This window comes from Protobothrops mucrosquamatus, unplaced genomic scaffold, assembly GCF_001527695.2.
Source record: "Protobothrops mucrosquamatus isolate PMUCROS unplaced genomic scaffold, P.Mucros_1.0 scaffold101, whole genome shotgun sequence".
Taxonomy (NCBI): Eukaryota; Metazoa; Chordata; class Lepidosauria; order Squamata; family Viperidae; genus Protobothrops; species Protobothrops mucrosquamatus.
Window position 1 is genome coordinate 662,308 of NW_015386474.1, and position 207,621 is coordinate 869,928.

At 38.0% G+C, this 207,621-nt stretch overlaps 9 protein-coding genes across 12 annotated transcripts; 5 read left to right on the plus strand and 4 right to left on the minus strand.

Moving 5' to 3' along the window:
• Positions 1–947: 947 nt before the first annotated feature.
• AHSA1 (activator of HSP90 ATPase activity 1) lies at positions 948–11,810 on the minus strand. Of its 2 annotated transcripts, none has more exons than XM_015812625.1 (9): positions 11,697–11,810; positions 7,194–7,384; positions 6,885–6,967; positions 5,473–5,590; positions 5,024–5,112; positions 4,442–4,576; positions 3,929–4,030; positions 1,710–1,761; positions 948–1,357 (listed from the first exon to the last, which is right to left on the minus strand). In XM_015812625.1, exons 1-9 carry the CDS (start codon positions 11,774–11,776, stop codon positions 1,185–1,187), a joined length of 1,023 nt encoding a protein of 340 aa, XP_015668111.1. In that variant the 5' UTR covers positions 11,777–11,810; the 3' UTR covers positions 948–1,184. The 2 variants fall into 2 exon arrangements, with proteins under 2 accessions (XP_015668111.1, XP_029139303.1); XM_029283470.1 differs by lacking the exon at positions 11,697–11,810 and adding an exon at positions 9,930–10,019.
• Positions 11,811–13,311: 1,501 nt separating this feature from the next.
• VIPAS39 (VPS33B interacting protein, apical-basolateral polarity regulator, spe-39 homolog) lies at positions 13,312–38,933 on the plus strand. Of its 2 annotated transcripts, none has more exons than XM_015812616.1 (20): positions 13,312–13,624; positions 16,208–16,300; positions 19,271–19,370; positions 20,327–20,473; positions 21,033–21,071; positions 22,034–22,098; positions 23,054–23,110; positions 26,067–26,159; positions 27,775–27,808; positions 28,968–29,070; positions 29,154–29,181; positions 29,400–29,473; positions 30,658–30,733; positions 31,536–31,670; positions 32,296–32,337; positions 33,314–33,403; positions 33,772–33,858; positions 34,193–34,282; positions 36,006–36,110; positions 38,522–38,933. In XM_015812616.1, the coding sequence occupies exons 2-20, from the start codon at positions 16,208–16,210 to the stop codon at positions 38,540–38,542; spliced, it is 1,479 nt and encodes a 492-aa protein (XP_015668102.1). In that variant the 5' UTR covers positions 13,312–13,624; the 3' UTR covers positions 38,543–38,933. The 2 variants fall into 2 exon arrangements, with proteins under 2 accessions (XP_015668102.1, XP_015668103.1); XM_015812617.1 differs by having other exon boundaries at positions 38,525–38,933.
• A 4,066-nt stretch (positions 38,934–42,999) lies between these two features.
• Positions 43,000–54,072, plus strand: NOXRED1 (NADP dependent oxidoreductase domain containing 1). The gene is made up of 6 exons (XM_029283465.1): positions 43,000–43,154; positions 48,154–48,338; positions 50,532–50,712; positions 51,311–51,465; positions 51,881–52,088; positions 53,790–54,072. The coding sequence occupies exons 1-6, from the start codon at positions 43,000–43,002 to the stop codon at positions 54,070–54,072; spliced, it is 1,167 nt and encodes a 388-aa protein (XP_029139298.1).
• Positions 54,073–54,953: 881 nt separating this feature from the next.
• SAMD15 (sterile alpha motif domain containing 15) lies at positions 54,954–58,286 on the minus strand. Its single transcript, XM_015812618.1, has 3 exons — positions 58,105–58,286; positions 56,899–56,997; positions 54,954–55,451 (listed from the first exon to the last, which is right to left on the minus strand). Exons 1-3 carry the CDS (start codon positions 58,135–58,137, stop codon positions 55,173–55,175), a joined length of 411 nt encoding a protein of 136 aa, XP_015668104.1. The 5' UTR covers positions 58,138–58,286; the 3' UTR covers positions 54,954–55,172.
• Positions 58,287–58,830: 544 nt separating this feature from the next.
• On the plus strand, positions 58,831–76,936 carry TMED8 (transmembrane p24 trafficking protein family member 8). The gene is made up of 7 exons (XM_015812608.1): positions 58,831–58,987; positions 64,410–64,514; positions 65,521–65,590; positions 68,347–68,476; positions 68,917–69,058; positions 70,103–70,396; positions 71,907–76,936. Exons 1-7 carry the CDS (start codon positions 58,831–58,833, stop codon positions 72,122–72,124), a joined length of 1,116 nt encoding a protein of 371 aa, XP_015668094.1. The 3' UTR covers positions 72,125–76,936.
• Positions 76,937–94,111: 17,175 nt separating this feature from the next.
• GSTZ1 (glutathione S-transferase zeta 1) lies at positions 94,112–117,568 on the minus strand. 2 transcript variants are annotated; one of them, XM_015812619.2, is made up of 9 exons: positions 117,447–117,568; positions 111,728–111,779; positions 107,886–107,953; positions 105,401–105,481; positions 101,608–101,733; positions 99,937–100,012; positions 98,146–98,198; positions 97,324–97,373; positions 94,112–95,579 (listed from the first exon to the last, which is right to left on the minus strand). In XM_015812619.2, exons 1-9 carry the CDS (start codon positions 117,465–117,467, stop codon positions 95,453–95,455), a joined length of 654 nt encoding a protein of 217 aa, XP_015668105.1. In that variant the 5' UTR covers positions 117,468–117,568; the 3' UTR covers positions 94,112–95,452. The 2 variants fall into 2 exon arrangements, with proteins under 2 accessions (XP_015668105.1, XP_015668106.1); XM_015812620.2 differs by lacking the exon at positions 117,447–117,568 and adding an exon at positions 112,315–112,500.
• A 1,742-nt stretch (positions 117,569–119,310) lies between these two features.
• POMT2 (protein O-mannosyltransferase 2) lies at positions 119,311–144,986 on the plus strand. The gene is made up of 21 exons (XM_029283471.1): positions 119,311–119,531; positions 122,424–122,508; positions 123,543–123,647; positions 125,752–125,860; positions 126,997–127,105; positions 129,070–129,229; positions 131,772–131,878; positions 132,500–132,582; positions 133,752–133,861; positions 134,752–134,818; positions 135,472–135,541; positions 136,004–136,082; positions 136,706–136,857; positions 137,363–137,454; positions 137,825–137,901; positions 139,172–139,243; positions 140,083–140,142; positions 140,559–140,664; positions 142,478–142,618; positions 143,304–143,418; positions 144,881–144,986. Exons 1-21 carry the CDS (start codon positions 119,335–119,337, stop codon positions 144,984–144,986), a joined length of 2,202 nt encoding a protein of 733 aa, XP_029139304.1. The 5' UTR covers positions 119,311–119,334.
• A 15,179-nt stretch (positions 144,987–160,165) lies between these two features.
• NGB (neuroglobin) lies at positions 160,166–175,244 on the plus strand. Its single transcript, XM_015812610.2, has 4 exons — positions 160,166–160,269; positions 170,812–170,923; positions 173,661–173,780; positions 175,084–175,244. The coding sequence occupies exons 1-4, from the start codon at positions 160,166–160,168 to the stop codon at positions 175,228–175,230; spliced, it is 483 nt and encodes a 160-aa protein (XP_015668096.1). The 3' UTR covers positions 175,231–175,244.
• A 13,918-nt stretch (positions 175,245–189,162) lies between these two features.
• TMEM63C (transmembrane protein 63C) lies at positions 189,163–207,582 on the minus strand (the record flags this gene model as incomplete). The annotated part of the gene is given in 12 exon segments (XM_015812621.1): positions 189,163–191,286; positions 191,574–191,645; positions 195,460–195,575; positions 196,562–196,729; positions 197,737–197,842; positions 198,747–198,909; positions 199,120–199,185; positions 201,247–201,333; positions 201,836–201,942; positions 204,079–204,232; positions 204,906–205,028; positions 207,446–207,582. Coding segments are annotated over 12 exon segments (1,512 nt in total), but the record flags the coding sequence as incomplete, so codon positions are not given.
• Positions 207,583–207,621: the final 39 nt, after the last annotated feature.

Below are 207,621 nucleotides of genomic sequence, written 5' to 3' on the forward strand. Positions count from 1 at the left end.
GGCCCTCCCCCTGGGGGTCGCCAGCCTACATTGCTTGGCCGACGGCACCCTGAGGAGGCCCGCTCTGTGGGAGCGTACCGGTCTATGGGAGGGAATCTGTGGCAGAAGGCGGTCTCGGAGGTAGCCAGGTCCAATGCCATGGAGCGCTTTAAAGGTGGTAACTAACACCTTAAAGCGCACCCGGAAGACCACTGGTAACAAAGGAAGCAATCAACTTTGAAAAACAAATTCTATATGTACAACTACTACCTAGCCCCACATACAAGCAAGAACTCAATTTTCCTGAAGGAACCTCAGATCTATCGGTATAATTAATGTGTTATAATTTATTGGTCTCATTGTAATGTTGAAATATATTCTGAACAAAACAAGTGAAATTTGCCTCTGAAAATATCTTTAGTTGTACTCTCAAAGCTAAAGATTTAAGGTACTAAACTTTACAACTGAATGCTGATTTTAGGCAGATGTGCTCTCTTCTGATTTATAGTCTTTGTTCTGGATTCCAATGCACTTGAAATGCTATTATGCACATTGTACACTTTCATTCTACAGTACTGATTTTTGAAAGCCCTACATGGAATTTTTCTGGGAAGTGCTGTTTTCTGTTACAAAGGTCCACTCCCAGAGAATAAGCTGATTGAAAGATAATGGACTATGAGAGCACATCAACTGTTAGGCATGAAATTTCAGCAACAGAGTTTAGAAAACGCTTGCCATTAACTGCTCTGCTAGTAGCAGGGCAGTAATTTTTGAAAAGTAAAAAGAAAAATATGCCCTTACATAATGATGCATCTTAAATATAATGCTTCTGTTCCCATTAGTTAAACCCCAAGTTTCTAATATCTTTTGAATTAAGATCTTCTCTATTCATGAAGAGTCAGAACTCTTCTGCCCTTTGCTTAAAAGCTCTTTTGATTTCTTTGCTCAGATAAGAAAGATGGTACCTCTTCTTTAAGTTATGTTTATTTAGCAATACAAGGTATATGTACATTTATGAGAATCCACCTTTGAAACCCATGAAATAGGAGACCTGCACAGGCAGGGGTCGGAATTGGTGCTGCTCAGTGGCCTTTGGGGCCATCCTGCTTGTCACAATAGTGAAACAGAGGATAAGAAAGAACAGACAAGAAGTGAATCAGTTCCCATGGCAGAATCTTTGGGCAGAGACTCCGCAGTAGCCAGCATTAAAACAATCGGGCTCCATAGCCGAACGTCTGTTTAATGCCCTCAAAATAATAACGTTGCCAGCCCTCTTTTGTTCTCTCTTCTTCACTGGCTGGGATGCCCTTCCCTTCTAGGCAAACTTCTGTTTCATCACCCTTGTCGATGAAGGTCAATATGATAGTTGCAAAGTGTCCTAAGAGAGCCAAATAAATGTTACAATCAGTCATGTAGCATCATCATAGGAAATACAGGAAAACTAACCACACACTTGGTGATACAGGTGTAGAAGTCTACCTCCAGAAAAATCCCTAGCAAATCCTGTGAAATGCTTAAGGCTTTACAGCAGTCAATATTTCATTACGATGAGAGAGATTGCCACTGCAGCTGATACAGGAATCTCTCAACCAAGGAACAGAGCATTTATCTAAGCCAAGCCCTATGAGGCTTGCACTTTTTTTTTTCTTGCATTCAGAATAGCTTTATCTGCATCCTACCATCTCCACTTAGACATCTTTTGCTATGATATTTGCAGCCAAATAACTTACCCTCTGGCCAGGACTTAAATCTCCATTTCATAGCAATCTGCTTTGCAGAAACCTAAAAAAGAAAGAGAACTTATCTACCAAGGAAATATTCATGTGGATACCCCAAAGGGGAGAGGCTTCATTGGAAAGCCACTGTTACTTAGGTAAAAGTCAAATATCTGTACCTGCTATAAAGTGTCTCTGAAGTGTTTAATTGCTAGGTGCGTGCAGGGCTAAAACAGAGCATTTCCCTTAGAAAAGGAAAAGCATCGCTCTCAGATAGCTGAGCAAAATAAAGCTGCCCCTGAGTTGAAACCCCTTAATTTGCACTGCTTTGGCACAGATATCTAAATCTTGCTGTAACCCACTGAATTTACCTGACAATGACTTCTCCCTTACTAGAACTGGAAAAACAAACAGACTTTTCCCCTTTTGCGCATGTTCCATAATAATAGTAGTAGTAGTAGTAGTAGTAGTAGTAGTAGTAGTAGTAGTAGTAGTAGTAGTAGGAGGAGGAGGAGGAGGAGGAGGAGGAGGAGGAGGAGGAGGAAGAGAAGGAGGAGGCAGGTGGGTAAGTTTAGGTGGCCAAAAAAAAGCCCCAAGAGTTGGGGTGGTTCCAGAGAATCCCCTCCTCAGCTATAGTAGCATTCGGGAATAAAATATTAAAGCAAGCGACAGCTACATGACTCTAAGGATGGGCCAAGATAGATGGATCCTGAGAAAACCCTGAAAAGTCTACTGTAAGCAGAAGGACAGCTGCATCAGAATGTCTCTAAGCCATAAATTTTCAGTTAATCTTTCCCAAGAAGCCAGAATTGGCAATTGACTTCTTTGCAACTCTTCATTCAAGCCCAGAAGAAAGCCACTTGGCAAAACACTTTTTCTCTGTTTCTTTCAAATATTCTCTTATTAGCTTCTGCCACCTTCCCTTTCCCCATTTTATTTTCACCTGTATTCATTTTGTTTCTCTCTCAATGGAGGCTTTTTTCCTCAGGCTTCTCTCTTTTAACTCAGCATAATATCCCTTTCTAAATACTTCCTATTTCACCTGGGATCCTGCATCTTCTTGTATAATTCCATACACCAACAATCAAAAAATCAAGCAATCCAGAACTGCCCAGAAAGGTACTTCTCTCCTTTTCTCTTCCCCTCAACTTGAAATCCCTTTACCCTTTTCTCTCTAAGAAAAACCTTTGCTTTCTAATCCAAAATAAATGTGCCTTTCAATGGGTTCAAGTACTATCTCTTAGCATTAGTGAATTCTGTTTGTGAATATACTCAGTGGTGGCATTCAAATATGTGAACAACCGGTTCTCTGTATGGATGCCATTTCCAAAAGTCCATTCTGGGCCTGGGCAAAAAAAATTAGCTACCGGTTCTGCCAAAGTGGTGCGAACCGGCTGAATCCCACCACTGAATATACGGTTTCATCTTTTAAATATCTTGTTGCCATTTTTTGTTTTAACAAGATTTTTCTCTTCTCTTTTGCTATGACCAGAAGCTTTCATGCCACATCTTTCTATTTTTATTTTTCAGTCCACTCTGTACAGTATATGCCCCGTTAATCTCTTCTCAAAATTACTTGCTTCCCTTATATTTCTCTGAATTCACCCCTCATCTTTCTTAGCAAAGTGAATGGAATTCAATTCCCCATCTCTCACAAATCTGAATGTATTAAAATTCTCACAAGATTGTAAAATGTTGTTTTCCCTTTCCCACTTTCTCCACCTTGCTTTCAAGCTTATCTTGCATAGTTTTTTTTATAGATACAATACAATACAATATTTGCAATTATGATATGCTAATTATTTAACAAAGGATGCGCTGGCTCAGCAGTTAAAAGCGCTGAAGTTGTCAACTGGAGAAGCGACAGCCCGGGTTCGAGACTCAAGTTCCCCGCAACAGTGTGAGCATGCAAATGCAAGTAGATTAATAGGTACCACTTTGGTGGGAAAGTAACAGTGTTCCATGCTGGCCACATGACCACAGAAATTGTCTTAGGATAACGCTGACTCCCTTGGCCAAGAAACAGAGATGACCACTGTGCTCTAGTGTTAGGCACAACTGGACAGGGAAATCTTTATCTTTACCTAATTATTTGACATATGTGCACTAGCCTTTATTCATACAATTTACACACTTGACGAGATCCTGTGGGCAAAGAGATCATTGTCCAGAGGAAAGACACTGTCCAACTTCCAAATAACATACAAACGACTCGTCATTACTAATGAACTTACTAGTTCAAGGAACTCGCCAGTGACACTCCCATTTAGCAATTGGAATTTTCCTCCTTTATCAGCCTCCACAACAGCAGGTGAGTGAGTAAAAGCTTGCACCATCTAAAAAAATAAAATCCAGCATAATAGTCCATTATTAGACTTTCTAGTTTCCAGGTCTCATCTACTAACTTTCACTGATACTTTTAAAGATTAGAGCAGTTTCATGGATGAAGGGGCACTAGTAGCTCTTCCTATTTCTCGTGGTATTTTCAAATCAGAGAAAGGGTGCTTCAAATCAGGACCTTTTATTCTGAGAGAATATAATCCCGAGAAGAAGTAAAGTGGCTCTTTTCCTTGGAATATTCTGGAGGCATCACTGCTATATAACAAGTTGATCACTGCTCTCCAACTATAACGGTAAGCAGGATACCCGGGGAGGGGAAGGAGATTGATAGCAAACCATACTAAAAATCCTATATATGGGGCAAGAAATGGCACAGAACATCTATAGAAAGTCCTGTATTAACTTACCTCTTGGGTAATGAATACTCTGTAGAGATCCTCTGGGGATGTCAGGAAAATATCCTTCAAATTTATCTTGCAGGTAGGAATCTTAACTCCTACTGATTTAGATGTAGAACTGTTGCCAGCAACCTGTTCATTAATCTAAAACAGTATCACACATTACACAATTAAAATGCCTCTTAGTTGCTTCTGAGCTATAGCCATCCCAAAAAGGTCTTCAGATAAAGCTAATCGTTGCATTACTTGCAACTGTGGTGGCAGCAAAGATATGAACTTGCAGCTAATCTTGTTTCTGGCTGGAACCCACCAATCCCTGACAGCAAGCTACAGTATATACAAAATAGCCCATCTTTTGCATTGGCTAAATAATTTGAATAATTCATGTCACAGAATATACAGTATATATATTCCAGAATGCAATATTTAAAGCTTAGGACAACTTTATACTATGCTATTTAATATGTAAAGAAATCCTCTTGTCTTTTGAGTGACATTTAAGAAAAGGAACTAAGAAAAGACTCCTTTAAAACCATTTTGCCTAGACTTTCTAAACTCATATTACTTCAAACTGGGTACTCTAACGCTTACCTTGTGCTTATCTGCTTTATGCACAGGATGATTCTGTGGCTCTGACTGTTCACCATTTACTGTAGGCAGAATCATGCCTTGGGTAAATTCTGAAAAATATTAACAACTGGTATTCAGAAAACTACTCTACAAGACCTTAAAAACAAACACCACAAAAACAAACCTGATCTCCAGAAAGCCAACTTAGGAATATCTGTAAAGCCATTGGGACTATTACACTATATCTAACAGGGATAGGCAACTTTTTATATCCAGAGGTCACACCTTCAATTATTTATTTTTCCAGCTTCTGAAGGCTATAAGGAATGCTCTGACTATGAACATAACCTTGAATTCTCTTTATGATTGAATATAAAAACCACTTTGTTCCTAAATCCATTCTTCTTTTCCTTTTACAAGCTAACAGTTCAGCAGAAAGCCCCTTTGTCCCTTCTGGGTTCCGTCTGTACCTGTTTTAAGAGTGCTGATGTAAGTTTCCATAGCATTGCTGATCTGCTTTGCACCTTCTTGCTTCATCAAGTATAGCAGGTTTGTATCTGGTTCATCTTTTGCAAGACTAACACTGATCTAAGAGTAGCAGGAAAAACGATATATTATCTCAATAGAACATGTCTGCTTTTACCATATATATCAGGGCTTTTCAACCAGTGGTACGGGTACCACCTGTGGTACTTTGGCACCTGGCAGGTGGTACGCGACCATCCTAGAAAAGTGGTAGCGGGGGAGGTGAATGAGAGCGCCGCCGGGCGGGCAGGCGTCTTGCTCGGCTGTGCCTTGGGGGGCACTTTTTTCAGTGCCATTGTAACTTCGAACAGTCACTAAGCAAACTGTTGTAAGTCGAGGACTACCTGTACTTCTATCACTTTCCCCCCCCCCTTTTTTTTTGGTCATCAGATTTTTGACACCTTGCTAGGCGACTGGTGGTACTCGGATATTGCCATATCCCAAAAATGGTACAATGGGTGAAAAGGTTGAAAAGCCCTGATATATATCATATATTGCTTCGTAAAATCATTTCTTCAGAAAATATCAAAAATATTTTATGCCTTTGTATATTAGAAGCAATAGGGATGTGTAAAATATTCCATACACGAGCCAGCCTGTGCATATGACTGCTCATTTAGGAGGTCTGAGACCAAACAGAAACTCTGCGTTTTGGAAGTTTTCTTCTGCAAAGAGTATGAAATGCTTTTGTTCCAGTACACTTCAGATCTCTGGGTAAGGGACAGCAGGAATTAAGAACAGAAAAAAGCCAAGTATATCGATAGCGGTAGCTAAGGGAAAGAAAGAAAAGCAAAGGAAAGTTTGGGGGGGGGGGGAAGGATAAATCATTCTGGGAGTTGCTGAGGAGATAAAGAAGGTGATCCATATTAGCTTTGCCTGCCCTGCCCAGCCCAACATCCCTCCAGATGTTGTTTTAGCTCAGTGTTTCTCAACCTTGACAATTTTAAGGCATGTGGACTTCAACTCCCAGAATTCCACAGCCAGCAATGCTGGCTGTGGAATTCTGGGAGTTGAAGTCCACATGCCTTAAAATTGTCAAGGTTGAGAAACACTGTAATTTAGCTGAAACCTACAACAAGCTAAACATTCCAAGTTCTGTTTCTGTCAAATTGTGGGCCAATCCAACACAGTCTGGCAAAACTCCCAGAATGCAATGGTTTGTTCTGAGCACAGAACAAAATATATTTCCTATTTTGAGTACACCTCTTTATGTCACAATTTATGATATACTCCCACCTGCTAAAAAAAAATAAAATCAAGCAGAGAAATGAAGGGGAACCAAAATTCTCCAAAAACAACAGCAATGAGATCTGCAATTCCTTTCCAATGAAATAACTTTGAGAACTATCAAATTTACCTCAATGTCATCGATATCATTTTCATCTGAAAGATTGGGAATCTCCACATGCCCTTTATATTGCACACCTGTTTTTGAGGTACCTGCAATGCAGCAATATTTTAAATTAATTTTAAATTTTAAATTAAAACCTTGGTTCAATTTCACTTTCCCAACAAAGTTTAACAAGTTTTGGCATTCTAGAAATGGAAATATAAATTCTCCAGTCCTTTGTATTTCTTTGAAAACACTACAGAGATCCTGATTTCGTGATAATATCTAGTATTAACAACATTTGTCTTCTTGTATAAAAAGAAAATAGCAACTCACCTTTCCAAGCCAATTGAATGTTCCATTCATAGAAGAAAATCAGTTTTCCTTTGCGGTTGTTGATAGAGGCTTCCCCATCTAATTTACTCACTTCTGTCACTTCACAAGTGCCCTCTGCATTCTCTACTCTAACGGCCAGAAAAAGTGTTTTCAGCTTCTCTGATGACCAGTTAGATGCATCTCTTTCAGTCCTAAGAGGGGAAAAAAGGAAAAAGTGTAATAGCACACACTTTGCATTTATGCTTATGTTTCAAGTAGGATTTACTTAAACATGCAGTGTTGTATATTTTGCACTGAATTGTATCAAGAGTTTGTAATTTGTTCACCTCTGCAAATTTTGTTACTGGTTCACTTTTATTATCTTTCTTCCTCAACTTAATATCGGTGCAAGAAAAAAATGGAAAAAACAGCTGACAATCTCAATGGTTCTACACTCGTTTTCCTTGGGAGTGAATTGGCAATTCAAAAAGATACAGGACCCCTTACTATTTCCTGCGCTATAATTTTAATATAGTTGTTCACTCTTTTCTCTTTTAAGATATCCCACAGTCTAAGAAATAACCATCATTCTCTCATGACATACTAGTAGTGCTCATGTTTCTAGTTATCCAAAGAGGGGCTATAGCAGTGGTGGCGAACTTATGGCATGGGTGCCAGAGGCAGCACTTGGAGCCCTCTCTGTGGGCACACGTGCCGTTGCCCCAGCCTTGCCTCCCCCGTGACCCCCTCCTCTCCAGGAGCCCCCATGGAGGAGAGTCGCCCCCGAGCGTGGCAGCCAAAGACATGGCAGCCAGACAGAGTAGACAAGACTCTGCCCTCATGCCCCATCGTGCACAGTTGATGCTGCGGGGCGCGGGCAGAGGGTGTGGCCATGGCGCTGCTGGGTGATCTGCAGCGCCATGGAGGCGGTGAGTGGCCCTGTGGGCAGGAGGGATGGAGGTGGAGGTGGAGCGGGGCAGGGCGTGGAGCGGAGGCAGGGCCAGTTTTCGGGTACTCGGTCTTTAAAAGGTTCGCCATCACTGGGCTATAGTCTGCATTTAATGTGCTAAGCCAAAAGGACTGAAGATCCCAGGGGCAAGAAGCAACCAGCACCTATAACCATGATTGCATGGAACCTACGTGGTTTTGTAATACAATACTTTAATATTGCTCTCCCTAAATAGTGTAACATAATAGTCTCTTTACATTGCAAAAAGCATTTTATCCAAGTAATCTAATGCACATCAACCCTTAAAAATATTGCACATTTTGTTTTTTTCCCCAATAGTCAGGTGATTATCTGAATCTGCCAACTTATTCAAAATTCATTTTTCACTATATGTTGTAAGTGCTGCAAGTCACAATAAGGGCATTCCAAAAATTCTGTCTCATACTACATAATGTTCAGATGTGGCTCTTCTATTAGCAGGGCCATTAAATAAACAGCAGAAACTCCTTCTGAAGTTTGCTTATTGCATGTTGTGAACCAGGAATCCTATTCCATCTTCTCCAAATAAGGAGTAACTAACTGAAAGCCAAGGAATTTGACAGCTTTTGCCTCTTGCTTGCTAAGATGGGAAAAAGCCAGAACTCTTGGTTTGCATATTACTATAAGTAAACTTTTCATGATTTAGTCTTTCCCACAAGTAAGAAGAGCTAAATGAGTCAAATTTGCAGTCATTATTTTGATTACAATGATGTGAGCAACTTTGGTTGAGCTTAACTCCTAGTGCAGGGGTGTCAAACTCAATTTCATTGAGGACTGCATCAGCATTGCAGTTGCCCTCAGGGGGCTGGGTGGGTGTGGCCAAGGTGGTTGCGGCCTACTGGGTGGGCATGGAGTGGGTGTGGCCTACTGGGTGGGCGTGGCCAGCTCTACATCGTTCACGTCAAGGGTGCTTGTGGGGGCCTGGGCAGGAGTGGGACAGATCTGAGGGTCTCTGGCAGATGGGGGTGGGACCAGGGCAAGTGCCAAGGCATGGTCCACTGGAGGAGCCTCACTGTTCCTCTCAGGCCATGCGGTGGGGGGGGGGCTGGATGGTGGTGCGGGCTGCCCGGAGCCCTGGGCAGCAGAGGTCAAATGCCCAGCCTGGCCTTGAGCACCCGCGGCACCAAGCCCAGCCCCACTTCCTCAAGGCTGCTGCTCAAGGTTCTTCTGGTTCCTTGCTGTTTCCAGACAGCCTTGTGGAGCTAAGACTGAATGCGTTTCAGCATAGATGGCACCACAAAATTGTACATTGGCTCCCGGCTAGCCTGGGCCAGGGCCAAGGCAGAGGGGGCCGTTCCCTCACTGTTTCCAGGATGGCTTCGCGGGCCATATGAAACCACTTCGCAGGCTGCATCCGGCCCCCCCGGCCTTGTGTTTGACATGTTTGTCCTAGTGACTCATGAGCACCTCCAATGTTGTTTCCTTGGCAATAATGAGAAGTTTGCCAATGACTTTTTCTAGGGTTTAGTCTATACATATGAGATTTCCTTATCGTCTATCTTTCAAGTATAAATATGGCGTAGCTTTTTCCAAGACCAGTCAGGCTTTACTTGGTGCTTCTACCTCTTGTAATAAAAGATCAAAATCTGAACTGGCATGAAAATCAATGTGCAAGACCAACTGACTGTGGATAACTATTCTATATCTATAGAATTTTCAAGTGTTTTATTTTTGGCAATAAAAGAATGTCCTTCCTAAACCAGATCAAGATTCGTATAATTCGTATAATTCAATATTCTGTCTCCAAAAGTGGCTCTTGATAAACTTACACAGTCTGATGATAACAGTTGTCCTCTTTGTTACTGGAACCTGGCACATAGACTATAATTGTACAAAGAGGTTCTGCGTAGTTATGGAGATTGTCCAATCAACAATGGATTAATCTGCAATAAAATTAATTTGATTTGTATAACCCAGCAATTTCTGGTCACAGAATATTGTACTAGATAAATATAATCTAGGAAGGAGATTCTTTCCTTACAGAAAAATCCATAAACGTCCTAAGGTAGAAAGACACAAAGTGCCTGTCCCCTAATGAACTGGTCTTCCACTTCTGCCATAAGCAAAATTCTTCATTTTCTACATTTTGTAATTAATTTTATATTACTACAGTATGTTGAATATGTTTTCCTTGTTCTCAAACTGCTTACCTAGATAACATGAAATTCATATACTAGAGAGAGCATATTTTCTCGCCATCCATATAATACCATCTTTGTGGCTACTAAGTGAGCAAATCTGTCAAAATACAGGTTGTCCTTGACTTACAAACTCAATTTCTGTTGCTAAGCGAGACATTTGTTAAGTGAACTTTGCCCCATTTTCTAACCTTTCTTGCCACATTTGTTAAACGAATCACTGCACTTGTTAAATTAGTAATACGGTTGTTAAGTGAATCTATCTTCCCCATTGACTTTGCTTGTCAGAACGTCACAAAAGGGGATCGATCACATGACCCCAGGCCACTGCAACCTTCATAAATATGAGTCAGTTGCCAAGCGGCTGCATTTCGATCACATGATCATGGGAATGCTCTAAAAGTCATAAGTGTGAAAAACAGTCATGTCACTTTTTTCAGTGCTGTTGTAACTTCAAATGGTCACTCAACAAACTATTTATTGCAAGTCGAGGACTACCTGTAATAGCCTAAAATGATTTTAAAAGGTCAGGCATAACAAAATACCATATGACATGAAAAATAAAATCCAGTCAAGGCTGGACTGCGTACATTTTCAGAATCCAAAATTATTAAAAATTCTGCCACAACTTATCTTCACCGTTGCTGATATCTGGTGTTGTGGATGGGCCTTGGAGACAGGAAAAACGGACCTAGTGTACACCTGAATTTGTATGCCCAATACAGTGGCCAACACAAGACACTGTATATCAGTGTTTCTCAACCTTGACCATTTTAAGGCATGTGGACTTCAACTCCCAGAATTCCACAGCCAGCAACGCTGGCTGTGGAATTCTGGGAGTTGAAGTCCACATGCCTTAAAATGGTCAAGGTTGAGAAACACTGCCTGTATATGCACGCAGCTACTCCCTGGCTCTCCTATGTTTAAAAGCAGCTTGATGTATCGGAAAACAGCATTTATTTCTTTGTCAGGAAAAAAAAACTACCGGCTTGTGCAGGTAAATGCTGTTAAAAGAACTTAGCACGTTTCTGAGAAATTAAGACTATTTCTGTCCCGGAGAAGAGAAATACCGTCATTCAGTGCAGCAAAAGAAAAGGTACCCCGGCCGGGTGGGGTACCCCCCCCCCGCCCGGATTTCTCCCTTTTCTGGGTAACAGTCAATCCATTGCCAATCCCGCCCGTCCTTGGGAAGAAGTCCCCGTGGATCCCGGCCAAGGTCCCTGCGGAGATAACGCCGGGCACAAAGAGGGATGCCTGGGAAGCCCGGGCGAAGCAAGAAGGGCGTCGGGCACCGGGAGCGCCTGGCCCTGGCGGCGGCGGCGGCTGCAGCAGCGCCAGGGACTGAAAGCAGCCGCCCCTTTCTGGCTGCCCCGCAGCGCCCTCCCTCCTCTCACCCACCAGTGCCAGTTATTGACGTTGGTTGCATCGGCGCGCTGCTCCACGATCCAGCGCGGATCCCCTTCTCCCCACTTGGCCATCAGCGCCCCGAAGAACCAGCTCCCGCCGCCGCCACCGCCGCGTCCGCTCCGGTCGAAGCCGAGCGCTGCCCCCTCGCCTCTGGAAGCTACTAGAAGCGCCGGTACCGCGCCGCCTCCCGACTTCCGTCACCGGCCCAGCTTCCTTCCTTCCGTCCCTCCTCCTCTCCTCTCCTCCTCTCCCCACCCCTCCCCTCCCCTCCACAGAAGCGCCATGGAAACGGAGGGAGCATGGGGGAGAGAGTGGCCGCCGCCCCGGATTTGGAGCCCGGCGCTGGAGCCGCGAGGGGAAAGTGGCAGCGGAAGGCTTATGGGCGGGGAAATAACGCGCGCTGCTCTTGGTGTTCGGTCCCCGGGTGCCGTTTGGGTGGGGCTTCTCTATGGTGCAAACTCCGCTCCATTGAAGCGACCGATCGCGTGGGAACTATAGACTAGACTAGGCTAGACCAGCCCCCCCCCAACCTTTTGGGCACCAGGGACCGGTTCCGCGGAGAAAGGTTTTTCCCATGGACGGAGGGGGCGTGGTTTCGTGTGCTGTCTGCATCCCGTGGATGGGCTTGGGTTGTTTGTGTAGCCCGGGTTCTGGTATGCCGCGGCCCGGTGCCGGTCCACAGACCAGGAGTTGGGGACCCCTGGACTAGACTACTCCCAGACTTTTCGGGTTGCTCAGCTGAGTCGGGTGGCAGCGCCTGGTCGACCTGAGCGGATAATCCGGGGGAAAAAAAAGTTAAGCTGAAAGTCTGGCGACCAAGATGCAGGATAGCGTGTGAACCCTCTTGAAAGGCAGTCTGCGAGTGAGATATTAGGAAAAGAAAACGCTTTTCTGGTGCCGGTTCTGTTCCAAGAGCTCTTGCAGCCCAAACAGCAAAAATGCACGGCCAATGCATTATTCTTTGGCTAACAGGAATTTAAAGGCCACACGCATTGTAGCCAAGTCCTCCGTTTTAGCATACAAGGCTCTCGTACATGTGATACCTCCGGTGGGACCATCCTAAAGTATACGTTTTTCGAAGTTCTGTTACGTATATTATTTTTGTGGCTATATTTCATGTATGGGGTTTGACTCCAGCGAATTAAAGTAATCCACATTCATTCATTCACAAGCCCAAAATTTACATTTTTACGCAAAATCCAATCCTTTGCGCACATACTTCATTATTTTCCGTAAGTTTGTGTTTGCTGTATCTTCACGGTCTCGCCTATATATAGGTTCCGCTACCAGTGTTTCTCAACCTTGACAATTTTAAGGCATGTGGACTTCAACTCCCAGAATTCCACAGCCAGCATTGCTGGCTGTGGAATTCTGGGAGTTGAAGTCCACATGCCTTAAAATTGTCAAGGTTGAGAAACACTGCGCTAATCAGTATCTTAATCGGGTACGCTTCTTAGCCCTTTAGCTATTTGACACGAGCACCGCGCAGTGTGGAAGAATATTGTCTCCTCCGTGACTCCGTAGTCATGAAAGCGAAGTGAACCAGGAAGCGGAAAAGGAAGTATGGCTTCTTGGAAGTTATATTTCAACTTCTAGTTCGATTTTTTTTTTAAGGCGTTTCGTCCCGGGAAACCAAGATATGAGGACGTGCTGGGAATTGTAGTTTCCTTAAGCAGTAATACCTTTTTGATATATCGAAGACGAGGCTACAGCTTGGAAGACATCACTCCCGTGATGCTTTTCGGAGGCAGCCTGCGCTCCCTGGCTACGGCGGTATCCGAGAGCCGGGGACCCAACCGAGTCGTTCCGCCGGGAAAAGGGCGGATTCGCTATTGAACATGGACCGCCACCCCGCATGATCGGAAACTTGGCCGCTTCGCTCGTTCTCGTTTCTCGTGGTCTGGCCTGCTTCTTCGAGGGTATCTGGGTCGGCTTGTTTCTTTGGGGGCGACATTTCCTTCTAGGTTGGGGGCGTCCCGCTTCCTCCCATCAGTTTAGGGTGGAGAACATCAAAGCTGCCTCTGGTTGAGCTGGATTCCGGGCGGGAGGTTGCTGCTGCACCGATCGTCCCTTGTAATTCGCATAGGCGAACGGTGTCGCCTCTCAGACGGATCTCGGCCTCCCCTAACCCCCTCCCCCCTCCCATTTAAGCTTGGGACAGGCAAAGGAAAAAAGGAAAAAATCCCGGCAAATGCAATTTTGTCTTTCTCCTCCCCCGTGTTGTTGTTTTTTTTATATAAAATTTTTATTAATTTTTATAATTGAACAACAAATACCAATATGATGCATTTACATACACAAGCAAAAAAAATAATAATCCTACTCAATACATTTTCGGAGACGCTCGGCAGCCCCCGCCTTGCCTCCACCCTCATTCACTTTCCTCTCCTTCCTCCGCCTAGACCAGGGGTAGGCAACCTCGGCTCTTTTATGACTCGTGGACTTCAACTCCCAGAATTCCTGAGTCAGCATAGCTGACTCAGGAATTCTGGGAGTTGAAGTCCACGAGTCATAAAAGAGCCGAGGTTGCCTACCCCTGGCCCTAGACCCACAACCTCTCCTCCTTCCTCCTTTCCACCTGCCTACATCCCATCTCCCTTCTTAACCACCTCCTCAAGTGCAGTTTGGGGTACCAACCGAGCATCTCCTCTTTTCAATACAATTCCATTATTTACCTATAATATATAAATACATCAATTTTTATAATTTCTATCCCCTAGTCTTTCTCTATAAAACTATCCCTTCATTCCTCCCCCATGTTATTAAAATATTGTTAAAATATAATTACAGTTGAGGATGAAGATGAAATGAAACGAGGGCCTTCCCTCCAAGATCCTAATAAGGAGAAGGTGAAGGGATTAAACGTCAGGAATAAATCCAGGACAAATTTATTTGCAGCTTTGTTTTGGCACAGAATATTAGTACTCCTTATTTAGAGTGAAATCTTCCCTAGATGTGCCTTTTTTTCGTCCAATACATCACAGACATAGACAAGTGTACATGTATGAAATCTATCATTGTTGTACTGCTGCAAAAGGTTTAGTTGTAAAGTACCTGGGAATAGTATACAAGTTAATTTTCCATGTGAGGACAATTGGCACCAGATCAGTGACTAAACCTCCAATAAAACAACCCTTATAAAATTGCGCTGCTAATTTGTTCTACACTTTATATACTTTACCATTTAGAATGACATACAATAGTAAATAGCCTAGTCATATAGCAATTACTTAACAGACGGTATTCCGAAAATGTATTTGTTAGTGATAACTGCTATGCTACAAATGCAGTGAATCTTTGAAAAATAATGAGAGATATGTGTGGCACCAATTTAATAGCTATGTTCATTTCAGTTGAGCTGTGTTTCACTGAATATTTATTTTAAAAGGAATATTAAAGTATTTTGAGAAATATAATTTTGATAGTTTTGACTTTGGTTTTTATCTTGGTATGAGAACTGACATCCTGTGGGGAGGCACTATGGGGATACCTTTGGCAATTGATATTTCATGGATGCAAATAGAAGTTCTGTAAATGTGCAGATGTGTGGAAATATTGTTCAGAATGTATTGACAAGTGATACATCAAAATGGCAATGGAGCAATGTCAGTAGAATAGGATAGGAGCAATGTTAGTAGAAGGATATTCTGTCACTTTTTCTTGGAGCTGCCTCATAGTATGCTATTTATAGGTATCAGTTAGATCAGGGGTTCCCAACAAGGGGTGCGAGACGATATTCCAGGGGGTGCGAAAATTTGGGTTTAGAAGTTTCAAAATTATAGTGTATATGCATAATTCGTTATTTTGAACTTTTGTAAGGGGTGCGAGAATATATCAGAAGTGTTCTAGGGGTGTGGGGTATAGAAATGCTTGGGAGCCGCTGAGTTAGATTGATACTTTTGTTTCAGTGGCTATGCATTATAGTTTTGAGAATATCCAGCATACAACTCCTTTTCTGAACATTTGGCTATAATAATGCTGTACTCTGGATATGTACAGGAAATGTATATTTATGTGTAGTTATTCAGTTGATTGTTTCTAAATAGATTAAAAGAAATATATCTATCTACTAATAAAACTCTTATGTCCGTAATGTTTCCTGGCCAAAATGGTGCATCCTAGAGCAAAACCTTTTGAATCTAGATATCTCAAATGGACAGAATACATCCCAAATCCAGGAACCATGACTTTAGTGGAATAAAAATTTGGCAAATTTTATAAATATTTTATGACATCATAAAGCATTTTACAATAATATAACATTTGACATAATACAAAATACTATACAACATTTCCTTTGCTGATGATGTTTGATTGTGCTATACAGTTCAACATGAACTGTTTTCGAGACAATACATCTTTGAATATATTCCTGAATTTTTAAGAACTTTTCAAGTATATTAGAAGCTCTGCCATTATTGAAGGCATTGAGGATTCTGGTAAGGAAATATTTCTGAAACGACAACCCAATTGAATTGAAAAAAATAATATTTATTTTGCAGATGAACAAGGTGAAGGTTGATGAAGAAGAATATTGGAACAGTTCCAAATGTAAGGCCTTTACTTTTGATGATGAAGATGATGAACTGCTTCAGGTATAGTTTTTATCATGAAAAAAAATGGTGAAAAGAGTGCATTTTCATGCCCTTGCCTGAATTTCTGGAGAAAGTAGGAATCTGCATACAGAATTAGAGTTTTATATCTTATTTTTGCTTTTAAGAAATTAGGGATAACTTTGCAGATTTTGTTATAAATTGGAAGCAGAACTGTTAATCACATTTGTTTGGATGTATGTAATTTATGCGATACTGGTGCAGAACTGAATTTCCTCATTCCATTAAAAAGTAGTTTTTCTTTCTTATGATTTGTGAATATATATATCATAAAACATTTCCTGTGCTGGTGTTTTATTGTGCTATACAGTTCAACATGAGCTGTTTTTGAATATATCCCTGAATTTTTAAGAACTTTTCAAGTATATTAGAAGCTCTGTCATTATTGAAGGCATTGAGGAATCTGGTAAGGAAATATCTCTGAAACGACAACTCAATTGCGATTGAAAATATAATATTTATTTTCCAGATGACAAGGTGAAAGTTGATGAAGAAAAATATTGGAACGGTTCCATATATATATGAAAAAGAATGTATGCATAGAAGTACACTTGTTTTCTCATAGTTTTAGATTTCTATTCCATGTGAAAGTATTTGTCTGTGAATATGTACAGTAAACCCATGATTTTGAGGGACTTTGGATGTAACAGACAAGTCCATTTTCCATTTTATACAAAATGGGCATTTTAGTCAGATGGATTTCTCTGCTATAAGTTTATTGAAGTGTTTGCAGATGAGAATGTAGGAATGAATGAACCTTTAAAAAGTTGTGATGCACCCAGAGTACATTCTAATCTGATGTCTCAACAGAGGGACAAAAGTTAGTGCTTCCTGGTATGTATGATGGAGGAATGGCTCAAGCTATTGAAGTGAAAAGTTGTGGAGTTTATTTTAATACACATTATATAGGAAAGAATCTGGTTTAAGTATGATATCTACTCTTTAAAAAGGAGGTGGCTGGGACAGCACTGAGCCCATGAAGTATCTTCAAATAGTTCTATTCTACTTCAGGAGATAGTGCTTCAATAAGGAGGCATCTTTAAAATCTGGGCTCCTAGGAAACTAACTTTGCTGAGACTTTCCCCTTCAGAAAAGTGAGCCTGGTGTATAGGAACTCTGGTTATAGTGCCTAAACATATTGTTTTTACTGCCAATGATGGAGGAGGATCCTGGATAAGAATTCTATAACAGGACTGCTAGTTTAGAAATTCACCAATGTATAGTACTGTTCCAGTTCTACCAGTCCTAACTCTAACTTAGGCTATGCAAGTTTCGAAAGTGATTCAGAAGAAGGGCTTCAGAATGCATTGGGCTGCAGCATCACTTTAAAGCAGCCTCATATAAGAAAAGGAAAAGAGTGGTTGTTCTATGGAAGGAGAACATTGTGGTCTTTATTCAACTTAAACATAGGAAACTGAAGAAAAAAAAATGCTCAGGTTTCCCAGGTTTAATTAGAATTTGTAATGCAGTGCACATTTCAAGAAATTTAGGAATGGCTGATATATAACCTATGGAGTTATGACAGAGCTAATATTTATTTTGTTGAGAAGAATGGTTGTAGCCAATAGGGACTGTGTATCTAAGAAAACCTGGGTTTATCTTAAGAGATGAGTTATCTTATAGTGGTACCACAATACAAATATAGCGGTCCCACTAAATCAGTGATGGCGAACCTTTTAGAGACCGAGTGCCCCAAAACTGGCCCCGCCCCTGCTCCACCCCCTGCCCCGCCCACCCCCTGCCCGCCCGCAGGGCCACTCCCCGCCTCCAGGGCCTGCCGCAGATCGCCCAGGCAGCCCAGCAGCGCCATGGCGGCCACGCCCTCTCCCCGTGCCTCGCAGCATCAACTGTGTACAATGGCACGTGAGGACAGAGTCTTGTCTATGCTGCCTGGCTGCCATATTCTTGGCTGTGCTGCTCTGCGTGGGCCACACTCAGGGGCAACTCTCCTCCAGGGGGGCTGCAAGGCTGGGGCAACAGCATGTGTGCCCACAGAGAGGGCTCCGAGTGCCGCTTCTGGCACGCGTGCCATAGGTTCATCACCACTGCACTAAATGCTCAAACTCTAGTCAGAACACAGAGTATAATAACCCCGTGTCCCTCGGTTGTACTCAGGATGGAGTAGGAGATAAATGATCTGATTCTGGGAAGCAAAAACGACTTTCAGGACATTCTGGCCTTTGATTTGACATCTAGAGAAGTTCTAATCATTTTATAGGACAAATATGTTAGAATTCAATCAGTAAAGGAAACACAGATCTCATTTAGATTCTGATTCTCCACAGTGTGTTTATGCTGTTTTATAGATCCTGCTTGTTGCCAAGTTACTGTTAGATTTTCAAGAGCAAAATGGTTTTTTGAACTAAGTGTAAAGATGAAGCTGATAAATATGACAGAGATTTGTACAGAGTTAGTATGTCTGAATTTCTCTGTAATACTAAAGTCCTTTTTAACCTTTGGTCTAATGATTAACGGCACCAGGCTAGAAACTAGGAGACTATGAGTTCTATTCTCACTGCAGGCATAAAGCCAACTGGGTGAACATGGGCGAGTTACTTTCTCTTCACTCTGGGAAGCAGGAAAGGGCAAGCCACTTCCAAAAATGTTGCCAAGAAAACTGCACGGACTTATTCCAGTAATTGTCGGAGTCAAGACTGACTTTAAAACACCAAAATAAATAAATTCAAAGTTTGTGAAACATGGATGCCAAATAAAATATAATAGAACTTAAGGAAAGATATAGTGAGTAACTCAAAATAGGCATTACATTTATTAATATTTTATCCCATGTGTATCTAGCATCTATAGATGGATTCAGATACTTGGAATAATTGAGGATATTACCTTGAACTTTTTTGGGGATCTAAGAATAGATATGTGCGCCATTTAGGAAAAATACATTTTTCTTCTGAAGAAATCAAGACTTCATCCTAACATTGTTTTTATTCCTAGTTGAAGGAATCCAAGAGAGCAGTCAATAGCCTTCCAGATATTACAGATGATGATGATGATGACCTTGAAAGGTTCAACTGGAGTGGGGAACGTGTGGGCAGTAAGTTAAATAGTACTTCATTTGATTTGGGGAAATTCCTTTAAAGCATAAGTCTATGTATCTTGGTTGATGTCAGAGCTATCAATCAGAACTACACCCTAAATGCATTTTGGAGAAGATCCATGTTTAAAGTTTGGGTAGTGGCAAAGTCTAATGGGTTCATTCCTTCATTCATTTTCTTTTGCCCAAATTTCCTTTTTTAGTAAGGAAAAATTAATGAAAAAAGTAATTGAAAGTAAACAATAGTCTCTCCAATAACTTCAAAGGAAATCCCTTATCTATCATAAACTAAAGAACTGGAATATCTGATAATGCCAGATCAACGGCTATAAATCCTTAAGAATGTTAAATTGGTATTGACAGATTTGAGTTGTAAAAAGGATCATTATAAAAATATTTATGTATTAAATAAATTTATATAGCTACACAACTTACATATAGATGATTCCAGGTGGCTTACAAAGTTTAAAAAACCCATCATATAATAAAACCCATTTAAAAAAACCCCCACCCTATCCCGCATGACGGCGACAACACAATCAAATCAGCCACTTGATCTGCTTGGTCTCCATCCGTGGTCTCCAAGCCCGCTGATAAAACCATGTTTTGAAATACTAACCTACAAAAAACCTAAACAACGAGAAAAACAAGAAAAATGAAAAAAGTCCAAATATTTAGATACCAAATATCTAAAATTATACATTTAATATGTTGAAATCACTGGCTTGTAAAAATTCTTATAAAACTATGTTATCAAGCAGAGAATAGTTAAAATATCTAAAAATGTCATTTTACTGTTGTAAAGTATCATGATATCTATACCAAACATACTGTTTCATTTCCTGTTTAGTTGAAAATTTGCCATTTTCAAAATAGATAAATTTAATAACATTTTTCTATGCTAAAGAATGATACCCTTTTTGCAGATCCCTCTCTCTCTCTCTTTCTCTTTATAGGCATTTCATGGTCAATCAAGGAGACTGCCTCCAGCAGCGGTAGCAGCAGTACCTCTGAAGGGAGGGATCTGAGTCAGCACAAAGGCTCTTCCTATGCAGCTATACCCAAGCAATCCTCTTCTTACTCACTGAGTAGCTTTTTTAAAGGTAGGATATTGATTACAGGGGCATGTGTTCAACAGAGCCATCCTCAGAAGCATCAGAATTGCATTTCTCAGCTTGCCTGATCAAAAGATTTCTTCTACTCTGGCTCTTGCCTAACTTGTGATTGGCAGAATATTGTTAGAGCAGTTGTTTGTCAATTTTGGTAGCAAGTCTGTGCAAGATAACATTTGTTATGCACTCTATATGCTTATTACTTAGTATCTTACTGTGCAAAAGTCACTGTTTTTAATGCTTTAAAAAATATTTTTATGTTATGTGAAATACAATGTTTCCTTCTCTTTATATTTCCAGCTGAATTAACAGTTTTGGCAACAGGATAAATGCAGCATAGGCAAATTTGGTTTTGAGAAAAGGAAAAAAATCTATCCAGTCTTCAGCCATTGTTCAACATTATTAAATGAGATGTACTTAGACGATGCACAATTACACATCTTAATGTATGCTGTTTGGCATTTATTTTACAGTTAGTGGCTGAATAGGCTTCTAGTTAGAGGAAATAATGACTTCATTCCTGTCTTTCATATTTGTGCTTTACTTCTAGGAAGAAATAAACATGGGAGTTTTCAATCACTTTCAGATGGTAAGAAGATTGAATTTAGTCTTAAGCTTGCTCAAAGGAATGTTGCTTCTGATACACCATTGGAGAAATTAGTTGCATCTTCATATATGCTCTCAGTTCAGGATGTAGTGTCAGATTTGGCCCTGCCATTAAGAAAAGAAAGAAAGCCAGGATATAGCAGCTAGTAGAAGTTGCAGTCCTTGTTCCATGCTGAGACTGGAGAACAGGAGTAGGGCTGTCTCTACATAGAGGAGTATGTATATCTTTCCATAGAGCAGGACTGCAGCCCACTCCTTGTAGCGTATCCAAATGAAGCAACCAAGCAATCAAGTGTCACCACAAAGCAGATTCATGTGTTTGTTTATTATATTAATTTATATAGTTTTCTATCTTGCCAGTTGCATCTCTGGGTGGTTAACAGGAGATTAAAAACCAACAGAACAAAATAGAACAAGAAAATAATAAAAGAAAATTTAATCAAATCCATGTAACAACAGTCATCCCCCCCAAATTACATTGATTGCTCACCCAATCTCCAGACCCCATGCCTGAAGTTATTTATTTATCTCATTTAATTTCTCCCATCTCATTTCAAAATGACTAAGGGCGGCTTTCAGCATAAATTCCAGGTCTTCAAAGATTTTTGAAACGCCAGTTGGGAAGAAGGACAAATTGGCATTTGAAATTTTCAGTAAGATATTTAAAGCATATACCCTAATAATTAGGCAAGAATCAAGATAGTATTTGGACTCTGGCAAATAATACCTTGAAACTCATTATTTGCTTCTTTTGGTTTTTGGAAACAGAGACTTTTGTTTGTGCATTCAGACTCTTAATTTTGTTATTCTTGCTTTAAGTGGCATTATTGTTAACTTTTGTGCTGTATCAAAGTTGGTGACTATGAACCATAGAAGGGGCAAAAAAGCATGGAAAGATGAGAACTTAATTCAGAAAGTTTAAAATGTCTGCTCTTCCTTTTTCAGCTCTTACAGACACAGGATTTAAAAATTATGCTCCAGAATTACGCAGACCAAAAGGAGATTATAAGGTTAGTATATTTATTGGAATCTGAAGGAAGGAGAGAGTTAAATAGTTTAGAGTCAGTTGACTAAACCCTATCCTAAATGTAAAAGCTCGTATCATCTCTTTTTGCCCAAGGACAACTGAGCACGCTTTTGTGCATATGCATACGCTACGCATATAATTGTGTTATAAAGCTAGGCAAGAAAACTGGAAGCTTACAATACAATAACTATAGCCTGGTTTGCTAACAGTGTTTTCCTAGGCAAATATATTTCTTTAGAAGCAAGTTCCATGTTTTAAAAGAGTTTAAAAAGAGGTTTTTTTCTTCTTAATTAATGTTTGAAGAAAAAAGAGATTAGATCATAGAATCATGGAAACCTTTAGTTGTCATCTGGCTCAAAACTATTCCTTGATGCTTGATCAGCTAAAATCAGGGGGTATACAACTTTTGTTTGAAGTCCTCCAAACTTCATGGGACAACATATTCAACCCTATTACCCTTGTAGATTGGTTCTGTGGTTCTAATCCTGTTATCCAAAATGAAGTAGAACAAGTTCATCTGCTCCTTTATTTGCTGAGAGATAATCAAAATATCTCCTTTGGCTTCACTTCTGCAGGCCAAACATGCCCTAGTTCAGGAGTAGGCAACCTTGGCTCTTTTATGACTCATGCTGGCTCAGGAATTCTGGGAGTTGAAGTCCACGAGTCATAAAAGAGCCAAGGTTGCCTACCCCTGCCCTAGTTCTCTCAGTGATTAAACTAGTGACAGATAAGAAACATAGGTTCCAAACCAAGATCTCTTATCTGCCTATATGTTGTATTCCTAGATTATTTTAAAAGTCCCCCGAGAGTTGCCTGGTAGGGTGCCTGAAATGTTATTTCTCTCTCTCCCCCCCATATATTTTAATCAGACATCATAACTGGATCTTTCAAAAGACTGAAGGGATTTGGTTTTCTTTTCACTCTTTTTACGCTTTCAGGATTACAATGCTGATTGGAGCCCTAACGATACAGTAAGACGGCTGCAGAGAGGCAAGGTAGGAAGTGGAAATGGGATGAAAGCTTTCAGAAAGCTCATCTTATGTTTCAAAAAGGTTAAAAAGTAACAGATAATTCTCGGCCTACGGACATTCATCCAGCAACCATTCAGAGTTACAATGGGGCTAAACCAGGGGTAGGCAAGCTTGGCTCTTTTATGACTCGTGGACTTCAACTCCCAGAATTCCTGAGCCAGCACAGCTGTGCTGGCTCAGGAATTCTGGGAGTTGAAGTCCACGAGTCATAAAAGAGCCAAGCTTGCCTACCCCTGGGCTAAACAAATGGTGATTATGACCGGTTCTCATTGTTCTGACTGTACCAATATCACGCAGTCATGTGATTGCAGTCTAGTGCTTGGCCATTGGCTTGCACCTAACAACCACTTGCAGAAGGCTCACAATAATGTGACAGTGATTTGCAATCTTTTCTGCCCGGCATCCCCAGAAAGTCAGTGGGGAAAATGGCAGAGAAGGCTGCACGTTGTTGGTCGTAAACCTCCTCCATTTGCGCACCTCTCCACACCTCCTTTGCTTCTTTTGCACCTTCTTGCATCCTCACATACCTCCCCAACCTTCACCATGCGTTTCTTGCACACCCTTTCCAATCCTTTCCCCCTTGACACCCGCTGGCACACCCTCTCCGAGCCTTGGCGCGCCTCCCTCACATTGCCATGGACTCTCTCCATCACTCACCATGCCTTCCCTGCACCATCAAGCACTGCCTCCTCCACCTTGCAGCAGCCATTTGCCTGCTTCTGGCCTGCTTGCAAGCTGCCTGGGATTTGCAAGTTCCCGCTTGCTTTCCCAGTGCCTGGGTTGTGGGAAGCCAGCAGAAAGTTGCCTCATCTTAACAGCTGTGGAATTCAATTAACAACAGCAACCAGGACTACAGGTATTGCTGTCTTTCAGCAGCAGAATGTTTAGTTCCATTTGCCACCATAACTCGAGGATTATCTGTGTAGAAATTAGAACGTTTTTATTCCTACTTTTGAACCTATTTTTAACTATTTATTTATTTATTTGGAAGGGTTGCTCACACTGCTTTGGCACAATCACCTGGAAAATATAACTATTGGTGGTTTCCTTTTCTGTTTATTTTGACACCTTATTGTGCAAAGGGACACATTTTGACACCTTATTGTGCAAAGGGAAATGAGTCCTCTGCATGAAGACCAATGGGAGACTATCAAGTGCTACCACTGCCATAATTCTATTTACATTTACATGACATTATAATTATACATTATGTCAGTGATGGCGAACCTTTTAGAGACCGAGTGCCCAAAACCTGGCCCCGCCTCCGCTCCACCCCCCTCCTTCCCCGCTCTGCCCCCCCATCCCCCACCCCGCCTGCCCACAGGACCACTCACCGCCTCCAGGGCTCTCCGCAGATCGCCCAGGCAGCCCGGCAGCACTATGGCAGCCACACCCTCTGCCTGCGACCTGCAGCATCAACTGCATGATGGGGTGTGAGGGCAGATTCTTGTCTACGCTGCCTGGTTGCGCTGCTCCGTGTGGGCCACGCTCGAGGGCGACTCTCCTTCAGGGGGGCTGCTGGAGAGGAGGGGGTCACGGGGGGAGGCAAGGCTGGGGCAATGGCATGTGTGCCCACAGAGAGGGCTCCGAGTGCCGCCTCTGGCACCGTGCCATAGGTTCGCCACCACTGCATTATGTTGTGCCAACCTCAGAGCAAAAAAAAATATCCATCAGTTTAGTTTTAATTCTTCAGAACTCTGCATTGATGGCTAGATGGAAGAAAGCTACATTTAGAAGACATAGAGATGATCCACAATCAATTTGCTTTAGAGCTGCCAGTCAGATATATCTGACAATTTGCATAGCTTTAATGCCTTTGAAGTATCTTAGATTTCTTAAGGAATTGTTTAAAGTGAGGTTCTCAGAATATGAGGTACTGCCCAGTTTTTCCTTTGCCATGGAGATTAGGAAATAACTGAGATTACTTGAGGAAGAATTGTCCGGGAGCTATAAAGAGAACCTCCAATTCGTCTGGATCCTCAGAGTTATGACTGGGGTTTTCTGCCTGAACACTTGGCACGTGTTAGAATGATTTCAAGATTTTCTTGAAAATGCTAGAAAGAGAATTCCTAATGCAGTGTTTACCATTTGAGACATAGTATTAAATGACAAAACTGTTTTTCTCAGTGGCTGAAGTTCCTGGGACTTGTAATTAGGCTAAAGCTGTCTCCCTGAAAACAATCACTTCCAGCAGTTGTCTCTGGAATTGCTCACACAATCAACTAAACAAGTGTAGTTCCATTGCAAATACCCTAGGGCAGGGGTAGGCAACCTTGGCTCTTTTATGACTCGTGGACTTCAACTCCCGCTGGCTCAGGAATTCTGGGAGTTGAAGTCCACAAGTCATAAAAGAGCCAAGGTTGCCTACCCCTGCCCTAGTACATTAGAAAGAGTACAGAGAAGAGCCACAAAGATGATTAGGGGACTGGAGGCTAAAACATATAATGAACGGTTGCTGGAATTGGGTATGTCTAGTTTAATGAAGAGAAGGACGAGGGGGGACATGATAGCAGTATTCCAATATCTCAGGGGCTGCCACAGAGAAGAGGGAGTCAGGCTATTCTCCAAAGCGCCTGAAGGCAGGACAAGAAGCAACGGGTGGAAACTAATCAAGGAGAGAAGCAACCTAGAACTAAGGAGAAACTTCCTGACAGTTAGAACAATTAACCAGTGGAAGAACCTGCCTCCAGAAGCGGTGAATGCTCCAACACTGGAAGTTTTTAAGAAGAAACTGGACAGCCATTTGTCCGAAATGGTATAGGGTTTCCTGCCTGAGCAGGAGGTTGGACTAGATGACCTCCAAGGTCCCTTCCAACTTTATCATCATCATCATCATCATCATCATTATTATTATTATTATGAGCACCCTGCCAAGAGCTTTTCAATATTGTTTTTCTTTATGAATCTCATTCTTCTCTAGGTGTGTTCCTTGGAAAGGTTCCATTCCTTGCAGGACAAATTCCTGCTGCTGGATGAAGCTGTTGCACTGCATGATGGGAATGTTATTACAGCCGTAAGTCCTGTTCTGATCATAGTGGAGGGGGGGGAACCCATTTAACTTCTATTTCTTTGTATGCGATTACTTTTATATTACTTTTTTCATAAATCATTTCCCTGAATTCGTGGAATTTTCTGGATGAGGCAATTGACTTTTCTGTTTTGCTGTTATTTTGGAACGCAAGGCCTGGCTTCAGCTACCCATGCCTCCAAGAAATGAAGAGTGAATTAATCTTATAACAGCCTTTAAATATTTTCTAATTTTTAAAGTGTCAAAAATCCAAATTATCATGCAAGCAGAGGTCCCCAATGTTTTTGAACTAGTGAGCACTTTTGAAATTTGGGGATGATGTTACCAACACTTTTACAAAGTAGTTGCCAGTGTGAGTGTGGCCATTTATAAAAAGGCAGAACTACAGCCACTGCTTATTTAGCAATTATTTTAGTTAGCAATTATTAGTAAATACGATGGTAATAAACAATAATGAGATTTTTTTTCCAACCTATGCCCATATTTACATATTTTACCTCCCTGACAAAAAAAAGTATTCAGTATGAAACTGATTAATGTCAGGTCAGTTTTAGGTAGCAGGGCAAGTTGGTGAGAGGGTTCTAATCTGCTAATTGATTGTACAGTATGCTGCCCAAAGTTGCTTTCTGTGAGATAGGCACCAAGTAAATTTGATGAATCAATCAGTCAACAAAATCACAGAGGCTGAGTTTGTTAATTTGTGATTAGCACTCTTTAGGGAGATCTCTACTGCGGAGAAAAGCAGCTCGGGAAGAGATTATTTAAACAATCTTTCCACCCTGCAAAGAGGCAAAAACAAAAAACGGGCACAGGATGCTATATGAGAGAACTTTATCTGAATAAGATGGCAGGACTCGGTGATTTTTGCATCAGAATAGAGCTGCTAAATGAGGAATGGATATACTGTATGTGCTCCCCACACATTTTCTAGTCTTTTATTGCCTCCTTACCCACATCATTATCTATTTTTGTTCTGTTTATTGTGGGCAAATGAGCATATTTCCATAGAAAATGTTGACTATTGTTCACTACATTTCCTATTTTCTGAGAATGCCTCCAAGGGTTACCCTAAGCCCAGGAGCATTCTTGAAAATAAAGGTTGTTTGAGATTGGCATTCTGCATGTACTAGCTTTTTGTTTAATGTTGTTAATTAAGATACTTTTAAAAAATGTTTTGAAAAATAGGAATAAAGAAGGAGTGCATCCAAGAGGGCATTGAGGCTACTTTATTCCAGAGAGGCAACTTGTTGTTAAAGATGGATCCAGAAGGACAAACCTGATCCTTTAGGGGGAGAGTGCAGTCCTAGAAGGGACTGAACTCCAGTCACATCAATGTATGAACTATCCACGGAGAGCACCGATGTTTGTCTGGACTGAACTTCAATTTTTGGCCCTTGCTGATAACATAGCCAAATCATCACTTTCATTGCCTTCTTGAATCTGATGAAAAGAGAAATAAAATTGAGTGTTGTCAGCATTCTGATGACATTTTGCTCTACATCTATAAAGATCTCGCTTAGCAGTTGTACAAATAAAGGCAAGATATCAATCAATTGTAGATGAATGGATGATTATAATGCTCTTATCTGTTTTTCTGCAGATACTCATTTTTCTGAAAAGAACCTTAAGGAAAGGTATGTAATGTCCAGGATTCCCAGTTAGATTTATAAATGTATGTGTATAAAGTATGTATAGCCTACTTCTTGTACAAGTCAAGCTGACTGATCCCCTGTGCTTTTCAAGACAATCATTTTAGGCAATGAAAATTATATTTTAAACAATATAAATTATTGGTTTTATAACATGAATTAGATGTAATTCCTTTATAGTGGGGTAAATGTTGTTGGTTATAATTAGATTTATTGAGCATAGAGGCCAGTTCCCATTCATCAGCATAAATAAGTTTTTTTCAAACGTAGCAACCTTAAGACGTGTAGACTTCAAATCCCAGAAACGCCCAGCTTGCATGCTGGCTGAAGAATTCTCGAAGTTGAAGTCCACACTTCTTAAATTTGCCAAGTTTGAAAAACACTGCCATAAATACCATCATGCTACAAATTGCATCCTATACAGAACACCTGTTTTGGTGATGAATTCAAAGTTTACTATTCTTGGCTTACTGTAAAGTGTGTGAGATTTTCTTTCTTGTTAGAACTTTTGCAGCGCATAAACTACCTTTTCCATCACATATAAAATAAGGCTATCCTCTCTCAGTTTGTCAGCTGTTGAAACAGTGCTTGATCTCTTTGGACAACAAAGCTGAACAGGGAATTAATGTAGCCCTAAACTAGCAGATGAACCACAATGTTGTTGAGCTAAAACTAATTCCTAATTCCAGTATTGAATCACTTGCTAACCCTCTTTCTTTTGATTCATTAATTGTTACATTGCATCATTGCCTTTTAATGATAAGGGTACTGCTCAGATTTTACATATTTTAGCAATATGCCACATATACAACAAAAACCAAATTTTCAAGCTGGAACTTCTAAATGAGAGACTCCCTTGTAATCCAACATTCTTTCGCCCCCATTCCATCAATTAGCTACAGGCAGTGCACTGACATGCAGTGATCTGGCATATCTAGGGGGATCCTTTCATTTCCTCTGGTTAGTTGACCATGTAGTAAGCTGATTTGTCCCAGCCTTGTGCCCTCCAGATGTATAGGACTACCCTTCCCATCCTTTCTTTCCAGGATGGCCAACAGATGTGAAATACTTAAGCAAAAGAAAGAGTGAGGGGATTACTCAGACCTGATCTTGTTAGACAAGCACTTCTTCTCTTTACAACTAGAGATCCTGTTCAGAGAGCTGGAGATGCGGCAAGTTGCTTTGCGCCATTTAATACATTTTCTCAAGGAGGCTGGAGACCAAAAACTTCTCCTAGACTTGTTGAGGTAAAAGCCCTTGTGAGCATACAACCAAAACTGATGTCTGATTAGGAAATTGAACAGGTCTGATACATGTTTTTCCTTTCTAGATTCCTGGACAGAACTGAGGAAGTTGCAGTGAGTATTGCCTAGACTCTTTTTTTAGTGGAAGGAAACAATAATATGCTGAGAAATTGAAGGCAAGCCACACAGTACTTATTCTCAGGAAAAAATGGAAATTACATTACTAATATCTCTGGAGGGAAAACATTTGAGTAGATGTGGCCAGGGCTACCCAGCCTTGATTGAATACTTAATCTATTGAGCCTGTTTTGTCTTGTTTCCACCATCTCCAGCTGACCCAATACCGTGAACATTTGACTATCTTGGATGCTGAGAAAAGAAAGGAGTTTCTGAAAAGTTGCATTGGGTAAGTGAAAGTTATGGAGAAATAAAAGGAGAATAAGCCTTAGAGGCAACGTACTTGTGGAAGTAATGAGAAGGAAGTCTTACTGTTTCCCACAAAGTAAAAACTATGGAAAGCTGTAAGGAAGAGGCTTTTCTTTGGGGAGAAGGATGAAATAAGAAAAGAATGCCATGTACAGTATATACCACTAAAACCCTTGCCATGATCTTTAACTGTGTGAAATGGTGCATCACAGGGCAACAGTTTTTGAACCAGAATACCTCAGATACTTAACTGAATGTGTCCAAAATCTGGTATCTGACTCCCAGGGGAATGAAATTTGGGGCAGTTGTGGCTGCTTCAGTCCTACTGGCTGTTGCTGATGTGGTCATGTGAACTTCATTTTCAACATTCTGTGACAGTTTCCCAGCCTGTCTTGCAATCCTTCACTCTCTCCCCCACCCAGCAGCAGCCATTAACCTGCCTGCTGAAAAAAGGGAGGAAGGGGAGAGGAGATTTCAGATGCTCCCTGCCATCTTCCCACAAGGAAATTTAATGGGGAAGCTGACAAGAGATTGGAAGTTGCTCCTGTTCCCATTGCTTTTTTGCTCCTTGGTCATTCTGTTTCTCTGTTTAGGTGAGGAAATATCTTTGAAATGAGATGGGTATGGGTTATCTAGTAGTTACAGAGTTATGCACTGCGTAGTATATAGATTGGGAGATGTTTTTCCCTACAGTTGTAATAATAAGGCAATACCAGCAAATTTAGGACCAAAAAAACCAACTGTAGGAGCAAAAATCACTTTTCATTGTTAACACATGAAAAGCTTTTAAAGAAGCACAGAGAAATTAATAAAGAATAACACTATCAATAGCTGCTGCTACATTACCTAAACATTACCAGGTTTTAATGCATTGTAATGTCTAATTATCAGTTGCTTAAGAGCCTGCTAGTATGAGCTTTTCATAGATGTCTACTGACCACTTTGGCAAGTAGAATGTATGGCATTGCCTTTGACCTGGACCCACATGGCTCTTTTTGTATTCAGTAAATAGCTTGTAAAGTTCATTAGGCCAGGGTTATTCTTTGGTAACTTGTAGGATACCCAACTGGAGATTGCCTCACTGAATCTGCTTTAGAATAAATATGTTTACGTTCTATACCAAGGAAGAATGCAAAAGTGAATTACCACCACTCTTCAATCTAGGTTGCCCTTTTCATCAGAGGATGCTGCTCATGTTCAGGATCATTATACACTCTTGGAAAGGCAGATCATCATTGAGGTAAGGTCCCGCTCTGCCAGTGGGTACATGACAGTGCCGATTATTCCAGACTTCTTGGCTTCGACCTGCTTGTTGTAACACCTGGCTTTTTATATGGACTAAAAAGAAAAGTAGACAGGGCCAAAATGCTAAATCCCCTTTTTCCTCATTTCTGGATTAGAGGGTTAAGGAGAAAAACCTATCATAAACCTTGTAGACATGGAACAAAAGAAAGATATTGCCCCAAGGCTAGAAAAGTTGCCCATGCCTCCATAATGGAGCCACCATGGTAGATGCTGGGTGATTGTGTCAGAACTCCTTAGAAAAGGCATATCTTTTCCTGGGCTTGCATGATTATTGCCATGAGATCTCAGAAAAATAAAGCTAGGTTACAGATATTACCAGTGCTTTTTTTCTTTAAAAAAAAAAAAAAAGGTGCCTGAACTCACACACGTCATACAACCCGCCTTGCCTACCCTACAAGGTTCCATCCAAAAAAGGTGCCGGAACTCCATTCTGGGCGTTTTATGAGAAAAAAAGCCCTGGATATTACTAATGTAAGGTTTATCCTATTCGTCCTTCAGTAAGTTAAGCTAACAGGTAATGACTGGAACAAATTCATGAAGACCACAATTCTGTCCAAACTTTCTTAGGAGAAAACACTTCTAAATATAGGATATACCTCTGTGTAAATATGGAAAAGATTGCAACCCGCTTGTTGGGATTTAATCCTGATTGTCTTTGAAACTTTAAAAAAATGTTTTGATGTAACACTAGATGTCTTTATCCCTATACAACTCATTTTTGTTCTGATTTTTTCTAGGCAAATGACAAACATTTAGAGTCATCTGGGCAGACAGAAATCTTTCGAAAATACCCTAGAAAAGCTTCCATTCTAAACATGCCATTGGTCACCACGCTTTTCTACTCCTGCTTCTACCATTACACAGAAACTGAGGTTAGAATTGCAGTAGCAATGGGGATCTCTGTATTTATCTGTGGAGCCTGGTGTCTTTTCAGAATAAAGGAGAAGCCATGTATCACCATATGGAAGTGGACATCTGAAATATTGTATAGTCTTCAGATAGATAATGCACTCTTCATATACTGCAATATTTGATATACTGAATGTAAAAATACTATTATCCTCTCTTTGGCTAGTTTAGATAAGGCTTCCTTATCTAATCACACAACCCATTACCCAGATCGTTATAACACAAAAGACTAATGGGCACACAGCCAGCACCTCAACTACTCAGGATGTTACGAAACAGCCAAACAATCCGCAAACAATAACTCCCACACAGCCAACCAACCCACCTACAGCAACTAAGCCAGCACTCCACACACCCCCACCAATATTTATAGAGAGACGGCAGCTCTGATCACACTTTGCTCGCACAAGCACGAAGCCGAAGACCCCAGCCTGAAGATGACGAGTGGGACCTCGTCAAAACGTCGCCAAGATACTCTCAATCTTACATGGGAAAAGACCTGAATATGCCAAGATATATAATTTGTTACCAACTTTTTCTTCTTGGTTAAAATATTTTAATAACAGTTGCAATGTCTCTCTTTTCCAGGGAACATTCAGTAGTCCAGCAAACTTGAAGAAAACCTTCAAGGTAAGGAAACTGATAGTTTGCCAAGCATACATATGTATGTTCTAAAAGAGAGCAATGATCGTAGAAATGTATGCAGAGGATATGTATTATGGAATGAAGGTATTCAAGGGATTGTGCTGCTAAAACCATGAAGTGTGACAAGGCTTAGTTATAGTAGCTTAGTTGGGCAGTGTTCATTGTACTGATCTTAAGAGACTGAATTCACAGCCATAATACTAGAGTACAAGAGCTTAAGTCTGTTCACTTGCTCCTCATCTTTACTTTAGAGTACAGGGTATCTGTGAGTTTAGGATTACATTCAATTTGGCCTGATGTTGGGAGGAATTTTCTTTTGCACCATTGTTCAGGGCTATAGATTGTATTTACAGACAGCTGCATTATCCCCTTTTCACCTGTAAAATTCTGCCAGGCATATTGAATGGCTAGTGTTGACTAATGTGTGATATGTTTTAATTTGGAGGCAGGCTGACTGCTTGCATGGCCTATTGTTTTTATTAGTTTTATTGTTATTGTGATCTTTACATGATTCATTGTTAATAGGAAAAACTTTGAAACAATGTAATACAAATAAGTATGGAAAACATCCAGATAATGTGTTGTTGGATAAGGTATAAGGAAATCCTTGCTAGAACAGACCAAGGGCCATGAAATTGAGTTTTCATTACAAGAATCTCAGCAACCAACAGATGACTAAAGATACACAATTTAATTGTCTTTATTTTCATTGTTAGTTTCCTCCAAGAGGTTTGGGCAGCAGACAAAGTATTTTCTCCTCTAGTTTTTCCTCACAACAACTTAGGACGGGTCGGCTGACAGAGAACGATTAGCCTCAAATCATCCAGTGAGCTTTTGTAACTAAGAATGGATATGAACCTAGGTCTCCTGAAACCGAATATACTAGTTTAACTACTTCACACTGGATCACAGTCTAACTCTCTCAAGCTATTTCTAGAATTTCCATTTCTTTACTTTACAGATTCCAGATAAACAGTATGTGCTAACAGCTCTGGCTGCTCGTGCCAAACTCCGAGCTTGGCATGATGTGGATGCTTTGTTTACAACAAAGGTGAGACCCTACTGACCTTCTTTGAATCATGGGTATCCTTGATTCATATTGCTTGGCATAATGATTCTTTATGCCAGTCATGTGCTTATCTGTCTGCCCTTACACAATGCTTAAGGGATTTTCTATAGTCCATTTATAGATAGAGACTTGTTCCAATTATTCTTTTTGAATTTTCTAATGTATCCTACCGGTAAGTTCCATCAGAAAAGGAGAGCAGCTTTGTCCAAGAAAGAATGCATCTTCTTTTAGGACATATGCAAAAAGTGAATGAGCTATCCAAGAATAACTATTGCTTGCTCCTAAATAATGTTTAGCAGTGCATCTCATCCCCAGGTTGCTATTTTTTTTTTTCCCATTTGTGATTTCAGAATTGGTTAGGCTACACCAAAAAAAGAGCTCCTATTGGTTTCCATCGAGTGGTGGAGATAATGCAACGGAACAACGCCCCAGTGCAGGTAAGTGAGCAAGCTATCTGTTTTTGGTGTTATCCACTGATCAGTAGGCTGTTGCCTGCCTCTTGAAAAGTCTTTGTTCATTTCCCAAATAATTTTATACATTACACATGAAAACTAGAAGAGGTATTTCTCTAGTTTTGTATGTATTGTTTGTTTTAATACATCTTTGATTATAGAGTTGACCATCTGCCTTTTGGGAAATAGTTGGTGAAGAAATATAATTTGGGGTAAAATAGAAGTTATTTCATGGTGAAGCTGATGTAGAATTAAATTAGGGGAGATGAGCAAGGGATCATGAATAGTCTGCTGATATTTTCTTGTCTTTTTCCTACAGGTCCTGCAGGAATATGTGCGTTTAATAGAAAATGTTGAGATAAAGTTGAACCTGGCTATGAAATACAAGTGCCATGATGTTGTTATTGATGTATGTATTCACTGCTGAAATTCATTTCCAAGAGATTGTGGGAAATGGTAGAATAGACAAGAGAAGCCAAGGGTTTATTCTTTAGTCAAAAGTTCCTAAATTATTCCTAAAATACCCGAAGGAACTATCATTAGCAGTTTGCTGTAGCTTGCATTTCAGAGCTGCTGCCTCCCTCAATCCCCCGATGTTATTAAAATTGCTTCTGATATGTTTAAAGAAATCCCAGAACAGCTGTCTGCTCCTTTCAGTATAGCTTTTATGTATCACTATCAGCATATTACATTTGACCCTTCTGAACAAGATGTGGCTTCTATTACAGTTTGAGCTCACTTACAATGAAGCAATCAATTGACTCTTAAGTCACAGGAACCGGTCTACGCAAGCAGCAGGCAAGTGCGCTTATGTGCGCAACTCCATTTGTGCAAGCAGCGTGCTTGCGCAGATGGAGCTGTGTACACAGAACCATCTCCTCTCACACTGCCCCCTCCGTTACTGAATATACGCAAGAATTCCGGGCCATTGCCAGCAAACTGAACTGGCCGAAAGACATCCTCCTTAGCCATTTCAAAGATGCCTGCCCCTGGTCCGCAAAGCCAGAAAGGTTGGGGACTGCTACTCTAAGTGATATACAAAATAGCCTTCCCTATCTCATGAGTTCATCTCTTTCAGTTTTCTTCTCAGTTTTTTAATGCTGTGTTGCTCAGTTTCCATAAATTAAACATTAAATTTTCCACAGATTGCCTGTATATTGATTCAGTAAAATGTAATAAAGGTATAAAACCAGCAGATTCCATAGTGCATTATTTAGGCAGTGCTATGCATACTAGAGTGTTTCTTCTAAGTATAAAGCATAAGAAAAATTCATGTTGGTAGCTAGTCACACAAGAAGGTTCTTTGGAATTCCTTCTAGGTCAAGGAAAGGAAATCTCTGGAAGATAAGGAAAATATTTTGCTATCTTGTTTTAGTCTTCCTGCCATTGACAGATGCTTGCCCTTTTCTTTAGCCATAATCACAGCCATGAAAACCTGCCAATTTGATAGAAGTCAGTGAATTTACGACCTAGCACATCTAAGAGACATCATCAGTTGTCTAAATGTTGCCCATTTCCATTATCATTTTAGCCTAAAAGTAGAAATAAAATATTGGCTTGAAAAGTATTAGCTAAAGCTAGCCTTCTACTGTTAACCTTACACTCCAGTTATCACACATTAACTTAAACGAATAGAAAAGTGAATGTTATGTGTAAACTGAATGAACTAGGTAATAGGATGTGCTGACTGCTTCTGCACCCAAAAAAAGTTAAGGAAAGTCCCAAATGTCTATGGAGATTCTCAGTCATCCAGGTCATGATTGTCCCAAGGGTGCTTTTTCAAAAAGCATCTGGACTTTGTTTTTCCTTGAAGACATTTCGCTTCTCATCCAGGAAGCTTCTTCAATTCTGAACTGAGTCAGAACTGAAGAAGCTTCTTGGGTGGGAAGCGAAATGTCTTCAAGGAAAAACGAAGTCCAGTTGCCTTTTGAAAAAGCACCTTTGGAAAGTTTCAAGTCTTTGTTGGGGCAGCTGTTAAGTCCATATCAGCCTATGGATGAAGCAGCAGGATTTTTAGAAAGCCACTGAGAAGGAATGGGGTGATAACTGTCTAGGATTACTGTGATTTTGAGTTTATTGATAAAAAAAATAGTTGTTTTGTTTAACTGGCTTCTCTTTTGGATATTTGCCAGACATACAAAGATTTGAAGGACCGCCAGCAACTGATGGCATACAGATGTAAAGTTGAACGGGGTTGTCCAGCAGAGGAGAAGATTGATACTATCCTCAGTAACCCAGTAAGAAAGAACACATTAGGTTACATGTACTTGTTAAAGGAAGCACAGAGGAAAAAAAGAATAAAAACCCTCCCACTTCTAGAGAGCAAGATGTCAAGAATGTTTGTGCTTCAATGGGTCTGCTGTCTAAGCAAAAGCACACGAGCCTCTCTGCTCCAAAGGCAGTTGTTGTGCTGGTTGTTGAAAACCCAAACAGCTCTGCTTTCAGCCAATCAAGCTGAAGTGCCTGCAAACATGGAGGGGAGTGGGAAGGACTTGTTCAAGTTCAGATGGATTGGCCTGTTGGAACCATGTGAGAATTTCATATTTCTCATGATAGTTTACATGGGTAGACCAGTGGCAAAACAAGGATCATCCCAAAATTCTTGCAATTGAACTTTTGTTGTTCATATGCTGAGTAGCTTCTGACTCTTCATGACCCAGTATATAACTGTCAGTCAGTAATTGCTCCTACTTGTAATGTCATGTCTTCTGCCAGCCTCTTTTTCTCCTGCCTTCAAAGGCATTGAGGGTTTGTTCTTGCATTATATGTCCAAAATGTGTAAGTTTCTTTATGCTTCTTGGGATATCATGTTGAATGATTTATTTGTTTATTCAATTTCTATAGCTGCCCAACTCAGTGAATGGCCCTTAGCCAATATACAATTCAGAACATATTTTATAATTAAAAATTTAAACAACATTCTAAAACAATAAAAACAGTAAAACCAGTAAAAAACAAAAATATTTTTTCTCCAAGTCCAAATTTTCAAATATATTCTACAGCATCACAGTTTACTTCACTCAGCCTTTGCCTGTCTACCTTTTGCAGCCATATGATACATTTTGAAAAACCTTGGCCTTGACAATAAGTTCTTGAATTTAGCTATTAATGTAGAAGAAAGCTTTTCTAATTCCAAATTAATATGCTTAGGGCTTTAGCTTTACGTCCATTCATGCTGAGTTAAAGGATCTCCTTTTAATCTTTCAACTGTTATGGTACTATTAAAGTGGTTCAGGTAACTTTTCTTTACAAATAAAACTATATCTAGTTGTACTTGAAACTAATGTATAAAGCATTACAGTACTTATCTATTCTGTTTAAACATAAAAATAAAAGTCTATTAGAGTTGGGTAGCTAAAACATTGAAATGAATAAATTAATAGTGATTTATGATTTTGTAGGTATAATTAGATAAAGTTGCAATCGTACTGTCTTTTTACATAGTTCTTAAAAAAAATGTGCAAGATTTCTGACTGGCTGTCATTTTTTAGAAGAATGATTGCTTGCCAAATGGGCCCTATGATCTGATTTATGTATCTCACTAAACCATAATCAATTAAGTTTACCTAACATGCTAAGCTGAAAGCACAGAAAACACACTATCTGCTATCAGTTGTGTGTGATCCAGATACTGAGTGGCACTCTGTAATGCAATGCTAAACATGCTTTCGATTTGAAAGATTTATTTTGCATTTTACTAGACTCCACCAATCTGGCACAAAAGACATGCAGCAAGATTAAACACTTTTGATCACAGAATTTGTTCTAAGTACAAAATTAAGTAATTTCAGTCAATTTATACAAAAATCCATTACTGAATAGTGCCACACATACCTCAATTGGCAATATAATGTAAATTTTGTATCTTGCTCAGCCACTGTTCCTCCAGTTGATAAATACTAGGAAATGAGAACATCTTGTTACTCTATCTTTGGACCCCTTTGTTTTATTACATATTTAATTTGCCACTGTTAGTATCATTAGGTGTGATGATCAAGATTAACTACTACAATTTTATATCCATATCTTGATATCTACTCTTTCTTATTATTGGTGCCAGTTGAGATCACAGATAATTTTGAAGCCTTATAGATTATCAAAAGTGATTGGGAACATCAATTTCTAGCCTTTTCAGAAATCTTACCTATTATCTTTTGTCTTATTTTTTTTTCTCCTATTCATTTTACCACAAGTCGGAAGCGTCATCCACCTGCTTTTGGATTTTAGTATGTAGAAAAAATAACTTCCAAAGATCTATCAGCAGCTTAAATGCTTATGTTCAGGAAATGGATCTAATTAAACAATTTTTGAACCATGTTTTATGGAAATGATTGTTCATTCCACTTTACTTTATCCAGCTTGTGAGAGTGAAACAAAGCTGGTAGCTTTTCTCCTTTTTAAATATGTTTTGGGCTTTAAATCAATATTGCTGTGTTGGTTTAGGCCATGTCAGTGGATCATTTAGTTTCAGTAACACTGTTCTTGTTTCAACGATAAATAACACCTTATTTTATCTATTTTCTCACGTTGTTTATAAATGCCTCTGCTTCTATTGGTTTCAGTGACTAGAGATTTACTAATTATTTTCTCAGCCTGGAGATGTGATTATATTTTATATCAACCACATCCAATTCTGCTTTTCTTTCAGCAGATCCGGTGGAAGAACTGAGAGACACTCCATTCTTTTGGAAGCACTTCATGTTGACTCGATGAGGTCAAAGAGAAAGATTGCCAAGCCAGTTCTGCACTGATTTCAATCCACTTTGTCAGTTTGCCTGTTGCTTCAAGATGCTGCCTCTGTGAAGCCTTCACTGAAAGGAACCTCTTAGGCACAGAGTTGGCCAAAAGAGACATTTAGCCGATGAAGCACAAATCTGATGAGTTGAACTCCACAATGTAAACATAAGAGGAATATAATATTATATAGACAAGAGAAGCATATTTGAGTCAAGAACTTAATGCTTCCACTTCCTGTTTACTGTCTAGTCATCTGAAATGATCAGGACAGCTTTCCATAGGAAAAAAAATCTGTATAATAAATATGCTTTTCCCTCATTTGATTCTAAGGGGTGAGACTGTTGTTCTTAGTGATATGAAACCTCTGTCCTGCACATTATTCTAGCATCCATTACCAATTAACTAGGATAATTATTTGGAAAGTGCTGCATAAGATTCTTAACAGTAAACCTACATACATTCCCCTCATCAAATGTTGGCGTGTTTAACTGCATGGCCTTTCAGTCAATGAGAATGTGAGTTCAGTTCTACATGGAATCTACCAATTTTGTTGTAGGGTGTACTGAACTAATCAAATTATATTTTCTCTCAAGGTCTAATGAAAACAGTTGGCCCTTGCTAATTATGCTTCAAGGTTTGTTAGCAAATCTACTTCCTCTTTCTAGGCTTCATGTTATCTTTCACTTTCCATGTTGTAAATAAAGCTTTACCTCCCTTATATTTGTTTTCTCTGGCTGTTTGGCTGTAAAGATGAGTATGAGTAAAGTAACTAGTGTTTTCCAAAGATACAATATTTAGAAACTGAGACCATTCATATATTGTCTCGACCAAGGATTGAACACTCTGACATTTAAATACCTCTGACAATCTCACCATTAAAAGTGAATTCAGTTATAATTGGCTGGATCCACACAACACATTAAGCTATAAACTGTTTATAGGTAAGGAATGTTCTGAAAATATTTTAGGGTAGGTTTATGGTAGTAATGGACCTCTGGTTCTCAGCTAATATAACCAACATATTGAAATAGTAACAGATGGGAAAACAATGAGTTGAATCAAACCAATATTTGTGACTGATTTTTTAAACAATTTACAGTGCAGTGTAATAATACATAATGTATTTGAAAGCAAATCTCAGTGCACATGGGGAAGGACTGCACCTGCAGAGTAATCTCAAAAGAGGAGAAAACTTTGTTGCTTTGATCCTGTTGGGAAGCTGAAAATTATTTGCTGCCTCCTTTAAAGGCTGCAACTACGAAATCAGTAAATTTAAAAAAAAAATCTAAAAACAGGTTTGGTAACCAAGCATTTGTCATGACGACAGCCTTCTGTTTGTAGAATGACCTTAGCTGCCAGACCAGAAGGATAAATTGCTTAGAAGGAGCCAGAAGCTTAAACAAATTTAGTGCAATGCAATTGGTGGCTTCCATACCTGGTAATGATGTGAGATTTTCTTTTCCATTCGTTTACATGCTAACAAAAATGGTGTTTTGTTGAGAAAGTTTGATCCTGACACTCAAACCTGTCCTCTCGGTAGGAACTGGAGGTTATCCGTTTTAACAGTTTTGATTTTGAACCAATCACAAACTGTCAGCCAGAACATTAGTTCCATTTAGTGATTCACTCTCAGAAGCTATATATTGTAAGTAGAAAACAAAGATTATCAGAATTATTCTCTTTGTAGTCTGCACTTCATTATAATGTAGTTTCTTCTTAGGATGAGAGGATTGGAATATCTTGTATATTTGCTGATGTAAGACAAAATAGGCGGAAAGATATGGTTGGTTTATATAATATTGAACAGGCTGGAGATTTTTCTACAGCAGCGGTTCTCAACCTATGGGTCGCGACCCCATTTGGGGTCGATCGACCATTTTGCGGGGGTCGCCAAGCAAGGCTGTCCGCCATTTTTTTTGTCTGCCATTTTTTCCCCTTTTCCGGCGGGTGCCTTACCTCCCTTGGGCTGGGCCAGCTGGTGGTCAGCCTGCTCCGTGTCTGCCGCTTGCCAGCTACGCCTCGGCCGGCGCAGGGGGCGGAACCACGCATGTGCGGCGCTCCCGGGCAGGGAAAGTCCTCGACTTACGACCGGTTGGGTAGTCCTCGACTTACGACTGGTTTAGTTCTCGACTTACGACCGGTTTAGTCCTCGACTTACGACTGGTTGGGGGTCGCGGCATTAAAAAGGTTGAGAACCACTGTTCTACAGCTTAAATAAGTTGTCCTTGAGATGTAACTCAGATTCCCAGCTGTGTATCCTGCTGCATAGATGATTTGTGTTTCTAGTTTTATATCTGGAGGGCACCTAGATTGTGCTTTCCTGGATTAGGAAATGCTCCTGTGCTGACCGGCTTGCATAAGAGTATGAGCTTCTCTAAAATGAACTTGTGATGGTGCTGAATGTGTGGTATTTACAACTGATCCTTAGATTTCCAGTCATTGTAGCAGCCTCACAGTCATGTGATTGCAGTTTAAAAGCAAAGTCAGTGGGAGAACTGGCAGGATGTTGCAGTCATGTGAAGATCCTCGCTTAACAACCCACACAGTCTTCTCTTCATGACAGCAACAGGGACTGCCAGAACTGCGGTAGCTAAGGTTAAAAGTCTGATCCCAATTGCCTTTGTTAACCAAGGACTATCTTTATTGTGGCCTTGCTCCATTTCAGGTTTTCATTTGTGGGGGCATGGGATGGAAAGGGCAATACAAGTGATGAACTATGTCACATCATATACTCTGTTGTTTACATAGTTGCATATGACATGCGTACAATAGGCCAAATGGCTTAATTTGGCAACAACCTTTTGTTACCTTGTTTGTATCTTCCTGGTTCTAAAATATATTTATATGTTATATGTTGGCTTGTATTTTTACACACTAGTTTAATTTTAAACATATTTATTCATGTATTTATTTAAGACTTATTCAGCCACCCATCGTATGCACCATGTCTCTGGGTGGCTTACAAAGAATAAGCCAGTCTGCTCACTGTCATTCATTCTTTCATTCCCAGAAACAATATTCTCCACACATCAATAGTCAACTTTACTGGGTTCCAACCTCACTGTACCCCAGCCCTTCCAGGAAGAGCCAACTCTTCAAGGTTTTCAAAGGCCAAGAGGGTAGGGTCCTGATGGTCTTCAAGGGCAGCTCTATGTAGACTATATTGCAGTTATCCAACCAAGAAGTGATCAGCAAGACCTCCCAGTCCAGTAATGGGTGCAGGTGGCACAGAGGGTGAATTTGTGCAAGGGTCTCCCAGCCATGGCCAATACCTTGAACAGGAGCCACAATCCAAGAGAATCCCCCAAATGTACACCAGGTCTGTCCAGGGGAGTGCAACCCCAGCAAGAGCCAGAGAGGATGTCTCATCAGATCAAAAGACCCAGAGTCACTCTATCTCGGTAGAGTTGAGCTGGAGTCAGTTTCTCACCATCCAAACATTTATAGCTTCCAGGTAGTGAGCTATCATTAAAACAGTGCCATCAGATGACTTCTCCCAGCAATCTCATGCAGATGTTAGAGGAGGGATGAAAGGTTTGAGCCCTGAAGCACCCCATGTTATAGGGGCCTAGGGTTTAGCTTCTCTCTCCCCCTCCCAACATAAATAATGATAAATAATGGAAGATCAAGTCAGTTATCTTTTGAGGTCTCTGTAGAACTCTATGGCAACCCCTGGTTCTGAAGATGAGGTGGCTAGTGGTGAGACAGTGTTACCCAGGGTTGGGTGGTCTCATTTACTAGCATGCTTTATGTTGTGTGTCCTTCCACTCTTTCCCTTGTCTCTCTCCTCTGTTCTAGAAAGGATATGTGTATGTATAGTATTCCTGTTCACCTTCCATAGTGGGCAAGACTATCTCACCAAATTCCAACCAAATACCAGTGCCCTTGTTGATGCTTATTAAATACACCCTTCTCATTAGTAATATCAATAGTTTCAATAAAAAGGTATGTTAAATCTTATACTTTTAATATTTTAAATAATATCTATTTTATGAAAATTGTATTTATTTAAAGAGATTTATATGGTTGCCCAACATACTCTATTGTTGTAGTACTATTAAAGTAATATGTATAAAAATATTTTCATGTAACAAATGTTTAGGGGTCGACAGATAATCTGAAAACTTCATGCAAGGCTCAAGAGTTTGGAGACCCCTGACTTTCCTAAAGAATTGTTTATTAATAAATGATCATTATAAAATAGATTAAAAATAAAAACTGCCATTACCCTTCCCAATTTTTAGGTGCTGAATACATGTTTTATAGCATGTGCCACAACTGAACTGTCTCTTGCTTTAATAATACACTAATGCAATGGATGGCCACTATCAGGTGGTCAACAGGAGTAATTTCTATTATAATTTCAGTTGCTCTCAGCATACAGTTGAAATGGCCAATATTATGGCAAACCTAAAGACTTTCCAGCCAGAATATGGGATTGGGACGAATGAGCCACTGTTTCATCTGAGGTCTTATGCCAAAGGATTGATGGTGAATGCTTGCGCCCATGCACTTTTTTTCTGCAAACTGCTCAATGCCACCAAGTAAGGCAAAAGATCTCTCCCCCTCTCTCTCTCTCCCTCTCCCTCCCTCCCTCCCTCCCTCCCTCCCTCCCTCCCTCTCTCTCTCTCTCTCTCTCTCTCTCTCTCTCTCTCTCTTCCCTCCCCTGCAACCCATTGTCAATAAGATCTGACAGAATGGGCACCCCCTTCTGGTCCCATCTATTAAATCAATGTTTTGTAAACTTTTTTAAAAAACTTTTTTTCCCTTTAGTACTTCTTCCCAGTTTTAAAAAATGTGGAGGAACGCAAAAGGATTTTTGTTTTTATGGGTTATACCTATTCATATTTGCCATATTAAAAATTAAAATTAAAAATCAACAGGCTGGAAATAATTTTGATTTTGCAGACCCCTAAGGGGGTCTTGGGCGACTTCCCTACCCCAAGATCACACTTTAAGAAACATGTCTAACATATCATCTTAGAGCAGGGGTGTCAAACTGCCGGCCCACGGGCCAGATGTGTCATGCCGAAACCGCACCTACCCCATTGCCAGCAATGGAAAAAAAGTCGTGATACATCGCGACACGTCATGTGACATTGCGAGTTTGACACCCCTGTCTTAGAGGATCCAGGAGGCAAGCATTCTTTGTCACTGCCCTCTGGAACACTATTCCCCCTAATGTCCCTTCAGCCCCATCTTAATATCCTTCAAGGGAACTTTATAGACCTGCCTTTTTTCATTGACACTGCTTCAGGACATTCCATGAATCATGGAGATTGTTATGAATGTTTTCTTCAGGCAAATCTGTGGAAGCCTCTCCCCTGCAATTGTTTTGTTTGTATTGTTTGCTTTTAATCTTTTATTTGTCTCAGGCAAATGAATGGTCAAAAAAAATTAAATTATAAATAAATATAAATTATATTTTTAGCGTAAAATAACATGATTGGGCAATGTCAAATACACTAGGAATTACTATTAGACATTTGAAGAATTTATAGCAATATTAACAAAGATCTTGAACTTTCAACTGTGAATAATTGCAATATTTAGGAATTCTAAAATGTTATTTTGGGGGGTTTAATAGGATGTTCCAGTTGTGAAAAACTCTCAAGAGGCATATTCCCTAACTTCCATAAATTGGATTAAAAACAAAAGTGAAAATAAAACAATATTATTTAACCCATGCATATAGTATTGGGAACAATAACTCGAAGTCAAATGCCTTTCCTCTGTCAGAAGAAACAAATTCAAAGCATTCCAGCTACTGATGAAATAATCATGTTTTAATAAAATTTCTAAAAAACCATGAAGGAAGGTATCCAGAGGATGCTACTCCAGAGCAATGTTTCTCAACCTTGGCAACTTTAAGATGGGTGGACTTCAACTCCCAGAATTCTCCAGCCAATTTGCTGACAAGAGAATTCTGGGAGTTGAAGTCCACCCATCATCATCATCATCATCATCATCATCATCAAGTTGGAAGGGACCTTGGAGGTCATCAAGTCCAACCCCCTGCTCAGGCAGGTAACCCTATACCATTTCGGACAAATGGCTGTCCAGTTTCTTTTTAAAAACATCCAGTGTTGGAGCATTCACTGCTTCTGGAGGCAGGTTGTTCCACTGGTTAATTGTTCTAACTGTCAGGAAGTTTCTTCTTAGTTCTAGGTTGCTTCTCTCCTTGATTAGTTTCCATCCGTTGCTTCTTGTCCTGCCTTCAGGTGCTTTGGAAAATAGCTTGACTCCCTCTTCTCTGTGGCAGCCCCTTAGATATTGGAACACTGCTATCATGTCCCCCCTCGTCCTTCTCTTCATTAAACTAGACATACCCAATTCCATCAACCTTTCCTTATATGTTTTAACCTCCAGTCCCCTAATCATCTTTGTTGCTCTTCTCTGTACTCTTTCTAGAGTCTCAACATCTTTTTTACATCGTGGTGACCAAAACTGGATGCAGTATTCCAAGTGTGGCCTTACCAAGGCATTGTAGAGTGGTATTAATACTTCACGTGATCTTGATTCTATCCCTCTGTTAATGCAGCCTAGCACTGTGTTGGCTTTTTTGGCAGCTGCAGCACACTGCTGGCTCATATTTAAATGATTGTCCACTAGGACTCCGAGATCCCTTCACAGTTACTACTATTGAGCAAGGTACCCCCTATACTATACCTATACATTTGGTTTTTCTTGCCTAAATGTAGAACCTTACTTTTATCACCATTGAATTTCATTTTGTTAGATAGCGCCCAGTGTTCAAGTCTGTCCAGATCCTCCTGTAACCTAAGCCTGTCTTCTGGAGTGTTGGCTATTCCTGCCAGCTTGGTGTCGTCTGCAAATTTGATGAGTTCCCCATCTATCCCCTCGTCCAAATCATTGATGAAAATGTTGAAGAGCACTGGGCCCAGAACAGAGCCCTGGGGCACCCTACTACACACTTCCCTCCATGTAGATGTGGTTCCATTGAGGACCACACACTGAGTACAGCCGGTCAGCCAGCTACGGATCCATCTGGTGGTGATGCTGTCTAACCCGCATTTTTCTATCTTATCAAGTAGTAGGTTGTGATCTACTTTGTCAAATGCCTTACTGAAGTCCAAGTATATTATATCCACAGCATTCCTCTGGTCCACTAATTTTGTCACTTGGTCAAAGAATGCAATAAGATTTGTCTGGCATGATCTGTTTTTGACAAACCCGTGTTGGCTTTTAGTAATGACTTGGTTTGCCTGTAGGTGTTCGCTGATTCATTGTTTGGTTATCTTTTCCAGAATCTTCCCAGGTATTGAGGTCAGGCTAATAGGTCTGTAATTTCCTGGATCCATTTTTTCCTCTTTTTTGAAGATGGGAACTATATCAGTTCTTTTCCAGTCCTCTGGTAGTTTCCCAGTGCTCCAGGATCTTTGAAAAATATAGTTCAGTGGTTCTGAGATCACATCTGCCAGTTCCTTGAGAACCTTTATTTATTTATTTATTTTATTTATTTAATCCCATTTATACCCCGCCCTTCTCCCGAGGGACTCAGGGCGGCTTACAGGTAAATAAAAACAGTACAATACAATAGATATCTCTAAAAGCCAAATTAAAATATATATTAAATAACCTGTATTAAGTTTAATATTATAAAATCCCTTTAAAATCCCTATAAACCTTGGGATGTAATCCATCTGGTCCTGGTGATTTGAACTCGTCTAGGCTGGACAGGTGCTCACTTATCATTTTCTTGCCTATCTTAACTTGTGTTTCTATTCTGTTTTTTATGGCACTATTTTTGATAGGTTGGTCTGCTTTTTCCCTTTGTGTAAAGACAGATGCGAAAAACGAGTTAAATAGTTCTGCTTTTTCCCTGTTGCTTGTCACCTTCTTGCCACATTCACCCACTAATGGACCAATCGCTTCCTTCACTTTTTTTCTTGTTTTTTACATGTTGAAAGAAGCTTTTTTTTGTTATTTTTGACTTTGGTCGCAAGCTTTAGTTCATTTTGAGCCTTAGCTTTCCTCACTTCATCTTTGCAGGCTCAGGCAATTTGCTGATATTCTGACTTAGTTATGTGTCCCTCTTTCCACTTTCTATACTTGTCCTTTTTATCTTTCAATTTATCAGAGAGTTCTTTGTGCAGCCATGCTGGTTTCTTTTGAGAGCTGTTATTTTTCCTCTTTGTTGGTATTGTGCTAGACTGGGCTTTTATTATCTCACTTTTCAAAATTTCCCAAGCATCTTGAGNAAGTCCAAGACTCTAGTTTGACTGTGTTCTAGTGCTTGTGCTTCCATAATGTTGAATTCCAATATTGCATGATCACTTCCTCCCAAGGTTCCTATGGCTTCAACACCTTCTATCATTTCATCTCTGTTAGTGAGAATTAGATCCAAAATGGCTAATCCCCTAGTTCCCTTCTCTACTTTTTGGGAGACAAAGTTGTCTGGATTTCCGGGGACAGGGATGTTCTGTATCAATTAGCTCACTGTTCCCGCTGTTTAGTTTAAATATTCCTCCAGAAAATCTGTGAATTTATAGCCGAGTAACTCAGTCCCTTTCTTTGATGGATGCAAACCATCTCTTTTGTACATTTTTTTATTGGACCAGCTGCTGACATCGTGACTAATATATCCGAAGCCTTCCCCTTTACTCCACTCCTTTAGCCACATATTGAATTGTGCTATACGCTGGCCTTTTCCATTTTGCTCCTTATGCACTGGTAGAACCTCTGAAAAAATAAGCCTAAGCCTATTCTGCTAAGTTCCTGCCCTAGGCTCTGGAAATCATTCTGCACAGAGAGTACATCTTTTTGAGACAGATCGTTAGTGCCAAGATATACAATAGCCTCCACATCACAGTCCTTGCTGGCATTCCTGATTATTTTACAAATACGCTTCTTGTCCCTACTGGCAGTAGCACCTGGAAGACACCTGATCTTAAAGCTGTCAAGGTTGAGAAAGACTGCCAAAGAGAGTGTAGGCACTGTGAAGATTTGATTCTATGATCCCTGTGGCTGGCATCATCTATGTGAAGGAGCCATGGGTCCAGGAAGATCCCAAGTCACTAACAGCAGCAGTGTTCCCTCTCCTATTATTAAATTGGATAGTTCTTCTGTTCTAAACGGGGACTGCTGTTTGCTGAAAAGAACTGTCTATCTACGCTTATACATGATAGAATATCAGAGAGACAAGCAAGACTATATTATATGAAAAAAATTCAATCTTATCTTTTCAAGGCTAAAATTTAAAAGTTCCATCCATCTGTCCTTATATGATTTCCCATTCTCTAATAGCTCTTACTGAATTGGATTCTAGTGGTCAGGGTGACCTTAGTCAAAGCAGAGTAGAATGAAACTGCTGTATTTTGGCAAATGCACTTCTAATGATGTAAAGTGACAATTTTTTCTTTTTATGGACATATCAGACTTCTCACTCAAATTCAGCATATCATTCCAGGATATTTTTTACACAGCTGCCTATTCACACTCTAAGAAATAGGTAGCATTTATTTTACACTTTGAATTTTATGTATGTATATATAATAACTGCTGTTTTGGGATTTCCCTCAGACAGAAAGAAGAGAATTGTAAGGATGCACCCGCTGGTTCCCAACCTTCTAAGGATAATCAAAGACTGAAGATTGGGATTATTGGTGGAGGCCATCTTGGGAAACAACTGGCCAGAACATTGTTACATTTGGGTGCCATTTCAGGAAAGAACATCCAGATCTCCACAAGACAGCCAGAAACTCTATGTAAGAATCAGGTGCTTGAAAGACAGACAAGAAGCTTACTCATACACAAAACTCAAAAGTTCTTTCTATATAGTAGTAGAATTCATGTTCTAATCATATATTGCATATCCTTTGTATATCTTCTTCCACAACTACTCATCCTTAGTCTCAGTTTATATTTCATTATAGCAACTTATTGATTCCTTTTCTTACTTTCAACTGTTGCCTTTAAACAATTATCAAGCATAATTATGAAAAGGGTTCACAAAAAGTTACCATAACAGTTAAAAATAAGAGCTGATGTGCTCGTTAAAATTAAATATTTTAGTTACAGTAAGATTTCTTGCTGCCAAATCATAGGAAACAAATACAAAAAGTCTCAGAGTTCATTTAAAAGGGTTAATCTTTGGTTGCATCCAATGGCACCTTTGCCTTGCAGAAAAGTGCTCCAGTTTATGCTAAGCAGGGAAACGAGTGTTTGCTAAAGACTGGCTCAGTTAGCTGCCACTTTCCCATTGAAAAATCCAATTTGTAAAAACAGAGGTGCTTTCTTTCATCAACATTACCATAGGAATTCTTGGAACTCAAAAGGAAAATGAACTCTATAAAATCAAAGTAAAATATAATTTAATAATAACCTTTAGATCAGTGGTTCTCAACCTTTTTAATGCCGCGACCCCCAACTGGTCATAAGTTGAGGACTAAACCGGTCGTACGTCGAGGACTAAACCGGTCGTAAGTCGAGGACTACCCAACCGGTCGTAAGTCGAGGACTTTCCCTGCCCGGGAGCGCCGCGCATGCGTGGTTCCTCCCCTTGCGCCGGCCGAGGCGTAGCTGGCAAGCGGCAGAGACGGAGCAGGCCGACCACCAGCTGGCCCAGCCCAAGGGAGGTAAGGCACCCGCCAGAAAAGGGGGAAAAAATGGCGGACAGCCTTGCTTGGCGACCCCCGTGAAATGGTCGATCGACCCCAAATGGGGTCGCAACCCATAGGTTGAGAACCGCTGCTTTAGATTATAAGTCCTCGACTTATAATCTTTTGTTTAGCGACCATTTTAAGTTACAGTAGCGCTGAAAAAAATGACTTACAACCAGTACTCACAGCCATTACAGCATCCCCATGGTCAACTGGCATTTATTTATGATGGTTGCAGCATCCCAGGGTCACATGATCACCAGGGTTACAGCATCCCCATGGTCAACTGGCATTTATTTATGATGGTTGCAGCATCCCAGGGTCACATGATCACCATTCACGACCTTCTCAGGCATCTTCCAACAAGTAAAGTCAAAGAGGGAAGCCAGATGTGCTTAACAACCACATGATTCACTGAATTAAGTGATTCACTAACAACAGTGGCAAAAAAGAGATAAGATTTAACAACCATCTTGTTTAACAATGCAAGCTCAGGTCCCAGTTGTGATCATAAGTCAAAGGACTATCTGTAGAAGAAACTGCATGCCGTCCCTCCCTCCAAATCACATATTCTGGCTTCTATTTGTTTTCATATTTTTAGAAGTAATTTATAATTCTCTATTAATTTCATCTGGAGTAGTTTTATTTTATAGTGTAGTAGTCCAAGAAATATGATCTTTATTATGTTTATGCACATCTGTATACAACAAATAAATGCTGTCTTTATAGAGATATGGAGCACATACATTCCACCAGTGATAGGAAGACTGTTATCTCTGTGGTTTTTTTTTATTTCAGTTCCCATAATCCCTGACCACTAGTCATCCAAACCAAGACTGATAGCATGGCACAAAGAAGATACTATATGTATCTTTATTGGGATCCTTGATCAGCATAAAGTAAAAATATAAAAAGTATAAAATCAATAATTATAACATAAAACCAATTGTTAAGGATAATAACTATATAGACTAAAAAGAGTGAACGACAGAAACTATAGCTCTGCTATAAGATCAAATCTGTGCTGTCTAAAAAAAAGCTAAAAGAAGAAACTGCAACAGCAATAGTCTCTGGAAGACCAAAGTGGAAATGGACAGCCGTAGTGTGATTGTTAGGTATGAGCTGGAAGTCAAACAACCGGAGATGTTAAGTTGTCTATCAAGTTCAGTATTGTAACAAATTAACATGCTTATCTTTGGAGATTTAGAAGGAAATTAAAGACTGCAGCCTCTTCAATTAAAGTTTTGTTCTATGGGAGCAGAAATTAAATATTCCCTTTTGTCTTTTTTTTTTTTTTAGTAGAATTCCACAAGCTGGGAGTTGAGTGTATCTATAACAACAAGCAGCTGGTAGGCTGGGCAGATGTTGCTTTTCTCTGCTGTCTTCCATGTCATCTTCCACAAATATGTTCAGAAGTTCAGGATTCTCTCAAAAACTCATGTATTATATACAGCCTGGTCACAGCAATCCCTTTGAGCAGGTATAGCGCATTATGATATTAATGCTAATATGAACTGGGGGAAAAAATCATGCTCCCTCCCACGTTTGTTGCTAAAAGGGCCCAATATATGAGCCTATGTATATGAACGTTACATGAGCATAATCACCAGAAATGGAATTTGGCTGTGCACATCTTAGGTCATGTGTATATAAAGAATAAGAATGGCATTGTAGCAAACTCTTTTCTGAAATAGTGAAAGTCAGGCTTGAGTATTAAGGGTACTCCCATTTCTAGCTAATATCCATATATTACCGCCCTGAGTCCCGCAAGGGAGATAGGGCGGTATATAAATTTAATTAATAAATAAATTAATAAATATTTTGTGATTACATTTCAATGGTATAAATAGGGCTGTTGTTGAAACTGAGCTTATATCTTTTTTATTGTGTTCATGTACAGTAGAACAAGAAATCAGTATATACATAACATGCTCATTCTGTGTATGTACAGTGTGTAAGCAATAATTGGCTGAAGGAAGTAGCTGAGAATAGGCAAGATCCATAGATCCATACTTTTTGCACACTTGCTTTTTGATACTTAACCCAACTGCATAATTTAAGATCTTATTTACTTTCAGACTGAAGCAACTTATTTCCTCCTGTTCCATCTTGAGGCCCCAGTACAAGTGCTCTGAGAACAGCTCTTTTCACATGTGGGAGGCTAACAGAACAGTTTTGGAAGCCCTCAAAAATACAACAATTATCCAGGCGACATGTCCTTGCAACTCCAAGAGTAGGTGGATTTTTGAAAGCCTTGTGAAAAATGGAACTTTTTCCCTTGTTCTTTTTCGGCTTATAGAATTATCTATGTCCTGTCCAGAAAATTAGTCTCAGTGACAACTATGCAATATGCTATGGGCACTACCAGCCCCTGTAATGCCTGATCTATCCATACAGCAGAATGAGATGGTAAAGATGGCTATAGAAAGAAAGGCCAATTGAGGAATGTTCAAAGCAGAAGCAGCACAAATATTTTTCCTTTATTAGCTTGCATTTTACAGTTTAAGCTTTAAACAACTTTTTTCCCAACTTGGTGTTTTCCATTGGCCATTATGACTCAGAGTGATGGGATGGCAACAGGTTGAAGAAGGCTATTAAAGAGGCATGGTGAACTAAACATGAAAGAAAATATTTCCTTTTTTTTCCAGGTGAAATAACTGTCAACGTGAAGTGGCTGGCAGCTGTATTTTATGCAGCTTTAAATAGCTATACACAACAGCATTTCTCCTACACAAAGGCTCTGGGATTGCTCAATCAAGTATGTTTTTGTGAAGGCAATGCCACCACCTCATCACCATTTCTAGTTTGTGAACATTTTATCAACCAAGCCTTTGCTTCCTCATTGGCTGCTGATGAGTAAGTAAAATCCAGTAGAAAATTGTTTTGTGTTTAATCTTGTCTTATCCAACATTTTTAACACTGATAATGCATCATTTATGGAATTTACGAGTAAGATTTAGTGGCTTAGTTTTTTAAGAGAAATAATATGAGTCACAAACTGCAGGAATTTCTGTCCTCACAAGCTCATCCAAAGTCTCCCCTGCCCCAATCAAATCCCCAGTAACGCATCAGGATTCCAATAATATAAGAGAATGGTGCTATACATGCAGGCTCTCTTCCTCCCTGTACCTCAGCTTGAGACCTATCTTGGTGCATGATACCCAATCTCTTGGGTATATACAGTTTTGAGTCCTTGTACAAATCCACCTTCATTTTTCGTAATTTGACCCATGTCTTGTTTCAGACTGGGCTGCTTCTTAAAGTTAAGCCATCCTATGGAGGCTACTGAAAGCACAATTTGCATTTATAGTAAATTGAAGGCATTTCTCTTATGAGTAATCCTGAATGTAAAGCTGATTTTATGTACAACAACATTATGTGCTGTAAATATGTTCAGGCTAGCGCAGAGGCTCTGTATACAGGTAGTCCTAGACTTCTGACTGGTTACTTAGCAATTGTTTGAAGTTAGGACCTACCCCGTAAAAGGGAGTTACAAACTGTTTCAAAGTTGCAATGGTTACTCCCCTACCTATGGCCACATAATTGCACTTTGGGTGTTTGGATAGCCATTATGACAATCTTGGGCTTATACCAGGTCTTCACTGGCCCTACCTACATGGCTGGCCATCCATTACATTTGGCCTTTATCTTGGATAAGATGGTATGTGATCTAGTTCTGGGGAATATTTCCTGCAGCCTCTTTGTCATGGACAGCTCAGTTTCTTGTGACAATGGGATTAACTGAAGCTACCTGCATCTGCAGAAAAGAAAGGTCAGTTAAGATGCTCTACCCCCAAGTACCTGATGGAACTCAGGGTTTTTAAATAGTGATTGGGGATTTTCCCATCAATTTGGACAGCCATTCTGTAGAGTGCTTTGTTAATCTCTGGAATACAGAGGCAACCACGACAAGATTGTCCCCTGAATAACAACAAATAGCAACTAAAAATATAACAAAATAACTCTTGGATGAAATACCTTAAAAATAAAAAAAAATGATGGCACAATCTAATTACAATATCTTCAAGCAAAGTTCTGTCTTCAGCATTTTTCTGAATGCAATCAGGAAAGGGACCAATTCAGAGTTCCCAAACTTTTTTAGTTCCTGTTGCCTTTACTGATTTTTTCTGACCCGAGGCCAGAACTGTGAACTAATAGCTAATATTTTACATAGTGACAGATATGAAGAACTGTTGTGCATTCCTTGAAATTTTTTTTAAAATCCCAAGGCAGCACATGCATATTTTGGAATCTGCAGGGCTGGTGTTATTTCCACAGGAAGGTTTCTCAGAAAACTAAGTACCTATTGGCTTCAGTTCCCTTTCTTTCCCAAAGTAGGGTATTAGGAGCAGGTTCTGTCTAGATGATCTGCTTGGAGTCAGTGGTAAATTGCATACATGCAGACAGAAACTATGACAGATGTCTGAAGAATCTTTGGAGCTTAATAATTAAATATATAGGAGTCCCATTTCCATTCCTTTACCTCTGTAATGACAAAACAATACTGATTTATTGTATAACTTCAGGATCTATAGATAACAGACTTTTCTCTTCTAGTTCCTTCCCCTGGTTTGATATAACAACTGTACAGCTAAAAGACTCACCTCTTAGCCAGCTTCTTGAAACAAATTCATCTCTTCAGGAAATCATTGCTTCATCTTATTTTAACATGATAACAGCATTGGCCATGAAAAGTGAAGATTTGACGACATCTATGACTAAAAAGATACCACTCTCAGCAGTGCTGCTAAAACCCACTAAATCACTGATTTTTCAAATTGATAAAATTCCTGCAAAAAAAATAGAAGAGACATCTAGTATTGATTCTGAAGACTCATAAAGTATCCAAGCTGTTAGAAGTGGGAAAAAAAATTGCTCTCATTTTTAATATTAAAAAAACTTTGGAAGCAACGTCTACAATGGTTTTTATAGGAATTTAAATGGTAAATATTAATGAAAGCCAATGGAAAATTAAATTTTGCAATGAAAAATTAGGCATAAATGCAAAATACAAGGAAAATTCTAAAAAAACAATTCACATGATTTATACTGTATGTCCCCCTTTCTATGACATTTGTCATCAATGCAGCATTCACATGAATACACTACTGTGTTTCACTGTAATTTTATGCACAAATTCCACCATGAATTATAGTCTGTCATTTATGGCTTTTTAATTGAAGTTTGTGTTTTATTGCATCTTTTAAATCTGAAATGGTTACTCCCTTGGCATTCATAAGTCTACTTTTCAGACATAAATTATATTCTAAATACTGTATTTATAAGTTTGGTTGTTTGATTTTTCATGTTGCTCCACCTTTGCATTTATCTAAAACTTAAGAATATTAACAAAATATAAATTGGTTTAGCTAAATATTGTTGCATTTTTTATCATTATGATAATGATCATTTGTCCCAGTTTAGAATAAGATTGGACCTGCAGTGAAATTGACACATGTACTTCTAAAGAAATGATTGTTCTAAATCACATTGCTGATAAATTAGAAAATTCCAATGGTAAAATTTCTTAATTTTATATGGCACTAGAATATTTTAAGCAGCACTGCATGACTTTAGTGTTTTTGTAAGGGATGCTGTCACATGATCCTAAGTATTTAGAGCAATTCATTAATATATGGAAGCTGACTTCAAGCCCCTTACAAGAGTCCTCACAGAATGAATGATAAGACTTCATCATAAATACCAGTAAGAACAATCCTCTGTGTTCATATATGGCTTTATTTTGCATTAGTGATGTGGAAAAAGTTCTGTTTTGCATCAGGAAGCACTTCCTCCATGATATCCTATTTATCAAGTTTAGGATTAGGATACTGGTTAAACTGCATCCATATACAATTTTGTTCCCTGTGAAAACTGAAATAGAAATACAGAAAAATATTACAATGTAATATCTGAAACATAAGAACAACGAATACTCTCTTATTTTGAGAAAAATGAACTGGTTTGCTGTAGTTCTTCATATGGTGGCGTTGAAGGCTGGGGTTCGCATACATATTCTGGAGTTGGAGGCTTTGGTTCATAATCTTGTAATCTTGCTTCTTGAACAAACTGAGAATAACTAAGAGCATCACTGCGTTTTCCAGTTCGAGACTTTTGTTCTAAGAACAATCCAACGTTATCTCGAGGTGGTAGAGAGATACTTCTTTCAAAAAGTGGATCTTCAATTTGCAGCAGTTCTCGTACATGCTTTGAAATTTCCTGCAAAGAAAAAAAGAGGAAAAAATTCTAGAAAACAATCACAGTAATCCAGTGCAGTTTATACTATCATATAAATGTACCACTGTTATGTGTAGTTTTGGTTCTTAATCTTTTATATACCATAAGGCTTAAAATGGGCTTTGCCACAATAAAGAAACATGGACATACAAATCCTTTTCATTCTCAGTAAAGAAAGCTGGAAAATATGTCTGTAACAGAAGAATAACATCTTAATATGCATACATTTCTAAGATTCTAATTTAAGCAACTATTCTTAATTTCTAAACAAACACTAAAATACTGTACTCTTAAATATTTACCAGTTAAACATCTGCAGAAAAGTCAGTACAAAAAGAAAAAAATAATACAAAAAGTAAAATCATCAATAGTCAACAGTGCCATGGCAACATCCTATCTATGTGAACAAAAACATATAATTAATGGATTCTTCCATACAGGATCCTTTTAGTTTAAAATAACTATATGGTTATTTTTTTCTTCTTCTGTTCAATCGCATGCAACTCTCTGAGACTGCCTGAGCAAATAAATCCCTTGCCAAATTTTTTGGCAAGATTTTTCAGAAGAGGCTTGCCATTGCCTCCTTCCTAGGGCTGAGGGAAAGGGAGTAGCCTGAGGTCATCCAGCTGGCTGTGTGCCTAAATGAAGGAGTAGAATTTATGGTCTCCTGGGTTTCAGTCTGATGCCTTAAGCACTACTGTACACCAAACTGAGTAAGTAACCAAAATAAGTATTTACTTATTTATTAGATTTTTATTCCATCTTTGTTACTTTATAAGTGACTCAAGGCATGAATATGGATAATAACTTCCTCCTATTTTCCCCAAGAACAACAACCCTGCGAGGAAGGCTGGGCTGAGAAAGAGTGACTAGACCAAAGCTGGCTTTCATGCGCAAGGTGGGACTGAAACTCACAATCTCTTGTTTTGCAGGCTAGTAACCACTATACCATATAAATGTCTAATAGAGCACCTGGTCTACTGTTATGATTACATTTGCCTTTCAGCCCCAATCTAGGAGCGTTTTGCAGGCTCAAGTCGCTACTGCGAAAAACTATTTCTGTAATTTTTTTTAGATTTTGATGACAAAGAGTTAAAGGGAGATGTAACATAAAAACAGGAAAATATGAAAAAATATTATTTGCCCACCACATCTTGGTTACTTCTTCATAAAAGACAAGACTGTTGCAACTTCATCTATTTGTGAAAAATGACTGACTGACTGAATAAATGCCTAATAGATGTCACAAATCTGGGAGAACAAAAGCTGCTGCAGAAGCACTAAGTGTCAAATAAAGCTATCATACTATGAGTAGGAAAACCAGCCTGCGCTTAACTCATCTTATTGTTTTTGTCAGTTTGCAATATGCACAAAACGTTAAGTATAGCATTTTTACTCTAGGAAAGATACAATGAATATATGTTCTCACCTTCATATGTTCAAAGTCAGTAATTCCAATCTGTGGTAGATTTGAACACGTTACATATATGAGTTTCCGTCCTGAGATAAAATTTGTAGTAAAACACTCCTATTTAAAACAAAATAAAAAATTATTACTATTAACTTCAAATGTTCTGTTCTTCCAATTAACCAGCTAGCAGCACCTACAAAAATATGAAAAAAATGATTTATGAATATCCAAAAGACAAAATTTTGGGACCTCCTTTACATTTTTAAGTGCCACAGAACTCATCTTCATATTGCAATAGGTTGATAGACCAACAAATCTAAACAAGAGATATGGAACCTAATTTTAGCTTACTAGTAGTTATACTGACTAATCAGGACTTTTCAGCCTTTTCACCCATTGTACCACTTTTAGGATATGGCAACATCCGAGTACCACCAGTCGCCTAGCAAGGTGTCAAAAACTTGATGACCCAAAAAAAAAAAAAAAAGGAAAAAAGTGATAAAGTATAGGTAGTCCTCAACTTACAACAGTTCGCTTAGTGACTGTTTGAAGTTACAATGGCACTGAAAAAAGTGCCCCGCAAGACACCTGCCTGCCCGCCCGGCGGCACTCTTCCTCCTGTCCGAGGTTTTCATTGTTGTGAGCATTTCTGTTGAGGATCGGCAGTGGGGGTGGGATGGGGGGGTGTTTGGTTTTTATTCCCCCCGTCTGCTGGGTGGTTGCAGCAGGTTTTGGTCACTTCACATGACCCTGGGACACTGTGACCGTCATAAATATGAATCAGTTGCCAAGCATCTGAATGTAAATCACAAGACCCTGGAAATAAGGCAACATTCCAGCTGATCGGCGCTTCTTCTGGGCTCAGCAGAACCACCAGAATCAGTGCTGCTTTCCAGCTGATTGGTGCTTCTTCAGGGCTTAGCAGAAGCACCAGGATCAGCGCTGAGCTCCAGCTGGAGCCTGGGCTGATCCTGGCGCTTCGGCTGAGCCCTGACAGCCCTGCAGCTCCAGCCATCTCTCGCTCAGGCTTGTGCGGTGCTGCCACCGGTTCAGCTCATTCCTCTCCCCCGCTACCACTTTTCTAGGATGGTCGCGTACCCCCTGCCAGGTGCCAATGTACCCCAGGTGGTCCCCGTACCACTGGTTGAAAAGCCCTGGACTAATGACTTGTAAATGACGTTTTATTCGCAATGATTGGCACTTGCAAGGAAACCCGATCTTAACTTGTACTGAGGAAAGCCCAGGTCGCCGATCCATTCAGCCACCTCCTCGGGAGTCCAGGATAAATACAAGGGACCAACGATGGTGGGAGTTTTGACTTCGGCTTCGAGCAGCGATTCGGGCACGAGCACAGCTTCGGATGCAGCCGAGCCTCGGCTGCCTTCTTTGATTGAAGACTGAGACTTAAGGGAAGCGTGGCGGCGGCGGCGACGGCGGCGGCGGGGCAGCGACTCACCCTCCTCCTCCTCCTCTTCTTCTTCTTCCTCATATTCCTCTTCTTCCTCCTCCTCTTCCTCCTCTTCTTCTTCCTCCTCCTCTTCCTCGTCCTCGTCCTCCTCCTCGTCGTCCGCGACATCCGTCCGCAAAATCGTGTTACTGTCCATCATTCCCACAAGAGGGGGAGAAATGAAGGAGGTGGGGCAACTCTCCCGGTACTATGACGACGCGTCCTTCCTGGAGCGGTCTCCATGGAGACCAGCACTTCCGGGACGGGTCGCCGTGTTTCCTCTCCTTGCTTCGCTCTCTGTCGTCGGGAAACGCTCCGTCGCCGCCCGACGAGGACTTTTCTCGTTGGCGGCCGGCTAGGCGGGAACTCCGTAGTGGGGGGGAGGCCTGAGAAGCGGCCCGCTCTCAAGAGGAAGCAGAGCGTCTTCGGCTTTTCTCGGCTGCTTCCGGATCATTTCGCCTCTCCTCGGTCGACTTCGGGGGGCTTCTTTGTCTTCCTTTCCGATGTCGGACGAAGCGGCCGTTCCCGAGGATACCCCGTTCGAATCCTCCGCGCTCGGAGGCCCGGAAAGCGGAGGCAGCGGTGACCATTACTGCCCTAGCGGGGCCGAAGAGCAAGAGAAACTTGCCGCGGCGTCGCCGCCGCTCCCGTCTCCTCCAGGTACCTTCGGGACTGCAGTTAAAAAAAGAGGGGCAGAGGGAAATCGTTGCGTCCGCCAGGCCTCGCCTCCCCATTGGGCCAAGGGTCTCGCAGAGGGCAGGGTGGACTGGACCAATCCGAGTTATTTGAGGGGGAGGTTGCTTTGCCCGCTGCGTTTTCTCCTTGTGGTTGGGGCCTGGCGGGGAGAAATTCAACAGGTCCTTTCCTTCCCGACAGCGAGGCCACGTGAGAATGCTGCAACTTCGGTTCCTGCGTTTGGCGGACTCCGTTGCCTTTTGTCGGAGGGAAAGTAAATATGAGGTGGCCTCAGGGCAGTGTTTCTCAACCTTGACCATTTTAAGGCACGTGGACTTCAACTCCCAGAATTCCACAGCCAGCCTTGCTGGCTGTGGAATTCTGGGAGTTGAAGTCCACGTGCCTTAAAATGGTCAAGGTTGAGAAACACTGCCTTAGGGACTGAGGTGAGGTGTGTATGGGTGTGTATAATTAGCAAGTTGAGCAAATTGCCCTTCCCTTGCCCTTCTCTCCTTTCCCTGCCCTCCCTGCCCCTTTCATACGATGCTTAGCAGCACATCTTAATAGGCCACCTACTGTATCTGTAAATAACCCTTCTTATTAGAACAGTGGTTCTCAACCTGTGGGTCGGGACCCCATTTGGGGTCGATCGACCATTTCACGGGGGTCGCCAAGCAAGGCTGTCCGCCATTTTTTCCCCTTTTCCGGTGGGTGCCTTACCTCCCTTGGGCTGGGCCAGCTGGTGGTCGGCCTGCTCCGTCTCTGCCGCTTGCCAGCTACACCTCGGCTGGTGCAGGGGGCGGAACCACGCATGTGCGGCGCTCCCGGGCAGGGAAAGTCCTCGACTTACGACCGGTTGGGTAGTCCTCGACTTACGACCGGTTTAGTCCTCGACTTACAACCGGTTGGGGTCGCGGCATTAAAAAGGTTGAGAACCACTGTATTAGAATATGCTTTTATTTATGATAGAGCGGGTGTTTCCCTGGAAACTTTGTCACCTGGAGAATCTTTTACTTCCAGGCCTGCATAATTGTCATCTTGCTCTTTTGTAATCTCTGCAGAGAAACAGTATGCATGTCTGGGAGTTGATTATTAGAGATGCTTCTTGGATTTGGTTGATGAAGTAGAAGAGCACCACTGAAGTATCCTCAGATCTTTTGTGTACAAATGATTGTCTATATTTTAATGGAGGAATCGGTGCTTTTTTCTATAGCCCCAGAACTTCCCCCTCTCTCTTTAGAAACTTTTGCATTTTGGTAGCCAAAGATAAATCTGCAATGATAAGGTTAATGTCAGAAAACAGGATCTTTGTAGTCAGCAAAGAGCAAAACCATATCCCACTAATGAACAAATTTGGGGGAGAATATCATCATGTATCCTGTTGTATTTATGAGCCAAATCATAACATGGTTGACATTTTTCTTTCAGTAATGTTCTTATACTGTAACACTGATAATTTTGTTTGTGAGAGAATTCTCCCTTGTGGCATTGCATTGTTTATGTTTTCTCCTAACATACCAGCTGTTCTATAGTGAGGCTAATGTAGCTTGGTGCAACTGTTGCATCATGTAATAGTGATAAAACTATTGAAGTTATTTGCTTTCTTGTTTTATATGCCCAGAAGCTATTGCTTTTTGCCCTGTGTATTCATAATATGTAGAATTAAGTAAATTAAGTACTGTTTTCGCTAATTTGAAGATTGAAGAAACATGACATTAGTGTCTAGCCTGAAGTTTTATATGCGATTTTCCAAAGTAGTCTCCAAACCTTTTTGTCAGTGCAATCCAATCAATAAAAAGAAGTTAGAACATGGACTCCAATATGTGCATGTTAATATATTATTACTGAATGAATATATTACATAATCAGAATAGAGCTGGAAGGGACCTTGGAGGTCTTCTAGTCCAGCCTCCTGCTCAAGCAGGAGATCCTATACCACTTCAGATAAGTGACTGTCCAGTCTCTTCTTAAAAACCTCCAGTGATGAAAGCACCCACAATGTCTGAAGGCCAGCTGTTCCACTGGTTAATTGTCCTCACTTTTAGAAAGTGTCTCCTTAATTCCTGGTTGTTTCTCTCCTTGATTAGTTTCCATCCATTGTTTCTTGTCTTGCTTTCTGGTGCTTTGGAAAATAAATTAACCCCATCCTCTTTGTGGCAGCCTCTCAGATAATGGAATACTGCTATCATGTCTCCCCTGGTCCTTTTTTCTAGACTAGCCAAACCCAAATCCTGCAACCGTTCTTCATATGCTTTATTCTCCAGACCTTTAATCATCTTAGCTGCTCTTTGCACTTTTTCCAAAATCTCAACATCTTTTTTGTAATGTGACCAAAACTGGATACAGTATTCCAGGTGTCGCCTTACTAAGGCTTTATAAAGTGGTACTAATACTTCATGTGATTTTGATTATAAATAGTATATTAAAATGTATATAAAATATTATATACAATATTATAGCATTTATATAGTTTAATTTCTTATTTTTCTAGATAATACATATAAATAGGCTTTGTACTATTTGCTTCCTACAATCCAATGGATCAATTTGTGTACTCCCTGTTGTAAATGTACACTTCATTTCAGAGACCAAGGTTCTAAAAGACAACTCTCCGAAATATAGTACATACAGGAGTTTTATTTGACATTTGTTATAACCTTGTAGATCCCAGTTGATCTACAAAGTATATACAAAGTAGACTGAATCATTTTTGTATTTGAGACAAAATCTCGTAATGTCTTTCCTTGGAAATAATAACAATACTAATAGCAGTTTCTGTGTTTCATGGCATTAAAACCAGCTTCAGGAGATTATTACTCTACAGCCATGAACAAATTAGGCAAATATAGGAAGCCATTGTATTAGCTTTTCATTTAAGGATATGAAAAGGATAACCAATTTGTGCATAATTACTAACCATTTAAATTATTTTAATGCACATTATGAAATTGTTTAAATTTAAAATAATGTTTATTGCTTTTAAAATAAGAGAAAATGAAGAAAAGCAAAAGACACAAAAATACATACATTAAAAGTACACAACAAATGCATAAAAATGAATAAAAAATTACAACAGAAAAAATAAAGGATAACTGTTAGAATAAACAGATTTCTCTATATAATTATTTAATATAAACACTAGGCATTTATGTGTGTTCAGTTCTAATACACTTATAGAATTGTCATGTTTTAGTCTACTTCATTTTGTATAAATGAGTCTCATATTTCATTATATTTGTCCATGCAAAGTTTTCATCTATAGGCAAGTAGCAAGTGCAATCAAATCTTCCATCCACTGAGTAAATGGAGTAAATCTTTCCAATGCTGCAATTTCAATCTTTTAGCTATAGCAAGGGCATGTTGAAAGTCCAAGCTGGGAATAAACAAAATGGAAACTGCTTTAGAAATGTTGTAGTTTATTGAAGAGCAAAGCCAGACAGAAACGTGGCTCTGGAAAAGCTGACCACAAGTAGCTGGGAGTGGTGGGTTTTTATACCTTCTTGGGCTTTTGAAATTGTTTCCTGTTCCTGTTTGAGGCTTTGTTTTTCCTGTATCATGTACTTTGACCTGAGTCTGAGTGTGCCCTTTTGGTATTGGTGGGTTAATCCTATTATGTTTCCTGTTCTTAGAGTTTGGGTAGGGGTATGTAGATTTTAGGGGTCTTTGTCTTCCTAATCTCATCAGTTTCTTTTAGCTCCCTGGCTCCAACCTTCCTGAATAGGATTATCACACATCTGCATTTCTAAAAGCTGGCCTCTAGTTTCTGCTTGGGGCTATTAAAAAAAACTGGGCTTGCTTTTCTGCCTTTAAGATCCTTTGGGGAAATATATTCTGCCTTTTTAATATTCCCCAAAATATTTCTTTCTCTGGATTCTTCCCACAGGCATGCCCAAAGGCATGAAGAATCCATTTATGTTGTCCTGTTATTAAATTCCATGTGTTAAGTATATAATTCAAGAGAATATTACCTTCTCAGAATTTTACCTTTTGATGCAGTTTATAATATAATATATGTAGACTGCTTTGAACCTCATTTGAGGTGCTGTATAAATTGTGGTATTCTTATGAGAATAACCAATATTTATGGTGCTGGTTTAGTTCTGTCAAACCTCTATCACAAAGGATGTTGCCAAATGAAACTATTAGAAAGGAATAGAGTGTGGAATGATAATAAGTCTGGACTAGTCTTCTTAACCTGATGCCTTGCAAAAGTGTTGGAATTTGGAACTATATCTCCCAGAATTCCCAGGCAGGAGACAAGTTGACTAAGAATTGTAGAAGCTGCAGTCCCTATACATCTGGAGGACATGTTATTGGAAAAGGCTGATGTAGGGTATTTTTGCATGATATGTTTTCTTGTTGCTGAACCATAGTTTGTACAAAGCCCAATTTGGGGGATTTGGAAGACATATGGTATTAAACCATGAACTAGCATTTTGAGTGGGTTAAAGTGTGGATCAATGGCTCCTATCTGTTTGGGGCCAAAAGGTATATTTGACATTTTAAGAGCATATGGCAGATGCTATTAAAAGAAAGAAAATTATTGACATGGATAGGGTTTGCCCTACAAATTGAGTGCCATAATCAAATACGCACTAACTCTCCCAAAAATTCATTCATTAAATTAAGAAATTCATTTTTTCAGAGTTTTGCCCATCACTCTGAATAAATCTTGTGCCCATGCAAGTCAACATTAAATGAAAAGTTGTCCTTCAAACAATTATTCAATATTTTGCCTTCCTCTAAAGCTCTTTGGATAAAATGAGAAAATGCAGTTCTTTTAGAGATGCCTGATTTAATTATGGATCATATAAAGGAACGAATGAAGTAATTGGTGCATTAGATATTGATATATGGGTTCTCTAAAAAAGAAAAAAATGATAATCTGAACCAAATTACTGGCACCAACATGCTTAGGTTTGTATGTATGTCTTTTGTGACTATGTAGTCAACTACAAGTCCACTGAGACTGTACACCATCTGGAAAGAAGGCAGGTGATGTGTGGCGATTGTCAAAGCCATTGTCCTGGGCAAAACTTCAGGAGTACATCAGTAAGATGACACCCAAAGATGAGCTGCTGTGAGAATGCCTGAGGCAGCAGCAAACATGGGAGGAAGATCAAGCAGAGGATGACAGATGAGATGGCAGATATTAGGAAATCCTACCAGTGGAAAGACACTAAGAGACAGCACTGAGGTATTGATCATAGCAGCATAACAGCCAATAAACATCAGATCCATAGAAGCAGGGGTCTCCCACATTAGTCGGGACCTGAGATGCAGACTATGAAGAGAGGCCTTGAGGCAGTCCAACACATAGTTGCAGGGTATAAAATGCAGGCAAGGGAAGCATATACTGAACGGCATAACCAGGTAGCTGGTATTGTATACAGGAACTTCTCAATAGTGTATGGGCTAGACCTTCACAAGTCCAGATGGAAGATTCCAGAGAAGTTTGTGGAGAATAACTGGGATTATCTTGTGGGACTTCCGGATCCAGACAAACAGACAGGTAATGGCCAATCAATCAGATGGTGGTAGACAAAAAATAGAAGTCAGCAGTGGTGTTAAACATAGCAGTGCCAAGTGACAGCAAAATCAAGAAGAGGGCATAAGAAGCTGGAGAGGTACCAGGTCCTGAAGGAGGAATTAGAGAAGATGTGAAAAATAAAGACCAAAAGTTGGTGGTAGAAGCAGTCAGAACTATTACTTTTAAGCTGGGAGGGTGGCCCCAAGAAACCCCAGGAATGATATTAGAACTCTCTGCCCAGAAGAGTGCAGTCCTAGGAACAGTTACAGAACCCTCAAACTCCCAGGCCTCTGGTAGAGGATCTAGGATTAAGGAAGACACATACCACCCATAGGGGAGACAAGGGATTTTTTAAAATATATCTGTATTTCATTTAGAAGAACATCATAATTCCAATTGTTAATTGTAGGCCTGTTGGTTACTCTCACTTAGAGACTTTCAGTTCTGTCATCTTAAATAAACAAATATATCTTTAAGATCATTTATCATTTATTTTTATAGAAACTGTACCTTTCCAGACCAAATCACAATATTCTGCTGGAATGATAAAATTATCATAAAAATGATAATGATCAATTATAAGACATGGTTCTTATAGGTCCTGAATCTTATGTCACAAATACAAACATATTGTTGACTAATCCCACTAAGAGTAATGTAGTCGATCCATCCTTTTTGGTGTCTATTGTAGGTTAATCTTTGTGAGTCTGATTACAAACATAATTGTCTAGCATTGTTTAGGACTAAATTCCTGGGGTCACGTATACTATCTTAGAATAGAAACCTCTTCCATTCACGAATGTTATGTTAACTAGTAAATATATTGGCTTGTCTCATATTTCTTCTGGAAATAGGATTCTTTGAACCTTACCCAAAAGCAGTATATAGCATGACTCTGCTAGCTGATAAAGCATTGAGTGCCTATAAATGAATGGTAATTAGAAGTACTAAAAGATGAAATATTACAGTTATCTTTGCTCTCTTCTAGAAAATGAAGATTCAGCTCAAAAATCCGTCCAAGAAGCTATTGTTTCAGAAAAGGATATATTACCATGCAGGTAAGATAATAACTGTGAGTCTCTTGATATAAATCCTTTGGGTTGATCTTTGTTTTCATTTTTGATTGCTAATATGCTGCTAGACAGAATCCAAAGCACTATTCCGTACTCCCAAGGCAAGTCATCTTCTCCCACTGGCTATGATGAGTAGCAATACCTTTGGAATGCTCACTAGACAGGGTCTTCATGTATATTTCCTGTTAACTATTATTGATAATCATGGCATACGGATAAGTAAAAGCAATGTTGTTACCTGTTAAATTTGTTTGGTGTTTTATTTATGATTCAAAGCTTATCCGTATGCTTGATACTAGTATGAACTGTAAGGGGCAATTAAATATATAAAAATGAAAACAATCACAGCAAAAATGTTTGTGAGCATTTTATTTGTTAGCTGCATTTATTGTTAGATTTATATTCCATCTTTCCTCCAGGAGTTCAAGGCAGCCATCATAGCATTCCTGCCTCCAATTTCATCCTCACAACAAGCACCCAGTGAGGTAGGTGAGCTGAGAGGGTAACTGCCCAAATTCATCCAGGCAGCTTGGTAGACTTGGTAGACTTGGTCATAAGTCTCCCCTGTCTTAGTTCAGCATCTTAACCACTACTCATTAACTCATTACACATGATTAGTTCCAATAATATCTAATACTCTTACTAAAACAACATATAGAATTAGCATTAGGACTAAGAACAGTTTTATAGTATTTTTGCAAAATTAATATTATGCAAAACAGCGTGATAGATCCTAAAATAGTTCCTTAAAAATAGGGATGTGATTCTGCAGAAAATAATGGAATTCAGAGAGGGATAATAGCAATGAAGCTTTAATCAGTTCCTGATTTCAGACATAATATAAAACATGCATAAGATGGTATAGAGATAAAGGAGCGACAGGTTACTGAAATACTTTGTAGGGAGTTTCTTAGGGAATACTATACAGGTAAGGCCTAAGCAATAGCCTATTTAGTTTTACTTTATATTAATAATAACAGTTTATCAGATGTATATGCCACCTGACTCCCAGCAATTCTGGGAGGTGTATACAGTTTTTAAACATTTAAAAACAAAGAACAATACAAAAATAGGGAATAGCAAAGAAAACAAATTGGGGAGGAGGGAAGGAAGATCAGTCATCCTTTACAATTAACAATTTTAACCGTGTTAAAAACTCAAACAGTTAAGTAGTTTTGTAACCATGTGACCTTACACTGAAGTCTTCATTCTAATATTTTCATGGTATTCTTTTCAATTACTTTTGTCTATTTTTCTTACATTGCCAAGTGTAGAGAACATTGCACTTTTATATCATTCAAAGAAAAATACATTGTTTATTTTGCTATCTTACCTTGCGACTGGAATTTGATTCCTTCTTCCAGTTAGTGAAATTTGAGACTGAATGTGGTAGTGAGGTAGGCCTTGACTTAAAACCAGTTGTTTAATGACCGTTCAGTTATGACGGCCTCAGGAATGGTGGATTAAGGCCTGTAAAACGCTTCTGGTATCATAAAATGTTTCCCTGCTTGCCCTGAGATCACATGACCGCATGTGAGCACATTATATATCAGTATGCATGGAAACTGTACAGCAGAGGCACCTATACTTTTTGGGCTAGTAGAAATATTTTGAATTTTGAGAAAATGACATACATACACTTTCACAAATGGGACCGCTGTTGGTTATGAACCACCCATTTATAAAATGGATGCATTGGACAGTGGCCAGTTGCACAAAAATTAATTTACTAAGAATTTGGTTGAAGAAGTCTAACTATTGGCCTACTCTCTCTCTCTCTCTCCTCTCTCTTGGCTTAGGGTAATCATTTTTTTCCTAGAAAGGTGAATTTTCTTCCTGGCAAGTTATTGTGCTGTATCCCCTAGGGTCTATCCTACATGGATATATATCCACACTAGGGAATTCAAGTGGAGAAGAGAACTGCCACTTATTTCTATGGTTTTATCCTTTTGTGTGTCTCTTATGTATATAAAACACCTGCTCTCATAAACAATACATTTTGACTCCTCCCCTTTACAGTAACAGTCAATACATCACATTCTGCACACAGGTTCAGTCTCCTTCATTTCCATTTGAAAACAACCTTCATAGCAGACATGAGAAAATCCCTGTCTGCTGCTTTAGAAAGCTCCTTCTTGTTCAAACAGAATAGATAATACTTAATTAGATAGTGATATGACAATGTATCAGACAACTTTAAATATTTGCATTAAGCCCTAAGCCCACATGCAATGATCAGCCTGTGAAATATTTGGCAGGGATAAGAAGCTTTTGCTATACACTGTACATTTTCTTTCTTTACAATGTTTTAAAACTGGTTTTTATAGGTAAGTTGTTTGAACTAAGCAGTCAAACTGTTGTGCCTTGTTTGTTTGTATGGATACATTATCTATGATAGCTAATTGTTTCTTAGTGCTGGATATAGTTCAAATCCAGTGTTTATGAAAAGGTTCAGCAATAACTCATCCTGGAGAAGATCTACCTATATAGTCACTTAAAAATCAACACTAACTTGATGGCACATAACATTCTTTCAGCTGCCTAAAGGAATACAACACAGCATTTCTCATTTGAATTTTGGCTTAGCTGAGATCATCTGGATATAAAATATAAGCCAGAGGAATCCTATTTGACTCCAAGTCACCTTACAAGTCTATTTTTCCAATTGATTGGCATTTTACCTACCTGTTATATCAGGTTCTTAAAACACCCTGCATTCTTGTGCTATCTTTCTCTGGGAGGCTGCAGAATGGATCACCTGTAAATTCAGATGCTACAAAGGATCCTGCAAGTGCTAATGGTAATCCAGAGGAGCAAGATGTAGTTGGAGAGGAGAAGATCCTAACTGATCAACTTCAGCACCAAAAAGAGGTAGGTGATTTGACTTTTGTCCTATTTCTACTGCCAAGCCATCGTTACAATCCTTTGTTTATAAACATGTTTATTGATGTTTTTTATTATAGTGTCTGTATGCTTTGAAATGTATGTCTTGAGATAATAAGAAATTTATATGTAGTGGAGACAATAAGATTATTGAACTGTATTTTTTTCTGGGATCCAATGTATTTTAATTGATTATATTTCTGTGTTGCCCAGAATTGAAGAAATGTGGACTGGAAAAAAAACTTCAGAAAATATGATATTGAAATAGCTTCTGAAGTTTTTTTTCCTAGTTAGGAGGACATAGTTGCAAATAGGTAGTTAAAGAATTCAGATAAAGATATGTACAGAAAAAAACTTATTTTTGTTAAATATTAAGGCACCTTGACATCACTGTATTTGATGTATATTCTATACATTTGTCTGTATAGGAAGCTATACTACAAGTGACAAAATACTCTGCACCAGAGGGACCAGGTGATATAATCATGATACAGTCTGAATATACAGGTGCAGTAGACATCTTGTCTGCAGAGTTAGAAACTACAGATCTTCTAAGCGAACAGAAGAAAGGCAAGGATTATGCTTTCACTACTATGTTTTCATATGGATCAGTAACTAGCGTTCTGTTGAAGAAATATGCAAGATTTGAGCTGTGTTATAGTAGAGTACAGTAAATTTTGAAATGTTCATATATAGGAAAGCAGCAACAAAGATTTTGATTCTTTGCTGTTTAATTTAGTTTTTAGTTTTTCCATTTTTTGTATTGTATATAATTTCTACCCTTGGTTGGATTGATTTTTTATTCTTTTTTATTTAGCTCTTATATTATTTCAGATTTTGCTATTACACTATACTTATTTGTTGAGTGTGAACCCTCCCTTTGGATTATGTGGGTTTATTTATTTTAGAGTTGCCTCCAGGGAGATGGGCGGCATACGTCTTTAATAATAAGTAAATTTTGTTCCAACTTAATTTTTTGTCACTTCACCTTTACTCTTTTTTGTCTATTATATTTTTTCTTGTGTTAAAAGTTTTTAATCTGTAATTGCCAAGAGTTCTTGGAGGTTGAGCAGTATATAAATGTAATAAATAATTATTATTATAAAAGAGTATTATGACAAAAAAAGAAATCCACAGAAATTTGAAATAAGACAGGACCAAAACAGAGTTGAGATTGCTGTCGCATTATTTAATTTTAATGCTTGGGATGAAAGTGATAGTGATCTCATGGTGGATAGTCAATGGATTTTTAAAGTAAAAAAATTAAGTATGGCAAATTAATATGGTCCTCATTGTAGTGATCATTTACACCTTTATCATCCAATTTGTTCTTAGAAACTTTGCTGTGCTAAGATGTCTAATTAAGTCATTATATAGTCAGTGTATGGTAGTATGAGTGAGTCACTGAAAGAATAGATTCAGCCAGTCAAAAAGACTCTTAGAAGAAAAAGGAATGTTTAATTTTGAGAGCCTTGTCAGTTAAGAGAGGGATTAAGAAACCTAATTCCTTCTTTTGAAAAAAGGGAAATCTTGTAATTAGAACATCAAGTCTTGTTAAAAAATCTATCAGCATCTATGTTATAAAAACTAAAAAATCATCCTTCTTTCTTCCAGTTCGACCACCTCCACTGATTCCCCCCACTACCTGGACAAATTCTAAGATAAGAGAGTTTAAAACAAAGATGGCAAAGGAGAAGAATGCCCGAATGCTAGTGAAACGGGGTGAGGTATTAACAGTCCGGGTGCCCACCCATCCTGATGGGAAGCGCGTCTGCTGGGAATTTGCTACGGAAGATTATGACATTGGGTTTGGAGTCTATTTTGATTGGACTTCTATTACTAGTACTGCCATTACTGTTCAGGTCAGTGAATCAAGTGATGAAGAAGAGGAAGAAGAAGAATTTGAAGGTATGTCATGTCTTCGATAGTGATGTATAAATTTAATAAACAAATATGTAAAACCATTATGTTCCAAATAGTCTCTTAATAATAATAATAATAATAATAATAATAATAATAATAATAAGCCCTTTATTATCAAAGTATAACATGTATACAGTGAAATTGGCTGAGCCTCCCTCTGTGCCCCCCCTCACCACAAACTCACGGTGACTACAACCCCCCAACTTATTTCACCCTGTGAACTAATTGCACATCACGCCGGCCTCATGAGTCTGTCATGCATAAAGTTATAAAGTTAGGTCCCATTCAGAAGCAAACATAACCTCTTTAACTTGAGTTAAAGAACTCAACTTCTTAACTGCTTTAACTTGAACTGTGCAATTAGTCTTCAAACTATTCCACAGACTATCAAGCAGGGAAATTTAATAAATCCTGATAATAAAATGTGTGTTTATTTATTCAACTGGATGTACTTGTAGCTCCAAACACTGGCAGCTCTGAGCAGCTTGAATGTCAACCTCTGCAAATAAAGTTAAAATGTATATAACATCAGAGTTTGTGCCATTCAGACTTTAGGGAGGGTGCTGTTCTAAGAAAGCATATAGTGACTGAAAAGGCCTATGCCTAGATTTTTGGCTAAGGTGTTATGCGTGTATGTTTGTCATTATTGCCCTCTTTTTACTCCTTTTTCTTTATTGTTATATAGTTTTATTGTTATTTTTTGGTTTTTATTTTGTGAATTGCCTAAACTCACTGGGAATTGGGCGATGTTCAAATTTAGATGATGATGATGATGATGATGATGTTGTTGTTGTTGTTGTTGCTTCAGGACTCTGTTGATGACATTCTTCAGTCATAGAATCTATAAGCACCTTCACAACTTTCTCAAATTAATAAATTTTATATGTCTTCCCATAAAACTAGCAAGAGTTCTTTCTCATAACTCAAGGAAGAATTCTATAAATGTAGGGCCACTGCAGAAATTGTCTCACTCTTTTCTTGCTTCTATTGCAGTATAATATAGAAAATCCTTCACCTGCTAGAAGTTGGAATGAGAACATTGGAATAAATCAATGTCTGAGCATAGAGAGTAACTGGCTGTTCCTTATTGCTTCCTCTCTTACACTGATGAGCATCACTATTATTTATTATTGTGGAATAAAATGGGCCACTTAGAAGGTTCATTTGATGAAATGATTAAAGAAGGGGAGGGAAATATTCCAATTTTATTTTTAATTAATCATGCAATATTTAGAGATTCAATAAGTATTTTATAAACTTTAATTATAAAATAGTTTAGGAATTCAGTTGTTTTTTGTTTTTTTTTAAATGACAGGAATGGAACATTCTCAGGTTCCTGACAAATATGGAAAATTTAATCTCCAGATGCTTTGAAACCTGTGATGATATTTTCTGTGTATAAATGTCTTTAGTTAGATCCATAATCCTGAGTATCTATGGCCTCCTTCTATTGGTTTCTATAGCTGATGTATATGTTGTGCATTTCCCTTCTCAGGTCCTATTCCTGTTGGTGATGTGGAAAAAGGAGCCAAAAGCTATTTGCGAAACCGTTATGGGGAAATCATGCCAGTCTACCGAAGGGACAGCCACCAAGAAGTGCAAATAGGCAGCCATGATTATCCAGGCGAGGGCATCTACTTGCTCAAATTTGACAATTCTTATTCTCTCCTACGCAACAAGATTCTTTTTTTTCATGTTTATTATGCCAGCTAAAAAAGTAAATAGTCTTGTTGCCAAGACTAAGATGTACACCTTCTGATGGCCAAATTTTGTTTATATATCCTTCCTACTTTATCCCAATATCCGGAATGGAGCAAATGATCATTAGCAGTTCCACTTTGTTGTATGCAGACACAAAGCTGAGATTTTAATTACAGCAAGCAACTCACCGGACATAAGATTTAAATGTCTGTTTTTCTTTTGATTGCACTTACATGAACTGAAGTTAAAACATTCCTTTTCTTTGGAAGTATACATATTATTTCCTTCTACGCTACTAGCTACTAATACTGGCTGGATTCAGCTGCCAAAACAGCCTATAGAACTCTGCCCAGAACCGCGTTGTTACTGTGATATTGTACACTGCTATTTGCTTTGTAGTGGAGATCTTGTAGAATGGTATGCACGTTGATTACTCAGGCCACTGGCATCTAGCCTTCTCTCATCTAGCTCCCATAAATGGTCATCTGCTCAGATATCTGTATATATGTTAAAGCTTTGCTGGATGGAATCCAAACTGCATCATTCTCTTTCAATAAGAGAAGAACATAACTTTAAAAGAAAAAAGTGTGCCCCCCTCATTTTGCTTTTGATGAATTATTCGGGAAAAGACATCAACAAAGGCTTCCCCAGTTCCATAATTCAGAGTTTTGGGGCCATAGTATGCTGTTCTATTGGCAACATTTGGCAACATTAAAATATAGTTAAAATTGGTGAAATTCCAAATGCTTTTTTTAAACATTATGTTCATGGAGCATAATTTAAAACTAAACCAAACCAAGTTAGGAAATGTTTATTTTAGAGGGCAGAAATATCTATTTCATTTATCAAGATACTAAATGGAAGCAATTTATGCATATTTACCACAGTGCTTCCAGATTCCTAGGAGCAAACATTTCCAGGAGCAAGAAGACTTTACACAAGCACATAATAGTTACTATACCAATAGTCAGGCAGACACAAGATAGTACCAATTACAAAAAGCAGTCCTGAACTATATTACAGTGGGCATGCACAAATTAGTCCTTTGGTCTATTACAAGCAATGATTTTGTAATTTATATGCAAGAGTGCAATTATAGTGTCCACAAAAGGTTGCCCTCATATAAAATATTGAGTCTTTAAACAATCAACAAGTACTGTATTTATCTTCTTTTACACCTTTGTTTATTCAGACTTCAAAATCACTGCCAATATTTAATGTAGCATAAACATAATATAGCGGAGCTAACTATTGCAGTTACCAGTTGGCAATCATATTATCTTTCATAGCTCAGGTTTTATAGAATGTATATGTACAGCTCATGTCTCTGTAGCAGAAGACATATAAATACAGTATACAGTATACTTAAGATTTCAGGGGCAGATCTGAGCAGGCCTTTTTAAAGCCACTATTTCTTGTGATGTTTGTCCAGTATGCTTAATTCTTTGCATGATTACACCAAATATTTATTGTAAGTAGTAGATCTTGGGGAATGTTCCTAAGAGGTGTTTTTGTTGAAGTTTGGTGATTTTCTATTTCTGCCACATTTTTAGTGAGAGACATACAGAGAGGAAATGAAACTGACTTCTATTGCGGGCTTTTTTTACTATTAACTTTAAAGAGGAAGTCAAATATGGCTACTCCTTCCCATTTTTTAATTATTTAATATGAGATTGGAGAAACAATTACAGCATTTAAAGTACAATAACTGCAAGGAACAACATTTGGCAGCAGAAGGAAAACCATAGTACAAATGGATTTTCTGATTCAAAGTTGCTGATTTTTGAAAACAGTCTTGAAGAACTCTGATAGAAGGACCCACCGAATTGTTTGTTGTAAAACTTATGAGCAGCATTTAATGTTCCCCTCCTCCCCGTTTATAAATTCATACTATTATTGAAATTATTTTCAATTAAAGCTTATCTCTAGATGTCCCACACTGTATAAAAAAATGAAGCCGACTATGTTTATCCTCATTTTCAACCTAAAGAGTTTGCTTTGTTTAGAGTTCAGAAAATGAAACAGATTTGTTTGCTTTGGTTAACATTTTCTTGAAGAAATACAAAGAAAGAAAAGATATATATTTTAAATGTGCAAATTTGTGTTGGCTTTAATTACAGAGCTCTATTTTTAACTCTTGAGTAACAAACATTTTTCTCAACAAAGCAACTGCATTTGTTCTTAAGTCCCACAGTATCTTTTAAAGGTTTATTTAATATGAATTGTTATTGAAATTACTGTAATGATATTAAAGTATCATTTCTACCTGCAAATGTAGAAAATAGAGGAATGACTTTTTAGAAAAGAGAATAAGACTGAAATATGAAGCAAATTAAAACTGCAATAGATATCAGCTCCGTGCCTTCCTTACCATTCGCTGTTTAATGGCAGTGGTTTTCAGATTTGTTCCTACTGAACTAATCAATTTAATATTGACTGTCCTTCATATGTACACTTTGCTCATTCGACCAAGGAAATTAATATCTGAAATAAAGATGAAATGCTGTTTAAACAGAAGGATTAAAGTTCCAGATAGAGCACATCTTAAGAGTTTAAACTCTTTTGATAAATTGGTATAGTGTGTAATATTCCTTCTCCATGTGTGAGTTGTATATACACCACATATGCACATGAACTTTACAGTATCTGTACCTCTTATCCAAAGACTAACTAAGTCAGGCCAAGTCAAAGTATTTCTGTGGTCTGTTTCTCTTTCTACTGTGAAAAAATTAGAAAGATGTATGTGCTTCTTGGATTGCAGACCAAAATTTCCTAAACTTCTGTAACCACACGCTAATGAAATCTGGAAAATGCTTAGAGTGAGCATTTATCCTTGCCTGAAATTGATCCTAGAAAATTTTCAACATTATACATGCATTGTTGTAGATAAAAATGGAAATATAATTTCACTTGAGATAAATTAACTATTATTTTAGATTGAGAAGTTAAAGTGTAATAGGAATGTATTAAAATAAAATATTATTATTGTCTCATAATGTATGAGAAATAACAGACTTTGGCCGTGTTCATATGGTAGTGTAAAGAAATAGCACAAATGAATAATAGTATATGCAGTATGTGACAACTTAAAATGGAGAACAGGATCTAGTTAGTCCCAATATATAAATTAAGCATTTTTAACTTATTTTACTTCCACTTGTCACACTTCAATCATATTAATATACTCAGCTCATGTATTTGTTTTAATTAGGTATAATTTAGTGTATGTTTGTATTTCCTCTTTAACTATGACAAGCAAGCTAAACCAAGACATTATTGGAATTAATCTTGAGTGGGATTGGAGGTAGCTATTATTGATACTGCTTTGTTTGTCTCATTTTAACCAAGAAGATAATTGCCAAAATCCTGGTTCACTAATAACTGTGTGATATGAAATCATTGCTATAGTCCCAAGTGCACTTAAATCCAATTAAAATTTGAGCCTGTTTCTAAGCAGATCTGTACAGCGTTGTCCTATAAGTCTTCTTGCACTATGAGGACTTGTATTTTCAAGACATATTCCTCTTATTGTCCTTATAAATCCAGTAGAATTCTATAGATGCAGAGCGTCTATAGAGGCAATTGAGGCAATTTGGGAAAAGTCCACAGTAGAGAGTTCACTGACAATTTCATGGTAAATCTTACTTCAAATAAGCAACATTTTGTTTTATCACTTAATCTTCATAACATAAGACCAAAATGCATGCAACCTGTATCTTAAATTGATTACTGAGAAATCAGGGAAACATTGTCTGATCTTGAAGCATTTTATAACCGCTGTTGGTTTGCTTATCATAGATTTGGGATAACTTTTCTAGTAATAACTGTACTGCATGTGGGTTATTTTTTTTAGATGACACACAAAGCCTGAGTAAGCAAAATCAAGATTAAATTTTGGGAATTCTTGTGATGGACCAAAAGCATTTGCAGTATAATGAATTGTATTAATACATTGAATTTGCTTATATTGATTTAAGAGAGTCACTGTGAGATTTATTTGAATGTAGGATATGGCCTTTTAAAATGGTTCTGTCTCAAAATAATACATCTAAAAATGCATTCCTAAATAAATTAAATTGGGAGCAGGTCTCTCAGTCTCTATAAGACTTATTTCTAAGTAATTATGGTTAGAAGTGAGCTCTGTAAAGATGCCAAACTGATATGTCAGAAAGTAGTTACATTGTAATTTAATACCAATATATTAGCAAGGCCTTCTGCTAGTCATGGGTATTTCTGATAGTTTGGCATCAAAGGAAAATAGTTTAATATTTAGACTTCAATAACATTTTGATTAATTCAATTTATAAATGTATAATTAATATTACTTGCCAGCACTTACTTTCTGCTGGGATTAGTGAAACTGAGCCTATACTTACCAGGTCTAAGCTTTATACAATATTGTCCCTGACAACAAGAATAAAGGATTATTCTGTGCATTTTCATCAGTAACATAAAATCTCTGAAATAAAATGAATAGACTGGTTTGTAGTTTAAAATGATTGGCCTATAATGAAAATATACCCTTCAGATGAAATTCAGTTCTATTTTGTACCATATAAAATGTTTATTCTTTAGCGAACTTATTTATATAATTTTCTTAACAATTTGGTGTATATTCTCTTACTCTCCCAAATATTTTTTTTTAAACAGAGAAGGCATTTTACAAGTTATAGCACTGTGTTGATTATTCTAGTACCAATTAACTAAAGTCTGTCTAGTTGCATTGCTGTTTCTTTCAATTTGATTGATATTTGTTACATTTTTAGAGCCATGGTTTTGTGACTATATTTGACTTTTAAAAAGTTATTTCATTAAAGATTTTCATCATTCTGCCAAGTCTTCTGTTTTTCTCCTATTTAAATGAATGATTATGGATTACATTCAGTACTAAAGTTTTTGAAAACTTGTTACATATCAAATAAAAGGCTGCATTTTTTGTACTGGTAGATACATCAGCAGTAGTTAGAATATATTACAAGTACACTTGAAAAATAGGCAGTAGATAGGCTCTCCATTCAGCAGTGGTTAGCAGAATAGCAGAAACAGAAGGGACCTTAGAGGTCTTCTAGTCCAACCCCCTGTTCAAACAGGAAACCCTATACCATTTCAGACAAATGGTTGTCCAATATCTTCTTAAAAATCTCCAGTGTTGGAGCATCCACAACTTCTGGAGGCAAATCGTTCCACTGATTAATTGTTCTGTCAGGAAATTTCTCCTTAGTTCTAGATTGTATCTATCTTTGATTAGTTTCCATGGATTGTTTCTTGTCTTGCCTTCAGGTGCCTTGGAGAATAGATTGACCCCCTTTTTTTGTGGTAGCCCCCTAGATATTGGAACACTTATCATGCCGTTAGTCCTTCTTTTTATTAAACTAGACATCCAACTCCTGCGACTGTTCTTTGTATGTTTTTGTCTCCAATCTCTTAATGATCTTTGTTGCTCTTCTCTGCACTCTTTCTAGATTATCAACATCTTTTTATATCATGGTAATCAAAACTCAATGCAGTATTCCAAGTGTGGTTTTACCAAGGCATTATAGGCTCATAGTTAAGTGATTGTCCACTAGGACTCCAAGATCCCTCTCACAATTACTACTATTGAACCAGGAACCACCTTTTCTATACCACTGCATTTGGTTTTTCTTTCCTAAATATAGAACCTCACTTTTCTCAGCATTGGATTTCATTTGTTAGATAAGGCCCAGTGTTCAAGTCTGTTGAGATCCTTCTGTATCTTGAGCCTATCTTCTGGAGTATTTGGCTATTCCTGCCAAGTGTTGTCGGAAAATTTCATGAGTTCTTCTATTCCCTTGTCTAAATCATTGATGAAGATGTTGAAGAGTACTGGGCCTAAGACAGAGCCTTGGGGTACTCCACTGCATACTTCCCTCCATGTAACTGCAGTTCTATTAAGCATATTGAATGAGGTTGGTCAGCCAGTTACAAATCTATCTGGTGCTGATGCTGTCTAACCAACATTTTTCTATCTTATCAAGTAGTAGGTTGATAAAGTAGTATTTTATCAAATGCCTTACTGAAGTCCAAGTAAATTATATTTACAGCATTTTGCTGGTTCACTAATTTTGTCACTTTGTCAAAGTCTGCAATAAGATTTGTCTGGTTGCTACATTACTAAACATCAAATTCACCAAATTGCTCCATGCCACACCCTCTAGACCAGTGTTTCTCAACCTTGACAATTTTAAGGCATGTGGACTTCAACTCCCAGAATTCCACAGCCAGCAATGCTGGCTGTGGAATTCTGGGAGTTGAAGTCCACATGCCTTAAAATTGTCAAGGTTGAGAAACACTGCTCTAGACCACCTATCAGATTTCACTCCAGGTATAGTGATATATCTTGACTTCCCAGGTACTCAGTACTGTATTCAGAAATGTGTTTTCAGCAAAAAATTTAACAGGAACTAGGCACATGTAGATCAGCCTAATGCAGAACACAAAAATTAAGAGCCTACATATGTCAGTTTAAAGATTTAAATGTTGCTATCTTTTTAGAGTGAAATACTGTTCAGTGTTTATATAGCAATTCTGTCAAGAATCTCGCCTTGCCAGCTTCAGTCCTTCCTATAGTTTCTTGCAGGACGTTATTATCTCTTCTTTATACAGTCTTTTTATTGTAGCTAATCATACTTCCAAACATTAATCATTTTCAATTTTTAAAGGAAGCTCATGCAGCCCATTTAAATTGCTAACTATTCTTGGGGATAAAGATACTACTAGAAATTGGTATTTCCAACATGCAGGTTGATTTTTAAATATCATGGACCTTGATAAAAGGGAAGATTGGTCTCCCCAAATGCAACTTTTCAGGAATCAACTACTATAGACTAGATGGATCAATGGATTTAGATTTTTGTCATTCAAAAGCAAGCATTTATATAGCACTTTTTAAAGCAGTTGAAATGGCATTCTACCCTATTTGGGTAGATTTCTGCCAAAATGTATATTATAATTACATTTGTAAGGCTTGGCCATGTACAGAAATGACCTTTTCTCATCTATATTATTTTATGATTATGTTATGCTTTGCATCTCTAAATTCTTTAGAGATATTTAAATGAAAATAGTGTTTAAATTATAAATATGGAGGTTATCAATCCAAAAACCTTTATAATAATTAGATCAGAAAGTATGTGATTTTAATTTTTATTTAGCTAATTTAGCTAATTTATATAGCTGCCCATCTCACCAAAAGTGACTGTGGATATGTACAACAAAATTAAAAACATTTTATGTAAAACTACTATAATTATAAAAACATTAAAAATATAAAAAACAAAACAAGAAAATAATAGACAAAGGCATGCTAATAGAGCCACTTCATTTCACTCATCCATGGTATGGTTAATCATTTTATAATCTTGAAGAGGTTAGATGGCTGAGCAGGATTTCCTGTGTGGTAGTGATAGTGAAGGTGAGGTAGTAAATAAAGTTTCAGTATGTTGCATAAGACTTTTTCCATTCTTATGATTAGCAGAATATTTAATGATGAAGCAGAAAATATGTTTAGAATCACAATAATGATCACATTACTAAACCCAACTTTATTACATAATGTAAATTATTACCATCCTATATTCTCAATGCTATTCTGATGTATTAATAATCAAAATACTATTTCTCTATTTCCTTTAGTATTTCTGCTGCACACTATACTATCTATAAAAACGCTGGTTCCTGTAGCCTTTAATTGGGCGAAATTGTGCATCATAGGGCAACAATTTTTGAACCAGTTAACCTCAGTTGAGTTAACTTAGAGAATGTGTCTGAAATTTGGGATCCATGATTCATGTGGAATTGAAATTGGCAAATTTTATAAAACAATTTATGACATCAAAAATACCATAAAACAGTTTATGACATAATACAAAATATACTCTCCAAGGGCCTTCCTTGTTTTCAAGTAATTCTAGTGGGTACAGTACTCTGCATTTGAGAATAACTCAAATAGAAACCAGTTGCGCATATTATTTCCACCTACATAATGCAACAGCTCTGGATTTTAGCTCAAAAGCTGTGGCTATAGTAATCCTGCTGCACAGTGAATTAGGGCAGAGTCCCCCAACCTTTTAGGCACGAGGGACTGGTTCTGTGGGGAGAGGTTTTTCTGCGGACCGGAGGGGGCGTGGTTGTCAACGCTGCAAATACTGTATATTTGTGTGCTGCCTGCATCCCATGGATGGGGCTTCGCCTGTTTGCGCGGCCCAGTTTCTGGCATGCCGCGACCTGGTGCCGGTCCATGGACCTCTGAACTAGGGGACCTTGAGATGAAGCTGTTCCTCCCAAAAGTGTTTCCAGGGTGACGCTGCTAAACACTTTCAATGCCATATTGTTTTCTTTGTAGCACTTTGAAACTTGGGCCTAGTGGGTGTTTCATTTTTATTTTTGTTCCGCTAAGTAGGACTGAATATTGGGAACAACATTTTAGACTCAAAACTATATCAGGGACCACTTTTTCAGCTATTAAAGAATCCTAAATGATGCAGTTACTTTTTTCGTTTTAACTTTTTGAAGGAATGTCTTATAACCCATTGCCCTCATTGGACTTTGAAAAAAAAATACCTTAAGATTAAAAAAAAAAAAAAGAACATGAGAACCTGACATGGTTCAAAACAGTGCTAACTCTGAGAGTGCCTTTAGGCCCAATAGCCATTCTTGGAATTGGTAGAAGGTGTGTCCATCTGGCTAGAAACACACAAATCCCAAAATAAGATGAACTGCAAGAAAGCACCCTGAGGAGCTACAGAGAACTGTCCAGGATTTCTTCTAGTCAGTCACACAATAGGATTCATCCTCGAAATCAGTGTTGCTCAACCTTGGTAGCTTGAAGATGGGTGGAATTTCCGGAATTCCAGTATTTGCCATATTATTGCCACCTGTCTCACTAGAAGCAATAACTGAGGTGAGGTTCCTCAAGCCATGCTCTGGCCATTTAATTCTTGGGTTTTGCCTTGTTAGTAAATAGCCCAGCATTTAGCCCAGTGTTTCTCAACCTTGACAATTTTAAGGCATGTGGACTTCAACTCCCAGAATTCCACCTTGACAATTTTAAGGCATGTGGACTTCAACTCCCAGAATTCCACAGCCAGCAGTGCTGGCTGTGGAATTCTGGGAGTTGAAGTCCACATGCCTTAAAATTGTCAAGGTTGAGAAACACTGATTTAGCCTCTTTAAGCAAAGGAACCAGTGCCGGCTCTCTTACATCTGCAGTTAATAAAGATGTCAGGAAGTTGGGCGATTCTCGAGTTTACCCAGAAACGCTTGAGCCAGTACTTGCGAGTACTCCGCAGCCTTCCAAAGCAGTCTGAACCGAATCGGCCACTGCCGTTTCCCCAAATCTAGGAGCGCCCCCCCACCCCCCTCCGCCGTCCAGACTTGAACTTCAGGACATGTTTTCTGCTGCCTCCAATTTCCCGGCTTTAGACGGGTGGAAAACGCCTCTCCGTCGCTGGAGCTGGACTGCAGGAGGCTTGTGGCATCGAGAAGTTGCCTCGGCTCCCCAGTCTCAACGCGCTGACTTCGCCACGGGGAACGGCAAAGTCGAGTTCTACGTTGTGTGGTCTCTGCGCGAGCCGCCCCGCCAGCTGAGTAGGTGAGGTCTCCGGCCTGCGCGCGTTGCCCCGCTGGCAATTTATTTGCGTTGAGTGTTCCCCATTTTTAAAACAGTTCCGGTAACTATGCCTTTATTACTCTCTTGACACCAAATGATGTTGGATTCAAATTTTAAATTCCGTTTTGGTCGCCACGGTATAAAAAAAAGATGCTGAGACTCTAGAACAGTGTTTCTCAACCTTGACAATTTTAAGGCATGTGGACTTCAACTCCCAGAATTCCACAGCCAGCAATGCTGGCTGTGGAATTCTGGGAGTTGAAGTCCACATGCCTTAAAATTGTCAAGGTTGAGAAACACTGCTCTAGAAAGAGTGGAGAGAAAAGCAACAAAGATGATTAGGGGACTGGAGGCTAAAACATAAGAACGGTTGCAGGAATTGGGTATTTTAATGCAAAGAAGAACTAGGGGTGACATGTTAGCAGTGTTCCAGTTTCTCAGGGGCTGCCATAAAGAAGTGGGGCTGGGGGTCAAGCTGTTCTCCAAAGCACCTGAAGGCAGGACAAGAAGCAACGGATGGAAACTAATCAAGGAGAGAAGCAACCTAGAACTAAGGAGAAATTTCCTGACAGTTAGAACAATTAATCAGTGGAACAACCTGCCTCCAGAAGTTGTGAGTGTTCCAACACTGGAGGTTTTTAAGAAGAGATTGGTCAACCATTTGTCTGAAATGATATGGGGTTTTTGTTTGAGCAGGGGGTTGGACTAGAAGAGCTCCAAGGCAGCGGCCCCCAACCTTTTGGGCACCAGGATCTAGTTCCTTGGAGAGAGTTTTTTCTGTAGACTGGAGGGGGCATGGTTTTGCATGCTGCCTGCATCCCGTGGATGAGGTTTCATTTGTTTGCGTGGCCCGGGATTGGTGACCCCTGCTCTAAGGTCCCTTCCAACTCTATTATTCTGTTATTCAAATATCCTATTAAGTGAGAGTGTGCTTCATTTACTTCAGTGTGGTGCATGAATGGTTTATCCAATAATTTATGGTTAACCTGAGAAACCTCTGATGAGTTCAGCAAGTCAACCTGATTTTAAAACATTGCTTCAAAGACAAAAGTAAGCATATTTATATTTATTTACCTGCACACAGTTTTCCCACAGTCTCAGCACACATTCTATATTATTAACTTAATTTTCTCTAGTGATTTTATAAGCTTGTTGTGAAATACTTTATGAATTTCTAAAAAGAGGTCCATTACTATTACTGCCATTACTATTTTATAAAAACAATGTTTTTGTGAGAAGAGAGTTGACTCCTTTTTGCTGCTATACAGAGGTGAAGTTTTACATCTGAATATCTGGAAGCTATTAGATGTTCAGAGCAGCCAGAAAAACAGTAGAGACTCTTCTACTAAAACTTGCTTTCCAGCTTTGGAATTAGCTGTTCAATTTACTCAGTTCAACTGTTCAATTCTACTTTTTCTCAAATTTGGGAATCGGCAAAACAAGGGATTCTTACAAACAGAATCAATAGAAAAATTGACTTTGTCACATTAACTTCCTAGATGTTATCAAATGCTTTTGTTGACCTTCTTAACTAAAAAAATAAGCTTTGCTTACATCTTACCACTTCATTCTTCAGTTTTCCCAGCTACTTCCCTCTCTATCTCTTCCAAAGTAATGTTTATATTCTATCCCCTTTAAGCAATTGTCATCGGAAATGCTTCCAGACTCGCTTGCCGCTTCCATTGCCAAAACAGTTTGTGATCTTCGGGTTGGGTGACTGGAGCCATTATTCTCAGAAAGCTAGCATTACTGTGGATGTACTAATAAATCCAGATATTAAGCCACAAAGAATTGGCAAACTGGGATCCGAAACAAGGTAAATTCCAGTTGGGACCCTTCCATTTGAGTCCTAGGCTTCAGTTTGGGCCTAAAATAGCATTGGTCATACTTTGGGGTAACCTCTGATGGGAATAGTACATCCATCTTTGCTTTACCTGATCTCTTGGTAACCTTCAATATCATCCACTTAGGTTTAATTCAAGGTTACGGTTTTGATCTTTAAAGCCCTACATGGCATGGGGCCAGGTTATTTGGCCTCTCTCTGCTTATATCTACCTGTCCCATCTGTTCTGAGTGCTCTTTGTTTTTGATTCCTATTTTAATTTTGTGCACTTTACAAAATCACATGTGCTTTATGGATTCAATAAATAAATCTTAGATCCATGTATCTATGTTTGTTTGAGCAGATGTTTGGTTTGGGAAGGTGACTGGAGAGTTGACATTGTCATGGCTTCATTTAAGCAGGCAGAGAATGGCAATCCTATTAAACTTTTGCTGACTGTCAAGGAAGAGGTAAGTAGACTTTATGTACTGATGTCTTGTTTATGTGTTCTCTAGTGGCACTTGATCCTTGTAAATTTATTTAAAAATTTTACCATGTTTGTAAAAAAAAGTAAAATTGTCTTCAACTTGCATTGTTTTCATCAGTGATGTGATCAATTATCTGCTACTGTATGCTAAAAGCTTTACCTATTATTCATTACGTGAAAGCTAGTAGGTATACTCTTTAAACCCATTCTGATTTTAATGGTTCATTTCATGAATCCTAATCTATATTAGGACTGCTAAAGTGTGAATGTGCTGTAATCAAAATAGCTATTTCCTGGAATCACTTTATGGTGACAATCATCCAGGAGTAAAAGTACCAAGATAGAATGCCACTGATAGCAAGATGGAGAACTACACCATAGTCAGTACTGTAGTATTAAAAGCCTTTAGAAAGTTCTGGCAAAGGTAATTCCACAGCACAACCAAAGTGATTTTAGTGCTCAAACTCTTGTCCATGAAACCCCAAATTGGCATGTGTGTTCAGATCCATTCAAAACATCCTGAAAATTCTTAACATTAAAGCCAAGGCTATTATTAATTTAGAAAGACAGTTTTGTGGTTAAAGCACCAGACTAGAAACCAGGAGACCAAGAATTCTAGTCCTGCCTTCAGCCCAACTCACCTCAAGGAGGGAGGTTGTGAGGAAAGTAGGATGAGGAAGAAATATTAGGTATATTCATTGCTTTGAGGTACTTATAACCATAATAAAGGCTGGATAAAATAATCTTTAAAAAGATAAAACATGAAGATGATTGATAATATATAAGCAATTTCTCCAAAGACATTTAAAACTGGATCTCAGATGAAGAAGTTGAGAGAAGGCAGTCTTATAGGTGCCCATACCTGTTTTCTCCAGTACCCAGGCCCATGTTTAAAGCTTAGCTAGATAGTTCAGAGATAATGCTTAGCTGGAACCACAACCATGCCTCTATGTCAATGTTTCTCAACCCTGGCAACTTTAAGAACTTTGGGAGTTTAAGTCCATGAATCTTAAAGTTGATAAACACTGTCTTATGAAAATCAGAAATATAATGTAATAATATAATGTAAGGTCAGCTGCTTCAGCCATTAATGATCCAAATTATTAGTACTTTATTAAGAACTGATCTTGTGTACACTAGCAATATGAACAGATAAGATGATGTCGGCTGCAGTACCTTGGGGTTGAGGAACAGACTCAATAAGGTCTAATTTCCTCCCCTTTTATTCAGTCCATGGCTTTTTAGCAACAATCATCACTTCTCCTTTGTACATTACATGTTGGTAAAGTTGTAGCTGGTCTTCTCATATTTGCATCACTTTCTTAACTGTTCTATAGCACCTCTATTTAATATTTCAGGAACCAAAAACCAATCAGTCACCTCCCTGAAGGCAAACTCCAAAGATTGAAGGAACTCTGTATGATAGGTTTTATATATCAGAGACCTGTAATTACCTTATTTATGTCTATTTGCATCATATTAAATAAATACTTCTGAGATTAAGTGGAGATTTAAAGTGGAGTGGCTGTATCAGAAAACAAGCTACCTGGTTTGGTGATGAAGAAGCTTCTTTTTCAATAGTCAAAAGTCTTCTCCGTCTCCCTGAGTTGGATTGGTGGATGAGTTTCCAAATCAAACCTTAAAGCACCACTTCTTAACATCTGTTGATCTTGCAGCCCTGTTCTTTGTGCTTCCAGTTTCCTGTCTATAAAAAAAGAAAAGACATTTTTAAGCCACACTTGATTTATAGTGTAGTATAGTATAGATGTGACTATGCACTTTTCATGGCAGGAAATGTTACTTACTTTTTGATTTCCAGCTCTGACTGGATGGTGGGGCTGAAGAAGCTTCTTGGACGAGAAGCAAAACGTCTTCAAAGAAAAACAAGACAGTCCAGTTGCCTCTTGAAAAAGCACCTTTGGGACTCACTTATGAACATTCCTTGTCATATAAAAGAGAACATGATGATAAGGTTTTCTAGTGTGCCTGTTCTCATTAAGATGCTTTTTTTTAAATATAGAAAATTTCAGAGAGTAATATCCTGGCATTGGCAGTCTGAAACCATATTTTACAGAATTCTGTTATTTTGGCCGGTATAATACTGTACATACAGTGGTTTCAATTTATGGAAAGTTGTTCAAAATCTTAGAGCCTACAGTAATTTTAGAAAATTAATGTCACAAGATGCTTCATTCTATGTGTATCTACTAAATCAGACAAAACATTCAACATCCTCCCAGAGTGGCTGGCTGGATCTTGCTGGAATCTTCAGACACCTAGTTTATGGAGCATTTTTTTAAATAAGGCTATTTATAGGGCCTGGATAATTTCTGATGTAATTCTACCTAGTTTTCTGATGGGCAGGATAGAAATCAGATTTCAGCAATGTGCCATAAAGAAGCTGTGCCTGAAAAGAACTACTCTCCACCAATGGAAAAGCTACTGATGCTACCTGCTCCTACAGACCTGCAGGCTAAGATAAATTGTCTACCTCACCCTACTCAATTAAATAAAACCAGAAGGACTCTGTTTGAAGTCTCGGCAACCCATAGACAAGATGAATCTGAAGGTAAAAGGTCTTCAGTTATCTGTTTGCAAGACTAAATAGCCTTATTGCCATAGCATTCCATCGTCCAGTTTTGACTCACAATAATACCTTGTGAAGTAGGTTTGGCTGGGCAACAGTAACCCACCTTAGATTGCTCAGTGATCTTTCATGGTTGAAATTGCATTATCTTTTCCAAGATGTTACATTGGGTATCACCATGGAAGGATTTATTTGTGCACCCTTCTAATTCATGGTAGAGGTAGAGCGATGGTTCATGTGTTTAGTATAAATAATAATAATTCAGTACTCTGTGTCAAAAACTATGGATTATAAAGCTATTAAGTTTATGCTAAATTATCTTGAATGTGCATTCTAAAACACATAAATTTAAAGTCTGCTAATACTGGCATAAGAGACAGCTTGGTCCAGGTCAGAATTTCTTGATTTTGGCAACTTTAAGATGTATGGACTTCATCTCCCCAAATTCCCCAGCCAGCAAGGAGAATTCTGGAGTTAAAATCCACACATTTTAAAGTTGCCAAAGTTGAGAAATGCAAGTGGTTAAAGTGCTGGAGAAGAAGCAGTTAGAACAAAATTCTAGTCCTGCCAGGACCAGTCATTCAGTCTCAGTCCAAGAGAAGGAGGAAAGCAGTGTCCATTATTTCTGAAAAGGATGCCTAGAAAACTGCATGGATTTATCCGTACAGTCTCTAGGCACCACGTCTGACTGGGAGTGCATGTGAGTGGAACCCTGCCATACTCAACATCAGAAAAATGGGGGTGTACTGTTAGTATTAAGATGCTTTTAGACTAAAAATCAATTCTGTGCATTTTCTCTGCAGATTTGGAGGTTAAAGAGTTGCAAGGTAAAGATGGTTTTTTTAAAAATTCTTTTTATTGAACTTTGCTTGGTGTATCTACATCAGCAATTCTTAGTTGTGTTTAATATCCACCTTGTGTGTCATATATGGAATTGTAATTAATATTCCATGTTTCTGGATGAGAAAGTAAAGTCTCCTGTTTGTCATTTCATTATACTCTGTCCTTCCTTCAGGAGGAAGAATAGTAGAAAAATAATTAAAACATTAAACTGCTGATATTTTTACCCCTCAGGGGCAACAAAGATACAACACACAAGGATAGTCTTTTAAGTCAATAATTTAAACTTGCACTCATTTATTTTTTTAAATATATTTTATTAATTTTTTACAATAACAATCTTTAGTGCTTAGTAAACAATGTGCTGTCTGGCTTCATATATTTAAAAACAATAATAATTAATTTCTATAATTGATCAATATGTTAGTTGATAATATATTTCCTTGATCCTCTCTTCTTCCAGTAATATTCTACTTTTATCTACATTAAACAAATATAATTCTTAATACTTTCAATACATACAGAATTGGGTATAAACATTTTTCTAACCCTAATAATAACATCAACATATAACATCTTTTCTAATCAGCTTATGTTTCAATTGTATTTATAAAAGTCATCTTATTAAGTCATTATATGTCCTGTTTTCAAGATTCTTATTTAAGCTTAATTTCCCCTCAGTATTGAAATCACTCTTATCAGTCATAATTTTCTCAAAATTCATTTGAATATTCAAACTTTTCATTCAAATACACTGTCTCAATATTTTTACATTTCATATATTATAAAAATATTATACTACTTATATATCTTATCCCTCTTACTATAGGGCCCTTTATGTCCAAGCTTTGTCTATTCTTTTAACCATGTTCAAACAAGTATTTAATCATATAGTACACCATCTAGCAATCTTACTATAAGGCTCTTTATATCCAAACTTTATATTTTTTAACCGTATTCAAACTAGTCATATAGTATTCCATCTGGTAAGTTGAATCACATCTCTTAAATCTAATTCTAATCTTCTTCTTTTGCCAGGTCACTTTCCAGATCGGTAGATTTAGCTTGCCAGGTTATATTTTTGTAGATATTGTTGGGGATAAAAAAGACAAATTAAATAGAATATTTGTTTTTTGTCTCCCACGCTTTAATGATTCTCCTGACAGCTCTTTAATCCATTTTATTAAATCTTCTTTTTTGTTCTCAAGTTTGTTTTGAAGTCCTGGAAGGTAAAACATCTTTTTTATTTCCTTTGTTGTAGCAAAATTTATTACAGGACTTTCAGAAAGTTTAAAAGAATTAGGTGTGTTCTGGGATGCCAAGGACTACCTATAGAAAGACACTAGATATACTTAGGAATTTGTTTTTCATTTTTTTAGAATATTAAATTTTAATATATAATTAAATAACATATAAATAACAAAATAATTAAACAGTAATAATAGAAATACAGTAATCCAAAATATCAACAATATATCTGTCTGATAAAACCTAAAAATGAAACTTACATTGATGGCTCCAGAATGAATCCTGAAAAGCCCTCAGGGAAAGCCAGGTCTTTTCAGCTTTTTGAAAGACCGTAAAAATTGGGATCATCAACCTTGTGTGTCAAGAAATAGGAAGGGAGCTTCTACTCCTTCAGGCCCCCTCATGTTGCATCTCCTGATGTGGAGTCCCTGGGCAGGCATTTTCTGACTGACTGGATCAACCGGCAGATTGATCAGGAAAAAGTTATCTCTTTTATGGAAGAACAATGATTTGATATTGATATTTCAGTAAGAATGAACAAAGAGTGGCCATTTCATACAGTGTTAATTATGGTAGCATGCAAGTATCTTTCATGCACTAAGCTTATAGGAATAGGCTCTCCTGAATTATTCTTTCACAATGAAATGGTTTCTGTGGCCTGGTTCTGTTGACTGACTCTACTTCTATTGGTTGTCTTTAGCATGTCCGAGTGCTCGATGGTGTCATGCTATGTGCCTGTGTGACACAGATACAGCAGTTTTGATTGGCGGTGAAGGATCTAATCAACAATTCTGCAAAGATGTACTCTGGAAACTGGAGATTGGTGAGATACTTCTGTGCTTCTAATATTGATATGCCTTGTCTGCAAGCCATGGGAAGAAAACATTCCAGATCTTCTAATATGTAGGGACCATTAACTGTCATACAATTTGAGTTTAAAGTTACTGGAATCAATTTTCTTTGAATAACATTGGGGGATGCCTTAAGGGAAATGTCTCTGAATTTCACAAATACAAGACTATGCATCTTCTCTGTTTACTGTATATCTTCTAATTCACAGATAATGACTTTTGGTTCCCTATGGATTTCCCAACACAAAATTCCATACCACAGTGTTCCCGAGGTCACAGTGCCACTTATGACCCAGACACCAAGCGCATCTACATATTTGGGGGCATAAAAGAGGGGAGACGCTACAACAGCATCTATGTTTTGGATACAACATCTTGGAAATGGCTTCATGTTTTTGTGAGTAGAAACCAAACATTGGGCACTGTAGAAGTGTAGCTTCAGCTTGCTTTTTGTGTGCCTATTTTTTGTTTTTGCAATTTTCTTATTCTCTTTTGTAAGAAATAAGAGTTCAAATACAATGGCAAAAAGTGGACTAATTCATGTAGGAGACAGAAAATGGGAGTAAATAGAGCAGGTGAGATTTTTCTGGTAGATTACAGTTAGAAACTGTATGGATGCTATCCAGTAATGCTATTGAGAGCAGGAGAGCCCCCACTGCTGCTGATACTAAGTCAGATTCACCTGCTGACTTGGGTTGTGATGAGATTTTTCTTTCTTCTCTCAGGCTAAAGGGAAAGTGCCCACTCTGGCCTTTCACAGTGCAACTGTCTATCACAAGGAATTATTTGTCTTTGGAGGAGCTTTCTCTAAAATGTTGTCCTTGGAGAGGGGCGCCTGCAGTAATGCGCTTTTTATTTTCAACCCTGACTATGAGATTTGGTACCAACCTATTGTGGAGGGGGAGAAGCCACTGCCAAGGCTGGGGTGAGGCATCTCGTCTTGAACTCAGAGGAATCTGAAATAGGCAAGATTTATTTCCTTGGTCTTTTTCTCCGCTAAAAAGTGAAGCAGATGTTTTTTTTCATGCACTTTTATTTTAGCTAGAAGTGAGTGTTTCTTTTTTCATACTACTGTATAATATTCCTTTGATAAGTTCAAAATCACATGGAGAGAGCCTTGGGTAAACCTATCATTTGAGTTTTTCTATGGAACTCATTTTAAGGAATCATATGCATTTATGTACTTATGCTGATTTCTTCATTGCAGCCATTGTATTTTTGTATCCTAGTCATTATTACTTACTGCAAAGCAGTTATATCCCTTAGCAGTAACAGAAGGAAGGATTTTAACTAAGATCCATTTATCATGACTGGCAAGACACTTCCACTCATAATGGAACATTTGTGACTTCTTTGGCCCCTTTCTCTGTAGGCATTCTTTTAGACCATATTTCACACTGATACTCAACAGTTTTATTGGTGCTTCCATTTATAAATTAAGAAATCTCAGAAAACGAAAAATGGGATCAATGATACAATAAACTCCATTGTGGACTCTTGAGTATGCTAGTTAATGCCATTCCCACTATCAGATTATCTTTCTGATAGTTTGTGTCCTTGATTTTTAGTTTATATAAATATTCAAGAATCAAGAATATAAAATATTGGTTACTTGATGCATTTGTCCCGTCAAGGCGTCAAATAATAATGTATGAACAAGATTTCTATCTAGTATGTTTGAGTTTTTATGTTCTCTGCCCTTATCTCAAAGTCATTCAGCTACTTTGTTGAAGAACAAATTAGTCATATTCGGAGGCCAGAGGACTTCTACATACCTGAATGACACACACATCCTTGATCTAGGTAAGAAGGGCACAATGCTTGCCTTCTTAAATGTCACCAGGATTTGGACAGTGTAAAGAGTCCACCTTTATAGGCAGCTCAATTTGATGAGAACGAAAGATTATCCTGAAATGGAAGCTGCCAACTCATGAAGAAAACTCACAAGAATAGTAAATGGGAATAATTTCACTTCATGGGAAAGGCAGTAATAAAGCTCTGACAATAGCACTCGTAGGTCTTGTAACAGGACTGATGGCTTGGATAATGAAATAAAACTGTATCCTTGGACTATAAATCCTTTTAAAGAGAGGAAGCTATTTATGGCAACAAACACAACAAAAAGGTGTTGCAGTACTTAATTGCAGTTTTTGTGGAACAGAATAATTTGGTTGCTAGATGATGTATCAATGCATTCTGTGCCCATTTCATTTTTGTTATTGCTCTGATACGAGTCTAATCTATGCCACAATGCACTTCAGCTTGGTCTTTTTGAAGTGCTACAAAAAGCACTGAGATAGGGTTTTTTTTTATGTGGGTCCAAAACATCTTCTAATTATTTTATCTCATATTTCTAGGTTTTATGGAATATAAAGCAGTTCCATCTCTCTCTGGACAGCCTTCCCCACGCAGGTCTGTTCATGGTGTTATATGTGCTCTCTTGCATTAACTGTGCTGTGCTAGCAAATAAGTTTGAAACAGTTACTTTTTAAATCAAATTTATATGGCTGCCCATCTTGGTATCTCTGGGTTAGATAAAGGAATGAACTTTAAACTCTTACTCTTTGGACGTTTGTCAGTTTGTAAGCAAACTCAATCCTGAAGCATTTATTATGAAACTTTGCAGGTCCTAATCATTCTATTCATGCTGGTAAAGGATGCTGATATCAATATGGCTAGAATGGCTAGAAGGAAATTTAGACACTTAAAAGTCTTAAATCTATTCCTCTATACAATTTGAGAACCTCACTAGATCCAGGCCTTTACCACTTCATCTCCTACTGCCCCCCTGCTTCTCTAAGGGAGATGGCCGGATAAGAAATATGAAATATAAATAAATACAATAAACAACTGTTTTATGGAAGATCTGCAGGTAGTCCTCAAATTGTGACCATTTATTTAATGACCATTAGAATTTACAGTGGGGCTCAAAAAAATCACAACCAGTTGTGACGGTTGCAGCACCCCTGTGTTCATGTGTTCAAAATTTGAATGGTCAGCAAAAGGCTGGTATTTATGACAATTGCAGCATCCTGGGTGGGAGTGGGGCTGTCACATAATTGCCATTTGGTAACTTCCCAGGGGACTTCCGACAAGGAAAATCAGTGGAGGAAGCTAGATTCACTTAACAACGATTCTCTTAATGACTGCTGCAAAAATAATTGTAATATCAGGCGTAACTCACTTAATGACTGCATCACTTAGCAATAGTTTCTTCCCAGTTGTGATTGTAGGTCAAGAACTACCTATACTCCAGTCTAATATGCTTTTTCATATAAAAGGATAGAGTGGGGTTTTCCAAATAGTATATTTGGAAAAAAAAATAAGGGACTGGGCATACCCGTCTAGAAAAGATTCCCAGGCATGGGAAGTAAATCTGATACAGGTTACTTACAACAGTTTATTTAGTGACCATTCAAAGTTACAATGGCACAGAAAAAGGTGACTTATGACTGTTTTTCACACAACTTGTTGCAGCACCCCATAATCACATCAACAAAATTCAGACACTTGGCAATTGACTGATATTTATGACTGTTGCAGTGTCCTGAGATCATACGATCCTCTTTTGCGACCTTCTGACAAGCAAAGTCAATGGGAAAACCAGATTCACTTAGCAACCGTGTTACTAACTTAATGACAGCAGTGATTCACTTAACAGCTGTGTCAAGAAAGGTCGTAAAATGGGGCAAAACCCATTTAACAAATGTCTCACTTACCAACAGAAATGTTGGGCTCAATTATGTGTTCAAGGCTAATTTGTGTTCAAGGCTAATTAGAAGTGGCTAATTTTCAGATGATCTATTTGGCTTCTAGTTTCCATGCTGCTATCCAAATCTCTGATCAAAAAATGTTGATAAGTGGTGGCTGTAATGCCAGAGCAGCTTTCCAGGATGCATTTATCTTCCATTTAGGTAAGTTATAAAAGTCTACCAGAAAACTGCCCCTTAGCCCTAGAAAACATTTGCCAGGACTCATCATCTTCTTTCCATTGCAGATACCTTGACTTGGAGTGCAATTAAGCATAGTGATCTTTGCGCTGTGCCCCGGGCAGGCCACACACTGCTCAATTTAACTTGCACTAACCTGACAAACACGGATAAGAAGAATCAGAGCAAACACAACATGTGCACAGTGCTTGTCTTTGGAGGTTCAGACCATGCTGGCAAGTTTTATAACAGTACAAACAAATTCCAGCTTGATTTTCAAAACTAAATAAGTGCCTGCTAAGATTCCACCTGAATTGTTTTGACTCCATGGCAAGATCAAGACCCAGAAGGACAGAAACAACTGGACATCAGAATAATAAAAATGAATTGATAACTATGTCAAAAAGCACAGGGCTGTTGAGGCTTTACCAGAGATTGCTTTAAGGTTTGATTTCTTAGATCAGCGTTTCTCAAACTTTAAAATATGTGGGCTGGGACCTGAACTTCTGGGAGCTGAAATTCACACATATTAAGGTTACCAAGTCTGAGAAACTCTGTCTTAGATCTTACTCTAGATTTAAAGTGTGTCACAAAGATGACAGCCCCTGCCTTTATTTTTAACATGGATAGGTGTGAGGGAGGTGGACACTGCTCACTTCGCTGTCATTATCCCAGCTATTTCTGTTTTTAACCCCTACAGCTTTATCTGTGATGGCAGTTAATGTCTTAGCTGAATTCAGTAGCTCAGCATCTTCACATTTTAGCTTGTCAGCAGTTGAGAGGGCAAAGAAGGAGAGGGAGCACCACCAAAATAAGTATTTTGGAGAAGGCTTACTGCTTCTGTGGAAAGATGGATCAATGATATTTTAATATTGCTGTGAAATATATTGGTCTGGATTTCCCAATGTGTTTTTATACATTTGGTTTGTTCCTGTTCTCTCCTCCTCCTAACCCATTTTGTTTATCTTTTTTCTTCATGCCTCAGATAAAAGTTGTTTATATTTTGCCAAATCTAATAAAGCAAGCGTAAGTATTTGAACCTGAATATATACATCTTGGCCATTGGTATGAAGACAAATATCTTCTCAACATCTTAGAAACAATCATTTTGAAGCTTCTATATGCCTTTTGCAGATCATAGGATTTTGTTTGCGGTGCATAGCTCTTTAGAAATCTGTGTGCTTTTTTTCCTAGAAAATATACAATCCCTGTGAGGATTAGAAAACTTCTAGCTGCTGCCAATTTATTGCATGAATTTCTGTTGTTACAACTTACTATACTAAAGGAAGAAGTTAAAAGTTCCCTAACTTTCAATATTTCTGAAATGCTGGTATATGCTGGCTAATGAACGGGCAACTTATAGCTCTAAAGCAATTCCAACTGCATCATCAAATTTTGCAAAAAAAAGTAGTGATACAGTTTGCTGCTGCTTAGGTAGCACATAAAAGCTGTTGTGGAAGTTCTTAAACAGTCCTTAGTAACACTAAAAAGGAGATATGCATTGAACAACATGCTATTAGACTAAAAGCTGGCAACCATTTGACATGTGACTGTTCTTTTTCAGGCCCAATCACTATTTGCTTGCCAGTATCTAGAACTTTTTCAAGTTCTTTAACTTTGTATATGGTCTAATTATAGATTAATACGTTTGCTATTTACACAAAGCAATGCTGTTTTTTTGAACGTCACAAGAAAACACCCACAAACTCTTATCTTTTGATCTGCTTCATGATTGCATTACAATTGTCACACATGATCAAAAATGTATTTTACTCCAGCGATATACTCTACAATTGCAGTGTCTTTTTTCTTTTTTTTTAAGTCTTAGATTTGCCAAACTCTTCCACATGAAACCCTCAAGTTTTTTTTCCCAGAAAATCTTAAAAAGGAGAGTCCCATTTAATTTTGGATCAATTTCTCTCACAGTAAAACAAGCAGTTGAAGAACTTTAGGATCTTAGTTCTGGAGGTGTATCTGGCTGCTGGGAAGGATGGCTGCTTTGAAATGCTTCCAATTCTAGGAGAGCTCTGTTGATTCTGCTTATTGTGGGGTATGGAGTCAGATCCATTTTAAATCTGGTAAGAGAAAATTAAGCATTAGGCACATCTGTGTTACTGTAAGGCCAAGCCATTTTGTTTAAGATACATTTAAATCAATAGGAAGCAAAACAAAAATCTGTTACAATCTGTTCACAAGAACATATTTTGCATTGAGTGATAATTGCAGTTAGAAGAAAAGTGAAGAGATCAATGAAGGGAGACAAGTACTCCAGCCCCTTCCTTTATTTGTATAATTGAACTATCTATTATATAAATACAAGAAAAACAGGAATGGATGTTTCCAAAATACTGCAGAAAAAGAACAGATGAGTATTCCTTTCACACCTCCTAAAGGGTAACTATCTGTCACCTAAATCTCCTGAGAGTTAGAAAGAGCAGCAAAGGCAAAAAGGAGCTCCCACTTTAATATACTCAATTTATCTGTTTCCAAATTTCTGTAACCGAAGCCCTTTTTCCTTTGCAATAAATCTGACGAATAAGACTTCGAGAATCTAGCCGTCTTCCTTGTAACTGTTGTTAGTGGCGTAACATTCTGGGTTTACAAAAATTCAGGCAGTGAAAGAAAGACAAGGGCAGAACTGGAGGAGAAGCTGAATAAACTGTGGACAGAAGCGGGATAAAAAGAAGACCGATATCATGGGATTGCCAAGAAAAATGGAAGTCCAGGTAAAAGGAAACAGGGGTCTTTGCTTCAAGAAACATGGGAATTTTGAATAGACTTTCTTTTTCTGTGCACTGTGAGGAGAAATGGAATGTTCTTATTTTCTATCAGTTTTGGAAAATTAGATTTTACATCAGTTTTGAATCAAACCTCTGGTAATTAATCGGAAGGTATTTTTATAATTGTTGTTATATGTATCACTTGTCCAAACAAGATAGGTAGGTAGGTGTTTGTTTTTTTTAAATAAAATTTGATTTTGTTTACCTCCTGAAGGCAGGAAGGAACAAACCTCTAGTTACACAAAGGAGTTTTTTTTTCCCAAAAGGCAACTGGATTTTCTTGGTTTTTTTCCTTTCAAAATGTTTCACTTCTTATCCAAGAAGCTTCTTCAGTTCTAACTAACTGATGGGAAATGGAAATATTTATATTCTTTGCAATCATTTGATTATTAGACGTTAGCACCTCTAGTTACATACTTATGTACTACATGGCACTAAAGTAGCATTATTAAAATTATTTCTATTTTTTCTTTACTTTTTAATTACCAGAAAGGGCAATGTGTGGAGAATAAGGAAGATGATCTTGATGGGAGATATGCAAGAACTATTACAGCAGAAATGCTGAAACATTTTTTTTAAAGTCCCGAACAGGATAACATTCAAAAGTAGCTCAGGCAGACTCCTCCCTGATTTACTGGAGTATAAGGTGAAGTAGGATAGGACAATCAAATTCTGTTATTGCCAATATTAATAAATGCAAGTTTAACACTCTTCTGGTCTGGTCTACTTAATGGGATGGAGGGGAAGACATGAAATGTTTCTTGGAAGTTAGGTAGTAGTAATAGGAATTACCAAGCTGCTACACAAAGAGGAATTGAGACCACGATAGGAAGACCCAGAAGACTTCTGGAAGTGAAGTTTTGAGATTCCCCAGTCTTCTAGTCTATGGGTGCTGCCTTTCAACTGAATGCTAAGTAGTATTCTACAGTCTTTATACAGTCAGATGCCTCATTGGATTATAGTTTGTCTTTAAAGTAATACGAAAGTGTCTGATTACTTGTCAGGCTGCCATCCCTCTTAGAACTTGTGAAACTCTTACCTCTCAGCATTGTATACTTGGGGGACCAAGCAAAGGTCTGCCATGGTCACCTGAAAAAAGCACAAATAAATACCAATTCAAGATGCTTTCTCCTGGAGCTAAAGTTTGTTATAAGGCATCAATCCAGAGAAAATAGTATAACTTTTGTGATGTAGAAGTTAAAAAAAATGGTGATTTTTGATAGTTTGGCCCTAGGACTGGTTGCTGGCTTTGGACAATTTTTCCCCCAGTATCTTACATTAAGTAGTGACTATAGCTCTCAATTTACAACTGGTAGCTTAGAGACCATTCAAAGTTACAATGGAGGTACTCCCTGGGGGGGGGGGTGTACTTGTGACCTGATTCTGAAGGATGCCTCCCCTGCAATCATGTGACCATACTTTGGGTGCTTGGCAACCAGTCTGCATTTACAGCTGATTGCAACATTCTGCAGTCACATGACCTTATTTTATGACATTTTTGCTGAAAACTAGCATTTACTTTTGGTTTTGGTAAAAATGGCCCATTGATTGTTAAACGACCATGGCATTTGCTTAATAACCATCACAACTTATGTTGATGACCTGTTTTATGGTTAACAACAACAACTTAAGACCATTATGGTCATACTACTTGTGTATGTCATTTGCTTAGGGGATTTTTGTCGGGCCATTTCATGCTGGATCTATTCATTGACGCCAGGATAGAGACAAATTATTTCTTCCTTTCTTAGACAAATGAATTCTGGAATGCTCCCTAACATACTGACTAATGAAACATTACTAATTATGGGTTTCTGAGGCTCCTTTATGATCAGAAACGTATGATCTCAGCTTCTGATACCTCATCCCCAACACAGTAGCAGCCAGCTGTTTCTTGCAGGATCTGTTCCAAAGCTGTAGGAAGAGAAAATAGAACTATTGTTGGAAATCAGGAATGATGTTAAGCTTAAACCAACTGCCATTTACAATATTCTGAATACAAGATAAACCGTATAAAAGAATGAAATAATCCCTACATATTTTGTTTAATTTGTTGTAGCATGTAAAAGTAGGATTTGGGCTGATACATTTACTTGGGTGGGGAAAACATCCTGTCAACTTATTCAAGATAAAAATGTCACAGAATATCTTTTTGATTAGAGCCACAACCAACAGTGTCTGTCTAGTTCAGCATCCTACACTTTTCCATCTCTTTTCCCAGCCAGTATTACTGAGCAAATTCTAATACTGGTGACAACAAATATACTTTACTGTACGTAAGAGTCACTGGTACCTTCCATGAATTTGTCCTTTGTTTCAAACCTACCCGAGTTAGTGGTCATCAGTACATTATGTGGTAATAAGTTAAGCATAATTTAATTATATGCTTATAAAGAAATATTTGCTTTTGTCAACCTTAACAATCCAATTCTTGCACTTCATTAGAGGACTGCTGATATGAGCAGAGAGAAAGCTATTCTAGAGACCTGATAACTATTTTTTGCCTCATACATAAAATGGTATAGCAGTGAAAAAGATCCATTGCAAAAGTGCCCAAGGAACTAATTGGATCGGGAAACCAACATATAAGGGGAAAGGGTATAAATCTTTTATACTCTCTGATTCTTTCTGTTTGGGGGGGAAATCACCAGCTCCCTATATTCTTATTTTAGAAATCATGTGAGAACATGGGCTTGTGAATCCTGTTGTTAGTTGCTGAGCGACTAGTTTCTGATCTCAAACACATCTAGGTGCTCAGACTTGTTTCTGAATCTGTTTGTACTTACACCGAGCCCTACTCACGAGTGGTTACTGAACACATTGCTAGAGTCCTGATGATAGAATGGATTGTACCAGCAACTGGAGGGAGGAATGTAAGAGTCTCTTTTCAACTGCAATCCTAACACAGTGTCAAGGAAACCACATTATTCATTTTCTACTTCTGTTACTATTTTGTACTGAACCATATATTATTAAGCAGCATCTATTTCACTTGAAGTACAACCCCAGCTGCAGTCCATAAAATTTCATCTGAAGAACACATCTATAGTCCATAGATACAGTATTTACACTATGACACTAACCTATGACACTAACCTACTCCAATTATCTGTTCTACTATTTCAGTGTTTCTCAACCTTGACAATTTTAAGGCATGTGGACTTCAACTCCCAGAATTCCACAGCCAGCAATGCTGGCTGTGGAATTCTGGGAGTTGAAGTCCACATGCCTTAAAATTGTCAAGGTTGAGAAACACTGTACTATTTAAACTTTTAACATTTGAAGTTTTTTTCTCACATGTTTTCATTCAACCAGCAATAAGACTTTTATCATATCCTCCATGAGTGTCACAAACCATCATTCATACTTGGATTTGACAGTGCATTTTAAAGTTTGACGGAAAGATAAACTATAAAGCATTATGGGGAAATTTCCTGGAGATCTATTCCCACTAGAATGGTTTCTCTAGGAAAAGGCTCTGAGGAATATTCTATTTAAATTATCCAGAAACTCCCTGAAGCGTTGCATTGGGGTAGTTGTTCTATAGGGTCTCCCAGTACAAGACAGGCAGAAAAGAGGCTTCTTTGAAAAAAGCCTTTGTCACATTTGGAAATGACTTAAATCCAGATGAACAGCTCATGTTGAAACTTGCCTTTGAAGCCTTGAGAAATGATGCGTTGGGCCCAATCTAGCTTTTTCTCTCCCATCTGCTGCAGGACAGCCAGATTCTGAAAAATGTAAGGAGTGTATACAGAGATTTAGGATATAGTTTGTCATTGAACAACAGTCAGATCTTACTCCAAATAAATCTAACTTGCAGCATCAAAAGGACAGCAAATACTATTGTTAAGCAAGCAGTAATTTAATCCATATTTAAATCTATATTACAAATGGAGAACCTATGTCCTTCTAAATGTTGTTGGATTCCAACCCTAACCAACACACCTAATCCCCAGGGACAATACATAAAAAGCCCTAGTTTCCCAGCTCTGCTTTATCACAGTGGAAATTATTCTGCAAGAACAGCTGAAACCGAGTGGAATAAACCTGTTTTTAGCAGTGGTGGGATTCAGCCAGTTCGCACCAATTTGGCAGAACCGGTAGCTAATTTTTTGTTGCCCAGGGCCAGAATGGATTTCCGGAAGCGGCATACAGAGAACGGTTGTTCACATATTTGAATCCCACCACTGGTTTTCAGTGACATTTCCTATAGTTCTCCTATGGCCATCCTTTTTGATAAAGATATTTTTGACAAATCAAAAATAATGCTATCAATTGATGTTGAAGGTCAGAAATGTTAGTTACCCTGCAAAAATCAAGATGTACATTATGTAACCATTTCTTAATCATCCCATATGAACATAAGCCTTTATTTATTTGTTTATTTATTTATTTACTTACTTATTTTTATCTCACCTGTATTATTTTTACAAGTAACTCAAGGCAGTGAACTTATCCAACACACCTTCCTTCTCCTATATTCCCCACAACAACAATCTTGTGAAGTGAGTTGGGCTGAGAGAGAGTGATTGGCCCAAAGTCACCCACGTGGCTTTCGTGGCTAAGGTGGGACTTGCACTCATGGCTTCCTGCTTTCTAGCCAGGTGCCTTAACCACTAGACAGCTAAGAGTCGTTGGATGCAAGATGGGTGGCAAATAAAATTTAAAAATAAATAAATGCTTGTTGTATAAATCAGACCCCAGAGTTGCTTTCTGCAACAATTACAACCAGGAAAGAAGGACTATTTTCTTTACTTGAAAGGAAGTGGCTAACATATACAGGAATAATGCATCATTTCTGGTTGAACACTATATATATTATTAAGTATGACTCGTGGTGCCAAAGTATTGTTGTTTACATCTTCCCTATTTCATACATAGGGAGCCGATTCTTTATGATGGTTATGGCTATGGTGCTGCAGGAATAGATAAGACAACAGCCAGGTCATATCTTCTTTCATCAACAGAACCACCTTCTGGGTAACAGGACTCACCTTGTGGGCACATGGTTAATAGTGCTTGCCAATGAGATTCTACTTACCAATGATGTCATAACTTTCTGATTGTAAACTATTTGAAAATTCAGTGTTTGGAGTCAGCGGGCATGCATGCTTTGGAAACCACATCCCAAGTGCCCTTGCTTTGTACAAACAGGGCTCCTAAAGAAATTTCCATGTCTTGTGTGCTCAGTTAGCACTGCACACTAGGCACACTAGACCCAGCATTCTCTGGAATAACATTCTCTGTGCAGGAAAGTCTATGTCAGAAATGTTTAAGTTAATAGTGTTAGAAAGACAGGCAGCCAAGGTAAGAGGATGCTTACCTGCAGTGGTTGAATTCCAGAAGCAACATGATTTGAGATCATCCGAACCATAGCTCTCTTCTTTGGATCCTGAGGAAGGAGCCGTGGGAGTGGCCGGGTGTCCTCCAAATACTCTATGATGGCTAGCTGAAATAGAGAGTCATTCATTCATTCGTTCATTCATTCGTTCATTCATAAGGCTGCTCACTTGCCAATGGTACTGGGCAGTTTGCAGAGAACTAAAGTTGTTTGTTTATTTGCAAGGCCTATAGTCCACTCTAAGCTACCAACTCAGAGCAGCACAGCAACCATAGCAACTCAATTCACCCACCATCCCAGCTGTAGCCTGTGAGAAAAGCAGGATTTGTAAGGCTCTCTAAAGACATCTGTCCTTGGAATTTGGTATTCCAAAAGGCAGATGAAAATATATAGGTCTGTAAAATGACACTGTGCCAACCTGGAGAATGGCAGTCCTACAAATATCTAGGCCCTGTGCCATGGAAGGCCTGCACCCAGGTTCTGCATAGATAGTGCTGCTTACATAATGGAGGAATTACTTGGGTATACTGAGATGATCTATAACTGCTGCATTCTGGATCAGCTACAGTTTCCGAGTCTTCTTCAAGGGTAGCCCCTTGAAAAATACTGTTTAAGCAGCAATGATCCTAGGGAACTGTTCAAAGAAAAAAGCCAGAGGAATTCTCATCCAGAATTGCAGTCCAAAATATCTGGTTAAGGCAAGTGCCTTCAACCTGTCCTAGGCCAGTGTCTCAAAGATGATGCCACACTGTATATTAGGGGTTCTCGCAGTTAGTTATGTTATGGCCTTCCTATTAGACTAATAGGTCTACCAGATGCCACATTGGAAATACTCAGCCAACATAGCCCTAGAAAACTTTAAATGATCTTTCTCAAAAGAAGGTTTAAAGGTTAGTAGGGTAGGAGAACCACAAACAAAAGCTTGTGCAATGTCTATCATGTCCAGTTAAAACCACTCTTTCCTTTTTCCAGTAACTGTGTGCACATAACACATTAACGAGATCCCCACTGCAAGAAACAGCAAGCCCAGGACTACAAAGGGTAACCTGTCTCTCCCAGCTCTGTGGAGCCCAAATAGGTCAAATGACAAAACCAAATGTGTTATTTGAAAAGCAGCAGAACTGGAAGAAAATTACCTTAGCTGTCCACTGGGGACACTAATATGAGAGCATACCAAAGCAGTTATGGGGTCAAAGGCTAACACACACAAAATGCAGTATATTTCCAACAATGTCCTGTTACAGAGTATTCAAACAAAATAAATTATTATGTTAATACTTGTTAATAACAACATGACTATACTGTGGGGATGATAAAAATAACAAAAAGTACACATTAATTTGCTTATTCTCTCTAGAATACTTAAACATTTTTCATGAACCTTTGGGTGGAGGAACATCACTGTCCACCCATGTCACTGTCCCCCAATAATACCAGTGTGGAGTTTGTTGACTGTCAGACTACAGATGGATTGTTTTGCAACGTCTCGTAATGTACTGATCACAAGAAGCATTATATATAGATAATTAGGAATTCCCTTTGTGTTCCCTCTTTATCTTATACTCTGCCTTCTCTCTGTTTACCAAACTGTTAACCTCAAGGTCTTCCTCTTTTCCTTTCACTCTTTAGGCATGTATCAAAGGATGATCTATCCTCTTGGATCTCCTTCTAGGAGGATGTAGCCTGTTGGATACCAGATTTTTCTGTATAGACGTTTCCTGTATTTTCTGTAAATGAGGTTTTTTTTTCTGTTAGAGTTACAAAACCCATTTCCATAACCTTTATAGGTCGGGTCTTGTATTCCAGGAATACAAAAGGCTTCCTCTAACAGAAAGCACTTAAATGCTTAGGGTTAAAGAAAATGAAAACTCTTCATTATCAGGGTTGTCTTTCTTTCTAACTTGACTCTTTATACTTTATTGTCTAATTAATCTAGCATGATTCCCTTCTTACTATTGTCCTTGTCTTTACCCACACCTCCCTTCTGGAATTTTACTAGAATGAGCAGTAGGGTAATTATAAGAAACTCCAGTGTAGCATAAGACTTAGCACAACTCCTCTGCCCTCCGCCTTTAGATTCACCTTTCATTGCCATTGGTTGCACTCCTTGGATGCAACCAAGAGCATCCATACAAGCAGTGTGGAGAGGGTGTGAGCAGGGCACAAGTATGGACTATGGCAGGTCAGTCTCCACCCCTACTGTAGGCAGAGAGGACCTGCACCGTCTCTGAGTTGAAGAAAGATGAAGGATATTCAGCTCAAATCCCAGCTCTGGTGACTGTGATTCCCCTTGAATTTGCTTATAACCTCCCAGAATCCTATTCTACATTAGGTCTGTGTTCATACAACATGGTAGATCGTAATTTGTTTAGCCATGGTTTATTAAAACAAACAAATAGGTTTATTTGTTTATTAGCAACACACTAAGGACCTTTGCCCACTCTGGGATCATCTTTATTCTACAAGCTCCCCATATTGTTTTCATCTTGTCCTCAGCTCATGCATGAAAAAGCCTTAAATCATGGTTAGCTGTACCAGTGATACATGTGTTTTCTTTTTTAGGCCAAGAACAACCAATGACAGTTTAAGGGTGAAGGGAACCTAACATGCTTCCTTTTCCTGCGGGTAGTGGTACACTCAGGTGATCCATAAAGGAACAGGACGAACCCATCACCTATTGGCCACTTTGGACTAGTGCTGGGCATGCCCCTTCCTCTAGGTTCAGGATGCCCTCCATGGCCACATTCCTTTTTTTTCCCCTGGGGGGGGGGAAATCAGGGTACCATTTCTGGCTGCTGTGGTATTAGAAGGATGAAGGCATATAATGAATGATAAAGGAGACAGCTTGTGGATTCTGAGACTGCCACTCCTCCTCCTTTATCATAGACTTCCATTGTTTTGCTAGACAGTTTATCAGCCAAGTAAAGCAATGGAGACTTTACTGTTTACTAGGCACATTGCTTTGTAGGGATAGTAGTAAAGCTTCTTTATCAATATCATCAGCTCCCTACAGATCATCTGTCTTGTGCTCAAAGCAAGCCTGTCAAACAGATAATCAGCAACAGGATTGCCCACTAAATCAATAAATTCTCTCCTACTTTACCAGATTGGCAGGAGGGCGACATATTTTATTTTGGCTTAGGTTTCTGCTGGCTGAAGGATGGAAATATTTGCCAGGCAGATTTCTACCAGTAGGGAATACATTGAATACAAAGCTTGATTTTTGTGGCTTGGCTTCCAAGGGCAGTACCTCTAATGCAATGACATCACCAGAGCAAATGATCAAAATGTCTGACTTTTGTTTGGGTGAGGGGAGGCAGGTTAAATTAGGAAAATGCATTTTGCCCTCACATTTGAGAGAAATAAAACAATAGCAGGAAATTAAAATTAGTGCTTCTCTCCCATCCCCATCCCATCCCCATAATTGGGGGATACTTTAATTCCTATAAAATACTTGCTGTCAATCATGGTTTCCAATGCAGTTGATAGATTCACAGTAAGTTACAAACTGCATCATTACTTCTGGTGTCAGGTGAACTCATTCTAAAATACAGTTTCCACTTCTGGAAACCATCAATGTGGAATCTTTTGATTCGTCTCATACTGGAAGCCATACTAAATTGGGTTAAATTTGCAAGCAAGATTAGCATAGGCATTATTCACATGGCCGAGATGACTTTCTTGTCAAAAAACTGCAGTCTTGCATGAAGTGCAAAGTGCACTGTAGTGTAGCCAACAGAAATGAGTAAATAATTAACAGAATTTGCTTACTTACAGATTGGGAGAGAATGATGCCATCGATTTTGATGGCAGGGACTTGCTGCATTGGATTCACTGCTTGAAAGTCTGAAGTCATCTGGAGAAACAAGATAATTCCTCAGGCCCATGAGATTCTTCAAATTAAGTTGAACATATTCAAGGAAGTTCTTCCAAAGATGGAAGTTTAGGGGGGCATGGGGTATAGGCTTGTCACTCCATTCACAAAACTAAATGTCTCTCCTTTCAGGATTACACTTGCACATAGTATCTTCCATATACTGATATACATTGATAATGTATATTCTGTTGCATTCCACAGGGAAAGATAAAGACAAGCTCAATTCCTAGTGATCTACCCTCCATGTAATTTCCTTGCTAACAGCACTGAAGTGGTTTGTGCTACTTTCTCCTGAGATGTTTTACAACTTCCTAGGCCACAGCTGCCATCAGCTTCAACCATAGTGCTAGCCAGGGGTAGGCAACCTTGGCTCTTTTATGACTCGTGGACTTCAACTCCCAGAATTTCTGAGCCAGCCTGGTTCAGAAATTCTGGGAGCTGAAGTCCACGAGTCATAAAAGAGCCAAGGTTGCCTACCCCTGTGCTAGACCCTCAAACATTCTTATTGTAATGCAACGCTCACATATTACACACGGACACAAATTCACATACCAGTTAATGGCTACATTTCTAATTTTGAGTGTTGTGAATCTTATTATATTTCTTATAATGAAGCATTTTACCTATTGACCAAGAGTAACTACATTGGGTATTATAAATAACAATAATTTTTATCTCAAAAAGTAAACTGATGAGGAACAGGGATTTGACTAGAAGACAAGAAATGGGTTGAGAACTCCAAATGCCAAATCAACTTGCTTTCAAATACAAATCACACACTTACCTTTGAAAACCAGAACAAAATACCCATTTCACAGAAGATAAACTGTAATCCTCATGGAAATATGTATACAAAAGAACTACAAATAAGCTATCATTCCACAAACAATGTGAGTACAATTTCCATTCCCACTAAGTTTTGAACAGAATATCAGAAACCACATTCCAATAATCAAATAGGCAGATCCAGGAGGGGTCAATTTGGGGGAATAGTTTTTAGGATGATAAGGAACAGGTAGGTGATTTAAGTACCCACAGAATTTTAGACTCCCATTTTATTTTTTAATTTTTGCGAACAATTTTCCCCAAATGCTGGAAGGACTTAAATGTTGATCTACCTACTGAGGAGGTACAAGACAAATGCAAGTGGGCCATCTTTTTTACACCCTTATCTTTTGCATGCACACAGACATACAAATCCAGGCAATCCTCTTTTCACCTCCTGATCCCTTTGACATGGTCTTCAGCATATAATGCACTAGCAGAGAAGGCCCTGTGTCATCAGCATGCACCAGTCAACCAAGAATGGAGTATCACTGATTTATATTCCTGGCCCAGTTAAAGAACTGAGTTATTGAAAAGCACCACAGAGGAACATTTACTTTGCACTATTAATTGTAATGAGCAAAAATCAGGCTTCTGATTAAGATAAGAAGAAGAATGGTGCTGGATTACAGCAAACTCCAACTTGTATCTTCCTTCTCACAGCGGCTGGTCAGATACCTCAGAGAAGCCCATGAGTAGGACATGAGAATAATTAAACGAACTGCTCCGAAGCACATGGGGAAGGGTCATTTTAATCCTCTTTAAAGAACTTGAGATTTTACAGCAGATAGTAAGTTCTCAAATAACAAAACTGCCATGAATAAAATGAATGCTGTTCTCAGTGAACTGCCTGCAAACAGAACTTGCCCATGTGAAACAGGATACTGAAATCCAACATCATTTTTTTTTGTACTACAGAACATATAATGATATTTAAGAACACTAGAACTCTCTTTTATAGTCAGTTTCCCAGGACATTCAGATCTGTTTTATCTTCAATTGCCTAAAGAAAATCAGGAGGACCTTTTTTTCAGCGAACACATTTTATTAAATTAATGTTTTATTAAAATTTGTAGAAGTAAAGGTGTTACCATGTTTCTGATTTTTTGTTATCATAGATTAATATGGTTCTCCTGCTACAATGGCTCCAATTACCTGCTGTTAGCTCAAAGCGCCTTCGTTTTAAATGTCTCTAAATTCTGTTACAATATTTATATAACTTGTACAGAGCAAATTGGTAAATAATAGAGTTATCTGCTAATTTATGTTATTTTACTCTTTGCTTTACAGAAATCTTATAACTTTATAATGCACTAAGTTACAGGTGTTTTTTTAATATTCCATATTTTAAAATTACTCTAATTACTATAGCTTTAATTTCACTTTTATATTACTACATTTGTATAGCTTTCATCTTAATTGTATGTGGTTTTTACTGTTTTTATATTTTGTCTAATCATGTTTTACAGCTAAAGCTGTCCTTATCATATTGGTTCCAGATTTTGTTATATACTGTTTCTGCTTTGGTCAATGATCATAATAATAGGGATTTCCTTACCTGCTGCCCTCCATCCTTTATAAGATTTATGGATGCTTGTTCATAGGCAATTCCCTTAAGAGCCAATGCTACCAAGAGAAAATTTAATACAATTACCTACTGTAATACTGAATTGTTTAGATTTTTAAACTTTTGTGACATTTTCTAAATTGTAACCAGACAAAATCACTAAAATATCGCAATAATTCTTAACAAATCTATAGCAATGAAAACCATTTGTTTCTGAGTAAAATGGATGGTGCAATAATTAAAACAATAGTAGTTGTTTGATTCATTCTTACCAGTTTGCCAAACTGATGAGCTAATCTGCACCCTATATTAAGTACAATTTAACTATAGGTATTCAATGAAATGCCAGGCCAGTTTTTTTGAATCACCCATGTTTTACAAAACTGTAATGGCTGTATTTATATAACCAGCGCTTTTTTTTGTAAAAAAAAGAAAAAAAGAAAAAAAAAGGTGCCGGAACTCACACATCATACAACCCGCCTTGCCTACCCTACAAGTTCCTTCCAAAAAAGGTGCCGGAACTCAGTTCTGGGCGTTCTATGACAAAAAAAGCCCTGTATATAACACACTATAGTGGTCTGTATGAAAGACCTTAGGAGTCTGGGCAAAGAGAGAATGGTGGTAAGATAAGAGATAGCCCAGCCCACAGTTACATAGTAAGTGGAGCAAGAGGTTCAGAAGAGACTCAACCTAGTTTCTTGGGCTGTAAAGAAGTGTGTGTGTGGGGGGGAGGAGACTTGCAAGTCTATACTTTCAGACTTATAAAATTCTGCTAATGTAGCTTTACAATAAAACAGAATTAGCTGATCTGGTCGTGTTTCCTACCTGATCTACCTTGTAAGACTGGCATATACTAAGAGAGAAATTACTATGTGGTTCAATAAGTAAGCAGAATGTTTTCCTTATTTACCCATTAAGTACAGAACGGGAGCTTATTCCATTTTATTCTAGCTATTCCATCTTATTCTTATAACAAAACATAGATGAGGTGACACTTTGTCCCGTTGGCCTCTTTTCCCCATTGCCATTTGACTCCAGTGACTGAAATGAATGAAGATTGGGAATTAAAATGACTACACCATCAAAGGCTGGGTAGGAGTGGTTGATGACTGGAGGGGGTCCTGAAAAAAATAAGCATCTGGTTACATTTTACCTTTTTTTTTAAACACACTAGACTTCAATGATTAGCCATCAGATAACCATCAGATAAATAATGGGCAGCACCCTCCCCCCGACAACTTATTTTTGGGAATTACCAGCATCAACATTGACTCAAAGGTACAAAATATGTATCAGTTGAATTTAAACTGGCTATATGGTGTAGCAATCCCACAATTGCTTCTCTTGGTCTATACACTGACCAAGTATGCTATAAATCCTGTCTGCCAAGATGCTACATTTGATAAGTTCCCAAAGACGGATCTTTTCTGCCATGGCACTTGCTTATGAAACATCTTTTCTGAAAGTCCCTCAAAATCAGGCCTGGGACCCACAAGGGACTGGTGAATTGCTGAGCTGGCTCCCCTGCATTTAATATTTGCTGCCCTCACTTTGCCTTTTCACCATAATTTTTCATTCTCTGAATTTGATAACTGTTTTATATTACTATTTTATCGCTTTATTCTACAGTGTCCAGGGTCATTTTTTTGTGAGACAGCCAGTTATATAAATATGATGAATGAAGTAATAAATTCCGGTGACTAAAACGTGGGGACCTATTGCATGCATGCTACAGCTGCTGCTGTCTCATGAACATGTGGCCTCTTTCTGCAGGGGAAGGTTATAGTTCTGGTGCAGAATATGCTAAATATTACATGAATGCTCCAATGTTTACTTCCTGTTTAATGTTGAACCATTCACTGAGCATTCTATTTCTTTTTACACAATCTTTATTTCCATCATGTATCAGTCAACAGCCACTTTCACAACTAGGAAATGGACCCTTCATATAGGGCTCTAGGCCTTGAGAAAGGCCAGCAGAGTCAGGGTCGTACTAATCTCTGGAAGGAGAAAGTTTCATAGGGTGGGTGCTATGAGAGAAAAGGCCCAGGTTAAGACCTAGTGTCATAGATTCGCCCCTGAAATCCTCTTCAGATGCGAGATAGAGGAGGGTGAGTTTAAGTGCAGAGGAAAGCATGGAGCCAAGTATTGGTCAGGATTGGGGCTCAGAGAATGCTAGCCTGATGGGAGTAGCCTCAACTGGGTCGATTGGATAAGTGACAGGCTAAGGCTGAGGCTGAGGCTGAGGGAGGCGAGCTGCAGCAAGTTGGCTGGGAGGCTCCAGGCGAAGATTGGAAGCAATTGCCGCCCATTTGTAATGAGTAGGAGGTGGAGACCACACCTCTTCCTGATCCAAGGACACATAGAACAGAGAGGAGGCAGGCACAACACCGGTCAGCTAGACTAGTCATGAAGAGGCAACCTCACCTCATGAAGGGATGTACTCACTGCATTGCCTACTTAACCCCACCCTGAGGACTTGAGTGTTGCTGGAGCAACATGCCCAGTTCTGTGCCTTGTGTGCTTGTGCCATGTATCCTGGCTTGTTTGATTCTTGGTCTGCTTTCCTGGACTTGGTGTGTACCCTTTGGACTTGGTGTGTACCCTTTGGACTTGGTTACCCAGTGACTCTCGCTGAACTGAGCTTGAAATATGGACCTGCGCAACAGAGGTGCTTTCCAAGGACCTGTTTGGGGGGTTTGAATAAACAACTTTAGAACTCTTGCCATACCTGTGGAGGGGGGGATTGGGCAGCACACCTGTCTATGCTTGCTTTGACAATATTTTTTGCAGCTTTTTCTAAATATATACACTTATTTGGTATCTTTTAATTTTTGCAACAACTATACTTATGTTCTCTTTATTTTTATTTATTAAATTTATGTGCTGCCCATCTCTTGCATTTCATTATTCTATCAAACATTTCCATTTGTGTATCTACATAAGTCTGTGGCACTTGGTAAAACATCCCCCCCACCTTCCCGGTTCCAAGCATCTTCTACATTCTCTTTCCTTACATCTGCTTTCCATTTAGTCTGCTGGAAGAATAATAATCTGTTTTTCATACAAGACTATGTGATACATCTGTAAAGTGTTCTCTTCTTGAGGTTTTCCCTTCATTTTCATTTCTTCAACCTTTTTACACTATTTAACCTTTCCCCCCTCCATTAAAATCCACTCTTGGCAGTAGTACGGTATGAAATGTTCTCACGTTCAAAAGCTCTTACCATTTTTGCATCCTTTGCTAATTCTCTTTCATCACAAAGTAACAAATCAATAAAATGTTTAGGTATATTCCTTTGCCATGTATATCCAAATCACATTCCAAAAGAATAAACTAAATAAAAACATGTAATTGCTTTTTCCATATATCCTGTAATATTAAGTGATCAATCTTTGAAATTCTGTTCATTTCAGTCATCATATGGGATACTGCATTCTCCATGGTTTACATATGCTGAGAAAATCCCAACAGTTTGCATTAGGATTGCATGCCATTCGCAACTGTTAACAAAGTTTTCCAGTTGTTTTGGACTACATCTTCCAAAGTCCTTTGCTATTAGCTATTTTGCTCAGAACTAAGGTTGAAAGTTGAAGAATGAAACATTTAATAAGTAATGAATTAGGTTTTTTACTTCTGTCCCAATGTAAAGAGGAGACTTCTTCAATTCACTTAAAATAGTAATTTGCTTGCTGCCAGTCTATAATTTACTCAATCAGTTGAGTAATTAAGTTAAATACAGTTAAGCAATTGGCTGCATTGCAGGAAATAAAAATCTCTACCAGAGGAATTAACAATATTCCTATAAATAAAATTCAACAATTATTCTTACCGATTCGCACTCTCCAGGAGCAGGAGCTTCTGAAATAAGTGTAAAGAACTGGCTACAGGAAAAAGAAAAAAAAAGTTCAAAGCTACAATGTAAGCTCATTAATTTCAAGCTTTAAATTACATATAATGTAAAAAATATTTTTGAAGGTTAAGCTGACAGTCCTAGGCAGCAAAAATCCAAACTAGCACTGACTTGCAACAAAGAGATCAGTAAACCAATGGCAAGCCCAGAACAGTAATACTATTAAGCAGGCATTGCAACTTTCATGCTGACTGTCTGAAGTTGAATTAACTCACAAAGGGCAGTTGAAATACTACATTTTTTAAAGAATCTTCCACCATTGTTATTTGTTTAGCCAAATGTATTTCATGAAATATCCCTTTTGACAGAAGATTATACACAGAGAAGATCGTTCAGAGAGTTGCAGCTCCTGCTCTAAAAAGAAGCAGGCTCTGAAGCCAAAGGGTGAAGATAAGAGCAACTACTGCTCTAAAACAGAGAAGAATGAAAGTGTGTAAAACACATACCCCACGAATGCAATGGTAACATGACAGCTCCTGAGCTGTGTCAAAAAACTTTATTCTCACCTTTTTGGAAGTCTCCATGCTAAGTACACTGTGCACACAGAGTACGGTATTGCTCAGAACGAAAGCTCGCTCAGATAGTTTTGGCTGGGGCGGGGAACAGGAGCTTCACTTGCAGCCAATCACAGCTGTCAGAATTCAGAGGCGCAAAGAAATTGCAACAGCTCATTCCTCCATAGATTTTACTCTAGCATATTGGAAAAAAAACAGACAAGCAACAATGCTATGTCTATTCTGCTCAACAGAAATGCCTTTTTGTTTTACAGAATTGGCCAATAGTGCCCTGCACTTCTAAATAACTTCCTTCAATTCCATAATTCAATTCTTACAGAATTCAAAGCATTCTGAAAGGCCTGGAAAATGCAAAACAGAAGGCATAAGGAAAGAAGTGCTGGAGCAGAATAATATCTATTCGCTCAATCATTTTCTTTCTGCACTGATCTCCAGAAGCAGAACTTGTGGGCTGTAGCAACTTTCTCTTAATATTTCCCAGAAATTCTTACTGTGGCGCTGCATCAAGACTTTCACATTACGCCTATTGCAGCATAAACACACTTCTTTAAAAGGAAACTAGAAAGAAGCTCAAGTTACTGTGACTGACTTTCCTATATAGGTAGTCCTCGATTTACGACCACAATTGAGCCCAAAAGTTTTGTTGCTAAGTGAAACATTTGTTAAGTGAATTTTGCCCCTGTTGAAAGAAAAATCATCAGATCCAGTCCAAGCCGGGAGTAAACAAAATGGAGGCTAAGACGCTGGAAATAAAATAGAGGCTGCTTGGGAAAGAAGATTCTGTTTATTGAGTTGCCAGAAACTTCAGTGACACAGCATGTTTCTGGGCTGGCTGACAAAATGGAGTTGGGATAAGTGGGCTTTTATACCTTCTTTGGGCTTTGTATTTGAGGTTCTTCCTATTCCTGTGGAATGTACTTTGACCTGAGCTTGAGTATGCCCTTTTGGTGTTCTAATGGTGGTGGGTTAATCCTATTGTGTCCTAAAGGTCATGTCTTTAGATTTTGGGTGGGGGGGGGGTGTAGATTTTAGGGATCTTTGTCTTTCACATCAGCTCCAAGCTTCCTGGCCCCAGTTTTCCTGAATTAATCACCAAATCTGCATTTCTAAAAGCTGGTTTCTGCTTGGGGCAGAGAGACTTGGGGGGGGGATGGTTTCTACCTAAGATTTTTCTATTATTCCTTTGGAGAAATGTAACATTCTGCCCTTTTGATATCCTCCAAAATATTTCCTTCTCTCAGGGGTGTGCTGACTTCCTACACCCCATTTCACGACCTTTTCGGCTGCAGTTATTAAGTGAATCACTGCAATTGTTAAATTAGTGACACCATTGTTAAGTGAATCTGGCTTCCCCATTGACTTTGCTTGTAAGAAGGCCACAAAAGGTGATCACATTCTGGGACACTGGGACATTGCAACTGTCATAAATATGAGACAGTTGCCAAGTATCTGAATTTTGATCACATGACCACAGGAATGCTGCACTGGTTATAAGTGTGAAAAACAGTCATAAGTCACTTTTTTTAGTGCCGTTAATTTTGAACGGTGACTAAATGAACTTTTATAGGTCAAGCACTACCTGTATGCTGTTGACTTTATGATATTCTTACTGGAAAATATACCGGTAGCCTGTGGTTATGAGTGCTTAGAAATCAAAGTGATTTGCTAGCCACAATGTTGAAACATTTATATTTGTATTAGATAGAAAACCATTTGGCTTGAGAAAGGATTTCTTACCAGTGACTCTAACAGGAAACTGATAAAAAAGATACTAGAAGGCCTAGTATGAATTATAGTTACCTTTTCTCAGCCAAAGAGAAACAAAATAGGTCAAGATCCTTCAAGGCAATTTCCAGTCACATCTACATTCGCTGCTTATCAGCATTAGGGAAATACATCACCTACCCAATCAAATAATTTACAAATTACTACATTAGATCTTGTCTTAAAACCATGGGGCGAGGCTGAAAACCCTGGGGAATCTTCATTATTTGGCTTCAAAGCCTGCTCCTTCAAATACACACTTCACATGATCTGCTTCACTAAATGTTTCATACAACATGCTGGACATCCCTCAACCCAAATATTTGTTGTTACTCTACTGCAATCATCAAGGACTAGTTAACATCATAAAACTGCATAAAAACACAGATTATAACCAGAAGAGCCTTGGGCAAAGGGGAATCAGAATAATGCAAGCAACATTGCAATACAAGTCCTGCTCCTTTTCTACATGCATTGTGACACAGAACATACGCTTCAAGGCCATTTTTGCCATTTTAATGAAAGCAGTGAGAGCTGACAGATTTGACTAAACATAAGAACCCTTTGATTCATTATATGCCATCAAGCTACTGTAGGGTTCTAATAACCACATAATTTTTTTTCATGATAATCCATAAAGTACAATAATAATTTATCACACACAAGATAACTATTTATAGATTTAAACAAGGATATGTACCTTGATTTTTTTTTAAAATGGCTATGTATTTAATTTTATAAATTTAAAACTATGATGCATTGCCTTTTGTTTTCATGACATTTATTCATTCCAGTCAACACAATACATAGCTTGATTCATATAGACTATCATTATTTGTACGCTATTAGCACATTCATAAGTGTGTACTTCAATCTTCACTTGTTGGCCTAGCATTTCCATCTTTATTGTAGGATCCATTTTCTTTTCTACTGTATAGAAAACTGTATACTGTTGGAACCTAACTAACTACTGGGCATATTCACACGATACATCAACTGCCAAATGTAGTTTAGTTTCATGATGTTTGATGATTCCTCTTCTTGGTTCCATGGCTGCAAACAGCTATTTCCACTTCATATACCAGCAGGGAAGCTATGCAAACCAGATGCAATGACCATTTTTGCTTGGAATAAACTTGAGAGGGAATCTTCTGGTAAGTTTTATTACAAGTTTTCTCTCAGATTTATTTTAACCATAGACAGTCTTTACACCAAGTTTAAGTGAGATAACCATTGGAAAACATTGGAAGGTTTGCAGCTAGAAGACTTAGCCAGAGTCCTCAGGTGTTCTTGCGGCCAAGCTGTGATTGGTAGTGATGGTCATGTTACATCCACCAAACACAAAATGTTGTATATGCCTACCTATGTTAAAATTGCCACAAAGCAAACATGCTTCTTCATACTGCCAACCTTCTTGCTTCTCCCAGAAATGTAGAAACCATCAATAATAGCTTTCCTTCACTGGAAAAAGCAAATGATTTTACCAAGTGCTTAATAGCATGCCCATTTACTATACCTTAGTTACCTATTAGTGACCAGTTCACCAGTTCATTTTGATGTTCAATAAGGTTGTTAAAATAATTTCACTAAACTGTTTTTGAAGGAGTAGGCACAAATGAAATTAAAATCCCCGTATCTATAATCGTGACTAAAGGTTGAGACTAGTTGAATAAAATATTGTTGATCCCACTTATATTTTAACAGGAATACCCCACAACTCTAATCTTCTTGCCTGGCTCCACAATTTTGCCTTTATCTCATCTCCCAGCCTCACTGGTATTATAGTATTTCTCCTCTCAGTTTGATACTGTCAAATGATTGCTTCTGAAGCCAAAATCTTAGCATAAAAGTCACTGACTCTTGTGGCTATGGCTAGAAGTAGCCTATGCTAAGGATGGCTTGAAAGGAACATACACAGTCCTCCCTACCTGTCACTAACCAGCTTGCATCTCAGCCATTTCTCTCAGGCCTTTGCCATTTCCATTAGCACTTTACTTTTGCATTCTGCATAATGCCACAGAAGGGAAAGGGAATAGTGTGATACGCCTATATGTACATATTTTAAGTCTACTCACCTTCTACCCCACATGTTTTTGATATCACTTTTTCTCCAAGGTCTCTTAGCAGCGACAAAGAAAGCAGAACCCTCACCTCCCATTTCACTTGAGAAAGTCAAGTTTTTCCCCTATTCTGATTTACCTGCACTTTAAAATGTATTGTTATTTTGGATGTAGCAGTCCTCCTTTTTCTCACAGCAAAATTTAGATAATAGTAAATGACATTATGCACTGGGCTTTGCTTTTATTTGCCAGTTTGGAGACATTTGTCAGGTACATTTACTTTCTTTCCTCTCCAAAGAAATCAGCTGGTCAGTTCCAGTTCTCAGCTTCACACAAGATAGAGCCAGGAAGGCAGCTGGGTCACCTTGGCCCAATACCTCCCTCTCAGCCCTAGGAAGCAGTCAATGGCAAACTACTTATGAAATCTTGCAAGGGAAAACTGCAGGGACCTGTCCACACAGTCACCAGCAGCCAACACTGACTCAATAGCATATAACAATTGCTACAGAACTATCTAATTGCACAACCATAGCAGGATCTGCTTTTCTTTCCTATAGCTATTTTGGCTCTAGTAGCATCCTTTTTGTGTGTGTGTGTGTCTATTTTTCTTGGGAGATGCCCAAATTGTCCTTAGGAGGAGAGGCAGTCAATAGCCCTGAAAGGGGACCCATTTAATTTGTGTTTCATTGGTCAACTGGTAGAGGTTTTCTCTGCTGGCTGTAGATATAATAAAGGGGGAGGGCAGGGAAGCCAAAGGAAAAAAAATCATCATCATCTTATACAAACCAGAAATCCAGGACAGAGCAAAGGCAGTAATGAAGGATAGGGATGTCAATAGGTAAGATGAGTAATACGTTTTTACTGGCACTAATTTGTGCCAACTCAAGGAGGGGTAGCCAGCAGTTTGACACCCCTGGTATAGAAGAACTGGATTCTAGGAATTCTAGGAATTGCATTTCCTATAAGTTTATTTATGGCCCCAAATATGCTCCAACCTCTACCTCTGGCTTCAGATTTCAAACCCTCATTCAACTGCATGCAAAGATTAGCCACGGTTCTAAAGGACTTCAGAATCAATATTAATCTCGTCTGAGCAGTTTAACTACCGTTATTATCTTAAATATTTAAGTTAGCTATTAACTATTAAACTCTTTAATTTAAAAGACTTTTAACTCTTAAGTGGGATAATCAAACTGGAGTCAGGTTGTTAAAAGAAGTATTCACGACGACAGAAACCAACTATATCGTGTTCTTTTATCCGCGCAGCTGCCGGGGAAAGGAAGGCGGTAGTAACAATACCTTTGCTAACGCGGCACACATCTCGCACTCTCCCCATTGACACGTATCTGGTTGGGAGGAGGGAACCAGGCTCCTTTAACAATGGGCGTGAGCTCGGACGCCTCACGTTCCGCGTTGTAATATTAGTATTAGATACTACGGACTTAATGAATTACCCCGTTCCGGCGAATTGTTGGGATTGTGGGAGTTGTAGTTTCACATCTTCCCAGCTTGTCTCTGTAATTTTGAAGAGCAGCATCAATAATATGCCATGATCTTTTTAATAGCTTTGTTTGTTTGTTCAATTTCTAAGGCTGCCCATCTGGGTCAATGACTCAGAAGCATTATGTATTTTAATATAGCTTAGGTTAGTGAATATGTTATATAGAAAGTGAATATGTTACCAATTGGGAGTGAATGCAACCTTCTTCATTAGGTCCATGCACTGCAGTATGAATGCTTTTATTTTTCTTGATTCTCTCCCGTGTTATTTTTATCACTGTCCTTTTTTCACTATTAAGAAATGCACTTGATTTCATTACACAGAATAAAGTTTGAGAGAAGAAACTGGCTGATTGCATTGTTCTTGGGATTGAGACTGGCAAAGGCTCCTAATCAGTAGATAGTTCAAACAATACCTATGGTCTTGTGAAATTATAATTATGTATTGGATATTTTTCATATGAGGAAACTTAAGGATACAAAAAATGGTCAATAACAGAATAAAATATAAATTTAAAATTTGCTTCTATAAAGTTTACGTGAAATCTTCCCTTCACTTTGCATACACACGCGCACTTTATTATACTGTAATCTTTCCACGTGGTACTAGGCAATATCATAGCTAGGCAAGGAACAAAGAACTGGCAGGAGACTCAAAAGTAACTATTAAAGGATTTGAAGGAGTTTGCACTTTTTGAGACTAACAAATTTTATTTATTCAAATTGTCAGCATATCTGAAAAGGTACTTCCAGAATCCTGATTTTAGGCTACATTTGGATTAACTTACTACATAGACTAATATGGCTGTGCTCCTACAGTGATTCAAAGAACAACAATTAAAAAAAGAATTGACTAAACATCCAGGAATATTCAAGTAAGTGGCCTGAAAAAATTCTAACTAAACTGGGTTGCCAGAAATAATTGTGTCTGTGTTGAAACTATTGTCACATATACTCTATATAATACTGAAAAACATTGTGCCTTGTGTATTTTGGATATTGAGTCTAAGTTTCAAGTTACATTTAGGTGACAATCCAACTGAGCCGTTACTCAAATGACAGCACATAAAATCTTGGCATAGCCTTTCACATCTTCCTGATTATATGAAATGAGCACATTATTTTTTTTATAAGAGGATTTTTTTTTAAATGAAAAGTCCATCGGACCGAATTATTTATTAAAAGCAAACTTAGGTAAAGTCATTTCACTGAATACAAAGTGGCAAGCAAGATCTAAATTACAATTCTTCCTATATAACGGGCATACAAAAAAAGTTAGTGCCCTATTTTTTGCACTTGGAGTGCTGAGAGATGTAGCAGCCAGGAAAGAGATGTCACTGGCCCACTTTGAGCACAGATGGATAAGCAAAAGAGTGTTTTGAAGGATTTGTCGAGTCCAACAAAATTAAGGCACTAGGCTATGACCATAACAGTATAAAGAGCAAGCTCATTGATGCTGATGGAAATTGGTTCTGAGGCTTAACTTCATACGAGTACATAGCCATATTTCAAGAACTACATTTCCCACAATGCTGTAAAAAAAAAAAGTCAGTTTTCTGCTTCCCTCACGTGGGTGCAAATACCCGACCCTTTTGCCCAACATGCCTCTCGAAATGGACTCTACTTCCCGTGATGCGCTGCGCCCGGTTACGGGAGCCGACGGGAGGCGCCTCCCATCAGGGCGCGAATGCCACTAGCAACGAACAAGAATTGCCCGGCTGTGCTGGGCCTCCGGCAGCGAAAAACACTCAGACTGGCGAGTGCTCCCGTCTTGGCTCCCTCCATCCGCGCGAGTCCCAGGCGGCTCTGGAGCCCCCTCGCCTTCGTCACTTTCCTAAGCTTTGCTACGCGTTTCTACCGGCTGCGGGAGCCGCCGCACATCTGGTATTGGGTTGCGGGATACCATGGCGACGGGGGCGGGGCTTTGTTTTAGAGGCGGGATTTGTCGGTGGAAGAGAGGGGTTTTTTTTCTTTTGCATTGGAGCTCATTTCAGATAGATTGAAGATTGGTTGTTTCCAGATCACTTGTGTATTTACTTGTTGGTTGACCTGCCTTGGGGTCGTTTGCCCTGAAAGGCAGAATATAAGCAAAAGTAACATTTTTGGTCTATTCTTTTTCCATGTGCATTTCTGTCCTCCTAACAACCTTAATGAGTTGGGTTAGACTGGACTGGAGTAATTACAGTAATGGCTAAAATTATGGAAACCTTTTGGGAAAAATGTACAGTAGAAATGGCACCTTTGGTTAAGTTTCCACCAATTTTTCTTCTAATTTTTTTTTATAACTGTAGCCTTGTTCACTTAATAATACTATTTTACATTGCTTTTGGGGCAACCAGTCAACTCTTTGCACCATTATTTTAATTTTATTACATTACTAGCTGTACCCGGCCACGCGTTGCTGTGGCTCAGTCTGGTAACAGCGTGTGTTGCTTTTACGTCCAACAGATGGTGCTGTTTTTCAAAAAAACATGTTTTTACCTGTCACAGGTGTGACATCTATATAATATAGGTATATAAAACACACGCGTATTCGAATGCAACGTTGTGTCAAAATTTCAAAGCAATCGGTGAAGAACTTTTGGAGATTTAAGATTTTGAACAAACGAACATTTACATTTTTATTTATATATAAGATAAGATAAAAGCTCACTAAATGAAAGAACACAAAAAAACCCCCAACCAACTAGATAGCGATCACATAACACACTGACAAATGTCCTCCTCTCAGCTTCAATACATTACATCAATAACTGAATCCTACTGTGATCTGATTGGCTCATTGCCAAAACAAGATGACACCTAATTGGCTCTCTAAACACTCATGTTCATTGGCTACAATCAGATGAAGGAAAGCTACTTGATATCAACCTAAGCAAGTTGTGCTTCCTTTTTCTGGTTATTTGGCTATAACCTTTCATAGAATACAGTACATATAATTGAACAAACTTTGTTGCATTACATTCTTGATTAAATTATCTTTCCATTGATATATAATTTTATAGTACTACTCCAAAAAAAGTGGTGTTATTAGCTATCAAACCTCAAAAATACACTTTTCCCAAAAGGTTTCCACAATTTTGGCCACTACTGTAGTCCAAAGGTACCCCGTAGCTTTATTTGAGTGAAGATACAGTCTTGGCTTTTGGTTTAGTCTGGATGTAAACCTGAATATGTGGCGTAATGTAGAGGATAGAACAACCAACATAGAATGGATGAAATACAAGAATCTGACCTGGTTAAGCAAAATTCAAATATAGCAGGATTCAGAACACCGTTTTTGACACAAAGAAATGACCAAGCTCCTTGCACTTCTGTTTATCTGCAATATTGTACATTTTCCAAGGCACATTATTGCACTCTTAGAAACATCACAAAAGAAATATGAAAATACAGAGAAATCGAACAGAATTTGTCTCAGTAATCAAGCATTGTTTGTTTCTGTGGTCAAGCATTGGCTTTGTAGTAAAAGAAGTGTTAATATGTTAAATGTGATAAATATCTGTGCAAGTCCATTCTACAACATTTTTTATTGAGGGTACTTTGTGTAGAGAATTTTGAGGTATGGCATTTAAATCTATGCAGCAGTAGTCCTTTATCTTGCTGTCATTAATGTCATACTGACTACTGTAAGTAGTCCTGCAATTTAGTCCATCTCTGCTGTTAGTTACTGCAAATGGCATAAGGCCTGCTTCTATGTGGTACTGCCTCATAATATTTGCCTGGCCAATTCAATCCTGCAGGGATTTTGCACAACAGGTTCCTTTAATTCAGGGGTCTTCAAACTTGGCCCTTTTATGACTTGTGGACTTCAACTCCCAGAATTCCTCAGCCAGACACGCTGGCTCAGGAATTCTGGGAGCTGAAGTCCACAAGTCATAAAAGGCCAAGTTTGAAGACCCCTGCTTTAATTACACAGTGCCATTTCAGGACCTTGGAAGCATACCTTCTCTGTAGCAACACCTGCCCTCTGAAATGAGGTTCTCCCCTAGATTTGGACAGCCCTTACCCTGCAGGTATTTTGAAGGGCTTTTTAAGGCATTTGGCAAGGGAGAATGATGCCCCTTTGTTTGGTTCCTGTCCATTTGTCATTCTTGCGATACAAATATAATGCTTGCAACTTTATAATGTTTACAAGTTTCCTGTAAGCATTATAGTAAAGTAAATAAAAATAAGAGTGATATAATGTAGAGTTATTCATGCCAAAGCCTATGCCTTAAAATGAACTTACGTTCGTCTAATTATAATTAGGATCAAATAGCTGGGACATACTTTCTTGATTTATTTCTACCAGGATGAATTGGAGTGTGAACTTTTCCAAAATGGACACTATACTTTTACAGCAAAGTATGATTAGTTTTCAGTTTTCATGTATATCCTGGTTATAAGATTTGCTTACAAAAGCTATGATCACAAATCTCAGTTTTTAATTTTTCTGAGCATATCAGCTTCCTAGAAGTAAGTTTGTACATTTTAGAGATGCTTAATTGTGCACCGTATTTTGAAGGAAATGAAGATATGTGGTGAAAGTCAATGTAATGGAGTTGCATATTTGTAGAATTAAAGAACCATATAAATTAATATGAACAAAGAGAATTCTTTACCTAGCCTTAGTAGAAACTAATTTGGAAAGATCAGGTGCTTTTTTCATAAACTACCTGCAGAACTGTTAAGAATTCATCATTCTGATAAATTAAAAGTAAAGAAGACTAAAAAATGTTAAGTATGAAGTTAAAATCCTGATAATGAACTAACATTACTTTTGTCTTTTTATAGCTGGGATGAAACACATTTTGGAAAGATGGGGAGTTATTATATTAACCGGACATTTTTCTTTGATGTCCATCCACCTTTGGGGAAGGTAAAAAGCTACTATAATATTTTAACTTTTTGAGATTTAGTTAATTTAGTTAAGACTTTTGGTGGAACATTGTTACATCCTATAAGCATTATCAACACTTCAGTGGATAGTCTTTAAAATTAATTATTTTGGCTTTATAACTTGGGTCTTGCTATCTGGCTGCTCTTTCATCCTTAGCTTGACATAAGAAACAATCTCTTTCAAAGTTGACAGATCAGTTTAAGTCTGAATGGTTTTAGTGTTACATCGTAAACTATTATTCCAAAAATGTTCAACTCTAAAAACCTTAGTGCTGTTCCAGTCCAACGGAAGCTTGCTTTTAAATTGCAGTTTTTAATGTGACAAAAGGAGGAAAGTATTCAATAACTGGCTAGAGAGTAATCATACAAAATTCTGATTTTTAAAAATAAATATGAATCTAAATCTAATTTTTTGACCTGCCTTCACCCATTATGTTTTGGAATTCAACTTCCAGATTTGAAAATGTATCCTATTTTTTTAACATTTTGTTTGATGATTAGAATTTCCAGAGTTTTGTCATGGATAAAATTTTATAATATAGGAAGTTTGGGATGCCAGTATTCCTAACACTAGGAGGGCCAGTATTTATAGAGGTATTTTTTTCTTGGCATGCCTACTATATACTTTCATTATATGTTTTGGAATGACAACTATTAGAAATAGATTGACTTTGTTCATTATTTTCTATCTGTGCTATTACCTTTTATATCAGTTAGCTTCCATTGTAATCTATGGCTAAACTTCATCTTCCTTAATTTAACTGCTTCTGGTCTAGACTTTTGTTAATGTTTTTGATCTGATGCTTGCCTATAAGTTGATAAGGAGGTCATGATAGCAATAGCTTTCTTCCATTCTCATTACTCCTGCTTAACATATTTAAGCACAAGGTTTATTTTTGAAAGTCATGAGCTATAGGCAATACTTTTTATTTACTTATCAAATGTTTTTGGTTTGATCTGATAAACTTTTGAATTGTCTTCTGCTTTACTAATATTGTTCCTTTTTGTCCCTAGATGTTAATAGGACTTGCTGGCTATCTGAGTGGCTATGATGGGACTTTTCCTTTCCAGAAGCCTGGGGACAAATATGAACAACATAACTATATAGGAATGAGAGCGGTAAGACTATAAATATATCTTTGGAGAACAGCAGCAAGTTTCTCTTTTTAGTTCTAGTAAGTGTTAGAGCCAGAATTTATTCTGTCTGAGACTCCTTCTGTCTGTGGAAAACTTCTTAATTCAGGGATGAAACAGCTTTTTTTCTATCAGTTCTTTCTTCTTGCAAACCTGTTCTAGAAGACTGGTATGATGGTAGCATCTATCATGGAGAGCTTCCTGAATTACTGATGATGAAAAGAAATGTTAGAGCCACTTTAGATTTTTAAGAAGAGATTTTGAAATAGCCTGTAATATAAGCCTCATTTTTTAAAAAAATATTTCTTAAATAGCTTGCTGCATGTTAACATGAAATAAAATTTATAGCTAAAGTTTTAAAATGTATAGGAATAAATAAGGGAGATGAAAATATTTATTTTATTTATGTACTGTTGCATCTCCTGAGGGAACTCTAAAAAGTTACTTCAAATTTTTTTTTTAGCAAATTCTTAATTTGTGATGCCCATCATTTCAGTTGATCCTCCTGTTAATATGAATTAAATCTACCTACGATGGAGCTTTCTTTGTCTCAAGCATGCCAATCTTTATTCCTGCACTTTTCCTGTGCAAGTAGTAACAATGTAGCCGATTGAGCTGTAAGCAGTTTGGCTACTTTGGGGCACACATATTAATGATGTTAGAGTGGAGTGAATAGAATTAAGGAATGGATTCAGTATTTGAAGATCTGGTTATTTACGAGGTAAAACAAATGAAGAAGAGAAAATTTGAGAATTGTATCTAAAGTATGCAGTGCCTAGCAGAACAAATTTCATCCTTCAATTTTTTTTAAAACACAGAGACTCTATTCACATTTAATTGGATAGTGTATTGGACAGCGTGTATATGGCTTGGATCAATAGATAGAACCCTGGTGGCTTGGTGGTGAGAATGCAGTATTGCAGGCTAACTCTGCCCACAGCCAGGAATTTGATCCTGACAGGCTCAAGGTTGACTCAGCCATCTACCTTTCTGAGGTCATAAAACGAGGACCCAGATTGTTGGAGGCAATATGCTGACATTGTAAAGCACTGTGGAGTGATATATACCTTGTTTCCCTGAAAGTAAGACCTACCCCGAAAATAAGCCCTAGGTTGATTTTTGGGGTGGGCCTAATATATGACCTATCCCCAAAATAAGCGCTAGTTTTGGGGCACGGCGCACACCTAAAAATCAAGCTAGTGTGGGAGTAGGGTGGAACTGCCCTTTGCACCCCACACCCACTTATCACACCTCCCTTGAATGGACACCTGCTTCTTCTCACCGGCCTACTTCTTCTGTGGCATCCCCCAGCCTGCATTTTGCAGTCAGAGGCCTTTCCGGAAGGCCTCTGCAGCTGAGAACTGAGCTATGGATTCAATCTGTAGCTCTGTTCTTGGCTGCAGAGCCCTTTCCAGAAGGCCTCTGACAGGGAAATGCAGGCCGGAGCTCCATTCTCATCTGCTGAATGAAGCTGCTCCTTCGGCCGCAAAAGAAGTGGGCTGGGTGGGTGGAGCTGTTGGTGCCGCCACCGTGAGGTAAGTGGAAAAGGCACCCCCGGAAAATAAGACCTGGTGCCTCTTTTGGAGGAAAAAAAAATAAAATAAGACTGGGTTTTATTTTCAGGGAAACACAGTAAGTCTTAGTGCTGTTGCTATCAATAATATTTTCTCACTTTGTGAAATTAGGAAACTATTGCATTAGCAGAGTTTAAAGAGGTTATCAATGAAGAGAGATGGAGGGCAGAACAGAACATAAACTGGAATTAAGAATTTCAGTAGCTGAATTTCTGGGAAATAACCGGCTAACTGTACAGGTAGTCCTTGACTTACAACCATTCATTTAGTGAATGTTCCAAGTTATAGTAGCACTGAAAAAAGTGACTTACAACCATTCCTTGCACTTACAACCGTCACAGCATCTTCATGGTCACATGATCAAAATTTGGGCATTTGGCAACCAGCATGTGTTTACTGAGGTCATGTGATTGCCATTTGGGATGTTCCCAACCAAGTTCCCACAAACAGTCAGTAAGGGAAGCTGGATTATCTTAACAACCTTGTGAAGAATGCTTCTCTTCCCTTTTATTCAGTTCTGTGCCTTCCTTGGTTCATGTCTGATCCCCTTCTGCTACCTCACAGTGCTGGAGCTGTCCAGATCATTGCCTGCAGCAATAATCACTGCTACCATCCTGATTTTTGGTAAGCAACTGTTTTGTATGGCTTGGTCTGTGTCCTCTATTGTGAAAGATTCAGTGAGATTACATTCAAATCAATAAAGATTATAGGATGCAAAAACACAGAAAGAAAAATATCAAAAATAGCATTAATGTCTAAAAAGACAAAACCCCAGCTAAATAGGGGACATGTAAAATATGAAAAATAAAAAAGAAGTTAAACAAAACATACACTTCAAAAAAAAAAATCCATAGTCTGGTATATAATCCAGGGTTCTCCTAGACTCGTGACTTTTGCCCATGAAGCAGGTGGCAGTTGTGGCCAGGAAGGCCTTTGAGCAACTTTGTGTTGTGTGCAAGTTGTTCCCATTCCTGGATAAGCATGCCATTCTTACAGTCACCCAGGCCCTGGTCACCTCCCATCTGGACTATTGTAATGCATTCTACATGGGGTTGCCCTTGAAGAGTATTCAGAAACTTCAGTTAGTTCAGAAAATAGCGGCTCGAATAGTTTTACAGAAGTCTAGACTCAATGCTTCTCAGTGATGGCTCCTTCTTTATGGAACATCATTCCCCCTGAGGTATAGTTGGCCCCCACATTGTTGCTTTTCCAAAATGTTTTTTTGTTAGCAGGCCTAGGAACTACAAAGACAGAATCAATCAAGTGGCTGATTTGATAGTGTTGTAGCTATTGGGGACTGGGGTGAGTTTTTAAAAAAATGGGTGTTTATTATATGGTGGATTTTTTAAAATATTGTAAGCCCCCCAGAATCACCTACAGTATGTGTAAATTGGGCTGCTTTGTAAATTTGTTTAATAAATAATAAATATTTCCCCTCAAAGAAAGCTTTATTTTTTTCACAAAATAATTCACCTTTGAAATAACAGGTTTATTTTAGATTCACTGAGATGCAGTCATCTTTTTTCTGTCTTGCCTTTGTGTATGTAGGTGTGTGTGTGAGAGAGTGAGTGAGTAGGTGTTCATCTTAGGTTCAGAATCGTCTTTCTAAGTACAGTAATGTCTCTAAAATGAAAATGTTGGGATGGCATTTTTTGCACATCACAAATTTACTTTTAGAATTCAGTATGATTATGTTCGATAAGCATTGCTAAAAAAATTTGAATGACAAAGCTAGTATATGCTTGTCTCATTTTTTTCAGACACTGGATTCATTACAATCTCACAGTACATTCTTCTTGACCCCATTTTGATGTTCTTCCTCATGGGAGCTGTACTCAGTATGGTTAAATATAATTCCTATTCAGATAGGTAAGATGACAGCATTTGATCATCTTAGGAATTAGATATGTGCCCCTTGTCTCTATTACAGAGTATTTGTATTTATTTTTATTGTAACTTTTAGTATCTGGCATCAGGACTCGAAAGAGCTCTGCAGAATACTTACAGTATAAAACATAAAGCAATTACATATTAAAATGTAACAAAGAAGAGAAACGAATAAAAAAAAGAATATGTATGTAAAGTAGACCACCCTCAATTTGTAAGCATTTGGCGTCCCATAGTACAATTGCTGAAACTAACAGCACATAGGCTGGCAAATAAACTTTTTGTTTCAAATGGAAACAAAATCATGTGATTATTAGTGTTACTATCCTATCATTTGCTGCTATGTCACTGTTGTATTTTTAAAACACCCCATAAAAATGATCATATGATACTGAAAAATTGTGAAAATCAAGGGCAGTCTCTGCTTCCTGTTGTGGTAGGCTCTATGAGTTCTAATCAATTTATAGAAGCTTTTAATAAGACCCTGTCTTACTTGCCCCCTGCCAAGTAAAATGAAAAAGATAGCTACTAGAAAGAGGATGCTTGTGGTGATACAGAATGATCTATTAAGTTTATTGGATCTCTGGTTTATCTATTTATTGGATACTAGATCACAGCTTTTTGGCACTGTTTAAAAACCATTATGTTTTATGATTTGAACTACTGCATGTTTCTCATCTACTTTTATTCTCTCTCAAAATTTTTATTATCGAAGTACATCATTATACTGTGCCTTTTATTATTTGCATTTATCAAGAAATGCTGTCAGCTTTCCAGTGAGCAGTGCTTATATACTTACATATTTTTAGTAATAATAAATTAGTAATAGTAATAAATAAAGCCATGGAAGTTGTTAGGATAGTTTATCAGACCATTTTACTTACTTTGGCAGCCTGAAGTTGTGGGGGAGTGATGGTTTTTTTTCCAGATTGTAGATGAATAGAATTAATCTTAAGTCTTAAGTGTGCTTATTTGGAAAAAAGACTGTGACAAAAAGACAAAGAGGTTTAGAAAATATATGGATACCATGAGCATATGTGGTAAAGTGGGTACTTGAATCTGAGCCTTCTTGTTGCTGCATAATGAGATACTATTTTTTAGTTATAGCTATGTTTTCTGTGTATACATAGAAAAGACTCTGATCCTTTAGCAAGCATATTCCTGGTTACTTTCTTTAGCAACCCGAAACCACTATAGTAAGTTGATGCTTAGATAATCTCTCTAGATCAGGTTGTGAATGAATATTTTTTATTATGGTTACTTTATTAAGGTCATGGACAGAATTACAAACAAAAATACCATTAAATATGAAACAAAAACAAAACATTACAATTGGTGATGGATTTGTCAGTGCAAAATCAAATTCTGCCTAATTTTACAGGTAGTATAAAATTTTTTAGCCATGTTGAAGGAGAATTAATCATATTGATCTGATAACAATAACTGATCAGATTCCTTTATATATGATTATAGAGAAATTTTAATTTCCCAAGAAAAGATTACTGTTTTACCCAAAATGGTGTCCTCTGTGTTTATTGGAACTGCAATTCCTACATTTCTCAGAGGAAATTTGGAAAATACCAGGTTGGAGAAGGCTGTTCTAGAACAAACTTCTTAAATATGTACTTCTGTAGCACTGTTATTTTGGTCCAACACCTAAGATTCAGTATTTTTGCTGTACTACCAAGGTTGTTGAGAACTGTAGTCCAAAATACCTGGGAAGGCAAAAATGCCTTTTAGGAAAAGGCATTTTTGGAACCAGGTTCTATCTTTATGAATTATTGATATCACCCTCCTTCTCTGTAGGTTAAATACAATTCTTTCGTACTATATCTCAGTGTCTCACAACCAATCTGTTTTCAGCATTATTTATGATAAAGATTGATTCGTTGAACAAAACTTTTTTCAAAAATATGAATTTTGAACAAAACCCACATATTTTACAGGTCCTTTTCTGCCCCCTGGTGGTTCTGGCTGTGTTTGACTGGGATGAACCTCGCTGGTGCATTAGGGGTGAAATTTGTTGGCCTTTTTGTTGTCCTTCTGGTTGGCCTGAATACTGTCTGTGAACTTTGGGAGTTATTGGGAGACCTTAGTCTGTCACTGGTGAGTATATAAAACTCATTAGATTTTAGGATTTGTATGAAAAAGATGGTATTCTTAACAACACACCACAAAATTGTAAGATGTCAATTAGGTTACTGAAATCAAGATTTTTATAGTTCATTCCAAGACAATTTGCTCGCTGGATTGCTTTATTTTTTTATTTTTATTCGATATTGAACTATTTTATATATAAATATGGGGGGGTTGGACTAGAAGACCTCCAAGGTCCCTTCCAACTCTGTTATTCTTTATACATATATATCTAGCATTGTTATTGCGAATCCAAATTTAAGGACATGTGTAAAGTTCTGCAAGTGATTTTATATGATGAATTTTACTGATGAACTGCCTTTAATTGGTTACCTTAATAAGCTATGATGTATGTTGGGGAGCCGGGGAAGAAGCCTGGAATCATTTGAACTTTAGTGAAGCAATAAAGTTTGCAGCCTACAAATTGGATTTTTGTACACAATAAATTACTGGTTTATAGCTATGCATGATGGATTTAATGGCCTTTACAGACAGAGTTAGTTTTTTTAAAGATGAAGAAAACTGCAAGCCATTCATCACTAAGAGTTTGTTTTCTGGACATAAATAGCTTGCCATGGTAGAAAGAACTTAAATTATTTCTAGAGAGTAAATTATTTCTATGCAACGCTTAGGAGAAGTTAAATATGAAGTATCCTGAGATTGACAATAGACATTATTAAATTGGGCCCACGTTAACAGCAAGAAAGGAGGCTTTCTGGCAGATATTATTTACTGAAAGCCTGTCTTCTGTGGATATTTCAGTGTAAAGTTATTTTATCAATTGTTTCTATTTCTTTTATATATGAAAATGTGATCTTTTTTCTTTCTACTGTGTGATTTATTTTCTTGATTAAAATACATGTAGTGCAAGCATGTGAGTTTCAGCTTTTGAAAAGAACTACTCTAATTTGTATTAATCAATTGCAAATGAAATAAAACAAATCCATGTTGCTTAAAACTCCTCTTACAGATGACTGTTCAGAAATTCAAGCCACACTGTTACCAACACAGTTCTTTGAATCTTAAACTGTGCAAAGCAGTGTATAATTCTAGATCAGGGTTAGCAGAGATTGCTAAATTGACTGCTTTGATAAAAGAAAAAAATACAATTATTTTTGTTTCTACTTGGAAATCGCTTTTGGACTTTGTGTTTGAAGTAGAAAAAAAATGAAACTTTGATTTTGGGTTTTACTGATTAGATAGATTTGTTGTTATAGAAATGGCTAGTTTATACTATTATGTAAAAGTAAAAAGTTGAGGTTCGATGTTACTTCTTATTTTACTGCACCAAAAGGAGTCAGAAGTCAGTGTCTTTTCTTTTTTTCCCCTTTTCTCTGCACTTTTCTCTTTCCTTTTCCCTTCCCTATTTTCCCTATTATTTGCTTTTGTATTATATTTTATATTATAAGCTAATGAAAAGGATTGGCAGAATAACTGTTTTTCAGCCCTTCACCACTTAAACTGAAAAAGCATTACATTGAGATTATTAATTATCTCCCTCCTAAAGGGTATTCAGTTTGCTCAGTAATCCTTTTCTGCTATTTGCATTCTTAGATAAGCCAAGAAGAAACTCTTGCAATAACAATATAAGTTGACAGAGTTGAAGGATGAGTGGGAAATAGTGGATTTGGACAGCATTTCATGCATGGTTATTTGACAATATGTACTACAGTATTGAATAATTGGATGTAGTTTTAGCCAGCATATATAGTAGTTTACTCCAACTGTTTTCCCTGGGTAGCACATAGATAAATGTAAACCGAAGCGAATATTGTATGTCACAGTATTTGGAGTTTTAAAAATAAGTAATAATAAGTTAAAAATAAGTAATTTCGGAAGCCTATCTTGAACTTGATTGGAAATATTATCTGTTTTGTCCAGAATTGTTTTCAGTTCGGTATGTAAACAAACAATGCTAGAAATAATTTCTCTGTGAGAACTACTTTTCTACATGTATATAGGATAGAAGCATAATAGTACACTCTTTTATATTTTTAATTTGAAATAACAGTGCAAATCTGTACTCAAGAATAATATATATTGAATAAACATGGAAAATTGCAATCCAATTCGCTCTCCTATCAGAAAATCTTATTTTGGAAAAAAACTGAAGTTTGAACGAGTAACAAATTTTGGATTAATTAATATATTTATTTTTTAGATAGATGCCATACAATTTGGGGGGGGGGTACACACAGTTCATATGTACAGTTCCAAAAGTTTTCTTGTTTATTTTGAATCAAATTATTTTTGAAATGACATATGACTTTTCTGTTCTGGTGCCATATTGAGGTACTCAGGGCATGATTTACTATGAGAAGATAATACATCAGATGAAGCTGTTTTTTTTAAAAAAATGAGTATGCTTTGTTCCATCTAATTTTAAGACTAAGCAATTCAGGCTTGTGGCTTTATTGCTTCAGCACTGGAAAAATATGTAGATAACTTGTTTGGATGAAGAAAAATCTTGCCTAAAAGTTGATGCATCTAATTTTTTTTTTTTTAATTTCAGGTCACACTGGGAAAGCACTTCTTGGCTCGTGCACTTTGCCTCATTATACTGCCTCTTGTCCTCTATACGGCTCTTTTTGCAGTTCATTTTGCAGTGTTAAACAGAAGGTATCTCATTTTGTCAGAGAGGAAATACACACTTGAGAAACTCTGCACTGCAATTGATGCAGTGTTTATTTGGACCCTATACCAAGCCTTTTTTAAAGACATTTAATTCAGTGTAGTATCTACATTGATTCATTGCAGCAACAGGCCAAAGCTAAACAGGACTGAAAACCTCAAGGATGCAGTGTAGCCTGAAAAGTAAAAACAACAACAACACCCATCCAGGAATGGCGAACTACTTATTTATTGCTGCCAAGAAAACCTCATGAACTGTTGAGCTCGATTTCAATGAGGTTTCATTTATTTTTAAATTGGCTGATTTTAATGAATAGTGAAGCATAGCCAGCCAGGCTTTGAGATTACTGCTGATTATGATCTGATGTGATCATTCACAATTTTGGCTGTTGCTTTGCCTCTGGAAATGAAAGGCTGTAAAGAACTCTAAAGTCTAAACCATGGCTTGATCTGATAGTATGTCTAAACTAAACGATAGTTCTAATGGTTCAGGACATTAGATTCTTGTAGACATTTAAAAGAAGTGGAAAGCACTTTTCTTTTGCTGTTACATTTTCTTCTTATTTAATAATACTGTATACTGAAAGGCCAAGTACTTTTTTTTCTCAGTGGACCTGGTGATGGTTTTTTCAGCTCTGGATTTCAATCCCGGCTCATTGGAAACAATCTTCATAATGTTTCTGTTCCAGAATGTGAGTATCTGGGTTATTGAAGGGACAAATGCTCTAGCAAACATCATAACTGTACATTCTAATAAACAACATTTTCCTCTATTTAGAATCATTTTAGATAGTTCAAAGCAAAACAAATTAATGATTTTTCAGAAAAAGATTTTTAAAAGGCAATTTTACCTAGTATTGTTTGAAATATTTTGATGTGCTGCCTCCAAATTATTTCTAAAAAAATAATCGTCGTTATGTTTGATTTAGGGAAAGGGAATGTACAATTAAGGACAGATGTGATGGGCATGTAGAATGCTTTTGTTAATGTTTTGTATAAAATTATGTACTTTATAGTGAGGCTGGGAGGGCAATATATTGATAAGTTGAATTTCACGCATCTGTATTGGATTAAATGTATTTCATTTGAGCATCATTCAGAGAAAAGCCATATGTTATTATACAGCAGATTAAATCCAAAACCACTCAGCATACAAATGTCTATGACTCTCAGTAAGTAGAATAAACTAGTAGACTCCCAGGTTGTACAGCAGTGTGGTGGTTGTGGTTCAGAATTCATATTGTACAACTGTTTGACTTAGTTATGACTTGCTTAATAATTTATAATAGTCTAGTATTTATAGCAGAGGTGTCAAACTCGCAACGTCACGTGACGTGTCCTGACGTATCATGACTTTTTTTCCATTGCTGGCAATGGGGTGGGTGCGGTTTCGGCATGACGCATCTGTCCCGCAGGCTGGCAGTTTGACACCCCTGATTTATAAAATGCTAAATTTTAAAAGGCATAAGCTTAAGCCAGACAAATTACATTATCCAAATAGCATATTTGTGAGAAAACAGCCTGTTACTGCTTATTCAACAAGCCATAATTGTAGGCTAGTATGATACGTGAATCAGGTTGATGAGTCTCATAAAGTTGTTGTCAAATAGCATTACGATTGCAAGAAAGATGCTAAAATGGGGGTGAATTATCTAGACACATTGATCTATTTTGTATCTGTTTAGCAGTTTTCTGAACAAGGAACACTAGGAAGGAGGCAACGGCAAACCACTTTTGAAAATCTTGTCAAGAAAACTGCAAGGATTTGTTCAGGCATTCTCTGAGAATGACACACAATTGAATAGAAGGAGAAAAAAGCAATAATCTATGGTTACAAATGCAACCCCTGCTTCTTTGTTAGATGTAGCATATGGCTCTGTGATAACACTGAAGAACCTTCGCATGGCAGGAGGATACCTTCACTCCCACTGGCACCTGTATCCTGAAGGAGTGGGAGCAAGGCAGCAGCAGGTCAGTCAAGTGTGAAAATGATCATTTTCAATCATTCTACTGATATTTCCATAAGTCCTTCAGCTGACTAAAACTTCTGGACATTAATTATTTTTTAACTACCTACGATGGCCTTCAAGACTTGTTTTTCCTGGGACAGAAAATGGCTACTAATCATGCTGTCTAAATCAGGAATCTCAAACTTAGAGCTTAAAGAGTACACACAACCTTCCAAATCATTTTCTCCACTCTCTATTGCAGTGTTTCTCAACGTTGACAATTTTAAGGCATGTGGACTTCAACTCCAAGAATTCCACAGCCAGCATTGCTGGCTGTGGAATTCTGGGAGTTGAAGTCCACATGCCTTAAAATTGTCAACGTTGAGAAACACTGCTCTATTGGTATCTTAAGACAGTGGTCTCGACAAATTATTAAATATTACTTTGGTAATAAAACATAATATCAAAGTTTTAGTTAACTAAAAATGTTACTGGCTAAGTAACCAGTGTGAAATGGCTCTGATTGCAGTTCTGATTTACAGTAAAAAAAATATTAATAAATATTTAATGGCATACTATAATATTCTTCATTTTTCACTCTTTAGTCTATAAATATATATATGTAAAGGCTTCAGTGTTGCATTGCCTAGGCTCCTAAACTAATCTTCATGAGAATTTTGTGAGGATTTGAGCTTATCATCCTTGGTAACTTAAGATCCTTACTACCATCAAAATCAACATGACTTTGAATGACACTTATTGTGGAATAATAGTGGGATAAATCTATTTTCTTCATTTTTGTTTTATATAATCCAGTATGTAAAGTGTCATATTTGTTAATAATGAGTACAGAAGTGTAGTTTCATTAACATACTTAAGAAATTAAACCTAATAACTCTTATGTATTCCTAGGTCACTGCATATTCACACAAAGACTTGAATAACTTATGGATTATAAAGAAATATAACTTGAATAGAGGTAAATTGAAAATCACCCAAGTGGATTATATTATTCATTTTACTTTTCTTCAGGGAAAATGTCTCTTTTCTTAGGATTATGTACAGTCATACCTGTAACAATGGTGTTTCTCAAGATATATAAAATATTTGCTATATTTAAATCTTGGCTTTCTTCCAAAGAAAAGCATAGCTGTAAAATGGAATGTGCTTGTATCACTTAAGAGGGTATCTAGTTTTGGACATCTCATTTGGGGAGCGTTCATAAAAGGAAGTGTAGCAGAGGGACAACTGGGACAGTAAAAAGGTCTTCTCAGATAAAGTTAATATAAATTTAATAAATATGTACAGGAATAGGTACATATAAATAAGGATTAAATGTCTAGCTGGTACTGGATTAACTGATTTGGATTAGGGCAAAAATGTGGTTATTTCATAACTTGCACTTAGCTTGTCTAAGCAGTTTGTCTTCCAGCTATTAATTGAAAAGTGCAGGTTAGTCACAGGGCAATAAAATAAATAAATATTCAGTGTCCCTACAGTTGAATTAAATCATAGAGCTGGGAAGTATGCTTCCCTTCTTTATATTATTTTGGTAATATATTTAGGTATTGGTGTTCTAATGTCTTTGTCCATTCTCCTCAAATTCATGCTGAGACCCCTTCTATTCATCAGATTATTCAGACCTTTCCTTCCCTGTGGAGTTTGTGAAACATGGAGATATTATCCGTCTGGAACACAAAGAGTAAGTTGCACAGGAATTTGAAATTTTTTTTGGAGATTTTCTAGATTTGTCTGAACTAGCTATTCTAACTGAAGTTTTGATCTGCCAGCAATGGATAAAGTAAGTTTTTGAAACAAATGTTGGTTTGTTATTATTTCTTTTCTTTGTGCTTCATGTGTATTCTATTTGTAAAGTTACATACTTGAACTTTAAATCCTTAGGATCAGCTTCATTGAGGCCATAGAGATTCTTTGGTTGATTTTATATAGCAGCAATAACAGCTAGCTAACATGGCTGCACATTTGGAAATTGTTTCCATGGAAAACAATGAGCACCCTATAGAAATTATGATATTTGTATATTGATAAATAGATATATATTTAACAAAACATTATTATATTGCTCTCGTTTTGTTTAATATTTTTCATCCTTCAGATTATCCTGAAAATTGGATCAAAGAGTTTAATTTTATTTTAACTTTAGGACATCAAGAAATCTGCACAGTCATCAGCATGAAGCCCCCTTGACAAGGAAACATCTCCAGGTCACTGGATATGGCATTGTAAGTGAAAAAATAGGATTCTACTTTCCATCTGTAATAAACATTTTGCTAAAGCAAAGGGTTGTATTTTTCTGTTGTGCCTTTCTTGCTTTTAAATTGTTCAAAACCTGTGATATTTCATAGAAAAACAAAGAGTCACAAGGGATGTTATAGTTAGTAATATATTGCTTTAAAAATTATGTAGAACTCCTAAAAGAAAATATGGAAGAAAGCAGATCTAATAAACTGAAGCACTGAAATACCACCATAGAATTTATGTGTGAGCTCATATACTGTTTTCTTGGAATCTCAAATCATCTAGCTTTTCTAAAGAACTTTATTAATTTATTCAATTTACCATGTGATCATGTGACTCTGTAGTGAGTGGTGGGAAATTCCACTTCAAGAGGTTCAGGCATTAAAAGGTAATTGGGGGATGCGATCAGAACCCCAAAAATACATAAGTGCAAAAGCCAAGGAGCTAGTCGGGATGCTGAGTTTTCCCTTTCTGTGTGGTTAAAAAAAAAAAGGGAAATGCTGAATAAGCCAGGCATATTTTCTTTTTTTTTTAACCTATGTATGTCAACTTGAGCTATTTAGAGAAAAAAAATCCCTGCCCCCCTCCTGTAATTTATGTTTCCTAGAATGGAACTGGAGACTCCAATGATTTCTGGCGAATTGAAGTTGTAGGAAGAAAGGATGGGAAACGTATCAAAGTCCTGCGCAGTCAAATACGATTGATTCATCTAGCAACAGCCTGTATCTTGGGCTCGACTGGAAAGACACTACCCAAATGGTAACTGTTCAAATGTCTAGCTAACTTTGTCTTAAACCATTGGCTACCTTTGCTTTACAGTTATTTTAAGAGACCATTTTTCATTACTCTTCTAATTATGTCTTCTAATTTCTAATTTAAATTAAACAACAGCTAATTTATAGTCATATAAGTTTAGAGCCATACTCTTCCTTTAGCCTGAATAGCTAATTTAATTCTTTATTATCCTATATTAATATACATGTATTATGTTGTGGCTTTAAAAAGAAAAGAGCTCATATCTGCTGTTACATAATAGGAAATGCTGGAATGAGACAGTTTGTGTACGGGTATTGGCAACTAGGACAGAAATTTGTATCGGCCAGACCACAAATATCAGCCTTCTAACTCCTTGTGACATGTTTCAGTGTGAAATATCAGTGTTTTCATAGAAGAAAAGATCTCTACAAAAAGATGCGTTGAAAAGAGTCAAGATATATGACAGCAAATTGGGATTAAATTGATTAAAAATATTTGTCTTTCACAGGGGCTGGGAACAAGTGGAAGTCACTTGCACTCCATATCAGAAGGAAACTCCAAATACTCTTTGGAATATTGAAGATCACGTTAATTCCAGATGTATGTGATAGTAACATGTCCTTAAAATACTGGATATTTTTCCTACATGTTCTGTATACGATGAGAGTGATACCAGAAAAAAGCTGTCTTAAATTATTTGGCACGCCTACACTAGGGTGACCCTTGTTTCCTCATCTCAAAGTCTTAGAAAAACAAAAAGTGGAACATGCTATGATTCAGTTTTAATGTTCCAGGGGTTTAGTGGAATGAGGGCTTGAGGGTAATTTGACCATTCAAGATTTGGTTGCATAATTTGTTTCTTTTTGCTATTTCTATCATGCTTTCCCACTGAATGTAATTGAGTACTGAGAGAATGATTGTGCAGATTTAATGTATAAGATTCATCTTAACCTTGTCTTCTTTTCTGCAGTGCCCAATATCAGTTTGGATGTTTTGAAACCTTCCTTTCCAGAAATACTGCTGGAATCTCACATGGTTATGATCCGGGTAGGTAGATTGTTTAGGCGTTATTGTTTTAACATTCTAATTAAAAAAAATAGTTTGGGCCAAAATAGCAGAAGATGCAATCCAGTAAGTCTGTCTCTCTTATCGGTAGTTTTCAAGACACTTTCAATGATCTGGGGAGGCTGAAGATTAATATATTTTAGATTGTAGCATATGCCTGTAAAATATACTGTAGATACTTAAAGAAAGATAAATGATCTTATATAGTTTATTAATAATATTTTAGCAAGTGGAAATATTTTTAAAAAACAGAGTGAGTTTCTTGGCAGGTGAGAGAATTGCTGATGAATGGAAGGAGTTGGAAACTTAATATTTTTGATTTCAGACTTTTATAGCGCCTTAGTCATAAAAGGCAAATTATCCTTTTATCTTCACTTTGGCCAGCTTGATTTGGACTGTGAATCAAGTTGCTCTGAGTTGCTCATAAATAGCATTTTCTAATTTCTAAATGTTAGTCAGAGCTGTTACTAGTAACCAATTCAGTATTAATCCATTTTCATGGTAACTATTATTGGTGTGGTACTAGATAAGGCAGTTATTTATATTCCCAAATCCATCCATATTAGAGGATTAGTATAGTTATTGGATGATAGTTACATTTCTGTGCATTGGAACTACTTTTTTGCTTTTCTTATATTTCTGGTTCGTCAATAAGGAGAAGACAGGAATCTGCCTAAGATAATTTTCTGTTTACTTTTCATTTCAGTTTACACGAGCAGCAGGGAGCGGGGAGTGTATCAACCCAAGATTACATAGGGCTCCTTACTATTTACATACCATGATATAATGGTTTAGTGTTATTCATGAACCCTCTAACTCATTTTAGGGGAAATAATTCTTCTTGTAAAAATAAGGATACTTTGGCGATGTAAAAGCAAAGTTAATGAATTTCTATTTGGGGATAATTGTTGAGAATAAAGAACAACAACAACAAAAAAATCTCCATAGTTTTCACTATGGAGCATCTTCTAAAGCATTTCTGGTTGAAATGTGGTATCAGTCTCAAGGTGGGCTGAGTTAGGCTATCACCACCAAAATAGGATATTTAGTAAAAAAGAGCAGTGAAAGATTGAACATGTATTGTGTGTACACGTATGTCCGTATAAACTTTCCAGAGGTGGCTAATGCACTATTTACTATTATATGAAATCAGTTAGATGCACAGTTCATTCTTAAATATATATATGGCATATGGCCAGTTACAAAGGTTTTGCAATATAACTGATAACTATGCCTTTTATTTCATCTGAAGGGAAATAGTGGCCTTAAACCAAAGGAGAATGAAGTCACATCAAAACCCTGGCATTGGCCAATCAATTACCAGGTATATGGTCAGCATCAATGTTGAAGAACTCTGTCTTCATCTTGTTTTTAAAATAATAGCATGAAGAATTGCTGTTAGTTCTTTTTACATATTTACAGGATGCATGTTTAAATGACACCCAAATCTCATTTTTTTTTCCTTTGGTAGTTCTTATTGCTGTATTTAGAGACTGTTATTTATACAGATGTTTCTGGAATGCTGGTTAGCAAAAACATATGAAGGTCATGCAAAACTGTTCTTGGAAAATATTTCACTGCAGTTAAACCCAAACTTGAATTGTTTTATAAATATAAAATTCAGGCGGTGCTTGACTTACAACTGGTTATCTAATGACCATTTGAATTTACAACAAATCTCTCCAGAGCTATTTACAACCTGTTTTTGGAATTGCAAACCCGCACCTGCAGGTCATACGATTGTACTTTGGGCTCTCGGCAACTGGCTCACCTTTATGGCAGTTTGCACTGTCACACAATTACGTGACCATGATTTGTGACATTTCTTCCGGTTGCTAGCATTTATTGCTGGTTTCTGACAAAAAAACAGCCATTAGGGGAAACAGATACTCTTAATGACCACAGTTTTTGCTTAATGACTGCAGCATTCCCTTAATCACCATTGCAGAAAAATAGTCATAACTTCAAATCCATTCAGGTGATGCCTCCACTTACAATTGAAATGATTTACGAGCATAATTCCGGCCTCAGTTATAGTTGTAAGTCAAGAACTACCTCTACTTTTTTCTCTTATGATGGAGGGAAAAATCAATTAATTAAAAAATGAGGGCTAAAAGTGAACTACTTCGATCACTTCTGATTCAGCCATCTATTTCTCCATAGGGTCTGCGTTTTTCTGGTGTCAATGAAACAGACTATAGAGTTTATTTGCTGGGAAACCCGGTAAGCAAAATTTTGGTTCTTTATCTTGAGATTGGATGAGTCATCTTTGACTTGAGCTCCCTGGAATGTTTATTCCACTTCAGTAGTTTTCTTTATAATCTTGTCTTCATAATTGTAATCCTTATCTTTTGCTTCTTTATAATTTATGTTGCAAAAGACAGTTTGGTGCAGTGGTTAAGGCATCAGACTAGAAACTGGGTGAGTGTGAGTTCTAATTCTACCTTAGGCACAAAGCCAGTCACTCTCTCTCAGCTCTAGGAAGGAGGCAATGGCAAACTACTTCTGGAAAGTCTTGTCAAGCCAACCGCAGGGACTTGAACAGGCAGTCCCCAAGAAGAGGACACAACTGAACACAAGAAAAAAAATTGCACTGAACAGCCTTATTTACAATGTTTGTTTTTTTAAAAAAAAAACAGGTGATTTGGTGGATGAGTCTAATTGCTATTGGATTATATCTTACAATGATAATATTTATATCAGTGGTTGTGAAGCGAGGAGTTCAGCTGACAGCTGAACACAAAGGTAAGACCAATTTTCTTCTTATTATTATTATTATAAATTCTTGCTTTGAACTCTAAAACAACAAATGCCATGTAGCCAGTGCTATATCACATTTCCTTCAGAGAGAGATTATTGGAAAAGGGAGAAAAGGGGGATTATCACTGATGCTGAGATCCCCAAAAGCAAATAAAAAAAAAACTAAAACTGGAAAATTGGAGAGCTATCAAGAATTATTCACTATTCCTTGTTCCATTAATTCTGCACTTTAGGGTCCTTACTAGTTGGATACAGTGTTTATCACTAAGACTGCATTGTTCATAGAAATTTATGTTCAGATGACTCTGACTAGAGCAGCAGCTCCCAACCTTTTCTATACCCCGCACCCCTAGAACGCTTCTGATATATTCTCGCACCTCTTACAAAAGTTCGAAATAACGGCAACAAATTATGCACATACACTATAATTTTGAAAACGCAAGCTTTCACACCCCCTGGAATATCATCTTGCACCCCTAGGGGGTGCGAGCACCCCCTGTTGGGAACCCCTGAACTAGAGTGTTCCAGTTTTTTTAATTACTTAACAATAGCCTTTACCTGTGTACTTTCCCTTAATTGGATTGGACTTCAACATTTAAGATTCTATGACTTTTGGCCATATGAGTTTGGAATTATGGGAACACATAATATATGTGTGTAGCACAAAACTGGAGAAGACTTCTCCAGATACAGGTAATCTTTGGCTTATAACAGTAATGTAGTCTGCTTATTTTTATGTTATGTTATGTTATTTTTATTTTTTATATCCCCTCTTTATTATTTTTAACAAATAACTCAAGGCAGCAAACACATCCAACAAACCTTCTGCCTCTTATCCTCCCCCCCCCACAACAGACCTCTGAGGTGGGTTGGGCTGAGAGGAAGGGAGTGGTCACCTGACTGGCTTTCTGGTCTAAGGTGGGACTTGAGTGCATGGTCTCCAGCGTTCTAGTCTGGTGCCTTAATCACTAGACCAAAATGGTCATAAGTTGTGATAGTTGTTGTAAAGTGGATTATCATGTGACCAAACCAAATTTATGACTTTTTTGTGATGATTGTTATTAAGTGAATCTGTGGTCACTAAACTAAAGTAACACCACAGTCATTAAGCAAACCCACTGTTCGGTATTGGGCAGTTTTGCTAAAAACCTGATGTAAATGCTGCTTTTTGGGGGGGAAACATCATAAATCATGGTCATGTGTCTACGGGACAGTGCAAACAGTTATAAATGAGGGCTGCTTGCCAAGTGCACAAAATGCAATGATATGGTTGTGTGTGTGTGTGTGTGACTGTTTGTGAAATGGTTGTTGGAACTTTGGAACCTGATCATACTATCTTTTGAAGGGTCCATTCTAACTTTGAACAACCACTAAGCGACTGGTTATAAGTTGAGAACTATCTGTAATCATGAAAGTTCATGTGGTTTTTGCTTGGAATCATGACAGCTTTCAAAATGTTCTTTGGTCTACTTATTCATAATGGTTGTTAGTGTTCCAGTGGCTTTCTTTACCTAGCTTGGTACTGTAATGTTTTCTATTATGCATAAAGGAAATATATCTGATTATGAATAGTGTAGTCTACTTTGTTTTTTTGAAAGCTTTCCACAAAGGAAGCGTCAGCGGTAATTCTGTCCAATGAACCTTTAATGTGGCAAATCTAAGGCATTTAATATTTACACATTCCCTAGAATTAGATCTTTTTATGATGTTTCAAAGGATCCAGTGCTTGTACTGTATACAACTTTTAGATTAAATAAATGTCAGTGAAAACATCCTTAGGTATATGCATATATTACAGAGCTTGCTCGAGTTTTGCTGCATGGTGGAGGAAGGATTATCCTGGGATGGTTTCTCCATTATTTTCCTTTCTTCATGATGGGCAGAGTGCTCTATTTCCATCATTACTTCCCTGCCATGCTTTTCTCCATCATGTTGACAGGTAAGATTTATAAATCTTCATATATCAGGAATTAAATATGGTAATCAGGTTACAGGGAGTCTTGAAAAGCATGAGTGTAAGTGATCACACTATTTACCTTAACACATTGCATGTTTTGAAAAGGTTCTCAGGAAATAACTTCTTTATCAACATTGAGACCATTTAACCTAGAATTGAATTTAGGAAATTAGGATGCAATCTACTCTCCTATTCTCATCATTTCTGTATTGATAATATGGATATTAGAATGATCATTAGAATGATTAGGAACAGTTTCAAATAGGACTTCGATAAAGATTCTAAAACAATTTGCCCTCAAGTGTGTTGCAGAAATACTTTATTTTTACAATGCCTTTTAGGTGTATTGGTTAAGATTATTGTTAAAAGCTCAGTTCTGAATATTCTCATTTTTGTCTCAGGATATCAAACACTACAGGTACTTCTTTTTAAAGTCTTGTTACATCTTGCCCATCACTTATCCATCACTTGCCCCCAAATGCCATGCTTGAGGCCTGCATGTTCTTTTCCACAGATTTTTCTTTCCCCATATAAATCTTCCAGAAATTGCTACCAAGTTGTGATTTCTAATGAGATGGGGAAAACTGATTAAATGCATGAATGGCTGTCATATAAACTGTATTAATTTAATCACAAATCAAATTTAATTTGTTGTTTTTTTCCTCAGGGATTACGTGGGATGTATTCCTGAAATTCTGTGCTTGGTTTTTTTCAACCAGCATCCAAGCTAAGAAGGTTTATAACTACGGGATAGGAGTGTTGGTCATGCTCAGTATGTATAGGTGAGAATTAGTTCTTGAACTGCTCAAAAATATATTTAATTAATTGCCTGAATCTTTAACCACATGTCACTTCCCAGGAAACTTAATCAACCAGAAAGAACATTTATTTTATTTATTTATAAAATTTATTGGCTGCCCATCTTACCTCAGGGTAACCCTGGACAGTTTATAATCATAATAGATAAAAATAGTATAAATTAAAAACATAAATAAATTAATTCAAAATGGGGAGCAGGGGAGCAGGATAGAGAGGGGGAGGTGGGATTTGTTGTTAATTGATCAACCACCTCCACTATGGTTCCCCCATTGATGCCCCAAGCTAACTGACAGAACCAGGTCCTTAGGCTCTTACGGAAGGTCCTGAGGCTTGGAGCTAATCTTACTCTGGGGGCAGGGCAAGATGTTCCAGAGGACAGGGGCAATGGCAGCGAAGGCCCTTTTTCTGGATTCCACCAGACCAATGGGGCCCTCAAGCATGTCTCCTCTGCCAGCACAGGTGGGGTGGGCCAATCCCAGTGGCTCTAAAACACAGATGACTGAACTCACAGCTCAGTTTAAAGGACCTTGTTCACTTCCTTAGAGCAACAGATTCAAATTCTTCCCAGATAACTGGGCAAGACTATGCTTCAGGCAGCTCATAGGATTTGTGCAATCAGATTCCAACTCTGAGTGAATCTGAGTAACTTTATGAGATAGACACCTAGAACAGAACTTACAGCAGCCTGTAAACATTCTCCAGGTGGGAATCTGGGAGTCTGGGACTGGGTTATCTTAAAAGGGCCACCAGCCAGCTCTCTGCAGATATAATAAGACTGAAGAAAAACTACCTTTTCTGCCTTTAATGTCCCTAGGTACTTCTCAAGGAAAACTTTTACCCATGTTTGATTGGGTTCACTCTTCATTTTCTTCCAACAGCACTCTAAGGCATCTCTTATGCCATTTCATCTTCTATGTCCTCAAGAAACCAGGGAACCCTGCATGATCCATGTGGCTAGAGAGTCTACATAGATGCAATTAGATCTAAGGCCATTGCCACTCTCTTGTCCCAAGTGGAAATTAAGCAGGTTCCAGAGCTCCATGAACAATTCCAAGCTCCCACTGAAACCAAGTAATGTCCATTAGACTGTTTAAATATACAGTATACTATCTTCCCGTAGAGGGTGCAATACCAACAAGGAGTGTAAAGTCTATGACAAGAGACTGATGGTAATATTCCCCAAATGCAGATCATATTACCACTACTCAGAGATATTCCCTAAATATTGTAATGTAAACAGCTTTTCTTTGACAATTGCTATTTTTTCTTTAACTCAGAATTCATTGAACAATATAATTAAATCACATTTGTCATGTTATAAATGTTATGTACTATTAGTTAGACCAACCTAGTGGATGCTGAGATGCCTTCCGCTTTTATGCTTTTATTTTATTATTTATATATGTGCGTGTATATTTTCCACAGCTTTTACCTCTTCCATCCTCTATCCTATGGGATGACAGGACCTCTGGCTTCTGATCCCAACAGCTCAATGGCGGGCCTTAAATGGCTGGAAACATGGGAGTTTTAGATCCAACTTTTTTTTAAAAAAAAAAAGAAAGGAATAAAATAGAAGAATAGATGTGGTGAAACATTTCTCTACCTTTGATGATTGCTATGAAGAATTTTCTCTTAAACATTTCTGAGTGGAAACAGTGAACTATTGAAGAAGGAGGCAGCAGTGTGGGAGAACTTCTGACAGAAAGGCTCATTGCTCCAGTCATTTGAGTCAGCTGCTACTTTAAAGTTTGAACCGTCCAAGCAATATTTAAACACTCATGCTGTCTTATCAAGACAATATACAGCAATGTCATAATGTGTGATTTTGAGGATGCCTGTGTTTCAAAAAGATGTAGATTATGCAATCTTCTCTCTGTTCAAGTGTGACATGACACACAGGGAATATCAACTGTGTCTTTTGCAAATGGGATAGTTCAGAACCAATAATTTATAGTGTTTTTAAAGGGAAGTTGTCTCTCCGTGTGTACACATATATGCCCTCAAGAGGCATCTCTTTCTTGCTTTGATCTTAAATGATTGGACTTAAATGTTTCAGTTGGTTGAGGCATTACAGGTTTCTGTGCATTCCTTTCTTCTAAGACAAAAGGCAACAAGTTATTCCTATTTTTGGATAATACTTCTGTCTCTGAGCACTAGCTACTACTTGCAGTTAAGAGAATCTTACAACTACCAAGAAGATTCAAAGAGTTATTAAATTATAAATTCCAGTCATCACACCACTATTCTGAGGATTTTTTTTAGTGGAGAGATGTTATGTTTTTGGTCTCCAGCTCTAAATTCCTCTGAGATGCCTTTTGAGCAAGGAAGTCCGCAAAGCTGCAGAGATTATATAATAGCTTAGAGCATTTGCTGGTGCTGGCATTGATCCGATTTATCCCATCACCTGAGGGAAAGCTGACGTGAATGAATGTAGATTGTGCAAAATAAGTGGTAATACTGGGTTATTCTTTGTTAAAGGCATAATTCTTTTGAGAAGTCTTTTCCTCTTGCTATATTAAGCTATCTGGAAAAAGGTTTTTTTAGTTTCAGAGTAGCTTGATAATAGAGCAAAACTCTTCATAGAGGAGAGAGTTTTTGTGATTGCATGTGAAGGAAACTCTTAAAAACAATCTGACTAAAAAACATTTCACTCTCAATTAGTGTGCAATGCACCAGAATTTTTTCGAATGAATTTGGCTCCAACTCTCGTTACATTGATCACCTATGTCCAGATTGCTGAGATATTGCAGTAATTCATTTTAGCATGTGCATGAAACTTTCAAGCCTCCCAAATTATATTCTCCATGCCATCCTTCATTAATTGGCTATCTTGGTTGGCATGGAGACTGCTTATATCCCCATGATATGGTTATGTTGAGTAAAATTTAGTTGTCCCAATCCAAAAAAAGAAAGGAAATGCAACTGTGCTTATTAGTCTGGCTTAATCTAATACTATTGTCACAATGTGCTTGTGTTGGGTTTCAATTTTTATCATTTGCAGCCTTCCCAAATCTGACAGCCTCCAAATACACTGGGATTACAACTGGGATTGCATAAACACAGCCAAGCTCTATAATGTCTGGGTTCAATGCATATTATAGTCTTGGATCAACTGGAAAGCAACAAGTTGAGAAAAGCTACTTTGCATAATGATAAAAAGTCACAGGTTTCTTTTCTGTGTCTTGTTGAGTATTATAGGAAATCATTGCAATAGATGGTATATTTTCTATGGCAAGAGTCCATCTTTTATTTGGTAATGAGAGACTCAGTGATATGCAGGAATAAAACAGAAAAATAGAAATAACAGGTAGAGATGACTGTGCTTTGAATTTGCTGTTTCTTCTATCAGCAGATGGAGCAAAACAGGAAGACTTCATGACATTGGTAGCAATTCAATGGGTTATAGGTAGATAATTTGATAGCAACAGTTGTTATAAATTCTTGACCATTTTCTATTATGTGCTCAAGTGTTACTCTTGATTAGATTTCTAAATCGGGTTCCCATAAAATGGTTCTGAACTATTCATGTTTTATAGTATGTGTGCTCACACGATTAGAATGTACTTGGCTTTTTAAAGGAGGGCAACCTTTTTTATCAATTAAAATTATATTATACAAAATAGCATTTTAACAATTTAATTTAGAATTTCAGCAAGGCTGCTGGACTCTTTTCTTCTGGATTCTGCAGTACTCCAGTGGATAATTGTTCAGTGTAGCTTTGCCTGATGTTCTGAGAAATCTGATCATTCAGCACATACGTGCTGTGGCTAAAAGGCAGTACTGCATAGAACATTTTTTTGAACATGTATAAAGTAGTTCCTTTTGAATTTGATGCAATAAGACTAGTTTTCCATTGTGCAAAAAGAAATATCCAATCAGACATTAATTGCTGTCATTCACAGCATAATGTCAATAAATCCAATATTGCAGGCTAGCACTGGGTGACCTCTTGGCTGTATGAAGATAGTCCCCCTTAGCTCTTCTACCATTACACTGCAAACATTTGGTTTCTGTGGGAAAGAGTAATTCTAAGTGAATGTGCCTTAGTTCAGTATTTTGTACTTAGGATGCATTAATACATGTTTATGTTCCTACTGTAGCGTGCCTTTCCACACATCTGTTATTGGCCCTCTTGTATTTGGAAATCTTACCTTAATTGATTTTTTTCTTTTACCGCATATAATTAACTAGCTTCATTCATTGTTTTGAAGCCTTTTTCTTTAGAACTCTTGAAATATTGTACTAAAAGAAGTATGCAGATCAAAGAATGAGTTGGCTGCAAAATCTCCATTGAGATTTTCTATTATTTCATAGTATTCAATTTCATTGCTCTTCCCAATGTTTGGATCATTCACTTTCCTAAAACCATATGACTCCTACTATTGTTTCTCTTCTTCCCATTTGTGGTCTTAATGGAACATAGACCATTTTATCATGATTAAAGGCATGACTAAATAAAACTTTTTGTTTTGAGTCCTTGTCTTTCCACATTAGGATGGGACTACAATTATGACACCACAAATGGGATAAGGAAGGCAAAGTCAGCAATACTGTACATTCTCATTGGGGGTCATTATGGCAGTGCAGTAGCCTCTCTGCATAGCAAATTTTAAAAAAAGGTTTTTATTCCTATGATTATTGTTCAATAAATTCATGTCTGAAAAAAGTCAAGTGATTGATAGGAGCCCTGATGCCTTTCTTTATACAATCTGTATTAAAATAATGTCAACTCTGAAGTTACAAAACAGTGAATAAGCTTTTGATTTCTCTATTTAAAAGGTACACAAGAAGGAAAGAGGGAAGAAATAGATGCCATTGAAAGCATAATCTTAACATGGAGTGTGGGAGGAGATTGTGCTCATTCAAATGAGGCTCTTCCACTTACTGAAATGGTTTTAAGATTTGCAGTCAGACTCTCTGGTTTCAATAAGAAATAAACAATGGTCAATCCCCCATTTAAGAAAAAAAAATAGCTATTTCACACTCTCTGCTCTTAGGTAAAACTCACTCTCCTACATTATGAATTTCCTTATTGATGCTGCTAATACTGAAGTTGTTAGTGTGCTTGGTTGTAACTTGCATATGATTACTGCCTGTATGTTTAAGTCACTACATGTCATTGCTCTTCAGTGTACATGGTCCTAATATAAGAAAGCTGCCTTTGAATTGGCACTGTTTTTTTTAAAGAGGGTTAATTGATAAAAATATTACCTTTTAATTTTTTTAATAAATACGTTTTTTTGTCTCAAACATCATTGATTTCTGAATGTTTTTCTCACTTGAATGAAGATGAAGGCTGAGTTAATACTGATGAATATTAATGTTGGACATGGAATCACTTTATTTTCTGGGGCATTCTTCATTTTTTTGTTTTGTTTTGTTTTGTTTTTTTGTATTACCACCTCACCACCAGTTCATTCTGATTTAAGAAAAAATATGCACATGCATACATATGATATAGGTTTGGACCACTACTAGATCTATTTCTTGTTTTCACTGTTTGAAGTTTAGTACTGATGGAACAGCACTTATATTTGGGGGCTCCACGTGGCCCCCATTTCAGTATTAAGCTTCCAAGTTGCTATTGAGATGCATATCTTAAACCAATCAGTTACGTTGCTTACATTACAGAAAGCAGTTACATGCAGAGTAGGAGCCTTTTCATGGAACAAGAAGTTCAAAACAAGAATAACTGATGTAATTAAGTAATGTGTGCTCATTATTTATCTAATATCCAGCTGAGGGACCCGGCTGGAAACAGTGGGTGAATGTTCCATAAAGGTAAGTGATAAAAAGGCTTGATGCAATGCAGAATCATGTGAGAATTTCTTTGGAAATTCAGAAGTCACCGATGTGATTTTTTTTTTTTTATTACATTGTATGTTATCTAGCTTTACTCACCAACACCGTATCCATTTAGTCAGTGGTAGTACCATAATTCAGCAAAACTTGTGCTTTTTCTTCTACATCCTGTTGATTGTGGAAGTTGGAAGGGAAATATATTTAAATGATAAATGGAAAAAAGCTGAGGGAATTGAAGAAACAGTGATAAGTTAGAACATAGAATAACAGGATTGAAAGGAACATTATTGTCTTCTAGTAGTCCAAACCCCTTGCTCGAGCAAAAAACCTTATGCCATTCCAGACAAATGGTTGTCCAATGTCTTCTTCAAAAGCTCCAGTGATGAGGAAATTTCTCCTTAGTTCTAGGTTGGATCTGTAATGACCTTCTACCTATTACTTCTCGTAAGATGTTGTTACATTTTGCTTTACTTGTGAAAAGAGATAATGGGCACATGGCATAATGAAAGACCAATATCTTTAGTAGTATACCTCTTACATGCGGCAGAATGAATTGTTAATCCTCTTGGCATAGTAGAAAATATCCCCCTTCCTGCCCAGTGTATATAATACCTGATATAAGGGCCCACCCATCGCATTTATACATTAAAATAATTTCTGCTTTTAAAGGCGATGATTTCTCAAAATTTATATAACAGAAACAGTAACACAAACATTAATCCAACCAAACATGCAGATGCAAAACTCACTTGCACTTTTAAGACAAAATTGAAGGAATATATTTTTAAGGTAACTAATTTGTTTGATCTCCCCTCTCCAAAAAAAAAAAGACCCTTGCATTCTACACTCATTCCTCCATTTCTCAGCTTTCTAAAGAGTCTTCATAGGTCAAGGTAGTGTATAAACAGGGCTCTGATAGCCGGTTCCATTAGGTACCACACAGCTTGCATGAGTGAAATTATTAGCAGCCTGACTATGTTAATCAATTACTACTAATCCTGGAAAGGAAACCATCTGATCCTCCCCCCAAACTACACATGCAGAAAAGAGATCCTATATAATGAATGGAGCAAAACATGAAATGCTTTTGTATCTCTCCCTGTTCTAATTTTCCTTGGGCACTCAGACAACTATATTTCTCTGTGGTCAAAGCAATATAGGTAGTGCTTGACTTTGACTATTAGTCCAATGACTACTCAAAGTTATGATAGTGCCAAAAATGAATTATGACCCATCTTCACATAATCACTGCAGCATTCCCACACTTATGTGCTTGGCAATCAATGGTTGCTGCATCTTCAGGGTGACATGATCACCGTTTTTGTGAACTTCTCAGAGGTCTTCCAACAAGCAAAATTAATGGGGGAAGCCAGAGTCACTTAATGATTACACGATTCACTTAACAACCAGGACAAACAGATGATAAAAGCAGGTAGGATTCACTTAATGACCTCAAGCATTTAGCAATGGAAGTTCTGGTCCTAATTGTGGTCATATGGTGAGGACTACCTGTACAGCTATTTTATCCATGGTCATACATATTTCAAAATCAAAGTAAAACATGTTCTTCCGTGAATTGTGGCTTCTCTTGCAACCCCCACTAACATCTGATTAATAACTTGCAGGTTGAAGGAAGTTTACTGGTTCAGTGATTCTGTGTACAGAGTCAGTTGCCATGGCTGCTGTTGAGTAAGAATCTGGCACTGAAAAACAGATTAGCACTTTTTGACATGCTTATCCGAATGTGTTGACTTTAATTCCATTACAGTTAATAATGCTTGCATTCCATTTAATCAACTGGACAAGCAGGAAATAGAAATATAAACATAAACATAAACTAAAAAGGGGCAATGTAAAAAGTAGGGTTTTAAGAGGATACCTAGAACAAGTTCACATTGAGCCTTCGTGTACTATAAATGGGAAGACATTCCATAGCAGAGGTAGCATCATGAAAAATATGGCAATTTCACAACAAGAGTTGAAAGGTTTTTTTAATGTGATAACAATATATGATGGAAGTAAAGCATTTTTACAAGAAAATTGTTTGATGTCTCCCTTTGATTGTAAATGGATAAATTTGTAAGGAATACTTGGTTGGGGATAGTTGTGTTGTGTTGGGAAATATTTGGTTGGTTGGGGATTTGAGTATATGTGTACTTTTCTTTGCAAATTGATGTTGTTGACTAAGAACTCAAACGATTTGCAGCAAATGATGGATCTTATGATGGAATGAAGAATATGAATCTAAAATTAATACAACATATAAAAAAATAAGATGGTGTTCCTAAGTCTCCTTCCTATCTCCCTGCTTGGGGAAATGCCTATTCAAAGCCCTGGGAACGGACACTTCCCAGACTATCTGGTTTATACATTGTGGAAATAAAGGAAAATTCTTTGGTATTTTTGTGCAGAAACTATTTCAAAAATACTTCTGTCAGTGGAAGTAAGCTCAAGTCTGTGTTATGTTTTTCAGGAAAAAGAAACATGTACACACGAACTTTCTCTTTATGTGTGCATATACATTATTTATTAATACATGAATCAGATTTATTAGCCAATCAACTCAGAATGATTCTGAGAGGTCTACAAGTTAAAAACAACATTCAACATAATATAAGCCAAGACAAAGTGAAAACCTGACAGGTAAAACATTGTAACATTGATAATATCTCCCCTGTTCCCCATTCCTGGATGAATCAGGGGACCCAGAACCATTCCAGGTTCAGCATGAATATTTCTCTACTAATCTAGACTCTTGACAGCTGTCAGTTATTGAGACGTGGCTTCAACAGCATTACTTGGTCAGTTCAGGATTGAGATAAATAATTGAGTATCATCAGCTAAAATGGATAATCTTAAATAATGCTGCTAGTTGGCTACCTGCAGATACAAGAAAAGTGGAAAAATAACCACATTTTGCCCGTTTTATCATCACAATGTAATAATTAATGTAGGCTCTTAAAAAGTGTGTGGTGTTCAGCTGGAGCCATCTTTTCTTATCCTCCAATGGCACTCACATGTTTCTTCTGTCATTTCATCCCTGAGAGCTGTTCAGAAAACCAGGGATTGATGAATTGCCACACAAGGGCAGATTAGAGGCTTCACCTGCCAACCAGCAGCAGAGTCAAGGAAGTCAGGTAGGGATGTCACTGAGCATCAGAGAAACTATTGTCTATGGCAGGGGTCTTCAAACTTGGCCCTTTTATGACTTGTGGACTTTATGACTTGTGGACTTCAACACCCAGAATTCCTCATCCAGGTATAATTATCCCAAAGATGCTTTTTCATGAGGCAACTGGACTTTCTTGTTTTTCTTTGAAGACATTTCGCTTCTCATCCAGAGCTGAAGAAGCTTCTTGGATGAGAAGCGAAATGTCTTCAAAGATAAACAAGAAAGTCCAGTTGCCTCATGCAAAAGCATCTTTGAGACAGGGAAACTATTATACCAACAAGAAACTCAGCTGGTCCCTAGAGCCCAACTTCAACCACAGATTCTTTGGTGCAATGCATGTAAAAGTCATGAGGATTTTCCTGATGACCAGAGCTACCTCATCCCACTTCCCTGGCTTCCCAAATGCAGCCACTCAAAACTTAAGTGGAGAGATTTCTGAAAGGAAACACCATATATCTGGTTCCACCCAGTTCTCAGTCATACATAGCAGGGTGGCCACCTTTTCCAGAATAAGATTATAGATGAGGGCAGCATTATTACTATACAAACTGACTTGGCAGTTAATAACAGCAGTTTCCAGAGGTCAGGGCCACTGAAGATCTGGGGTTCTGGTCTCAAGACTGAACATTGGGGGTGAAAGATAAGAGTGCCTTTTCACCCTCTCTGCTTTGCCTGAGAGCAAACTGCAGATTCCCACCATATCTACCCCTGTATAAGCAAGATCTTACTGCTGCCATCTCATCCCCAGCCATCCCTCTTCCAGGAGAAAGGCACCATCAAATAACTAACTAGCTCATTTTCCCAACATTATGATATGATGAAATATGATACAATACAATACGATATGATACCATGATATCATAAATGATCGTTAGTTTCTGCCACACTTTTGAAAAAGTCAATCCATTGTTGGATCATTATCACTGTAGGTACTTTATCTGAGCTGCAAAAAAAAAGAGATGTCCATAGGAGACAACAAAAACCTGCACAACCTTTTGCTTCCATTTTTGTGACCATTTAGAAATTTGCAGCCCAGATTCTGTATTCCTACTCTTGCTATTGAGATTTGTCTGGTCATATAATCTTAGCTCTAGTTAGAGCCATTCTCTATTGGTAAATCGTTTACCTAACGAATGATTGATTGCTTCAATTCAGAACTGGGGCAAATTGAAAGAGCACAATGTCTGTAAAGAAGTTCCTGAAATGAAAACTGTTTTAAAGCTATCAATGGTTTTATAATAAAAAAGATCTTTTTATCATTTCTCTTTAGGCAGAAATTGAGAAGTTGGAACAGATGCCAACATCATTTGCTGTTTTCTGAGATTGGGATGAAGTTAGTGACACAGGTGATATCTATGGACAACAAATGTACTTTCAGTTCTTTGCAAAGCACAAGTGACATGCTTGTTCTAAAGATTTAATTTTTGTAATAGCTTAAATGCAAAGATTAAAAAAAGAAAAGCAATATGAAAAGAATTCTGAACACATTGGAGGGCTGATTCAGATTGCGGTGGCTGGTAATTGGCTGGAAATCTTGAATAAAAAAAGCCTCATTTATATGGTAATATTTATTCATGACCTCATCATTTGCAAGCAGATATGATAATTAGAAGGATTTAATTTCCAACAGTGAATAGGATTCTGATTCTGATCCAGATCACAAAGTAAATCGCATAAATATTGAACTCAACTAGAAAGAGGCTTTATTTTATCTTTCCTGATTAATTGTTCTAGTGTTGCACTGAAATAGAGAGCATTTTAACATATGAGTTGCTCATAATTGCATTTAATATTTAAAACATTAATATCGTCTGTGAGATAATTCCTGAAACCCTGAATCTGTTAACAATATATATGCTAAAGCTTCATTTGAACATGAAAGTGAATATGTTTTATGAACTTTCATCTTGATTAGGCCAATGAATGCTTGTTTTTTAACTGATTATCTTTTACTCTGATTGTTACTGTAGCCTCTTTCATCATTACAAAATTTAGAGTAGAAGTAGTCTAGGTAAACAGCATGTTTGGAAGTCTTATACTGGATCTGTTGACTTTGTTGGTTCTTAGGACTGAGAAGATTCTCGAATTTAGAAGTTGTCAAACTCTATTGGTTAATTAGCCCTTTAGGAACATTATTGAATCTCTAAATGTATCTTGATATTTTCTATTTGGGCAAACTTAATGACACAAGAACTTTCTGATTTTCATCCATTGAGAAGCAAACAATATTTTAAAATGAAAAGATTTATACCAATTCTTATCTGCAGTTATAACAAATATTGTGAAAACCAAACAATTTGCTGCGCAAAGACACAAAACTTTTAAATAATATTTATAATTATATTTATTTCAGACTTTCCAGCCTTATTTTTGTCTGCTAGTTTCCTTTTTTTAAAGCTGCACCACTAGTGCCTGAAGCAACATAACATTTTAAAGTATCGGCTTTCACTTAATGATAGAAACTGAGGGCTCTGAATAGATGTGATGCAGTTTAAAAGCCATTATTAAATACTTGCTTTGCCTTGTTCAATGGTTCTCTGCTTTAAATTAAATGAGAGGCATTGTTCCCATTTATGTTTCCAGGAAGTTGGAATCTGCACAATGATTGTAGTAACATTTTTATTTAGTTAATTATTGATTTATTTATATTTTGCCAACTTTTTAAAGTTCTGAAATAATAAAAATGCAAAACAGAATTTATCTATATGAAAGCACTATATGACAGTATAGCTATCCTCAGACCTTTAATTAAAAGCCTTAATAAAAAGAGATGAAGGAGGAGAATGAAATAAGTATTTTTTTTCAATGGATTGTTTATAGGTTGTTGCTTCACAATCTGGATTGTGACCTCCCCTTTCAATTTCTCTGTTTCCAGGCTTACTCAACTCTTTTCAGTTTGAAAAGCAGCTGCTCATTGGAATAGGAAAGATTTCACAGCACTGAACTGAAGGATGAAGAACAGTCTGTCCTCTATCCCAACAGGGATATCTCTGGAGTGCATACCTTGATATGCTACTTAGTGCTGTATCTGGTCTCTGAAACTGAAAATGTTATATATACTATTGCTACAACAATCTCTTTCTCTCTATGTGAAATGTTACACAAATACTAATAGCTTCTTCCATAGTTAAGATACTGGGGAGCAGGCATGTTTGGCTTTTGTGGAAACACATATAAAGCTGCTGTAGCTTGTTGGGCATTGTTCATGTATATTTGTGCCATGTGGACTAGATGTTTGTGGCCATAACTGGAGGGGGAATACACAGCTGAAGACCAGCAAGAGGAAGTATCTGAGAGACAAATCTATGGAACAAACTGGCCGGTGGAAAAGTCTGCTGCATTTCAAAATGTTAAATTAGCTAAATTCTCTCTTGCCTACTTTTTGAACACCCATATAGAAGACAAGGTTACCAGAGATTTGCTACTGTAATTAGTTAGGTAACAAGAGAACTTCAAAGCTAAATTTTCAAAAAAATTGAAAACATTAGAAGGAGTGGACAACACTGAATTAATTTTATCTAATACTTAGAAAGCCAGTCTAGATACTGGGAAAACTGGTTTCCAATTTTTGTTTTGTGGCTAAGCACTTCCCTCGAGGTTGTATTTTTCTCCTGCAAGAACAACATAGCTTAAAAAAAAAACCTTTAGTCAATAACAAAAAGTAGTCCTAACTACATATAAAAGCTAATTTGAGTTGTTATTGGTTTTGTATCATGCACTCCTGTTAACAAGAAACTCGAGAGCAAATAATACATTCTCTCCATACATTGTGCTGTGTTCCTGATATTATACAAAATTTCAGGGAAATTTTACAAAATTCTCTTTGGTAGAAAGAATATTGAAGACCCTCACAATACTTTATAATGTCTATTAATTTATAAAAGTTCGAAAGAAGGAGGTATATAGGCAGGACATGCTAGCTCAAAGTAGCAATGTTCTCCCAACTCCCCAATGATGCAGTTCCCTCAAATTAATAAGCAGGGTGTGTCCATTAGAAACCACAACCAGTTTCCCTAAAAATGTCTTACTTTGCCTACCCCGGAACTGCCTCTAATAAAATTTAACATGCCTAAATTGGTCCTTTTATGGCACTTTTATTTATAAGGCATCCTAATCTTTTATCCATCTAGACTCACTTTCACTTATTTAGTGTAATAGAAGAATTTGTCTGCAGTGCTCTGTTTTAGTAGTCTATAGTAAATAAACTATAGTAAATCATAGCTGGCACAAATAGAAAATATAATAATTAAATCAAATTAATTACAGTTATAATATAGCAAAGTGAGTAATATTAATTAATCTCAGGTTTGGCATTTAGCACAAAATCAATCCCAAATTTGAATTCAAAAGAACTGTTGCTGTGAAAATATTTTAATTTCTTAGGGGCAGTTCACAATCTGTAAAATACACAAGATTGTTATCCAGGTTAAAGGAATATATTTGGATCAATTCTAGGGAATTAGGCTATGTAAACTTATTTCCTTATTAAAATATTTGCCCTGTGCCAAATATGGATTGGCAAAAACTAGCGTTATTTACAGATGGTTTTAAGGTCATGACAAGTTTGATTTTATCTAAAGACATATTTAAATATCTAAAGATATTTAATTCACAATATTTTTAAGGGTTCAGATGCAATGGCATGTAGAAAAACTAAAAGGAAAAAACTAATTTAAAAATTAAAGCATTCTAGAGAAGAAATTTAGAGAAAGAATTACTCATAGCCTCTTGAAACATAGCTGTTCAAAATGGATATATCAGTTGCTTGAGAGCAGCTGAAATACCTTGGACCTGGGTTGAATTTTTTGGCAGTTTTCTGATACTGTGAAGAACAGACTGCTGAATTATATTTGACTGACCCACCAAAGCTTTCATTCACTAACTGTATATTTAACTTCCGGACCTAAAAAAATCAGAATCTGGAATGATTTTATTAAAAAAACATAATTGCAAGTTTGCATATTTTCTAGATTTTGAACTGGAAATCATATTTAAATAGGATCAATGCTCAATTGTTGTGATGATAGATCTAACTTAGAGTTCCATGTCAGATCTCTGTTCATGTACTGAAATAATTACACAATCATTGAGACATATCATTTGCAACAGCATTGTTGCTGTTGTTATAATATACTCAGTGCTTTGTAATGATGCTTACGTAAGTGGCCTCACTCTCTTTGTCCAGGCTCAGAAGCTAAGATGAATCATATCTACCACTTACCTACTAATACTTGTTAGTACTGTATAAAAGACCTCCATGGTGAATCAGGGATGTAGGCTAGATTGGGAGGTCAAAAAACATCTCAGAGGAAGACAATGGTAAACCTCTTACGTACAGATGCCAAGAAAATTGCAGGAAGAAAATTCACTGGGATTTACATTTAGCTCAAAGGAAACTTTTTGTAACAACACCATGTTATATATTATTGTATCAGCTTTAATTAATTAAAAATACATACATACATACATAAATGCTGATTGCATTATTCCTTTCTTTATGGAAAGGGAGTAAAAAAATAGTAAGTCCCAAAATGTAAAGCTATAAGATAGAAAAAGAAAACATAATTAAATCCAATTTATACCAACAATTCAAAATATCTCTCTCCATGCCTTCTATTCTTGCAAATCATTCTTACTCTGATCATGTCCACACCCTCTTTCATCATGTGCCTTTGATAGTTTTATTATATTTATATGCCACCTGAATCCCGGTGATTCTAGGCTGTTTATAAATTGTTCAATTGTTAAAACAAAAAAGCAACACAAAATAAAAAGATGAAAGATGGCAAAATGACAAAACAAAAATGAAACAAAGAAAGCAATCTAAAGGGGCTCCACTCTCAGAAAAAGGCTGGGCAAGGGGCCAGGTCTTTGGGACTCTTTCAAACACCAGAGGGGTGGGGGTCATTTGAATTTGGGGAGGAATTTCATTCCAGGTGGCGGGCATTGCTGGAGCCAGAGAGATGTAATTGTTTAATCAAGGGAACATAGAGCACATAACTCTGCAGTATCAAATTAGTCAGGCAAATACTGTGGGAGACAAAAGTCCCTCAAGTAACTTTACGGGGAACAGCCAGTACCTTAAATTGCACCCAGAAACAAAATGTCAACCAGTGCAGCTTGTGTAGTAGAAGTGTTACACGGATATTCTGAGGCATGCCCATCACTGCTTATGCCAATTGAAGCATTTGGATAGCCTTCAAGGGCAGTCCAGATACAGCACCTTGCAGTAGTCAAGCCATGAGATGATTACTTCTCTTTCTGTTTGAAGATCTCATCAAACCACCTTCATTCAGATCTAGTGTCTTCCTCTCATTCTCACAGAGATGTAACACACACACATGAACAGCCAGCTCATCCTTGGACAGTATAAAGAGCGGGCAACTCATTTGCTCACTGTTCACCTGTTCATTTCTCAATGAGGGCAAGGCAGTGATGACAATTATGCTAAATGAAGGAGCCTCTACTTTTGTCCCACCTTACAGGAAGGAAGGCAGCAAATCCCTTTGAATACACTCAACCTTCCTGCTGTTGCAAAGACAGGGCCAGGTGATGCTTGCCCCCCACCTCTGGCTGGCCACTAACTGTAGAGTGCTCTTGCAGGCTCCCCTTTCTGTCAGTTCAGCAAAGGGCACCTGGGTAGAGACAGAAGGAAGGAGAATGGGGCCTGCTCCCTTATCCTCATTAGCTCTGACAAGTGGACCCAGGAAGAAAGGTGCTACCTCTTTACTTGCCCTCCCCTCTCTCTTCCTTTGGGGGCTGTGAGGAAAGCACAGGTGAATGAGAAAATTCAGGGGCTGCTCCTTTAGTGCCCTCCCAGAGAAAGCCTGTGAGTAGGCACAAACAGCAAAGCAGGTTAGGGTCCCCCCTCTGCCCTGGGGCCAAGAAAGGAAAGCAAGTGGGGGTCATTGACTCAGCTCCTGCCTTCTCTTGGCCTGCCTTGGAGTAAAGAAAGAGGTGACTTCAGGATGAGATGGTAGCAAATCCCCCCTTTTTTCTTTCTCAACTCCAGCAGGGGATGAGATAAGAGATGGCCAGCTGCAACTTCTGTCTGGCTGCCTCTCCTTAGCCCGATTCATGGCTTTTCCTTCGAAGTAAAAGCGGTCAAGCGAAGTCCCCTAAGCCGGGGCAGAGAGAGACCCCCCACAGATTGGGTATCTCTTCCGGGGCTCTTGTTTTCGACGGGGACTGAAAGACGGCGCTGTGCCTTTAAGAGCGCCCGTGGCAAGGTTGTTACTACCACTGGAGGCTGGGAAGGTGCTGCCGTCGGGGAGAGGCGCTCGCGTCCTTGTGCCCGTTCGGGCGAAACGGGGGCAGGGCAGGGCCGCGTTCCCGATCGCAAATCAGGAAGAGCCGGGCGAGGAGGCGCGGGATCTGGGATCCTCTCCTCTTTGTGGCTCCGAGAAGCAACATGGCGTTTCCCCGGAGCGCTCGGGCTCCTGCTCTGGGCAGGGTGGGCGACTGTTCTCCTCCCAACGGAGTGGCGCCCTAAAAAAAAAAAGAAAGAAAAAAGAAAAAAGCGCGAAGCCGTTCCAGAGATGTGAATGCGAGCTCCGGCCGAGAAAGCGGCTTCCAAAAGCTCCGCTCTTCCGTCGAGCCCAGCAAGTGGATTTTGCTCGGGGAATCCGGATCCGGACCACCTGTTACTCCGAGCGCAGCCCCGAGCCTCTGGCAGCCAGCGAAGCTCTTTCTCCCGAAACGGCGCCGCTCCCCTTGGCAGTTCGCTCTCGGAGAAAATGGAGCGCGACGGACTTTCCAGCGCGGATCAGAAGCTGATCCGGGAGAGCTGGCAGAAAGTGGGCACCAGCCCCCTGGAGCACGGCACCGTCCTGTTCACCAGGTAGGGCAAGATAGGTCGCCAGGCCGGAGAGCGCACGCGAATGCTCTTGAACGCCCCCGAGCGAGAGGGGAGGGATCCGTGGTCGCCGGGAGAGAAGCGTCAGGTTTGAGACTGGGCATTTTTAAACATCGGAAGTAATGCATCATCCTCAGCAAACTTAATTTCAAAGCTCCCTCCGCCAGAAACGTACCCTCGTGGATTGCCCAGCCTCTGCTTTGGGATTAATCCTACTTGTGCCTTGCTTAGCCTACCCTTCCCATTTCCCTTCTCTAATGTAACCCCTCCCTCCTTCGCCTCTTAATGCCTTCCCAAGGCGTCTGTTCCCTGTTCGGTGCCCTCCAGATGTGCTGGATTACAGCTCCCATCATCATCATCGCTTGCTCTAATAAATGGCTGTGCTGCATAGGTGGGCTGGAGAGGATGAGAATCGAAAGGTGGTGTTCTGAATAAAGGCTGTTTTGGAGCACCACATGGGGGGTGGGGGGGCTTTGATTGCTGGACAAAGGTTAGACACCAGGCTGCTCTTCTCATCTCTTAAGCTAGCTGGGAACAGGCTCCCTTTTCTGCTTTCCCCATTTCGATTCTTGAATGCCTAATGTCCTCATTCGAAAAACTCTCTATTGCTCTATGTGGGAAGCTAGCAAAACAAAAAAAGTCTGGAAAAAACAGAAACTGTGTTCACATCTTCCATGCATTTGTGCGTTTGCTCCACCGTTTGATTTTAGAGCAGGATGCACAGTGGAGAACTCTGCCTGGTTAAATTCATATAAATGACAGCGAATCTTCAAGAGTATGGGGTAAGAGAAAGAAGGTAGCTGGTTTAAACAACTTTAAAGCTTTAGGACAGAAGAGATTCCATTTCCGTGCTGTGTTCTTAAACTGAGGCACGTACAAACACAAGATGTAGGGAGTCACCAATTTGGACAGGTTTAAAAATAATAAAGGGGAACATTTGTATATTCTGTATATTGAATATTTGTAGCTCAGGGTTGACACGAGGGGTCCTTGGTGCTATCACTGATGATGTTACCTAGTTTGGGTAATGAAATGTCTGCAAGAAAACAAGCAAGCTCAGAGAGCACCACGGACCCTTCCCTAGATGGGCCTTCGGGCTCATCCAGCAGAGTATTTCTTTTATTTTGCTATGTTGATTGAAGAGATTCTAATACTATAATCCTTGCATCTTTTGTAAAGAATAATACTTTTGTTTTGGGACCGATTAAGTGCAATAACTAATACCATTTTAATCCCTCCTTTTTCCTTGAGTAATAGCCTTACCAGAGACCTAAAAAGTAATGGAACCCAGATATTTGGAAAAGGGGTTCGTCTCTAACAAGAAGATTCAGGGGTAAATTTACCCTCTGCCATGGAAGCTAATTCTGTGACTTTAAGCCAGTCGCTATCCAGCCTACCTCACAGGATTGTTGTTGTTGTGGAATAATAAAAAATGGAGTGATAGTTGTACCACTCTTGCTCCTAGAGGAAAGGCAGGAAATAAATTAACAAGTGAAAATATCAGTTTTAGATTTTCTTTTTTGTGGACCAATATAAAGTTGTTTTTTTAAAAAAAAAACCATGGGTTTTGTTTATGAAAACCCATGGGCACCTGTATGTGTGTGTGTACAAAAGATTGCAAAGTTTCTCTATTGATTATTAAATGGATCATTAGTGGCATAGAGATCCCTGGAACGTTCCCTAAAAAGAATAGAAGCTTCAGAATACAACATTCCCTACCACTGAAAAATGTGAAACTCACACCCACTACAGGGTTATCATGTCCAAAACATGCCTTTAATAAGCAGGCAGAAGAGAAAGAACTGCTGAAATGTGAAATCCATGTGAAGGTGAAGAAGCAGCTCTGTAACTGTGGGAACATTTGCACTGGGGACTAAATTTGAGAAATTTGATACATTCATGAGGCATTGCACAATGTCAAATCCTAAGGATATTTTTTTAAAAAAAATTAGCATATAAAATGCAACATACTAATAAACAAGCCAGGAAGTCTTTTTGTAAATCAATCTTCTTCCTGAAATTCTTATTGCATTTTGCAATGCTGGGAGGGGCACTGTTGCCAGAACAGATAACTACGGTATCTATAGTCAAAATAACCAACTTAATCACAAGAAATAGGATGCTTCTGGACTTTGGAAACCAGTTCTGAAAGCAATTTCCTGGCCTTGCTCATAGAAATGCATTCAAATCCAAAGATTTGCAATATACGTTTTTAGATGGCAGTCACATGATTGTCATGTATAGAATTGTTATCAACTATTTAAGCCCTTCCGTGTTTTTGAATCCTGGGGGGGGAATCTAATGGTGATTGTGCAAACAGCAGTACAACATATTTTGATAGTATTAGGAATCTTGGAAGTATTCACTGAATCTCATTATTATAAGAAAAATATATGTGAAGCAAGGATTTAAAATTCTACAATTTATAGGGTTAGATACTTAATTTTTGATAGGAAATCTGTTTTGGCTGAGTAGGTTCTACAGAAGAACTGGCAATGTCCAGCTTGATTTTAAATAACTATCACTCCTAGCATAATTCACTGTAGTGAACTTTTATTGTCAATTTTCCTTAGGACATATAAATAGTATGAGACATTAGTTCAGTTTTGTTATTTTATTTATTTATATATTTATTATGAATTTTCTAATCTACTGTGGAAACATTGGAAAAATAAAATATGTATTTATTTAGCTAACTGGTCCTTAAAACCTAGCATAGGATAAAAACAGCAAAGAGTCTTAAAGAAACTTTTAATTAATTTTTTGTTTATATTTTTTGTTATATCAAGGAAGTGATTATAATAAATTAACCTCTCAGAGAAAATCAAGTGCCTTTTTAGATCAAAATATTGGATGGAAATGTTTTCATGTTTTGTGTCATAGCTCAATATTAGGATCTTTAAATGATATGCTTTTTTTGCTTTTGTGTGACCTGTTTTTAAATCCTTTTGTTTTCTTTGTTTTCACATTTAATTATTATTGCTGTTACTTTTTAAAAAAAAAACACAGTAAAATATATCAGGAACTAACCAAAAGAACTGCATCAAAAGGCGATCTATATAAAAAGGAATCAATTATTCCCAAGGCATGGTGTGTGTGTGTGTGGGGGGGGGTGTTGCTTCAATATTGTGTTTCTGTATGTGTGTGCATTACCCAAACCAGAATTTGATTTCTTCTAATCTAAAAATGGGCAAAATGTGTGCACATTTCCTGTAAATTGTACTGAGAATATATAGATGAATTATGAAGTATCTAAAAGAATGAAACTAGCTACTTATTAGTGATATAAAAGCTGATGGAAATTATTTAAAATGATAAATTATTTAAAAATGTGATCAATTTAAACTACACTGAGAATATATTGTAAAGCTTGAAATATTCCAAATAATTAAGCTACTCCAATTACTAGTGCTGTAAGAGCTGATGGAGACAGCTATGAAAAGTACAAGTGAATTCTTTCACACCTGAACATCATAAAGCTGTTAAAAAGTTTCCTTTAAAGGGCAGAATTGGAGTTGCCTTGATACACACTCTATAGAGAGTACATTATATAGTTGATCTTATAGTTCTTAAATCTTTAATTTGCAAATATCATTAAAGGTGACAATGCAATGCAGTGATTATGAAATTATATATCTTGGAGATTGAAAACCAATATTTGCATTCCAAGGTAGTTATTTTCTAATTTAAAAAACTCCTTACAAAAAAACCTCAATCTGGAAAATAAATACATTAAACCAATTTCTATTAACTCCTGGCATCTTGATCCCTAAAGCAGCTTAGCAGATTGTAGCACGTTTTTCTTCTCTATCATGATTTGTTATGTTTCACATTTCTACCATCTGAATGGTTAGAATTTGGTTTTGTTCATCAGCACTGTAAGGAAATTCTTTAAAGGGTGAATTTTGTCTGCTTCCTAGCCAACATTTTTAATTGTCCATACATCTGGGATAATGGAAATATATTTTTCCACTTAATGTTTCAAATGTGCATCAAATGTATATAATCAGCCCACACATCTTGGAAACCATGGGCAATAACCATGGATATCAGAATATATAGCACAGTTACACATGGGTTTCATTATTTTTTGATGAAAGCATTTTTCTAGCAGGCAATTACAATATATAAAATTAAGTGACTGTGGGAAGAATCTAGAGAAGTAAATATTTTGGGGAATATTAAAAAGGCAGAATATATTTCCCCAAAGGAATAATGGAGAAGATATTTTTAAAGGCAGAAACTTCTCCCCCAAAAGCAGAAGCCAGCTTTTAGAAATGCAGATGTAATAATCCATTCAGGAAGGTTGAAGCCTTCCAGCTAGAAGCTGAAGAGATTAGGAAGACAAAGACCTTTAAAATCTACATACCCCACCCAAGCTCTAAAACATAATAGGATTAACCCACCAATGCCAAAGGAGCACACTCAGACTCAGCTCAAAGTACATGACACAGGAAATACAAAGCCTTAGGCAGGAACAGGAAACAACCTCAAGAGCCCTAGAAGGTATAAAAACCCACTACTCCCTGCTACATGTGGTCAGCTTTTCCCAGAGCCATCTTTCTGTCTGGCTCCCCTCTTCAATAAACTACAACCTTCTTTCTAAGGCAGTCTCCATGTTGTTTATTCCCAGCTTGGACTGAACCATGATGAAGAGTTTCTTTCAACACAACTTTTTCAGTTTCTGATTTTTGCTAGAAACTTCTGTTGTCTTAAATATTGATAAAAGTATATGTCCTTTTCTATAATTTATGGAAAAGAATTGAAAGACAAAAACATTTTATAATAATAAGGATACAGAAATCCAGGATTAATATAAATTGATTGGGTCATATAGAAAAGCCATTTTATTTCTCTCAGATGCTCCAGGATTTAGTTTAAGTTAGGCTTTAGAAGAGGAACTTTTTAAAAAAATTCCCAGAGTTTTCATGGAGCATATAAAATATCAAAATGCTCTTGATCATATTCAGAATATCTCTTTTGTAGTACTAAATATTACAACTAACTCATAGAAAGCTTAGGTGTTAAGGCATTTGGGGCAGAGAACAGAGAATGTTAAACAATATTTTATGTTTTAAATGATAACAACATATGCTTTTGAGTAAGCACCATAAAAACCAACTTTATAGACGATGAAATTCAACATCAACAGCCAGCAAGAGAAAGATGCATGGAATATGTTTCTATAGCCTCTACTTTGCAGTTTGGATTTTTCTTCCTACCAAATGTGGCTTCGATAATTTAAGGGAGCAGTCCCAAGCCCCTCCACATTTGCATAGTGCTGCAAAACATATTGGAGATGTTTCTAATTGTTTGTGACATGTCAATCACCCGAACTGATGCCAGGCCTGACCCTTGGGGGCAAGCACAATTAATTCCAGAATCAGTTCTCCAGCAGAGGAAATGGTGCATACAAGAGAGCAGCTGAACAACCCCTGTCACATTTTGTAACCTGAAGGCTAAGAAGTAGAAAACAGGAAGAAGCAAGTGGGATGTGACCTTTGGAAATTTAAAACAGTTGAGGTTGATTTCAACATTCAGTACGACGATTTTAAATGAGCAGAAGTGGTTTATTGACTTTGATTTAATCTATTGTCCTTTAATAAATATGTTAACTCATCTTTCAGTGTGGTAAAAACAAAAAGGGATTGTGGAATGGACTAAGGGCATTGCATCAAGAGGGATAAATATGTCTCAAAACATAAATCAAGTTAAGGGTAAATAAGTATAAAGAGATACATGTTAACTCCTAAGATCTAAATTTCATTTCTACATCAAACTAACCTGAACTGACACTGAATGCTCAAAAAAGGATCTTGGGAGTCTTCAGGCCTTCTAGATGCAGCTGAATGACAATTCCAGCTTCCATAATGAGTGATAATAGATATCGAAATACTGAAAGTAAGATTATAATATGATCTAGAGCACAGGAAGAAACTTTTTTTGTGGCCGAGCTTATGGTTTGTAAACACCATGGTGTGATCTGTGGGCCTGGGCTCAAATTTTCAGTTTTGGGGATATCAAAGATATTAAGGGGTCAGCTGAATGCTTTAAGCCTCTTAAAAAAAAACGCAGACCAGGAAAGATCAGACCAATTTGGGATGTGAGTAATTTTTAAAGCGTAAAGTGGGAGCTTTAAAATTTAAAACACCTTTAAATTACCAAAATCCTCTGGAAAAATTGTTCCCACCCACTGCGTGAGTCCAATAAGGCCACAGAAGAGGACTGTGAATTACAAGTTGACCACCTGATTTAACAGAATAACAGAGTTGGAAGAGACCTTGGAAGCCTTCTAGTCCAATCCCTTGCTCAAGCAGAAGACTCTATACTATTTCAGACAAGTGGTTGTCCAATCTCATCTTAAAAACCTCCAAACATAGGGCACCCACAAGTTCCAAAGGCCACTTCTGAAGGCCACAACATAGATCAAAGAGGCCATCTATATTAAAACTGAAGAACCCTCTCTCAATTGAAGAACCCTCTCTCTTGTCTACAACACAATCTTTCAGCAGTTCCAAGAAAAGTTCCACATCCATTTGCACTCTGATCCAGGTGACTCTGAGGATACAGATAAACCCCAAGTGGCCTCAATGACTCTCAGAGAGCTAACACTGACCCTCAGAGCAGAGTGCTAATGACGAGTTGACTGTAAAGAATATAAATATTTCCATTCCCCACCATTCAGTCAGAACTTCTTGGATAAGAAGTGATACATACTCAAAGAAAAAACCAAGAAGTCCAGTTGCCTTTTGGAAAAGCACCTTTGGGATATTTTCTTGCCTATTTTGACTTGCATTCCTAATTTGCATTTTATGGTATTTTTGATAGGCTGAACTATTTTTTTTCCTTTTGTGTAAAGACAGATGCAAAAAATGAGTTAATCAGTTCTGCTTTAAAATCCTGCTACTTGTCACCTTCTTGTCATTTTTTCCCATTAGTGATTTCCAGTTTAACATATTAGTACCTTGAAGAGACAATGAGAGCCAGTTTCATATAGTGGTTAAGGCACCAAGCTAAAACTGGGAGACTGTATGTTCTAGTCTTTCCGTAGGCTTAAAGCCAAATGGTTGACCTTGGTCTACTCCCTCTCTCTCAACCCTAGAAAGGAGGCAACGGCACTTCTGAAATCTTGCCAAGACAACTGCAGGAACTGTTCCAGGTAGTCGCCAAGAGTCAACACTGACCCCCTCCCCAATTAAGATGAATGGAATAAGATTGACAGAAAAATTATTGGCATGGGCTGAAGTAATGGAACAAAGACAGTTCCATAGGTAATACAGCCTATGCCTTGTAGGGCTTTAAAAGCCATAACCAAAATCTTGAATTGGAGCCAGAAGTAAGCTGGTATCCAGTGCAGCGCACGAAGCAAAGATGTTACAGTTCTTTGTGCCAGTTTATTTGACTTTGTGCCAATATATTTGACTATGTGTATATAATTGTACACTGATCTTGTAGTTTCTTATGCACCCTCAATAACTAGGAGGGATGCCTGCTATGTAAACAGGAAGAATGTTCTTGGGAGATTAGTTATTTTATCTATTTAGAGGCTCAATAACTACAGAGGGAGACAGGATTAAAAGGCCACTGTGAATGACATGCATATGTAAAATCCAACCTGACAATAAAAAGCTAATAAGAATCTGTGGCTATTGCATAGAATGAAAAAGGAAACATTATCCTCCACACATTTTGAAGATGATCCTTAAATTGCTCTTTTGGGTACTGTTGCAGATATTGAGCATTTCAGGATCATTTTGGAAGTAGGGATGCAGGGTTTCATCCAATGTCATTAATAGATTTCTTCTTGCATATTTCTTCATATTCCTCTCCCCAATATAGGAGCTACTTGCATCATCTCCATGGCCTATTCCAGGGTATTTTTTTAACATCCACATTGACTTTGGAGTGTACAGATGAGATGTGCAGAGGGATTAAATGGTTGAGGGAGTAGAAGTTATGGGGATTTGGGGGGAGCATGACCATGACATATTTGAATTCACCATAATGCAACCACAGGTAACTGAACAATGTCAGACTAGTGCTTTAGACTTTAAGAAAGCTGACTTCAGTAAGCTAAGAGAGAGAGACTAGAAGGATTCCATGAATAGATATTCTAAAAGGAAAAATAGTTTAAGACATTTGGGAAACCTTGAAAAATGAGATAATGAAGGCCCAAGCAAAAACAATACCATGGAGAAAGAAAAACAAAAGACATCATACAAGACCAGCATAGTTGCATAAAGAGCTCTCTGACAAATTGAGGGACAAAAAAGTGAAATATACTAAAAAATGGAAGAAGGCACACTTAACTAATGTAAAATACCAAGAAGCAGCCCAAATCTGCAAGAAGGGAGTCAGGAAAGCCAAGGCCCAGAGTGAACCAAAACTAGCTGCCAATGCCAAAAATAATAAGAAAAGTTTCCTTCAGTATGTAAGGAACAAGAAGAAAGTCAAGGAAAAGATAGGCCCACTAATGGGAAGGGATGGCAAGAAAGTGACAGGCAAACAGGGAGAAAGCAGATCCCATATCAATATGAGATAGACAGTACCACCACTAGATGGATTCACAAACTGTCTAACTGAACTCAGTGAGTAGTCGTCAGTGGAACTACATCTAAACAGAGGGAGGTATGCAGTGAAATACCTCAAAGTTCTGTCTTAGGCCCAGTACTCTTCGACATCTTCATAAATGGGGATAGAAGGGGAACTCATCAAACTTGCAGACGACACAAAACTGGGAGAATAGTTGATGCTTTGGAAGATATGTTCAAGATCCAGAAGGATCTTGACAGACTTGAGCACTGGGCCCTACCCAACAAGGTGCAGTTCAGTGGTGAGAAAATGAAGATCCTGCACTTAGGCAGGAAAAACCAAATGCATAGGTATAAAATTGGCGGTACCTGACTGAACATTGAACAGTGGTAATTGTGAGAGGGATCTATCTAGGTATCTTAGTAGACCACCACTTAAATATGAGCCAGCAGTGTGCTGTAGCTGCCAAAACTCCAATGCAGTCCTAGACTGCATCAACACAAGGATAGTGTCAAGACAATGAGAAGTGATAATGTGGTTTTACACCATGCTGGTGAGACCATACTTGAAATACTACATCCAGTTATGGTCATCATAATATAGAAAAGATGTTGAGACCCTGGAAAGTGTGCAGAGAAAAGCAACAAAGATGATAAAGGGTCATTCATTTAATGAACGGTTGAGGGACCTATGTATGCCTAGCCTATTGAAGAGAAGCTTCAGGGGGAACATGATAACTGGCTTCCAGTGCTTGAGGGGCTGTTATAAAGAAGAAGCGACTGACTTATTCTTTAGAGCACCAAAAGGCAGGGCAAAAAGTAAAGGGATCTCGTCAAAGAGAGAAATAAGAAGAAATGTTCTGACAGTGAGAATAATTAATCAATGGTATAGCTTGCCTCCTGGGTTGTGGATGCTCCATCACTGGGGTTTTCGAAAATAGGCTGGACAACCATTTGGCTGGAATGGTATAAGACTTTTGCCTTGAGCAGAGCATTGGACTAGAAGACCTCTGAGATTCCCTTCTAACCCTACAATGGAAGAATCCATTTCCATTTGGGGGAGAGAGAGAATTAAATACAGCTCTCTGACAAAATGAACCATAGCTAGGTAAAGCATGAATGATATTAATAACTTGTGATAATAAGAATCTTTTAAGAAAGGAAGTTTACAGTGGCTTTCAGTGAAATAAATTCAGGGAACAAAATTATGTTTGAACATTTTTGTGTGGAAGGAGACTTAGTGTTAGCTATCTTCCAGTATTTTTGCTAAATGTTATAATTTCTGGGGATTTTTGCCTCTACTGTAGATCTTTATCATTTGATGATATGATATAATCTTTCTGTATGAAATATATATTTATATTTAACATCTTTTTCCTGATATGCTCAGGCAAGTCTTGAACAGATAATAAGGGAGGTGTTCTACATTAGGAATTCATTGCCTTATCTATTTTCTAAATACTGTATATTGTTTGCATATATTGTTTTAAACTTTGTTGTAGATTCACTTATGTGTGAGATGGGCAACTATATAAATATTGCTAAATAAATAAATAGCAGACAGGAGGCAGGACGAGGGTAGGGAAGAATGCAATTGGTGCACTGTCTTCTTCAAGTCTGTTGACTTGAGGAAGGAGAAAGTAAAGTAAAGTCATTCTACCTTAGCATAAAAGAAATGTATTGCCCAAAAATCCAGCCCAGCTTGACATACTTTCAGGGAATGAAGACCATTGCGAAGTCACAGATTATACTGAAAGTTGAAGAGGAAGCTAGTGGGGCATGAAGAGAGATGAGCCACAGGACCCTGTTCTTATTTCCTTTTGAGGTTGAATTTCTGGTTTTCTTGTCTTTTGTGTGAATGAATTTATTTCCCAGAAGAAGTCCATGGATAGCCCATGAGATGGAAGAGAGCAATTGTTGAGCTGATACTGCAGTCTTAACATCTTATTTGCATGGAAACCAAATAATTAACGGGTGGATGTCCTTTATATTTCAGGCTTTTTGATTTGGATCCAGATCTGCTGCCCCTTTTCAAGTACAATTGCAAGAAGTTCTCCACTCCTCAAGAATGCCTCTCATCACCTGAGTTCCTGGAGCACATTAGAAAGGTGAGGCTTTATAAAATAAATTACCCCAACTGGTAAAGTTTATGTTAGCAGGTATACAGCTAGTATAAAGGTGGATCAGATAAATGTAATGGTTATTTATAGTGGATCAGCATAAATTTGTAACTCCAAACTGTAAAACCCGTGTATTCTTGTCAACTATTTAGCTTCTCATTTTCTTGAAAAAATATGGAGATTTTAAACATGTGATAAATAAATATTTCAATGTAAAACTTTTTATCATGCCCATGGTGGCTTTATGAAGATATTTCATCTAATCCATTGTTAACTATAAAAACTTATTGAAGTTATTTATTTCAATAATTTATATGGCTGCCCATATTACAGCATTACACCCAAAAGGCATGGCCTGTGATGTGCAAGATAAACAATATACAGTATCCCATTCATAAAATCACATCTACAGCAGAGCTTGCCTAACTTCCTAAGTCTGGGGCAACAATCATATCTTCAGAGTATTATGAAAGTCTAACAGAATTAGGGCCACCCAGATGTTCAGGAGATGCTGTTCCACAAGACAGGTCTGTCAGACAGAATATGCGACTCCTGGGTTAAACAAGATAACATTGATTTGGAAGGGACCAGAGGATGCCCACCCTGCTAGAAAAAGGCAGTAACTTGGCCCTATGCCATGCATAGCTTTATAGATGAGTTGCATCTGAAAGTCTGATGAGAGTTAGGACAATTTCTGGAGCAGTCATGTAACATGGAGGCATTACTTGATTGGTTTAGGGTGGAGATGTATAACTGGTATCACAAGCATACTGATGATGTACTTTATGATATATATCTTATGATGACAGATGACCTTGCCTAGTGGCTTTATATAGATGTTAAAGAGGAGTAGCATGAAGGTGCAGTCCAAAGGCAACCCATAAAGAGCAGCCTCAGGCTCAATTTTTTCTCTCTCCAACACCAACTGGAATTGGCCTCAAAGAAAGGAGGATAATTGCCGTTATGCAGTGCCTCCTACTCCCATTCCCTTGAGCCAGAAGGATACCATGATGGAAGATCAGTCTCCATGTGTTCGCGTCTTTCCTTCCCATTTCTCAGAGAGTTAAGCACCTGGAGCCTTTCCTCTTCGCTCAACTGCATAGGTGGACAGATTCTACTTAGAAAATATGGTCCTGAAAGGAACTATTACCACTGCAACCATTTTGGCCTTTTCTTTTTGAAACTGCCTACAAGGTGCTCTAATCAAGGTATTTTCTTATGAATACATAGGAAAAATGCTTCTCTTTTTTGTTTACTTTTTCTTCTGAGAAAGAAAAAACACTCAAGAAGAATGGCAAGAAGGTAAAACCAAAATTAATTAATTTGATAGCTTCTCTCTGTGAGATAACTTATGGCTATCCATGCCAAGTGAGTCAGAATTGCTTGTATAATATGCGTGGATAACTTAAATATGAACCAGCAGTGTGCTATAGTTGCCAAAAAAGCCAGTGCAGTCCTAGCCTGCATTAACAGAGGGATAGAATCAAGATCATGTGAAGTGTTAATATCACTTTATAATCTTGGTAAGGCCACACTTGGAATACTGAATCCAGTTTTGGTCGCCATTATATAAAAAGATTTTGAGGCTCTAGAAAGAATGCAGAGAAGAGCAACAAAGATGATTAGGGAACTGGAGGCTAAACATATGAAGAATGGCGGCAGGAATTGGGTATATCTAGTTTAATGAAAAGAAGGACTAGGGGTGACATGGTAGCAGTGTTTCAATTTCTAAAGGGCTGCCACAAAGAAGAGGGGGGTCCACCTATTCTTCAAAGTACCTGAAGGCAGGACAAGAAGCAATGGATGGAAACTAATCAAGGAGAGAAACAACCTAGAACTAAGGAGAAATTTCCTGATAGAACAATTAATCAGTGGAATGGCTTTCCTTCAGACGTTTTGGGTCCTCCAACACTGTAGATTTATAAGAAGAGACTGGACATTAGTCTGGAATGCTATAGGGTTTCCTGATTGAGCAGGGTTTCGGATGAAGAGACCTCCAAATCCTTTCCAACTCTGTTTTTCTGTTGTTATTCTGTTAAGACACCACCAGTGTGGTTGTTTGAACATGAACAGACAAAGGGAAATAGGGGTATTTGTATGTTTTGTTAACAGCCTAGTGATCTGTATGTATTTTTAATTATTCCAATATAAAAACGTTTTCTACATATACAGTAGACTTGGTAATAATCTTTTGGCTAAGCCACCATCTTGCATGTTATCTGGAACTCCTAGTTTGTGAACCCTGAAGAGGTGGGCAAGGATAGGTGTCTAGATTGTTTTCTGTCACATGTAGTTTGGACTGCTGCTTATCCTGGCTGTTGTGAAGAACGGGCAGAGAAGTGACTATCAATTAGTGTTCTGCTGTATTTTGGTCATTAAATTCATGATTTGAATATTGTTTTTTAACTCAAGCCATGGATGTTTTAGGTTTTTTTTCTTACATAACGTGTAACCCATTAAGAGTTGTGAAATGGTGGCAGGATATAAATTCAACAAATACTATAATAAATAAATCATTGAAGGAAGAAGGAAACATCATTAGGCAGATACAGATTTCTTTCAAATATGCTTTTGTTCCTGTTGTGGTGGTCCTTGCACTATGGTGAATAATAGCAGAAACCTTTGTTTGTAATGTTTGCAGAAGGCTTTCAGAAAAAGACAGAGTTATCCAAAATAGAATTCCAGATTTCTGCTTTTTTATTGTATTATCTTTTCTCTTTGGTAGGTAATGCTGGTAATTGATGCAGCTGTAACTCATTTGGAGAATTTGCATTGCCTGGAGGATTACCTTGCTAATCTTGGCAGGAAACATCAAGCAGTTGGTGTCAAGATTGAGTCCTTTGAGGTAAGCACTTACAACAGGTTTGCTGTGCCTTGCTTTTTGCCGCAGCAAACTCGCTGCAGGACAACTTGACATGGCCTACTTGCTGCCGGACAATTTTCTGAAGACAACTCCACGCGGGATAACTCAATGCAATAAATGTTATCCACTATTGTTTCTTTGGCATTATTTCCATTGACAAAAATGGAAACAATGTCGAAGAAACAGTGGCAGGTAACATTTATTGTGTTGAGTTAACCCGCGTAGAATTTTCCATGGCAAGTTGTCCCATGGTGAGTTGGCCGTGGCGAAATGGCCATGGCAAGTTGGCTGTAGTGAGATGGCCGTGGCAAGTTGACTGTAGCAACATGGCCATGGCAAGTTGGCTGTAGCCAACTCATTGTCCCATTCTGCATTACAGGTACTGGTACTCCTCACTCAGTTACCATTCAATGAGCATTCAATGTTTGAAGTTATGGCAGCATTGAACAAATAGTAGTTACAACCAATCCTCAAAGTTACGGCCTGCTGCAGCATCCATGGAGTTATGTCGTCAACTTTCAGGTTCTTGGCAGCCCATCCACGTTTACAACTGCAACATGCACTTCAGTTCCCCCTACTCACCATCCTGGCCATCCTGCATTCTGTCATCTACCTCTGCCACCCCATGTCAACCTCAGCTGACCTTTGCCACCTCTTCCTCCTGCTGCCAATGAGTGGCTTATACAACAGCAATATACAACAATTAGAACATTAAAATATTAAAAACATTAAAAATTAAAAGATTAAAAATTAACAAAAAACTAGCTAAGAAAAGAAACAATACATAAATGGGGTATAGGTGGGATTTTCTATTCATAAGTTATAGCTAATGGATAAAATCTGAGGATGTGTCTTTGATGTCATATTTGGAGATAAAGAGTGGATTTGCTTTTCAATGATTCTTATGTTTGTAGTTGCAGTTTAGTAAATAAATCTCTGTTTAGATGCTAAAAGCTTTCAAGTTGTACAGGGCAGTGGAGTAACCATCGTAATGCAGTTCCCCCCTTTCAAAATACAATCATGGATGCAGTTGGCAACAAAAAACAGTTTATTTGTATGAATATAGTTAACGAAATTGTCTTTTATATTTAGAGACTGGGCATTACTTTTTCAGTGATGGATAGCAACAACAACAAAAAATCAAATTAGTAGCAGGTGGAGGGAATGTGACATTCCTTTCTAAGTACAGTGTTCTTGTGGTAGACCATCATCTCTTTCCAATATTAATAAATTATACTTGTCTTGAGATGTCTGCTAACTCTGTAATCTTCCTTGTGATTTGCAGGCTGTAGGGGACTCCTTGCTCTATATGCTGGAGAAATGCCATGGTCCTGCCTTCAAGCTGAATGTGCGTGAAGCCTGGACAAAGCTCTATAGCACTGTGGTGAAAGCCATGAGCTGTGGCTGGGATGTTCGCAGAAAGGCGGAATAATGTCTGATCGAGATGTTTGGAGCGCTTTGCTGGTCTGTGTCAGAAACAGCTCTGATGAAAGAGCATGTTCACTTTTCCAGCTTGATGTGTATTTCAGAGCAGACAGCTTTCTTTCTGTCTCTTGCTTATTTTTGCATTCCCTGTCTCTGTGTGACAGTGTGCTCTAGAATTCAACATAGCAGGTCCATGTGTGGTGGCATGTAAAACATTTCAGTCCAAACTGTTTTAAGTACCCAATTCTGTGAAGCTCCTCCCCACAAGTGTAAAATAGGCTACTTTGAGTAATTTGGAACTGATCTGAGCTCTAAACAGGTCTTTTGACCTTAAAATATTTTCAGAATTCTCAAAACTGCCAGTTTTGCATTAAAAAAAACAACAGACTAACATTCAAATTGGGGAGTTTTGTGAAGATGAACTGATTCAAAATGAAATTTTGTATACCCCTAGTCTGTTTGCAAGTGACAAAAGTGAAGAAACCTGGAGTTGCGGTTATATGTTGACTGCAGTGGCTTTCTTGCCTTTAAGCTCTTTTTTTTAATTAATCATTTTTTAAACAAAAGAATGGACAAATAGAAAAGAGAAAAAAGTATACAATGTTATAGTAACAGTAAGTGGACAGAGATGCAATATTGTACAGTTAGTGCTCAGTATAGCGTTGATAAAAGGTTAGCTATAAAAACCAAAATACATTGTTATTTTTAATAAAAAGAAAAGGATTTTAAAGAACTTTTTAAATCTCTGAGCTGAATGCATGATTTTCAAAAGCTCTATTCTCTCTGTTTATAAAAATCAACTGCAAAGATTTTTTTTAGCATACAAAGATGATTGGACTAGCCAATTTTTGTGTGTGTGTGTTTGTTTGTTTTTTGGTAAGGAAAGCTTGGTATTCTTTCTGTAAATTGTGGGCATTTCTTTGGGATTATATAAGCAGTACAGGTTTTTTTCTCCAAAAAGTGGGTTAATTCTTCTATACACTATACATTGGACACTGGAAAAAAGTTGGGCTTTTCAAATGCTTAGTCTCAAGTTACAATTTAAAAACCAGTAAGTATGCAGTATCTGCCAGTTTCTTCTGTGCAAAAATAAAATCTTGAAGTGGAATTACAACTGATGGACGGAAAAGCTTAGGAAAATGTTTAGACTTTGTCCTGATTTCTAGCTGAAGAGATCCACCCCATAACATCATTTTTTGTCAATTGCTAGGTTCTCATATCTTCTCTTCTTCTCAAGGCACTGTTTTACAAGTCTATGGGTGCCCATAGAAGGGAAGAGAAGGCAAGAATGATCAACAACAAGGTGAATGGATTCAGTTACAGTAGCAATGGAAGACCTGAAGAATCGAGATAGGGACAGATCATCATGGAGAAAATCAATCTATGTGGTGTTAAGAGTTGACAGTGACTTGATGGCACACACTCAAGTATGAGTACCTGATAAGACAACTTACCTTTCTGAGTTTTAATTAAAACTACCTTTCTAGTTCTTAATCTAGTGCCTGCTTTGAAAGTAAGTAACAATTCCTTAATTTTTGGAGTAGGGAAGCAGCATTTAAAATAGTTCAGTATTCTTCCCTTTTGCTGTTCTTTCTCCAGAGGTAAATTGATTCATACCGGTAGAAAAAAAAATCCATGGAGGTCAACTCTGGGCTTTCTGTATAAAGAGGCAATGTGCCTTTCTTTATGGTAGGGCAAGAACAATACATGACAATAGGATGATAGAGGGGCTTGAGGTCCTTTTACCAAACTATTGAGCTAAGCATATAACCTTGGAAATATAGTTCTACGTTGAATTATTCCACAAGCACCATTGGAATCATTCCAGGACTAAGAAAGACCTGATTATCTTTGCAGATCATGAAAAGCTAACTTTTATAAAACCTTCTTCCCAAATAAATTAGTTAGGATTTGAGGTGCCAAAATCTTTTGATTGCTTTTCTGGAAAACACTGATGCAACCATTCTTTGGGAAAGTATTAATAGAAATATTTTCAATTATTTCAGAATTATATCTTGAGCTATTACTTAATATTTGATGATAACACATGGATAATTTTCTAAATAAAGTGGAAACAATTATTTGCCTGTTATCATGCTTCATGCCTGAAATTTTGCCTATAAAAATCAGTTTACAGTCCCACCTTGGCATTTATTTAGCTATTGCAGTATCATTGTAAGAGATATATATTCTTTTGTGTTACACACACATGCACACAGGTACATTTCCTTCCAAACAGGCCAGGACAATTACTTTGAAGGATGTCAGAAATTAACAGAGGATGCCATGTTTTCTAGAATGTAATGATGGTGTCAGAATCTTCAGCGGAGTTTATTTCTTTTGTGTATGTAGCATAACATTCATAATATTTGTGAGAACATGGATACGTAATACTGGATGACAGGAAATGAATGCTTTTAATTGGTTTATTGGTCCTCTTATTCTTTTGTCAGCTTGTGATTGTGAGGTCCACAGATGCTCAGGAGTCGACATGTGTGGAATACACTTGTCTATGAAATGACAAACATTAACTGCATTTAAAAGCCCATTTGCTGCTTTAGTTGGTGTGTGTATTTCATTTCTGTGATAGAAGTGCTCTTCATTTCCTAATATGCCATCCCATTTCTCCTTCAGTCTAACTCTTCTTCTCTAATTATTTCCGCATAACTGCCTATTCTTTTCATCATCTTGAATGTTTCTGAGCAACCCCAGTGAACAAAGTCTCCTCTTATCTTCCTTGTTTCAAGACACTCCAATGGGGGATTCCTGGAATATTGAATCACATTTTATTTGACAGTGTGGGGAAGCTGCAGGCATCAGCAGGAATGATCAGATAAGCCCTTTGGGGAGAAAAAATAGAATAATGAAAGAAAGTGACATAAAAGAGGAACATGCATCATATGTCTCCTGACTGATTAGATTTTATATTGATATAATAAAATACCTGTCTAGGTTCTTCTAATGGCTTCTCTCTTAATATAGATGTTGATGTTATTTTTGGAATGAAGTCTTAGATCAAATGGCAGATTTCTGTTGGCTATTTGTCAGCGTGGCCCTCTAAAAGTAATAGAATCATAGGTTTTCAGTATTGGGCTCATGTAACATATTTAGCACATCTACAGAGCCAGTCTGATGGGATACAAAAAGTTCAAAAACCATCCCTTGGCCTGCACGATAACTACTCTGTTTCCTTTCTCTTTTCTAATAGTTTTCTTGTGGTCTGCTCTATTTTTTGGCCCTCAATCCATTATCATTATCCAGTAAACACAGATATGTCTAAATATGACTGCAGATAGCTGTGGAATATAGTTGGCTAGCAATAGTACAAAATATGATCAGATTCTCTGTTGGCCATCAAAAAGTCTTTTATTTTCCTTTTCCCAGCTATGCATAAATATATTGTTTTTTTAAAAAAGTGTTCCCCATTGAATCTTCACACAGTTCTGCAGAGCTTGATTCTTATGCCTATTCAATTAGTATCCCATCAAATTAGATAATTGCAAACAAGTGGCTCATAATTATGATTGAATTTTATTTCCTTGAAGAAACAGAAGAAGAGAAGCATCTGGATCTGGAATGCACTGCTTGCAATTGCAGTGGCAGTTCAAATTATCATCCGAAATGCCAGAGCTATTTTATACCTCTTGTTTTTGTCTGTTTTTTTTTGTCTGCATGCAAGGGCACACATGTATACCATATTTTATTAAATTCTCTAAAGAAATAAAAAACAACATTTAGTGAATGTCAATCCTCAATTATCATAGCTGTATATTTAATCCACTAGGAATCTAGACTGTGTCATCAGCACTTTAGAAAATGTTGTTGTTTGTTCCCTGAATATGCCTGCTTTTTCCAGTAGAATTAGGTCCATATATACCTTGTCTCTCAGCCCATGGAGAATGCTGTCATTTTTTTCTTCTTTGATTGCTATCACAGAAGTGAAGCATAACTGGATTATCCTGTCTTCTGTTTAGGGATTATAAGAAACCAACATGTATCTGGCTAGTAGTATCTATTCAGGCTGCTATCATTTTTGCAGGAAAAGGCCATTTGTGCCCTTGAGTTCAATAACTTGCTTAGTGAAGGAATTCAAATTCTAGCATCACTGGCTGTTCATCTGCTGGTTGACTGTATTCCATAAAGACAGCCTACCACTTTTTCAGATAGTTGATTCTGTTACTCAACTGCTCTTCTTCTTAGCAAGTTTTGTTTCTTACCTTCAGGAGACGTTTTTGCTTTCCTTAACATTGTTCTGTTCTGTGTCTTGCACTCTAGAACAATAGAAAATAGGTCTTCAACTTCTACTGCATGGCAGCCTTTCAGATATGTAAAGAGTATACCATACTCTTCCTCCTTGTTCTTTAGACTGGATATTCTTTATTCCTTCAATCTCTCTTCGTAGGCCTTGATTTCTAATCTCTCAGTCTTGCTTGCTACACTTCTGTGAGCCTTACAATTTGTCTGAATCCTTCCTAGAGTTTGGTGCTTAGAAAATGACCAAATATTTAAGCTGGATTCTGACCAATTGGAAAAAAATTACATTTGTCTCTATTAAAAATTGCATGCTGTTATTTACAGCTGATTTCTCTTAGTCAAGTATCAAGATTGTTTTGAGTTTTGTCTTCCAGAATATTAGCTATTCCATCCAATTTTATATAAACTGAAATTGGATAATTATAATTTGAAAAGCAGCCATTCAGTTTTTCAGATACTCATTCAAAATTCCATATTGTCATTCTACTAGATGCCAAATACAGTCCCTAGAGTCACCATTCTAGGTGTAAAATATATATTCTCCCACTGAATATATATTTCTCCCAGACTGTCATAGGTTTTGTAGTTCAAGACAAGATGGAAGAATTGCAATAGTGGTTAAAGAAAAATAGCGCAGTTCTCGATTCTTCCCACCTCCAGAAATAATTCTTATTGGGTAGTGCTATATGTCTTATATTGCTCTACATTCGTCTCCATTTTGAATAAGTGATATGGTTAATGATAGATGAAAACTGAGGAGCATAAACTTTTAAAGCACTTCATGTATTTCCAGTTTGCAGGCTGATCCTTAACACTAAGGAAAGCAGCTTTTTGATTCTCCCTATGTTCCACTTTGATCTTAAAAGTACGTGCTACTATTGCTTCACACTTCTGGGATGTGCTAGGTGTGGACATAGATGGACCTGGATTTGCTGAGGATTCAAAAACTCTTAATCTGCCTTTTGAAGCCCACATTTTAGGTAATTCTTTCCTAAAGCAAAAGGAGTCACTAGTATCCCTACACAGCGTTTGTCCGATCTAGAGCTTTTCTGTGGTCTTATATTATAGCAACAATTTTTGCAAGAGCAAGCTGGCTTTCTGATTTCCATAGAAACAGAAGGAAGAATTTGCCAAGGCAGATGGTTGCCGGCAACAGCAGCAGCAGGTAGCCCTTCCTCACTGCCTGAGAGTCATGGGGATTGGACTTCTAGGTGAGAGTAAGCTAATAGTACAGAACAGATAAATTGCATATTAGTTAAATTAGAGCAGTATTAGCTTGATGTGATAGTGAGAGATTTAAGAATATAGGGCAGGGACTTTTAATGTCCCTATAAATGAAAGGACTAAGCTGAGACACTTTCCTATATTGTGTTCCTTCCCTTTTGTCTATAATTGATTTGTGCGTGGATGGTATGCTAAATGGATGCTGGATCTGACCTCATAAGATGCTGTTAATGTTCTCTACTGCTGACCTCAAGAGTTTATACAACCGTGTTCATTATGTAACAACTTTGTTATGTGAAATTGCCACTACATACCAATTTTAATAAAAGTTAAGTTAAGGCTCCTGGAGTAATTGTATTTATTGTTTGATTAATGTGACCTTGTGTCAACCATCCCACTCAGTCATCTAGCAAAGAAAGACTCCTGACTATTTGTTTTGCCAAGAGTATACTTTACTGAAGCTTAAATAACTACAGAATTAGTGAAAGCTGAATCTGTGGTTTTCCGTGCAAACAACACAAAGGAAAGTTCCCTCTTTCCCCATGGCCATCCCCTGCTTATCTGCAGATGTCCAATCAGGTGCTTGCATATTGTTCAGGAAACAAGTGCTTGGTTCCCAGCTCTGCATACCGTTACTTGACCTTGGCTGGCTGGAGCTTCTCACATGGTTCAGCTGGGCTTTCATCCCCCCCCCCCCCCCCCCCCCCCCCCCCCCCCCCCCCCCCCCCCCCCCCCCCCCCCCCCGCTTTCCTTACATTCCAATCTTTCCCTCTCCTCCCCTCCCCCATGCTGTCAGGCTGTCAGCTCATGAAGCTTGGATAGGTGAGATGCAGCCATGACATACTTCAGTAAGGCATTTGACAAAGTAGACCATAACCTACTAATTAAGATAGAAAAATGTGGGTTAGACAGCATCACCACCAGATGGATTTGTAACTGGCTGACCGGCCGTACTCAGTGTGTGGTCCTCAATGGAACTACATCTACATGGAGGGAAGTGTATAGTGGGGTGCCCCAGGGCTCTGTTCTCAGCCCAGTGCTCTTCAATATCTTCATCAATGATTTGGATGAGGGAATAGATGAGGGAATCAGATTTGCAAATGACTCCAAGCTGGCAGAAATAGCCAACACTCCAGAAGACAGGCTTAAGAAGGATCTTGATAGACTTAACATTGGGTGCTGTCTAATGAAATGAAATTCAATGGTGAAAAAAAATAAGGTTTTACATTTAGGCAAGAAAAACCAAATGCACAGGTACAGTATAGAATAGATGGTACCTCACGCAATAGTAGTAACTGTGAGAGGGATCTTGGAATCCTAGTGGACAATCACTTAAATATGAGTAGTGTGCTGCAGCTGCCAAGAAAGCCAACACAGTGCTAGGCTGCATTAACAGAGGGATAGAATCAAGATCGCGTAAAGTGTTAATACCACTTTACAATGCCTTGGTAAGGCCACACTTGGAATTCTGCATCCAGTTTTGGTCACCACGATGTAAAAAAGATGCTGAGACTCTAGAAAGAATACAGAGAAGAGCAACAAAGATGATCAGAGGACTGGAGGCTAAAACATAAAGAATGGTTGCTGGAATTGGGTATGTCTAGTTTAATGAAAAGAAGGACTAAGGATGACATGATAGCAGTGTTCCAGTATCTCAGGGGTTGCCACAAAGAAGAGGGAGTCAAGCTATTCTCCAAAGCATCTGAAGGCAGGACAAGAAGCAACGGATGGAAACTAATCAAGGAGAGAAGCAACCTAGAACCTAAGGAGAAACTTCCTGACAGTTAGAACAATTAACCAGTGGAACAACCTGCCTCCAGAAGTTGTGAATGCTCCAACACTGGAAGTTTTTAAGAAAAGACTGGACAGCCATTTGTCCGAAATGGTATAGGGTTTCCTACCTGAGCAGAGGGTTGGACTAGATGACCTCCAAGGTCCTTTCCAACTCTGTTATTCTATTTTACTCTATACTGAGAACCGACATTGCAATAAAGGGATTATTCTGCATAAGGTGGTTTCAAATTGCATTCTAAACAAAATAACGCAATCCACTTTTGTGAACAATGGGTAAATCAGATTTGTAATGTATGCTTTCATGGTAACAAGACTTGAAAGCGTGTTCCTACTACTAACATATTCCCACTCCCTTACATCTCTCTTGCCCACCTGGTATTCTATAAATATATTGGAATTCAACTCATGAGAGATTAGGAAAATTAGTTCAACTGTACATTTGATAAGTACCAAATTGGTGAAGACTGCCATGCAATTTTTTTCAGAGCAGATTTATACCACATTTTTTAATAGATCAGCTGTAACCAACAGTTACATCATAAGCCAACCTACCCCAGAAAGTACTTTTATTTGGGCTTCTGGTAGTCTTGCCAATTTTAATAAAAATGTGTATGTATATGAGTTTGTGTTTAAATGTTTATTCCAGGAAGGTCAAGAAGTACTATACCCTTCTGGAAAATATTGATGCCAGAAGGATTTTATCTTCTGTTGCGTTAGATCAGCCTTTAATGATATTATGCACACATACACAACTATTGCTACCACTTCACATTTTTTATGGATACCAGAATAATTCCACATTTTGTTTTTCGTATTTTGTGGAGGAAGGCAATGGGAAGAAATGAAGGCTGATAGTCTCACAGAAAAATCCTGGACATTATTTTCAGTCAAATAATTAGGGGAACACTTGTAGCATTACACCTTCTCTTTCTTTACTTCTCCCTTTTGTGACTCAATACTGTCAAATGGATAATGGTTCGGAGTTGACGATCTATACTTTTTTTCTACTCAATGGCCAGAATAATCTATGAATGCATTTATTCGGAAATGATCAATTTTTTGCCAGTGTTTTGCCCTAATTTTAGTTCAAATTTTGATTGGCTTGAGTGGAATTTTTGTAGTATGCATTGTACTTGGTTAGCCATATAGACAGTGGTTGCCTGTGAATTAAATTTCTTATTTGCTTTGGTTGTTAAGATTTAGACTATTTTGATTGGATTACAGAAACACCAGAACCTTCACATCCTTCATGGACACTTATTTGGCATCTTAAATCACAACAGATTCAATCAAGCAAAGCATTATTTTAATGGTGATTCTGGTTTTATAGTACAACAATTTAAATATTCAGAAGAATATTTTACTAAATTGAGAAGATTATCTAATATCCATCAGGCTTTATCCCAGATCTTTGTTGCAAAGGTAAGAACTCCTAAACGGGAATACATTTTTGTAGGCAAGTCTCTGAATTACCATCTGAAGTCGAGAAATCCTTGAATTGTGCTTGAGCTTCTCTCTTGGGCATTATGAGTAGTTGATGGGAGAGTGGAAATCTTCAGTTTGATGCATTAATTAGGCTTGTTTTCATGGGTCCACAAGGGTTTATTGGGTCTGATTTTTCCCATTTGTTTTGGTAGAATTACTGTACCACAGGCCTGTGAAAAGCCCACCTCACTTTTTTTTTACAGCTTTTTGTTTCTTTCTTTAGAGATTTCCCTTCTAGTGTAATTGGATTCTGATTGTTCTTTTGTTAGCTAATTGGGTATTATAATCACCACATTATTAGCTTGACATAAGCAGTACTTAATAATTTAAGCCTCACAAGGTTTAGAGGACCTAAGGAGTCTTAAAATCAAAACAATATAGATTAACGATGTTGCTACTTCCACCCCTTCTCCAGCTGGGCTGACTTCTAGGAAGCATTTGGGTGAACTCAGGATCTCCAACTCTTGCTTTTGCAAAGAAAAGAAAGTTAAATTGCCCACTTCCCTTGGAAGTGTGACAGAATACCTTTTCCTATAGGGAACTTCTCTGCTCTTGTTGGAATCAAGCAAGAGTTTAGAATTTATATACAATATGTGTTTACCCAGGGTTCCATATTGCTTGGGGAATTCAAATGAGAAGACTTAAATCAGTAGTTATTTGACCTCGATCTCATAAAAGTTAAGGGGGATGGCAATATATTCTTATTGCTTATTTCAATTAGGTAGAGGTGTTAGAATAGCAAAACGGACTAAGAAAGAATACTATATGGGAGAATTGGGGACTTTATGTCAAGTGTGTAACCTCACAACTCTTCCTTGCAAATTGTGGTCTAAGGTTACATGTCTGTCTTTGCTGGGCACACTTTGGCTAAAGGCAGAATAGTATAAGATTGCTGGGGTGGGATTACAGCTGCATGCAAGAATTGAAAGATGCTGCAAGATTTATTGTACCCCTCCCTCCCTTGGTACCAATTTCTCTCTGCAATCTTCCTCCTACCTCTGCTTTCTGAGAAATACAGAACTTCCTAATTCACCCTTTGTCTTATTTGGCAGAACCATTTCAGGAAATTTCAGACTCTCTTGGCAGTCCTGAAATTTTAATAAAGCTTTCATTATAGAAGCATTTCAAGCTTGGTTCATTAATTGAATGAGGAAAAATGATTGTATAAAGACTTTCTCGTCTTTAGCATTCACATGAGAAATGAGATTGCTTTCTTTACAGCAAAGTTTAAGTGGAAAGGGATGGGGCTGAAATTATGCCAGCAAAGTTGGGGCTAGAAATTTACTAAGAAATCGATAAATGAGAAATGTTTATGATCAGATACCATGGGTTCAGGATAGCCTACAAGATACTATTCAATCTTTTGTGTGATGGGTATAGTACCTGACCCAACTTTGACCTATTTTAGGCATCTGGTTTTGCCACTCAATTAGCTTGGCACTCTGCACGGTGCCTATCAAATCAGATACAGGAAGGTTAATAAAAAGCGAGAAAGAAAGGAGATAGAATGTAAAAGCTTGATAGGCATCATCATTGGCTAGAACAGTTCAACATCTACAACATCTACACTGCAAGATTTTGGTGATTTTTTTGCAGGTTCTGTTGGTCAGTTTGATGATGTACAGATGGTTATGCAAAACCTTTAACATAGGCAGTTACCATAGATAACTGGTGTAAATTGTCCTACTACTGCTTTTCTCTCTTTTCTACCACCATTAATTTATGGATTAGACTGTGATTTTCCAATCATTTCCATTGAATCAGATGTTTGATTTTTAAAGATACAACTAATCAGAACTATTGGAGCTCTTATACTTGGTACATTGATGTCTCAGTATCCTATTGAATAAAGCAAAATAAGATTTTCCAAGGAAATCAGCTTCACAAGGGTTTCTGTTCACGTATTACTCTGTGTTAAAATGTACAATTCAATCCATATTAAAAGGTGTAGTTCAGAGGCCAGCTGGGTGAAGTAACTTTATTTAAGGCACAGTCATAGTGGTAAATATAAACAGAATTCAGAACTCTTGAAGCCGGTCCAGGAAAAGACAAGAGATCTCTTTCCTGAAGACACCATTTTCTGTCCACAGACATTTGTGAAATAAGAGCAGCTAAGAAAGGAGATGACTGGAAGTTTGCTAGATTAGCATGTGAATAGGCAAAGATCATTTTGTGGGAAAGTGACCATGGTAGAAGGCCTCTCTGGAAGTAAGAGGAAATGGCACAGTGGTGAATCAAAGAAATACAGAGCCTATATGTGGATGAATTCCTTAGACACATTGGGTCGCTTTATGCTACTCTTGGGCTGTCATGATCAAATAGAAACACAACTTCCTTCTCCATCCCGGAAAATGTCATTATTAAAGTACTATCTTAGTCTGCAGATCTGATGAGTTTTCTGGGGCATCTCTGTAAGAGAATGAAGGCTAATACTTCCATGTGTGGGAAATTTAGAAGTCAATCAAGGGCAGTAGAATAGACATGCCCACTTAATAGCTCTACACACAACAGTTTGGTATAGGGAATCTTACTTTATAAATATACATGCATATAGCCCTACTTTGGAACTAATTTTTAGGCCATTCAACTGTGTAGATGTTTAGACTAGTCAACCATCAACAATATCTATTTGGAGTCCTGGGGCACAATAGTGCTGGGACTATTAAAGGCCCCAGGATAGGGAAAATTAATGTATACTGACAGTTGTATGCACATGTTCTTCAGCTTTCTGCTAAGCATTTCTGGAGAGAAACAGCTATCGTATCTGAAATCACAGTATTAGTGGTTCCTTAAACAAAAACATTAAAGTGATGGTCCTGCTTGTAATGCCATCAGCGAATGGGGCAAACTGATCAGTATGGATTATTTCCTTACTGTGCTGTGTGAAACTATACCAGAGTAAGATAATTCATCTCCATGTGTTCCCTACTCTGTCTTTATAGTCTGTTGTCCCCACCCCATCTTACTATTAGAAATCGTTCTTCTTCTTTTGCTTCAAGACACATGTTGAGGTCCTTAATAATCTGGACATTTTAAAAATATACTGTTGCTGCTTATAAAAATGGGCAGCAATGTCTCCATCTTCTTGCATGTCTAAGTGAGAGATATGGGATTATTCATGGCCCTTCTACAATGAGATCAAATTCCTATGCACTCACTTGATATAAGAGATTGCTGCATGGATTGCAACTTGGAGGGTTCAGAGGCAGCAGGTTGAACTGGTGTCTTCTGCTCCTTTGAGGTTTAGATAAGATAACCTTTATTGTCATTTTTATACTGTGGGCACAATGGCACACATCAAAAATGAAATTTAGTTGCCCGCTCTCAAAGTGAAACACATACATGACACACACCTAATACATACTATGAAAATATGTATATATATATCCACAGCACTTGATAGGTGAGTGAAAATTGGGGCAGTTTTTAGTCCCAGCCTTTATGACTAATTTATAGTTTAATGTTCCCTACAAATGCAGAACATGGGTAAAATTCAGCAAACCAGTAAGAAACATGAACACTGCATACATAAGGGTTGAGATTCAGACTTGGGGTTCATGTATACTCTACAAAATATACACACAGTTTTTATTGTAGCTTTTTCCCACTGAGTACCTTTCAAATATGATTGGGGTGAACTCCCAGCTAGTGTGTCGCAATGCCAAGTCAAGGAAGGCTGATTTTAATGTACTTGTGTCCAAGCTACCTAGGGCATATCAGTAAAATTCAAGTAACATGTCCTTAATGATAGAGGATCTACAGTAAGTCTGCCAATTCCTTGCAAACAAGGTTTCTTAGTTTATGACAAGCAGTCTCCTTTCTCTGAGACCAACAGCAATTATGGTATCGTGTCTACACTTTAAATGGTGAAAAGGGCAGAAAAGGAAGAATTAAATCTTTCTTCTTTAAATCCTCAGTTCTCCTCAGGTACAAATTCTTCCCCTCTAAATGCAGCATAGCTATTTATAAACGAAAATATACTTACCACACAACATTGCCTTGCCAATTTAATGTAACATCCAATGGCGTTTTTAATGAAGGTTATCCCAAGTTAAATGTGTAGAGCAGGGACAATTAATGTGTGCCTTTGGATGCTGCTGAATTCCACTTCCCATTGAGTCTAGACAGCATGGCCAATTTGGAAAGATTATAATCATTATAGATCAATAGCATCTGGAGTGTCAAAAGTTACAGGCAATTCTGAAGTGTAGTATTGTACCATTACTGAATCAATCACTGAAGATTCTAAACAGCAATTCTCAGTGCTTTCAAAAGCATTCTTGTTTAAGATTATTTTTAGGTGAAAGTTTAATTTTCAAGGCTTATGTTTAGGATGATTTTTTTCTCCCTGCCCTGAACCAACCTTGGTTTATGTAAATCAGGTTTTCTTCTGAGCTCGAGAGAGATCATTCCTCGCTTGAGACTAGTATTTTCAACCAGAGTGAAGATGGAGGGTTCACTTCTCAAAATGATTATCTGAGGGAGGAGCAATTCTGAATTGTTGAATTGATCCAACCTGAGTCGAGCAGCTAGACATTGTGGATATCCATGATCCAAAGCTATGTCTTCTCTTTACCACTGTATAATTCCTATTTCATTAAAGGCAAAGAAGCCTTGAGTTATGAAGTTCTTCAAAACACGGTAATGTTAAACGATGCTGGAAATTCTGTTTCATTGCACTGATATTTACTGAGACAAAGAATATCCTTGGTGAAGCTCAGGAGAAAGGAACATTTTGGTTTGTGGTGAATTTCTGTTCTATACACAAACCAGCCGCTTTTTATTCCAGCATTAATACTTCACATTTTTCTGCTAATGTTTTACACATGTGGAGGCAGTAGGAACATTATGTGGCAGATACTTATGTCCTTGGTTTGATTTTTTTTTTTTGTTTCCAAACTTCTACTGAGCTCACCAGTCTCTTTTTTTCAGTGGCAATATTTCTTCAGTTTTCGAATTCTGTTATCTCAGAAATGGCTGAAGCACATAAAAGTCCAGGTGGCTCCTCCATTGGAGAGAAATGGACAGGTCTGCTTATTCCAACTGGAGATGTCATCCTGACCTGAGGACTGCTCTCTATTAAACTTGGAAGAGAAATCCACAGTTAGTCAAATTTCTGTTTTCTGTCTTTTTGTTTCCTTTACTATTGTAGAACAGGAAAACATTTATCAGGGAAAACCTGTTCGGTACAGCAGTTTAGTATTATGCAGTGTGTTTTCTCCATTTATAACATCCATTAAGTTAGGAACATTTCACTTATTACTTACAGGATTGGTAGTTATTCAAAGCATAAGAATCCTGTGAAAAAAGAGGGTGGTGATTTTCTTCAAATCACCTATGAACTTTCCCTTCTATGTATTTTTTAATAGCATTATTCATCTCTTAGACATTTTCAGATTGCTCCATTGTAGGTCTTACAACACAGTTCAAGAGAAAAGTACACAATCCATTAGAGCCAGGAACTAGCAGAATGGTGCTGTGAGAAACAATGGCCTAATGCAGATTGAAGAACCTGTGTGTCTCTAGCTTACAGTATCCCTCACCTTCGATGATACTTCCTGGGATTACAGTACATCTCTACTGGAGGAAAGGTACACAAATTCCCGACCATGATCTAACTGGTTAATGTTTGAATGCAGTTTAATTAGAAGTAGTGTTGTTCTTATAGTGGTAGCTTTGAAAGGAAACTGATCTATTCCCATGCACATGTCTAACAGAAAGCCATTCTGAAAAGCATATGTATTATTTAGTTGTCTTCTTTGGGACTTTCCAAATTTAGGCATGGGACATCATGCCAGTTGGCAATTGGCAACCTCAAACATGCTGGTGCAAAAAGGACAATGCATTATTTAAGGACAGAGACTTTACCTCTACCTGCCACTTCACTCCAGTTTCTACTATCAACTTAATGCCACTCTAGATGTGATTAGTGAACAGTCATGTGTTTAAATCTGGTTCTTCTTCAATTGTACAAATAATTCCCCTATTAAAGAAAAAATATATGGTTGACATAGGTTAAACCTTTCGCCTTTCCTTAAATTGTCTGATGATCAACTTTTTCCTATCCCTGGTTTATAGGAAACTGGGCCAGATTTTTATACACATAGCTCTACCTGTTAGCACTAGAAATCCCTTTTCCCCTTCTCCCATATTGAAATCTGTTGTTGAACCAGGAATGGGGAAGTTTCCACCTCATCTGATCCAAAATAATGCAAAATTGGAAAATAGCATTCTTCTGCTTGCTAAGCCAGAAACTAGCCAAAGGCAGGCCTCGAAAAACAGAGACAAGTTAGGCTTGTCACTTCAATCGAATTAGCCGGGAAATCTTTCTTACAGGCAATGGATTTGGAAAAAAGCAGTAACTGCAGCAGAAGCATTATTCGATCATTCAGAAAACAGAGGCCTTTGGTTCTGCAGTTGGCAATATACTGAGATTTGCAGTGATTGCGAATGTATATCCAAGGATGCTCAGCATTCCATATGTCTTTACCCCTTTCACTAATGGTTTATAGAAAGGATCACAGCTATTATGGACATTGCACTGATCAAATCAAAACAGTCCTTTCTTTCTTTTTGCTGCCATGAGAAGATTGCTCAAGCTAGAGAAGTATCTTCATATGACCAAAGTATTTTTTTAAAAAAAGCAAAATAGTGGGCAGAGGGAGGAAGAGAATATGGAACAACTGAGAATTCAGATGATTTACCAGAATACTCAGAAAGAGCCAAACAATGGCAGTCTGTCAACCTGGAGCAGAACAGAGGTAACGTATAGAACATGCTGCTAAGCAGCTGGTGTATAGAATAGAAATAACACTATCTCTTCAGAATATCTCAGTAGTCTGTATCTGTGCTCAACATCTCAATGTTTTGCATCCACCATTCTAACAGCATGACCCACAGATGTTAAGACTTAAAAAGGCCCATCATCCATCTGCCTGACTGGTTCTGGTCCAAATTACAACTTCAGGTCTTTCCCCCAAACTATCTGGTGTAGCAGCTTGGGGCTTTTTAGATTTTGGGTTATGATGCTTCTTTCCAGCATTCTGAAGATTCAACACTTCTGTCCATCTATCTTTGGTTTGACAGGATGAAATCAATGATAATGTGTTTGGGTGTCCAGCATGGGTCCGGTTCTATATTTGCCTTCTGTGTTTTCCAGTTCTGTTTCAAAACTTGGCATGCCACCTTCCTCTATATTTTCTGCTTGCTCCAGGCGGCCTCCCATCGTGCCATAAGACTGATGAGCTGGGGAAGCTGCTGGCGTAAGACTTAATTCTGGCTCTTGAAGCACAGTGGCCACAAACATCTGCAACGCAAAAACAAGATGGTTAAATTCTGGGGCTTTTGGCTTTCATCTCTTTGGCTAACAAGGTAGGTCACTCCTTTAATACAGACTCTCCCCACTTTTCCAAGTTTGGCAACCGTATGGCGGCAATTATTGCTTGTGGCTTGTGAAGCATCTCTGGAACATTAAAAACGTCTAGGGCACATACCTCAACAGGAATCTGTATAAGTGCAACTTAATGAACGCAACTGTACAACTGCAACTGTCATAGCTGTGTAAGACTTATGATAAATTATGAATGTACTTACATTCGAATTGGGTGTGGAAGAGATGCTACTTGTTTCTGTATCATTGAAAGCTCCATCAGACTGCTCTGACATCTGTTTGCAGATGGAGAAGAATGTAAATAGGATGTAAGACAAAAAAGCAAGAATGCTTGTTCTGTTTGGAAGTCACTCCCCAAATCTAAACAATCTTAGAATTAAAATTGAGAGTAATTGAATAATGAAATCCAGTCCCAGAATACTTGATTAATCCAATATTTTTCTATCTATATAGCAAAGTATTTCCAGCTGATTTGTCTAGTTCCTGTTTTTCCCTCCCATTTTCAGTGAAGAACTGAAGAGCTGAAGGAGCTTCTTAGAGGAGAAGCGAATGTCCTCAAAGAAATACAAGAAAGTCCAGTTGCCTCATGAAAAAGCATCTTTGGGACATCTCAACAACTGTTTTCTTACAACATATCATGATGGAATGTCTGTTAGTCAGAAGATGCAGGATAATTTCTGAAACTGACGGCAACATTTTGTTCTGAGACGCTGCTGTTGTAGCATTAATTTAGCCTACCCTTACATGAGTCAGTCCAGATGTATTCAGATCACCAGATTTCCAGTCACCCCGGCTGTAGGCCATGTTGGGAGGAAGTTGGAAAATTGTTCCAACTTTTCTATTGATATACTGCAGGATGGATGCTGCTACACTAAAATGCTGATCAAGCTTAAATGCTGATCAAGCTTAACAATAATTTATACAGTAAATGCAGCCCTTTCACAGTCCCTGTGAGCAGAGCATGATAATCTGATATTTGAGTTATTTCAAAAACCTCTTTGAACAAAAAAATGCATGTTGAGGTGTAGGCAACTTTTGAAGGTTTGGAGGACCAGAGTAGACCATAGGTTGTCACTAGAAGGAACAGGACTAATTTCTTTGGCCCTTTGTTGGTGGGGATTTGAAATGGAGTAGTATAGAATAATAATAGAGTTGGAAGGGACCTCGGAGGTCTTCTAGTCTAACCATCTGGGTCCTTAAAAATTTCTACGCCAGAGCAATCATTTGAAAAACAGTTACAAATTGCTCATTTTTCCATTGAAGTTGGCCAGCACATCTCAGGTGTTAGGGACTATATGTGATCCATGGGTCATCCACCCAGTATAAACTAGCACATAGTTTATATATTGCACAACAACACCAACAACACCAATAATAATAATAATAGAGTTGGAAGGGACCTTTGAGGTCTTCTAGTCCAATCCCCTGCTCAGGCAGGAAACATTGAATAGAATAGAATAGAATAGAATAGAATAGAATGGAATGGAATAGAATATAGAATAGAATAGAATAGAATAGAATAGAATAGAATAGAATAGAATAGAATAGAAGCTGGAAGGGACCTTGGAGGTCTTCTAATTCAGTTCTCTGCTCAAGCAGGAGAATTCAGACAAATGGCTGTCCAGTGTCTTCTTAAAAACTTCCAGTGTTGGAGCATTCACATCTTCTGGAGGCAGGTTATTCCACTGATTAATTGTTCTAACTGTCAGGAAATTTCTCCTTAGTTCTAGGTTGCTTCTCTCTTTGGTTAGTTTCCATCCATTGCTTCTTGTCCTGCCTTCAGGTGCATTGGTGAATAGCTTGACTCCCTCTTCATTGTGGCAGCCCCTGAGATATTGGAACATGCTATCATGTCACCCCTGGTCCTTCTCTTCATTAAACTAATACCCAAATCCAGCAATTGTTCTTTATATGTTTTAGCCGCCAGTCCCCTAATCATCTTTGTTGCTCTTCTCTGTACTCTTTCTAGATTCTCAACATCTTTTTTACATCATGGTGACAAAACTGGATGCAGTATTCCAAGTGTGGCCTTACCAAGGTGTTATAAAGTGGTATTAACACTTTACGTGATTTTGATTCGATCCCTCTGTTAATGCAGCTTAGCACTGTGTTGGCTTTCTTGGAAGCTGCAGCACACTACTCATATTTAAGTGATTGTCCACTAGGATTCCAAGATCCGTCTCACAGTTACTACTATTGTGCGAGGTACCATCTATTCTATATTGTACCTGTGCATTTGGTTTTTCTTGCCTAAATGTAGAACCTTATTTTTTTCACCGTTGAATTTCATTTCATTAGATAACGCCCAATGTTGAAGTCTGTCAAGATCCTTCTGTATCTTAAGCCTATCTTCTGGAGTGTTGGCTATTCCTGCCAGCTTGGAGTCATTTGCAAAGCTGGTGACTTCCCCCTCTATCCCCTCATCCAAATCATTGATGAAGATGTTGAAGAGCACTGGGCCCAGAACAGAGCCCTGGGGCACCCCACTACACACTTCCCTCCATGTAGATGCAATTCCATTGAGGAGCACATGCTGAATATGGCCAGTCAGCCAGCTATGAATCCATCTGTGGTAATGCTGTCTAACCCACATTTTTCTATCTTATCAAGTAGTAGGTTGTGGTCTATTTTACCAAATGCCTTACTGAAGTCCAAGTAAATTATATCCACAGCATTCCTCTGGCCCATTAATTTTGTCACCTGGTTTTTTTACATGTTGAAAGAGGCTTTTTTTTGTTATTTTTGACTTTTGCTGCAAGCCTTAGTTCATTTTGAGCCTTACCTTTCCTCACTTTATCTTTACAGGCTCGGGCTATTTGCTGATATTCTGCCTTAGTTATGTACCCCTCTTTCCACTTTTTATACTTGTCCTTTTTGTTTTTCAATTTATCAGAGAGTTCTTTATGAACTCTCTTTATGAACATTAATCTACAATGTGATTCATTTCATTTTGTATTAGTACGTTAATATAGGAGTTCAGCTACTGTGGTTTAATTAAACAATTAATGGTTAATGTTTGAACCCACTTAGATTCAAATTTCTATTAATTAATGACACTTACTGTTTTAATGATAAACTACCTCACAAAAGTAGTTGTGAGAAAGAAATGGGGATGGGACTATCATTGGCATGTTGTTTTCTAAACCTCTGATAAATAAAGCAGATTAACAGAATGAAAGAAGAAGAAAGTGCATGTTAACACTTTTGGGGAAAAAGTATTTTATGAACACTACACTGACTTGAAATTTAAAAAAGAAAGGAAAACTTGTGTGTGATTCAATCTATTCTTAATGCAGTATGACAAAAATAATGTTTAGAAAACTAATATAGCCAAAAAGGAATGATAGAAAGTAAACTATCAAGAAATCTATCACAGAAACAATAATGCCTATCTACCTACACATAAACACAAATCTGGTACTTTATACATACTTTTTTATATTACTTTTTATAATTAACTGGAACTCCACTAAGTTTCTGAGATGTTTGGGAACCACAAAGATGCAAGAAAAACACATAATTGTTTGAACTTTGACTATTTCACTGAGTACATCAAAAATTGCTTCTCAGAACGGAAACAGTAGGAGTTCTGGACCTGTAGGCCCTTTTCTGTCTTTAAAGATTTTTATCATCAATATGTTATTTGGCATACTCAGTGCATACATCTGTTAATACTGGATTTCTAACTGTTTAGGAATAGATGGGGCATTCATCCCAGAACTGCATTACAGGAAAAAGGAGGGGAAAAGGAGGGGGGGGGAATAGTTATAAAATAATAGTTAGCTATGTGTTATTACATCCAGAAATTAAAATTAGAACCATGTCTTCATGCTTTGCCTCTCTAGTGGCAACTAGTCACAAACAATTATAAGAAACAGCCACAAAGATCCAATGTTGTTGTCAGCTGATTTCCACTTGTACAATAAAAGTTTCTCTTGTTTTTCTCCTTCTTTTGTGTCTCACCAAATTGGCTCCAGAGAGTCTCTCAAGGTCTGGAGTAGATTTGGGGACTGTGATGGGAAAGAAAGACTGATCCATGAAGGTGTCCCATTGGATACTGTACAAGCCAAGAAACAAATGCACGGTTACCTGATAGCTGGAAGGTTTCCTTGGATGAAACTTCTTCAGGCACAGACCAAAGAAGGAAAAGGGAATGCAGCAGAGAAGAACCACACAGGTGAAAATGGTAATGGGACGAACAGAGCCTACAGCATTGGGGAAGAGAAAAACAGATTGGCACAATGCACCCATTCTCACTGCCTCCTCTGCCTACGGTTCATGGTAGACTAGCAGCTGGCAACTCAGAGGCCTTTTGTGTTAGGAAGAAAGCTCATCCCATCTGCATGAGGGCTCTCTACATACTACTGATTACTGCTTCTAAAACTAAACTTCAAGGAATGATTGTTAGCTCCTTATTCTGTTCAAGCCTGCCCATTAACAAATTCATGTACACTTTAAATTAACTAGGGAGTGTCATGTTTGCCAAGTCTTAAATTGCTTTTCTGGCCCAGGCTCAATTTCTTTTATCTGACCACTGATTTGACTGTGGCTTTCTCCTCTTCCTCAGGGTTATTCCTAGTGCCCATTACAGCTTGCCATGAAGAACACAAGAAATGAATGCTGCAGTTCTGCTCCAAAATATACACACAAATTCTCCTTTAACTGAAGTGTTATCTAATTCTCAAGTGCCTTAATTCATTTTGGGATCAGTTGTACTATGCGCAGTTCCATGTAATAGTAGGAAAACATCTTTTTCAGCACCAAGTCCACAGAGACTAATAGGTTTTTGGCACATGCATAAGCACGCATCTGGCATGAACTCCTTACATTTTCAATGTGCATAAAATGATAGCTGATGAACCTGCCATCTTAGTTCTAAACCATTTATATAGAAAAACTGAAGAGTTTTCACTCTAAGAAGTACAATAAACATAACTCTGCATTCAGAGTCTCAAGAAGTCCAAGAGCTTAGCTGTAATAGATCTGCCTAAATAACAGAACAAGCCCTTTGGCTTGAGGGCTTTTCCATCTTGTCTTTCTCCAGCTGAATGGACTTTAATTCCCCAAATTCTCCACCCAGCATAGCTAGAACTGCAGTCCCATACTTTGGAGGGTACAAGATTGGAGACAGTTGGTGTAGGCTAATTAGTCCAAGTATAGCTCACGGAAGGCTTGGTGAAACTTTACTTACCTAGACGCAGAATGGAGAAGAAGAGCAGCCAAAACATGCAGAGAATGGGCGCTGTCACCACCTGGTTTACTGCTGCTGAATGGATACGGTGGTTCAGCCTGGTAGGGATGTAGACGTAGTAAATATTGTAGCGGTCAACCATGTGCTTCAGTAGCATGTACAGCAAACCTGTGTGAAAAGAGATGGAAGAATTGGGGCATGAAGAATGGCTACTCAGAGGAGACAGCAGTAGCTGGGAGGATAACAAGGAGATTGGCCCAGAAATATTTTACAGGAAAGAAAAGGCTGGAAGAGACCATAGTTCAGCAGTAGTACAGCATCTGCTTGCATGTGAAAGATTTATTCACTAGTGACATTTGAAAGATTACCAAGGAATTGTGCTGGAAAAAAAATCTTGAGTAAATGACTCCAACAGTTGTATTATACCCTACCAACACAGCAACATCCTCATCCTCATCTTTTATTTATGTTCTGTAGCTCTTCTCTTGCATAAAAATTCATTCCTTGGGATCAATTATATCAATAATCAGAATCAACCTAGAGAATATCATAAATGTGTGTTTTCATTTTTGTACTTTTGTTCATTTCCTATTAGGGCCTTTGTTTTAGATTAATACTAAAGGAGGAAGGATTTACCTGTTTCTCCTACACTACTTGCTTGGCAAAAATAAACAATTCTTTCCCTTCAAGCCCAGAAAAAGGGCTATTATAGAAAAAGCTACTGTTCTTTGTAGCAAATAGCAATTCTGGAGTAAGACTGGCTAAATGTCAGTGGATGTGTTTGTTAATAACATACTTTAAAATTTTGCAATGTGTTGAAACCCAATTTTTGCCCCAAATAATTCTTATTTGGAGAAATTACTGCTACTCGGCTATCATTTCTATATTCTTTTGTATGTCATTTGTATATCATTTTACTGCCTATTAGAAATGAACAGAATAATGTACATTTCACTTTTATTTTATAGGTCAACAGGTCTCTACCTCAATAGCTTTTTGATTCCATTTACAGAAGCCCATTAAGAGATATCATCCCAAAGGCTGACAACAGCCATGGCTTGTATTTGCTTGTTTATTGGGCAGTATTTCCTTAAATTACAACCAGCTGGAGTCCAGACCTCTAAAGATGTTATTGACAACAATAGGAATTTTGAAGAAATTGTGCACCTACTTACCAAATGGGACAATAATGGGGCAGGTGATACTATAGGTCATCACCACAGCAAATATGCAGCATGTCCAGGCATACTCCAGTCCAAACTGGAACTCATAGGCTTGATTCTAAAGGAAAACACAGTAGTGCACCTTACCTTTAATTTTATTATGAATGAAAATAAATGAATGGTGACAGGATGGGAGAGCAATCTCAGGGATCCTGTGCAGTTAACAGTAGTTTGTTTTCTTTGTGCAGAGTTTGCCCTTTTTTTAGGTAACAACTCTCACACAACTTAAAATATATATATTTATAGTGATTTCACAAGATTTCAATAGTTTAACTAAACATTTAAATTATTTAATTTTAGAGGATCCAGAAATACTATCCAGGATGGATGGAAGGATTTCTGGACATTGATGGGCACATATTACCAACTCTTGATAACAACCCTGTTATTAATCCATTTCAAAACCATGGTTCTTAGTAACAACAATCAAGCCTAACTTCTTCACCGAACAAACTATGATTCTGTGCCTTCCCTGAGCCAAACTCGCTTGAAAAGTAGCTCCTGTAAATTGCATCATAATGTCATCGCTACACTCATGCCCAAAACTAAACTAGGATGTTTCTGTTCATGGTTTGTGATATCATGCTACAAAGACTGACTTGCAATAATGCTAATCCATCATGGGAGAGTTTAGATACATCTTACTAAGACATAAACAATGCATAATGGTTTAGCATTATGTTTGAATGAGATGGGACCATTACTGGACTAAAGAAAATAAGCCATGATTAAACACAGTCTGTTCTCAAACAACATTTCGTAAGGTTCTGGCTCCATAAAAACTTTAATTGCCTCACTAGGGGAAATCTAGAAATTTATGGCACCACTTTAAGAGTATTGCTGGATATGACCTATTGACACATAATCCCAGCCATTCAGGAGCCTTCTAATCCCAGCCATTCACTTAGCCTTCTAATCCTACCAGCAAGGTTTCAAATCTCCAAAATAAAAACCCAGCAAACCCGCTTGATGTGGAGCCGCTCAGGTTCAGACTTGGCAAAGCAGAGCCGTGTGGCATAGACAATGAGTCCAGGGATTCGTAATAGTTCCATGGCTGTCCCAATCAGGCTGGAAGTGATAACATAGTTGACAAAGAAAGCACCATTATCGGGAAGGAAAACACACCTGCATCAAAAAAAATCCAGGAAAGTGTGCATGAGAGAGAGGGAGAAAGAGAGAGCATAACATAACAAAACTATATCCTGAGGAAGGCCATATGCAATCGTAACGACCCACTTGCCTTCATGTGTTTTGTGCGAACAAGACACTAGCATCCCACAAATTAAAAATGGTGACCCATCTCACAACACACTCACAACGCTCAACGACACTTACTGAAATTTTATCTCTGCTTGATCCACAAAGTGAGTGTCAAATAGCCAGCGAAAGAAGAGATCCAAACTGGGAAGGGGAAACAAAGAAAAACAGAAGGCATCATAAGCTTGTTACTCTTTTAAAAAACACCCATACCTGAACCCTATTGTGGTTCAGTAAAAATGGGCATATTTCAGCGTATGCAGCTTGAGGATGAGAACAAGTTTTCCGGAGAGATGCGACCAAGCTAATTTAACTCTTTTTAATTAGCAACAGCAAACATGATGTTGTGGTCAAATGGAAGGTAGCAATTAATATTTCAGTGCAGGAAGATATAGTTCCTATAAATTTGAAATAACAGGTTGGATAATATGGGGGTGGGTGGGTTTGTGGAGATGGTGTGAAGGTAGTAAGCAGCTTCTCTTCTCATTTTGAAAAACTATCATCTCTAACACAGCAAACATACTCCCTCTGTATATAATGGAATCAGGTTTCAAAGACTGAAGGCACGAAGCAGGAAATTATGATTGTTTTGTAATGATGATACTATTCCAACTTGGCAGCAGATCAGCTACTCTGCATGTTTTCAGAAGCTTGGAGTAGGTGAAATATTTATGTGGGACCTTGTTCATAGCCTTTGAGAAGCTAGTGATTTTTTAAAAAAAATTAGGAAAGCGTTTAGTGCATCATTTTAGCTGCCTAATTTAATAATGTATTACTTGCTGGCACATTGTTGTTTCTGTTGCTATTCCCATTTTCAAAAGTGTTTGTGTTCCTTTTTTCCAAGGATCGGTTGAGCACAATTATTGTATAGCATTTTTAATGTAGGCCATGACTGAAATGCCAGCAGTCAGACATACATTTTAAACAATATGGGAGTCATGATATCCCAAAATCAGAGGGAACTTGATAGTGCCTTTTCAGACTACAAATTTTATTAAAAGGCATAAGCTTTCATGATGTTGAACAGATGTTGCACATTAAAGTAACATCAATGGATAATTTGGAAACATGAACAAACCCATTGAATATCTATATGAAATATTCCTATGAGACATTGTTAAGTATTTAGTTTATCTATTAACAAAATCATACTCAAACTTTTTGCTTGTCTGCATTCCCAGCCATGGATGTGAACAATCACATAGGGAAGGACACTCAGTTATGAAGGGCTGAAATAATACTATGTGATGAGTGAAAGTGCAGGATGGACAATTAGCCCAGAGATAAGCCCACATCTTTTGTAGGCAAATATGACTGGAACAGTTTTATTTCCGTTAAGCCCATTTTCTGATACCACACTTTATTAGAGTCCCAAAGATGCTTTTTTATGAGGCAACTGGACTTTCTTGTTTTTCTTTGAAGACGTTTTGAAGACAAGATTCAGCAATCCATCTACATCTAAAAGACAAAGGCCACTTTTCTGAAGACAGCCAAGTCCACATTTTGGACAGAGAGGACTGCTGGTTTGAAAGAGGGGTCAAAGAGGCCATTGATGTCAAAACTGAACAGCCCTCTCTCAACATAGGGGGAGGGATACGACATCATCTATCTCCAGTCTACAACACAGTCCTTTCAGCAGTTCCAAGAAGCTCCACAGCCATTTGCACTACTCAGGTGACCCTGAGGACCCAGATAAACCTCCAAGTGGCCTCAACGACTCTCTAAAAGAATGCAAATGACCAACTGTCTGCAAAGAGTATAAATCCTTCCATTCCCCACCATCCAGTCAGAGCTGAAGAAGCTTCTTGGATGAGAAGTGAAACGTTTTCAAAGCAAAACAAGAGAGTCCATTTGCCTTGTGAAAAAGCATCTTTGGGACAACTATGACCTGGATGACCGAGAATCTCCATAGATACTTCATTGCAGTGTAAGTAATATGTCCATAAAAAGAAATAAACCCTTGTCTAAAAGTATCCTTAAACTACTGTCCAGTTAATTTAATATTATATAATTTGATATGGGCAGTATATCAAAGAGGAAAGGAAACGATTATCAGTATGAGGGCCTGCATCCAGGGCCAACCAACACTTTACACTTACCACCACACTCAGCTTGGTGCTTAAAAAAACAATTCCGTTGTATTATCATGAGCTATTCATAATGAAAACCAGATCTATATGGAGCATTTGCAATTTTGCTCTGTACCTGGTCAGTCCAAGTGAAGGCAAGATGATAACCATAAATACCAGAAAGAAATAACACTTGTGCATTGTGATCTGATTTTCACTTGACCTAAAGGAAATAAAAATGCATTTATTTGGGGGATGGAGAGAGAGAACAGCAATGAAAAGAAACCTCACAAATTCTTCAGGAGAAAATTCAAAATGTTACATAATCAATAAAACGTTTCGAAATGTTTTCACCACAAAATTGTCAATAATATGCATAATTAACCCATGTGCCTATATTTCTTTGCAGAGTTAAGTTTGGTTAAACAATTTTGTTTTGCTTATTTTTTTGTTCTAGAAGGAGGACAGAGTTCCAGAAGGGAAGACTGAGACACAGAAATAAAGTAAACACCTCAACGCCAGAGTAAGAAAAAGTTTATCCAGAATGTTTCCAAATATAGGTGCAATGGAAACGTGACAAAGAATAAATCAAAACAATATATACCTGGATACTCGGTCTCCCCTGAATATTTATCCGTTTTTTTTTTACATGTTGCTCTGGCAAGATAAGATTCCCAGAGAAACTCTGAAAATGTAGCAATGTGATAAAAGAAAATTGGAATTACCTGGTCCAATGTGTCTCGAAGAAAGCTGAGTAGTACACAATGAAAGGCAGAAACACAGAAAACGCCCACAGCAGCAGTGTGGGGAAGAATTGAGTCACAATAGGGTTCTGGAAGGTGAGAGAGAAAGGGGATAAGCCAAGTGTTTTTCAAAAACAGGAACTTTTTCTCCATACAATTTCCCAAAAAGTTCTAAGATGTGTTCTTTCTTTTGCTTGGTAGCTCACCCTGGGTTTCTTTTCTTCCTCTGTTTCTGCGTTGAGGATTGTAACTGGTGAGGTTTGATTTACTGGAATATTTTGAAGTGGAAAATGTTTTGATGAAATTAGACTACTTGTCACAGACCCTAAAGTGCCTAGAGAAAAATGTCAGCTTGCACCAGGATCTTTTGTTTGCACTGGAAAAATTTCTGATCAGTAACATCTGTCTTGATGTTATTTGCTACGGGTTACATGAAAAAAATAATTATATTCTGAATATGTAAACTTGCCTAACACAGTACAGTTGTACCTCGGTACTCATTGTTAATTGGATCTGGGAGGTGCAGTGAGTACCAAACCAATTTTTCTCATTAGGAATAATGTAGTGAGCCACAAGGCAGCCGACACTGACAAGTTCTAGCTTGTGTGCGGAGTATCACGCAAACGATGAGTACCAGGACAAAATTTTTGCGTCAAAATGGATTGAACACCAAATTCGATGGGCTTCAAAGCAACTGAGTAACAGGGTATCACTGTATTTGCAATTGATATCCATTTCTTATTAAAGAACTTTCAAAATGAGGTTCCTTTCCAAAAAAGCTAACCACCAAAAAATTCCATTGTTCTTTTTTAAAACATGACCAGACCCAATCTGACGACCATTTTTACCACAGGCATTAAGCAAATCCAGCTTCCCCAATTGACTTTGTTTGTCAGAAGCCAGCAAGGAAGGTCATAAATCATGATCACATGACTTCAAGACACTGCAACCGTCATAAATATAAGCAGGTTGTCAAGTGCCTAAAGCACATGAGGGGGATGCTGTGATGATCGTAAGTGTGAGGACCAGTCATGCATCACTGATTTTAGTACCATCGTAACTTTGAACAAATGGTCATAAGTCAAGGACTACCTATAACTGTGATACAATAAAGGCAAATTCAAGGGGAAAGGATGAGAATTAGATTTGTGCTCTTTCTCTTTCTTTCTACACAGGAGAAGATCACTTATACCAGGGGTAGTCAACCTTGGCTCTTTTATGACTTGTGGACTTCAACTACCAGAATTCCTGAGCCAGCTATGCTGGCTCAGGAATTCTGGGAATTGAAGTCCACGAGTCATAAAAGAGCCAAGATTGCCTACCCCTGACTTATATCATTCCAACAGTACCTTCAATATTAAGTCATTCTGCTACTACAAACTAAAGATATAGCCTGCATTGACGAGGCAGCATCAAGCAAGGAGTTTTTAAATCGGGATGAATAATCCTTCTGGCTCATTGGCGCTCATTTGCTCAGATGGAAACATAGGGTGAGCCTGTGTGTGTACACACATACAAATTTGCACTACACTAGACATATCCTTGCAGGGCATGGTTAGGGGGGGGAGAGAAAGCAAATTTTCCTCCTTTCTAACAGTCTTGAGCAGAGCTGTAGTGAGGGACAAGTCATGAGATCTTTCTTCATCCTAGCCACCCCATTTGTAGATCACCAGTTTTCTGCTCCAAGCTGGGGGGGGGGGGAGGTAGAATTCTAGTTCTTGAGAAAGTAATCAGAAAGAAAAGGGAAGTTATGGGGCTTTTTCCTTTCTTCCATTGAACTCAGTGACAATTGCCATTTTCCTATCCCTACAAACAGCACAGATTAGTGGCCACACTAATTTGTTCCTCACCTGCAAACTGATTAGGATCTTCAGCTGATCCTGGGAGAAGCTACTCTATAGACTACATGTTTTGTACCTAAGGGTTCCTTGGTTCTCATTTGTAAATTAGATTATTTCCAATTCTATACATTTTTTACCTCCTGCGATACCTTATTTGACCTGTATGCTGCTGGGGACCTCTCGGAGAGTGTTGTCTACCCAGGCAGCATTTCATTATTAAGAAGTCTGACTAGAGCAATTATCACGGCCTAACTAGTAGGTAGGCAAGTACAATTTATCTGGAGTGTGACTAAGCATGGAAGACCGAAAAGTCTGGGAGTGAGATGTTATCCCGCCTGAAATAACGCTTCAGGGTCAGTAAGGAATCACAGCTGTGCTATGCACCTTGAGGCTCTCCACAGGCCGTGTAACGTTGAACATGTCCATGGTGTTCACGATGATGGCTGGAGTAGTGAGGAAGAAGAGGAGGAGGAAAAGGCAGATGTTGAGCAGGACAAATTTCACCCACCACAAAGCACCACCAACAGATAAATTCTCCCTGTGAGAAAGAAAGCAGGGGTTGGAGACTGTATGCAACAAAGGCAAGGAAACACTGTCCAATACCAATATGTTAGGGCTTGATTCAAGATAAAACTTCCACCCCTTGTCCTTTTATGACTTGTACATAGATCACAACATGCATTTAAAAACTACAAATTATGCACAGGAAATCTTTCACAACAAATTAGGACTAGATGACTTCTGCTGAACTAAGCATTTATTGGTTCTCTTTTTAAACTAGTCTGAGGGCAAAATTTGTTTATATAATTCCTTTCCTGTGTGGGACAATTTGTAGACATTAACAATGTAAGAAAATAACAATAAAAGCCACATGAACATCTACACAAAAAAATCATGACCATCACAATATTGTCTAAAATCTAAAATTGCAATTGCTGTGTAATGAACAGCTGGACTAAACACTGTATTCACCAATATTTACAAGCAGTACAGAAGATTTGTTCAATACTTCTTTTGCACTTAGTGTCACTCCTAGGCATGCTTTCAACAATATATTTCTCCTGAAATATGCTAGACTGTATGTTATAACAATCACCCCCCCCCCCATGGCTAATAAAGAAACATATAACACTTATAATGGGAGAACTTAACATTTCAATGTTTTTTTTTACAGATTTTTACATGCTGGGAGAAGAAAAAAGAGAAATTACCAGATGATGTCATTGGGCGCAGGGGCATAGCTGACACCCCAGCAATGGGATTTCACCACTGTAGTAACAGATGACTGTTGTGGATGCTTGCGGCAGCGGATGCGACTGTAATCCTTTAAAATACTGGGAAACCAAAAAAGAATTAAGAGGGAGAATTAACTAGCTAGGTTCCTCTTGTTTGTGTTGGAATTTTTTTAAGAAATCATGTTGATTGCCTTATCCAGTCCAATGCTTTTAGCTACATGGTTAGCTACCAATTCATTTTTTTTGTTTAACCCATTTATATCCTTTCTATCTTTTGCAAATGTCTCAATAGACTTGCACACTTAGATTCAGGCATAGCATGAAATAAACTATGCTCATCTTAGTGCATGAAACTAAAAGATTTAAGAAGCAGCAATGCCCCCAAATGGACATCTGATCTTAAATATTAAGGGAGATTTAAGTTAGACATGGAGTATCACCCAAATGCAACCATCAAATAGTTCCAGAATAATAAAAAAATAGAGGGATATCTGTTAATGCTGCCACGGTGGAATAGCAGTAATAAGGCAAGGCATTATAGCTGACTTAATTAAAGGGATGGATGCCTGCATAGGTGGTAAGTGACATCATATGAATCACGATGTCACTGCACAAATGACATGAATTATGGATTTTGCATTAATCTAACACAGTGACTAATGAAAGAATCCTTTCTAAACTGAAACAGCTTTCCTATATACTCAAAGTATTGAGAAATTTCATATACCAGGATTTTTGTCAGTGAAATACTAATAGCAATTATGGGGATTCAAGGTTGTAAACTTGGATATAACATTGTCTTGTTGAAGAAGAACTTACCTAGAATGCATAATTTTCAAACATGTTCTCTCAGTTACCCCACATCAGTGGAAATATAGTGTACAAAGAGATACATAAAGAAGAACTGGCCACTTATTTATAACTGCAGTTCTTCGAGTGGCTGTCTGTGAATGAACACACTGAGATTATGTGTCTTTGCAGAGCAATTTGATATGATGGTAGCCTAGAAGCCAATATGATCACTTTAAAGATTGACCAAAAGAGCCCAAAGATTAAAGAAAACAATGTACATTGAAAATGATCCAGGTCCCAAAGGGCTAATAGAGGAGCTATCAAGGTCAAAATAATTGCTTAGAGCAGGGGTAGTCAACTTTGGCTCTTTTATGACTCGTGGACTTCAACTCCCAGAATTCCTGAGCCAGCTGTGCTGGCTCAGGAATTCTGGGAGTTGAAGTCCACGAGTCATAAAAGAGCCAAGGTTGACTACCCCTGGCTTAGAGCCTTGAGGTTGGCACCTGCTATATAGCTCTGTGGTATTGAGTATGCAAGCAGTTTCAAGTTCTGGTGAGTGGCCTTGGTCAAAAACAGTACATCTTTTCCACTTTTTAAACAAAAAAAAATTGGTGACCTTTGGCCAAGACATGGATGGGACCACAGATCTCTCTGCATGTTACACAAACTTCAGTAACCTCAGTGCTAAATAATCCATCTTCACTGAAGGAAATCCTCAGTTCTAACATTAGCCTTCAATTGCTGTGGAGTGGGCAACACAAGGCAATAGAAGATGCCACGTTGGCTGCATTACAAGCCATATTTAATTCTTTTTGACAAACTACAATGCTTCGGTTTGAAAAAAACTAAATTATTCACCTTCTGTCTTTTGACAGATATGATAGGACTGGAGCCACCTATTCCAGAGAAAATGATGGCATTTTGTCATGAATATATAATAATTGGCAGTATGGAGGAAAAAACTCCAAAGAAATATAACTTGTACAGTATACAAGAATGTCCAATGCTATGTGGGGATTCCAAATATTATTGATGGTACGAAACAGATGGTGTATATTAGAAGCAGCAGAATAAAAAATATATAAAACACCCTCTTGTCAAAATATCTTAAGAGCACGGATGGCCACCTAATTTCAAGACCCCTTTCCCACTGCAGCCAGTATTCAAAATGGATTTGATACCATTCCTGATAGCCTTTGAGTGAAGGAGAAATAGGAGAAGGGGAAAAGGAGGACCAATAAAGCAGCCTGTAAGCCCTGAATAAATTTTTGCTGAGAGAATGAGGCCTTTCATAGCAATTGAATTATCTACTTTTGCCTTTGGAAATGATTTGTAATCAGGTCTGGCCCTACCACTGGAAAAAAACAAAGCAATGATTAGCTAGAATAGGCTGCAGAGCAGTAGCGATAATTTAACTCAGCTATCTTTTTCCCTTGAAGGAGAGAATCGTGTATGCCACAAAGTTTGCAGTTGACCCTCTGAGTCAGTGTTTTTCAAATCTGCCAATTTTAAGATGCCAGCTGGGAATTCTGGGAGTTGAAGTCCACACATCCTAAAGTTGTCAAGTTTGAAAAAAAAATCTTCTCTAAATTATCCTTTAGTCTCAACTGTGGCAGAAACGTATTGCTAATTTTAAAGTACTGTAAAGATTCCACTGCCCATCCATTAACTTCTTAGCCTCAGATAACAAAGGCTTGGGTTGGCCTTGTACTAGGAAGACTCACGTGGCTGTCATTCTTTCATCCTGGAATGTGACGAAGGCCATGTCAAGACGCTTGAGAGCAATCCGGCTGCGTTCAGCATTAAACTCATCTGTCAGTTTCTCCTCTAGCTCCCCATAGTACTGCTCAGCATCCACCTAATCAAAAAGAAATAAGCTTACTTCTTTTTTTTTGTCATT

Excerpts from the sequence above, each read along its gene's own strand:
- AHSA1 (XM_015812625.1), bottom strand. The coding sequence starts at position 11,776 with ATGGCCAAGTGGGGAGAAGGGGATCCGCGCTGGATCGTGGAGCAGCGC. Across the intron at positions 6,968-7,193 it reads CATTCAATTGGCTTGGAAAG|GTACCTCAAAAACAGGTGTG; the intron begins GTGAGTTGCTAT and ends GCTGCATTGCAG. Across the intron at positions 1,762-3,928 it reads CTGGCGAGTTCCTTGAACTA|GTTTCTGCAAAGCAGATTGC; the intron begins GTAAGTTCATTA and ends TTTCTTTTTTAG.
- TMED8 (XM_015812608.1), top strand. The coding sequence starts at position 58,831 with ATGTCGGACGAAGCGGCCGTTCCCGAGGATACCCCGTTCGAATCCTCC. Across the intron at positions 64,515-65,520 it reads GGATCCAGACAAACAGACAG|AAAATGAAGATTCAGCTCAA; the intron begins GTAATGGCCAAT and ends GCTCTCTTCTAG. Across the intron at positions 65,591-68,346 it reads AAGGATATATTACCATGCAG|GCTGCAGAATGGATCACCTG; the intron begins GTAAGATAATAA and ends TTTCTCTGGGAG.
- NOXRED1 (XM_029283465.1), top strand. The coding sequence starts at position 43,000 with ATGGCCAATATTATGGCAAACCTAAAGACTTTCCAGCCAGAATATGGG. Across the intron at positions 48,339-50,531 it reads AAGACAGCCAGAAACTCTAT|TAGAATTCCACAAGCTGGGA; the intron begins GTAAGAATCAGG and ends TTTTTTTTTTAG. Across the intron at positions 52,089-53,789 it reads TCCTCATTGGCTGCTGATGA|TTCCTTCCCCTGGTTTGATA; the intron begins GTAAGTAAAATC and ends TTTCTCTTCTAG.
- SAMD15 (XM_015812618.1), bottom strand. The coding sequence starts at position 58,137 with ATGGATCGGCGACCTGGGCTTTCCTCAGTACAA. Across the intron at positions 56,998-58,104 it reads CTGGGCTTTCCTCAGTACAA|GAGTGTTTTACTACAAATTT; the intron begins GTTAAGATCGGG and ends TGTTTTAAATAG. Across the intron at positions 55,452-56,898 it reads CTGACTTTGAACATATGAAG|GAAATTTCAAAGCATGTACG; the intron begins GTGAGAACATAT and ends TTTTCTTTGCAG.
- VIPAS39 (XM_015812616.1), top strand. The coding sequence starts at position 16,208 with ATGAACAAGGTGAAGGTTGATGAAGAAGAATATTGGAACAGTTCCAAA. Across the intron at positions 21,072-22,033 it reads TTTTCAATCACTTTCAGATG|CTCTTACAGACACAGGATTT; the intron begins GTAAGAAGATTG and ends TTCCTTTTTCAG. Across the intron at positions 34,283-36,005 it reads GCCATGATGTTGTTATTGAT|ACATACAAAGATTTGAAGGA; the intron begins GTATGTATTCAC and ends GATATTTGCCAG.
- POMT2 (XM_029283471.1), top strand. The coding sequence starts at position 119,335 with ATGCCACTAGCAACGAACAAGAATTGCCCGGCTGTGCTGGGCCTCCGG. Across the intron at positions 132,583-133,751 it reads TAATGTTTCTGTTCCAGAAT|ATGTAGCATATGGCTCTGTG; the intron begins GTGAGTATCTGG and ends CTTCTTTGTTAG. Across the intron at positions 135,542-136,003 it reads ATCCGTCTGGAACACAAAGA|GACATCAAGAAATCTGCACA; the intron begins GTAAGTTGCACA and ends TTTTAACTTTAG.
- NGB (XM_015812610.2), top strand. The coding sequence starts at position 160,166 with ATGGAGCGCGACGGACTTTCCAGCGCGGATCAGAAGCTGATCCGGGAG. Across the intron at positions 160,270-170,811 it reads GGCACCGTCCTGTTCACCAG|GCTTTTTGATTTGGATCCAG; the intron begins GTAGGGCAAGAT and ends TTTATATTTCAG. Across the intron at positions 170,924-173,660 it reads TCCTGGAGCACATTAGAAAG|GTAATGCTGGTAATTGATGC; the intron begins GTGAGGCTTTAT and ends TCTCTTTGGTAG.
- GSTZ1 (XM_015812619.2), bottom strand. The coding sequence starts at position 117,467 with ATGTGTGCCGCGTTAGCAAAG. Across the intron at positions 111,780-117,446 it reads TGTGTGCCGCGTTAGCAAAG|CCAGTTCTTTACACTTATTT; the intron begins GTATTGTTACTA and ends TTTTTCCTGTAG. Across the intron at positions 100,013-101,607 it reads CTGGAATTCAACCACTGCAG|AATCTGGCTGTCCTGCAGCA; the intron begins GTAAGCATCCTC and ends TACATTTTTCAG.